This window comes from Callorhinus ursinus, unplaced genomic scaffold (assembly GCF_003265705.2).
Source record: "Callorhinus ursinus isolate GAN/ISIS: 27379988/994484 unplaced genomic scaffold, GSC_fseal_2.0 scaffold2, whole genome shotgun sequence".
Taxonomy (NCBI): Eukaryota; Metazoa; Chordata; class Mammalia; order Carnivora; family Otariidae; genus Callorhinus; species Callorhinus ursinus.
In genome coordinates, this window is record NW_027397064.1 from 64219339 (window position 1) to 64507696 (window position 288358).

The 288358-nt window shown below is 35.4% G+C and overlaps 2 protein-coding genes across 11 annotated transcripts in view; one reads left to right on the forward strand and one right to left on the reverse strand.

The window, feature by feature from the left end:
- Positions 1–9431: 9431 nt before the first annotated feature.
- SCN2A (sodium voltage-gated channel alpha subunit 2) lies at positions 9432–147833 on the reverse strand. Of its 4 annotated transcripts, none has more exons than XM_025852866.2 (27): positions 147620–147833; positions 92835–93152; positions 91834–91952; positions 80275–80364; positions 79217–79345; positions 78550–78641; positions 77402–77674; positions 74724–74787; positions 73175–73316; positions 72828–73034; positions 71133–71420; positions 65777–66124; positions 61952–62084; positions 57342–57580; positions 55018–55191; positions 52244–52600; positions 46779–47258; positions 36433–36553; positions 31895–32049; positions 30132–30305; positions 26046–26168; positions 23256–23537; positions 21953–22006; positions 18883–19020; positions 18416–18520; positions 14803–15073; positions 9432–13068 (listed from the first exon to the last, which is right to left on the reverse strand). In XM_025852866.2, exons 2-27 carry the CDS (start codon positions 93099–93101, stop codon positions 11873–11875), a joined length of 6021 nt encoding a protein of 2006 aa, XP_025708651.1. In that variant the 5' UTR covers positions 93102–93152; positions 147620–147833; the 3' UTR covers positions 9432–11872. The 4 variants fall into 4 exon arrangements, with proteins under 4 accessions (XP_025708651.1, XP_025708659.1, XP_073739178.1 ...); XM_025852874.2 differs by lacking the exon at positions 78550–78641 and adding an exon at positions 78736–78827; XM_073883077.1 differs by lacking the exon at positions 147620–147833 and adding an exon at positions 94763–94889.
- A 44548-nt stretch (positions 147834–192381) lies between these two features.
- The window catches only part of LOC112808958 (sodium channel protein type 3 subunit alpha), a 109753-nt gene continuing 13776 nt past the window's right edge, over positions 192382–288358 (forward strand). Inside the window, exons 1-22 of one of the 7 annotated variants that reach the window (XM_073883112.1) lie at positions 192382–192598; positions 197017–197072; positions 210102–210296; positions 220004–220317; positions 225578–225695; positions 229576–229666; positions 234368–234496; positions 235165–235256; positions 236098–236370; positions 236573–236636; positions 242303–242444; positions 243561–243767; positions 251030–251320; positions 256785–257132; positions 258189–258321; positions 259889–260127; positions 267408–267581; positions 268535–268891; positions 270368–270838; positions 281475–281595; positions 283255–283409; positions 284162–284335. In XM_073883112.1, the coding sequence (XP_073739213.1) occupies positions 220054–220317; positions 225578–225695; positions 229576–229666; positions 234368–234496; positions 235165–235256; positions 236098–236370; positions 236573–236636; positions 242303–242444; positions 243561–243767; positions 251030–251320; positions 256785–257132; positions 258189–258321; positions 259889–260127; positions 267408–267581; positions 268535–268891; positions 270368–270838; positions 281475–281595; positions 283255–283409; positions 284162–284335 (3843 nt within the window). In that variant the 5' untranslated portion in view covers positions 192382–192598; positions 197017–197072; positions 210102–210296; positions 220004–220053. Of the gene's footprint in view, positions 192599–197016; positions 197073–210101; positions 210297–220003; positions 220318–225577; positions 225696–229575; positions 229667–234367; positions 234497–234985; positions 235078–235164; positions 235257–236097; positions 236371–236572; positions 236637–242302; positions 242445–243560; positions 243768–251029; positions 251321–256784; positions 257133–258188; positions 258322–259888; positions 260128–267407; positions 267582–268534; positions 268892–270367; positions 270839–281474; positions 281596–283254; positions 283410–284161; positions 284336–288358 lie in introns of all 7 variants that reach the window. The other 6 variants (XM_073883141.1, XM_073883098.1, XM_073883119.1 and 3 more) reach the window with 6 other exon arrangements.

Here is a 288358-nt window from a genome sequence, read left to right on the forward strand (position 1 = left end):
GAATGTACTAGTGTGAAGGATGAAGAGTGATGACTGGTTTTAATTGTTGTTTGTATGATATATGTAGCCACCCAGAGAGAAATCAGCCTCATTATTCTACAATGATAAGAGGCTTGCTGAAGAGGTACTTTCTTCCTGGCTTGTCCTCTGTGAACAATATAATTTTGGTTAGGATAGTCAGGTTTCATTTAGTTCAGCTATCTTTCTATGTGGCAGATACACCTAGAGGGACCCCGTTCCCCCTGAGTTTGCCACCCTGATGTAATTCCCTTTACCTAAATGTGGGCAGAACCTGTGACTTGTTTTTAACCATTGAAATGTGGCAAAGGTGAAGGAATTTTGCATATGTAATAAAGATACTCAATTGATTTAATTTTATTTAAAAACTTTTATTTATTTATTTGTTTGTTTGTTTGTTTATTTATTTATTTTTAGAGCAGTTTTAGGTTCACAGCAAAATTGAGAGGAAGATACAGAGATTTTCCATATGCCCCTTGCCCCTACACATGCATAATCTCTCCCATCATCAACATCCTACACCAGAGTGGTACATTTGCTATAACTGATAAACCTATACTGACACACCATAATCCCCCAAGTCCATAATTCACATTATAGTTCACTCTTGGTGTTTAGCATTCTATGGGTTTGGACAAATGTATAATGATATGCATCTGCCATTACAGTGAACGTGGACACTTGAAGCAACAAAGACTCTTGCTGGCCTTGAAGAAGCAAGCCACCATGGGTTCTGTAACTGTAAGGAACTGAAATCAACCAACAACCACATGAGCTTTGAAGAGGCCCCCAAGCATCAGATGAGACCCTAGTCCTGCCCAGTATCTTGACTACAGTCTTGTGAGACCCTGAGCAGAGGACCCAGGTAAACTGTGCCCACACTCCTGACCCACAGAAACTGTGAGATAACAAACATGTGTTATTTGAGTTACCGTATTTGTGGTTATTTGTTACTCGGCAATTGAAAACGAATGCACTATAACAATTTCTAAAGTTATTCTATGGAAAGGACAAAAAGATATTTCATTTGTTGGGTTTTAGAATGACTGAATTGAAGCATCTCGGGAAAATCTATATATGCCTTATATATTGACTATAGAGTAGGTTCTGACGTATTTCCATTTCTTTCTAAGTAAAGGTCTATGATTAAGCTCATGTTTGTGAATTTTTAGATTCTCTTGCCAAGCCCCACATTGATTTTTGTCCCAAACTGTCTGTCCTGGAATGTCCGTTTCTTGTTTCACAGAGGACTTAGGAGCAAGACCATTCTGATTTTGCTCAGAGTATAGTCTTTATCAGCCGATTCTGAGGAAGGCTTCGTTTCCTGTTTGTATGCCTTGGAAAATGCTGACTGCTGACCTTACAAATTAACCCAAGAATGGTGGTACAGTGTTATAATTATATGGTACTAATTAGAATGTTTTGAATCAGATTTGCTTTGGGGACTATGTTTTTTTTTGAGCTAATTTTTCTCTGCCACAATTGGGATCTGTTGTTTACAATAGCAATAGCAGGACATTCTCTTTGTAGGAAGAGTAACTTAATGTGTGTGTTGAAGCTAAAAATAAATCTTTCACACATGTGAAAGCATGACCCTTCCTGTGTGACTTTGTTAAAACCCCTGGCCACAGTAGCTCAGGGAGATTATTGTCTAATTATTTTATTCCTGATACTACTTCAACAAATATAGCTTTATTATGAATAAATTATGAGGTATTTCATTAATTAGAGAAAGAATTTAAGACATGGGCTGAGTTGGACAACCAGATTTTACTGTGCTCATGAAAATATGGATAAACACTTCAAGACCCTCTCAAGTACTTATAGTAATAATGAAAAGTTATTTGAAACTCTCTACTTGGACATTTTGTTCATCCAGTTTTATGTGACTCTCTGAAATGTTTTCCATTCACCATTTCCTTGGCTTCATAATTTATTTGTGTTGGTTTGAATTTTCAACTATGAAGTCTTCAATGTTCAAGGAAAGAAATATTTTCTTTTTTTAATTTTTTAAGATTTTATTTATTTATTTGACAGAGAGAGAGAGAGAGAGTGAGAGCAGGAACACAAGCAGGGGGAGTGGGAGAGGGAGAGGCAGGCTTCCCGCCAAGCGGGGAGCCCGATGCGGGGCTTGATCCCAAGACCCTGGGATCACGACCTGAGCTGAAGGCAGACGCTTAACGACTGAGCCACCCAGGCGCCCCAGAAAGAAATACTTTCTTAATAAAGATGCTTCACAAACTGCTTTTTCCTAAAGAGATACATTCAAATGTAAAACATTGTTTTCCAGAAATGTTTCCAAAAGGTACAGTTGCTTCTATTTTTTCACATCAAAAATAGATGCAAAATAAGCACAAAATAATCTGCAAAGGTAACTAACTCTCTTACTCCACCAAAAAATGCTAGTCATGTTTCTTAATGGAAGTAGCGCCCCCTAGTGGGTAGTGTTGCAATAATATTAACTTTTTTTCAGATAAATTTTCATTGACCTGAAATTCACGTAATTATATTAAAGTGTGCTATTCAGTGGCATTTAGTGTACTCACAATGTTGTGCAACCACAACCTATCTGTAGTTTTAAAACCTTTAAATAGCCTCAGAAAACACTCCCTAACTAGTAAGTAATCACTCCTTATTCTGCCCTCAGCATCCCGTAGTAAGCTCTAACCTGCTTTCTGTCTGTATGGACTTGCTTATTCTGGATATGTCACATAAAAGAAATCATACAATACCTTTTATTTTGGCCTCTTTCGTTTAGCATGATGCTATTGAGGTCAATTCAAGTTGTAATATGTATCAGTACTTCATTCCTTTTTATTTCTGAATAATAGTTCATTGTATGTATATTCTACAGTTTACCTATTCATCCAATGATGGGCATTTGGGTTGTTTCCACCTTTTTTCTGTTATGAGTAATGCTGTTACAAACATTTGTGTACAAATTTCTGTGTGTGCGTATGTTTTCATTTTTCTTGGGTGTATGCCTATGAGTGGATACTGGATTGTATGGTAATTCTGTGTTTAACTTTTTGAGGAACCACCAAAAAAGGCCAACCAAGACACATCAGAATATGGTTTCCTAAAATATTGGTTGGTATTACAAAAGAACGTTTCTTAGTATTGGAAAATAATGGCAATAGTTATAAGCCCACTCATAGTTCCTTCTAATAATGCAATCTTTTATAGGAAGCCTTTCTAGAATGGAGCATAGGGTGATAATTCCTCTCACCCCCTAAAGATTGGCTTCAATAATAGATTATAAAATTTATCAATTAAAAATGTGCGATGTATTTATGTAGAAAAAACAGACAATAAATCAATAAAGATGAATTTGAATGACATGATCAATAAGCTTGATCTATTAAACATATATAAAACATTGCAATAACAAAGTAGTCCCCCAAAGCTAAATGATTAAAATTATGCAGATTATATTATCTGAACAAAGGGAAAATTAATTATAAGTCAAAACAAACAACTAAAAAATTTCTCAGATATTTGGAAATTAAGCAGTACTCTTCTAAATTTCTAATCAAATAAGAAGAAATCACAATAGAAATTAGAAAACATTTTTAACTGAATGGTAACAAAAGAAAATATAACAAAATTTGTGGAATGTTATTAAAGCCATGTTTAGAGAGAAATTTATAGCCTAGCTTAAGTGCATTTACTAAAAAAAGAATAAAGGCTGAAATTTTTTAAATAATTTACAAAATAACAGTAAATTAGAACCAATGAAATAGAAGTAAGGAAATTATAAATATAAAAGCAACCAAAATGAATAATGAAACAGAAAAAGACATACTGTAGAGAAGATTTAAAAAGCCAAAATTTGGTTCTTAATATATAATAACATAATACAATGTAATATAATATTAATATCATTAATATCAGGGGAAAAAGGTCTTTACTACAGATCCTACAGAGTTTTAAAAGATAATATAAAGTAATAAGTAACTTTATGTGAATAAAATTGAAATCTTATTTGAAATGTTAAATCATTAGAAAAAAATAGTTTTATGGCAACTGAAACCAGAAGAAACAGCAAAGCTAAATGGCCCTCTATCTATTAAAGAAAATAAATACATGATTAAAAAATTGGATCACGCTCAGAAGCAAATCAGGCTCAGAAGACTTCATAAGTCACCCAAATATTAAGGACAAATTAACACCTATATTATTTAATCTCTAACAAAGGACAAAAAAAGAGAAAACTTTTCCCAACTTGTTTTAAGAGCAAACCGTAACCCTATGATCTAAACCTGACAAGTACATTAAAAGAAATATTGTGAGCCAAGCTATTTCACAGATTTAGGTGTGAGAATATGAAACAAAATATTAAAGAGCTAAATATTGTAATATATGAAACTGATAATGTAAATGACCAAACTGGATCAAATTCCAGGATAATAATTAGGATTAATGTTCTAAAAGCAATCAATACCATTTACCATAACACCAAAGTAAAGAATAATAACAATAATATGATTGTCTAAATAAGGTACAATAAAAATTTAATAAAGTTCAGTGTGCACTAATGATTTTGAAAACTCTTAGAAGATTAGGAATTGCAGTGATTTTCTTTAAGTTGATAATGAGTATCTATTTTATTTTATTTTATTTTTTTAAAGATTTTATTTGACAGAGAGAGACAACACAAGCAGGGGGAGTGGGAGAGAGAGAAGCAGGCTTCCTGCAGAGCAGAGAGCCAGATGTGGGGCTCGATCCCAGGAGTCTGGGATCATGACCTGAGCTAAAGGCAGACGCTTAATGACTGAGCCACGCAGGCGCCCAATAATGAGTATCTATTTTAAAAACCTATATCAAACAACGTACTTAATCATAGTAGAATTGAAAAAAGCAGAAATCAATGAATAGAAAGCTGAAAAACTGTAGAGAAAATCAATAAACCAAAAGTTGGTGTTTTGAATATATTAATAAAGTTGAAGAATCCTTAGATAAGCCAATCAAGAAAAAGATAAATTACAGATTTTCAGTACCAGAAGGGAAAAAAGAGATATGACTAGTGATGCCACAGATATTGAGAGCATAATAATGGAATTACATGAACCATTTATGCAGTAAATTCAATAACTTGGATGAACAAATTCTTTAAAAAAAATGCAACTTACCAAAACAAAAAATGGGAAAAATCATAATAGACCTATATCTATTAAAGGAACAAATATCTTTAATTAAAAACTTTCCCACAAAGACTCAAGTTCCATATGGCTTTCCAAATGAATTCTGTCAATATATAAGGGAGAAATAATTCCACTCTTACAGAAATTCTTTCAGAAATGGACAATTTCTAACTTGTTTTATGAAGCCAGCATTATCCTGATACCAAAAGCTGACATATTACCCAGAAAAAACGCTAAAAATAAGAAAGAGACAATAAAAAACATGGGAGAAAGATTTAGAAATTTAACATATAATCCTCAGGAGTTCCAGATGGGGAAAATAGAAGAATACAGGATGAGGAAATATTTGTTTGCTGAAAGCTGAGGATTTTCCTGGAATTTTCTGAATTATAGATATTAATAAATATGCCAATCCTCAAATTACAGTAGCATAAATTCTGAGGCATATTAATAAAAGTAATTTCATAAATAGACTCAAAAATTAGAAAACACCAAAATAATTATAATCTAAACTATTCCATTAAAAATATGGCTGGGGGCACCTTGGTGGCTCAGTTGGTTAAGCATCTGACTCATGATTTCAGCTCAGGTCATGATCTCATGGGTTGGGAGTTTGAGTCCCACATGGGGCTCTGCACTCAGCACGGAGTCCGCTTGGGAGTCTCTCTCCCCGCCCCTCCCCCCACTCATGCTCTCTCTGCTTCTCTCTCTCTAAAATAAATAAATATTTTTAAAAATATGGCTGAAATAAAGCCATTTTCAGAAAAAAGAAAAAAGAGTCTGCTACCCACAGATATTACTACTAGAATTCCTTATATATTTCAAGAAGGAAATAGAGGGCACCTGGGTGGCACAGTCAGTTAAGCGACGACTCTTGATTTCGGGTCAGGTCATGATCTCAGGGTTGTGAGATTAAGTCCCACATCGGGCTCCGTGCTCAGGTGCTTAGGGTGGAGTCTGTTTTGGACTCTCTCTCTCTCTCCCTGTGCCCCCCCCAATAAATAAATCTTAAAAAAGAAAAAAAAAAGAAGGAAATAGAACACAAAAATGAAGAAGTAGACAGAAGAAACATATTTTAGGAAAGATTAACAAGTGAGTAAGTCTAACTAAGCACTGACTATACAAATTCACAATAATATTGTTTAATATGTTGGGCGTCAGACAAAGTAAAATTAAAATAGTAGACAAAAATCATATCAAAAGTGGGCAATAATATGTACTGAGTTTAGGGAACTTCATTGTTCCATATAAGGGTACAACTGCTGATTTTATTTCACTAGTTAAGTATGCATGTTAAAATTTAAGAGCGATCGCTTACTTAAAAACTGAAAAAAACAACAAGAGAAAAGGAAGGAAGGGAAGAAGGGAGAGAGGGAGGAAGATGTGTAGCTTACTAACTAGTACAGATGCGGGAGAGAGAGTAAACAATAAAATTAATGCAAAAGAGGACAAAAAGGGAAGGAAGAAAAAAGAAAAACTTGACAAAAAGCACAGAATAAGGTAATAAAAATAAAATAAAATATATCTGTGTATAAAATAAATACAAGTAGATTAAGATAGGCTATTAACAGAAAATGTTAGGTTTTTTTTAAATCTATGTATATTCTTTTAAAAATATATACCGAAAGATAAGAACACAGACATCTTTAAAAATAAAGAGATGGGAAAATGAGATCTCTGTGAAATATTAGCAGAAAGAATGGTCAGTGTAGTCTTCTTACTATCAAATTAAATAGGGACAGATATATCTCATTTCCCTGCCATTGTACTGCTCAGGAGCAATCAATCATTCCTCATTGTCAACAGAATAAATCTCAGGCTCTTTAGCATGACATTCAAGGTTCTTCACCTCTGGCTATACCCTTCTTTTGGACATCTAATTTCATTTTTGATCTCACAGTTCCTATTACAAAGTTAATATGTGGTAGACACTCAAATATTTATTTAGTTCAGATGACAGGAAAAGAAAAACCATTATTGATGCAATCATTCTAACATTTAGTTGCATAATGTCCTCTTCACCTTTTTCAAAGGTATTTTTTCTTTAAAAAAAGAAGAGAGGAGAGGGTGCCTGGGTGGCTCAGTGGTTAAGCTGCTGCTTTCAGCTCAGGTCATGGTCCCAGGGTCCTGGGATCGAGCCCCACATCGGGCTCCCTGCTCAGTGAGGAGCCTGCTTCTCCCTCTCCCACTCCCCCTGCTTGTGTTCCCTCTCTCGCTGTCTCTGTCTCTGTCAAATAAATAAATAAAATTTAAAAAAAATAAAAAAGAAGAGAGGAGAAACATGTTTGCATTGTGTGTCTAACATATTGACAATTAAGCAAAATTTCTTTTTTTTTTTTAAGATTTTATTTATTCGAGAGAGAGAGAATGAGAGATAGAGAGCACGAGAGGGAAGAGGGTCAGAGGGAGAAGCAGACTCCCCGCTGAGCAGGGAGCCCGATGCTGGACTCGATCCCGGGACTCCAGGATCATGACCTGAGCCGAAGGCAGTCACTCAACCAACTGAGCCACCCAGGCGCCCCTAAGCAAAATTTCTTTTCCTATGCCTTTTCTTTCCCCCTTCCTTCACTATTGCTGTTGGTATTAACAGCAAGACCTTTTTCCAGAGGATAATTTATAAAGCATCCCTTCCCATTTTTATACTCTCCTCCCTCCCTCTACTTCCCCCCGTTGTTTTCCCCTCTTTCCTTCTCCTCTGCATTTTCATCCCCCCTTATTTTCTCCTCTCTTCTCTTTGTAAATTGATCTGTACTATACAGAACTCAGGAGAACATGTGATTATGAGAAGTGCCCCCAGAATAAAGAAGTAGAGAATGGAAGTCTTTCCTCTTTAGATTTGTGACTTGATAATGACAAACTGAATGTATGTTTTTTGTGGATTACCCCTCATTGGTCCAGATTAATGGTTTTTACCCAACAGGGCATGTAGGATTCACCTGAAAAAGTATTTTATGAATCCATACTGTTTCCCAAACCACCTGCATATTCATCTAACCCAGTATGCACTAGGAATAATTGGGGTGCATGTTGTGTGGGTGTATAGTTTGAAAAAGCTCTTAAAAACAATACTGATAGAATTCCCTTTTACCACCTATAGTCTTAGAAGAGAACCCCTGATATATAAATAGATCAATGTCAATTCCTTGCACTACAAGATAAACACCTCAAAAGCCACCATATTGGAAGCCTTATTTTATACGCAATGAATTATATAATGAAACTCTGAAACAGGAAAGGGGCATTTTCTGTAAAATATTTTTTTCCTTTTGGGGATAGAGACCCTAACTCACTGGCTTTAACTCACGAATCAGCATCAGTGGAAAGCCTTAAAAAAATTAGAGGCTTAAGTCTCATCCCCAGAAATATGAGTTCAATTGGTCTGGTCTTGGTCCATGCACTGGAATTTTTAAAAAAGCTTCTCAGATAATTCTAATAGGCAATCAGAACTGAGAAACATTTCCCAAACTGCTCATAAGTAGAAAAACCAAATCTGTGGTTTTGTTAATATGGTATGAAAAGTTGAGATCTAAGCTCACTTAGAATTTTTGTCAAGGAAATTGTAGACATGAATATGATGATACTCAATGGATTTTTTTTAAAAGACTTTATTTATTTATTTGACAGAGAGAGACACAGCAAGAGAGGGAACACAAGCAGGGGGAGTGGGAGAGGGAGAAGCAGGCTTCCCGCCGAGCAGGGAGCCCGATGCGGGGCTCGATCCCAGGACCCTGGGATCATGACTTGAGCTGAAGGCAGACACTTAACAACGGAGCCACCCAGGCACCCCATTCTATGGATTTTTTATAGTGACAACAAATTATTAGGGGTTTAGGCACACAGAGCCCTTGTTCTACAGAATGTAATTAATAAGAGATTGGGTGAACAGAAAAGAAACAAGAAAAGTATCCTGAATGAAAAACAAGAGCCAAAGAAAGGAATGGAAAAGTATATAGGAAAGTAGATCAAGAATACATAAGGAAGGGCTCCTGGGTGGCTCAGGTGGTTGGTTAAGCATCTGCCTTCGGCTCAGGTCATGGTCCCAGGGTCCTGGGATCGAGCCCCGCATCGGGCTCCCTGCTCCGCGGGAAGCCCGCTTCTCCCTCTCCCACTCCCCCTGCTTGCCGCTCTCCTGCTCTCTCACTCTCACTCTCTGTCAAATAAATAAACAAAGTCTTAAAAAAAAAAAGAATACACAGGAAAGAAACTAAAGTGAAAAGGAGAACAAAACAAAACAGTAGATGGGAAGGAGAAAGGACACACAACTTAAAATGTTAGTCAATTTTTTATTAATTTTTGTAACTTTCCAGTACTCTACCCAATACCATATCTAGATTTTTGGCCAATATTAAAACTAGATATCCAATACACTCTTCTTAATTGATTTCCATTCCATGAAAAAATTTAAAGATGAATTATTATATTTAATGTGTATTCTTTACATTTATATTTTTTTCTGATAGATCATTTTTACATGATAGAAATTTACCTTTAAATGGCATTTCAAAGATAGAAACAAAGACAGAACAATTAAATACAAAACAAAAGCAAAACCTTTAGTCTTTTGGCTTGATTGTAATGTGGTTTACCGTTCTTTATGGTAATAGCATTTTCCTGCATGCATTTCACCAACACACTACAAGTCAATAGCTTTAGTATAAAGAATCTATGTTTAATGTTGCTTGTGAAAGAAAAACAAAATGTTTTGCTGTAACTGGTAATATAATTTCACTACCTGGCTTTGTGAGAAAACAAACAAACAAACTTGGGTCCCAGATCATAACTGATACAGTTCTAATGCCATACGGGTCAATAAGAGTAAGATATATCTGGGTAAACAAACACTGGAAAAGACTGACGATTTACTAAATAAAAAGACTAGGTGGAAACATCTGATCCAAGCAATGCCAAGAATATCAACTGATCTTTCCTTACGCCTCTTTCCATGATAAGGCATTACTATTTGAAAGCAAATAAATGCTGGACTCAGTCTGAGATTTGTTTCACATTGAAATGTGTGCAAAGTTTACAGTACTAATAAAAAAGCAGAAACCTACACTGCATCTTAGTCTTTGTTTCTTATTTTGTGAAGTGCTGCAATTTAAAAGTGCTAGGAACAGAAACTAACAATAGTGACTGTGACATCAACCTGAAGATACTTTTAATTTCTCATTTTATGTACAAAAGGCTGAAAAATAAAATAAAATGAACTTTGTACAGTATTTATATTTTCTTAGAAAACTCTAACCATATAGTTTCAACAGATTTAAGCAGCTTGCAACATGTTCGTACAGTCGGGCTTTTTACCATAGTGTTCAATTAAGATTGGGAGAATAAAAAGCAAGAAGCTCTTCATTGTTTGCTGCAACCTATTGCTTAATGACATGAAGAATGAGGTCTGGGTCGAACAATTTGCTTCACTTTACCACTGACATATGGCTTCCCATATTGGACTTCTGAACAGTGGAAGGAATAAGATACAGCAGCCTGGGCAAGAGAAACATGCAGCGGTGACAGCTTCAAACTACAGTGGAGCCAATGACATTATATTACCTGTTGAAAGCTTGCAAACTATACTTACTGTGGTACATATTTGATGCAATAAATACTGTGCTTAAGTCATCATTTTTGTTTGCTCAAACATGCACCACTGGGTAAAATGACTATTTACAAAGCAGACTTTTATTGTTTAAATTGACATATACTATGTCAACCTCACCAAGAGCAGAAGATGGCTAAACAATACTGCAGGAAAAAAGCAGAATCAACTTTATAAAGTGGTGGGGGGGGTGCTTTTTGGTCAATTCAGTTTCTTAAAAGGATTGATAGGATATTTTTAGTTTATGCCAAAGGACACTTATCAAAAATGGGATAGTCATGCTGCCAGGACTCTGAATGACTATGTAATGGTGTGTGTGTACATATATACATATATACATGTACATATAATGGATTATGTAAAAATAAAACAATTCTTCAACGCTTGTGAATTCTATGGAACATTTACAGGCACATTAAAATTTTTCTGGATGAGATACCTTAAAAACATGAATAGCTATTTAAGCACCTCAAAAATCTAAAAACATCTTGAAACAAGGAGTAAACTCTTTCTTTTTGTGATGTGATTTTTTTTCATGTGTGAATGAGAAGTGCAGCATGCCTTCATTTAAAATATATCCAGTTATACAATAGAGAAACGCAGAATTTCCTACCTTTAATCCCTCTCCCCAAACATAAACCCATTTACAAAAATAGTCACATATAATAGTAAACAACCTGTGAATTAAAAAAAAAAGGTGATAAATTCACAGCATACATTTTGTAAAAATATGGCAGGTGTGGCAGTTAAATCATAAACAGTGGTGACAATTACTATCATCAAGTGTCACGTGTTGAATTTACATAAAAATTTAACTTCCCTCCCCCCTTTAAAGTGGTTCCTATAGTCTGAGTAGCCATTACATCTCTGCTCTTCAGCAGTGTCAGCTGGTTGTGAAAACAGAAACCTCCTGTCAATGCTGTTTTCCTGGTTTATTGAGTCCCAGTTTGCTGACCAGAGGTCTCTGTCTTGTTATAGGCACTGACCTTAAGTATACATTTGTAAAAACAGTCAGTTTGGCATAGACCTCCTGTGGGAGTCCTGTTGACACCAATACATCACCATCACAGGCTGTAAACAATTGATCACAGAATGGAATATTCTTTGTTCTTTTTTACTTTTTACTTTCCCTGATATCTTTCCCTTTGTCTTCCTTTTCTGATTTGTCTTTTTCAAATTTTTCTTTTTCTGGTTTGGTCACACTGTCATAGGAAGGTGGAGAGGTGGTGGAAGGCGTCATGTCAGTTTTCTCTGGAGTTGAATTCTCATTTAGTTTGTCAATGAGGATATCTTCTTTGATAGGTGTTCCGTCACCTTCTTTGCCTTTGTCTTTCTTATAGATACATGAAACCTTTTTAACTTTTTGCTTCAAGAGGTAGCGTCTATAAGCCCTCTGGATAACAATAGCAGACACCTCCTCTTGTTTGCGCTTCAGAGTGCTTGTGATGGGCTCATAGGAGACTTTGGAGGGGTTCGATGCCATGAATCGCTCTTCCATCTGTATTCGAAGGGCATCCATCTCTCCACTCTCACCCAAAACACGCTTTGTAAAGGCAAATAAAATGTCGAGGCAGTGGATCCGGTCCCCACTGACCATGGGCAGGTCCATGGCGATGAGCTGGACTTTGTTTGGTTTGGCTATGAGAAGAGGAGGATCCAGGGCAGCTGCAAAATCAGAGAGCTTGGCGAACTCTATAAACTGGGTGGCGTCGGGATCAAACTTTTCCCAAACCTCGTAGAACATCTCAAAGTCATCCTCACTCAGGGGCTCGGCACTTTCTTCAGTAGCAACACTGAAGTTCTCCAGGATGACAGCGATGTACATGTTCACCACAACCAGAAATGATATGATGATGTAACTGACAAAAAAGAAAATCCCGACAGATGGGTTCCCGCAGTCTCCCTTAACTGAGCTTCCAGGGTGATCTTTCTCAGGGTCACAGTCTGGAGGTCCACTATTAAGAATAGGTGCTAGCAATCCGTCCCAGCCAGCAGAGGTGGTAATTTGGAACAGGCAGATCATGCTGTTGCCGAAGGTCTCAAAGTTGAACATGTCATCAATTCCAACTTCCCTCTTGACATAGGCAAAGTTGGACATTCCAAAGATGGCGTAGATGAACATGACCAGGAAGAGCAGGAGGCCGATGTTAAACAAGGCAGGAAGGGACATCATCAGAGCAAAGAGCAGCGTGCGGATTCCCTTGGCCCCTTTGATCAGACGCAAGATTCGACCAATCCTGGCGAGCCGGATCACTCGGAACAGGGTAGGGGACACAAAGTATTTTTCTATCAGCTCAGCCAGAAACATGCCTGTGGAAAATCAAGAAACAAAAACAAAAAATAGTGTTATATTTAATAGCAGTGAATACAAATTTACATGGATTAGATAATCACTAGTTTTACAAAATGTGGACATAAGAATTAGGTATACATACACACATACACACACAATCTGCAGTATTTGTTTAGCAAAATGAAACTGATGTTTGTTGTTATAACATTAACCCTTTTATGCTAACTGAGGTTTCAATGGTCATTTTTCCTAGTTCGAGAAAAGCATCTACTGAAAGATTCAACCACTGAAGGCCTAAAGATGTCACAAAGTATATGGCGGCCAAGCAAAGGAGTGGATTTGTAGTTCTAAAATACCAGTTCTAGGGCGCCTGCGTGGTTCAGTCGTCAAGCATCTGCCTTCAGCTCAGGTCATGCTCCCAGGGTCCTGGGATCGAGCCCCGCCTCGGGCTCCCTGCTCGGCGGGAAGCCTGCTTCTCCCTCTCCCACTCCCCCTGCTTGTGTTCCCTCTCTCGCTGTGTCTCTGTCAAATAAATAAATAAAATCTTAAAAAAAAAAATACCAGTTCTGGTACTGGCATAAGAACTAAGGGACAAGGCTTGTGATTTTTGGATTGGAATATGGGAGTTCTTATCCTGAGACGGTTATGATCCGTTTTATTTGCAAGGTGGCAAGAATGATGGACAGGAGAGAATCCAGGCTTTGGAGACAGACATACTTGTGACTGAATCCTATCTCTTTTTTTCCACATCACTAAATGGTGATAGTATCTACTTCTGTTGTTGTTTTTGTTAAACTTAGTACTTTCTGAGCCTTTTCTTTGTTCTAGGCATGCTACTACGTGCATCTACTTACATAATCTCATTTAATTCTCACAATAACACTTTACAGAAATATTCCCTGGAAAGCCAGGAATTGGAGGTAACTTGCCATTGGTCACTGAGCTGGTAAGTAGTGAAAATAGGGAAGCTCCAGGCCAGATCTGTATGGTCCAGAGTCTCATCCTTTAATCACTATATGACCACCTCATAGGATCAGAGTGGCACATTGTTTCAGTGTTCTAGTCCACCAGAGAAAGCAGTATAAAGAGTGGAATACTACTTTTTTCTCTCTATATATGTTTTCTTTTCTCAAATAGGCAGAACCTTGTCTTAAATCTCTTATATTTACTGCCAGCACCTCATTTAATGCCCTATACCTAACCATTTAATATGTATTAATGAAAATGAGTCTGTTTTAGTTTTTTGAACAAAATGGCTACTTCTGGAGAAAGAATATTACAAACCATAGGAACTATCTGAATCCAAAGGTATGATGAAGTTTATTTATGTGTGAATATATGTAAACACACATGCAAACTATTCCAATTTTCAATAGCTTATTTCTGGACTATGTGATTACTTCTAATAATTTTTGTGTGTATGTGTGTGTGTGAATTATTTATTCAAAGCAGTACTTGTCTATACCACAGGAGTCTGAGTGACTATAGGAGTGTTATGACAAATTGCAGTTATTGTCTTCTGAAATGAGACAAGATGATAAATGAAAGCTGAAAATATAAAATCTTTTTTTTTTTACACATCATTTCATGCACAGCATGCAACAAGAGAAATGACAAACTGAAGAATGGACTATTAGGCTTTTATCTGAAATTTTGGGATGAATGAAAAAGATTAGTAAGGAACACTTCCACAGTTTTAAACAAATTTTTACCACTAACTTCTTTAACTGAGTAAAAGCATCTCTTCTTACCTACAATAGAGAGAATGACCACCACAAAATCAAAAATATTCCATCCAATGGTGAAATAGTAGTAACGAAGAGAGATTAGTTTCAGCACACACTCTCCAGTGAATAGAACAATAAACACCAGATTAATCCAGTACAGAATGTTTGTCATCTCCTGACTCTGGTCATCAGTTTCCACCATCATGGTGACCATGTTGAGGCAGATGAGGATCATGATACTGATATCAAAGACTTGTTTGGTTACAAAATCAAAGACCATTCCTTGGAATTTGTTCTGGAACAAGGAATACGTAAAATTCACTTAGGAACATAAAAAAAAATCAAATTTGACTTCTCTGCTTCTAACATAGCAATATGAAAATGTAGCTTTTATAAAAACACACCATGTTTATTTAATACTTGGAAGAACATTTTGTATATTGGCATATACAAATTTTTTCAAATGTATTTTAGTTATACTGTTCATGATATCAGATTTTATAAACTGACTTTAAGAACCACTTATTGTATGCTCAGTGCCCATAACATCATCATGTGTACGATAGACGGTCAGCCAATATTTGCTACTATAACAAATCTTTGTTATCCCCTGTTTTGGAGGTGCGTATCAAAGTAAACTTCAAAGAACTAATAAATACTTCTCCGGCTTTTTCTCTCATGTTTATTTTTTTCTAGTTTCTGCTTTTATCGTCTTTCCCCAAAGCCAGAGCATCTTAAGTTTCATCTGGGAAGATGTTTTAAAAAATTATAGTCCAAGAAGAAGGACATATGTGGAACACCTGGTGAAATCAATTAAGTTCTGTATTTTATTTAAATGGTATTGTACCAAGGTTAATGCCTCAGCTTTGATTACTGATCTGTGGTTACGCCAGATTTTGCAATAATGGAAAGCTTGGTGAAATTAAATGTGGGTAACTCTTCTGTAAGAATATAATAATCTTTTAAAAAGTTATAGTCCACAGTCAGATGTTCAGGCTTTGCCCTATTCAGTTTGGACCTTATTTCCAAGCACTAATGGGCTTTATGTCTTGTTTATGAAATTAAGTCCTCACCTTACCAGTTCTGCTAGTTTGGACCCTGTTTTGTACAATTTTACCTATCCCTGCTTGGTATTTCAGGCTTTCTAGGGCTCAAGCCCTGACTTAACTTCCACTAGGCTGTCCTCTACTTTCTTAACTAGAAACGCTGATGGTCTGTTACCTATACACTTTGCAGGCTACTTTCCCAGATTCTGACATGTTTATCCATCTGGATTCTCTGTACTAGTGTTCTGATCTCTCTCAGTTGAGAGACATCCGTTAGTTACTCCCTATGGAAATTCTTGGACATCAAACACCACCTGTCTGTTGTATGTTTCTTTCTCTGAGTAGGTATCTGGCTGCTGGACTGGACTTCTATTGCTTCAGCTGGGTCTTTCCTTCAAGAGCCTCCTTCAACTTGATAAATGTGTCTAATTCCAGTTCCAAACCTTTTTTTCTTAGCTCTTATTTACTGTAGCTTACCTTTCCAAGTCTGGCTATGTTTCTTTTATTTCTACCCTTCATATTTCCTATCCCTCTTAATAAAATTTGCAGATTCTACTGTATCATTTTATCTTGTCTCCTTGTCCTAAAACAGACTTCTCTCACTCCTTCTCTGGTGACTTTGAATTCAATTTTAAGTTTTAAGCACTCTGTGTAATCAGAAAACTTTATGTTTACATTTGTCATAAAACTGATGACACTGTATTGCAAATGGTTTGCTCTTGTTTATTTGATTTTAATTTTTTCTTCTAGTCATTTGGAGGCTCTGCCAGGACAGAGCAGTGTCATTTTCTCATAGATATAGCACCTAGAGTGTAGTAGGTTCAAAACTGCTTAAAATCAGAAGCTTTTTATCAATAAAAAGTTCCTTAGATTTTCTGCCCGTGTAGTTTTCCAGTGGGTCACTTTGATGTACAACTCCAATCCCCAGTCACTAATCGCTATCTCCAATTTAAATCCCAGGATGTAGTATATGCTGGAGGAAGCTACGTAACCCTGGCAGTCTTGTTCACCAAAGATTTATGTTCTCTCACTTCATCTGGGCCCTTGACGGTGATGAGGAATCCTTTATTATCCCTCACTTGCTCCAGGATAGTTCCAAACTTCTCAGAAATATTCTATTCTTTTGCCCTCTATTCTTTTTTGAGAGCATCGAAATCAGTGTAAAGAAACTCTTCTACTTCCTTTTGCATTTCATATTATCTTGACTTTTCACATATATCTTTTTATATATTACTCCATATTCATCAGAGGACTCAGTCCTTCTTACTTCTAAATCTAACCTAGACCATTCTATTCTTGAGCCACATTTTATGTGTGACTTTATTCTATATTCCCTCTCTTCACACTCTTCTTCTCCAGAACTCTTGCTTTGCTTCAAACCTAAATCTCTCTCCAAATCTTAAGAAACTTTATTTTACTACTCCTAAATATTCATTCTTTCCCCATCTCCTTTTGATTGCCAGATTCTGCAAGCTAGCATCTCCAATTTTTTTCTCCATGCATGTCCCTTCTTCATATCCTGCATGACACTAGTCATCCAGTTTGTATGGCAGAAACTTGTAGGTTCTCTTTGTTGGGTCCTTCTTTGTCTCCCATATTCAATTAATAGACAAACTTTTTAACTGCACTCCAGTGACAGCTCACAAATCCATCCACTTTTATTCATCTCCACACCACTCTGGTTCAGGCCACCTGTCATCTCTGAAACAGCTCCAAAATAAGTCTACAAAGCATACACATTGCCCCTATCAATACTGGTTGAGTGATCTTTACAAAACTGAAAATGACCAGGTTCCCTTCAATGGTTTCCCATTGCTCTAAGAATAAAGACAACTTTTGAACATGGCCTACAAAGCTCAGAAAAGTGTGGCCCATCCTAACCTCTTCATTCTCAACACATCCCAATGAGCCCTCACTCTCTGTATTCCAGCCTTACTGGCCTTCCTACCTCAGGGCCTTCACACAAGCACTGCCCTTCTCTTAAAGGGCTCTTCGCCTCCTGACAACAATTTCTGCAGCAACCAAGCAGCTACTGGCAAATATACAACTGGAATCTCCATAAAAATTCATGAAGAGAATGATGTTATCAGATTTAGAAGCAAGATGCTAGGGGAAAATATGAAATGTTTTTAAAACCAAAAGAAAACAAAACCTGTGACTTGTTTCATTAATGATTCCACTTAATCACCAGAGCTGGATAGAAAATGGGGCATATCTGAAATGTACCAATATCTGAGATTGTATCCAATTGGTCCCCACTGCACTCTGTGAACATTCAATATTTCCACACAATGTATGTATGCATATGTTTTCTTCTCTACATTATTAGAAGCTCCTCAATGACATCAATTCTATGTAATACTATTGGCATATAAGTCTGAAATTTTTTATTTACATATATTTTCTATGTTTATTTATAATACCTATATTATATATTTTGTGCATATGATATACATATAAAACACATATACTTAGGCTAAGATAAAACTTTTGTTTTGCAAATTCATAAAAATACTAGTATCTGGCAATCTGGACTGTGCAAGTGATAAATAACATAGATCTTGCTGGGAATGAAAGCATGTTATTCTTACAGCAGGTCGAGGGATGGGTTTTTGTGGTTTCTTTGAGCCCAGTTTTTTCATTGCATTGTAGTATTTCTTCTGCTCTTCTGTCATAAAAATGTCTTGACCTCCAAAGTAAAGAAATAAAAACAAAATTTGTTAAAATCATGTTCTTTGCTAGCTATAAAACCCATTTCATTAGTTATGTGAAAATTGGCTTCCAAGTGCTATTCTAATGTTGCCAATCTTTGTATTTACAGAGATAGATGCATGTATTCAATCTATAAATTATTCTCTATTTACCAGTCATATTTCTATCCTGAAAATATCAATACATGCTATCTGAATTAACAATTACTTAAAAACTTACAATTGATTAAATATTTCAAAACAATTTCAGAATTTTATTTAGCTGATTACATTTTAGAGCCAAAAAGAACCAGTGTGAGATGTTTAGTTCACATTTTAGAATAAAGATGAAGTTTTAGTATACTTATCTTCTTTTTCTGTTGGTTGAAGTTATCTATGATGACACCAATGAATAGATTCAGGGTAAAGAATGAACCAAAAATAATAAAGATGACAAAATAAAGGTACATGTACAGATTGTCTTCATACTTGGGTTGTAATTCTACCTACAAAATATTAAGTAATGATAACTATTAGAACTACTACTTGTTTTATAAAAAAGATATCAGCTAATTTTCAATTCTCAAAGCATATCTCAACTGTTAGAAATGGAAAATAAAAGATCAAACATTAAACAGATTTTATGAAACATCAAATCTAACATGCTTTTTGAAGAGTCCTGCAAGACCATTCACTGACTTGACAAAGTGAAACAACTCATAGAAAAGTCTAGATAATTAAAATTATTTTCACCCAATAAATTTCTAGATTATGAATGCACTTTCCCTTATAGGCAAAGTCCCCCAACAGGGCATGCAAAGTGAGGATCTCCCCTTCCTGCAGAAGAGATGTTTGCGTTACACTATTTTACGTTAAAATCTTTAAGATTTAGTCTCTTTGATTTGGTTTTTTTCAACTGTAAAATGAAAATAATAGAACCTTAACCTCATAGGGTGGTTGAGAAGGTTAAATATATTAATATATGAAAAGTGCTTAAAGAAATAGTGCCTGGCCTATTATAATAGCTGAGTGTAAAGGTTTGATTTCTATTACACATTTCTTTTCATAGGTTAGAATTATTATTTTATGTGTGGATATGGGTACCTCTGTAGGATCATGCCCTTCTGAAAATGAGTCTATAGGCTCTAGGCACGGGTTCTGTAACAATGATGCCTTGTCTTGTCCAGCACACTTGTGGTCAAAAAAAGAGTGACAGTTGGTGTGAGCTTTGGCTGTAATCTATAGCTCAGGTCTCAAAGGATATTGTTCTAACCAATTCAGTTAAGCAGTCACAGTGGTAATGGATACAGGTAATGACCCACTGTGTCTCATGAAATCAATTTAGAGGATAAAGGCCAACATGATATGTTTTTCTAATGAAATAGAGTAAAATGGAAAATGTTAGAAATATTGTAAAAGTACCTATTCTTTGATGAGACTTTTATTTCATTTATATGTGTATACAGTGAACAGTGATATAAAATGATATTTTTAAACATTTTAAAATTAAATACAATACATACAGAAAAGTGCACAGCCCATAAGTGTAAAATGTAGTAATAAATTGTTATAAAGTGAATTTCACCGTGCAGGACATTGCCAGGAACTCAGAAACCCTTGATACATCCTTCCCAAATATAAACTCTATAATCCCTGCTAGAGGCGACATTATCCTGACTTTTATGGTAATTCTTTCCTCGCTTTTTCTTTAGAGTTAACACTTAAGTATGCATTCTTGAACAGTAAGATTAGTTTTGTCTATATTTTGTCTAGTGGATACATTTGTTATAACTGTTATATTTTTAGATTCATCCACATTGCTCTGTATGCTGTATACATATATCATTTCATCATTGCATAACATTCAATTATTTGTCCATTTTTACTACTTTTGAGCTGTTTCCAGTTTTTGCTAGTTCAAAAAGTTATGTTCATTCTTGTGCTTAGATTCTGCTATGCCTGTGCACAAGTTTCTGTAGGATATATTGCTAAAAATGAAATTGCAAGGTGAAAGAATATCTTGAATTTTATTGACTAATGTGATAATGCCCAACTTTTTAAAAGAAATATTTATCCATTTTGCCCTGTCAGCACTGCATAAGTTATTATTGCTCTTTATCCTTGACAATACTTGGTATTGTCATACTTTTTAATATTGCCAATGAGGTAAATGTATAGTTAACGCCATGTTGTGGTTTAAATTTGCACTTCTCTGATAACTACTGAGATTAAGAGGGAGCAACTTTTCATAATTTTAGTGTCCACTTGGATTTCATCATTTGTAAAATGCTTGAACGCTGAGGAATTATGTAGCTATTGTCCGCTAAGTTACTAAGGAAGAAACCAAAAGAAAGTTGTATATCAAGCTGCTGCTAGGGAAGGCAGAGAGAACTCTAAATGAATTATGCAAAGCAGGTAGGAAAGTACTGTAGAAGAAAGTGGTCATGAGCCCATTGTTTGTGGTCAGAGTTCAAAAACACGTACTACCACTTAACGCATTGAGCCTCTTTGCTTCAATAGTGAAATGGAGTTAATTATCAACCACCCAGTAACGTTGTTATTTAAGATTAAATGGGATTGTGTAAGAAAGCTGTTAGCAGAGTGAGTAGTAATAAGTAGTAAGTTATTAGTATTATTCAAAAAAGCACATGACTGGGATTCCTGATTGTACTCACAGAGATACAATGCAGGGTTTTTAGTTCTCATGCTCGCTCTCTCTCTTTTTTTTTAATAAGGTAAAAAAAAAACCCAACAACTCGAATTCTTCCTCAGTTACCACCTGGTTATTGGTGCTAGGAAAATAACATTTCAAATTTAATTACTATGCTCTGGCAATATACCAGAAGCCAATCTCCTTTTTTTTAATGTGATTTCCTCCCCCATTGTTAAATAGTGAAAAATTAATGAAAACTACAAAATTTTCAAAAGTGCTGAGGTGTCTAAGGCAGATTGTGAAGGCCCCTTCCTTCTATCACAAAATCTCACTTCCCAGAGAAAAACACTGTAAAGTTTTCTGTTTGTTTTTTTTCCACCATTAGCCAGATTCTGCCTATTCCAGGGAAGATAAAAAGATGGAAGAAATCTGTGACAGACGAAGAAAGTGCATGTACAGATTGAGGGCTTCTAATGCACTAATGTCCGTAACTATCAGAGCCAAAAATAAAATGTCTCATTTTGCAAAATCAACAAAATTTTAAGTGCTGGGTGCCACGCTAGATACTAGAAAAGATGTGTTAGAAGATTTACAGTGAGCAGAGAAAAACATTCAAATCAAAATTTTGTAATACAGATGTTTTCTATAAATATATATATATAAATTTCTATAAATATAAATATAAATCTATAAATTGACCCATTGTTTTATTTATTAGCAAATTACAACACTGTAGAAATAGTCACTGGATCAAATTAAACAATCTTCCCTCTAAAAAGACTTACATTTCGTGAATCAACAGCTGCATACATGATATCCATCCATCCCTTAAATGTGGCCTGTAAAAAATTCATACCATTTAATTTTCCCCCACAAATTATAATTTTAGAAAAGAAATTAAGTATCAGATTGACCAATTCAATCATTCAAAAACAGGTATATGAAAGTTTGGGGTTAGTATTTAAAATCTGGGCAAAGTTTTGTAATAGATGCATGGAAAATACTTCAACTCTATGTTCTTCTATAAATCTATAATTAAATCATGAGAGATGATAACAATATGCTATCATAAAAGCAATTATCAACAATCTTTGACTCTGATATACCTATAAGAATATAACATGAAATTTGATAAAATAGTATCACACCAGTTGAAAAATATGTTGCATTGTTTGATCTTAATGCTTTCCATTCTTATTCTTTTGGTATTATCACCAATCACTAATCATGATTTGTTCTTGAAAAATCTCCATATTGTTGATTATACTATTTTGAGCCAATTATTCCATAAGATGAAGTAGTTGCCTAATCTGAAAACAAACATATTCAACTGCAATTTACTCTTTTAAATATTTGTGGTTTTTGTGCAGACACCACACCTAAGAACAAGTTTTATACATTTTTTTCAGCTCCTTAGAGCCTCAGCATCTGTCCTTTCCCTTTATATTCATATAGCGTTAGATATCATGCAGGTGGATCATCTCAGAGAGTGGTCAGTTAAGAAATTGAATGGATTTTTATGAATTTATAATAGACATCATAGACTTGGTAGACGATTTTTGTTTTCAGGAGCACAATCTCCCTATTGGAAGGAGTTCAAACAACAGGCAGGAAAGGTGGGGATCAGAGTAGGCGTCTGTGCGACAGATGTAAGGTGAGAATTTGGTTATGGGGGTGGTGGAGATCGGGTGGATGAAAGTTTGATGAGGGTTTGATACTGTCTGCTAGCTGAGGAGTCCAGAAATCTACCACTCCTCCTCCTCCTTCACACACATGCTTTTCCAACACCACACTAGGGCCAGGTCCTCTATTTTGCTCAGAGTAGGGATGGGGTAAAAGAGTGGCAACCTACACAGAAATCTCAGTAACCAAGGACTGGTGCTGGGGTAGCTAATGCCTAGTCTGAAAGACCATAAACTTTGTAGAGCAGTCCAGTTTCCAGCGTGATGCAGAAAAGAGAGTTCAGCACTGATTAGAAAGAATCTAGGCAGATGGGCTTGAGGAAGTATGTATTTGCAAATATTGAGAGAGACGATTTCAGATTCATTTTAATAATACATCACAGAGAATAATAAAGTGGTTACTTACTACTTGAAGCAGAGAAAGATATCCAAGTCCTACATTATCAAAGTTTACTTTCACATTTTTCCACCTGGCAGTTTGATTGCTCTCTATGAGGGCTTTACATTCGCTGTAGTTGTTGACCACACTTACATCGAACATTTCTCCAGTGGTGTAGTTAATACAATGATAAAACTTGCCAGCAAAGAGATTTACTCCCATGATACTGAATATTAGCCAAAAGATCAGACAAACCAGAAGTACATTCATTATGGATGGAATGGCTCCTAAAAGAGCATTGACCACAACCTGGCGCAGAAATAAGAAGAGAAAATAAGTGAAAACTCAACAATTTCTGAACACTATTAAAAGAACAGCAGTCAAGTGACAGAAAATATACCTGTTCCTAAAATATTGGGCAGAAACTAGTACCTGGTAGCTCCAATAAAAAATTTTTACAATTACAGTTCATAATGACATAAAATATATTTTATATTGTGGAATGTTTTCTCAGGAGGTAAGAACATACACAGAGCAAATGTTCATCAAAGAATGGAACTAATTATAAATGCAAATAGTGACATGGCAACAGCAACAGTGTCAGCGTGTGAATATCACAATTTCCGAATATTTGCAAACCATAAAATTTACTATCCACAATTTGAAAGTGAAAGAGAACAACACTTGAGGGTTAATTTCCAGGGCAAAAGGGAACACTGGTAATGATTATTCTGAGAAAGCAAGTGTAAGCCAGGACTGTCCCAAGCAGTGTAGTCTAGGGTCACCCTACAGCTACAACTCCGGAGCAAAGAGATCGAAGCACGGAAATCGAATACGTGACAGGAGGAAAAGGTTTGGAAGTCAGGAGCTCTGTGTCCCAGTTTACATCACAAATTAGCTGTGCGCCTTTGGGCAAGTTATCTCATTTCTCTGATCCCCCTTTGGGGAATCCCTTTCAGAAGAAAATTCTCGTAAAGGATTGCAATTTGAGCCCAGGGTTTTCACTTAATGGCTTTGTTACTTGCAGCTTTCTCAATTAACTAGGGCTTTCAGGAAACATTTTTCAGCACTTTTTAAAATTATCCCTCAAGGAGATATTTAGCTAAAAATCGTGTTCTGTGCAAGTGCACCTAACCTACTTCAGCAATAAACTTTATCAATGAGCAGGCATGTAAAATATAAGAAATACATGCATTAATCTTCCTCAACTCACTTATGGGATAAAAATATGTAAAAATACATATACACACACACATACGTACGTACGTACATACACACACACACCTACACACACGTACGTACACACGTACATGCGTACACACACGTACGTACATACACGTACATGCGTACACACACGTACGTACACACACGCATGCACGTACATACATACACGCACGTACGCACGTACATACATGCACACACGTACATACACACGTATGTATGTACACACGTACATACATACACACACGTGCATGCATACACACACGTACGTACATACATACACACACACATACGTACGTATGTACATACATACACACATATATAAATCTATGAGCAACGATATCTTACAACCAATCACACCAGACGGGTACTTGGCAAAAGGCACAACTCATCTGCAAATTGGCACCTGGAGCCTATTCAGTAAAGAATAATATTTTAAAGTATTTTTAAATGAAAGTAACTTTTAAAGAACTTATTGTAGTGTTATTATGAGAACTTCAACTCTCTGATAATGTAGAGGTACTTGTAGACTTGACAGTTTATTTTTAAGTTCACTACAACAAATGCTCTGCAAATGTGAGGAGATTCTAGTTAACAGAGTTTAAAAAAAACAACAACAACTGGAAAGCAAAGACATAATACATGTGTTTTCCAAGATAGTCAGATGTATGGGATGGCTGGCAATTTAGGTCCTTATCTATGAAAATTTGGTATAGAAAATATGAAATTATTCTAATACTGAGAGTTTGCCCTTTTAAAATTAAAACTACTGCAAAAACGGTGATTTTAAATTGGTAAAGTGAAAAGAATATAACAGCTAACAATTCTTTACTACGCAACCAGGAGCACACCAACACACAAATCCACACACCTACACACATTTCTGTTTATGTTTGCAACATTCAGAGAAAGTCCGAAGTAACTACTTTCAAATTATCAGAAAAAGCATCATTTTCTAACAGTTTCTTTTAGAATAGCAAAATCCACAGAGATAGGATGTCATCATTTCCTCTGTGCTGAGGGTGTGTTGGTCTCAGGTTTTGTGCCCCGGAGGGGGTGACAAATGGTAGCACAAATTCCTCCGTCCTTTGTACCACCTTTCTAAATGAGTATTGGATTTCCACAGCTGACCTACTTTTTAGCCACCTCAGCCTGTGTTTGAAAGCTAAAGGGCCAGATTCAGATTTTAAAAGGCTCAAACACATCACATGGAGCAATGAAGAAATGATGAAGAATTCTTTGGGGTTTTAAATTACAGTCAGTGGAATTTCCTGCACATTTACAAATGGAACGAACATAACGAATCTTGACTCACATCGGAAGTCTACACAACATGATAGAGATTTCCCAGAGAGTGAAAAACCTACTTACAAGCAATCTAATTGTTTCTAATAAGAAGCTATCACTTAGGTATTCTATTCTGTGAGTGTCTCCAACAGTGTCAAGTTTATGATGTCTGACAAATATTGATTGATAGGTTATGTCAGTATGAATGTATAAGATATAAATTCTCCATGGATTTGTCATTTCTGAGGTACAAAGTGGCAGTCTGTTCTCAATTATAATTTCAGCAAATTCTAAGGCATGCGGTCTTACCCTCATTCCTTCAAACCGGGATAAGGCTCTCAGTGGCCTCAGAGCTCTTAGTGTTCTGAGGGATTTGATGGCACCAAGTTCTGAGTAACCCAAGGCATTTGCAGTCAAGCTAACCAATGACACCTATACAGAGAAAGCAACACAGTTTTCTCATTTACAGACAAAAATGCTTACCCGGTTCAACCTTGCTCTGCAATAAACCAGTAGTTCTCAACCTTTAGTGAGTACCAAAATCACTTGGAGGGCTTGAAAACACAGATTACTGGCAGAGTCTGATTCAGCGGTTTTGGGGTGGGGCCTGAGATCTTCAGGTTTCCAGGTAAGGCTAAAGATACTGGTCTATGAGCCATACTTTGAGAACCACTGCCATAAACTTATGAGAAAGAAGCTATACATGTTCTCTTTTCAAAGATTCTTGATAAGAACAGTTTTTTTTAATTAAATGTAAAACAAGAAAAAGAATGCCACTGAAATGCAATCTTCATCTACAGATCTGTAAAATTTATCATCTCTCCTATTATTTAGCTGACCCAAAAGGGAGATGACTAAAATTTAGTGTAAGTACAAAGGTGAACTAAGCAAACCACTGGCGAATCTGAACACAAATACACTCAGAAAGATCTAGGCCTCTGAAAGTGGCTTTGTCTTTCTGTCAACTTCAGTATGAGGGCATCAAACCACGAACTAGGTCAAATTAAAATAATTAGCCAAAAAAAAGAAAAATTGAGATTTTAGTATGACTCATTAGAAATTGCCAGAACAATGATTATAGTCATTTATACAGATGACTAATGTAGTTGATAGAAATTCTAAAATCTCAACTAAAAAGGAAAAGAATAACTGTCATAGGTAGCACAGAAATGTCTGATTTCCCTTGAAAATACATAGAAAACTCATTGAAACTATACAAACTAAGAAAAACTATTTTGTCCCAAAGGACACTTGAATTTCAAAAACAGATAAATAAAAATAGATGTGTCATAGAGCTTTTAAGAGTATGGTGTTAATGGATATTTAAAAAAATATTTTTTAAGAAAAAGTACACAGAAAAGTTTTACAAAATTTATTCAAACTAATTTTGCACATGTAATGTGAAATAGAAAAAACCCTCTAAATTTGGCCAAAAATGAGCTACAAAAATTTATCTTAAGTGGTTCACATATTTTCCCTAAAATCTAAATTTTATTTATTTATTTGAGAGAGAGGGTGAGAGAATTCATGAGCAGGGGGGAAGGGTAGAGGGAGAAGCAGGGAACCTGATGCAGGACTCGATCCCAGGACCCCGGGATCATAACCTGAGCCAAAGGCAGACGCTTAACCGACTGAGCCACCCAGGCGCCCCTAAAATCTAAACTTTTAATTTTAGGCCTAGTGAAGCCCTCTCTTCACTAATAATTGGAAAATAAAGTTACTAGATTATCATTTGTTGTGAAGATTTTCTGTATATAAAATATGAGGACCTGGACTACTTACTTTATCTTCCCTGAAGACAGAATCAATAAGAAATAGGAATAAACTAAAGGATAAAAGATAAAAGTAGGACATAAGAAAAAAAATTCTGAACAGGGGCAGTATTTATTGGCCAACTAAAAGAAGTGGTAAAATACCCAATTTTATGTGACTTGTGTAGCTGAATGTGAGAAGGAGATACATTTATGCTTTCTCCTCTTCCTGGAACAATCTCCTAACTGGTCTTCTGGTCTCTAAAAAATCCCCTTTCTATTCCATCATTCACAACTGCACCAAATTTCTCTCCCTAAAAGAGCAAGCTGTTCTTGTCACTTTCCATATAGAATGCTTCAGGGGCTTCTTGAACTAGATCAGAGGCCTACATCTCCTTGGATGGCATCACAGTTCTTTAAACTCTTGTCCAACTTACCTTTCTTATCTTGTCATCCAATTAGAAAACACTTTCCCTCACCCCGTGGCACTATCCTTAACCCTCTAGGATTATTTGTTGCTTGCACAGGCCCCGCTTGGCATGCATGGGTCTTAATGCTTTGGTGTCCTTCCCCTTATCTGTATCAGCTGACATTCTCAGCCCTCAAACTCCAGCTCACAAGGGCACTGCCTCATAAAGCCTTGCCTCCTTCCTCAGGGAAGTGAACGGCACTTCTAATACAGATGTCATCTTGTTGTGTACGTATCTTTCCTCACTAGTCGACTGTAAGCTCCCACAAGCCAGAAAAATGACATTCGTATTTGTATCTTCCGTAACAAAACAGATGATCAAGAATATATTTGACATAAAGCAAAGTACTGATGAGTTTAATATATTGTCATAATAATTTTCTTAAATCTAAGAAGGTAAATATCAGGATATGTTCAGTAATATGAGCATCGGCTGCAGGGCAACTAGATTGCTCCTAAGAATTTCTTTATATTCAGGTCATATTGATTTAATGTCTTTAATGTTACACAGGTACATTATATATCAGGTATTTTTATTACAAATTTTCCAATGTATCGTGATCACATATAAAAAAATTTTAAAAAGTATCATTGGTAATCTAATTATACAAATAAAAGAACTGGTATGTTTTTCCATTGTGTAATATCCAATCATATGTGGTTTTAAGTATTTATTTATTGTCTTCTTTTATTGCCAGAAAACTTTTGATGTAATTCTGCATGTAGCCTTATATATTATATTTAATAGTAGATTTGCTATAGACAGATTAGGAAAAAATATAACAAGGATACTCTTCTCTCTTAAATTCAAAGAACTCTCTGTTTCCTCATATTTCGTTTCTTTGGTTTGGTGCTTAGAAAGCTCAAACTGGATTAAAAGTTGATAGTTTTTCTTTTTCTTTTTTTTTTTAAGATTTTATTTATTTATTTATTTGAGAGAGAGAGACAGAGATAGCAAGAGAGAGCATGACTGGGGAGGAGAGGGAGAAGCAGGCTCCCTGCAGAGGATCCTTGCTGAGGATCCCAGGACCCTGGGATCATGACCTGGGCCAAAGGCAGCAGCTTAGCCTACTGAGCCACCCAGGCGCCCCAAAAGTTTATATTTTTTCATTTGAAACTATAAAAAAATAACTTTCTCCATGAAAAGCTCCATTTTTTTTATTTTGCTAGCATGATAAGTAAATTTTATATATCAAAATATTTCAAGTTAAAAGTATGTCTTTAATTTCCATGGAATTACAATCAACAGAATATTATCTTTAAAATGCACTAGTTAGCACTGTGCTTTCTTGCAAATTCCAGGGTCCTCCTCCTCCCTTGTTGGCTGTGAACATCATCCTGTCACCTCCCATGTGCCTGTCCCCTGTCCCCACTGGCTTGCCTAGTCTTTTCTAAACAAAAGGCCTTTAAGTTTCTTTTTAGCCATTATGAATGGACTACTAATTTAAAAGGTATTTAAGAAGTAAACCTCCAGAACTAAATGAAAATGATTTTTAATTTTTTTGCTAAATTAAGATTTTATATTTGTGAATAAAAGGTAAGATCTTCTTCAAAATTCTCCCTCAGAAATCATAGAGTAACCTGGTATTCAATTTTGTAAATTTTCTGGTATTCAATTTTATATTCTGGTACTCCATCTTACTTTATTTTCAACACCAGTGCAGTTTAATACAACTTTTAAATAATTGGCCCACAGCCAATCTGTTTCAACCATCGTATAAATCAAGAAGTATGTCTCCTGCTTTTTTGACTTCCAAGTTTCTTTGTAATTAGTAACCCATCTGTGGGACAAACACTTCTCAATAAGCTCTGGTGATAACAAAAACACTAATGTCAAAGATAACTGTGAGGAATTTAAATACAGTTATTGTGTAAAAGGTAAGGGTGAAAAAAGCAAAACTTCTACATTAATATATTATTCTGTATACTTGGAATTTAAATATTAATTTGAAATGAAATCAATAAGTATAGTAAGGCAACATTTGACTGTTTCACCTATGAAAGTTTATGAATTTAAATCAGCAAAAAAACATTTTGGGGTATCTTCTCGTTGGGAAAATGGGAATCATCATTTATATTTACATATTTACTGAGGGCCTACTGTATGCCAGTCACCATTGCTAGAACTATCATCACATGGCAATGGAATGAAACACGGAAGTGCAGAACACTCACGTCAACAATCAGGAAATCCAGCCAGCACCAGGCATTGGTGAAGTACATCTGAAAACCGTATGCGACCCACTTGAGAAGCATTTCCAGGATGAATATGTAAGTGAAAACTTTGTCAGCATATTCTAACATGGTCTTAATGGTTTTTCGCTGCTCAATATATATATCTTCAAAGGCCTGTGAGTGAGAAAATTCCATGTAATTTCATTGTCATAAACTTGTCTCTAACTGATGTCTCAATAGAGCAAACCTGCTGCAAACCTCGTCTCAGGGGCCTGCGTCTGGAAGGCTTTGTGTTCCCCATGGTGGCACTGTGCTTTAGGGTCACCTGCAGGCACACTTCAGTCAACCAATGAATTCAAATAATTTTTAAATTAGGGTATCGGGATATCCCAAAGAGCTTAAAAATATTGAGAAACTGTCAGGTGCTTCTCTCTACAGCAGGAGGCAGAAAGTCATGTGTGAGTAGATCTGCTTTGTTGATTACACTAGAATGTTTTCTCTCAGTAATACAAATGCAAGGCAAGGAGACACCCCCCCCACCCCCATAGCCCAAGGAAAGAGGAACAGAGGGTTATCACTTTCACCTCTCTATTTCTCTCCCTCAGCATGGGCACATGTGTGGTGCATGTGGGGAAGCCCCCTCCGCCGGGCTCTGTGACATTTTGCAGAGCTCTTGAGACAGTGTGGGGAATTCATTTTCAAGAGCCTCTGGGTGTTCTGGAATGAAAAGATCATTTATCTAACTCAATCGCCTTATAGGAAAAACTATCAGGATAACTTGGTGGCCTGGATTAAGGACAAAAGAAAATTTTCTTTTTTTTTGGAGAAAAGGGGGATCTGGGCTTGTGATCAGGGCACAAGGGCCTAAAGTCTCTCCAGCTCAATTTATAGCTGAAGCTGGAAGCCCCTCAGAAGCCAGCCATTGTGCCAGCATGGTGATGCACTTCGGTGAGCTTTGACTGGGTATAACTGAGAACCAAGAGCTAAGACAGCAAAGGCACTAATTACTGGTGAGACTTCAGAGTTCCCTCTCTCCTGGCATTAAAAGCGCAGGGCTGACCCTCTTTGCTCAAGTACATGGCAAGACGCAGGACTCTTAGTCAAATCAGAGGCAGGCTTAGAGGCCTCCAGGTACAGGACTATAATCCTAATGAAATCAACTCACCAAACCCTGTAGTGACTAATTGAAAAAATAAAAGAAATGCAGCCACATTTCTATCACCAAATGGGAAAATGGGTCACACTATTTTCGTATGTTAATTAATATTTTGACCAAACTGACCTTTCCATTGAATGAAATTGGACATAAATTAAGTTTTAATGCTTTCACTTTGCTACTAGTCAGTAATTAAGTCAGTCTACTATTTTGCCATTCACTATGATTGGCACTAGTGAATCAGCATGAACAAAACAAGTGAATTCCCTGCAAAATGGAGCTTATGCTAAGCAGTTTGATATTTAGCTGATAATCCTGTATCATGTCTGCATAATCACTCTTAATAAGAACTGCCTCTGATGACTCAAAGTCAGAAATATCTTTCTTTAAATATTGCAGAAACCATAATCTGAGTTTGATTCAATCTGAGACCTACTCTACAACAATAAAAATTGCTATTTACTGAGGCTCACACTGTGCTAAAAATATCACACAATGTCTCGTACGTCACAAGCAACATATTTTAAAAACATATAACAAGAGGTTCATTGAGGGGGAAGGTAAAGAGTTTCAGTAAAAGAAAAGGAGCAGATCATATGTCACCTACCAGCGCCCCACTGCTGAGTAGAATCATGAAGACGATGAAGGTTTCAAACCAGTTGTGCTCCACTATCTTATAGCAGGTTTTTCTCAAGTTCCACCAGAGTTTCCCTTTGCCTTCTTCTATGCTTATCTGACAACACTTGAACTTCCGCACACAGTCTACAATAAGTCAAAGTAAATGAAGAAAAAATAGTTACTCTTTGATTATGTACATTTCTATTGATGGAAGACTCATCTACATTATTACCTGATATATTGTAAGTAACTATTTTTAAGATGGCTTCCACTTACACAAATGGAAATCATCTGTATGGTTTTTAAAATCATTCATTCAGCAAATATTTTTTATGTATATGTGATTATTGTAATGGATTATATTACATCATAAAAACATATAGAAAAACAGAAAGAAAATAAAATCACCAAATGTTGGTATTTCCATCTTGTCCTTATCTTATGATTCCATTCATACACGGACATTTGAGTTCTAAATAGTTCACTTAATGGTATAATATACGTATTTCCCTTTTATTGTATGTAAATAGAACTGTGAAAGGTTTCACAATACTTCTCTAAATAAGATTACCGGACTTAACCAGAATTTACAGAATTATTCCACTATTATTGAATATGTTGCCTTAATTTTGGCTATTATCGGCAACAATATTATAAACATCTTTGTGTAATTTGTGGATTACTAGATCAAAGGCTTATCAACAAATATTTATTGAATATCTGTTGCACTCAAGGAATTGTATTGGACAAAGTATAATAACAGAATGTGTAAACATAGACTTTCTCTTAAAAAAGTGTGCACTTGGGGCGCCTGGGTGGCTCAGTCATTGAGCGTCTGCCTTCAGCTCAGGTCATGATCCCAAGGTCCTGGGATCGAGCCCCGCATCGGGCTCCCTGCTCAGCGGGAAGCCTGCTTCTCCCTCTCCCACTCCCCCTGCTTGTGTTCCCTCTCTCGCTGTGTCTCTCTCTGTCAAACAAATAAAAATCTTAAAAAAAAAAAAGTGTGCACTTTAGGGGCGCCTGGGTGGCTCAGTCTGTTAAGCATCTGCCCTTCGGCTCAGGTTATGATCCTAGGGTCCTGGGATCGAGCCCTGCGTCCTCTCCCTGCTCAGGGGGGAGTCTGCTTCTCCCTCTCCCTCTGCCCCTCCCCCCATGCGCGCTCTCTCTCTCTCTCTCTCTCTCTCTCTCTCAAATAAATAAATAAATAAAATCTTTTTTTTTAAGTGTGCATTTTAAGTAGGGGACTTTTGTTCACAAATTCTATAATTATAGAAAGCAAAAAAAATCACAAATTAAATAAGGTATTGTACAAGTTGATTGGTACAGATTTATTTCTGATATTGAGCTTTATAGAGGAAATGAATTTCAGCTTAGACTTTGAGGGATATGTAAGAACAGGTCTGGTACAGGAGCTATAAAGGAATGGAGAAACGACGACATCAATAACACTTAATGATAGGTCTAGAAGTTGCATGAAGGAAAGAATTAGGAGTCAAGACTAGAAAAAACACTTAAGAGCCAATCTGAAAAAAGGAACTGGGGAGTCAGCTGGAGAATTTAGATTTTATATACTGTCCAACGAGTAAAACATTGAAGGATTTATTTGGGAGTTGTGAAGATTTACCTGATAAGAACACTGATTTAGAATGATCTCTGCCTATAAAAGGCACTGGATGAATAGAAGAAAGAAGACGAAAAAGGAGTTAAGAGTGCATGAAAAAAAAAGTGTATGAGATTCAAACAAGGGTGACAGTGGTGACAGTGGTTAGGAATCAGAAGATACCACTGAGCTGACAGGACCTGGCAGCACACAGAATAGGGGGATGCTGGGGTGCGGGAGATGGGTCATGAGATAAGGCTTGAACCATGAAGAGGGCTCTTGTTCAATGAAGAAAAAAATGGAAACCTCATCTTGAAAAGAGCATAATATTTTACTGCATAGGTATTTATCAGATGCTACTTTATAATGTCAGTCGGAGAGATCATATCCTTTGTTTCATGAAAATTTAACGATGTGCTATAAAATGTTATTAGCTTCTCATCTAAGAAATAAATAGTATTGTATTTGTTGTTTCTTTGAGGAGGAAGATCTTTTTCATATTCCTGCTTCCCAAAAGATCAAGAAGATTTATATGCCCTGAAAATATTCATTGTATTAAATTAAATGGAACTAAATTTAGGTTTGTTTTTTTTTTCTCTAGAGAGGATATGAGATGAAAAAACAATTTAATAGAAAAAGACCAATTTTAGCAGGAATGATGAATGCCAAATTTGAGACACTGGTTTATTTCTGAGAAGAAAGGAAGAAAATGGGATGAGGAAGGGGAACAAAATGGGCCTAAACTCTATCTGTTTTGTCTTAAATAAAAAGTCTGACGCATATATGACAGAAGTATTCAAATTGTTAAAGTTGGTTGGTGGGCATCTACCTATTATTCATTATTATTTTCTATAATGTTAAGTTATTCTATATCCTATATAGAATATATTCTAAAATATTTCATAGTTAAGTGGTTTTTTAAACCTTACAAAAGACAAATGTTGATAGTACCATAATTATTATTGCATAATTACTTATTATTTCCTTATTATTGAAGTATATATGAGTCTGTTGTGACCCTAAAGATAAGCTAATTGTCTGATAAGCTAAGAGTAAAAACTAATACCACAGAAATTATTTTTGTGATATACCACTTGAATGTTTTGGGAAGTCATATATTTTTTCATAATCAAGTAACTGCACTGGAATGTATGAAGACTTTTTGAAGAAAATAGCAAATAGTGACTTCCTGCATAACTTATGCTGAACAAACAGCTCTCCCTCTGAAATTATTTAAAAATTCACAATTAATATTTAAGTATTTATTTTCACCAATGCATTAAAGTCCAAAATCAACAAGTATATACAACATAATCTTATGTAACAACCTTGAAAGAATCCACTGATGTCAATTGTGATTTCTAACATCTGTGTAATTACATATTCTAAAATTTGCTTAAAGTTTAAATTAAAACAGCTTTAGTGTTCTTAATGTAATTACATATTCTAAAATTTGCTTAAAGTTTAAATTAAAACAGCTTTAGTGTTCTTAATGTAAACATGCATAACCCAAATGAAACACTTTTAGAATTAGTTGTAATAAAATTGCATTACTAGTAGCAATTTGAGGCAGTCGCTATCTTTATTTTTAATTTTTTAAAGATCTATTTATTCATTTTAGAGAGGGGGAGGGGGTAGAGGGAGACAGAGAGAGAAACCCAAGCAGACTCCCCGCTGAATGTGGAGCCTAATGCTGAGTTTGATCTCATGACCCTGAGATCATGACCTGAACCAAAATCAAGAGTCAGATACTTAACCTACTGTGCCACCCAGGCAGCCCTGAGGCATGTCTCTATTTTTAAATTTTTGCTTAAGCAATTGCTATATGTTATTGCTTTGAGACTAAGACATGATATGCATTATTAAACAGCTGTTAACTAAAAAAATGAGTTAAATGTGAAGTGATATCCAGGGTTTTAGAGGAATGTTCCTGTACCTACAATAGGGATTTATATAAGAAATGAAGAGAATTTCTGATCTTGTGGGAAGAAATTGTACTAAATTTTTCTGTCTCTTTGATCATTAGCGGTGAATTCCCCCACAGTCTGGATTGGCCGGGAGACTTGCTTTGGTGAACAGCACAGGAGCAAACCTGGCAGAAGAGGAGCCTTGGCAGTTCGGCTTCCTCTCCTGCTCCTGTGCCTTCACCCCATGAACACACTTGCTCACTGGGCGGAGGACAAGATTGAGAGTGGCGTGGAGCTGAGTGCGCCCAAGAGTCCATGCGAAACCTCAGGCTTGGAAGAGAGCCTATCCGAGATCAGCAAAACCACCTAGCTGGCCATGGACTCATGAGCAAAAATACTGGGTATATAGTGTTATTGTTCAAGAGATAACTGATCCATACCTCAAATTACATAATTTTAGGTTTCTTCAGAAAATCCTCTTGGTATTATTGGCCTGATGGCATGGTGTCCCATATTATAAAACTCATAGTATATTTTGGCATTTCATTATCTCTTATCTATTATCATTCAGAACAAGTAAAAAAATTAATCTTGACAGATACAAGTAACCATTACTCATGGACAGTTTTAAATGTACACTTATCATTTACTCCCCATTGTAAGCTGACAAAACAGTAAACAATAAATTACCTCTTGGACCTTAAATTTTTTCTTCTTTTTGTTCTTAAAGCTAACAAGAAATATGCTTGATTTGTCATTCTCTCTGATTCAATATTCTAGAAGGCCACTAAAACACCCATATAGTTAGCAGCATTTCTTAGCTGAACAGTATGCACAAAAATAGTAATGTCTGATTACATAAATCTTATCTTCTAAAAAATTATCTTTGTTTTGATACAGAAAAAAAAAAACAAAAGCCAAACAAATAAACGGATAGTCACTAGATAGAGATGATTAGAAGATGGGGAAAGACATACGTAAGAGTGGTCCAGTGAGCTCATATGCATTGTTCCCACTTACCTTCCGTGAAACAGGCTTCAGGTTCAAGGGATTCTTCAGGTTCTACCTCAGGTTGCTCTCCCTCAGCGGGAGCTCCTATGTCAACTGTGCTGCCTTCAGATGAACTAGTTGCATTTAGCTTCTGAAAATCAATTCCACAGAAAATCTTTTAAAATATTTTCTTTATAATATAAAAACTCAAAAGGCGTGACCTCAAGTCTTCTGTATGCATTTCCTTGATCTGTAATTCAAGAGTATCTTAAACATAATGCCAGTCCGCTTTAGTAGAGGTGGGGGTCACAAGATTAGATGCAGTGCCACAGCATATTTTTTCTTTAAAAATATGGTGCTAACAACTTAAATAATTTTTGATTAAGCCCATGTATAGAGATTCTGAAATAAAATCCTGAAGAGAGCTTTGTAAGCTGCCAGAGCCATATGGTCATCTGTGATCTTGCTTTTGTAAATTAGCTTGCAAATGGTATAGTTTGTTTTATTCTAAAATTGTGACCCAACCAATGAAAGCTGCACAAGTGTATTTTCATGTCAAATGCAGAAAAGATTGATCCAATGCACATAAACAGCAACAATCTAAATTTATCCACTTTTCATTGACATGAAAACATATACCACTAGTTGTTATTAAATATATTCTATAGTTTTCTAATTCAGAAAAGAGCAGCACATTGTTAGCTTTATAGCAAGAGCTGGTATTTTGCATTCTCTTTGGCCAATGCACCCCTGTGTTTCATTGTGCATTTGGAAACTACTTGTTACTCTGGCACTCTTACCTGTCCTGTTAATACGGGGAGAAGCGAATCTTTGGCAGTCACTTTGGTTTCCTTTAGGCTACATCAAATACCACCAAAAGAAAAATATAATAGAAAGAAGTTGTTTTGGACCTTGACATATAACAAACTTTAGCCAGGTCAGGGTGTTAAAGGGATCAGCTAAAAATAAAGGGATGCCAGTCTTTAGCCTGGTCTTAAAATGCTGCAGGAATGACACAGGGCCAGGTATGAGTGCCACATGGAATCAGAGTAGTTTGGGCCACAGCATTCCCGGACCTGTTACAATGTTATTACCATTAGTGCATAACATTAGGAAATGGCTGAGCTGATAAGAGCTACTTTATAAAGGGGATGAGGTAAGCACACGATAAAATGCACACTGAAGTATGTTGAACTACTACAAAGTGGATATTGTAGTCAGTACTAGAAACACTCTACTCATATTTGAGCTAAGGATTATATGGATCTGCTCTGGGAAGCTGGTTCCTTTATTTTATGAAAATAATTTTCTTTATTTAAAATATTTACTTGGCATAGTGATGCTGATGAAGTAAAACTATTTATATATGATAAATATGAGATTGAAAATGCTTTTGTCTTGTGTAATTTAACAATATCAGTGATAGAAGCATAAATATTAGATGTGTCTATCTTCTTAGAACCAGTTTCAGGACTATTTTTTAATTTGACTGAAACAGTTAAATCAAGGATTATATATTATAAAATGCTTGAAGTTTGTTGAATTCTTCTGCTCACCAGGTGTATCACAATAGTAGACAGATAATCACGATATCTTTGTCCTTAAATTTTAAATATATTTAGTTTTAAGGTGAAATGTCAAAGTGGGAATATTTATTATACAATATTTTAATTTTTCAGACTTCTAATTTCTTATCCTTCGTCTTTTGGTTAGACTCTTTGATAATATAGCTGTGTTTAGGTACACGTAATTGACTAAGATATGACCAAATTATCCTCTCATTCCAATTCATCTGACTTGAATAAAATTGTTACATATCAGGGAGCTGAAATACTGATCTTTTCATTTGCAGGATGTTGAAACATGGCAATCGGAAAAACTGAAGCTTAGTCATACCTAATCTAACTGCAGACAGCCCACAATAAGAAATGGAAAACATTCCTTTTAGGAAAAAAGGGTAACACTGTAAATAGAGATTGGGGGAAGACCTAGGGGCGAACCCAAGGAAAAAATGAGGCTCCATATTCAAAGTACTCCATATGCTCAGACTGGCATTAGTGAATGATGGCATTACAGCCTATCAGGGCTGGGTATGTCAAAGGTACTCAATAAATATTGTTTAAAAAATAATGAATGAATGACTTCTCCATAACAAAATGAAGGTGAGCTCTTGACACTGATGGGGAGAAGTCATCAGATAACAAATTCCAGTGAATCTTGGTTTGAAATGTTCCAGAGGATCCCTGTAACATCAACTCTCACCCCTTTCATTTGGTGCAGCTCCTTAATACTAATATAGAAATAATGTCTTTTTATTGAAGCCAAATATTTGTGTATTTAAAGGTCAGGTTACTACTTTTTTATAAGTGCAACATGAAACTATTTTGTCTCTAGAAGACGTATAGCACAAGACTTAATCTTTTGAGGCAAAGATACTACTTTTGCCATCTCTGTGTCCCTAGTACCTATCACCAATGTTTATGTTTAATAGATGTTTGTTGAGTAAATGAATAAATGACCAGTGCATGGACTCTTTTATTCTGCCAGTAACTACTTCTGACACCGCCTATCAAATACTTTCACATTCAAGGGAATACAAATAAAATCCCCACTTAGGTGCAGAGTAACACGAATCCTTTAAGATTCTGAATTGTGTAAATAGTGGCCAACAACTTTTAGAATTAGGAGTGTTGTCTCAACATCAGGTTCTCAATTATTCAGACCTAAAATCAGTCTACAACGAAAACTGTAGTTTAACTCTGGAGTTAGTAAACTAATACTGAATCATTCTGACAGTGTTTTCTTTCTTTTCACTCTTTATCGTTAGATCTGCGTCCCATTGGTGAATGGAATCTTTTTAAGGAGAAGCAATCTCCTCCTCCTCCATCTTCCCTCTGATGTGGAACAGCAACCAATCTGGTGTCTATTTAGAGAAGGAAATGTGGCTTTAAATACCTTGTCCTAAGTTATAGTGAGTCAGTAACTGGACTCTAGAGCTTCTGTACCCTATTTTACCAGAACTTCCTAGAGAATTTTTTGATGATTCATAAGTAAAACCAACCTTTATCAGTATAAAATATTTAGTAGACGTGATATGTAGTTAAATGTTGTAGGTTCAAGATAGTGCTTGTGATATTATTGATTCCCATGTTTTGTGACTATGAACTTAGTATTAGTTCAGTTTATATTCATATTCCTATATGTATTAATGTAGAGTAGAACTAAATATTCATTGGAATATTAAATGAACAAAAAGTTTACTTTAAACAATAGTACCGAGATGTAGGCAAGAAACTGTGATTTATAAAATCTTTCTTGATAACATCAATCCATTGACTTTCTTAAAATTACATAAGAGGCAAATATCATAATATAAAATATGTCAAGTAAAAGTTAAAATGTGTAAAGAATCCATAAAAATCAAAGGAATCAAATTAAGACTATAAAACTCCAGCTTCAGATATGGTCATAATTATAACAAATCCTAACTATCGCACAAATTCACCAAATAGAACTGTCAAATATACATCATTATATGGAACTTTAGAACTCATGTACTTGAAGAATTTTCAAATAAAGGTTGCTTGCAAATGCTCCAAACTAGGCATCATCCACTGCAAAATACCCCATGAGTAACAGACCAAAATATGAATTGGCTAGAAATAGAACCAGTTCTATACTTTGAAGTTCCACACTTGGCAAGTTTTATATTTCCCTTTGGTAAAATATAAATGTTTAGGTTCCCTTTTTATTTTTTGTGCTTATTTATTAGGAAATAAATGAACTAAATATTGTTAGAGTACCCTCGCCTAGTTAAATTTTAACAAAATATGATGTATTCTAATATCAGGATAGTAGAGATCAAACAGGAATAGCCAATTGTTACTTGCTATGAATAGCACTGGCAATAATTTATTTTCAGGTGGAATATTACATGAACATTTGTTTTAATGAAAATCTCATACTGCAGGACTCTTCCTATTGAAAAGCTGCCAGATTCTTATTGGAATATTAAATGCTAATATTTGCTAAATGATCTAATAAATAAATATCAAGGCACATAATATCTCATTTTGTATTTTTAAACATTCTATCTCTTTTACTTTTCATGTCATTGATATATTACTATTAAACACTGACATGCCAAAGTAATAGTCTTTTTTCAGAAAGTAAAGTATTTTTTAAAATAATTAATCACAGCAGAAAAAGGGAGAGAAAACATCATTTGTTATTTTTTTCATAGGCACGCTTGTTTTTCATTATAAAACTGAGATACATTTTTAGGGGAAATATAATTATTGCAAAGATTGTATATAATATTATAAAGATTTTATATAATTTAGAAAAGAGGTATATTCTACTCTGACTCAATAAAAGGAGCTGGGATTTTAAAGAACGAAATAGCTTCAAATATAGATTAAATCAAATATTTTGCATCTAAATATTCTGACCCCCAAGAATGGCAATCCTTTGTTCCACATGGATCTTAATTCAAATTTATATTTAAGGAGCTCTGGGTTATTTTCCATGAAAAATCTTAACACTAGAACAATGAAAGTTATAATCTTGCTTGCTTTGGGATAAGCTTAAGGCCAAAGTGGCACATTAATACCAGAAAGGGATTGTTGGTGTTATGGTCTTAATAAGGAAGATGGCAAAATCAAACATATGACAAAAAGTATCATTAGTATTATACTGCATTACCCAGAAACCATTTCTGTCTTTATAATGGATACATTACACAATTTTCAAACCATAAATTGGATTTGAAGTATCCATCTTGGCCCCGCAAAAGTAAGCCTTATATCATGTTGGCCTACTCCTCAGCAGATAGATAGTGCCCCAAAGACACACATGTTTAGTCCATTTTGTTCTTACATGAAGGATATTAAGAGCTTTTTTCTCCCTTAATCACTATCCTACTGGAAAACTTTCCTTCGAGGACTAAACATTCTCCAGGATAAAATCGTAAGTGGGTTCTTACTGAATCCTTCCCACCAAAACCTTCTCTTACATCTTTTTCCCTCTTCCACCCCTTGTATTGGATTTAGTATACTCTTTTATGGAGCAGACAATGTTTCCTGAGGGAGGATAAGAGACATATTCAAGGACATTGAAAACTGTAATAATGTAAGAGTTAAGAATAAGTAAGTCAATTTAAACCAGTTTCTGCTTAGTTTGTGTTTCACCATATGTACTCCAATAAATGTCCGAAATAAACTGGTAGGTAATATATCTGATTATCACTTTCTTGGTATACCTGTTTATTCAAGAACTTGGAATATGGAATACTCAGAAAATAAGGAAATGAACCTTCCTTTTTTCCAAGAAACTGGGAAAAACAAGCTATTATCCTAAGGAGTCAAGTCCCACACTTTTCTGAAGAATTAATAAATTATAGGGAAAAAAATTCTCTCTAGTCCTTGTGTATACGTATTATCTGTGTTTCATTGCAAACGCTTAGATATCTTGGGTCCTATTGTATGTCATTCTTCAATATACAGGGCATTATCTTTCAAAAGTCTAGAGTGCCAGAGACTGAATATTTTGTTCCAAAGTATAAAAGAATACTATAAGAATGACATAATCATTGCTCCTTTCCAGAGAGCCAAATATGCTTATATTGGGGTTGTTTTACAGTTTTAATGGCAGAAGAGGAAACTGCACCTAAGTGACAAAGTATTTAATTAACATTTCTTAAGAAAATAATTCAATCGCACTGAGCAATTTGGTTAACATATTTGAGTACAAAACTATGATTTCAACATTAGGAAATGCAAAGGTCCACCAAATGGACCCCAAAGTGGGTTACACTCATTGCCATGATCAATGACAAGGGAGGTCCTTTCATTTAAAAACACTGAAGGACCTCACAAGGATTCTCTTCCTATATAGGAGTTTGTAGTGCATGATATATGTAAATAATATTCTTCAGGAGAAAGTTTCCCAGCAGGTCTGGATGAAACAAGGAAAAACAAAACCACAAAGGACAGAGGAACAACCAAGTAAAGAAGGTGGATTCCAGATCTATTTTCCCACCTAAAAGACCATTATCTAATTTTTTTTGGTATACAAAAAGCATTTTTTCCCCTTTTCTTTCAGTCTTAGGAGTTTTAGGGGTAGATATCAACAGAATTTCCAAGGTAATCATATTCTAAATGTAAAATACTTTTGGTCAATTGCTGAATAAAACAATGTCATTTTCTCTGTAATGAAGCAGATAAAAATTGTACCCATGCTGCTAGCAGCCAAAATATAAACATTCCAATTCATTTACATTATTATCACATTAAAATACCCTTTAAACAGTTTGCACATGAATAAGGGATTACTTTGTTTTTCAGATTACCTTTCAGAAAAACTTAATATGACAGTGAACAAAAAATTACCAACAAAGTACACCCATTGGGGTTATATTAAAAAAACAAAACAAAACAGGGGTGAGAAAGCTTTTCTGCAAGTTTTTCAAAGAGCACCTACATTTCTCCTTTAAGCCCTTAGCATGTTCAAAACTCTGTAGCATTAAATGGAAATTAAATAATCCATAAAGGCATGCACTTTTATTTTTCAGTGAATATAATTTCTATTAAAATCTATGAAAGAAGATTAGCAACTATATCATTGTTTCAAAAACTTAGGGTTGCCAGACTTGCCTGACCATGCTTTATATGACTCAGCATAAGAGCAGCTGTGCATATTTTTATTTTACTGCCAATGGATGGGCAAGGAATGTAGCTGAGTAACATGCAGGCCACTCAAAATTCATTTAGAAACTGATTATATTTATATATGTACAACTTGCTTGGGTAACCTGGGTAAAAGTGGTGGCACGAGCCTCTGGCTGGTTAAAAAACACCAGAGCTGCACTCTTGATGGCTCCAGCTTGATTTTACCCCTGTGAGAAGTAAGAATGGTAAGCAGTGAAGGTCACCATATTGTACTAGTAAATTTCACTTTGAAAAATAATCATTCAAGCATGTTTTCAACATTATTAAAACTCTAAAAGAGAAATCATTCAAAATTGCAAACTATGAAAGGAATTACATTAAATATAGTCAAATAATGTTGAGTTAAAGCATACATGATTATAACATGGTAAGCTCTAGAGAATCCACAGAAAGGTATCAAAGAATCACACAACTTTGTCAAAGACATAGAGGATTTAGTTCAAACACCCAAACAACCTCCGAGTCCACTTGGTTAGTCTGTCCTATAAAAAGGGATTTTCAGGCATTCCAAAAATTTTAAAGTGCCATATTTTTTCCTTTAATTAAAAATTATTTAGAAAAGAATATCAATAGCCTTCATACCATTTCTTACTACTCTACATGTGATATTTAACAGCACAACCCCATCCCATCAGTTTAAAAAAATGAACAGACAAAAATAACTAGAAGACAGAACACTAAACAGATATCTCAGGTAGGAATATTTGGAATTCTTGGATAATTCTCTCAAATCTCTTTTGTTTTCTAGTATAGAGCTACTAGGTAAAATACCAAATGATTAAAACCTGCACATTTTTCTTCCTAGACCATTGCCCTAATTTTTTTATGAGTTTATATTTAGGAAGTTTGATATCAAGATATACTTGAAAATTTCTCCAAATAATAAATTTTAGCAACCAGGTAACAATCTCTATGTGAGAACGAATCTAAAGGACTCCACAGCCAAAGCAATAAAATAATTCTATTTCCAACGGGCAGATCAGTTCTCTGCCTCCAATTCCAAAGTAATGACTTCACATATGTTATTTTGGAGTACTAAAATGAAAAACAAAACAAATGAAAAAGCTTAATGGTAACTAGAAAGAGAGTCTGGATTTTCCTACTATAAGCCCCACCTGACTGGACATTTCAAATACAAGGATTTGAGGTGAGGCAAAAACACATGCAGTTTTGGAGAAGCCTGAGGCTTTAAAATTTCTGAAAATTAAAAAGACCGGATGTCAAGTTAACTACACCTCAAAAGATACTCAAACTTAACCGAAGGTTTAAACTGACTGATGCCTTTAACATTTGATTCTTCATAATTTATTCTTGGTTTATATGAAACACTCTAAAATTAAGCATACATAAAAAGAAAAATTAAAAAAAAAAGAAAAATTGACTTCCCTTACAGTAAATATTTGCTATTTGGTATAATGTCAGGATAACAAGAGGGGACTATATAGTAAAATCTAATGACCCAATTCTATTTTCTAAATGCTGGCTTCAATTTCTAGTAATATACTATAGGAACAATTAGTCCCCACCCTTTCCTTCAGCATAGCCTAACCAATTACGCTTATCCAAAATTTTATTAACCATATATTAAGATATTATTAAATTTTAAAATAATGGCCTTATTAGTAAACATTTGAGTTCAACTAGTTACAGCAATTCGTTGCCTCAGGCTATAAAGTTTTATAATTTTCCCCTTGAATCACATCACTTATTTTGTGAAACTAATAACTATGGCCTTGTTATTTACCTGTTAATTTTAACACCTATATTTAAACTTTTTCTGGGGTGCCTGAGTGGCTCAGTCGGTTAAGCGACTGCCTTTGGCTCAGGTCACGATCCCAGGGTCCTGGGATCGAGCCTCACATCGGGCTCCCTGCTCAGCTTCTCCCTCTTCCCCTGCTCATGCTTTCTCTCATTCACTCTCTCTCTTTCAAATAAATAAAATATGTTAAAAAAAGAAGAAGAAGATAGCAGGAGGAGAAGAATGAAGCGGGGGAAATCGGAAGGGGAGACGAACCATGAGAGACTATGGACTCTAAGAAACAAACTGAGGGTTTTAGAGGGGAGGCGGGTGGGGGGATGGGTTAGCCTGGTGATGGGTATTAAGGAGGGCAGGTTCTGCGTGGAGCCCTGGGTGTTATACGCAAACAATGAATCATGGAACACTACATCAAAAACTAATGATGTAATAATGTATGGTGATTAACATAACATAATAAAAATAAATAAATAAATAAACTTTCTCTGGATTTCATGTTTAACATCTACTTCTACCTAATCACAGAATTAACAATACTTATCTTAAAACAAGAAAGAATGAAAAATAGCATATTCTTCAGTAATTTTAGGTAATCAACATGGGAATACTGACTGAAACAGCTAAGGTTTCCTTCATAGAAATATATTTTTGTTCATAATTTTATTAACTAATGTCCAATTTTTGTGACTGTTACACTACTTAAATTTTATCCTTCAGTGCCTCAAGCTCCCCAGTCCTCTGTCTTTCTTAGAATGAAAATAGTATTGGAGGTCTTTCTCTTCCTGTCAACCAATTCAAAAGACAAGAAAGGATGAATCTTTGCCTTTGGCTGTTATTTTTATTTGCTTATGCAAGCTTTAATCACTGGGAATTCTGTTTTAATTTTTGTATGGTTAAACAATTAAACACCAAGGGTTTAAATTCTTTCTTCTCTTTATCCCCAACTCTGTGCTTATTAACCTAGAAACAAATTAAAAGCATACTGTGGTACTCATACTTTTCTAGTAAATCAAAGAATACTTTAAACTGCCGAGACTGGTACTGTAGTTGATAAACTCAGAATTTTACATATTCTAACATATCAAGTCTTGTTTGTGTAGACAGCATGCTCTGGGCTCAGTAGGGTTACACATTTTCAGCATGAGTCATTACTAGCTTCATTTCCTTAAAAAAAGTATTTACTTCAGAAACATGAAACTATATGTAAGTATCAAGCCAAGATCCCAGATTTTTCATGAATAAAAATGCCTGTGCAAACTAAATAAGATCACATTTTATGAAGTATTTCATAAAAGCCAAGTGATAGGGGCACCTGGGTGGCTCAGTCTTCAAGCGTCTGCCTTCAGCTCAGGTCACGATCCCAGGATCCTGGGATCGAGCCCCACATCGGGCTCCCTGCTCGGCGGGAAGCCTGCTTCTCCCTCTCCCACTTCCCCTGCTTGTGTTCCCTCTCTTGCTATGTCTCTGTCTGTCAAATAAATAAATAAAATCTTAAAAAAAAAAATCCAAGTGAGAATTGGAACTGCCCTCTCACCAAGTATTTTTCTAGTACGTACAAAAAACCACCATTGTGGGAGAATTAAAAGGAAGAAAATGAACAAACTGAAGCATTTTCACAAATCTCAAATTATTTTCAGATAATTAAATTCATATTAATCTGAATATTAATATTATCAATAATTCAAAATGGCGAATATTTGAAAAAATGAGTCAGCATATCAAATATCTGGCTACATTTTCTTCTGTCGTTAATTTATCTACCACCAATTTTGCCATAGAAAGTGTGTCAATAGATATTTTCTATTTTCTTACAGAGATAAAACATAACTTTAATGTGGACTCCTAGTTTAAAGCATACGTGATGTTAAACTATCTTATTTAAAAATTCCTACCTCTTTGCTTTCCTCCATATCTGACTCGCTGCTAAATTCTTCAGTGTTTAAATTTTCAAAGTCAGACTCTCCGACAGCAATTGGTACAGTCACAGTGAGGCTGGGGTTGTTGATGAATGACATGTAATCGCTTTCATCCACAACGTATTTTTCCACACTGCTGCCTATGCCACTGGTGGTCCCATTCCCATCTTTGAGATAATTGAGATCTTTGCCTATTTCTATAGTGGTGTGGTTGGAAATACAGCTGTCTTTTTTGTTATTCAGATCTTCAAGAGGTTTAATTTCATCTAAGGCTTTCTGCTTTCTAACAAAGGCTTTCTGAATAAATTCACGTAGTTTTCTTTTAACATAATCGATTCCCTTCTGCATTCTTCCCACGGCAATCTGGAGATTGTTCATTTCATTATCATCGTCAGTGGCGGCGAGGTTGTCGGAACTGAATGAACTCAGGAGCAAGGCCAGGAAGAGGTTCAGAACCTACACACAGTAGGAAAATAGGTGATGAAAATGGTGAGCGCTGTGAAGTGTGCAAGACTGCTGAGTCACAGCCCTGTACCTCTGAAACAAATAATACATTAGATGTTAAAAAAGAAAAAAAGAAGAAGAAGAAGATAGCAGGAAGGGAAAAATGAAGGGGGGGAAATCGGAGGGGGAGACGAACCATGAGAGACTATGGACTCTGAGAAACAAACGGAGGGTTCTAGAGGGGAGGCGGGTGGGAGGATGGGTTAGCCTGGTGATGGGTAGTAAAGAGGGCACGTACTGAATGGAGCACTGAGTGTTATACGCAAACAATGAATCATGGAACACTACATCAAAAACTAATGATGTAATGTATGGTGATTAACATAATAAAAAAATAATTCCACTATCAATATATACATCTATTAAAAAATAAAATGTTAAAAACAAAAACAACATGGACTTCTATATGCTATGATTGTCTTGGTCTTAATTCAATAAAAACATACAAATCCACTCAAAAAAAAAAAAAGAAAACATTGCGTTGTTTCAGTTGCTCTTAAGTATAAATTTTCCAAGATCGCTCTTATACCTCATTTTTTTACCAATAGATACTCCTTTTAGTTTGTGATAAACTATCCTGAAAAAAAATTAATGAAATAAATACCTGTCCAATATCAAGTAATACTATTAACACTATTTCCTTTTTAGTCATTACAAAATTACTGAAACCACTACTATGTGAAACTTCTAAATTAAGTTCAGTTCCAAAAGAGAAATCTTAGTTATCTAGATAACTATAACAGTGAACAAAGAAAAAGAAGTTTTATTTGGGATGCTAAGTATTTTCCCCATGTAACTTGGATTTTCCAGGACACTGATAATTTATTTTAACTTTATTCCTAAAACCAAAGATAATTGTAATACATTTAAACATGATTTTGTTTTATGTATTTGTACCAATTTTTGCACCAGACAACTTACCAAATTAGAAAAAAAAAATATGCCTATTGTTAGATCAAAAGTCACAGTCTTTGGTTCAGAAAATCATGGCCACTAGATCTATACAATGGCTGGAAATATCTATAAAAATGTTATTATACAATAACCATGATGTTAATATTGAGTTAAAGATTGTGGAATCAAGATATTGCCATGGACAAAAATCACTAATTAGTCTGTAACTTGAGTCTCCAAAAATAGGCCACTGGTATGAGCGAGTGAAAAGATTAGTGACTATAAACCCATTGTATGTACTCAAAAGATGTAATTTACTAATGAATCAGGTACTCAGATGGGCACAAGACCAAGTTGCATAATTTTTTTTCAGGATTTGATTGATAATTTTATGAGTCTCTGATTATTGAAGCATATAGAACCACAGAAGGATATAGTAGTAAAGGGAGCCAAAGACAAAATGTAAGTAATAAAGACGAGTCCTAGAAAAGACTTTAAGTAAAACTCCAATGAAAAGGATGTTGCATTCTTGCCACATTCTATCTTTCCAATAAGCTAATAAGGCCTAAAGCTCCTTTGTTTAGCCAGTTACAAGTTAGTCTAACAAATGGTAATAGGAAATGTAAAAATGTGTAAGATCCAGTAAGGACTTCACATAATCTGTGAGTCTATATTGACATTTCTCAATTGCTATACCATGGCTGCTCGTATTCATACTAAGGCTTACTCCTTTACCAATAAAATTATATTTTATTGTGATTTGCCTTTGAATTTATTATTTGGATGAAAAATAGATGAAAAGAAAAAATTAAATGCTACATTTTGTTGTTTATCCATAATGAAACTGAATTTTGGTGTCAAAGTTGTTTTCTAGATTTGATTTCTGAAAGTTATTAATGAACTGTCTTTGTCTATTAGGAAATTTTTCTTGATATGTATCAATCGACCCTCCCAGAGTGAGATACAACTTATACTTCCTCTTTGAAGTACTGAGGCAAGGACTCTATTTCTAAGTGTGTCATTTACTGTTATAGCTGTATGGCCCGCTCCCCTTTCTTGTTAGAATGAGCGTGGGGCAGTCTGTGGCCCCGTCTCTGTCTTGTCTGTGGACCAGTCATGGCAGTGATTACTGACACTTCTTGTGGTGGAGCACCGTCAGAAGTTTATGGGAGTTCAAAAGGGGTTATGTCAGCTTGCCTTTGGGGGACCTTTCTCTCTTCAGTGAGGATGAAAAAGAAAAATTATAGGAGGCCGTGCACAAAGTCCATTCAACCTTGTTTAAGCATATGTAATATGAACACATTTCCTTACTGGTGGTAAAAATGACAGATATTATTACTACCTTACCTACTCCAGAAATAATATCCAGGATATCCCAAAAGGGAGAACTTTTTAAGCTGATAGTCAAAAGAGAAAGGAGAGCCTTTAATTTTTTCCTTAAAGGTACAGAATTTCAGTGTATGCATGTAGAAGGAAAGGATTATTTTACAGACTATATCTCTTTAATCATATACAGTAATCCAAATTTTTTTAAAAAGATTTTATTTATTTGAGAGAGATAGAGCGCACAAGAAGGGGGATGGGCAGAAAGAGAGGGAGAAGCAGACTCCCTGCTGAGCAGGGACCCTGAAGGGGGGGGGAAGGGCTCAATCCCAGGACCCTGGGATCATGACCTGAGCTGAATGCAGACACTTAACCAACTGAGCCATACAAGTACCCTAGAGTAATCCAAATTTATATTAAATGTCATCCATAGGTATCGATGCTTCTGAAATTCTCTTTTCAATTTGAATCTTCTGTATAATTACGTCAGATTTGTCTTATTTCTGTAAATTAATAGATTATATGGAATATGTTGAATTTTTTTCTCTTTAAATCCATTTTGCATTTTCCACTTGCTCATTGTTAGCTTCCTAATAAAAACCCATCTGTAGCTCTGAATTGCCTACAAAAAAATCCAATTTTGTTATGCACAATTGGCCTTTTCATAAATTAAACTCTACACAGTCTAAGCCTACACTTAAATTTCTACTACTCCGACTATGGATTCCCTGCTGCAGTTTGATCTGTTCATTCATTGTTGTCATAAAGGATTCTGTTCTTTGCCTTTTCTTCTTTTCTTCCAATATATGACAAATATATATGTATATATACATAAAATCAAACCAGATCTATAATACAAGCCTGTGACTTTTTGTTTCTGCTCTGTGTATCTCTCCCCAGGACTATCTCTTCCTGTTCTACGCAATCCTGTACTTCCCTGAAAGCAAGCAAATTGTATTGGGGTTGGCGGTGGCTATAAAATATATCTACAAATTATTTGTTACTCCTCCATTCAAAAGTTAAAGCCTAATTCCTTCTTAAGTGTGAGTTTTTCTTAGTGACTAGCTCTGATGAATACAATATGGCAGAAGGGACAGTGTAGGACCCAAGATTAGAACACAAACAAAGCCTTCTCTCTCCTGTCACCTGTCCAGGAGAAGCCCGATGCAGGTCCTAAAGACAGTCAACAATCCTGTGGAGAGGTCCATGTGGAGAGGAACTGAGGCCTTGTGCCAACAGCCAACAGGTAACTGGGACTTCCTGTCAAAAGCTACGAGAAGGAGGCTTCTTGGAAGCTGACCTTCCAGCTTCAGTCAAGATAACTGGGGCTCTAGCCAACAACTTGATAACGACCTTATGACAAACCTGAGCCAGTACCACCCAGTTAAGCTGCTCCCAAATTTATGATCCACAGAAACTAGAGATAATAAATATTTGTTGTTTTAAGTCACTGTTCACATTTCTGGATTGCACAGTGCTCATGTTTCTTGTTACTTCAAAAATAGGTCTGCATTATCTAAGCTAATATTGAAGAGGCTGAAATCTGCAAATGAATTGATTACCTTTTGCCTTTTTTCCTCTCCCTGTTTTCTTCCTTTGGGGGAATTGGAGGTTACTTTTATGTGAAAGGAAATTAAGTCTATAAATTACATATTTTAAACTATGGTTATGTCAGTCCTTGTTCTAGTCCACTGGATTGGAACTTAATCAATCCACTCAGAATAATTACTTAATATGTAAAGTATAAGAACCTGATCCCCCTCATTGAGTCTATTGTCTTCTCTTCCCCATCCACTGGGTCTACTATTGCTTGGCTTGTGACGGTCTACTTTTCTTCTGACCAAGCTAAATCTTACATCTTAATTAAAGATAATTCAGGTTCAAACTCCTTGACAAAGCCTGCCTTGATTATCCTTGCCAAAGCAATGTTTCCACTTTGTGAACTTGACATATAGCACTTTGTTTTTACATTTTTGACACATATTAGATACTTCTATCTTTACTCCTGTTTGAGTAAGTCATATCATGGTGTGTATATATATATATATATATATATATATAGATACATATATGTATCTTCTTATCACCTTTTCCATGCCTCCAGGACTCAGTAAAGATGTATTGGGAATGGTTCATTTGACATAGACATGATAATAAGTGATTCTTGAGTCAGTGTTACTTGCTGATACTGTAGTTCCTAGGCACCAAATAACTCATGTGCTTTTAATGGATTGAGATGATCGTTAATTTTTTTTTAACTCCAATTTGCAGGAAACCCAAATCTGAAAGATCTTCAAGTGATACAATTGTTGATACTTAAAAATAAAGTGAGTGATTATTCTTAGTAACACATCCATGCTTTAATACAAGAACTAAAAGATAAAAGCCAGAAATGGCCCTCTCCACGGAATAGTAAGAAGTATAGTGATGAAGAACAACTCTGGTTCAAACGGTATTTTAACAGTTTGTTATATGCTATATGTTATATGTTATATGTCAATTATATAAAACTGGAAAAAATAAAAATAAACAATAAAATATTTTTTAAAAAGTTTATGTGGGTCTCAATAGTCTAAACTATATGTGGCTCCTGCAATACTGAATAATTAAGCATTGATTTTTAAAAAGCCAAAAACATATAAAACATTCCTCAGTTGAACATACTTTTTAATGGTTACATTTCTTTTACTAAAAATAAGGAAAATGTTTTTACTACATACCACCAGGTTTCCAATGACCATGACCATCATGAAGACAGTAAGGCACATGGTTTGGCCAGCAACCTCCATACAGTCCCACATGGTCTCTATCCACTCTCCACACAGCACACGGAACACAATCAGGAAGGAGTGGAAGAAGTCATGCATGTGCCAGCGTGGAAGCTCACAATCATTGGAGATCTTGCAGACACATTCTTTGTAGCTCTTACCAAAGAGCTGCATGCCGACCACGGCAAAAATGAAGACGATGATGGCCAGCACCAAGGTGAGGTTACCAAGAGCCCCTACTGAGTTGCCAATGATCTTTATCAGCATATTCAGGGTGGGCCAGGATTTTGCCAATTTGAAAACTCGGAGCTGGAAACAAAAGTGAGATGGCTATTAGTGCCCTGCCCTCTAAAGAATCTGTAAATTTATTTACAGGGAAAATCTATGGCATAATTGTCTCAATTATAGGGTGTTGGATTATTTGCATGTCAAACTACTATCTAGCAAATGTATCAGTTATTTAATACCATGGGTTATTTTTCATTCTAAAATAGTCTATTTTATAAATAAAACAAATATACAGTTCTTATTGGCATCTTAATGATAAGATATACCAAAATTTCCAGAATCTTACATAAGTATATGTAAGATTTTTTTTTGTTGTTTTCCATAGGGAACTGATAGAGCTAAGATTAACGGTGATTAATTGGCAGAGACTGATTCACAGAAGCTGAGGCTGTCATTATTTAAAAGCTCAAAGTGGATATATTTTTTAGTGTACTTGAGATGCATAAGTACAGATAAAATTAACACAAATTATGTAAGTTACAAGAGAAAAAACTAATTTCTTAAATCTTTAGATTGCTTTAATCTTGCTATATCATAAGTTTGCTGTAACATCAAGCTCTATTTTAAAGGAGATTTATTACACCAGAGTCCCCCCTGCCCTTGTTTGCATTTTCATTTTCTGTTAATCATGGTTAACCATGGTCAACCACAGTCTGGAAGCAGATGATGCTTTTTCCTCCTTCTTAGTGGCCTAACACTATGTCACAAGGCCTATGTCATTTACCTCACTTTATCTCAACACATAAGCATTTTATCATCTCATATCATCACTAGAAGAAGGGTGAGTACAATACAATAAGATATTTTGAGAAAGAGACCACATTCAGATAACTTTTACTAAGAGCATATTGTTGTAATTGTTCTATTTTATTATTACTTATTATTGTTAATCTCTTACTGCGCCTAATTTATAAATTAAATTTTATCACAGATGTGTATGTATAGGGAAGAACAGTATATATAGGGTTCAGTACTATCCACAGTTTCATCCACTGGGGGTCATGAAACATATTCCCACAGATAAGGGGGAGGGGACTACTGCAACTACTGCATTCGAATAAGAAATACTTGGACTTAAGTAAAAAGCTGTATTTTGTCAACTCTTATGTGTCTTCAGTGACTTAATCAATCAGTTCATTATAGTGTGTAAATGGCTTGCCACCACTGTACTTGATGTGTCAGTTGTATGAGCTCATGGAGTCCTCTAAGGTACCATTTACATTTCAACTGCAGCAGCATTTTATTTCTGGTGCTTCAGTAAATGTCAGGCCAAGAGTAGTGCATTATTTAATGGCATCTAAGTGACCCAAAGGAGTGGTTATGCACCAAAATGTTTAATTTATTCCCAGAGAATAATTAATGCAAAAGAGCCTACAGACTAAGCAAAACGCTAATGCTAATATGCTTCCTATTTCCCCGAATTGCATCACATCATCACAAAGATTTACTAAACATTTTTTAAGTAGTTGCCCATATTTTTTGTTATATAATCATTTTTAATTTTTGCTCTGTTTTTTGCATCCTTCTAGCTTCAAATTAGATTCACAGCTATCCATGACAACTAGGGAAGGAAACCATAGCTCTAAGGATCTCAACTCAAATTTCATCTTTGAGGTGGTATGGGAAATTCTAAATAAACTTCACAGCAAAGTCTTGAATCTAATCATGATTAATACGTTACCGATAGGAACCTGTCTTTAGTAACTATCTACCACCTCTGTTAATTGAAAATAAATCACAAAAAGAGCCAACTCAAAGTAACAGCATGATAAAACATATCACACTTTAAATGGAAATGTGTCAACTGATATTTTGTCTCTTAATTTTAAAAGATTCATGAACTGATGAATATAAAGATCAAATAAAAGACTCCTTCTTTAAAATTAACAAAACATAATATAGGCAAGTCTGCTCAGGACTAGATCTGGTGACTTCCAAGCTGGCTGAAGGGGCAAATGTGTGGGGAACTCCACCTTCTTCCCTTGCACACTCTACCCAGTCTCAAGTCTTGACTTCTATGGGGGCAAAGTGGGCAACTCCATAATTCCTGAGCCTCTGAGAGAAAGGTGAGCTCATCCTAAGTCTCAAAGTCTTATGCACAGTTAAGCACGCTTCACATAACTGAAAGATGAATATTGTGTTCTTTAGTTGTATTTGGATTTATATATGAATCCTTTTTTCTCCCTCACTATTAGCCCTGCCATTTAATTACTAAAGACAGAACAGTTGGTTGTTCATTTGAATAAACTTCATCTATCTGTTAAAGCTATGATGAAGAACAAATTATCAGCCGGTTGTAGAGGAATCCGGTTTGCTTTCAGATATATTCAAATAATATTTAACTATGGGAGATCTTATAATTCTTATTCTTACTAGATAAGAGAGAAGTCTGATTAAATTAATTATAAAAACATTATGGATACTCCTAGTTAATTTACCAGCCGAAATGATCGGAGAACTGACAATCCTTCGACATTTGCCAAACCAAGTTCCATCAAACTAAGGCTCACGATTAAACCATCAAAAATATTCCAGCCTTCTTGAAAGTAATAATATGGATCCATGGCTATTATCTTGAGAAACATTTCTGCTGTGAAGATCCCAGTGAAGACCTAAGTGAGAAATGTTATTACACAAGTGAATACTCTTGAAAACATAAATAATTATTGAGCAATTTAACTTAGTCCCAACAAACCACAGTTAAATTACAAATTTTAAAAATTGGTTTAGGTCCAGCAAATCACTAACCTCAAATGGTTTGTACTCAAATCAATATTTAATTGTTTACTATATTTAAGGTTTATTAAGTGATGAGGAGTACATGAATTAAGACCATAAAATTAATATTGTCATTTTTATTTTCTTACATGAAAGGTTCAGCTTAATCATTGTTGTCAACTGCACTTCATAAGTTTCAGTTTGGTGAGTTTTCATTTTCATTCATTTCAAAGTATTTCTAAGAAATCTCTCTTGTGATTTCTTCTTTAACCCATTGTATTTAGGAGAAGTTTTTTAATTTCCACATGTTTGTAAATGTTCCAAATTTATTTGTTATTGAGTTCTAATTTCATTCCATTTTTGTCAGAAAAGTACATTGTGTGATTTCAATCTTTTTGAGTTTATTGAGGCCTGTTTTATAACCTCACATACGGCTTATCGTGGGGACTATTTCATATGCACTTGACAAGAATGTGTATATCCTGTGCATATATTTTCTACTATTCCATGATTCACCTCAAATCAAACCTTGCTTTCCTTAACACATAAGACAAGTCCCAGTTTAAATTGTCCATTTGTTGTTTTTGTCTTTCCAGCATCTACTCTCTCTTCATCTAGAAATGGCAGAACTGATTTTTTTTTTCTTTATTAATTCCACTCATTTACTCTGTCTTCAGTGATAAGAAATGGTTCCGGTTTGGCCAAATAGGGCATTCTAATTCTAGAACCAGAGTAACTGACTGGCTTAGAAATGGTCATGTTACTCAAACCAGGCCAATAATCATGAATTCTTAGACCTTTGTTAAGCAACTAGTTAGGAAGCGCAATCCTTCTGTTCAGGAATCTATGCTGGTAGGATAAAAGTTGGTGGGATGTTGTCACCAATAGAATACCCAGCCAGAGACAAAGGAAACCAATTATTGGGAAGAAGTAGGGTCAGAAAATGACTCCCAAGTGACATTGCTTGAGAAACAGAATCTATACAGGTTAAAACCTGGAGCTATGCCCAAATGGGTGTTAGCTACTTGAGGCAATGAATTCTCTTTATTTTTGCTCATGTCCATTTGAGTTGTTTCTTAATACCCACCTCCACTAAGCTTTCTTCCAGCCCTTGCTCATTTTTTAGAGATAATATTGAAGTGGTTCCCATATAGGTGAAAATTTGGACCAGGTAATGTTATTATTCTTTCCTATCCCACAATTCTGTGATTTCCGACTACAGTTTATGATATTCTCTGCAATAGCTTTCAGAGTCTCATATAGTATTCAGATTTTCCATTGCTCTGTCAATTTCTTATGGGTACAGTTTCCCCAATTGTAAAATACAGACAATCATAGTATCTGCCTTAGGACTGAATTTATGGGAACCTAGAGAGAGGGAGCTCATGTCAATTTCATTTCTCAAGTTGGAAGGTGCACGAAAACTTAAGCCTCTTACATCAGTATCAGTATATTTTTGTTGCCTGAGTTTTTGTTTCTCTGTATAAGATCTCTTCGCTTTCCTTTCTGTCACTCTACCATATATCCAATGAATGTTAATACAGATTTTTAAGTGAAAATGTATGCAAAAATTTATCATTACAAATTCCTAAATTTATAGGAGAAATTCAAACAGAAATAATTATCTCTATGTGCTATTTCCTCCCCAAAGATTCCATCTTCAGTGTTTATAAATGATATTTCCAAAATTATCTGACTTGGCATATTTTATAATTTGACAAATGTGGTCATGTCATTAAGAATTTATTCTAACTACCTCAGAAACACATCACAATCTTGTTACCATAGACAAATGTCCTCTATAATTCATAATCATCTTTCTAATCAAATTTAATTCCTAATCAAATTGTACGTAAAATCTTTCACTCTTTTGCACTGCTTAACTGCAGCAATATATTTTTGTTATAAAAAAAGGGATGTTAGCTTTTGCTGTCCAGGTGTACATGGCCAATTAATACACATTTAACTTGAAGGTGACATATGAAATTCATTAAGGCAATCATGAACTCTTTCAAGGGGAAAAGGACCCTCAAGTGAGTCTTACCAGGTTCCCGACTGACAGCACACTGCTGAATTGCTCTGTCATAGGATAGTGCTCCATGGCCATAAAGAGTGTATTTAAGACAATGCAGATGGTGATGGCCAGATCAACAAACGGGTCCATCACAACCAGGTTGACGAGATGTTTCACCTTTAACCATGGTTTACAGCAGTCCCATATCAAACACATGTTAGCAAATTTGTACCAGCAGGGTGGGCATTTCTGTCTGGATTCTTCAAGTTCTGGAAGAAAAAAGTTAGAATACTCATGAAAACTGCTTACTTTCTATTAGGCAGCATTTGGTTTAAATTGAAAGTGATTTTTTTAGAAATCTAAAGTTGTCAAAAGGTATTAATGGGTTAATCTGATGGTGGAACAGGAAAAGACCTAACATGGGTTAGCTGTCATAAAAACATGGGCACAGAAAGGCAAGCAAACTTTCCAAATCTATCTGGGCTACACATAGTTTCCCAGATTCTATCTGCAATATTAAACTGTTCAAAAATTATCTTCAAGTGTATTTGAAACTAATGGGGAGGACTTGGGTTAAGCTCATCCATGCTCCAGATAGAGCCAGATGCATATATATTTAATCAAAGAACTCCTTTCTCAGGAGATGTCCTAAAACTTTTATCAGTCAGGTTGAATCTCAGTTTCTTGGATTAGATATGTATTTTGGGTCTTTTAATAATTTGGTCAGCGTCACCAGTCTTAGTCAAAGAGTTTCCAGTTAAGCTTTTTTAGATATAGGCTTGCATATTGAATTCAGTAAGATTCTTTTTCTCTAAGTTTCTTTATTTAACTAGAGTGCATAAAAGAAGAGAAAATATGCATATTAAGAAACCGGGATACTCACTGTTAGCATAAATCAATGTTTCAATTGAGACTTATGCGCTAATGGTAAAACATAAGAGGATTTTAGGTGGGACATATGTAGAATTCATAAATTTTCATGGTGTGAATTTATTTTAATGTATTAAAGTGTATAACTATCATACCACACCTATGATATAAAATTTCATATCATAATACATTTATTTAAGAAAAAAGTACAATGATTTCAAGAAACATTTCAACTGAATAACAGGAGAAAGAAGACAGCCTTGCATAGCTCTTTAAGGTGATACTCAAAATCCTGAAACTTGGTAAATACTGGCAAAGAATTTTAGAAAATAAGAAGTGGGAAACTATTATTTTCTTTGGTAAGATGATCTTCTAATCAACTCTTGAGTGGAAAAAGAATGCAGAACTGGTTTTCTGCCCATATCATTACTTCACACCTGGTTATCTGCTCTGCCAAATACGAGATCACCACTTCTTAGAACTAATATAAAGGGAAAGATTCTTTTTTCGTTCATGGTATATTTGACTCTGGTCAGTTACCTTAGTATTACTACTGTAGCAACTGGAGTATCCCTTCAAACCAGATACAGTTCACTAGAAGATAAACTTTGTGGGTGAGAAAACAGCATATTGAATGCATAAACACAACCATAGTTAATGATTTTTTGCTTTGCTGATAAACATTCACTACTAACTAATGCTGTAAGTTCGCTACTTCCCGAAAGTAAATTAATTTCCTGATTATTTTTAACAGAAATCCATCAGGGTAGGTAGATTCTTCAATTGTCTCTTTAGATACTAAAATTCTTCAAGTACACAGTTTATTTCTCTTTTTCTTAATATGTAATTTTGTAAATAATAAAGAATAGTTGAGGTGCAAATCAGAGGAAAAATATAATATCTATAACCAGTTACTGCATAGATGCTTTTAAGACTCCTAAACAATGCCCTGTTTATACTGAAGATAAAAAGATATCATTTATAGTAACTAACAAAAGAGAAATAAAATAATAACTCTTGGCCTGTGTACAGTCAGAATAAGTATTTTTTTTAATGCTACTTGTCATTTAGCAGGTAAAGAGAAGCAAACAGGAATTGTGTAGAAAAAAAACAAACCAGAGAAAAGTTCAAAGGGGAAAATTCAGCCAGTGTTGCTCATCTTGACACCAGGAAAAAGTGGATCAAAATTGTTTTAGTTCTAAAATAAAATCATTCAATTATTCATGCCAGAGAAAGAGAATGAAAGAGAGAGAGAGAGAAAAAGAGGGAGAGAGAGAAGAATCTTACATTTTAAAACAAAACAAAGCACTCAGGAAAGAACAACAGCCATCTTTCCATTATTCCTGTGTGGATTATCCGCACTGAGATTCACTTACATCCAAGTTTAGATATTTTGCTGGTTCTCCTCAATTCCTCAGGTGTTTATAATTTACCCTCCCACTACCCTTCCCAAGGATGTGACCAGGAAACATTTATATATGGTTTTTGCATTGAAAACTTGAAAAGCAAACAATTCATTTTTGCTCATCTCCTACAGTTTCATTAAGTAGGAGGCTATTCATTACCCTGGACAATGGAGACTTGACTGCAGTTCAAAAGAAGGAAAACAAAAGATGCCAGCCAGCTGGATCAACAAGCCTGGTTCAAAAAAAAAAAAAAAAAAAAAAGAGAGGTGTGGGGGGGAAGTAAACTAAACCATGAACCATGATTAGACTTAGAAGAAAGGATCCCCAAATAAACAAATTATGTCAACTTAAGAAACCTTTCCACTGTTAGCAGGACCAAAAAAAGGAAGGACTATCTAAGACAGCTCTAATATATGCATGTGTATGTGAAGTATTGTTAACAACCAACCTAAATCAATGTCACATTCAAAATTTTTAGATACAATTGAATAAAGAAAAGGTTTATATTCTATATAACCAATGAAAAACAGAATGAAAATGTTGCCATTGTCCCTCACAAAAGTATAAAGTCAAAAAGCTCTGCAGGTATTAAGCCAAACACTCAGTCTTCTGCTTCTTAAATTATATGTATTTCTAGGACATCCTAGGCAACTCCACTGAGACACATTTCAGTGGAGAGCCATGTGGATACACTCATTTTGAACTCTATCTTAATTAGTGGACAAGTCCAGTCTTGTGGTGGATTGATGTTTTTCAAGTAATTTCTTACGTTAGCTCAAACTTAATGGTATCAGAAGTGCAAAGTTAGGACTGTTGATTTAGACTTACCCTGTCTCCTTCTCTACTTCTTGCTTTAGGGAGCAGACATGCTGCTGACATCGGTAGCAGAACCACTGGCAGCTTCCTCTCAGTGGTTTTGCTATGGCAAGGAGCAGAAGACCAGAGAATCTTCAAAAGATTTACCTGGAGGGACAGGGAGGAGCAAGCTACTGGCAGCTGGGGGAGAAGAGGGAGTGCAAGCTAATGCAGGCGAGGTTGGGGAAGAACGTACTGAGTTTAATATTCCATAGAAATCAGGAAGAAGATTTCTGATACTGCATTAAGATATTATGAAAATTGGGTCTTGTAATATTGACATGGCTGTGATATATATTCAGCCATCTACACTGTGGGTTTTTTCTGGCTGTGAATTTTAGGCTTTTGGTACTTGTATTAGTATCAAAAAATCTTTGCATTCAGCCTGGGAAAGAATTATTCCAAGAATCCAGCCAATGCCAAGAGAAACTATAACTAACAATAAGAAAGGCAAGTGCCCATGCATGCTCTCTCATTCACCATCTTTCTTTTCCCTTTGACACATCTACACACACACACACACACACAACCTGGGAGAGGGCAGAAAGAGGGGGCTCTAAAAGAGAAGGGAGAGAAGAGAGATGGAGGGCAAGGAAGGAGCATAGAATATATTTTATATGAAAGTATTTTTCAAGTAGTTGAAGTTGATAGTTCACATTTAAATTCACTTAGTGTGGAAAGACACAAAAGTGTATTAAAAACAATGAAAGTAGAACGACAATAATGATAATATTTACTGACTGCCTTCTACATTCCAGATACATAGGTGTTTTATACATGATGTCTCAATTCTTACAACAACCTGATGCCTAGACCTCATTATCTGCATTTTACTAATAAAAAAACCTGAAGTTTGGAGTCATAAATTAACACATTTATCATGTAGCAGAACCAAGAATCGATCACAGATCAAGCTGTCCCCAAAGTCCTTATTTTGGCATTATAAGATCCAGACCGCTAAACAAATATGTTAACTACTCAGATATGCAATCTGCAACTAAGGAAAGAGCTGATATATTGTAAAACTCTGGTCAAAAAGAGGCAAAAGTAGTTCTACAAAATTTTGAAAAATTTGCTTCAAAGGTTAATATCAAACCCTAATCCACATTTTTCATTTATATTTCTGGTTAAATCAAAGGACTTTATAACTTTTGTCTCAAGCAGTTAATACAATTCAAATGGGTTAGCATCATGAAAATAAACATTCATCATTACACTCCTTTCATTGTCATGCACACAACAAGCTTCAACAGTTTAGAATTTAATCTGCAAAAGCAGTATTCCAATATATCTTGAATTTGCAGTAGCTTCCTGGAGGGTAAATGTAAAAATCTGTATGAGATAGTAGAATCTATGTGTTGTATGTGGATTTTATTTTTATCTGGTAAAAGACATAATGCTGATGTGATACAAAGTCAGGAAGAATTCTCTTTGAATTTATGGACGTATTTTTTTTGCATCATTACCGAAGCACCACCAAGTAGCTCTGCTGTAAGACTTTTGACATACCTTCCATGGTGTTGGTCAAAATACTGGCTAGACTCATTGCTCTCTGCCTTGCTGTAGGATCTTCCAGCAAATCCATGGAAACATGATAAGAACTGGACCGTCTCTTTCTTAGTTCTGTTTCAGTAGTTGTGCCCTAAAAATAAAATTTTAGATAAAATAACTATTATTCTTAAGGGTAGCAAACCCCAAAGTGTTCCTATAACAGGTACTACTTAACTAAATGTCTGCCAGATGAGAACAGCTCATTAAGATATTGCTGAAATCAACATTCTTGGGAAGTGTTTGAAAGCCCATCAGATTCTCAGCCTTCAGTGATTTTTGGGTTTGCTATCAAGAGGGTGGAGCTTTTGGCTGGAGGGATCATGCCTACCATTGCACAGATAAACTTTTAGTATTTCAACCAATCCTACTTAGAACTTCAGATTGAAACTCATTGTTCCTTGATTTACTCTCAGGTTGATCTTTATAGACACATATTCAGTTTAATGTATGGAAAGAATTTTTAAGGTTTCCCTAAGATGTATTAGTAACAGTTCCCCTAAAATGTGAATTCAACTTGTAAAATGCTTTTGTTCATTATAAATAGGTAACATTTCCTAACATCCATCCTTAATAATAAAAGCAAATATTAGAACTAATTTATAACTGTCTTACATTTACAAAACAAATCCACAAAACAAACATCCTTGGTGCTGAAACTCTAAGTCAATAACACCAATTTGGGGAACTTTGATTTTTAACCATGATAAAATGATTTGATATTTTTCTATTCCAAAATAAACTCACCAAGATTTAACATGGGCAGAAATTTATTCCTACTTTAGGAGATCAAACAAGGAAGTTAATTATCACAGGAAGAAAGGGCAAAACTCAGGCATTTCAAATGCAGATCTGAGTGCTAATAATAAATAAGAAGTCATTTTTAGTTCTCTGAGGATCCTCCCTATTTCTAAAAGAGTAATATGAGTCCTGTTCATCTACTTTGACTTTATTGTAGAATGAGTAATTAACATTATTTTATTAACCTGCATACTTCCAATGCAGACATATTCAAAAGCAAAGTTTCCACTCAGTTGATATGATTTAATGGTGATATATACCCATATAGGTCACTCTAAAATTAATTTTATGGTAGAAGAGAAGCAAAATTAATGAGAAAAAAAATAACCCCTCCCTGTTGAAGCTAAAGCCCTTCCAATCAAAAGGTTGTTTCTCAGAAATTAAAATATTTGGCCTGGTCAGAGAGGCAAAGTTTTAAGAAAAGAAATAGGGTCATTTAAAGGTCATCTAGTCTCTTCTGCCTTATACAGAACTATATGTGCAAACCTAGATCTGTCTCATCTTTAAGGATAGATTTCTGATCCTCTAGGGGTGCCTGGGTGGCTCAGTCGTTAAGCGTCTGCCTTCAGCTCAGGTCATGATCCCAGGGTCCTGGGATCGAGCCCCACATCGGGCTCCCTGCTCGGCGGGAAGCCTGCTTCTCCCTCTCCCACTCCCCCTGCTTGTGTTCCCTCTCTTGCTGTGTCTCTCTCTGTCAAATAAATAAATAAAATCTAAAAAAAAAAAAAAAAGATTTCTGATCCTCTAATGATATTACTGAGGAAATTCTTAAGTTAAATTGCTTCTATTGAATTTACATGTCGAGGATACTGTGGACTTTGGTAGGTATCATTTGCCTTCAGCAGTTTATTTTCTGTTCTCATTTCCCCCTCTGCAGTGTCTCAAAACCTACTCCTTTGTCTGCACCTTTGGCTCAGTGCCCTGCCTCTGAGCTCCTGCCTGATTGCAGAATGAACACGATGGAGTGGGAAATAAAAGGATCTCACTAAGCTTTGCTTCAAATGGGCTCCCATTTGCCTTCAGAGATGTATCTTACCCTCTCGGATAGGGCAGGAGTTTTATGGTAATTACTGATAAATTCTATTGTCTGAGATACTCCTTGTATTTATGCAAAGAAGTTGTGGATTTGTTTTTGTTTGTTCAATTAACATTTCTCAGGATCAGTGATGCTCATACTTTATTATGTGTAAGAATCATCAAGGAAGGAATTTCCCAGACTTCGTTCTCTTCAGTCTTTTGGTCTGAGTAAGTCTTGATTGGCCCAGGAATCTCTATTTTTTTCTTCTTTAAACCACTCTATTGAGGAATGACTGACATGTAAAAAGCTGTATATATTTAATATACATAATTCAGTGAGTGTACACTTGTGAACTATCACCACTATCAAGGCCACAAACATCTCCATCACCTTCCAAAGTTTCCTCCCATCCCCTTTCTTGTTGTGGTTATTGCTGTTATGATTTGCGATGAGAATGCTTAACATAACATCTGCCATCTTAGCAAATTTTAAGGATACAATGCAGTATTGTTAGCTATAGGCATTATGCTATATAAATCTCCAGAACTTATTTATCTTGCTTAATGGAAATGTTGTACCCTTTGGCCATCAAGCTCACAGAAGTAGAGAGCAGAATGGTGGTTGCCAGGGGTTGGGGGAGAGGAAAATGAGGAATCTCCATTTTTAAGAAGCTTCCCAGGGAATTCTGATGTAAGTAGTTTGAGGATGAAGTATATTTTAAGAAATACTGGGTTAAAATGAAAATGTTTGCTTCCTTAGCCATTTCTTACTTTCCATTTAAGAAAGTTAAAAAAAAAATCAATGGAAGGCAGTATTATAGTATGGATAGAATGTAGGGTTAGTAGCTAGCACACCTGGGGTCAAATCTTAGTTCCACCATGCACAGGCCTCAGTTTCCTCCTCTTTAAAATGGGGGTAATTATTAGTACCTATCATAAAGGGTTGTTGTGAGAACTTAATGAACTAACACATGTAAAGTGTTCTGGGCAGTGCCTGGTACATAGTCAGCCACGATTATTTTAACAGAGAAGTTGATATTCCTTCTGCATTCTTCCTGGTTCCTTCACTACAAAGTTCTACTTTTCTCACAGTTTTATCTGACTCCAGGTACTTGGACATTTCTTTGGGAGAAAGTGGTGGGGAGACGCCATGGAAAAAAGTGATCAATGGCTATTTCTATAACCCAGGGAAGAGGTAAGAAGCTCCTGTATTATTTAATACCAAAGTTAAAAAGACCTTATGTTTACAAAGGAAAATGTCAATAATATATCCCTGTAAGTGTCTGCTATTTAGTTGAAACTCTTTTTTATATGCTTGATTTAGAGCCTCTTTGTTTACAAAAATAAATCATGATAGTAATACAAAAATTGAAATCTGCTCTAAAAATTGCAATACTTGACCCTACCAGGTACTTTGAGTGACTTCTTTACCACACAAAGGTACAATGGCTGGGGTCATTTGAGTGGGTGCTAAAAATGTTACAGCACTCTGACCTGCAAAGAAAAAGAATGTTGCATCACAGGATTTACATGTCTTTAGTAATAGTATCTACTTCAAGAAGAAGTATCAAATTCTCCTTTTAATGTAACTGTGCTAATAAGATCCTTAAGTTGAATATTTATATCATTTCTTGCATTTCATTTGATTATATTAATTAAATATTATGTTTGATTAATTGTTGCTGTGCTTTTTGGCAAGTTTCATACCCCTAGGCCATTAAGGATATCCTTTTCTTCTTCCCAAAAATGATAAATACTTCCAATTAGATTCTGTGAGAGCCAACCTATATTTTTAATTTATTTGCAGAAACATCTAAATAAAACAATTTGACAAAGTGAGTTCACAGCTGGACTGAACCAACCCCAACAAAAGACTTAACAAAATTCCTGGATATGGAAATCAAAAACACTCCTGCCTGCCCCAGCCACAGGTCCCTTCCCAGCAGCGGCAGTTTTCATTGGCCTCACCTCGGGAAGGAGCTGTCCGGCGGGAGAGGTGAGGGCAGAAGGGCCCCCGACCAGCGAGACTACTCCATTACAATCCACCGCACTGTGCATCTTTCCATTCACGGGCAGAATGGGGAGTACCCTGGAGGCGCGGCTAGCCTGGCTGACGTTGCTGTGACGTCGCTCTCCATGTCTGTGTGGCACAAACAGAGAGTCTCTCCGGCTGTCATTGTCTTCAAAGGTGCTGTGCTCATCATCGGCAAAGTCATTCTCAGAGCCAATATCCTTTGTTCGACCTCTGAAACTGAAAAGACTCGCCCTACTGTTGCGTCTTGGAGAGAAAAGGGAGCCACGGATGCTCAGTAAAGACTACGAATAATAAGAAAACAAACAAAACACAGAGGAACAGAATTAAGAACAGTCATCCCCAAACATATGAGACTTGACTTGTTTCAGATTTGTTGACTTACCTGAGCATAAGTCATGGGACAAGTTGGAACCATGGGCTCCTGTGGTAACTGCTGGTGTTCTGGCACTCTCCACCAGGTTCACCTCGTCTGGTTTGCTTTCCCTTTTTCTCCCTTCCTTCATTTTTTATTTTCTGTTATTTTCTTCTATTTTACACATGCCTTAAGATAGTCGCAAGTACCCCTCAATATTATTTTGCCCCATTATTGGCACCTAAAACAGAATTTTTTGCTAGACCCTATTCTAGAAGCTAATCTCATTTAACATGCCAATGGAAAGCAACTAAACACACACTTACATTTAGAACCTTTGATGCCAAAAATATAGCCAGTAAGAGCTAACTAGTGACCACACCCTGATGCAGATCTCACCACAGAAGAAAATAAAATCAGTCTTGCTAGTAGGTCTGTTTAACTATAGTACAACGAGCAGCTTCTCCTCTTCCCTTTGCATATTTTATAATGTCTTCACGAATAAATTAAATAAATCAAGCTGAGAGAACTGTATGATTCATTCCCTGATTTTCACTCTTCTGTCTCTCAAGAAATCTGAAAAGTACCATATTCACAAAAGCCTGGCTTTCACTAAGTATTTGGTCACAATCATTACACAGATTTCTAAATGGCTACATTGTCACTGCCACCATGTAGTTTTCCTTGATTCTTAGGCATAGCAGCATTGAACACAATCACTTCCTGATTATTACTAGTCTACTTTTATAACTTCACTGTAGTAAACACTTTCTTGCTTGTCCGATATTCATTCCTTCTTTCAACAGTACACTGATTATCCTTGACAAATGATCCTCAGTCAAGACTATGACCCAGGCCCAGCCAATGAGTACATTCCATACCTCAGGCCATAGAAAACCATTTAAAGATGGGCAGGGGACACTGCTTGGTCCATTGGCAGCCACCTTTTTCTTTTCCAATTGTTGAGAAAGAGGTGCATTTTCAATTGGGGTTGTTAAGAATATTGACTATAGTTTGAAGTTGCAGTGACATCTTGCCACTGTATTGGAGGAACCTGGGCTTGCAATATGAAGAAATACTTGGCCATAATAACATGTTTTGAGCCTTTGGATCCAGCCATGCCTAAAGCTACTCACAGATATTATTTATCTGATCTAATCAGTTCTCTCTCTCTCTCTCTCTCTTTTTAATTTAAGCTGGCTGGAGTTGGATTTCTATTATTATTAATAGAAAGAATACTAATTTAATCATTTAAATGTTATTAGTTTGATCTTCTTTTCTCCAAAGGATTTAAAGCTAATTAAAATTATTTTGTACCTATATATATGTCTTATACTTCCTGACCAAAAGTATGCTTTTAATTTTCTTTTTGGCTAAAAAATAATTTTTCTCAATAATGTCTATAAACATCTATAAAACATTTATAAGCTTTAAACTATCTTATGTTATGGAATCCTATTCATTATCTACAGAAAGAAGGACATTTAAAGAGACTAATCTGCTCCCCCAAAAGATGTCCTTTTTCCTTTTCCTGTTCCCATGTTTTTTCATCTTATTACCAACTTCACTAGTAATATTCCTTCTTTTCCTTTATTGTTTTCCAAAAAAGTAATTTTTTTTATGTCTCTCTTAGACTACCCCATTTCTTTTACCTCCTTTCTCTCTTTTCACAAGGGACTGTGAATAAGCTATAAAAACATGAGAGTAATAGGATTTGTGACATGCTGGCTATCATCAGCTCAAAAAGGCAGGCAGGAAATGCTTGGCAATAAGAAATAAGGTAGAAACTATACGTATCACTCTTAGTAAGAGTTTATATATATTTTTTAATTTTTTTATTGTTATGTTAATCACCATAAATTACATCATTAGTTTTTGATGTAGTGTTCCATGATTCATTGTTTGTTCATAAGTAAGAGTTTATATTTTAACTACAAGTATTCAACTTAATCAGAGCCAATACAAGGGTTGGAGGGAAATAAGTTATAAAATTGCACACAGGGTTTCTCTCTGAGTTTAAAGGTGAATTATGCCATACAAGAGCAGAGCTTACATGAGACAGCTGTATGAAAAATGACTGTGCCCCATCTGTTTACATCAGCTTCTACTGCTTGCATTAATTATCTAAATCCATAACAATCAAATGTTGCACCACAAATAAAGGATGGCCAATACAAAAAAATCTGCCATGAAAAAATGAATCTCTAAAAAGCAAAACTCTTGCTTTATGATAAATAGGGAGTGAACTAATAACTTAAGAAGGTTGACCATATCTAATAAGAAGGTTGACTATATCTTCAGAATAAAATATCCAGGGACACCTAGGTGGTCCAATAGACTGAGTGCCCAACTCTTGGTTTTGGCTCAGGTCATGATCTCACGGTCCTGGGATCGAGCCCTGCATCAGGCTCTGCACTCAGCGCAGAGTCTGCTTGGGATTCTCTCTCCTTCTCCCTCTGCCCCTCCCCCCACTTGCACATGCTCGCTCTCTCTAAAATAAATAAATAGATCTTTTAAAAAATAAAATAAAAGAGATAAATATCCACATTGTCTTGAGACTTGATTAGAGATTGTATTCTTGACTTCCTTCTCTCCCATCTCCCACACTAACAAGTCAAACTGAAGCCTAAGAAATATTTCGTACAATCTACCTACTCTACTGAGAAAATTATAATCTTGCAGTAAAAGCCTACATTATATATATATTTTTTCAATATGAAAATAGAAATGGTTATCAACACAATTGCCTTTCCATCATGTCACCACAAAACAATAGTCTTTAATACTCTGGGGTCTTGGACTTTCAAAAAAAATCTAACAATGGGCCTTTCATCACTGTACCTTCCTTAATAGTTCCTTTATTACTTCCAGGGACTAGGAAAGTGGCATAGTACAAACTCAGGCTTCTCTGTCTCTTTCCCCTCCCCCTCCCTCCCTCCCTCTCTCTCCCCATCCTCTTTCTCCTCTCCATCTTCTTAGCTATTCATCTATTTACCAGATAAAAGGAAAGTTTCTCACTCTTTTAAAATACAGATACCACTTAAGAAACAAACACCAATTTGGGCCAGATATTGCATGTTGTATACGTCAGTCATTACTTATCACGCCCAACTAGCTAGGAAACAGGGTTACAAAGAAGACAGTACTGGGGAAATGCTTTATCTGTGCGCAAAATTTGCAGAAGGAAGTAGGTGAGAACTTAACCTTTTCAGGCTTCACTATTTCACTTAGAATTAGTTCTATTGGATTTGAATCGAAGTAATTGAAGAGGCTGGGGCACCTGGTGATCCGCAGTTTCAAATTTAGGCCATTTTATCTCTAATAACCTACCTTCCTTCTCTCCTCCCTCCCTTCTTCCTTTCCTTCTTTTACAACATGACCAATGCTGTAAAAAAGGGGTTTGATTTTTAAGGAATTCAACTGATTAATATTAATGTCACCACTAATTAAATCATAATGATTGAGACAACATGAATAAGAACGAGTGTAAAATGTAGAATTAAAAACAAATTCTATTTTAAATATAAATTCAACCCCAGTAATCCTTTAATCTATTCTATCTCATAGTGTTACTTGGACTTGGAATGAATCAAATTGACCTATAAAAATTTTACACATATTAAATATGAGGTTTTGTGAGTATATATACTACAAACTGTCTGAAGAGCAAGTATAACCCTAAATATATGTATCTGTTTAGTGAAATCAAATTGTAAGTTTCTTTATCAGTTTTTTAAAATATTCTTTCTAGTCAGGCTGTTAAAGTGGAAAGTTCAGGAGTTTTAGTGTCATACCAAATTTGAATACCACTGCAGCCTTTAATAACTACATGACACTGGGCAATTATTTAACTTCACTGGGCCTAATAAATAGTGAAAATAATACCAATGTTAACATTGATTATGAAAATGTAAAAAGAATACCAAGGATAAAACAAGCACTTGAGAAAGAATATAGCCCTCCTGTTCTCACATCTGTAGACTGGGGATGATGATCATAGTACCTACTCGGGGCTGTAGTGAGGGGCTTAAATGAGTTTATCCCGAAAGCTGCCGTGAATTCTGTGTTGGCCATTATCATTGCTATCAGCCTTGTTCTCATTGTTATGGTTACTAAATCATACTGAGGTTTCACTACCGGTGAAATACAGAAACAAATTCAAAATACAGAAACTCTGTATTTCTGGTAATTCTCTTGGTAATTTCAAAATTTAAGGATCCTAAATTTCAAAGTCTCAACAGCTTGTGTTGGTACATAAGCCACAGGCATCCAGTGAACATTTACTGTACCATATAATCAGGATATTCTTTCAGCACAAATCCCACATTAAACATGAGAGAGATAATCAAGTGCAATTAAACACCACTATTTATTTAGTGTCATAAATATTCCTTAGCGCATTTCCACCTAAGAATTTTGGCTACACTTCTAGAAAAATTTTGCTTCAGTTTCCTTTGAAACAAGTGTCTGAAGAATGATTCTTCCAGTGAAGTTTGTATGTGAATGGGAACAACTACACAGATGGTCTGAAAGAATACACTGTTCACTTCTAGGAACCTGCCACTCGGAAAACCCATAGTCACTGGGTCCCGGCACAGTAGTGTAGCTAAAAAGGGATGGGAACCATCTGCTGATAATTTCTCAAGTGGAAAATTGCCCCAAGATGTTTGAGTCTTCCACAAAACCTCAAAACCATAAACCTTCCCAAGCTCAGTGGGGTCTATGCTCTAAAAATGCTGTCTTGGGGATTTCAAAAAGTTGTAAAACTCACAAAGTCTCTGAGGTGATAAACACAACACTTGATGGATCATTACAATTCTGAAAGTACTGTGCCATCCAGGGAGAAGGCGGTTTTATTTCTACCCAATTCTGGCATATCTTTAAGAAAAGTGGTCTGTTATGAAAACGCAATTTATGTAAGCTAATAATATCTTTACCTGATGTGGAGAGGAGAACCTCTTTTCATATGTCAACCTGCTTCCTTCTAAGGAAAAACGGAAACCTTTTCTTCTTATGCTGTCTTCTGATTCGGATTTGCGGACCGCGTCTTCCTTCTCTTCTTCTCCAGACTGCTCTTTCTGCTTCTTTTTCTTCCTTCTGTTTTTCAGCTCTTTTTCACTCTTGGAGCTCAACTTTGATGCTACTGAAGAACTCTCTGAGAAAACTCCTATCCCGCCGGCACCACTGAACTCTCTTGATTCAGCAGATGCGGCTGCAGCCGCTGCCTGGAAGCAGAGACGGGAAATGGCAGTTGCATACAAACCTTGAAAATCTCTCTCGCTGTTTACTACTTCATCTGTCTTCAGTGTCATGAATACAATCTTGAAAAACAGTTCTCCATTCCGGTCCATATTTCGGAAAACCATGCATTGTCATTAAACCAATTAAAGAATTAAATTCAAAAGACACATGGAAGATGATACGTGTGACTTTGATGCAAACTTTAAGGCTCTGGCCTCTCACTATGCTCTCTATTCAACAATACGAGCAAGACACTCAAATATCATAATAAATTTTTCTATGACTTAACCACTAATGAAGAAGGAAAGAATTTAAGAATTAAAGGTTTCCTATTTTAACCTGATCCATCACACATCCGCTTGACAATAATTTTTAGTGCCAGTCTGAATTATTGAACTTAATTCAGCCAAGTATTTTATTTTGATAAACTTTTGTCTCTCACTTAAGTGGAGTATCTCACTAAGAAATGTACAACAAAAACATATCACAGATCATATATACTTTATATATATATATTATCTACATAATATATATATGTTATATATATAGGAATCCCAGATCGTGGCATCTGAATGTATTTCTAAATTATAACAGTACAGTTTTGGGAAAGGTATGGTATTCTATCTTGTTGCTGTTACTCCAGTATATTTTATCTGACCTTTATTAAATATTTAGGATACTCAGTATTAAATGGGAATTGTAGTCAAGATCCAAGAGAAGCCAAAAATAGGCACTTATATTGGTTAATGCCATTAAGTCAAGCAAATACAATTAGAGCAATTCTTGCCTTATTCTGAAGTCTTATCAAATCCAAATTAAATTATTTTTTATAGGGTAGGAGGCAGAGAATGTAGTGATTTACTACATTTACACACCAGGGGTTTTCTTATGCAACCTGTAAACTTGCATTTAAATACCCTTCAAATAAAAAATAAATATTAAATAGGTCTTTGCTTTTCCAGATTCTAGGAAATATCTTCTCAGTTTGACTCTGGTTTTTTGACCTTTCCCACCTCTACTGACACTAATGAAGAAGGAACTATAACAAGTTCCTCTTCCCCAGAAAATTAAGAAAATACTTCAATTGAGGGCATACAGGTCTAAATACTTTGTGAGCCTGAGTAAATGAGGAGTCACAAGGGAGAAAAAAAAAAGTCAATAAAGCAATTATAATTCTCGATGTTTTGATGCTCTCAGCATCGACAGTAATCATCAACATAAAATAATAATCTAAAAGTCTAACGGCTCCTAACACCAAACACATATGACATGTTTCAAATGTTACTTTTATCCACTGCCGATTTTGCTTGGTAAATGTCACTGACCTCACCAGTGCGGTCAGAAGACTGAGATCAACAAACACAAGAGCTCTATGCTCTTGCTAACGATACCTGAGCTTCTTCTTGTTGCTTTTTTAACTGTTCAAGCATCTGTTGAAATTCAGCTTCTTTCTGTTCCGCTTCCTCAAGAGTTGCCTGATTTTGTTCCTCATAGGCCATGGCCACCACAGCCAGGATTAAATTTATAAGGTAGAATGAGCCCAAGAAAATTACCAGCACAAAAAATATCATATATGTTTTCCCAGCAGCACGTAGTGTCTGTAAAAATGTAAGAGATATTTTATTAAATTTTATATAGATGCTAAAAGCTCACACTCCAAGTAATACAGTGTTTTATAGCAATTCCCTTGATTTCAGTATTTCATGCTTCCCAGAAGAATCGTTTTATCTGTTCTCACCAGTTGGTAAAGGTTTTCCCAGAAGTCTTGAGTCATGAGACGAAATAAGGACAAGAAAGCCCAACTAAAGGTATCAAAGCTTGTGTATCCATAGTTGGGGTTTCTACCAGCCTTCACACAGATGTATCCTTCTGGACACTGGCTGTAATTAGATTAAAAGAAACAGTCAGTACTGCAAGTCTGCTGGGTGTCTTCCCTGTTTTTATAGATGCCAATGTCTACTTTATATGACAGCAGGGAAAACAGATTTCTTGTCATTATATTTATCATGTCTCCATATAAAAGCAATCATATCATGATTAATATCTCCTGGGACTTGTAGAATGAACAGAAGAATAAGTCTACAGGGAAAAAACTGATTTTCACTGAAGATATCTAGATGCAGAGTGTTTGTGTGAGTAAGGCAGTAGAGAAGAGGGGTGAAGGAAGGATGGAGGGCGGCACATGGAGAGGAGGGAATGTCTCTGCATAGTAAAGATTTCATAGTTATGACTTTAATGATCAAGCCAAACCTGGCCCCAGTATTGTGCCTGACACTTCTGAGATGCATGATCTTGAGTAAGTTTCCTAACTTTGCTAATCTTCGGGCACCTCATATGTAAGAAAGGATTAATAACAGAACCTGCCTTACAAATATACAAGTGTTAAATGAGATAGTCTATGTAAAGCATTTAGTATGGTACAGACAAGGAATTAAAATTAGTCTGTTCTACTTATCACTGGAATTTGGAGGAAAAGGCAGCACAATATTTATCATATGAGCCAAATGAAAAGTCTGTTACCATTGGAAATTTTGCTACAGGTATGTCCACAATATCATCTTCCATTGAAGAACACTAAACTTCTTCTATGGTTCTAAATTCTTGCCAAACAGGGAAAGGTAATTATTTCTCTGAATTTTCACAGGCTTTAGCTCCAAGCGCAATACTTCTTAATAACAAAGTTCACGTGTCAATCATAATAATCAAAAGCACTTACTGAATGCTGTAATAGCTACATATTCGCTAATCCATTTAATCATCGCAGAAACTCTATTATTATACCCATTTATCACTGGAGGAAACTAAGGCAAGGGGAAGGAGTGTTATTCGGTAGAGTCAGGCTTGAATCCATGTAAACTTCCCAGCTTGTGCTCTTATATGCTTGACATACACTCACCATGACTCAGATACCGACATTATCTCCAGAGATCTTACACTTGAAGCCATGGAGACCACATTAGCATGTATAAAATATCACACTTACAAAATACATGCTTATGAATTCCATTAACTTAATCTTCTAATACATATGTACTGCTTCTCTATTTTCCATTGAACTAATTTGGAAGATTAGCTGTGACCTAGTATGGAAAAATAATTGCCGCATATGAGTGTGTGAAGGAGGTGAGAATCCACACTTATTTCAGCTATTTTGAGAATCAGCGTGAAGTGGAATTTACGGAGGGCTTTGAATGAGGAGTGAAGGAGGGCTGGGTAGGTGGGAGGTGGCAAGTTATTGGGGCCGATGGAGCAGTGTGGACTGAAACTCAATACGAAACATCACTTACCCTGCATCTGAGCTGTTGCCACAAAGCAGAGCATCATTTTGCCCTTCCAAAAAATAAAAGTGACCTATTTAAAGAGTGAGGAATAGAAAGAATCATTAAAAAGGCCCTCAAAACACTTCAGCCATTGTGTTCAGGTAATAAACCTCATAATTTTTTTCAACTAAAATGAAATGGATAAAGTAATAAATATGTATATGGCTAAATGAAAATATTTTAATAATAACTGAATACTAAACAAATATCAATATATAAAATTTTTGATTAAACAAATGTTTAGAAAATCTGTTTTAAAAAGAATTTTTTGGGGGAAGGAAGAACTATTATAACATTCTCTTATCAGCATTTATTGCAAATAAACACTCAAATTGCTTGGGATAGTTCAAAAAAAGAGTTGCCAAATTAAGGCTGTTTGGCACAAAAAGTGAGAGAAAGGGAAGCCTTGTTGCTTCAAATTGCTTCCATGCAAGTAAAATTTTACTTTATAAGTACTTTTTTGCATGGACTCAAAATAGATTCAGACATTTTTTTCCTACCAGTTTTAACTTAATTTCCTGTGAAAAGTGGGGTTAGGTTTTTCTTTTCTATGATGCTCTAAATAAGTGTTGTGTTTTGGATTTTGGCTTGATTACTGTATTTCAAAGGAAGAGCATAAACTTGTTTCTTTGAACATATATAATTTTCTAAGTATATCTAATTTCTATTCTTGGGGAAACCTTATATATAACTTCGATAAGTTGCAAAGATGATCTCAAAAAATATACATTCATAAACATACATATTCACATACAAAAACACACAAACATTAAAACACATACATATGCCCCATAAAAAATTACTGTAATTGTTTTTAGGACTACTTTAAAGCCTATATGGAAAGAATCCCCTAATATATTATGCAGGGAAATCTGGGCTGTAATTTTGTAAAAAGTTTTAGATCCTTACCTCACAATATATGGCCAAAAAAAATTTCTAGATTTTTAAAGACTGAAAATTTAAAAACTAAGTCTATTAATATAATACAAAGAATATATAAGTGTTTTTATGTAGGATATATAGGTCGTTCCTTTATATATACAATATCTAAGGGACTATTTTTATGCTCTCTGAATTAAGAAGCATTTTCTAAACTTAGAGAAAAATGAAAACAAATTTGATGACTATATTGACTAAATATGAAAACCACTTAAACATCAAAAACAAGCAATAAGATGAAAAACAAGCTAAATATATTTGCCAAAAAAGGACAAAATGTTAACATGCTTGATAAATTAAAGAATTCATATGAATTCTCCAAAATTTACTATCACTTGATGAAATAATGGGTAAAAAAACAACAGATAATTCACATTATATAAAATATATAACTTGTTATTGATACTAATAAACATAGTTTAAAAATTCTACTGCAATAATAATTAAGGAACAATACACTTTTCTTTCTACCAGAAGATTTTAAAATACGGTAATAGTCAATATTAGGGAGAGTTCAGTAAGATGACCAGTTCTGTAGGGAGTATATAGTGGTATGATCTTTCTTGAGAGCAATCTGACACTCTATCTCCATAGCCTTAATCTGGTTATACCCTTTGACATCCCCCCCACAACCAAATTCTATTAATAGAAATTTATCTGAAGGAAATAATCAGAAATAGAGAAAATATTTATGTGCAAATATTGTTACTGTGCTGTTATTAACATTAATAAGTAGGAAACCCCATAAATAATGGATTTTTTAAAAAAACTATTTATCCAATGCGTCTTAATCTCTGTTATAGAAATCTTCATAAGAAGACTAACTCTTAAAACATGAATATAATTTGAGAAGGGATAAAATTTCATATGGTTCTAAAAACCATGAAGAATACCTTAGAATAAGTATCCCAGTAGAACATTGGTAATCAAAAGACCAATGGGAGTTGGCTAGCTAATTGCACATGCAGAGGGAGGGACTTGAACATCCAAATGACAGAGTGGCTGGCTTCAATGGCAAGAAATTATACTGAAGCATATGGCATCATAAGTTTATTCTGATGTCTATTCCTAAATAAAATCAAACTATGCTGATAAACAACTCTAAAACAATGACTGACACCAAAAGGATAAATTACAATAACAGAGGTTAGGTTTGAGTTTACACTTTCCCATCATCAATAAGTGAATGGCTGGATTGGGGTTGCTTAACTTTCCGATGAGTACACAAATGTAGATTTCCATCTTGGTGAAAGATTTCTCTATTTCCAGATATATCATATGCACTCAATACATATAATGAGTCAACCAAATAAGGCCAAGTAATTTTTCCACAGTCTTCTTAACAACGCATTTCAGAATAGTACACCGAATAGTTCAAACTACTAATTTATTTACTACACGACTGAAAACTCCTTCCTGATCAATGCTTACCAAATACCAAATAAAATGGTATTGCTTTCAACACTGGTTTAGGAAAAGATAACACATTTTCAAATGATAACTTTTATCATACTGATTGATAGATAAGGAAAAAGGAGTAAAATATCATTATCATATCATAAACATCATTTGACTTCTGTATCATATGTGTTATCTTAAATTGGTTAAGTCATTTAGTTCACATTAAAATTGAGACAATTTCCACTATACGTATTTTTTTTAACTAAAGGACTAAACAACTTAATGGTTAAAAGAGTATATCTTACTTTTATCCTCAATATATTCATCCCAGTTAAACATGCTCACTGTCCTATTGAAAGTGGTACCGTTCCCATCCAATGAGTTATTAAAGAAGGAAGTGATGTTTATTTCAAAGGAAGAATTATCAGGGGGCCATTGCAAACATTTATTCCGCAGGTTGCCCATAAACAGCTGTAGTCCTATTAGTGCAAACACGCTCAGACAGAACACAGTCAGAATCATTACATCAGAGAGCTTCTTCACCGACTGGATCAGGGCCCCCACAATGGTCTTCAGGCCTACAAACAAAACCAGAAGGAGGAATGTCAATATACTATTCAACAGCTACATTATCGACAAAAACATCATGAGCTTGTCCTGGAAAATAAAGATGTCATGCAGAATGCCAACAATATTAGTTTAATGTTTGTGATTGAATAACATTTTCATGAAAAGCCTGTAGCTGGTGAAAATGAATGAAAGCAGAACTTGTATGTTTGTTAGAAAACTGTGAATGGAAATGAACCAAAAGTGTATTTCCAAATACCCCTTAGAGCAAAAGAAATGATTTTGTTATTCATGCTTAAACATCAACCTTGTGTAAATATTTTGCTTTTATTTGCAGATGTCTTACTCCCTAACCTCTTACTGATTTTAGAAAAATCTATGTGAATAGAGTAGTAACAAATCTTGGAGTCAATGGATTATGAGGTAATATATTTGTGAATTCTGCAAGATTAATATGGGTTAAAAAAGGAAGACATCTGAAAACTGAGCCCCATGCAGCACTCATGCTATCTCTTGCTCCTTCATTTATCTGCAGATAAGAACATCACCAGTTTTCGACCTAAATGGCCAAATTTGCATCAGTCTGAACGCCTCACAGTTTAGCTTCTATGCGGAAAGCTTGATGTTACAGGATGCAAACCATGTAGCCTGTTACTGCAAATGCCTCATGCAAAGACCTGTTAAACTCAAAGGCTGATTTAGAACAGTTTTAAAGAAAGCAAGAAGTAAAAGCGAAGAATCAAACCCATCCAAAATATGATGTCCTGATTCTTGCTTTTTTACATATTTCTTTGTGAAGTGTGACAAGCAAAAGGCTTATGCACAAAAGTTGTAATTGTAGCCCCAGTGCAGTAAAGTCAGCCTCGGTGTTTAACCTAGCTCTCACCTGGAATGACTGAAATTGTTTTCAGTGCTCGGAGAACTCTGAATGTTCTCAACGCTGAGACATTGCCCAGGTCCACAAACTCTGTCACATATCTGTAATAGGGAGTTCACACACAACACAATAACAAAACACAAGAAACAGTTGGAGATATAAGGGGCCTACCACCTTATACCAGTTTCTTCTTACCTGGAATTACAGAAATAGTTTTCAAAGCTCTCAAGACTCTGAAAGTTCGAAGAGCTGAAACATTGCCTAGGTTTACAAATTCTGTTACATACCTGTAGAATTAAATCAGAGTTATTCAGAATTTAGGGAAATCTAAGTCTATGTTGGTCTTTCATCAAGACCTTTTCAACTTCAATGAGCGTTGCCATCAGATTTCCCAATTAAGAGAAAAATGGCATTGTCTTCAACCATGATCTTTGATACTTGGGAAACTTTATTTTACTACTTTACAGGGCTAATTGAATCCAAAGTTATACAATTTACTACTAGATTCCTAATTTCTCCAAAGTGCATCATATGATTAGAAGAAAAGTATTCTAAGTTCACATGATAACTAAGAAAAATGCTTGATCTGTCAAGGGAAGCCACTGAGGAGAAATACAGCATAGGCTCCCACCAGTGATTTATTATTGCAGGATGGAAACTGTATGAAGATACTTACGCAAATGTAATGACTGTGAAATCCAACCAATTCCATGGATCCCGCAGGAATGTGAAATCTTCTAAACAAAAGCCCCTTGCAAGTATTTTTATAAGTGATTCAAAAGTATAAATTCCTGTAAAGGTGTACCTGAGAGGAAATAGCCAAGTCCACATTAAAGATCTAGTAGGCAATTGACATGTACGTGTCTTAAAGGAAACTTAACAAACAAAAATTAGAAGCTTCCATATGGGACTGTACTAGTCTCCCTATGATGTAAGCTTAGGAAGAGTTTAAGGCAAAAGAAACATTACATTCTGAAAAACATTCTCATTGACTATAAGTAAATAAGTTCTGTATTTGCTACATTAACTAACTTGAAGGCCCAAATAATATGGTTCTATATGATGATATTACCTGAAATACACTGGCTTTCAGTCTGATTTAAGGAAAATAGGTATTAACCTCCAAATTAATGAAGCATTGTGTTTAATAAAATATGTATCATTAAGAGCCATGAAATATCTAATAAAACAGAAAGGTGATAGCTAGGGCACTTTGGGTGGCTCAGTTGGTTAACCTCTTGATTTCGGCTCAGGTCATGATCTCAGGGTTGTGAGATCGAGCCCCTCATCAGGCTCTGTGCTCAGTGGGAAGTCTGCTTGAGGATTCTCTCGCCCTCTGCCCCTCCCACTCTCTTCCACTCTCTAAAATAAATAAATACATCTTAAAAAAAAAGTGATAGCCATGAGAAAAAGAACATACAGACTAGGTGTAACATTTATCATTGGATATTAGTAATCACTGATAATATTCAAAAGAGTTTGAGACTCACAAGGAAGATTAAGAGCTACTAATATTGTCAAACAAGTACAGTAATTTGAGCCAATGAATGAGCCACTGCAAGCTTTGTCCTACAGGAAATTAGTTGTTGAAATGATCCTGAGGCATTGTTTAAACTTGTCTGGGTTAGAGTAGCTAGTATGATCCGCTAAAGAAAGTGATAGGGTCTCAAGATAGTAAATTTGGAAATATAAGGGGTGACAATATTGAGAAATATCTTTTTGTTTTCTACTTACTCCACATTTTTTGTCCAGTCTGGAGGGTTACTCATGGTCATAAATACACAGTTGGTGAGAATAGTGCACATAATGAGCACATTGAATAAAGTAGAAGAGTATTGTCAAGGAAGACAAAATTCAATGGAAAAATCTCACTTTTATGCCCCACCATGCCTTTTACACCATGAAGCTTAGAATTTTTATGTCTTCATTATTTTATTCTTGAGTTCGTCTTTTCCATTTCTGTAATTCAACAACCACATATTTAGGCCATCTCAGGCCAAGCCCTCAACTTTTTTGAGGCCATTTGAGGTGTTTCTTAGTAATTAAATATAAAGAGATGCGTTCATTGGTAAATAATTTATCAATTTAAGTTTTTTAAATGACAGATTTAATTTTGAAGGCAATAGATTCTAGAATGACTTAGGTGTAGAAGTACCCATGATAAGCATCAGGGAATGCAGAGCTTTGGAATTCTTCAAACACAGCACTTCCTCCTTGAAAGCCTTGATTACTCTTCCGCGGGGATTGTCTCCATGTTCGGTACAGGTTCCTTTGTCCATTTCCAACCCACAGGGAGCTTCACGTGATTTACATTTGGCTTTGCACCATGACTTGTATACAAAGACCTCTCTCTGTCTTTCAGTGGCTCACAGGTTGAAGTCCCAACGTGTGGGTTCCACTTGAGAATGTTTCTCAGTCCTCCCTTCCCATCCAGAGGAAGGGTCTTGGATTTCCATAGATCCAGACCGTGCCTGCTTCCTGTGAAGCCATGTATAGGACACTGTACTGTATCTGCTTTTTCTGTGCCCGTCATCTGACCTGATTCTTTGGAACCCACGAAGGTACTGGTTATATGTAGTAGTTGTATCCTAGGTAAATATGGTGACCAAAATACCTCTCCTCTAAATTATAACGGTAATGGGTTTTGCATTTTGGAATGGGTCTGTTATTAGTGACAGGTATGGGTGTAGTTTTTTTTTTTTAATGCTTCAAAAATAACAGTTCTTATCTAAGCTTGTTCAGCTAACTTCATACAATCAGTTACTTAGCAAATCCATACGGGGTCTTACTTTGGCAAGGGAGGCTTTATAAAACTGAGATGGTCTGTTTCCACCCCTTCAAGCCCAGTTGTGCAGCCATCTAATAATCTTAATTTCTTGGAAAACTATAACAATTATTTTTTTCATCGCAGTGAACGATACCTCATCTGAGAGGTTCTAATACCTAAAGAGTTTATCCTTAAAAGTAAAAATGACTTTGTACCATAAAATAACCCCAAAGCCACTCCAGGGTCTTTATTTTCTTCCTTTTTTTTTTTTTAACCAGGTTTCATAATTACTTTAGCCACTTTGGTTCCTTTGAACAACTTTTCCATGGGGGGAGGGGTGCAGGGTCTATACTTCTTACATTGCTATCATTGTCTCTGTGAAGTTCTTTTGTCTTAAAAGATTCATGGTAACACAAAATGTATTTTACTGCTACAACTGAAATGTATTTATAATAAAATGCCTTTTTAATAAAAAAATAAAAAATGATAAATGACAGATTTACCTCAACATGTCTGTAAACTATGACAAAAATTCAACAAAAGAATAATTCCATTCTAAGGATCATTCTGAAAGAATGTTTTTAATATGATCCTTTCTGCGTGGAGTGTGTAATACACAGTAACTGCTCATAAAATTTTGAATAGTAAGAAAAGATGGCTGGTATTAGTGATGGCATTTCTTGGGTTTGTGACTGTGGCCAAATTACTTATTAATGTACCTAAGACTTGGTTCAATTCACTATAAAAGTGAGAAAAAATAACGATTTCGCAGGATTGCTGTGAGGATCAAATTAGTTAAAATACACAAAAGCTCCTATACTTAGCATGCCTGGTAAAGAAACAATGCTCAATAAATTGCCTTCCTAACTTCCTGGATCATAGAGAACATTCCTTATAACAAACATTTGGTTTGGGTCACTGTACCCATTTTGCCTTTGTAGACACAGCCAATGCCCTTCACTTTCCTTTATATTGAAAAAACAACAACAAAAACTGATAAAATATTCGGTAGTCACATAATTAAAATGACTTTCATAGTTAAGAAAAAGCACAAGAAAGATTCAGTTGCAATTATGTAAAGCGACAACCTTTATCAAAGTAAACTTAAACGCAATGATAAAAATCCCAGAAATTGAGTAGATGCTGTTCACAACCCTTCTTAGTCTTAATTTTTATTGTAAGTTTTCACATTACTTGCACGTAACAGAATAGTAACATGATTTTAAGTACAGTAAAATAGGACAGTGAGTAGCCAATGTTGCATTAATCTGTAATGGAAGTTTCTTTGCACCTACAACTGCCATTAGTCAAAGCCATAATTCATTTTTCGTTTTTACTAACAGTGATATAAGGCACTTGCTTAATTCTCAGCTTCTTCAAATGCATCCACATAAAAAAAAAAACAAAAAAACAAAAAACAGTCCTAAGTGAATGACGTGGATCAGCCACGTGAGGGCACTAGAACCTAGAGAACACTTAAAGAAAAACACCATTTCAAAGAAGAAACACCTACTTTTCCTTGATTGCTAGAAATAAACAAAAAGATAAAATATAAGATGATTTGCTATTAGTATATAAAACTAGATCTTCTGTGTCTGCTAGTTTGCTAGGTCCTACAGGAGAAAACAACTCCTTTTGGCAGATTGGCACCATTCTAAATTCATGGTTCTGAACGTGGCCAATACTCTACACAGTCCCGTATTTCTCACTTAGCTCCATCTCCTACCCTCTGCAAAGACAATTCCAAACATTCTCCAGTCTCCTCTGACCTCCAACCCTCTTCCTCCTTCCCTCCCTACCTGAAGCTGATGTCCTTATTTCCTACTTCCCTGAGAGAATAGATAGCATCAGACTGCCAGATCTCTTACTTCCCACCCTCAAGCTGATAAACTTCTCTGGAGGCTTCTGGACCTACCCTTTCCTCCTTCCTTCCTGTTTCAATGGGGAAAGTTTTCAATGCCCCCGCTCATACTCCGGACACCTTTCCAGAATACTTCAGAAATCTCTTACCTCTTTTTTCTTTTATCTTTATTATCTCCCATCCTATTGGGAGCCTCCTATCAATATAAACTTGCTTAAGCCTCTCTTGTCTTGGGGGAAGGCAGACTTTCTTATAAACCCGAATCCTCTTAAAGTACTTACAGCCCTAACTTTTCTCCATTTCACAGCCAAACTTCTTGAAAGAGCCGTTTATCTTTTCTCTCCCGCATGTATCCAGCACATCCTCAGCTTACTAGCTTTTCTTTCTAAAGATGTCAGACTCTTCACATTTTGTCATTAAACAAAAGGGCAATTTTGTTCTTATTTGACTTGCTCTGTCAGTAGTATTCAGCAAGGAAAATTCTTCCCTCTTTCATTAAGTTTTCTTCCCTTCCCTTTATTGAAATCCTAATTCTCTAACCAGAGGATGCAACAATTTCTTTGCATCCTTTGAAATGTTGCAATTCCCTTTTGAAAAGGAGATAGGCTATCTCAGCCATTTTCCCTCTCTCCTGCTATATTCATCCAGTTAGAGTTCATCAACAAACATAGGTGCACGTGTCATTTATGTACCCACCATCTCAACTACTTCTCTCCAAGTTAGACGCCTCTTCTGAACTCTACACAGTCAAGTGTTCAAATGGCATCTGTACTACATATCTCACTGATACTTCAAAGTCACCTAAAAGATTGTGAGTTCTAAAAGTGAAGTAAAAATCTTCTCATCTTACCCTTCCCACCTCCCCTTCCCCCGACCCATACTGCTCCTTTGACATCTCTGTATCTTATAAAATGTCCCATGATCTAGCCAGGAACCTAGAAGCAATCCTGGATTTTTCTCTCTCCCTAAACCTCTACATCCAATTTAGCACAAATACTGTCAATTCTATCTGCTGTCCCTGGATTCAGTGCACTTTTACATCCCCACATCACTCCATAGTCCAGTGCCACCAAGTATAACTTAGATTATTGCAGTTTCCTCCAAACTGGTTTTTCTGAATCCATGTTGAGTTCTTTTCAATACATTCTGCATACTGTGCTAAAATGACCTGTGTAAATGTAATTCAGATGATTTCAATAGTTTTCCACTATTCTTAGAATAATGATCAAATGTCTTAACACAGTCTAGATTCCAGAAGATCCGACCCCTATCTACTCCTCCAGTTTTGCATTCTTTATTTTTTTTTTGTATTCTTCACTCTTAATTGCACTCTCCCATGATACTGTAATTGTTTTAGATCATCTAATGAAATATTCTCTTGCTCAAATAAGGGTCTTTGTAAATGCCACCTCTTCTCCCTGGAAATGCTCTCTACTACACTGTAGCCAACTCATACTTGTTCTTTAGTACTTATTTTGAAAAAGATTTCTAGTAGAAAGTTATTTACCATAGTATCTCACCTGTTTAGGTCTACCAGTTATATATCCTCATAGCATCTTATATTATTCTTCCAATGACTAATTTTAATGCTGATCTTTTCTTCTACTAGACTGTCAGCTTCGTGGGGGCAGACACCATGTCTGTAGTGTTCACCACTAAATCCTGGCCATTTTGCACAGGCAGTTGACTATTGAATGAAATAAATTTTGCAACTCATTTATTACTAAATGGAATAACATGTTTCCCTTTTAATGATTTTTGATGACGTATTGATATGATATGGTCTAAAAATACAGCATGAAATTTGTCTTCATGTACATTGAGTACACAAGTTTCTACACTTTGTTTTTTGAAAGAGAGTGTGGAAGGCAAACATAGGTAGAAATTAATAGCCTCCTGGGATTTTGTCACATAGTGATCTGAGCCATGTTTTATGGCCCTTAAAAAATATTTACTCTTTATAATGGTAGATTTTAATTATATGTAATGAAGTAAAATATAAATTTCAATATGATTAAACAATAGAAAGAATAATTATTGTCGCATAAGTCACAATTAATAAAGCATTTATGCTCAAACAGGAGTTTTCTACATTGCACGACTATCCTTTTAATTATAAAAAAATACACTAATTTAAAGATCCTGACAGGCACTCAGGAAAGGAAAGCAAACAAAACTATTTTGCTTTTAAAACAAAATAAAAGATAACCAGAGTTAGGTTTTCTGCTTTTGATTTAATAGGTATCTCTAAATAGAATGTGTATCAGAATTCATCAATTTTTAAAAAATCACTGTGGATTAATTTTATCAGTCACATACTTTTAAAATTCCTGGAATTTAGTGAGTGACTTTTTATAGCTTCAGATAATCATAATAAATATACAGATATACAAAAAAAACATAGGTATGGATTTTGTTTTGGTGATACCACACCTTGAAAAAGTATAGAAACTTCACATCAAGGCAGATTTCAAGGGGCAAGAATTAGTAATAAAACATGTAAATCCTACATTATTTTCTAAACATATAGGCCAAGACACCAACAAAATATATTTTTCAAAAGAACAATGTATCCTTAAGAACAATATTTCCTTAAGAGCCTTGGTATGTAAAATATAATAGAGGCAGACTAACCTTAAATAATTTCAGGAAAAAATGATCCTTTTAATCTATTAATTTATTTATACCAGGTAAAATGTGTTAACCTTTGATTGATTCTTCCAGTTGGCAATCTAAAATATTTTCTGTGTGTATATGATGAAAAGAAACTTCAAGTTTCTACTGAATATGGTTTATGTACTCTTTGACATGGAACCTGAATATTTAAAATACTGGCATGCATACCCCTAGCTCCATGTAGATAGGATGGAGCAACGTGATCTTTAAATTTAAAGCACACACACACAAAAAATTAATTTAAAGCACTGAAGGACAGACCAGATGTATCCTTTACCAACCACATGGGCTTCAGCAAGTTGTTTAATTCTTGGATGTTCAGTTTTCTTATGTAAATACAGTACTAATGCTTTCCTTAGAGGATTCGGTTATTTTTATTACTATTAATCATTTGCTTATTGAATATAAAATGTAGGGCATTTCTTTATTATTCTTAAAGAAGGGAAAGTCATTGTTTGTAAGTCTGTTCAGGGACTTTGTAATGTTCTATAATATCCAGAGACGCTGCAGAGGAATTTTTAACTCTAAACTAGAGGGAGAAAACAGTTTAACGTTAGAGTTTTGTTTTGTTTTCTTAAATAAAAATGGAAAATTCAAAACAGAGTAGGATAGGCCTCTTTCTACATATCAGTGCACATTTTAGAGCTAGCAGAAATACTAACTAAATGTCACCTATGTACTTTTAACTCTGGAGTTGTTTCATTCTATGATTAACCATCTTCCTAACTATGTGATAATGCATGATGACTTCTGAGCATTAAAAGCAGGGGACGTGGAAATCGTAAGTTGCTCCCCTTCCTCTCCTACAGGCCTACATACTACTTTGCAGGGAAAATCGTAACTTTTTAAAAAATTTCTACATGGATACCATATAATTTTGGGATGAACTAAAAAGCCTACTTCTTTTTTAATAAATAGTAAGTTGAAGCCCCTGAAAATAACCTTTAGAATGCATCCAGACAGCGATATTGACAACACACCTAGTACATCAGATCAGAGAGCTTTTTCTGTTGGGTGGAAAATGCAAAGAGCACGGGGCTGAGAGTGAGAAGACCTGGCCTGAAGTTTTAGCTCTGCCACTGATACAAAATGTAGCCTTAGAAAGGGACTAAACACGTCTGGGACTTAATTAAATCGTCTGCAAAATGAGAAGGTTGCGCAATCACATTGTGTTTTAGTCACTGACAGCTCCAAACTCTGGTGCCATATAAACATTTTCTTCGCAATGTGAAGCCGGAAGAAAGCCGTGATTTATACAGAATTCTTTGTGGAATTCCTTAACAATATGAGAGTTTTCCTTTACTAATTTTGCAGCAGTTGCTGCTAGAATTGTAGCTACTACAACCAACAACAGCTATCATAGCAACCACTTATCAAGTACCTACTAGGTGCTAGTCACGATGCCAGGTACTTATCATACATTTTATTATAATTAATGTATAAATTTTGATTCCAATTTTATAGATGGAGAAACGGAGATTCAAAACAGTTGTAATACCTTGGCCCAAGGTCACATAGAGCAATAGGTAAATCTCAGAGGCGGGGTCTGAATCCAGGTTTTCTGATACCAAAAGCTTTTTTCATTTTCCTACTCTGTGTGAATGACAGGCAGTCCGCGCTAGTTGTGTGATTTGGAGCGTCACAGTCTTTATTATGATTTTAAATACCATCTAAATACTGATGTCTCCCAAAGTTTTATCTGCAGGCCTACCCTTTCCTGAACTCCAGATCTGTAATTCTATCCAAGTACTCAGCTCCTCCACTGAATGGCTAACAGCCGTCTCAAAGACACATTCAAATCTAATTCCATTGCTTAGAAAATCCTATCAGCTCTTCTGCAAAACATATCTAAGTTCGATGCCATTTTGCCACCCTCATTGTTTCTACCATAGCCAAACCACCAGCATCCCTTGCCTTCATTATGGCAGGAGGTCCCCAATCAATCCTGCTCCCAAACTTTCCCTCCACGCAGTCTAATCTCCACATAGCAGCCAGAGTGGTATTTATAAAATGTGAGTTGGGTTATGATATCCTTCTGCTGGAGATCCTTCAGCCATCACTCTGCATCTCATTCAGAGTGACTTTGGTGTCCTCATCATGGCCTACAACCGCAGCCCCGGCCGTCCACTCTCACTGACCTCATACCCTACTGCACCCTGCCTTCCCCGCTTCACCCCATCACTCTGAACTCCTTGCTGATTCTCCTTGCTGAGCACACCAGTTGTACTTCTATCTTTATACTTGGCCTTCACATTTGCTATTCTCTTTACACTTAACGTTCCCCTAGATTTCCATGTCTCAGTCTCTCCCTTCCTTCCGATCTCTACTCAGATGGTATCTTTTTAGAGAGGATTTGTCTGATCTAAAATAGTACATTGCCATTCTTCTCTTTTTACACAGCTTTATTTTTCTTAAGAGCTCTTATCACTAGTTGACATATGGTTTATTTTTCTCATCTTTCTCCTCTCAAACACACATAGATATATGAATGTAACTACATGAAAGCAGGAACTTTGTTTTGTTCAGTGTGGCATCCAATGCCTATAAACACCTGCCATATATTAGGTACTTCGTAAATATTTGCAAATGAACGAATGAATGAGTGACAAATGCAAAATAAGGTGGAATATGCATTTTAAGCTAAAATAATAAAAACTGACATGAAACATTTAAAACTGATAAGGAATTTTAGGAATATGGATCATTTTTAACTTGTTTACTATCTAGAAAATATAACCATATTTTATTTAACTAGCAAAACAAGATATTAGGCATATCAAAAGGATTTTCAGCTTTCAAAATACACCCTGGCACAAATATAGTAAGCATAAGTATAACCTCTTATTCTGCCAAAGTCAAGAAACAAAGCTAATTTGATATTCAACAACTCCTAATGAAGATAATAGCTCTTTAAGAAACAAGATAGAATTTTCTTTGGAAATAGATATATTAGTCTAAGCCTAAAATACAAATTTCTTTATTGTGAATGGGCGTTTTCTGGTTTATAAATTAATGATAATAAATACACAATGACCTCTTAACTGTGCTCAAACCCGCTGCCATCACCATTTCCAAGCATTTTAACCTTACAGCAAAAGGCATGTGTTTGAAGTCAGAAAACCAGGATTTGAGTGTAGGGCTTGTGTTGGGAAGAATAAAAGACAAAATCACTAGCAGAGTCATTTGCAAACCCTACAGTATTATATGCATCAAAGTTTACTAAGACTTGTGTTGGGAAGAATAAAAGACAAAATCACTAGCAAAATCATTTGCAAACCCTACAGTATTACATGCATCAAAGTTTACTAGGCTCTCTCATCAAGTATGCCACTACTGCCAAAAGACTAAAGAATTTATCTATCTTAGACTTTTGGTCCACTTCCTTTTTGTTTTCTTATATCTTTGCTCCAAGATGAAATATGTGAAATATAATATTTTAATTCAGGAAATTAGAGATTTTTAAAAATCTACTTTTTCTACATTAGAAGAAATTTGTGGCTTATCGGACATTTGTAAGCATCTTACCATTCACTTTAGCAAATCTTAATAGATTTACCTGGCTGCCTTCACATAACTCACATCACTGCAGACCTCCAAATAACTCTGCGCCTTGAAGATTTTCTTTCTTCTGGGAAGCAAGTGCAAACCCTCAAATTCAAGTTGTCTCAATTCTCAGAGAGCTCCCACCATAAACTCTGTCCTTAATGCCTGGATCCTCTGATCAAAACTTCTAAAACTGTCCTTGTCCTCTATCACTGGGAGGTCTCTTTTCTCAAAGGGTCTTAAATTAGGACTCATGGGTTCCCTAACTTCCTAGAGATGATCATATTCATGACATTTTCAAAAAAATACATGATCCCCACACAAAAGGTTTAGAATAAAAACTGCTTTTTTTCTTTATTAGGCTTTCTTAATTCCATCCCATCATTCAGATTCAGGACAAAATAGTTTTTTCTGACCTATTCAGACCTCCCATTTTGTTACTTGGTTTGCATCTAATTTTCTAGGCTCTGACTCATTAGTCCCTTATTTATTCAATGCATACTCTCCTAGTTATCTACTCTTAACAGAGCATTGGACATAAGTTTGAGTTTTCACATAATTTCATGTAAAAATAAAATTTACATAAAGGGTATACAGTTATCTGATAATGTAATAAATAATTTATGGAAAGATTTATTTAGTGCAAAGATTAAAAATACCCAAAACATAATAATAGACCATAATTTATAATTCAGGAGACCCAAATCTAAATCTCAACTTTATTATTCATTTCTAATGCTAACTTAAAGACCTTTATGCCCTATACAATGGCTTCTCTTTCTTGAAAAACAGAAGTAAGGAAATGTTATTCCTTTAGATAATTCACAAAAAAATTATTAAATCTTAAAGCATAAAAGAAATAACGAATTAAAGTATGTTGATGTCTATGCAAAGGACATAGGGGAGGAAGAGGAATAAACTAGATGTTAAAGGGAGACTGAATTCTAGAATGCCATGCTTCTGAAAATGTCATTTACCACACTGCCTGGCAAGCCTGGGGACATGATTTACAGCCCCTCCACCCAGAACGGAAATGAGTTCCCTGTACCAAGCTTATCTCACATCCCGAATTCCTCACTTTATCTAATTTAAACATTTTCATGGACTACTGGAGGAAGTAGGCTTTTACACCAAAAGTCTTACCATGTCATGGAATCCCTGGCCTGATCATGTCATGGAATCCAAGGCAACGACTCTTTCTAAAGAAGAAACAACGCTAAAAGTCGCCCTGAGAACCTGCTTAGATTTCAGTTTCCCCTTCAGGAACCTTACCTCTGGTTCCTGATGCGTATCAATCCCCATCCCAAGGTTTAAGTGTTCTTCCTGTAAATGTCTCTGCCTGGCAAAGCCCCAGTCTTCCAAACCTTTGCTTCCTTGGTTTTCCCAGGACTGGCTGTCAGTCAGACCACTGTCCTTCACCTAAAATAAAACCTCTCATTCACAACTACTCTATTTAACTTCTAAGAGTAAATCAAATTACCATCTCCCACCAAGGTGTCATCAATCTCAATTCCAGGAAGTTGCTACTTCAATAAGGAGAATGAAGAATAAAATGAAGATGTATGTGGTTTGACAGACAATAAGCCTTTGGAGAGAGACAGCTGTAGCAGAATCTTTGACTTGAATAAAACACAGGAACAAGTGAGAAAGAAAGAAAAGGAAAGAAGAGAAAAGAAAAGAAGAAAGAAAGAAAGAAAGAAAGAAAGAAAGAAAGAAAGAAAGAAAGAAAGAAAGAAAGAAAGAAAGGAAGGAAGGAAGGAAGAAAGAAAGAAAGAAAGAGAAAAAAGAAAGAAAGGAAGAAAAGGAAGGGAGAGTGGGGGAGGGAGGGAGGAAGGGAAGGAAAGAGAAGAGAAGAGAAAAGGAAAAGAAAGGAAAAAAGAATAGAAAAAAGAAAGAAAATAGAAAATCAGTGGGATGCTGTTGGGGAAAAGAATTGGAGATATCTGAAAGGCTGGTGTGTATACAATCACAACTGTAAGCATTTACTAACTCAAAGCTTTCAAATGCTGAAATAAAAAGCAGAAAGTAGTACAACTCAGATCAAAAAGATATAAAATTGTGCAATTCAGATCATGTACACATTTTCCAAATGTGAAAGCAGTAAGGAAAATTAGCTCCTGGAGTTCACCCATTGCAAAACATTGTAAAATATGAAGACATATAAAAGGAGAGCCTGGCAACACGATCAACATTAATGAAGAAGTCTTAGATGTAGCAGCAGTTCAGAAGGAAGCAGAAGAGTCGGGAAGAGAGGAACTACTAGAAGATGAGGAAAAGGGGGTTCACTTACCTATAATCCCATTTGCAATATGCTAACTGTTGAGTAAGAGGAGAGAAAAAAAGAAGAGCACATAACATAGCCAACCACATATATTTTTTTAAAATTCCCAGATCAATAATTCAAAGAACAAAATCATAATAAAGCAACTATTTGAAAAAAGGATATGAATGTACCAAAATCTTAATAGCTAATTTTCTAATAGGGTTGAAGGGAGTTAAAATGTACAGGGCAGGGGTGGCACTGAATCGCGAGATTGCTTTCCCTTTATTCAATACTATAAATGTCTGAAAAAGAAAACACAACACATAAAACAGAATTTAGGATCTTAATATTAAAATTAAGAACATTTTAAGAGAAAGGAAGACCATCATTTAAAATTTTGCCTTATAGAATACTATAGTAATACACTAATTACCAACATACAACATGACGATAGGGGCTTTTTCTGCCCGTGCACCATTAACTTTCCTAAATTTGGTAAGTGACATAAGGACTTAAAGGAGGAAAAAAAAAAAAAAACCTGTAGTCAATGCTGTAGGAATTTAGCATCTTTTAACAAGTTTTGGGATATCAGTATTTTAAAACTATATCTGTAATTCACAAAAAGCATAAAAATGAGACTCTGATTACTTCTTCATTTTGACAAAAAATTTTCATGAGAACTTCAGAGTTTTCCATGTGTGTTTTTGGATGAGCTTCTTTTGGGGGTACTTAAGTCACCTACTATTATTTCTTCTGCAGAGAGCCGTGGAAAGGGCAAAGTGTCTGTAATGAAGGCATAAACCTGCCTCTGATCAAAGTAACTTATACAGAGCTTGAGATTGTAAAAAGGAATTTAAATACGATTTCTGGAAATATAATATAATCCTTGTTTTCACTTTTTGCTTCATCACACTGTAAGGTGAACAGACTTTTGCCCTTCCCCATTTACCCAACTGCATGCTGCCTCCTCGGTTTTGTTTGTCCTGGGAGTGTAGATTCAAATGAGTACTTCCAAAAGACTTGTAGGATAAGGGGTCCATTACATGCTCGAGCCCACCCAGCATCCTAGTGATGCTTTAGACAAAGGGGAGGAGGCACATCACACTTCACCAGGCATCTGTGGGACTAGTCCAGAACCAATTAGGAGGGAGGGGAAGTAAAGACAACTTGACTAAAAAACTCACTTTCTTATTGATATAGTATGGGTCCAGGTCCTCCAAGGGCTCTGACACCATCTCTGGAGGAATGTCTCCATAAATAAATGGGAGAGATTTCCCTGCTTCCAAGTCACTATTTGGCTTTGGGCCATTTTCATCATCCTCATCCTTACGCTCTTGTTTGGGTCTCTTAGCTTTCTCTTCTGCAATGCGCTGTTCAATAGCAGCAAGGGATTCCCTGGTAAAGAAGCGGAAGCTGTCAGGTCCTGGTGGTACCAGCACTGACTGTGCCATCTTTTCATCCTGCTCCTTTAATCACTGTTTAGCTCCTTGCATAAGAAAGTGCTATGGAAACGAGAGAGAGAGAGAGAGAGAGAGAGAGAGAGAGAGAGAGAGAAGCAACAGTCATTAGGATAAAAGGTAACTGTGGCAATAACATGAGATTGAGATAAAATATATAAACCAAGCTCTCTGCAATATTTTACTGAGGAAGCTGTATTCAGGGGATTCTCAGGCATGCATTCATTTGCTTGCATGGAGATCTTTCACATTCAGTGGATGTCTATGAGGTAATCTAGTCTCCCACTCCCAAAATGTTCTAAGTGAAAATATCCAATTCAGAGCTCGGAAATGGAGGATACTGGTTTGTGCTTGCTGTTTCACTGTGAATATTTTGGCAGCCATCTTTTTCAGCATCCTTTCTGAAAAAATATCAGGGATCCAAAACAAGAGATGAAAAATCACCCAAAATTATAGAACCTGGGCTATGCAAGGATCTTGCATGTACCTCTCCATTTTTTCCATGTTCCTTTTGGCCTACTTTCCCACCTTTAATAGCTTATTCAAAATCAACGCACCTGGTAAAGAGCTCTGGAAATCCTGAAATGTCAGGCTATGGAAACATAGGTAGATACTGCTTGAAAGCAAGGGAGCAGGAAGGAGCGGGGGATGCCCGATTGCATTTGGAACTGCTCGGAAGCTGCACAGGAAGGGATCCAGCTCCTGCCAAACTGGGCAGGAAGTCATCCACATCAGAGGTCTGGATCTTGGACCCCCCTGGCTGAGCAACCTGCTGCTACCTAGTATAATTGTTTCTGAAATTAACAAATTTGCAGTACTTAGGAAATACTGTAGAATTAGTTCATTTTCTCAAATAGTGCCCATTTCATAAAAATCTAAATAGCAGATTTAGACTTGAAAAAATAACAAGTTTAAGATAGTTTATCTCTTAAACAAACTCCTATTTGTTGGTCTTTGCCACATAAATGGAGGCTTACTGTATTCTAATCATATTTCACCGGACTAACATATATAACTTAACAGAGCACACCAATCATTCCAAATGTTATCTCTGAATCAGTGGCAAGAGTTTCTATGATTTTTGAAATCATACAACCAAAAGCTTAACTCCTGAATGCCATCTGTATACAATCACTTATCTATTTTTCCTTCTTTTTAAAATATCAATCCGTTGTAACCCCCATCCTACAGGAATGAGAATTGCTATTTAATTATATGAAGTGCATTTTCAAAGAGTAAATGCATTAATATCCAGATCACTTCTGTAGCATATGCCAGATCAAACAGGGAAATTTAAAATAACATAAGCTACTCTACCGTTTCTACATTTTTTTTTTTGAAGTAGACTAGGACCTTTCAGCCACTAGCTAGCAGACTGCCCTCTCAGTACCACACTGCCTCCAAAACATCCCTCATTTACCTTACCCATCCCCAGAGACCCTCATGCCTCGACGGACATAGGCATGAAGAAGGTCCATGCATACTCCATGGAGGAAACTGCCATGCCTGGATGCTCTAATAGAAGAGACATGCTAAAACATGCAGCCAGCAGCTTCAAAATGAAAGTGGTCCTCTGCAGATTCCCCCAAGGATTCTACTGTAAAGGTAGAGAAGCATCACAGAGAATAAGCATAATAAGAATATTAAAACATTACCCCTGCAGAATCTTTTACACCCAGAGTTTGGGATTGATAAGCTGGCACCAAGAAGACTGCAGCTAAAATTCCATCATTCTTTTTTTCTTTTTTTCATTTTTTTTTTTTTTTAAATTCTCCTTCAAAGACCACACCTAACTTCCTGTAAAAGGATTCTGGTAACTGAAGTAAGAACAGGCATTTCCTGTTTGGGGACTACAAAATGGCGTTATTATAACTACCACTAGAGGGCAGGGGAACTGTGAAGAGAAACCCCTCACAGTGTATGTACACAGAGCCCTGTGTTTGAAGCAGCCCAAAGCTTTCACTAACGGAGCTCTGATTTTTCACAGGCTTTTCTTAGAACAAAATGTTAAGACTTTGCTGATTTCAGTCATTAATTCTGCTAACAGATTAAGCTTCTGTTCATACTTTTTATTTGCTAAGCCAGAAGTCAATCAATACAAATAATTCAAATTAAAAGTAAAAAAAGAAAGTAAATACTGAATGTTAAAAATAAAAACTCATAAAAAAAGCAATTATATTAATGAAAGTCTTACATACAGTGGAATTTAACATTAGCCTCAGCCCCAGAGTATCTGAACTCCAATAAAGTGCTTTGCTAATTCAACAGAGATGGTCTTTGTGCTATACAAATAAACTTTCTCTAGAAATAAAATAACCCTGATGAGACTCCTATTTAAACTCTGATTTTAGTGGCTGAAAAGCAGCCAGAAGAAAACTGAAAAGCCAGTGAAATCCTAATGCCAGTCTTTCAATTAGTGATATAGTAATGATTTGAGGACTTACTATGTGCCAGTCACTGACAGGGCTGACATGTCTACATGCACCATATCATTTCATCCTCCCCACAAGCCTATCAAATAAACACTTTCACGATCCTGATTTGAAAACTGGAGAAAGGAAGTACACAGGGGGTAGAAAAAGTCATCTAAGATCATACACGCAGGATTCAAACTGAAAGTCTGACACCAAACATGTGTGAACTTTATTCAGTCATAAAAAGAAACATTTGCTCATGCAACTAAAGCCTGAAATAAAGATTAAATAAAAATCAGGCAGTGGTACCAATTATAACCAGAAACAGTCCTAATTATTAAATCAATATATTTTGCATTTTTCTAGTTTCCTCATTTTCATTAGAAAATGTATTTGTTGGAACTAAACATAGAGAAGATATAGCCAAAAATAATTTTTTAATCACTCAAGCAGGTCTCTTTTGGTTATAAGAGACAAAAGGATGACTCACACTGGCTTGAGAAAGAGAAAGAAAGAAAGAAAGAAAGAAAGAAAGAAAGAAAGAAAGAAAGAAAGAAAGAAAGAAAGAAAGAAAGAAAGAGAAAGAAAGAAAGGGAAGAAGAAAAAAGGTAGGGAGGAAGGAAAGAAAGTGGGAAGGAGGAAGGGAGGGGAGGAAGAAAGGAGAAGAAAGAAGGATGGAAGGAAAAGGAAGTTCATTAGTTCAAGTTTATTGTCTAAGGCTAGCTTTAGGCATGGGATACAGCTGACATTACCAGCACCTAGTTATGCTGCATCCTTTGGCTTTGACTTCCATGGTGATAGCTTTTCTAGAGATTCATCCCTTATTGTAGTAAGGTCCTATAGCAGCTCCAGCCTCCCAACCTCCCAGACTTAAATCCAATAGGAATAAAGATCCAGAAAAACTCTCATTTCATCTCACTGGCTCCAGATGGGTAACATGCCCATCCCTTAAGTAATTGCTCAGTCCTAGGTAATGTTGTGCTTTGTGCTTTGATTGGCCTCCCCTAAAGCAAATGCCTTACCCTTGGAACTAGAAGGAAACCTTGCTTGAAACCTATGAACAGTCAGGATCGTGGTGGTGGTATAGGAACATCCCTCAAAAGCAGAGTTGGAATACTATTATTGGACAAGAGGTGGATCGATGCTTGTCAACAAAAACAATAAGTGTGTGCTTTAGTCACATACTGGTCATATTTGCAGTGCCTCAATACTTGGTAATATTATAAATGTCAGAAGATATATATATCTATATAAACATATGTATATATAGATATATTTCTAATGAAAACGGTAAAGCGAGAAAATATGCTATATATAAGTTAGAAAATGTTGTATGCATATATATAGCATATTTTCTCACTTTACCGTTTTCATTAGGAAAAAATATATCTTCTATGTGTACCATCTTAAAGACTTAGAAATCTTGCAAGATAGTTAGAAGACTCTTTCCCCAAAATAAGTTGTTCTACTGTAATCATATATTCCACAAATCTCTGTGATGAGCATTAGCTTCACTTATCAAATGAATACATGAATATTCTGGTCTCACTTTACAAATGTGCATAATAACAGGCTTTTGTATAACAAGATTCTAATTCAAAAAAAATAAATTAAGGAGTAAAACAATTACAAAGTGATTTGCCAAATGTATTTTTGGGGGGAGGTTAACCATAATAACACACACTGCACTATTTTTGTCAGGCACTATTTTAAGAACTATAAAATCATTTAATTCTCATCACAACTTGATAAAATAGATGCTGTGATTATCCCCATTTAAAACACAAGGAAACTGAGGCACCAAGAGGTTAAACCATTTGCAACCTGCATGAGTTTTCACAGCTGGAAATAGCAGAGACAGAATTCGAACTCATGCCCTCTGGCCACAGAATCCATGTGCCTAACCATTATGCAATGCTTCTCCAGCCTTTTTCAGGAACCACTTGCTATCAGGAACACCAAGGTAGTGGACAGTTTCTTTGACATCGTGTTAGTTGTAGGGTCACTCATTTCTGTCCCATCCATCCTAGCTAGTGAATGTGTCCTAGGATATTTAAAAGGGTGAATACAAAATGTTTTACCAAAACATCCAAGATATATGATGAGCAACGTGTGAATATTTTTTCCATTTTAAAAGTACTTTTATGCAATATAGATTTGAAATAAGAATCATAGTCTCTTATTTCTGATTTCCCAGGATGAAGTTTTCAGAAGGTCTGCACATTAGCTTTTCTTCCATTTGCTCTTGTTAACAACAAACTGACATTTTATGAGAATGCTAAATGGCATGTTACGTGAAGTTTTTAAACTTCATTCAGTTGCATTGCTTTACAGACAGGTGATTTTACGTTACAACTTTTCAGGCCAGACATTATATATGGAAGACTCATAAGTAATTGGAAAGGCAAACAATATTATTTTAAGTAGTCAGAAAGGAACGAATATTATGAATTAGATTTCTAAATACTGATAACATTTTTTTGCCTTTCAATCCCGTCTTTTAAAAATTTTTCTCACTTATAAAAGAGGAACATTAATTTTCTAAATTAAAATATAAAAGAAGCCATGTTATTATACATGATGACATGTACAAAAATAATAGAGTTATATGAAAGATAAAGTAATTATAAAACAAAGGTATGTAGTAAAAATAGTATATGACTCTAATTTCTTTCCACAAAGATTCACTTTAGAATAATTACTCTAAGGTTCAATTTATACTGAAAAAAAATGGCTTATTTAATCTCACAGACAAGGAAATAATTATATAATAGTTTATGTTATAATTAATGATTGTGGATAAGTGTTCAGAAAATTTAGAGGATTTTTACTCAAGAAAGCTGAGAAAGACTAAGAAATGTCTTTCTGAAAGTTATTTTTTAATCCTATTTTACAACTAATTTTTAGTTTTCTTCATTACATTAGAATAATACTGGAAACATAAACTAAGAAAAGACTTGCTAAATGAAGATTTATTTTTGGATTTTCTAGTTTACTTAATCCATAGATTTCAATCTATTTATTCAGGAACTTTTTGATTGTCACTTACTGTGTTTTTACATCTTTCTCTCTTTAACCTTGATCCACTCGCTCATTTCTATAACTAACAATTTTGACAAAAGGGAGAAAGTTCTGAACAACCAGACTTAGACATGTTTTTCCACTATAGATTAGGATCAGAACATAATAGAAAATGAAAGACATAGGTTTGGTATGTACTATTCAGATAAATCGTCATTTTTCTTTCAATTCTAATGTTAGTTCCAATATGAAAAAACTTATTTTCATTATTTTATATTCATAGTATAATTGTTGAGCAATATCCTTTATAAAAGTATAGGTATTCCTTTAGATGACTGTTGTATTTTTAAACATTATTTTTTTCTTTAACAGATATGCACACCAATATTATTATGATCATGATGATCCCTGAGAAATAGTATTCAGTGTAGCAAATAATCACGTTACATACAACTTTCCTGGGAAAAAATAAATTACATATAATGACATATGCCTATATCTTTACGCAAGTAATTTTATTCCATTGCAGATAGTCTGGCAACACAGTTTTACATCCTTTTTTAATCTTTAGATAGAGTAAATGCATTTAGTAGACATCCACGAATTCCCTTAACCCTTCTTACATGATTTATCAGCTGGAAGACCGCCTCTACTCTGATTACATATTTGTTTATTTTTGATGGCTAGATTTGCTACAATCACAGAATTCTAATTCTGGATTTAACAGGCAAGTAAGAAAATTTCCCAAGGCATGGTCCTCCCCATAAAAGTGAAAAATTGTTCCAAATGCCTGAATATTTCCAGCTCCGTTTTCTTCATTCCTTCATCCCTTCCATTTCATTGAGGACCTCTACCTATAACTTTTCCCCTCAGCCCTCACCCTCTTCAATGGGGGAAGAAAAAAAGCAGCCTCTAAACTCCTCAGTGGGGTAGTGGATCCGAATGTCCGGGCATCATCCCCAGGAGAGAGCAGGTAGGCAGAGCCAGGAGCAGAAGGTCTCTGAAATGAAAAACAATGCTCAAAAAATAGCTACATTCCAAAATATCCTAGATACAAAATTTGTGCATGAGTGTGTGTATGTACATGTGTGCACCTCAGAGAGACGGAGAGAGAACTAGATATGAGAGAACGAGACCATAAGAGACCATGGATTTGTGTCTTCATGTCATGGTAACATTATCTAAATTCTGGAACTCTACTTAGTTCTTGATATTAGTTATCTCATTTAATCCTTGTGATATTTTGTAAGGGAAGTAGTGTTGTTGACACTTTTCTAATGTGGTGGTGATCTGGGCTTATGGAGGCTGTAATGAGGGATTGCCACACAGAGCCAGCATTTAAGCTCACATGTGTCTGGTTTCAAATTCTAAATATGCTTCATCATCCCATTTTTGGAAGAATGTACCATTGATACACCAATTGAGAAGGGTAACGTGAAATATGTCTGATTTTTTAAGTCACTGGATCCCTATCTATACCTGAGATATTTTCACAATACCATAAGCTCGCTGCTATTAAACTGCTGACCTACAATATAACTGAGTTTCCCCTTATCATCACGTTATTGTGGGGTCATCTTGACGTCTGCTGGAATAACACTTAAACTTTCTGAAGCTTAGTTTTCTCATCAGTAGAAATCAAGGCTCATTTTGAGTTTTATGAAATAAATTTATAAGAAAAAACTAAGCACTATGCTTAGGACATAGTAGATACTAAATAAATGCTGGTTTCTTTTTTCAGAGACATCTTAGTGATGTTTGTCAGTTCTACTTTTTATTAAAGTTATCCATGTAAAACCCATCTCCCCTCTTATCTCATCTTTCTTATCTTAACCCATCTATCTTTGTGGTTTTTCCACAATGTCCAGCACAGTACATCACCTGAGATAGATCATCCAGTAAATAACTGGTGAATTAACAGTTGTAGCCCTATATTATTCAGAAGCTCTTTTGTTCTCTTCAGTCAGGACACTTTCTTTTCTCATCTGTATATATTTATGTGTCATACACTAGCCTAATTCCAGGTTTCCAGTTTGTTTCTTTCTTCCAGCTATACAGGGCAGTGTAAGTGACTCTATACATTTATGGCCCCTCCACTGCTTGAGCTTACTTTACCTTTCCTAAAGTCAGACTACTCTCTCCGCCGCCTCTCCTCTCCACTACACACGCACACACTACACTCATGCACATGTGCGCGCATGCTCATGTACACATGCGCGCGCATGCTCATGTACACATGCATGTTTGTTTCTGCCTCTGTGGCTTATTTCACCAACCCAGACAGTTCAACAGTCATTTATTTGCCTTTCCCAATCTTTAAATTTTTCAGATGCAATTGCTCTGGAAAACTTTCTTTAAGAAATCTCTTCTCCCTTTTCTGAATTTCCATTATATGTACAGTAGAGTGCCATTTTTCCTAATGCATTCCTATACATATATTTTTCTTTGCTTCAATTCACTCCCAAAACTACTTCTAAGTCAACTTAATGAAACTATAAACTTATGTTTGTCACCCTCATCCAAGAATCTTCAACCATTCTCCATTACCATTTATATAAAGTAAAAAATATTCCTCTCGCTGACATTTAAAGAATGCTTCAAATTTCCTTTCCAATGACAACCTCTACTAGCACTTTATGGTAAAGAGGAAATAATTTGCTCAAGTTTTCCTAAACTTGCACCCTGATCTCCGTGTTTCTACTTCCAAGTTGCTGCTTATGTTGTTTTCACAACCTGAAATTCACTACAATTCAACCTGACAAGGCAATAGCCATTTTAAATCTCAAATGTTACATTTCCCATGAATATTTCTACATCCTTTCAGCTGGGTATGGCCTTTCACTTTTTCAAACTCAATAGCACTTGCTTCTCACACACTATTTGTTGTACTTATGTAAGTACCTTGAGGTAAGGCTATGATATACTCCCTTTGTGACTCTTGAAGTACATAAAGCAATACCCTGCACATAGATTCTCAATAAAAGAACTGGATAACAGACAATTTCAAAGAGACACAGTTTTAAACAAGCTGTCATGTTACAGGGGGCCTAGATGTGCAAAAGGCTCTTCTGACCATAGAGGACAGATCAAAGACAAATATGAATGTAATAGGAAGAAAATCTGATTTAATGTAAACAATAGTGTTCAAATTCTTAGACCTGCCTTAAACAAAGTGACTATTTTTTAATAAGAAATAATTCTCAATTACCAGAAAGATTCAAGCAGATACTGTAGAAATCATGCCTGTCTGGGCTAATAACTGAAATGTATAAAAGCAAAATACTTCCAACCTCCAGATTATATGATTATATTAAAAAAACAACAACAAGGAGCATCAAATTATCTCCTAAGAGAAGAAAAATGAAGACAGAATTAAATTAATTATTAAGGTTTTTTACATAAATTCTGGATTAAAGATAACTCAACATCCAGGTGTTCACAGAACATGTTGTCTTCCTGATCAGTGGCTGTTCCTGCTTGGCTCTGGGCCCCAAGAGGGCAGGGAGCTTGTCTGGGCTTGCTGACCACCCTCCAGTCTCCAGTGCCCATTGCATCATGTGGTTTCTCCATACATACATGGTACTGAATAAAAAATGAGACATAACTTGCGTTTCTATCACTAGATCAAAAGAGATCAAAGAAAGAACACAGTAAAAAAGGATCATACAGATAAAATCTGGCTTGTTTTAAAAATACAATTAATTACTATTTCTTAGACTGCAGTAAGAAGACACTGAAGAGCTGTTCTTCCTGCCTTTTTAGGATCAAGAAAGAATCTATTTGTCTTTGTTACTTTCATATTGTAAATAGTATATTTTCAGCAAATATGTCAAAACATTTGTCCAGAAACATCTCTTCCTTTTTAAGTTAGTTACCTTGTAGGTCCAGGCACTTAAGCCAAAGGGGCTATGGCTCTTTAGATGTCCTTCTTTTGGCATAGTTGCTTATCTTTTTAGGAAGCTAATTTACAGCTCTTTTTTTAAGCAATCATTTTTGGCACTCAATTTGTAGCTACACCTGATTTATGCAAACATCACCGATTTTGAGGGGCTCTTGTTGACTTACCATTATTTGGTGGGCACCATGCTTTGAAGAAAAGGCAGTAACTTTGGAGCCAGATGAAACTAGTGTGCATGCTTACTCTGCTACTTTCTTGCTGTGCTTCTTTAGGCAAAGGACTTGGATTATAGTGAGGATTAAATAAGTAAAATACCCAGTACACACAGCAGATGCTACTTATCCAATTTTTTCCCTATGCCCTTAAAACTCTTACACATAGTGCCAAGCTGAATGAATAAGGCCAAATACAAAGACCAATATTTCAGAATTTGCAATGCAATGTATCATTTAACAACAAAACACAGCTTTTTAAAAGTGCTAAGAGCCAGCTTTCTTCCAGATGCTTAGAATACAGTAAGTAACCAAACAGATCTGCCCTCCTGAAGCTTATATTTTATATATCCTAATGATACAGATTATGCACAAGTACTTCAACATGGAATAGAGCAGGTGGTGCTAATTGCTGTGGAAAAAGATATTGCAGGGAAGGGAGGGGAGAAATATCAGGGTAAGGGGTGGGGGAGAATGGTGCGTTGAAAATATAAATAGGGTGCTTAGGGAAAGTCTGGCTGAGGAAGTGACATTTAAGCAAAAGACACCGAAGGACCCAAAGAAGGCAGCCAAGTCATGAGCCTTCGTGGATAATGGGGTTCCAAGCAGAGAAAATGCATGAAAAGAGCTACAGAAAGAAACTCATATTTGGAAAGGCCTGTAGAAAGGTAAATAGCACTGAACGAAAGAAACGGCCACACAAGACAGTAAGAGCAACAGGAAGAAGAAAGTAGAGCAGGTAGCAGGGACAATGAGTACAACAGCAGATGCCGCCAACCTCAGTTAGGCCTGCCATCTGGTTGCCCAGCAGCTTCACCGGTGGCACCTGTGACATAAATGGCAAGATCAGAGCCCAAGCCAGACCCTGAGAAGCAATAATCATACCAGAAATAAAGGAAAGTTCACTGCCACTCAAACGTCCTGAGCCTGAGCACAGAACAGAATGGGGACATTGAAAGCGGGATGGCCATGCCCGGCTGCTCGGCAAAGTCTAAACCTGGATGGCTATATGCAGGGTGGACCCAGGAACAGCCCTGCAGATATGAAAAGTACAGCAGCCAAATTTAGCATCTAGAAACAGCTCAATGTCAGAGAAGCAGACAAGGCAAAATGTTGCCTGGCCTTAATGCCTAGAAATACTTGTTGAAATTTTAAAAGATTAGAAAAGAGATAATCTTTTTGACCATGATGCAGTTTTTATTTTATTTTTTTATTTTTATTTTTTTTTAAGATTTTATTTATTTATTTGAGAGAGAGAGAATGAGAGAGAGCACGAGAGGAAAGATGGTCAGAGGGAGAAGCAGACTCCCTGCCGAGCAGGGAGCCCGATGCGGGACTCAATCCTGGGACTCCAGGATCATGACCTGAGCCGAAGACAGTCACTTAACCAACTGAGCCACCCAGGCACCCCATGATGCAGTTTTTAAAATAGACCAATATAAAAGCAGCACCAATTAAGACATATAGCTACAAAACAAATATTGTTACAAAACTTTTTGTTTGTTTGCTTTCATGTGTGGAAAGTTTCGGTAATGTATTTGTTCAACATGTTGGTAACCACCTTCACTGGCAAATTCCCTTACTTCTGATCACTCCTATATTTTAGAGAGAAAAATAGAGAATTAGCCATTCTGCTCCTCAGTTCACTTCATCTCTTGACCTGTAGGGCTTTTTCCTCTCTTTTTTTCCCTTCTTGTTTCTTCTCTCTCTAGAATAAAGGTAATTCCCGTCCTGATCAAATCAACAATGTTGCTGCTGGAATGAATTCAGATCATTTGAGATAAAATATTTTTTGAATAGCAAAGCATTATGACATTGCTCATTCATTTTCTTCTCTTTTTAAATATTATTTAATATACCTATTTTTGCCTGTAAGAATGAATGAAGAAATGATCCCTTGCATTCTATATTTGAAAGTTGCTCTATATAACTTCATGTATGTGAATTATAAAAGTATGGTTAAAACTCATCAGATGGTTAGATTTTGAATAGCCTTCTATCCACGTACATAGATGTGATTGCCACCCCACCACACTGCTGCACTGCTTTCATCTGTAAATGAAAATATGAGAAACTGCAGGCTTGAGAAGGGAAAAGGGCAAAAGGCTCAGGAAAACATACTGCTTTCCTCCAATAAAGTAAGAATCATTTGCCTTCTACATATTCATTTGCAAGCTCATACTCATGAATGACATTTCCCATTTATTTTTCTCACTCCCAACCAAACAAAATATACTGAAATCATTAAAAGTAGGGACTGATCTGTAAAAGCAGCCTCGTCACTTGGAAATTATCAAAGGGCAAGACATGACTCACACATTTTTTTGAAAAGTTCAAATCATGATCACAAATTTCAAACGGAATATTCTTTGATTTCTCATAAAAGACACATAGCAAGAGGGAGAGAGTGAGAGGGAGAGGGAGAAGAAGCAAAGGAGGAGAAAGAGAAGGAGGAGGAATGTTTGGAGTTCTATAAAGAAAATAGTCTTCCAAATAAAAGAATTTATAAATTAGAAGATACGACTTAGATTTAGAATTAAACCCCTATTATTCTTTATGGCAGTGAGCAAATTTTTTCCCTGTGTTGGCACCATAACTAACGCTAATTAAAATCATAGGTTTTGTGTTTGGAAGGGGGCCTCCCAACAGATCATTTAGTCAGACTGGTTATATTCATTAAGGATTGAACTAAAATCAGAGACAGATGGTTTTGTCTCAGATCTCAGAACAAAGATTTCACAACTTTTCTTGGTTGTCTATTCAGCTTTTTAATCACTGATTAACTTATTCTTTAGTTATAATCTTTGTCACTATTAACACTATTCAGACTATTTCTGCTACTGTTTCATTGGATGAAATGGAAGCTTCATACATATCTCTATATGGGATTTATTAGGGAAAAATTACCAAAATATTTATTTAGCATTCTGTTTATTGACACTGAAAGGATATTTGCCTATTAGGTTAACCAATATCCAGTGACTTCATTATAATTGTAATAGAATAAAAACATTGGCTAATGGCAGGCATGATGTCTATAATTTTTAATCTTCAGTCTGCTTTTCTGTCTATCCCCTTTCATATTATTTTGATTGTTAATGTTAATTTGATCAATCAGTTCCCGAGACAAAAGAACGACTAAAAGGCATGAACACACAGATTTTTAACATGTTGTATTCTAGTTGTCATTCAATATAGAACATTTTTGAATTTTCTTTATAATTTCTTCTTTGACCCATGGATTATTTAGAAATGTGTTGCTTAATTTCCAAAATAATTGGTTTTTTATACATACCTATTGTTACTGGTTTCTACTTTAATTCTACTGTTGTCAAATACTCTGAAATGAATTAAGGCTTATTTCATGGCTTAGCATATGGTCTTCGATGAGTGTTTCATGTATACTTGAAAAGAATGTATATTCTGCAGTTGGATGCATTATCTTATAAATGTCAGTTAGGTCTTCATGTTCGATAATTGATAGTATTATTCAAGTCTACTAACTTTTTTTCTATTTACCCTATCAACTACTGAGAGAAGATTGTTAAATTCTCTAACAATAATTGTGTATTTGTATATTTCTCACTTTATTTCTGTCCATTTTTTTAAAGATTTTTATTTATTTGAGAGAGAGAGAGAGAGAGAGAGCATGAGCAGGGCAGAGAGGAGCAGAGGGAGAGAGAGAAGCAGGTTCTCCACTGAGCAGGGAGCCCGATGTGGGGCTCAATCCCAGGACTCTGGGATCATGACCTGAGCCGAAGGCAGGGGCTTAACCATTGGAGCCACCCAGGTGTCCCTATTTCCGTCCATTTTTTTCTCCTTTTATTTTGGAACTCTATGATTTTGTCATACACATTTAAAATTATGTCTTGTTACAAATCAGCCCTTTTATTCCTCTGAAATGACTTTTTTTTTTTTTAATAGGCTCCATGCCCAGCGTAGGGCTTGAACTCACGACCCTAAGATCAATAGTCATATGCTCTACTGACTAAGCCACCCAGGTGCCCCAGAAATGACCACTTTTTAAAATCTATGTTAATATTCCTTGTCTTGAAGCCTACCTTATATATTAATATAGTCATATCAGCTTTCTTTTGCTTAGTGCTTACACACTATATCTTTTGCTATTCTTTTATTTTCAACCTATCTGTATTATTATACTTAAAATATGTCTCTTAAAAACAATATATCTTTGGATCTTGCTTTTTATCTAGTCTGCTGACAATCTCAAGAGCAGTGAAAATATGTACCCACAAAAGACCTATGAATGTTCACAGCAACCTTTTTCATAATCGCTAATGCCCAGAAACAACCCAAATGAACACTACTAGGTGAATGGAAAATAAATTAAGATATATTTATCCAATGAAGTATTATTCAACAACAAAATGTTATGAACTACTTATACATGCAACAAATGGTTGAATTCCAAAAAGGGTGCTGAGTGAAAGAAGCTAAAAATAAAATAGTACATATTTTATGGCTTTATTTATGTGAAGCTTTTGAGCAAAACTAAGCTAAGGTGATAGAAATCAGAAAAGTGGTTGTCTCTGGGAGCAGGAGGGATTGACCAGGAAAGATCACTGGGGAGGTAGAGATGTTCTCCATCTTGATTAGGGTGGTGGTGATAGTGGAAGAATACATTTGTCAAAACTCAAACGAATATGCTTTTTATTTTGTGCAAATTATCTTTCAACTAAAGAAAATGGCATGAGCCGAAGCCATACTGTGTTTCTTCTACTTCTTGTTTCTCAGAAAGTCTAGTGACTACACCAAACCAGACCTGGGTAAGCTGAGACAAACCAACTTTTTTTCACTCCCTTGCTGATCCTCTTTCATTTGAAGAGTATTCTTATCAGGTATCTTCAATTCATTGTCTCTGTGTGGCTAGGATGAGAATATACGTTTCTCTGGTATGGATTTATACTTTAGGAGGAGGTACAAGCCCAGTTATGCCTCTAAGATAATTAGTCCTAAGATAATTGGGAGTTTGGCATTTTGATCTTAATACCATCAATATTCCCTGCCCCCAAAGAATTAAAAACCTCATTAGATAGTCTAACATGTAGAAATTTAAATAACAGTATCAAGCCCAGTAACAGCATAAGAGAATAATGTACAAAAACAATACAAAGCAATTAACAAGACAGTATATGATTTGTTTGTGATAACAATGATAAACTTGGATAGATATTTTAAAAATTTTACAAAATGTTTTTATATACCTAATTTTATTTTTATTAAATTTTTAAATTGAAGTATAGTTGATACAAAATACTGTATTAGTTTCAGGTTTACAACATAGTGTGTCGATAATTTTATACATTTTGCAATGCTCACTAGGATAAATGTATCACCTACCATCTGTCACTACACAATGTTATTATAGTAGTATTAACTATGTTCTTTATGCTATACTTTTTGTCCCTGTGACTTATTTCATTTAAATGAATAACTTATAACAAGGTAGATCAGGGAGGTGTAAATAACTTCATCTTAAAAGAAACTAAGGTTTTAGTCAGCCTATGTCACTGGCCATAGCCAATAAACAACAGATTGTAAGGCAGCAACATGTATTTTGACTTTCCCCCCAAAAGATTTATTCTATATCTTTTGTTGCTTATAAAAAGTTATGGGCTGATATGATCAACAAAGACTTCTCTGATGAGGTGGAACTTAGGCTGAGCTTTAAAGGCTGGGCCAGAAATGGAGGACATTCCAAGTGGAAGGGAGATTATGAGAAAATGCCCTACGCAGGGCCTGGCTCAGACCTATAAGAGAAAACAAGGCAGGTCAGGGCATTAGTAAATGAAAAAGATCAGATGGACTGAACTAGATCATGTTGCAGATCTAATCAGGGGAAAATGATACAAGCCAAAGTGAAGATATCAAAATAGAATGTCAAAGGTCAATGACAACTTGCTGAAGCTTTTAAAAAGCAAAGTGAAATATCAAGAAGAAAAGTGTATATTACAAAATATCTTAAGTATTATAAAATGTGAATATGAAAATAATAATACATACTTAAGATTACAGTTTTCATACACTAGTGCAAGTAGATAAGCAATAAGTGGGTTATAAAGAAATAAAGGAATTAGGTGTACAAACTTATTTAATATTAAGTATGGCGAAAAGTCAGAGTAAATGGCTGAAAACAGTTAAATTAAGGTTAACAGAAAGATCAAATTCACCTAATCACCTCAATCTTTTGAGCAAAGCACTGTGTCAGATATTGCTAAAAAAAAGTTAGGAGAAAACAGCTGGAATTAGAAAATTCAGGAAAGAATAATAAGACCATTTGAATCATCACTGATGAGAAACAGATTCTGTTGGTTATTTACTGAAGAAATAGGATATTATAATAACAAAAACATAGAAATTGTGGAGATGATTCTTAAAAATACTTAAATTTAGGTAAAATTCATACATATATAGGATCTCTTACTATTAAATTAGCATTTTTTAAAAAAAATTAGCATTTTTTCCCATTTGAATAAAAAAGACTATGATGTCCTCATGTGAGGTCAACTTTGGCTTAAAATTAGAAAAATTTTCTTATCTGAAAACTCCAGAAATGTAACACAATAGAACATTATAATAACCAACATTTTGGTGTTGTTAGTCAACAAAAGCTAGTATTTGTTGAAATCTTACTAAGGCCAAGTACTGTTCTAAATGTTTTACATGTACATTGTATTATTTAATTCAATTTTCATAACTTCTGGGGTAGGAACAATTATTAACCTTATTTTACACAAGGAGGCCCAAGGAGGTTTCTTTCTTGCCCAAGGACAAATTAGTAAATAGAGAAGACAGAATGTGGACTTGGGAAACCAGATGTCTGAGTCCAAGTTCTTAACCTCGATGTTTGCATAGTGACTAAAATCACCTATGTAAACTATAAAATGTTAGTCATGTCTCTACTTCTTGTTCAGTATTATGATTTCAACATTTTATTTTATGTCTTCTATTATCAGGTCAGATGGTGACTAATACCATCTCTCCAGGCTTTATATCCAGTAGAACCTCATGTGAAGTATGAAGCCCATGGGTTGGAGTTGCCTCATGTGCAAATTAAACAATCTGGATTTTATACTAAGGACACATGGAACATTGGGTAACACTATTCAGAAAAGCAATATAATCAGATTTATTTCTTCGATACTGCTTTGATAGTATAGAAGAGGTCTGGAATGTAAAGTCCTTTAGGGCAGGAGATAAGATAAAAAGCTATTGTAAGAGCCCAGACAAGAGACAATGTATGCCAAAATAAGGCAGAAGGAATGGGATGAGGAGATGATCTGAGCATTTCTGAAGTTGCTTTAGTAAAATTTGAAGTTTGACTGCACATAGGTGGAGAAGGAGCTACTGAAGATGAAGAGGACTCCAAAGTTTTGTCTGGGGGACATGATACACAGGAGGTAGACAACTTCTGTCTTTCACAGCCCTTATTGATTATTCATGTTCTCTAAAGTCAAATTCCATATGAAGCCACCCAAATTTATGGAGCAAAACAGAATGAAAGTTGTATTAAAGAAAATTTATTCTGCCCTGAGATACTAGAGCAAGAGGAGGACTAAAATCAGGGATGGTAGTGAGGAATCTTGGGCAGTAAGAAAGCCAAGTCAGCTGGAAATTCAACTGTTTGTGTTCAGGGATGAGGCGGTTAAGAACGAATGCTTTTATTATTTCATAACAGAAAAAAAAATTGAGAAGTTTGAATGGCTAATAAACATTCTCTTTTTTAATACAAAGATATACAGGTATATGGTTTTTAAGAGTAGGTGAATATTTCTGCAGTTCATTAGAATCATAGACTTTTTTTCTAGAACAAGGATAAAAATGATGATCTTGATATTTTAAACTGTCAATGAATATAAAAAGTGAGTGGAATTTTTGTTCAAAGGAAAGTTGAATTATAGCTTCACTAAAGAGGCCAATAATAGGGGGAAAAAACCCACCAATATTTAAAGATTTAACAAAAGGCAGCGTCTTTGGTATGGAACAGGGTGGAAAAGCATGTTAAAAATTCCCAGTCATTAGTAGAGATGGGCGTGAAACAACACATACACAGAAGGTCAAAGACCTGGGTATTTTATGAACTATAGTCTGTATCCTTCTACCATTTCCAGGTAGGATAGACATCTGGATAAAACACTAGTTGGGTTTAAGACTTTGTATTGCAACATTTTTTTGCTTGCAACATTTTCCATTAATCACCAGTCTAAAAAAAAAAAAAAAGGCCACTCCATTGGAGAGATAACTGAAGCACTCAAAAGCTACTTTTCATCGCATGGATTAAGAAACACCTAGAGGGGCGCCTGGGTGGCTCAGTCATTAAGCATCTGCCTTCGGCTCAGGTCATGATCCCAGGGTCCTGGGATCGAGCCCCGCATCAGGCTCCCTGCTCAGTGGGAAGCCTGCTTCTGCTTCTCCCTCTCCCATTCCCCCTGCTTGTGTTCCCTCTCTTGCCGTGTCTCTCTCTGTCAAAAAAATAAAATCTTTAAAAAAAAAAAGAAACACCTAGAGAAACAGTAACAGAAGAGTAAATTACTATTTATTACAAATCAACACTTAAGTAAGACTGAAAGATAATCCCTTTTCTCTTTTTCAAAAATCCAAAACACATTCCACATCATACGCAGTGATATATAGTGATGGAAGTGGTGGGGATGCTCAGGCAAGGTGTGAGGAAAGGTAAAGTAACTGGAGCAATATTGTCTGTGAGAGACAATCTGCTGCAGAAAAGATCCCCATGGTGCATTCCCAAATCACTCTCACAAGTGTACACTTCACTTGAGGTAGTTGGTATATTTTCTTCTGCAAATAATATGAGTTCAATAAGACAGAGAAAGTTAATAGGGTAAAGCCAAGAATACCCCCATTGAATAGCACATCGGTTAGCTAGTCTCTAAGTTCTCTGTTTTACTAGTGATCTAGAACCAGAGTGCTGAGCCACCTCTTGTGTTTTAAACAAAGGATTAATTTCATCCCTCCTTGTTGATCTCCTCTATATAGATTTTTAAGTGTGGATTCAGTCTAGCAATGGTTCCATTAATGGGAACTTGAAGAATTATAGAGCTAGAAGGCACGTTAGAGAGAATGTAGTCTATTTCTTTCATTTTAAGGGTGAAAAATTGAAGCTTATTTTCAGAGTATAGATAGTTAGCATCAGATCTGGGACGAGAGCTGTTTCTCTGGCTCTTAGTTCAGTCCTCTTTTCACTGGTAATAATTTGTTATTTCTGAAGAAAAGAAAAAGCTATGAGTTTTTCAAAAAGAAAGATAACAGAAGTAATTTGAACTGAATGATTATAAAAATGGGAATTGTTTTCTATTAAGTAAATAATAATATCTATTTATTAGAGTCGGTGAATATTTCTATTATATCTCTTTACTCAGGAATAATCTTAGGATTTGAAGGCATTTACTTTTGGGTGAAAGTCTGTCAAACACAGATATCTAATCATTCTCCTTCCAACTCACCATCCTCTCATTTGCCAGATGCAAGTGAAAAGAGCATTGCACACTCTGAAATGAGTTGAGGAAGGAAAACGTGGGTCGTTGCTAGAAACTAGGAAGAGTGTCTTTTTCTAGAACAGTCCACAGGAGCTGACTGAAGGAAAACCAAATATATCCAGGATTGTGGGCATAAGGAAGATCATTTTAATTCAGAAATAAATGAAAAATGTGCCCATAGAATCTTATGATCACAACTGGATCCCATGGCAAGGGTTGGAGCAAGAGTAAGTTTTGCAGCAGCAGTAGGACATTGAGAATATCACCAATATTTCTGAGATGTTTGCCAGATGGCAAAGTGTATGCCCAGCTTACAACAGGTGCAAACAGCCATGCCAAAGAATAGGAATACTGCTCCCCGTGAAGGCAACTGAATTCAGGAAATAATGCCTCACTTCCCAAGATTAGTCTTGGCTGCCAAATCTACACAGTCCCTGCTGTGAATACCTCCTATTTTTCTCAGGCCACTGGACCTTTGAACTGGCAAAATTGAAACAACTGGGAATTTAAAGCTTTCTCTTTGCCTAAAAGATTTTTAGATGTTTATAGGAAACCAATACCTGATAGAACCATCTCAAATCCCAATGTTATACAGCATAGACTATCATCTGTAAGGATGAGTAAGCAGAGAAAAATCAGATGTGTAAAAAGAGGTCATGTTCAAAATAAGGGGCATATTCTTAATAATATTGCAGATAACTCCTTGTGAAACATAATTACTACAAAAAGGAGAAGAGGACATTTTAATATTGAAATATACTCTGATTAAGAGAACACTTTAAAAAAATTTTTAGGGGGGAGGTGCAGAGGGAGAGGGAGAGAGAGAAAATCTCAAGCAGGCTCCATGCCCAGTGCAAAAGCCCAACGTGGGGCTCCATATCATGACCCTGAGATCATGATCTGAGCCGAAACCAAAAGATGGATGCTCAACTGATGGAGCCACCCAGGCACCGCAAGAGAACATTTTAAATATGAAAGTAAAGCTAACAGTTAGCAAGAGAGTCCAATTGGACCGCATGGGTAAATTCATAGTACAATATAAACAATAATCAGCAGATTTGGAAATGCAGAAAATTAAGTCTGTTAAATAGAAGACAAACACAAGAAGTTTCTACAGATTTAAGAGGAAAAAAATAGGAATAAGACCAGAAGATGCTATAATAAAAGATAGTAATTTCAGAAGGAAAAACTAAAGCCAACATAGTTGCAGCAATTTCTAATCTTAAGAAAGAATACAATCTTTACATCCAGTCTGTAAATCAAAAAGGGTCATCAAATACAAGTAAATTGATGAAAATAACCCCAAATCTAGATATATCCTACTAAGACAGGGAAGGTAAAAAGATAAATAAAAATTCAAATCCTTCAAGTTTCTGGTAAGGCAAAATGGTTAGCTTCCAAGGAGAGGAAAAACACAAGCAAAACTCTGGCTGTATATTATCTCCCACCTGAAATTACCATTCTTATACGAGGGCACTTAAGAAACATTCTCACACAGCAAGAGGTTAAGAAATATATCATCAATGTATCCTTTATAAAAACATGTTTTTAAGGTATACTTTAACTCTACAGAAGATAATGGAAAGAATGGGGAAATTGTAATAAAAACTCTTAGGACATGAAGTTAAACCATAGGGCTAAATTTAAATCACTGTTGTAAGCATGGTAACAAAACAATACATTTATAAAGAACATTTCTTTAAATTAGTATGAAATACCAAATAATTCTTTTAAAAACTAGAAAATAGTTGGACAAGGAAGGAAAAAATTAATATTTTTATCTTACATGGAAATAGTTAATATGATAACTTCATTTATGATGCTGACAATTTCTTTTAAAATAATGCAGTAAAAAATAAGACTCTCTATGCATTCCAAATAATTAGGAAAAAAAAAAGAGATAGAAAAGAAAAAAAAGGAAAAATATAGTTGATGTAGTCCATAAGCAAATCAGGAAAAAGAATAAAGGATAAAAGTAGAAATCACAAAACAAGTTGTCAGAAGAGAGACCAAATATACCCAACATTTATGATAACAAATTGTGAATTGGTTTATTCACATTAAATAACAAAAAGGACCAAATCAGATCACAAAGCAAAAGTTGAACAGATGCTGTTTATTTAAAAGAGCATGGAACAAATTGCCAAAAGTAAAAATAAAAAATGGGCAAAAAATATATCAGGCAAATACAAACAAAAAATGTAGGGCTTACAATGTTATTAGAGACAAAATATGTTTCAAGGCAAAAATGACTTAAATAGATAAATAAGGTAATTGTATACTTATAAAGGCAAATATTTCAATAAAATACTAATCGTAAATTTATAAAGCTAACAATAGTGTATTATTATGCAAAACTATTAGAAGTTCAACATAACTGTAAAGACATAAATTCATTTGTCTCAGTTTTTGAAAGATGAAGTATGAAAACAAAGTAAAGGCATTAAAGATTTGAATAAAATTATTAATACTGTTATTTTAATAATTATATATTGAACTTTGTTCTGTACAAAGAAAACTTTCTTTTGTAATTTATAAACCTAATCAATTACATAGTAACAAAGCAGCAAGAAAACAAATGAGTAATTAAACAAAAAATCCTACCTCAATAAATTCTAGAAGGTAGAATTTAAAGACCTAACCTGTATGTTTTGACAACAATACATTAAACTTACAAAACTTATTTTGAAATTTATAAATCTTAGCAATTTTCTGTGAAATGGTTAACAAATGAAAGTGAAATTGTCAAAATGGCATAAGAAGAAACTGATCAGGCAAATTATAAGAAGACAAATAGAAAAAATGTAAAACTACTTTAAAAATTTTTTAATTTTAATTTCATTTTTTAAAACTACTTTAATAATGTGTTATTTTATAGATGAGTTACTGATATCTTCTAGAAAAGAAATATTGATGTTATCTAGAAACACTTCATTTCTGCATTTTAAAAACTGACTCAGCATATTGTATCGAATTGTCCAATTCCTATGGTGTACACCTGAAACTAATGCAACATTGTGCATCAATTATATTTCAATTATAATAAAAAAACTCAAAAAAATCTCAAAGAATACAAAAATAGAAAATCACCCAAAAGTTTTTTCAGAAAAAATATAAATTTGATTGTAAAACTTTACCAAAAACTAAATCTACAGGGGCGCCTTGGTGGCTCAGTCGGTTAAGCATCTGCCTTCAACTCAAGTCATAGTCCCAGGGTCCCGGGATCGAGTCCCGCATCGGGCTCCCTGCTCAGCAGGGATCCTGCTTCTCCCTCTCCCATTCCCCCTGCTTCTGCTCTTTCTCTGTCAAATAAATGAATTAAGTCTTAAAAAAAATTAAATTTACAACCAATGCCATTAGTGCATACAGACATAAAAATCTAAAATAAAATTCATCAACTACTTAATAAAATAGCACACCAAAAAAAAAAAACACCAAGATAGGAATTTTAAAATGATGCAATATTAGAAAATATATTCATGAAATCTATTATGTTAGTGGATCAATAAAGAATATGAGCTATATCCAGGTGTGAAAAAAGCATTTAATAAGCTTATATTTATTTGCAAATTATTATAAATGCTCTTTCTAAAGAGAAATAAAAGAAACCTCACATGATAAAGTCTGTCTCAAATAAAATTTACTTTGATATAATATATCACTATGGGTACTGATTTAAATATATTTTAGTGATAAAACATTATAAATATTTATATCAAAGTTAGGAAAAGCTAGATATTTTCACTATTAATTTTTACAAGAAAATGTGTCAGTGTAATTAGGAGAAAGCATTGATGGGAAATAGCTAGAGGAAACCTGATTAGCAGAAGTATTGAAAAATTGGGGAGAGGAAGATGGTGGCAGATTAGGAGAATCCTAGGCTCACCTTGTTCTACGAAAACAACTAGATAAATATCCATGCATCCTAAATACCCCAGAAATCAACCTGAAGACTGGCAGAACAAACTCCACAACTAAAGGTAGAAAAGAGGCCACATCAAAGAAGGTAGGAAGTGCGGATACTCAGCTTGGGAGAAAACCGGATGGTGGCTGCTGCGGTGGGGAGGAAGCCCTGGTTGCAGAGAGGGCAAGAGACAGACTAACACACAGGGGAGCACATGGGGAAAACAAATCTCCATAGCAGTTGGCTTGGAAAGTCAGAAGGCCTGAATTTTGTGAGTTCTTGCCACCAGTGGGGCTTAAAGCCTAGAGTTTTAAAGGCCAGCGTGCTTGGCTCAGGGAGAGTTCAGAGGACATCGGGGATGCTCTGGGAGAAAAGGCAGGGCAAAAAGCGTGTAGACATACAACATGGAACCAGCAATCTGGAGAGACCTGGAGCACACACTGGGGAGCATGCTCATCTTGCTCATCTTGAAGCATGTCCCAGAGAGACAGTATTCATGATGTCTTTCACTTTTTTCTCAAGTCCAGTGAGTATTATGATCACTGCTTTAAATGCTCCATCAGGGGGCACCTGGGTGGCTCAGTCATTAAGCATCTGCCTTCGGTTCAGGTCACGATCCCAGGGTCCTGGGATCAAGCCCCATATCAAGCCCCACATAGGGCTCCCTGTTCCACGGGAAGCCTACTTCTCCCCTCTCCCACTCCTCCTGCTTGTGTTCCCTCTCTCGCTGTGTCTCTCTCTGTCAAATAAATAAATAAAATCTTTAAAAAATATTTCTCTGAGATGTATGCCGCATGTCTTTCAACCTGGGAGTTCTATGAGGCCTTGCTTCTGGTGGTGGTGGCAACAGGTTTCATATCACAAGCAGGCCAGAGCACACCTAGTTAAAATGTGCTGCATTCAGGCCAGGGATAAAACACTCCCCACAACAGGCAAAGAAAGCCTCTGCTGATGACTGTTCTAAAGGATAAAGCAGCTAGGACACAACAGCACAGCACATGCAGCACACATGAGAGACATTCCCAGAAGCACGAGGCCCTGGGGAACAGGGGACACTACACAGCAGGTCACTACAGGACCTCTTCTTCATAAGGCCGTTACCCTAAAAACAGGAGATATGGCTGACTTTCCTAACATCCTGAAACAGATACAGACTTAGACAAAATGAGAAGATGGAGAAATTTTTCCCAAATGAAAGAACAGGGCAAGGCCATGGCAGAGGTCTAGGCAAAACTGATATAAGCAACATGTGTGATGGAGCATTTATTTATTTATTTATTCATTTTAAAGATTTTATTTATTTGACAGAGAGAGAGATAGCAGAGAGCAGGAACAAAAGCAGGGGGAGTGGGAGAGGGAGAAGTAGGCTTCCCGCTGAGCTGGGAGCTCCATGTGGGGCTTGATCCCAGGACCTTGGGATTATCTTTATATCCTTATGATCACTGCTTTAAATGCTCCATCAGGGGGCGCCTGGGTGGCTCAGTCATTAAGCGTCTGCCTTCAGTTCAGGTCATGTTGGCAGGGGTTGGGCCAGTCTTCTGGAGGGGGGGGCCACAAAGCAGGGACTGAGGCAAAGTGACTGGGAAACACAGTTCCACCAGAGCATGGTGAGGGTAAAGCCTGATGTAAGCAAGTTAAGTAGCAAGTGTTGGTGCTGTGCTGGTTCCCTCAGGTGGCCCTGTGCTTATGCTGAGGGGTGGAGGAGGGAAATGGCACCGGCCAGTTCCTTTGTTCCTGGAGGGGTCTCTCCATAAACACCGTCTCTCTGGGACATGTTCTAAGATAAAATATCAGTGAGACCCTTAACAAAGGAATAAAAATGAAACAATCAGAGATGAAGAGTGTAATAAACAGGGTTAGAAACATGCTTGATGCAATGAACAGCAGGCTGGAAGAAGTAGGGGAACAAATTAATGACCTAGAAGACAGAGTAATGGAAAGTAATCAAGATGAACAAAAGAGAGAAAAAATAATTATGCAAAATGAGAATAGACTTAGGGAACTCAGTGACTCCATCCAACATAATAACATTCGTATTAGAGGAGTCCCAGAAAAGGAGAGAGAGAAGGGGGGAGGAAATTTATTTGAAGAGATAATAACTGAAAACTTTCCTAATCTGGGGAACAAAACAAATCCAGGATGCACAGAGAACCTCGAACAAAATCAAGAAAAGCAGATATATACCAAAACATATTATAATTAAAATAGCAAAATATAGTGATACAGAAAAAAAATTTAAAAGCAACAAGACAAAAGAAGACAGTTACATACAAGGGAAACCCCATTAGGCTATCAAGGGATTTTTTAGCAGAAAATCTCTAAGCCAGAAGAGAGTAGCATGATATATTCAAAGTGCTGAATGGGAAAAATCTGCAGCTAAGAATACTCTATCTAGCAAGGCTATCATTCAGAAAAGAAAGAGAGATAAAGAGTTTCCGAGACAAACAAAAACTAAAGGAGTTCATGACCATTAAACCAGCCCTGAATGAAATAGTAAAGGGGACTCTTTGAGTGGAAAGGAAAGATCCAAAAGTGATAGTAGAAGGTAGGAAGCACAAAAGCAATAAAAATGAATATTTTTGTAAAGTATCAGTCAAGGAATTTACAAAATAAAAGGACAAAATAATTCATAAAATAGAAGGACAAAATAAAATATGATAACACATTCCTAAAACATGGGAAGGAGAGGAGTAAAGGATGGGTTCAAACTTAAATGACCATCAACTTAATTATAGATTGCTATGTACAGAGGGTGTTATATACAAACCCAACGGTAACCACAAATCAAACCACTAATAAATATGTATAAAGAAGACCAAATATATCACTAAAGAACATCAGCAAACCATGAGAGAAAGACAAGAAAAGATCAGAGAAATCTTCAGAAATAACCACAAAACACATAATAAAACAGCAATAAATACATATCTATCAATGATTACTTTAAATGTAAGTGAACTAAATGCTCCAATCAAAAGACAGAGTGACAGAATGGATAAAAAACAACACCCATCTATCTACTGACTATAAGAGACCCATTTTAGACCTAAAGAAACCTGGAGATTGAAAGTGAGGGGATCGAGAATCATTTATCATGTTAATGGACTTCAAAAGAAAGCTGGAGTAGCAAAACTTATTTTGGACAAAATGGTCTTTAAAACAAAGACTGTAACATGAGATAAAGGAGGACACTATGTAATAATAAAGAAGACAATCCAACAAGAAGATATAATGATTGTAAATACTTATGTACCCATTATGGGAGCACCCAAATATATAAAATAGTTAATAACAAACATAAAGGGACTAATGGATAATAATACAATAACAGTAGGGGTCTTTAACACTCCACTTACATCAATACACAGATCATCTAAACAGAAAATCAACAAGGAAATAGCTTTGACTGACACACAGGATCAGATGGACTTAACAGATATATTCAGAACATTCCATTTTAAACAGCAGTATACACATTCTTTTCAAGTGCACATGGGATATCTTCCAGAATAGATCACATATTAGGCCACAAAACAAGCTTCAACAAATTCCGAAAGATCAAAGTCATAACATGCATCTTTTCTGACCACAATGCTATGAAACTAGAAGTCAACCACAAGAAAAAATCTAGAAAGACCACAAATACATGGAAATTAAATAACATGCTACTAAACAATGAATGGGTCAACCAGGAAATAAAAGAAGAAATAAAAAATTACACGGAGACAAATGACAATGAAAACACAACAGTTCAAAACCTTTGGGATGCAGCAAAAGCAGTTCTAAGAGGGAAGTTTATAGCAACACAGGCCTACTTCAAGAAGCAAGAAAAATCTCAAATAAACAACCTAACTTTACACCTAAAGGAGACAGAAAAAGAGCAACAAATGAGGCCTAAAGCCAGCAGAAGGAAAGAAATAATAAAATTAGAGCAGAAATAAATGATATACAAACTAAAAAAAAAAAAAAGGGACAGTTCAATGACATCAGGAGCTAGTTCTTTGAAAAAATTAATAAAACTTATAAACCTCCAGCCAGACTTCTGAAGAAAAAAAGAGAACAGACTCAAGTAAATAAAATCATAAATGAGAGAGGAGAAATAACAACCAACACCACAGAAATACAAACAAATATAAAAAAAATTATGAAAAACCATACACCAACAAATTGAACAACCTAGAAGAAATGGGTAAATTCTTAGAAACATATAACCTACCAAAACTGAAACAGGAAGAAATAGAAAATTTGAACAGACCAATTACAAGCAAAGACATTGACGTAGTAATCAAAAAAATACCAACAAACAAAAGTCCAGGACCAGATGGCTTCATAGGCAAATGCTACCAAACATCCAGAGTTAATACCTATTCCTCTCAAACGACTCCAAAAAATAGAAAAGGAAGAAAAACTTCCAAATTCATTCTATGAGGCCAGCATTACCCAGCTACCAAAACCAGATAAAGACACCACATAAAAAAAAAAACAAAAAAACTACAGGCCAATATCTCTGATGAACATAGATACAAAAATCCTCAAAAAAACACAAGCAAACTGAACCTAACAACACATTAAAAAAAATCAGTCACCATGATCAAGTGGGATTTATTCCTGGGTTGCAAGCATAGTTCAATATTTGCAAATCAATCCATGTGATACATCATATCAGTAAGAGAAAGGATAAGAAACATATGATCATTTCAATAGATGCAGAAAAAGCATTTGACAAAGTACAACATCCATTCATGAAAAATACACTCAACAAAGTAGGTTTAAAGGGAACATACTTCAACATACTAAAGGTCATCTATGAAAAACCCAAAGCTAGTATCATCCTCAATGAGGAAAAACAGACCTTTTCCCCTAAGGTTAGGAACAATAAAAGGATGTCCACTCTCACTACTTTTATTCAATACAGTACTAGAAGTCCTAGCCACAGCAATCAGACAACAAGAAGAAATAAAAGGTATCCAAACCAATAAGGGAGAAATAAAATTTTCACTATTTGCAGATGACATAATACTGCATACAGAAAACCCTGGGTGCCTGGGTGGCTCAGTCGGTTAGGTGTCTGCCTTTGGCTCAGGTCATGATCCCAGGGTCCTGGGATGGAGTCCTGCATCAGGCTTCCTGCTTAGCAGGGAGTCTGCTTCTCCCTCTGCCCCCCTCCCCCGCTTGTGCACACATACTCTCTCTCTCTATCAAAAATAAATTTAAAAATATATTTTAAAAAAAGAAAACCCTAAAGACTCCACCAAAAAAACCCCTACTAGAACTGAAAAAACAATTAGCAAAGTCACACAATACAAACGTCAATGTACAGAAATCTGTTGCATTTCTATATATCAATAATGAAGCAGAAGAAAGAGAAATTAAGGAATCAGTCCCATTTACAATTGCACCAAAAATCATAAGATACCTAGGAATAAACCTAACCAAAGAACTGAAAGACCTGTACTCTGAAAACTATAAAAGACTGATGAAAGAAATTGAAAACAACATAAAGAATTGGAAAGACATTCCATGCTTATAGGCTGGAAGAACAAATATTGTTAAAATGTCTATACTACCCAAAGAAACCTATACATTTAATGCAATACCTATCAAAATACCAACGGCATTTTTCACAGAAGTAGAACAAACAATTCTAAAATTTGTATGGAACCATAAAGACTGAATAGCCAAAGAAATCTTGAAAAAGAAAACCAAAGCTGAAGGCATCACAATTCTGGACTTCAAGTTATATTACAAAGCTGTAGTGATCAAACTTTATGTTACAGTCACAAAAATAAACACATAGATCAATGGAATGGAATAGAAAACCCAGAAATAAACCCACAGTTATGTGAGCAATTAATCTTTGACAAAGCAGGAAAGAATATCAAATGGGAAAAAGACAATCTCTTCAACAAATGGTGTTGGGAAAACTAGACAGCAACATCCAAAAGAATGAAACTGGACCACTTTCTTATACCATCCACAAAAATAAATTCAAAATGGTGTGAGACCTGAACAATAAAAATCCTAGAAGAGAGCACAGGCAGTAACTTCTCTGATATTGGCCATAGCAACTTTTCCTAGATAGGTCCCCTGAGGCAAGGGAAACAAAAGCAAAAAAAAACTGTTGGGAATACATCAAAATAAACAGCTTTTGTACAGTGAAGGAAACAATCAACAAAACTAAAAGGCATCCCACGGAATAGGAGAAGATATTCCAAATGTCATATCCAATAAAAGGTTAGTATCCGGGCGCCTGGGTGGCTCAGTTGGTTAAGCGACTGCCTTCGGCTCAGGTCAAGATCCTGGAATCCCGGAATCGAGTCCCACATCGGGCTCCCTGCTCAGCAGGGAGTCTGCTTCTCCCTCTGACCCTCTTCCCTCTCGTGCTCTCTATCTCTCATTTTCTCTCTCAAATAAATAAATAAAATCTTAAAAAAAAAAGAAAGGTTAGTATCCTATACATATAAAGAACTGATAAAGCTCAACACCCCAAAACTAAATAATCCAAATTAAAAATGAAGACATGAACAGATGTATCTCCAAAGAAGTCAAACATTTGGCCAACGGATATATGAAAAGATGCTCATCATCACTTATCATCGGGGAAATACAAATCAAAACCTTAATGCACAAATACAATTCACATCTGTCAGAATGGCTAAACTCAGTAACATAGGAAACAAGTGTTGGTGAGAATGTGGAGAAAAAGGAACCCTCTTGCACTGCTGGTGGGAATGAAAACTGGTACAGCTACTCTGGAAAACAGCATGTGCAGCTTCCTCAAAAAGTTAAAAATAGAACTATCCTACGATCCATCAATTGCACTACTGGGTATTTACCCAAAGAACAAAAAACCACCAATTCAAAGGGATACATGTATGCCTATGTTTTTGGCAGCATTATTTACAATAGCCGAGATATGGAAACAGCCCAAGTATCCATCAGTTGATGAATGGATAAAGGAGAATGAAGTTGCAATAACATGAAGACTAATGCTAAGTGAAATAAGCCAGTCAGAGAAAGACAAGTACCATATGATTTCTCTCATATGTGGAATTTAAGAAACAAAACAAACAAAGAAAAAGAAAGGCAAACCAAGAAACAGACTCTTACCTAGGGAGAACAAACAGATGGTTACGGGGGGGGGGGGGGCTAAATAGGTGATGCGGATTAAGGAGCGCACTTGTGATGAGCACCGAGTGATGTACGAAATTGTTGAATCACTATATTGTACACCTGAAACTAATATAACACTGTAAGTTAACTGACTGGAATTAAAATAAACGCTTTTAAAAAAGGAGTATTGGAAAACAGTAGATATAATTAGCATAATTATCTACAAGCAAAATTATATACATAGAAAAGCTAAAAGAATTAACTGAAAAAATAGTAAAAGTAATAGACTACACCTATAACGTAGATATAGCTATACATTTTACTGTATAAGTTCATTCATCCAGATGTTTAAATACTGTCAGATACCTATACTTTGCTATTAGTACAATGTGAGTATATGGGCCAGAGGTCTGCTGCTCAGTTGCTAAAAGTTAGGCCATTTAGTAAATGTTTTAGGCTTGTGGGCCATATGGTCTCTGCTGCAGCAATGCAACTCTGTCCTAGTAGCCTGAAAACAGCCATTGACAACACATGAACAAATAAACATGGGTGCTTCAATAAAACTTTATTTCTGGACACTAAGCTTCACATTTCCTGTTATTTTTACATGTTACAAAATAGTCTTCCCTAACTTCCCAACTATTTTAAGCAAGAGACTATAAAAGGCCATAGTTTGCTGACCCTTGCTATACGCTTTAAGTGGCCTATTAGTGATGTTATCACTAATCCATCTGCAAGGTGTATTATGCAGCTCAAAACAGCAGTGTCAAAACCTCTGTCATGTCAACAAGAACTTCATAACCTTCAGGAGAGAAAGATTTTTTTACTGCCAGATATATGGGTCAGAAGAGTATTTTGAATATAAAGGTTAGGAATGGCAGGTAGGAGACAATGAGAGGTTTTAAAAAAAATAGTTGTCATCTTCTCTTCTAGTTTCTATAGATGGAATAACAATAAACTCTGATGTCACTTTTGTCATACTCCTATTGAGATCAGCAAAAATTTCTCAGTAAATATTTTTTTCATCTTTTTGTTTTAATTGCATGAGGCTTTTTTAAATTAAAAAGCCAATTAAGAAAGACAATGAACATGAGTTTTCAGGGAGAAAATTAATAAGTGAAATGCATTTACTGATTTTACAGTAACAAATCTTTAGAAATTTACTAACTTTTTCATTTTAATCTAATTTATGTTTCTGGTCCCTGAAAAATGATCACAGACAGCAGGTAGATTATCTGTTTCAATTAATTTGTATGACATCTTTGTATTAATAAAAGGCTTTCTTTGTATATGGAAGAAAATGTTGTCCCTCTCATTTCCATTTTCATAAGAATTATGATACTAAATAATATCCTGAAGCATTCAGACATAAAGGATGCATGTACTAGACTATTTCCAAATCTGGATCTCTGTGTCTTCTGTGTTAGTTTTATTACTTATAAATTAACTTTTCCTGACATGCTTCTATTTATTCTATTTTTTCTGTATTTGTCAATGGGATTTATATAGATACTAAAAATATGAGATTATCTTTAAAATCATATTAACTAATTTACTACTACATCTAAGATCAGCTCTGGAGTCAAATTCACTGGAATCTATTATGGCTTAGACAGTTCCTAGCTACGTGACCATCAAGTTATTTAAACTTTATGTTTTTCAGTATTCTCATATTTTAAATTTGGTTAGAATAGTACGTAACTCACAGGGTCACTGTAAAATCAAATAATGAGTCATATCAACTCTTTCACTAGTGCCTATATTATGGTGAAATTTTTTTGGTGGAAAAATAGATAACACAAAAGAATTTAATTGAAGGGATGAAAACACACACACAAAAAGACTATTTATAATGCCTGTAAGGTTTAAGGGAAACCAACAAAGTGCTGGTAAGATTATACTACCCCAGGGCTAGCAATAGTAAGAAGCAAGAGGAAGAAATGATTATTGTAATCAGGAAGGAGTAGGAGTTGCTTGGCAGGAAATATGACCTTCACATTCTATCACGGCAATCTGGAAGGGAGGAATGTGAGGAATAAATACCCTAACTTCATTCTCTTCCAAGCCTCCAACCCTCCAGTCCCTGCTGGTGGATATCTTTGGCCATCTTAGCCAGAAGCCACAGGTTAAGGGGAGCTCTTGATAGGGGCCAGCAAGGGACATCCTAGGTCTCAGAATATGGTGTAACAGAATAGAGGAACAAATTACACATATCCAGTACAGCTATTAGGCCATCACCATTTTTCAAACCATCTTTTTTGTTTAAAGTATGACTATCACCTTTCATTATATGCTACTAGTTGCTACTACTTGGAGTCTATCTGCTAATCCAAACCACAAATGCCCCAAATATATTTCTTGATAATGATAGGAAATATGAGTTTAATATGATAATTCAACCTATGCTTCAGTTCACCAGGTAGCCATCAATAAAGTTGAAAATTAGTCCTCTCCCTTTGACTATAAAGTTGATAACATGCTCCTCAAATTAGCTTTTAAAGAACAAATGACAGATGCTCACTGGTAATATTTGATGTAGTTCCTTCCCTTAGATCATCAAAAATTGACTCACATAGGAAAAAAAAAAGGTTGTTGCATTAAGGATTCTAATTTGCTGAATGCCCTAGTCATTTAATACTTAATAGCAAAGTGTACTAGTTTCCTATGGCTGCTATAACAAATCAATACAAACTTGGTGGCTTAGATAACACAAATTTATTCCTTTACACTTCTGGAGGTCAGAAGTCAGAAATGAGTCTTACTGGGCTGACACCAAACTGTTAGGAGAGGCTCTAAGGTAGAATATGTTTCTCAGTTTTTTCTAACTCCTGTAGGTCACTTACATTCCTTGGTCTGTAAATCCTCCCTTGCATTATTCCAACCTCTTGCTTCTGTCATCTTGTCTCCTACTTGTTCTGTACTTAAATATCCCTCTGCCTACCTCTTGTAAGAGTTCTTGTAATTATTTTTAGTGTTCATCCAGATAATTCAGGATAATTTCCCTATCTCAGGATCCTTAACTTAATCACATCTGCAGTCTCTTTTGCCATACAGAGTAACATACACAGGGTCCACGGATTATTAGGGCATGGACATCTTTGGGGCCATTAGACAGCCTACTACAAAAGGCTATGAAAGTCCTTAGTTTACAAATTGAAAATTGCACAAAAAAATCCATATCTTTAAGTTCCCTCCTTCCCTCCCTTCCTTTCTCCCTCCTTCCTTCTCTCTCCCTCTCTGTCTCTCTCTCTCTCTCTCTCTCTCTGTATCTCTCTCTTCCCCCACTTTTAATCTGTCCCTTTACTCCCAGGAACCACTAAGTGTAAAGCTAGCACATATTAATTTACATTATAATTCAAAAGAAATGCAGTAGAGAAGTTAATCTTTCTATTCAATTTGACAGACTTATCAGTGGCTAGTCCAAAGGAATTCAGGATTCTCTAATCAATTATCATTTGTTAAACTATCATGGAGAACTTTATGCCATGCAAGGTAACACAATCACTGGGCTAGAAGATACCCAACATATCAACATATGCAAAACTTTGCACTAAATCCCTGAGACAAAAGTGTTGTCATGCTTTCTTTGAAAGTCTAGATGTAAAAATATACCCCCCCATTGATTTTTTTCTTTTATTATTATTGTTGTAGCTTGTAGTGTTTTGTTTTCTGACACTCCCTTTTCAATCACTAATGTTCCACTGGTTCTTACCATCCATATATTGGAACATCTGCATACATGTCCTTTCTGATATCATGTCTATGAGCTACCCTGTACCCAGATATTTTTTAAATAACATTTTCCTTAGTCTGTTTCTGTTACTTGCTATAAAGAACATTAGCTCATGACATATCACGTCCCTTCATTTGCTAGAAACATTGTCACAATAACTAAAATATTATATACTGAAATATAGCCCAAATTCATTCACATTTTAGAATATTTTGAATTGTAAAATGTATTATATTGACTTATTAAATCATATATTGTTTCATTTATAACTCTTTCTGGTCTTTAATAATGAGCAGAATTTTTTTGAAGAGTTAGCCAAGGTCAGGAATCTGAGAAACTGGAAGCTCAGGGGAAAATGATATTCTACATGGGATCAGAGATTAAATATATTGGCTGAGTAAGGTGTTACCTTAAACAATTCTGCAATTAAGGATTTGAAATATCCTACAAAATATATATTTCCTGCTGTCATGATGTCAGAAGAGCATTGTAATCTATATTTCACTAATTTCTATATAAGCTAGGTCATTTTATTTACTATGTTGCATTTTTGAAGATAGATAATGATGGCTGGAAGGGATAGACCGTGAATATTTGTGTGTGTGTGTGCACATATGTGTGACTATTGTTGATTAATTCTGTTATTGGTTATAAACTATTCATGGAGTAATAGAATTCATTGTAAGTGAGATTTGGAAATTGAAATTGTGTAAGAGAGACAGAGAGACCTTCTCACAATTATATTTATTATTTAAGTTTTCTCTGGAATTTTAATATATGCTTCATCTATATCCTTTTACAAATAACTATGTAGTCTACTAAAACACTAAATTTAAAAGCTATTTAACACAGTTATAATAAAGTAAACTGCAGAGAGCTATTTTAAGAAGTCACTTGAAATAGAACATAGTTATGCTGTGAAAGTAAGAAATTTCAAATAGTATCCCAATCAAAGTTTTAAATGACTAAAGCTCAGCAGACATATTGATCACCTGCTCTGGAAGGCAATATGTGTAGATACTGGGTAGCTCAGTAGAACTATAAGACACAATGTCTGTCTTTATACAGCGCACAATTTCATATGAGAGATGACCCAGGTATGCTTATATCTGACTAGTCCACATTATGACAAGTGAAAGACAGCTGCAGGATGCAACTGAAGTACAGAGGAAAATGTGACATCGCATATGAAAACATCAGAGAGAGCATTACAAAAGAAGTGATATTTGAGTTAAATCTAATTAGGAAAAGTTCACATATATTTTAAAAATTTTTCACTGAAACCTTGAAATCTATTGAAGACAGAAAAATTAGTCAGTGGAAGTTGTTTTCAGTATAAGATCAATTGGAAAGTGATACATTTTCTAATAACCAATTGGCATATTTATTTAGAGGAAACTTTTTTCTCAAAGATTTTTTAATTTTTATTTATTTGACAGAGAGAGAGACAGCAAAAGAAGGAACAAAAGCATGAACACTCTTTAGGAGAAATAAACTGAATAATTTCAATTATATCCTAATGGTTTAGTGAAGTGATTTCAACATCATAAGGCATCCTTCATATTTCCCTCTCCAACTTGCACAACAAAAATTTGGTATCCATCCCTGAACAGAAGTGCTTCCATGGAACTTGTGGGATCCAGTACTATATGCTAAGGGACTCGAGTCTTACTACCTGTGCATCAAGTAATAGGCAGAGAGACCTCAGTACCACTTGTGGTCCCTGCAGAAACCCACGAACTGGTTCTGGTCCCTCTCAGCCATAGTCCAGGAGTATCTGAAGAACACTGACATAGGCAGTCATCTATGGACAAGAAAGCCCATGTGTGGAAGTCCAGATTTCCAGAAGAGAATTTCTAGCACTATGGCATTAGTAAGTCCTACCTATCCATAATTACACTGAATGTAAATGGATTAAGTTCCCCAATCAAAAAGCATACAGTGGCTGGATAAAGTAAAAAAAAAAAAAAAAAAAGAACAGGACCCAACTATATGCTGCCTACAAGAGACTCATTTAGCTTTACAGACACACACAGACTCAAAGTGAAGGGATGGAAAAAGTTATGCCATGCAAGTAGAAATCAAAAGCAGGGATAGCACTAAACTTAGACAAAATAGACTTTAAGCCAAAAACAGTAACAAGAGTCAAAGAAGGTCATTATATAATGATAAAGGGGTCATTTCATCAAGAAGATATAGCAATTGTAACAAATACACACCCAACATCAGAGCACCTGAATATATTAAACAATACTCACATATCCAAAGGGAGAAATAGGCAATACAAGAATAGTAAAAGATTTGAATACCTCGCTTCAATGACCGATAGAGCATCCAGACACACACCAACAAGAAAATAATGGATCTGAACCATACTTTAGACCAAATGGGCCTAAAAGACATATATAAAACATTCTATCAAACAGCAGCAGAATATACATTCTTCTTAAGTGTGCACAAAACATTCTCTAGGATAGATTGATTATATGTTAGGCCACAAAACATGTCTTAGCAAATTTAGGAATACTGAAATCATACAAAATATCTTTTTCAACCACAATGATATGACACTAGAAATCAATAACAGGATTAAAGCTGGAAAATTTTCAATCAGACTTTTGAACAACCAGTGAGTCAATAAAAAATCTTGAAACAAATTAAAATGGAAATACAACATACCAACACTCATGGGATGCAGCAAAAGTAGTTCTAAGAAGGAAGTTTAGTGATAAATACCTACATTAAAAAAAAATCTCAATAAACAACCTAACTTTACTCTTCAAGGAATTATTGAAATTATTATTATTATTATATAAAAATATATTTTTAAGTATAAACTAGTACAAAGTTAGTAGAAGGAAGGAAATAACAAAGATGAGAGCAGCAATAAATAAAATAGAAGCCAAAAAAGGTAATAGAAAAGATCAATGAAATGAAGAACTACTTTTTGAAAAAGATAAACAAAATTGGCTAGCCTTTTGCTGGACTAAGAAAAAAGAGACGACTCAAAAAAATAAAAAATGAAAAAAGAGACATGACAACTGATACTACATTAATACATACAGTCATAAAAGACTACTATGAATATGCCAACAAACTGAGTAACCTAGAATAAATTGATAAATTCCCAGAAACATACAACTACCAAGATTGAATCATGAAGAAACAGAAAACCTGAACAAGCCAATAACAAGTAAGGAGATTGAATTAGTAATCAAAAATCTCCCAAAAAGAAAAGCCCAAGATCAGATGGTTAAAAATGAATTAATGCCAATCCTTCTCAAACTCTTCCAAAAAAATTGAAGAGGAGGGAAAACTCTTAAACTCATTTGGCAAGGCTAGCATTACCCTGACACCAAAGTCAGAAAAAGACACAAGAAAATTACAGACCAATATCCCTGAAGAATATATATGCAAAAATTCTTAACAAAATATTAGCAAACTGAATTCAACAGCACAAAAAAAAGGATCATATGCTATGATCAAGCAGAATTTATCCCTGGGAAGCAAGAATTGTTCAGCATATGCAAATTAATAATGTGACACACCACACTAATAGAATGAGAGGTGAAAAAACATATGATCATCTCAGCAGATGCAGAAAAAGCATTCAGCACAATACAACATTCTTTCATATTAAAACTCTCCACAAATTGGGTCTGGAAGGAACTTACTTCAACATAATAAAGGTCATATACAACAAACTCACAGCTAACATCATAGTCAATGGTAACAGATTAAAATTTTTTTTCCCTAAGCAGGAATGAGACAAGGATGCCCACTCTCACCACTCCTATTCAATATAGCACTGGAAGTCCTAGCCAAAGCAATCAGGCAATTTATAGAATTAAAAGGATCCAAATCAGACAGGAAAAAGTAACATTGTCTTTGTTTGCAAACTATATGATCTTATGTAGAGAAAATCCTAAAGAAAACCAAAAAATGTTGGAAGTAATCTGCAAATTCAGTAAGGTTGCAGAGTACACAATCAACATATACAAATCAGCTGCAATTCTATACACAAAAAATGAACTATCTGAAAAAGAAATGAAGAAAACAATCCCATTTATAGTAGCATAGAAAACAATAAAATACATAGGAATAAACTTAACCAAGGAGGTAAAAGATCTGTATACTAAAAAGCACAAGACTTTGATGAAAGAAATTGAAGGAGACATAAACAAATGGAAAAATATCCCATGTTCATGAACTGGATGAATTAATACAGTTACAATGTCCATACTATCTCCAGATTAAATGCACCTACAGATTAAATGCAATCCTTACCAAAACTCTGATGCCACTTTTCACAGAAATAGAGTAAACAATCCTAAAATTTGTATGGAACCACAGAAGACACCAAAGAGCCAAAGCAAACCTGAGAAAGAACAAAGCTGGAAGAATCACATTTCCTGATTTCAAACTATACTATAAAGCTATAGTGATCAAAACAGTTTGGCACTGGCATAAAAAGAGACACATAGACCACTGGAACAGAATTGAGAGCCTAGAAGTAAGCCTGAACATATTTGGTCAATTAATATTTGACAAGGAAGCCAAGAATACTGAATGGCGGAAAAATAGTCTCTTCAATAAATGCTGTTGAAAAAACTGGATAATCATATGCAAAAGACCCCTATTTTACACCATACACAAAAATTAACTTGAAGTGGATTAAAGACTTAAACATAAGGTCCAAAAATGTAAAACTCCTAGAGGAAAACAGGGGAGAATCTTCTTAACATTGGTCTTGGCATCAATTTGTTTTTTGTTTTTTTTTTTGGCTATGACACCAAAAGCACAAATAAGAAAAGCAAAAATTAATAAGTGGGACTACATTAACTAAAAAGCTTCTGTGCAGCAAAAGAAGAAATCAACAAAATAAAAAGGCAACCTACAGAATGGAAGAAAATATTTGTAAATCATATATTGAATAAGGAGTTAACATCCAAAATATGTACAGAACTTCTATAACTCAATAACAACATAGAAAGTAATCTGATTTTAAAATGGGCAAAAACATGAATCGCAACTTTTCCAAAGAAGACATCCAAATGAACAACAAGTACATGAAAAAGTGCCCAACATCACTAATCATCAAAGGAATGCAAGGGAAAACGACAATGAGATATTCATCTCACACCTGCTAGAATAACTATCATCAAAGAGACAAGATATAACAAATGCAGGTGAAGATGTGGAAAAAGGAAACCCTTGTGTACTGTTGGTGGGAATGTACATTGGTACAGACACTATTAAAAACAGTATGGAGGTTCCTCAAATGATTAAAAATAGAACTATCATACACTCTAGCAATTCCACTTCTGGATATTTACCCAAAAGACATGAAAAAAGAATATTGTAAAGGTATTTACACTCCTTTGCTTATTGCAGCATTATTCACAATAGCTAAGACATGGAAACAACCTACGTGTCCATCAATGGATGAATGGATAAAGAAGATGTGGTATATATGTTTTATACATGCACACACACACACACACACACACACACACAAATATTGTTCAGTGAAATTATTCAGAAAGAAGGAAATCCTTCCACTTGCAACAACATGGGTGGCTTGGGGGATTATGCTAAATGAAATAATTCAGACAGAGACAAATACTATATGATATAACTTACATGTGGAATCTAAAGTAGCAATCTCTTAAAAATAGAGACTATCTCAACACCCAAAGAACAAACAATCCAATCAAGAAATGGGCAGAAGACATGAACAGACATTTTTCCAAAGAAGACATCCAAATGGCCAACAGACACATGAAAAAGTGCTCAACATCGCTCAGCATCAGGGAAATCCAAATCAAAACCTCAATGAGATACCACCTCACACCAGCAAGAATGGCTAAAATTAACAAGTCAGGAAATGACAGATGTTGGCGAGGATGCGGAGGAAGGGGAACCCTCTTACACTGCTGGTGGGAATGCAAGCTGGTGCAGACACTCTGGAAAACAGTATGGAGGTTCCTCAAAAAGTTGAAAATAGAGCTACCCTACGACCCAGCAATTGCACTACTGGGTATTTACCACAAAGATACAAATGTAGTGATCTGAAGGGGCATGTGCACCCCAACGTTTATAGCAGCAATGTCCACAATAGCCAAACTATGGAAAGAGCCTAGATGTCCATCAACAGATGAATGGATAAAGAAGATGGGGGTATATATAATGGAATATTATACAGCCATCAAAAAATGAAATCTTGCCATTTGCAATGATGTGGATGGAACTAGAGGGTATTACGCTAAGCGAAATAAGTCAATCAGAGAAAGACAATTATCATATGATCTCACAGATATGAGGAATTTGAGAAACAAGGCAGAGGATCATAAGGGAAGAGAGGGAAAAATGAAACAAGACGAAACAAGAGAAGAAGACAAACCATGAGACTCTTAATCTCAGGAAATGAACTGAGGGTTGCGGGAGTAGGGGGGGGTGGGAGGGATGGGGTGGCTGAATGATGGACATTGGGGAGGGTGAGTGCTATGAATTGTGTAAGACTGATGAATCACAGACCAGTACCCCTGAAACAAATAATACATTTTATGTTAATAAAAAGAAAATAAATAAATAAAATAAAATTTTTACTGATTAAAAAAAAAATGGAGACTAGAATGGTGGTTACCAGGGTCTGGGGGTAGGGGAAATGGAGAGATTTTGGTCAAAGGGTATAAACTTCCATTTAGAAAATGCATAAGTTCTGGATATCTAATGCACAACATTGAGATTTTAGTTAACAATAAAGTATTATATAGTTGGAAGTCATTCAGAGAATAGACTTTAAATGTTCTTACCACAAAAAAAGTAATGGTAATTACGTGACATGATTGAGACATTAGCTAACACTACAGTAGTAATCATTTTGCAATGTATAGCAAATCAACATATTGTGCATCCTAAACTTATACAGTATTACATGCCAATTATATCTTAATAAAGCTGGACAAAAATCCTGGTGGTTTATATAAATTTAGTAAATGATATTTAACAACTATGGAATTAAAAGCACAAAATATAAGGTCAAATTTTCCAACTTAACTGTAAAATAAACAGCACATAATTCCATATGATTCACAAAGCTAAAGATTTGCTTCCAACTGTAAACAAAAACAAAACATTTTCCCAAAATGTGGCATTGTAAACATTCCTTCCAGTCATCTCTAAACAAGGAAGTATATCTATGATATAAACACTAGAGAGTAGACGGTGAGGATACTGTGATGGTTGAGAAACAATGGAATCTTGGATCAAACACCAGCTTCATCACATTTGTAAAAATGAGATCTATACTTTCTTCAGGATTGTTATAAGAATTAAAGGAATCTACACAGAGAAAGCTCAAGACACATAGCATATGCTGGATTGATATTAATTTTTTTGTATTTTCATTCAATGATTAAACTAGAAACATATAAACTACCAAAATTGAAATAGGAATAGAAAACTTGAACCAAAGACTGATTATAAGCAAAGAAATTGCATCAGTAATCAAAAAAACCCTCAACAACCAAATTTCAGGGCCAGATGGCTTCACAGGAAAATTCTGCCAAACATTTAAAGAAGGGTTAATACCTATTCTTCTCAAACTATTCCCAAACATAGAAAAGGAAGGGAAACATCCAAACTCAGCCTATGAGGCCAGCATTACTCGATATCAAAACCAGATAAAGACTCCACTATAAAAGAGAACTACAGGTAAACTAGTATTAAAAAAACAAAAAACAAAAAAGAACTTATGTGCCAGCACTGTGGTAGGTGCTTGAAAGACAGATTTGAAGATCAAGTTCCTTACTTTGAGGCAGTCCCAATCCAGAACAATGACAAATAAGCAAATGAAGCCCCATGAGAAACATGCTAAATTTTATATAAATTAGAAATAGGCCACTAGCCAGTATTAATGATATGTTTACCCTCCTGGAAGGCCAGATTTTATAATATTAATACACATTTCACTGTTATTGGCAGAAATACTGAGTGAAAAATCAGGCAGACTGTTCTGGGCATTTGTAAATGTGAATCAGCTCAATAAAAGTGGAAAGAGAAAACATGGTACTTCTTAGCATGCTGAAAGGATTATACTTTAAGTTTCAAAGATTCATTCACTTTTAAAACAAATATTATTTTAGTTCTTCTGTAAGTCAGAATACATTCTAAGCTCTTGTGATACATCAGTGCACCAAAGAGATAATAATCTCTGCCCATGTAGAGGTTACATTACTGACAGAGGAGACAGAAATTATACAGTATGCAAGAAGGTGATAAGAGTTGTAAGATGGGAGGGAAGGAAGCAAAGGAAATGAAAGAATAGTAAAGCAAGAAACAAAAAAGAAAGTACCACAGAGTGTGGAGGATCAGAAGAATAAGGCTGGGAAAGGGGGATGAGATTTTAAATAGGATAGTCAGAGTGGCATCATTTCAAGTGACATTTGAGCACAGACTTGAAGCAGGTGAGGGAGTTAGTCATGCAAATATCTGAAGCAAAAGCCTTCCAGGAAGATGAACCATCTCTAAAGATGTGAGCATTCTTGGAATATTCAAGAAACAGTAAAAGTGAGTAAGGGAAAGAGAAAATGGAGATGAGTTCAGAGAACTAATGAAATGGAAACCAGATTCAATAAGGAAATTATAAGATAGGTTTTAGACCGAGAAAATTTACTCTTACAGGATTTTGAGCAAAGATGTGGTGTAATCTTACTTCTTCCTGCTGTGTTGAGAATAGATTGGGAGGAGGAGTAGAAGAATAAAGTCCACTTATGATATTAAGGCAGAAATCCAGGAGAGTTTTGATGGCTTAGACCAGGCTAGTAGCAGTGGAGGTGGCAGGAGATAGTCTGATTCTGGCTATGTTCTGAATATGAAATAAACAGGAATTCCTAAGGGGTAGGATATGGGGTATGAGAAAAAGACTCAAAAGTGACCCTAGAAGTTTTTAGCCTGATAAACAGGAAGACTGGAGTTACCTTCCTAATAAGTAAGATGCGGGAAGGCTGGGGGTGGAGCAGGGAGAGGAAAAGTTCAGAAATTTAGTTTAGCGATTGTTAAGTTTGAGATGTCTACCAAATATCCAAATCAATAAGCCAAATAAGCAGTTGGACGCATAGATCTTAAGTGCAGCAGAAAACTGGAGGTAAACATTTTGGAAGTCATCATTATTTGTATGAGATTTAAAGCCTTGAGATTCAATGTGATCACAAGAAAGTGATGAAGATACAGAAGAAAAGAGAATCCGTGACTAAACTAGGGATACTCCCAAATATTGGCATTTGGTAAGGCAGAGTAAAAAGTAAAATGACTGTGAAGACGTGAACATTGAGACAAAAGAAAAACCAGGATTACAGGCTGTCCAGGAGTCCAAGGGAAAAAAGTATATCAAGGGAATTCAGTGATGCACGGTGTCCAATACTGCTGAATGATCGAGTAAGACAAAGACTAAGAATGGACCACTGAATTTCATAGTGTGGTGGTCACTGGATTCCTATCAAGAATTGTTTTGGTAAAATGTTGGAAATGAAAACCTGACTAAAGTGGATTTAAAAGGGAACGGGGTGTGGGGAGAAAAAGGGAGAGAGACAGAATACAGTGAACACTTATGGTAAGTATTTTTGCCAAGAGGAGGAAAGAAATCGAGAAGTACTTAATGAAGGAAAAAAATTATTTTAATATAGAAGCAATAATAAAATGCTTGCATGATGATACACTAAAGAGCTAAAATTATTGAAGTAAGAGAGAGAGAAAAAAAATTGCTGAAGGAATGCCCTTGTGTAGATAAGAAGAAATAGAGAAAATGTGGTGAACAGACACAGGAATTATTTTAGGTAGAAGCAGGGATAGTTGATTTAAGGTAACAGGTGGGAAGTCAGATTATGTGGGTGTAGAACTTGGTAGGGAGGTATATGTAGTGATACAAGTCTGAAGGGAAAAATCTCTTCTGATTGTTTCAATTTTCTTAGTGATGTAGGAACCAAAGTTGTCAACTGAGAATGAAGATGAGGTAGGAGGTGATGGTGATTTGAAGAGAAAAGAGAGGGTGTGGAATCCAAGTCCAGGAAACTAGGTCAGTGAGAGGTCTGGGGAACTGTGGTGTGACTGCTGGGCAGTATCAAGGGCCCACTTGAGGTTGTGCTTGTGTCTAGCTACATGGATGTAGGCATGGAAAAGGGGAGAGTTGGATATGACTAGGATGGAGATTTTTCCAGATAATTGGAAAGGGGGGGTAGTTAAGAGTGTATGTCTACGTAAGAATTGATTATTATAGATGGCCATAGAATTTAATCTATTTAATAAAAGTAAAGAGGACATTCAGGAAGCAAGGACAGTGAAAAGTGTGGTAAGATCAATGCACTGGAGTTCTGGTTGGGTTAAAGGATTGTTTGAGTTGGGGTTCAAGATGAAAGGAGGCAGAAAGATAGGTGGCGCAGACTGCATGAAGTAGAGATCACGGTCAGGTCAGTTGTTGACAAAGAAGATGTCTAAGATACAACCATGGGAGTGCATACCTGAGGAAAGGTAAAGAACACCACCAGTGGAGGAAAAGATTTTAAGAAAGAGAGCTAAGTTGGTAATGTAGGTTTTCATACAAACAATATGTTGGAAAGCCATCTATATACAAACTGAAATTACCAAGATTTTGGGTAAGGGAGTCAGGCTGGAGATAGTGCCAGTGAGCTTAAAGCCAATTTCCTATTTTCAAAGAATCACATATTTGTGCAAATTCCTAAGAAGATGCATACCCAAATGCACAAATATTCTGAATCAGTATTTTATCCTGTTTTGCTTTTAAAGTTTGAATAATTTTGTGATGCTAAGAAGAGACAGAGAGAAAGAATAAAGTACACACAAAATAAAACCCCTACAGAAAAATCTCACTTAGGATAAATATTATTAAACTATATCCAAACAGCATGGATCTACATTAAAAAATACTTTGATATAAAGTATAACATTTAAACATAAAAGGAAAAATATTATCAGATGGTAAATAATGGGTAACATTTTATTTGTATTTTTAGGAAATTCATGATTACTATTAAAAATGCAAACTGAATAAAGGAAAATAAATGAAAATAAAAATAAAGTAAAATAAATTAAAATAAAAAAATAAATTAAATATCCTACATACCAATCTCCCCATACAAATCCAAAAAAACCAGTTAAAGACTCTGTATATTCATCCAAAATGTTTCTAAACATATGTAAATATATATCAATATATGTAATTATAACAGCCTTCTTTTCCTTTTTTTCCCACAAATGAGATAACACCATTCATAGTGTTATGAAACCTACTTTTTTCACTTCACAATATTTCTTGATTATTTTTCCATATCCGTATATAAAGGCCTAAAATTGTTTTTAACATCTATATGATATTTGTTATAAAGATGCATCACAATTGATTAAACCTGTCCCCATTAACGGATATTTCGGTCATTCCCAGGTTTTTACTATTAACAAACCATGCCATAATGAATGCCATGTGTGAGCATATTTATAAGACCAATTCCTAGAAGTGAAAATGTTGCATCAAAAGATAAGCATCTTTTAAATGTTGCCAGATACCGTCAAGTTGTCTTCCCCAAAAATTCATCACATGAACACTAAGAATTTTCCATTTACTTTTCTTCAAAATTTTATAATGGGTTTGCCTTCTGTAAAAGAAAGTAGATTACAACTATTATAATGTTGGTGGTGGAAATTTGGACTATTGACTAATTATTTGAACTACAATCAAAAGAGTAAAACTGTAGGGGCATCTGGGTGGCTCAGTCAATTAAGTGACTCTTCAGGGTTATGAGTTCAAGCTCCGTGTTGGTGCTCCACACCCAGCGTGGAGCCTACTTAAAGAAACAAAAAAAAGAGTAAAACTGTCAAGCAAGACATTTGACCTACTACACAAACTCACGTACAGATGAAAAAAAATACATAAAGATATTCGTGGCAACATTGTTTATAATAGTAAAAAATCTATCTATCATTATGGAATTATAAATAACTTGGGATATATTCCTATAATGGAAAGTTATATGTCAGCAGAAATTACTGAACCTTACGTCCATGTATCAAAATGATCAATTCTCAAAAACATCATTTTATACTTTTAAAAAGTATAAAACATTGTACTTTCAGTATAATACCACTTGTAAAATTTTTTAAAACATGTAAAACAGTTCTTCATATTCTATATGTGTGCAAGTCATGTGGACTAAAATTTCAGAATATGAATGTAAAGATTGTGTATCAAATTCAAGATAGCTGTCACCTGAGAAGGGTGTGATAGGGTTGGGATCAATACTGAGTACAAAGGAATCTTCCACCATATCATGTTTTATCTCTTCTTCTGAGAATCTCAACTAATATGACAAAAGAAGTCAATATGAATTTTTTAAAAGAGCGAATATGTAAAATCAAGTAAGAAATCTATTTCCCAAATTCTGACCAGTCTCATTTTGTTGCCTTGAGTGCTTCAGGTAGACTTGGTCAGCAATGAAACCATATGAGTAGTTTTAAGTAATTTGTTCCAGAAACATCCCATTTGGTTCATGTGTGCCCCCTTCTATTTCTGGCCCTTCTGCTGCTGCTCTTCAATTGCTCTCTCTTGTCTAGCGTGCTCATCTATTTATACATTCTTGTCTTGTACTATTGGCTTCCTTTGTTGGATCCCAAGTAACATTTCCTAACTTACACATTTTAAGTAATATATATATGTATATAAGTTATATATATATGTATATATATATATATATATATAAATTTTAATTCTTTCTAAATGACATTTTTCCCCCTCAAAGACAGGACAGAGATAAGTTTCTCTGAAGTCCTGATTCAACAGATTACATTTTCTAATTCTCCTTTCAGTAAGAACAGAACTTTTCGAAGCTCTATGCTCTACTCAGGGTTTCTCAATTTCAACTCCCTATGTTACAAGTCAAGACTTCAGCCTTATACTTGCACAGACTTTAAAAGTAAACCCTCTAGGAATTTGGACTTTTTTCTATTTATCTCTTTCTACTCCTCAGATCCCTGGGTCAGCTTTCATGTTTATGACTCAGGTTTTTTGTATCACTTTATTTCTGATTACTGAAGGCTTCTTTTTATTTATTTGGAACTTAACCATGTATTTTTAAGGCATTTAAAAATTGTGTTTTATTGAGAGTTTCTTGAAGTTGGCAAATGAGTTCTATGTTCACTCAACCCACCAAGTCGACAGAATTGAAGATTCTCATAGGTTTTGTGCAAATTATTACTTTTATTTTAGTAGCTCTTATTTCACCTTGAAATTCCTAGGGATATAGGAAGCTCTGATTCTGAGGATACCGGACTCATGCTGGATGCCATCAATACAGATCTTCTTCTGAAAGCCTGTGAATAAGCTATATCAAGTGCAAAAGGGTTTCCTGTACTCTGCTTCTTTCAGCTAAGTCTAGGTTGGTAATAACAGCATGTATTTACTAACACAGTTGTTTCAACATTCTTAGGAAGTCAGGCTCAAAATTCATAAAATTATGTCATTCCTGGTGATATAACTAGGGATTCAATGAAGAGTCATTAGAGATTCCAGTTGATAGGTTTAGCAAGGCCAATAACTGAGCAGCTCATCTTCATGCTCTTTATCTAAATTGATGGGCCATTTCATATTTTAACTTTCTGACACCTAAGCACCTAAACCATGGACCATGAATTTAGGTAGACTGATCAAATATAAAACATGGCATAGTACTTTTTTGATTTTCCTCTTTCAACTGTTAGAAATGTGATGACCATATACCACACTTTGCCTGAGACAGTCCTGATATACACATGTTGTTCTGGAGAAATTATTAACAAACCACATCCTAGTTAAACAATACACTATGGTCACTCTGTCTAAATAACCAGGCTCCCCAGACTTCTAGGACTGTTGATTCAGGAAATAGCAAGTGTAAGTCTGGATACTTCTCTGGCATTATCCTATTTCTGGGCCATTTCTGGGCCACCACAGTTGCTCAATCCAGTTGAGACACAAGGAGGAAAACATCCTAGCTTGTAATGCTGGGTTGATAAGAGATACTATCCAATTGGCCTCTAGCTGGTTTGCTTCATGCCTCACATATTTCACCTTTTGACATCAGTTATTCAGAGAAGGGAGATAGTGTCAGTCTTCTCTTACCATAATCTTATCATAAACTCTTTTTTCATGATATTCCAACTAATCCACTATTCTTTATACAAAGCCTAATAGGAACTTTCTTGTTTCATTGTCACTCTCCCAGACAAATCAACCAACACAAGATGTAACAGGGCATAATTATACAATCACATAATTGCACACTTATCTGCTAATACCACCAAAACATGCTCATGCTGAAAGTGTATTATAATCCCAACTGAATCCTAGATAACAATACAAGATTTAATCATTCCAAACTTTAATAATAATTCAAGCAATTCAAAGTACTTCTTGAGGATGACTGCTTCCTAAGATCATTTTATTCCAGTAAAAAATTATATTTTAGCAAGCACAAACAGAAAGTTAACTAAAATTATGATATTCTTACCCTCAAAAATCTTTTAGCACATTCTGATAAAACATATTTAAATACCCTTGATTCTTAAACCAGTTCTCCAGAATTTTCACAAATAACCAATAGTTGAATAAAAGTTTTTTCATTATTAGTGTGGTTAGTAATGATATTTTCTTCCAAATAAAGAGCTTGACTTAGAAGTTTAATGGAATATTACCAGGAAAAGGTAATATTTTGATTTGCAAAGTCTACCTTCACCTCTGCTTCAAACTACCTCCAAATGTAATAAGGAAGAGATGACACTACTGTATGTACATTAAAGGGAGACAAGTGAGTGACTTTTGAGATTCAGTATGATTTCATTTTGTGTTCTTAATGCTGGTCATCTTTCCCTACATAGAAATAATATTTCAATAGGCACTACTATGTTGCTAATGGTATTCATCATTATAATCAAAATGTACATAAAATTTGAGTGCTCCTTAAAATCAAGGTAATATGAAATTACATTTTGATTATTAAAGATCTTATTTGCCTTCATTGGCATTATGACTTTTCTTTTTTGAGTCCTAAAGCAAGATCTTTCACCAACATAGGCAAACCATATTTTTCATAAATCTTACTGCTCTTATAAACAAAATTAGAGAAGATCATATTAAATTTGTATTCTACAGGTAACAGACATGTGAAGTAACTGCTGGAAAAATCAAAATCCACATTATTTCAAAATGCAAAACCTATATTAAATCTCTTGAATTTTTTTCCAAATGGGTTTCCCTTGTTTAAAACTATCATCAATATTTAAAGAACACTGAATTAGAGGTACTAAAAATTTATAAAGCAAAAAGTGATAAAATCAGGGAAAGTAGTGGGGATTTTTTTTTCTAATGACAGCATCTGAAAGTGGTTTGGAGTTGATATTGAAAGTATTTGCAACCTTTGTTAGAGAAGTTCTTCAGTAGAAATTTTAGAAGACCTTGATGTATACCTTCTAGGATGTTTGTTTAGAGCAGAAATCTGAAAAATATTATTCCAAGACCTGCTTTGTATTTTGTATGACCTATTATAAAATTATAACACTATAAAATAAATAATTTTCAATGGAAATTAACAACAAATCCAAATATAGAACCTGTGAAACTAATCTGAGCTGAGAAGTGATAATCTAGGTTTGCTGTATGGTAGCACTGCCTATGACCCTCCTGTGGGTGCACAACAGCTGTTAATGGAGTTAAACTTGACTTAGGGTTTCTATTTCAAATTATCAGTTAACCTATCCATACCCCCAAAAGTGTCTGCAGTGCTAGTCAAAAAAAGATGGAGAAAAATAAACATTAAGTTTCTAAAATGGATAAAGATTAAGAGTTCCACAGTTGTCAGTAATAACCCCAATTTCTTAATAACAACAGAATAAAAATGAACACAAATAAAAGCTAAATTCTATCTTAATATTTTAATGCCTAGGAATTGAAGCTAGATAAAGATACAATCATTTATTAAGCTTAGAAGCTGAATGAGGTAGTTATGAGGATATCCAGAGGTGACCCCCACAAAAGAAGACTGGAAGGAAGAAGAGGGCCCTAAGGGGTAGGGGGTGGGGGAGATTGCCTTTACACTGTTGCCCAAGGTCAGTCCTGAGGGAAGAGAAGTCATCTATGTCTGTACTGCCACCTAAACACCTACTTCTGCTCTTCTCACTGACCTGCGAGGCTCACCATTCAGTGGGATAAAGTCAGGCCTAGAAAAAAAAAGGTATTTCTGTCCCACCAATTCTAAAGTGAATTACACTAATCTGAACTGAGAAAGCAGCTATTTCAAAGGCTTCTTTCTGTGTGAAGGATGGGATTTTTCATCATACCTGTGCCTTTTTCCAGGCTTCACATTGCCATCCCATGGCCTGCAAGTGCAAGGGATTGCCTACAGGAGATCTAGGAAAGATGCAAGATTCTGGAACTGTCAATAGAAAGGGAGAAAGAACTTGTGGTAGGAAGCTTCATAAAAGAGGTTAGTTTGCCTAAGGGAAGGAACTTTGTAATTAAACTGACTCTTTTCTTTCTCTTCACATATGTCCCTATAAAAATACTAATGAAACAGGGAGGAAAAGGCACAAGCTTGAATAATTAATTCAGATGCTAGCAAACCAGCCCGTAATAATCAAATTAGAAAAAAGAAGATGTGAGGATGGAATCAGAGGCCAGAGTGATTTGGCCAAGAGCTGAGGAAAGTGGGCCACTTCTGCAAGCTGGAAAAGGCACAAAGAAGTACAGCATAGAGAATATAGTCAATAATATTGTAATAATATTGTATAGTGACAGCTGGTGAGTATACTTATCCTAGTGAGCAATGAGGAATGTATGTAACTGTTGAATAAATATGTTATATACATGAGATGAACATAACATTGTATGTTAATTATATCTAAAAATAAATTAGATACATATAATAGATAAAGTTTAAAATAGAATCTGTTTTTAAACAGGTCATTCTGTAAGAAATAGGTAACTGAAGTATATTCAATAAGCCTAATGTGAAACAGTGTTATTAGTTTCCAATTCAAGGATTAATGAAACTAAAAAATGCTCTATTGGAAAGTGTTTTGCTACTGAGAATTAATTATTTCTTCCAGAGAGTGCACATACCACAAATAGCTTTTTCTGAAGAACCAACTGATTTAAATAGAAGAGATATTTTATCTTACAGACAAGGTTTTAATTTCCAAGTACAGAGCACCTAAAGTGAGTTACATCAACTTTCTTTTATATCACCTCCTACCCCTTCTTCCCATCTCGAAGAAAAAACATTCTTGAATCTTCCCTCTCATCTCCTGTAGGACTTCAATTTATTTTTTATTTCATCTTTCTTCAATTTCTCTCCACTGACTTCCTATCTTTATTTTACGAAGGGGCTGAGGTTTTTCTAATCCTGACTAAAATCAAATTTCACTCAGTAGTACCTTCCCCCTCAAGATAAAAAATATTATCTATTTTTCCCTTCCTGGTAAATGTCTTAAAATTTAAAATTACTCTTCAGCTTTCTCATTTCCCATTTAGTCCTCAGTCCAAGCCCCTGTCTCTGCAAATCTACTAAACCTCTTCTCTTAAAACCTATCCATGACCTAATAATAATAACGAAGTCTCTCAGCCCCAACCCCATTCTCTTATTAATCAACCACTTTATGGGTTTGCTATTGTTTCTAATCCCTATTTTGGTAGTCCGTTTACTTGCTTTGCTTCCTAGGAAATTATTATTCCTCCAATCCCTTCTATTACTTTCCCACAATTAATTTTCTTTCTAGACTTCTTTCACTCTACCTAATCTTAAAGTTATACTGAAGTCATCTTTACCTCACTTTGATTCCCCGTTGATGTTCATTTATGTGTGATCTAACTCTTGCCACAGCTTCATGCACACCCATATATTCAGCTTTTCTTTCTAATCTGGTATCTGGACATAAAATTTTTACACTGTTAACAAAATTGTTTTCACCTCCTTACAGAACATCTTTATGTGAGAGTATGTGTTGGTATGTCAAATACATAACATCAAAAGCCAAATTCATTATATTAACTTTTGCTGCTCCAGAAAAAAAAAAAAAAAGCCACAACACTCTCAGGCTTCACTGATTGGATTACCATTCTCTGTAATTTCCCTATATGATGTCCTAGAGGTCTCCATTTGCCTGCCTCACCCCTTTGTTCCTGGAATGAGCAACTTTTTTTTAAAAGATTATTTATTTATTTATTTGACACAGAGAGACAGTGAGAGAGGGAACACAAGCAGGAGGAGTGGGAGAGGGAGAAGCAGGCTTCCTGCTGAGCAGAAAGCCCGATGTGGGGCTCGATCCCAGGACCCTGGGATCATGACCTGAGCCAAAGGCAGATGCTTAATGACTGAGCCACCCAGGTGCCCCATAGAATGAGCAACTTTCTACATTTATTTGTTTATAAAAAACTCACCCATAAAGCTCTAATTTAACTATCATATCCTCTTAAAATTGTTTACTCTGGGCTCTGAACTCCTCATGGACAGAAATTTTGACTGTTGGCTTATTACATCTCCGGATGTAACACAGTGTGCCTGATGGGTGCACATCATATACCTGTTCCATTCACCTTCTCACCTGTCTTCATTCTTACTTTGATGTTTATAATATTTTGAGGTATAGTACTATTTGTACATGCACATTTCCATGAAGAAAACTCTGTGCCTTTGTTTATGTCTCAATCTCTACCATGGACAGTTCTTGATAGATACATTGTACCCCATAAATACTGTTTGTGTAAGTGACACATTTTATTTAATCCTTTTACTTTCTCAAGATACTGCAGAAGTAGGGCACAGTCTGTGCTTAGTAAATGAAAAAAAAAAAAAAAAAGGGAAGGCCAGAGCATAGGATGATGTTTTTGTAAGCGTCAATAGACTAATCTATAGGTACAGTCTATTCTTATTAGGTAGGAAGAATAGAGATGTGGGCTAGTATGTGACCATCCATATCATTTATGGGTATAGAATAGAATAATATACCTCATTGAATGGGAAAGGAGAATACTAAGAAAAGAGAATCTCCATAGTTGTTTTAGTTTTCCTGGATGCTTTGTCAAGAGCACCCTATACAATATGCCACTAAGTAACATAATGTGTACCTTGAAAGAAACTATATTTCATAGAGTTCACACACACACACACACACACACATACACACACACACACAGAGTCAATATCAGCACATCTGGTATATGCCGTTTGGATATGTCCACACTAAAGGTAAATTGTGTTACTGCTATGAAAGACATTGAAAACTGTCAATCAGTGTTCTAGCCTTGCTTCTGATTCTAATTTACCATGTGGCTGTGGGAAACCGAGTCTCTCAGCCACAGGTTTTTTTTAATGATGAAATAAATAAATGCTAAAAATCTGTGATTCTAAAAATTGCCATATATATAGAACTATGTGGAACTTAAAACTCCTTATAGGCCTCACATGTCAAAAGAATGGATTTTTTTCCTTTGGTGGTTCCAACCATTCTATAAAATCATGACCCATAGCTTTCACAACCTCTGACACAGCACAACTACCTCTTTATAGAAAAATTATGAGTAAGATAGAAACATACTGATGCATCCCCGTACCTGCTATCTCTACCACCACCATCACACAGACACATATAAACACACTGCTCTTCTCAAAGAGACAGAAATGAGATATTTTAAAACAATCATACAAAAATAATTTTTCAGTGTTTTAAAATTTTACTTTAAATTGACACAAGTGACAATTACGATTTTTAAATACAGGATTTCTAAACAGCTTTCTTCCTATTAAGTTGATAACAATAAAAGGGGGATTTAGGGGGAAATCTAAGAAGCAGCAGAGAAAAGCAAGGCTGTTGCATGCAATTTCCAGCTCCTGAGTCATTCCACCTTTTAGCACAGCTAATGTTACAGGACCAAAAATAATTTAAAATGTGAGTACCTTATACAATATCAACTAGTTTAAATGGCCTATCATCACAAATCCACTGAAACCTAAGAAAAATCCATTTTCTCAGCAATTAATCTGTTTTTAGTTTTCTCCTTACATCCATACTGGGAGAGGGAGAGGGACTCTACTCTCATTCCAAGTCTATTAAACACATTACATAAATCTTTCATGGGAGAAATGACTTACATATTTTTTCCTAAAATGGAAAAGAAACCCATAAATAATCCATACCATCATTGTTGGCAGGAATTGTTCAGAAGGCCTTTGGGTTCAGAATGTTGGTATGCCTCTGAGGCGTCTATCACAAGGCTCAGTCCTGGGCTTTGGCAAAGCCACTGCCATGTTAATCTGCTTCATTACATCTCTATAATTTGTTCACCTCATTAAGGAGCAGTATTTCCCTTGTGAGAGGAAGACCCATCCTTCACTTTGAAAGCTTCACCTTCCAAAGGTACACAAATGTAGTCACAGATGGGCAGTAAAGGTCAGAAAGCCAAATAAATATTAAAATACAGCATGTCAGAGTTGAATCTCATTTCAATGCATGAAGATTTAAAGATCTAGGGCAGCTAGAATTAGAGCTATTCAATCTTTTAGATCTAAATCCAAGCTTACAAAGCACACACCTTATTTTAATTATCACTAACACAAATAACAATTCATGGATAGATCAAAGCTAGAATCATGTTGCCTTACCTGAAATAAAGGGAATTGTAAATCATAGCACAGAATCCATATATGTGGTGAATATAATAGTCTCCACTGCAGTTCTTCAGAATTTTGACTAAAGCAGAAGGTTAAAATTTCACATGTGATCCATCCTCACTGAAGAAGGAAAAACAAGACAGGACGGCTGCAGCATCCTCTCTGCTTCTGCTTTAGCTTTCTGCTCTGACGCTCACTCGATGGTACCCACTGTCTGTTAGAAAGCAGCATGCTGAATTGAAAAATAAATAAATAAATAAATAAATATAAGCCTGCATCTTACATGACAGCTCCATCTCCTGGCCAAAACTGGAACCATTTTCATTCAAGATCCTTCAGCAACACTGTATTTAGCAAGTTTGATTAAATGGTGTATAGCACATAATTCCACTGTATTTGAAATCAGCTACCTTAATTACTTATAAATTAAACATTTAAGAAGCATTATGGTATACATTTTTAAAATTTGTAATCCTACTTTTGGGGTTTAAATTTATTTACATTATATTTAAGCTAAATGGAAGCTTTTCATAGCATTACAAACCTAATGTTTACCTTAAGACTTACTTAACTTTATTTACTACCTTAAAAAGTAACATGTATCTCCTATAAAATAATTTTAGAAGCCAAATTTATCTTTACTGGTGCCTCTTCGTGGAGAAGTTGTTTAAATTTTTGTTACTAGAGAAATTCTTTGTTATGTTGTTATTTTTGCTATTGGGAGGCAACTTTGGAGGATTAAAGTTAATTTTGGACAATGAAATTACTAAAAGGCAAATGAAAATCTTTAGCCAACCCAAGTTCTTAAGATAGTTCAAAATATACGGATATCAATTTACATGCTATATGAAATTTGATAATTGTAGTAAATGTGTAGTTACACATTCTTAGCGGGATAAGAGAAAAATTATTATGAGAATGCATTTGGCAAATAACACCAGTTACACTGAGCATATTATGTGTTCAATATAGATCTGTTTAATTAATTTTTCTGTTAGCCATTGTGAAGATCTGGTTCATTCTTAAATTTCTAATTCTTTCCACTTTTTCACAATACCATTCAAATCTGGGGACAAGTATATGAACTAAAATTCTCCCTGCTGAGGTCTTTTGATCCTAAAGCCTTAATCTTTCCCAGCGTTTGCATTAACGCTATCCGTGGTGCTGAAAACCAATTCCAGAACTCGCAGGATTCCAGTCCTTAAACTGGTCTGAAATGTTGTCTTTGTAATATTTGATATAAATTTTATTTTTAAAAGTCTTATATCATCCAGAATAAATGCCAGTACCTAAGATACGAACATCCAAGTCATATTTTATTCACAGAATATGTAGTATACATGTTGACTGGAAGCCATAATGCTGATAAATCTATTTAATAAAAACATGATTATCAGTCACACGTGTTTTGATCCTTTATATAATACTTCACTCTATCCTTGCTGGGGTCATATTATGTAGCTTGTGCCAGCATTAGTGCCCCACTGAATAGATGGAATAGATGAGGATACCCAAGTCCACTTTTTAGTAACTTCTCCAGAGTTAACTAATAAGCAAGTGAGAAGAACAAATCTGGTTCTCTAAATTTACTATTTCTACAATATCATTAAGATACATTAATATTGTTTTTAAAATGAATTATTAACATTTCACAAAAAAATAAAGTGACTAGTAGGTCACATTATTTAAATATGTATACTCAACTATTTCATTTCTTAAGTTTTCTGCAAAAACATAGGATACTGTTATATATTCTCAGGGCACATAAATCATGATCATTCTTCTCAAATTTTCCATCAAAGCACTCCTAATGGCCAAGAAGCTTGAACTCATCATATTAGAGCTTGAGATGTCACAAGCATGAAATATCATTGATTTACCTTTAAAATCATGGGAATTTTGTAATAATTTATATAGCATTTAAATATTTTTCTTAAAATGTGAATCATTTTTCCCATTGTTTTGAGGGTAAATTTTACCCTTTAGGAAAATGTGTCTAACTTACTCTGGGACTTTGTGTACTTCCAGGTATGCCACTGCATACAATATCCCAGGCTGAGGATCATGAAATGATGTGATGTAAAACAACTTATCTCAGCAAATAGATAATTATTTAAAATATTTTTTGTGTATTCCTTTCCAGCATATAACTTAATTTTGATGAATCACAAAACATAGAATTCAATATTAATAGGTTATACCTTTTAAAAAATTATGAAATATATTTGCATTCTTCATTTTTAGCATGCTCTTGTCAGTGTCACTGTGGTAAATTGTAAACATTGTCACAATCCTTTCCTCCTCTCTTATTCATGTTGTTTGCAATGTGACTACTATTAGGAGATGGAGATTATCTTTCCATTTTTTATCTGGGCTGACCTCATGATTTAGCAAAAGAATATAGTGGAAGTGATACTGTTCCAGTGTCAAGTCTAGGCCTCAAAATTTCTTAAACGTCTTTTTTTTAAGATTTTATTTATTTATTTGAGAGAGAGAGAGAGAGAGACAGCAGGGGAAGGAGCAGAGGGAAAGGGACAAACAGACTACACTGAGCACGGAGCCTGACATTGAGCTTGATCCCATGACCCTGAGATCATGACCTGAGCCAAAATCAGGAGTCAGATGCTTAACCGACTGAGCCATCCAGGCACCCCTAGGCCTCAAAATTTCTTGCATGCTTCTGCTTATTTTCTTGGAACCCTCCCTGGCCACCATATGAAAAAGTCTGGGCTGCCTGATAGAAGACATGAAACCACATGGAGTAGACACAGGTTTCCTTGCTGTAAACTTCCAAGAACAGCTAGCCCCAAGCTGACCTGTCAGCCATTGCAGGTGAATGAACAAATCCAGCTAAGACCAGCTAAGTCTAACCAGGATTAGCAGAACCAAAAAACCATGAACTAACTAAATGTTCATTTGGGGATGGTTTGTAATATTCCAGACCCAATTTCTTCCTGCTCAATTCAATGTTACATTTTTCAATCATAATATTTGAAAGCATTTGAAAAGTTTGCTTATTTCCTCTTTCTTGAAATACTTTCCTCATTTGCCTTTGCTTGGCACCATTCTATAGTCTACTTCTACACATGGCTGCGGCTTCTCAGTGCCTTTTGCTGCTTTTCCTCTCCATTATCCTACCTTTGAACATTGACATGCCCCAGAAAAAAGTCTTTGACAACTTCCAAATTATTGCTCTAGCTTGGTCCTCACTCCTGAACTATAGACTTATAATCAAATGCCATTTAACATATTCGTTCTCTATTAATATGTCTAGAATGAGCTTCTGCATCTCTTGTAATATTCACCATCTTGGGTAATAGCAATTCCATCTTTTAATAATGTTAATCCAAAACTCTAATGTCACCTTTGACTCTTCTCCTACTTTCATACTCCACATCTAATCAATTTGTGAGTACTGTTAGTTTCTCTTTTGAAATGTATCCAGAATCAAACTCACTACTTTACTATTTTATCTTGGCATAAACCAGCATCATTGTATTTTGTATCTTTGCAATATCTTCTTAACTAGTTTCTTTCTCTATTTCTTCTCTTGCCTTTGCTACTAGCTATTCTTAACACAGAAACTGAAGTCATCCTATTAAACTGTACATCATATAATGTACTCCTCTTTTCAAAACTTTCCAGCAGCTCTCCATCTCCCTCAGAATAAAGCCAAAGCCTGACCAAAATGCTCACAGTGTTCTGAGCACTCTGGGCCTCTTTACCTCTCTAATTTATTCTCTAGTTACTCAACCTCACTCACGCTACTCCAACCACTCCAGTGTGTTTGCTTGTTACTCAAACATGGCAGCAATGTTCCTTCTTCAATAGGTTTCCATCTTTTGATCTCTTTGCCTGGAATGCTCTTCTATGGGTTTCTCATGGCTCACTTTCTCTGCCATTCTGGTCATGGCTCAGAATGACCTCCTCAGTAAAGCTAGCCCTGATCCCTACCACTACACCCTACTTCCTCTGTTTTTATTTTTTTCCTGTATTACTTAGCTGACATACTATACATTCTGTGTGTCTCTGCTAAGAAAAATGTAATTTCCATGAAGGCAGAGATGTTTGTCTGTTTTGTTCATTGCTATAAACCTGGTTCATAAAAAAGTACCTGGAACATCAAAGCTGTCCAAATAATGAATGAATTAGGCACAGAATATGCATATCATTTTTTATTACTATATCATGGAAAAGTTATATTTTTATGTGTGGATTCCATGTTTTCATTAAGAGAGTGTGAAATCAATGTGGTAAATAGCACGCCTTTGATTAAATTATCATCCAAAATCTTAACAGAAAGCTGAACTTACAGTGGGTATTCAATAAATATGTTGGGTTAATTATATAAATATTAAAAGTAGACCAACTATGCTCTACAACTGTTTTCAATGGAGTTCTAAAATAATTTTGGTAAAATATCATTGAACAACTCTTATTTCATATTAGCATTTTTTTGTCACTTTGAAAAAGACTTTGAAGAAACTTTGAGGAGATTATTACTTTATTTTTATTAAAAATGTTTATTCTAATCTAGAATATATATATGAGACAGAATATACATATATTCATATATATGTATTCTGAAATCAACTTGACTTGATATTCTTTTAGCTAGCAACAGTAAACCAATAAAACATAATTTCTTAATGATACATCTTTCTGGCACTATTTTTTTTTAAGATTTTATTTATTTATTTGGCAGAGAGGGAACACAAGCATGGGGAGTGGAAGAGGGAGAAGCAGGTTTCCCACTGAGCAGGGAGCCCCATGCGGGGCTTGATCCCAGGACCCTGAGATCATGACCTGAGCTGAAGGCAGACATTTAACGACTGAGCCAGCCAGGTGCCCCTCTGGCACTGTTTTAATCATAAGATCTATAGTCTTATTTTCGGAGCTTGATTTTCAAAATTACTTTAACTTTTAGGGATAAAAGCAAGTGTAGTCATTAATTTTATGTGTCAACTTAACTGGTTAAGGGAGCCCAGAGTAAACATTATTTATGGGTGTATCTGTGAGAGTGTTTCTGGATGAGATGAGCATTTGAACTAGTGGATTCAGTAAAGCAGACTGCCCTCTCCAGTGTGGGTGGGCGTCATCCAATCTGTTGAGGGCCTAATTAGAACAAAAGGTAAAAGAAAAATGAATTATCCCTTTTTTTCTTCTGCCTTCTTGCTTAAGCTGAAACTTCTCATCTTCCCTCAGGATGGGATTTGCACCATTGGCTGCATCGGTTCTTGGGCTTTTGGACTCAGACTGAATTACTCCACTGGCTTTCCTGGGTCTCCAGCTTTGTGTGTGTGTGTATATATATATATATTATATGTATTTATATATTTAAGCACATATTTTGTATAAAATATATATGTAATTTATATACATTTAATATATTTTATATGTTTGTTATATATAGCTACATGTATTATATATTATTCTATATTTTGTGAATTATATATAATAATATTATAATAATCATTAAATATCATTTTACACATTTATATGTATGTTTGACCAAAACTTGTACAATTCAAGAAGTGGAGAAAGACAGTCTAGTATGGACCTAATATTTGTTTTACATTTTTCTTGCATCAATTCTTCACATATAAAATACCTACACTGTAGAAATACAACCAAGGAAACACCTGAAAAGAACAATTTAATAATTTATAGTTTTAGTCACATTGAAACATGTCAATCTCTTTTAAATTATTGGTTGCCAACTTCAAGACAGTTTTAAAAAGTTGAACTTTATATCTAATGTTTTTCCTGTAGCATTACCATTAGGGCATCACAGACCTTCAAGCTAGAAAAGGCAGATTTTTCGTCTGCCTTCGGCTCAGGTCATGATCTCCAAGTCCTGGGAACGAGCCCCACATCAGGATCCCAGCTCAGCGGGGAGTCTGCTTCTCCCTCTCCCTCTGCCTCTCTGTCTCTCTCTCTCTCTGTTAAATAAATAAATAAATCTAAAAAAAAAAAGAAAAGAAAAGGCAGATTTTTTTATACCATGTTCAAAGACTTCTAAAACTGATAGAAAAAAAGGGTAGCTTATCATACTAGTTCCAGTTAGTACGAATTGACGTTTACTAGTATGCTATCAAATGATGGATGAAGAAATAAAGGAGCAGTACAAATTCGGCCGTCAAAAGCATATAATTTCCATAAACAAAATATTACAAACAGAATATGTGCCATAATCTTTTGAAAGAGGAGGCATTACAAATAATTTTAGCAATGGCTAATGTTTGTTGAGTACTTTTTATGTGCCAACCAGTGTGCTAGGCACTTTGCAAAGATTATCTCATTAAATTCCCACAACAGGTCTGTGAACTAAATTTTTTTTCTTCCCTCATGAAGATGAAGAAAATAAACGTAAAAATCCTACAGTTTACTAGCTCTGTCTTGTGTCTGGAACTCCAATTCAGACCTTTGTTCTCAATGGTCAGGTTCTATTTTTTTTTTATTATGTTATGTTAATCACCATACATTACACCATTAGTTTTTTTTTTTTTTAAAGATTTTATTTATTTACTTGAGAGAGAGAATGAGAGATAGAGAGCACGAGAGGGGAGAGGGTCAGAGGGAGAAGCAGACTCCCCGCTGAGCAGGGAGCCCGATGCAGGACTCGATCCCGGGACTCCAGGATCATGACCTGAGCCGAAGGCAGTCGCTTAACCAACTGAGCCACCCAGGCGCCCCCATTAGTTTTTTTTTTAATTTTTTATTGTTATGTTAATCACCATATATTACATCATTAGTTTTTGATGCAGTGTTCCATGATTCATTGTTTGTTCATAACACCCAGTGCTCCATGCAGAACGTGCCCTCCTCAATACCCATCACCAGGCTAACCCATCCCCCTACACCCCTCCTCTCTAGAACCCTCAGTTTGTTTTTCAGAGTCCATCATCTCTCATGGTTACATCATTAGTTTTTGATATAGTGTTCCATGATTCATTGTTTGCATATAACACCCAGTGCTCCATACAGTACGTGCCCTCTTTAATACCCATCACCAGGCTAACACATCCCCCCACACCCCTCCCCTCTAGAACCCTCAGTTTGTTTCTCAGATTCCATAGTCTCTCATGGTTTGTCTCCCCCACCGATTTCCCCCCCTTCATTTCTCCCTTCCTACTATCTTTTTCTTTTTTTAACATATAATGTATTATTTTTTTCAGAGGTACAGGTCTGTGATTCAACAGTCTTACACAATTCACAGTGCTCACCATAGCACATACCCTCCCCAATGTCTATCACCCAGCCACCCCATCCTTCCAGCAACCCTCAGTTTGTTTCCTCAGATTAAGATTCCTCATATCAGTGAGATCATATGACACATGACTTTCTCTGATTGACTTATTTTGCTCAGCATAATACCCTCCAGTTCCATCCATGTCGTTGCAAATGGCAAGATTTCATTCCTTTCGATGGCTGCATAATTTTCCATTGTATATATATACCACATCTTCTTTACCCATTCATCTGTAGATGGACAGCTTGGCTCTTTCCATAGTTTGGCTATTGTGGACATTGCTGCTATAAACATTGGGAAGCACGTACCCCTTCCGATAACTACATTTGCATCTTTGGAGTAAATACCCAGTAATGCAATTGCTGGGTCATAGGGCAGCTCTATTTTCAACTTTTTGAGGAAACTTCATACTGTTTTCCAGAGTGGTTGCACCAGCTTGCATTCCCACCAACAGTGTAGGAGGGTTCCCCTTTCTCCACATCCCCGCCAACATCTGTCATTTCCTGACTTGTTAATTTTAGCCATTCTTGCTGGTGTGAGGTGATGTCTCATTGAGGTTTTGATTTGGATTTCCCTGACGCTGAGCGATGTTGAGCACTTTTTCATGTGTCTATTGGCCATTTGGATGTCTTCTTTGGAAAAATGTCTGTTCATGTCTTCTGCCCATTTCTTGATTGGATTATTTGTTCTTTGGCAGTTGAGTTTGATAAGTTCTTTATGGATTTTGGACACTAGCCCTTTATCTGATATGTCATTTGCAAATATCTTCTCCCATTCTGCTGGTTGTCTTTTGGTTTTGTGGACTGTTTCTTTTGCTGTGCAAAAGCTTTTCATCTTGATGAAGTCCCAATAGTTCATTTTTGCCCTTGCTTCCCTTGCCTTTGGCGATGTGTCTAAGAAGAAGGTGCTGTGGCTGAGGTCGAAGAGGTTGCTGCCTGTGTTCTCCTTTAGGACTTTGATGGACTCCGGTCTTACATTTAGGTCTTTCAACCATTTGGAGTCTATTTTTGTGTGTAGTATAAGGAAATGGTCCAGTTTCATTCTTCTGCATGTGGCTGTCCAATTTTCCCAAAACCATTTGTTGAAGAGACTGTCTTTTTTCCATTGGACGTTCTTTCCTGCTTTGTTGAAGATTAGTTGACCATAGCGTCGAGGGTCCATTCTGGGCTCTCTATTCTGTTCCATTGATCTATGTGTCTGTTCTTGTGCCAGTACCACACTGTCTTGATGATTACAGCTTTGTAATAGAGCTTGAAGTCCGGAATTGTGATGCCACCAGCTTTGCTTTACTTTTTCAACATTCCTCTGGCTATTCAGGGTCTTTTCTGGACCATACAAATTTTAGGATTATTTGTTCAATTTCTTTGAAAAAAGTTGATGGTATTTTGATAGAGATTACATTGAATGTGTGGATTGCTCTAGATAGCATTGACATCTTCACAATATTTGTTCTTCCAATCCATGAGCATGGAACGTTTTTCCCTTTCTTTGTGTCTTTCTGAATTTCATTCATGAGTATTTATTATAGTTTTCTGAGTACAGATTCTTTGCCTCCTTGGTAAGATTTATTCCTAGGTATCTTATGGTTTTGGGCGCAATTGTAAGTGAGATCGACTCCTTAATTTCTCTTTCTTCTGTCTTGTGTTGGTGTATAGGAATGCCACTGATTTCTGTGCATTGATTTTATATCCTGCCACTTTACTGAATTCCTGTATGAGTTCTAGCAGTTTTGGGGTGGAGTCTTTTGGGTTTTCCACATAAAGTATCATATCATCTGCAAACAGTGAGAGTTTGACTTCTCTGCCAATTCGGATGTCTTTTATTTCTTTTTGTTGTCTGATTGCTGTGGCTAGGACTTCTAGTACTATGTTGAATAGCAGGGGTGAAAGTGGACATCCCTGCCATGTTCCTGACCTTAGGGGAAAGGCTCTCAGTTTTTCCCCATTGAGAATGATATTCACTGTGGGTTTTTCATAGATGGCCTTTATGGTATTGAGGTATGTACACTCTATCCCTACACTCTGAAGACTTTTAATCAAGAAAGGATGCTGTACTTTGTCAAATGCCTTTTCTGCATCTATTGAGAGGATCGTATGGTTCCTGTTCTTTCTTTTATTAATGTATTGTATCACACTGATTGATCTGCGGATGTTGAACCAATCTTGGCAGCCCAGGGATAAATCCCACTTGGTCATGGTGAATAATCCTTTTAATATACTGTTGGATCCTATTGGCTAGTATTTTGGTGAGAATTTTTGCATCCATGTTCATCAAGGATATTGGTCTGTAATTCTCCTTTTTGATGGGGTCTTTGTCTGGTTTTGGGATCAAGGTAATGCTGGCCTCATAAAACGAGTTTGGAAGTTTTCCTTCCATTTCTATTTTTTGGAACAGTTTCAGAAGAATAGGTATTAATTCTTCTTTAAATGTCTGATAGAATTCCCCTGGGAAGTCATCTGGCCCTGGGCTTTTGTTTCTTGGGAGATTTTTGATGACTGTTTCAATTTCCTTAGTGGTTATAGGTCTGTTCAGGTTTTCTATTTCTTCCTGGTTCAGTTTTGGTAGTTGATACTTCTCTAGGAATGCATCCATTTCTTCCAGATTATCTAATTTGCTGCCATATAGTTGCTCATAATATACTCTTATAATTGTTTGTTTTTCTTTGGTGTTGGTTGTGATCTCTCCTCTTTCATTCATGATTTTGCTGATTTGGGTCATTTCTCTTTTTTTTTTGATAAGTCTGGCCAGGGGTTTATCAATCTTGTTAATTTTTTCAAAGAACCAGCTCCTTGTTTCGTTGATCTGTTCTATTGTTCCTTTGGTTTCTATTTCATTGATTTCTGCTCTGATCTTTATTATTTCTCTTCTCCTGCTGGGTTTAGGCTTTATTTGCTTTTCTTTCTCAGGCTCCTTTAGGTGTAGGGTTAGGTTGTGTATTTGAGACCTTTCTTGTTTCTTGAGAAAGGCTTGTGTTGCTATATACTTTCCTCTTAGGACTGCCTTTGCTGCATCCCAAAGATTTTGAACAGTTGTGTTTTCATTTTCATTTGTTGCCATGAATTTTTTTAATTCTTCTTTAATTTCCTGGTTGACCCATTCATTCTTTAGTAGAATGCTCTTTAGCCCCCATGTATTTGAGTTCTTTCCGACTTTCCTCTTGTGATTGAGTTCTAGTTTCAAAGCATTGTGGTCTGAAAATATGCAGGGAATGATCCCCATCTTTTGGTACCAGTTGAGACCTGATTTGTGACCTAGGATGTGATCTATTCTGGAGAATGTTCCATGGGCACTAGAGAAGAATGTGTATTCTGTTGCTTTGGGATGGAATGTTCTGAATATATCTGTGAAGTCCATTTGGCCCAGTGTGTCACTTAAAGTCTTTATTTCCTTGTTGATCTTTTGCTTAGATGATCTGTCCATTTCAGTCAGGGGGGTGTTAAAGTCCCCTACTATTATTGTATTGTTGTTGATGTGTTTCTTTGATTTTGTTATTAACTGGCTTATATAACTGGCTGCTCCCATGTTAGGGGCATAGATATTTACAATTGTTAGATCTTCTTGCTGGATAGACCCTTTAAGTAGGATATAGTGTCCTTCCTCATCTCTTATTATAGTCTTTGGTTTAAAATCTAATTTGTCTGATATAAGGATTGCCACCCCAGCTTTCTTTTGGTGTCCATTAGCATGGTAAATGGTTTTCCACCCCCTCATTTTCAATCTGGAGGTGTCTTTGGGTCTAAAATGAGTCTCTTGCAGACAGCATATTGATGGGTCTTGTTTTTTAATCCAATCTGATAGCCTGTGTCTTTTGATTGGGGCATTTAGCCCATTTACATTCAGGGTAACTATTTAAGGATATAAATTTAGTGCCATTGTATTCCCTGCAAGGTAACTGTTACTGTATACTGTCTGTTTTCCTTTCCAGTCTATGTTACTTTTAGGCTCTCTCTTTGCTTAGAGGACCTCTTTCAATATTTCTTGTAGGGCTGGTTTTGTGTTTGCAAATTCCTTTAGTTTTTGTTTGTCCTGGAAGCTTTTTATCTCTCCTTCTATTTTCAATGACAGCCTAGTTGGATATAGTATTCTTGGATGCATATTTTTCTCATTTAGTGCTCTGAATATATCCTGCCAGTCCTTTCTGGCCTGCCAGGTCTCTGTGGATAGGTCTGTTGCCAATCTAATGTTTCTACCATTGTAGGTTACAGATTTCTTGTCCTGAGCTGCTTTCAGGATTTTCTCTTTGTCTCTGAGACTCATAAGTTTTACTATTAGATGTTGGGGTGTTGACCCATTTTTATTGATTTTGAGGGGGGGTTCTCTGTGCCTCCTGGATTTTGATGCCTTCCCCAAATTTGGGAAGTTCTCTGCTATAATTTGCTCCAATATACCTTCTGCCCCTCTCTCTCTTTCTTCTTCTTCTGGTATCCCAATCATTCTAATATTGTTTCATCTTATGGTATCACTTATCTCTTGAATTCTGCCCTCATGATCCAGTGGTTGTTTATCTCTCTTTTTCTCAGCTTCTTTATTTTCCATCATTTGGTCTTCTATATCACTAATTCTCTCTTCTGCCTCATTTATCTTAGCAGTTAGAGCCTCCATTTTTTATTGCACCTCATTAATAGCCTTTTTGATTTCGACTTGGTTAAATTTTATTTTATTTATTTATTTTTTAAAGATTTTATTTATTTGAGAGAGAGAATGAGGTAGAGAGAGCATGAGATGGGAGAGGGTCAGAGGGAGAAGCAGACTTCCCGCTGGGCAGGGAGCTTGATGCGGGACTTGATCCCAGGACTCTAGGATCATGACCTGAGCTGAAGGCAGTCACTTAACCAACTGAGCCACCCAGGCGCCCCTCGACTTGGTTAAATTTTAGTTCTTTTATTTCTCCAGAGAAGGTTTCTCTAATATCTTCCATGCTTTTTTCAAGCCCCGCTAGTAACTTTAAAATTGTCATTCTGAACTCTACTTCCAACATCTTACTAATGTCCACATTGATTAGGTCTCTGGCAGTTGGTACTACCTCTTGTTCTTTTTTTTTTTTTTTGAGGTGATTTTTTTCCATCTTGTCATTCTGTCCAGAGGACAATAGATGAATGAGAGAACAAAATGCTAACAGGGTAACAATGACCACAGAAAAATATACACTAAACAAATCAGAAGAGACCTGAAACCGGGGGAAAAGAAAGGGAAAGAAAGAAAAAAGAAAAAGAAAAGAAAAAGAAAAAAGAATATGATCAAATATGATCAGGCTGGTGCATAGATCAGTGCCACACACTAGATTTTGGGCATATTTTGGTCTGTTAGAAGAAAGTGCCTCCCAAAATTTTAAAGAAAGAAAACCTTACATATGTACAAAAATAAGGGTAAATATGATGAAAGGATGGAATATGACCGTAAAGATGAAAATTATAAAAGATTTTATAAAAGGAATTGATAAGAAGTTGGTTGAAAAAAGAAAAGAGGAATTAAAAAAAAGGCGGGGGGAGAATGTGATCAGGCAGGACCCTAGAACAAAGCCAAACACTAGAGATTTCAGGTATATTTTGGTCTGTTAGAAGAAACGGAATCCCAAAATTTTAAAGAGAGAACTTATATATATACCAAAAAATAAGGTTAACTACTATGAAGGGACAGAATATGACTCTAAAAATGAAAAATAAAAAGATTTTTAAAAAAGGAATTGGTAAGATATTTGTTGAAAAAGGGAAAAAGAAAAAGAAAAAAAAGAAAATTAAAAAAATTAACTTTGAAAGACTACAGAATCAGGGGGAAAAAAGCCATGAATTCTATGTGCAGTATTTCCCTAGCGCTGGAGTTCTGCCATTCTCATTGATCGGTAAACTTGGTCTTGGCTGGCTGTTCTTGCTGATCTTCTGGGGGAGGGGCCCGATGCCATGGTTCCCAAATGTCTTTGCTGGAGGCGGAATTGCCCTGCCCTTGCCAGGGGCCTGGCTAAGTAATCTGCTCGGGTTTGCTCTTGGGAGCTTTTGTTCCCTGCAAGTTTTCGGTACAGCTTTGGAGGACAAGAGTGAAAATGGCGGCCTCCCAATCTCCGTCCCAGAGGAGCTGAGAACTCGTGGCTCCACTCCTCAGTGCACCCCCAGAGAAAAGTAGTCAGTCACTCCTGTCTCCCCGGTCTCCAGCGGCACTCTGTGCTCACCTGGCCTGTGATCGAGCATTTCTATCTCTGGCACCCAACTCGGTGTGGAGTCTCCAAACCCAGCAGATCCCTGTGGTACACTCCTGCACCGCTCCTTCCGGGGGAGGAAGGGGAGTCCCCCCGGATCTGCCGCTTGTTGGGTCCCTGCTGGAGGAGCAGGGGCCCGACTGTGCCATGGATCACAGTTTATGATGACCCCAAGCTGAGAGCCCATTCCTCAGCTCTGTCTCTGCAGCTGGCTTCCCCACTCCGATACCAGGGAGCTCTGCTGCACTCAGGCACCCCCGGTCTTTCTGTGACCCTGAGGATCCTGAGACCACACTATCCCAGCGAGGGTTCCACCCCCCACTTAGCCACTGGAGTGACGTCCCTCAGCGGAGCCGACTTCTAAAAGTTCCGATTTGGCGCTCTGCTATCACTTGCCTGTAGCGGCTGACGGAGGTCCCCTCCCCCACTGTCTATCTTCCCGAATATCGCCTCGGATTCACTTTTCCGCATGTCCTACCTTCCAGAAAGTGGTTGCTTTTCTGTTCAGAGAGTTGCTGCTATTCTTTTTTTTCGATCTCCTGTTGAGTTCGTAGGTGTTCAGAATGGTTTGATCCCTATCTAGCTGAATTCCTGGGACCAGATGAAATTTAGGTCTCCTACTCCTCTGCCATCTTGCTCCTCCCCACCCCTCCCCAGGTTCTATTTGAGTTCTACTTCAGCCTCAGGAGATAAAAACACTGAACAAAATATTTTAATAAGCTTTGGAATGTATGTGCTTTTTGTTCTCAGCTCCAGGTCCTCACCAATTATGTGAGCCAAAAGGGCAGGACGGAAAAGAAGGATGATCTTCAGATTTGCTTCTCTTGACTGCATTTTAGAATGGATGATGGGTTTGCAACTGATGGAAAAACTAATACAGGAAGACAAAGAGAAGGCAAAAAGAGAAACAGAAGGAGCCAGAGTGATTAAAGTAAATAAACTGTCAAGAGATTAATGATTGGGAGAAGAGGGCAGAGTGGTGAAGAAGAGAAGCATAGGACCCCTGGAATTCTTCCAGAGATTCTTCTCTTCCCAGAAGATAGTTCTTTGAAAGAAAGTGCAGCTTTCCATGATCAACTGAGTAAGTTCTCATACATGGCAAAAGTCTCATGTGATCCTGTTACAGACACCAGAAATACATGAATGCTGGCTGGTGGCTCCCTGCTGAGGATAACAAAAGTACAATCATGTTATCCTGACATCATTACTCAGGAGGGGCACTTTTGTCCTGGTCTAAAGTTCAACCAATATGACGCACCACTTAGATACACTGACACTCTCTGAATCCTACGACAAAATATGGTCACTTGGTGTCTACAAAAATCCCCCTGATAGAAGACTGATCATAAACTCCAAATCCTTTTTTATGGTTCTTATGGCAGCCATTTCATAGAGCCTTATTTTTCTAAGCTTATCATTATTTTTACTAATAATGGTAATTCTCTAGGTAATTCTCTAAAATAATTCTCTATTCTCTCTAAATTCTCTCTAAATTCTCTCTAAAGTTCTCTAAAAATAATAAAAATAAAAAAATAAAATAATAAAATAATAATAAAAAATAATAATAAAATAATAAATAAAAAATTTAATTAAAAACTGCATTTCATAAATTGCTAATTTTATTTCCTGACAAATTCACCTCTGTGGGATAAATAACAGAAGATAAAGAACTACAACCACATTTCTTTTTTTTAAAGAGAGTGAGAGAGTGCACATGAGCAGTGGGGGAAGGGGCAGAGGGCAAGGGAGAGAGAGAATCTCAGGCAGGCTCCACGCCCAGCACTGAGCCCAATGTGGGGCTTGATCTCATGACCTAAGATCATGACCTGAACTGAAATCAAGAGTCCAATGCTTAACCAACTGAGCCACCCAGGTGCCCCGACAACCATACTCTTAATTCAGCACAACAAATTTTAGAGAAGCTCACCAGGATGGATTATGAGATGGGATGGAGAAGTCAGAGATGATTAGAATTCTGGAGGCTGCATGGGGCAGACAGACCTGCTCCCCACCTATATGAAGTATGAAGCCTGAACTAGGGAAGAGAGTCAGGAGAAGCCTTAGTCACTAGAAGCAGCCATTTCCCTTATTGGATTTATTGCACCATAGCAAGTTCTAGGGACCTAAGTCACATAAGAACATTGTAGCATGGCAAATGAGAAAAATGAACTCAAAATAAAACCCTAGAGGGATGGGGCCTGAAAGATGTTAATTGTTTTGTAAATGGAGTGGAGAAAGGAAGATAAAGTCTAAAGAAATTTCTGAGTGTCTCCAGGTTCACCTTACAGTGAGGATAAGTACTCTCTGGTAAGTTTCTGGAGATGAGAGGTGGCACTGCCCATCTTTTCCCTTAACCCATGCTCCTATTGACCTGCCAGTTACTTAAAGTCACCTCTATCATATTGCATTTCACTGGGGAGGTGCTTTCATGAGCCAGGCAAACTATTAACTCATGGAAGATAAGGGATGTCAGGAATGGAGGGAACACCTAGAAAGGAAATATCACAGAATTAATAATTTTGCCACCTGGGCACCAAATAGTGTTCCTCCAGCATCCACCATCATTGGATGATGCAAATAAACCCAGTATAGAGCCAGCTTGTTTTTCCCTTGGATTTGGATCCAGTAGGTATTTCTTTGTTCTAAAAATTAATTGGAAACAGAGGCCTCTGGATGGACAAACATTGTTTTAGGAATATAGCCAGTCACTGTGATGTCAAAGTAGAGAGGAGGACTGAAATCAGAGTAGTAGTTTAAAAGTTTCCTTTGAATAAGTGAAACACCATCAGCAGAATGGTATTATCCAAGATAAATAATATAAGGACAGTGGTAGGGGAAGGGGAATAGAGGCCCTTGAATAGGCCAGTCAGGTCCTCAACAGCTGTGTAGGTATAATGTCATAACTGCTTTTGTGATCAGCTAGGATCAGTTAGTGATAGAGTCCAAGTTCAAGAAAATAATCTCAAAAGAAAATGCTCAGGCTTCAAAGGAGATTTCATTGGTTAGTTGATCTTACTATTTGAACAGGACCAGTTACCTAGAAAAACATAAATGGTATACAAATGGTATAGAGTTTTGCTGGAGGAGTAATATCCTTCTGGCATGTTGGAGTCATAATTACTTCTAAGCCAGCTTGCAGAGCAGAAGTCAACAGGATCTTTGGGTGAGGAAGTCTTCAGTTCTCCCCGAAGACTCTAGATAGGAAAATCTTTGCCTTCTTGAGATCAGTAAGTATGACAAACACTGGGAATATTAGCAGTGACCCACCATTAGTAACTCCAAAGCCCTAGAAATGACAAGATACATTGATCAAATCAGGATCTCCCAGAGTGACTGCCTCATTTAACTTTGTCCACACACTTTGTGGTCATGTACACAGAAACTCCTGCATACTGCCAGAGATGACTTGAAATTTCCATTTTGATCTTTACCCTTCCACCAGTTGAGGTCTTTAGAGGACCTGGGGGAAAATGTCTGCAGATCTGGGGACATTTAACCTATCCTTTTTTTGGATAAAAGAAGAACAGGGGCTGAGCAAGGAGAAGTTTCCATATGTGGCTCTGGAATAAGAAGGGGCAAAATTGTCAGATATAGCATAGTAAACTATGTTAATAACAGAAATTAAATTCACATTACCAGAACAATGTGAGTAGAATAAAAGATGCTGGGATACAAAATGAATCCACAAATGAGGAGGATAAAGCTGTCAGAGGATATCCAGTATTTAGCAGTGCCTTTTTATGTTCTCCAGGATTGGTGGGCAGAGTTGTTGGAGGTATGGACCAAAAGAGGAACAAACACTTGCAGATGAAAGAACTAAATGATGATATAGAGTATTTGAACAATTATGATGACATACAGTATTCGAACATTTATGAAATATAGGTGGCATGACCCACTGAAATAATGAAGAGTGCAAAGGAGCTGTCAATAGATTCACAAGTAACTCAGGTAAAGAGAAGGCACTAAAATCTTTAAGTTCCACCTGCTTTTATCATTTTATTTTGCTCAATATAAAAGAGAACTTAATGATAGCTATATGACAATGGAAAGAGCTACCCTGCAGAAAGGAATTTCTTTGAGCTCCACCAGAGTTTGAACACCTGTTAGAAATGTTGTCAAATGGATTTTGTACTGAAGACTTCTCACTAATGTAGGAAGAGCTGACTCCTATGATCCACTTTGCCTCTTAAATAACAAGATGCTCTGACCAAAGCAAATATCTAAATACTCTTGTTTTACAAATCAGGAAACTGATTTCATATATCCTTGAATTTATACCTCAGAAAAGGTAGGTGGCTTATGAGATAGCAGGTGAAGAAAGAGAACTAGAAGCCCCACCACCTTATCTTCCAACCAGTTTTCTTTCCAGTAAACCAAACAGCCCCTCCTATGGAAAGGATATGTAGTTTTGTCATGGGAATTACAGTAAGAGTGGTTTCATTGCTTTGCCTTGCTTTGTGTGAAAGCATTTTATGTATTTCTAAAAGAGAAAGCAATTAGAAAGAGTTGAATTAAGGAAGTCTCTAACATTTTTCAAACTCCAAGGTAGAAGAGACAATGCTCTGTGTTCACCAAACCATTACATTTTCCTCTTTAATATACAACTAAGTTACAAATTCTCAGTTCCCTGGCAGTTTATTGGACTATGTAACTTATAATCAAGACAATGCATGCAAGAGTGATTCTCATCTCTTTCAGGATGGCTCTTCAATCTTTCATGTGATTCTTGGTAATCTCTTTTATTCCTCATATCCTGGCCAGGTCCAGTGCAGGATTCTGAAGAGCCATTAGATAAGATGGAATTGAGTCTTGAATCATCAATTATAGGAGTGCCAACCCAGGAGATAAAGAATAGTAAGGGAAATCATGGAGCAAGTATGCCTCAAAGCATGTGGTGTTGATTAACAAATCAGAATTAAAGAATCCTTTGTCATGGCCCAGTATTGCCTAAAGTGTGTTCCCTAAAAGTTTAGTTTTTCAAAATGTTAATGGATTTTCTACACAAAGGGGGAAGGTAGTTTCTAGAGTCAAAAATGGTTTAAAGAATGTTGAGTATAATAATAGCATAAGCTGAGATATTATAACAAAGTTATACCCTGGCTCAAAAAGGACAGAAAATTCTCTCTCCCATAATAGCCTAGATTATAAAGGCAAGCTCCTGCATAGGGACCATTCTGCTGTTCTGCTCCCTCCTAAGGAACTATCCTCATCCTCATGGTGGAGACTGGTTGACTTTCATATCCACATTCTAGCCCATGGGTAGAAGAAAGAAGGTGGAGAACAAGCAATTTCCTTCTAAGCAAATAATGCAGAAGTTGTACATGTACTCAGTTACAATCAACTGGTGAGAACTCAATTGTATTGCCATGCCTAATTTCAAGGGAAGATGTTGGGTGGCCATGTTCCCAGGTTAATCTCAATTACTATGGGAAAAGGAGAGAACATACTTCGGGGGAAAACTAGCAGTCTACCACACTGGATTAAAAATATTAAACAAATTCTTTTTTTACTGAAGGATTTCTCAAGATATTTAAATCACTAATGTGTATTACGTGTTCTATATTGTAGTGTTCTATAGAACATACCATCAGAAACATTGGCTTATCAATTTCCTCTAGTTATAAAAGTGGGAACCTATCCACCTCACCTGCCACTGAAAGAACAAAAAAGTGGCCACTGGAGGAGACCACTACTCCAATCCCCCAGCTTCACTTCTAGAGTTCTGCTGGAATAAACTAATGACGTAGAACCTAATATAGCACTTTCTATCCATAGATTCCAAAAGGGAAACAACAAAAATAAAAACAGCAGTAGAGAACTTATCTTGCTGCTCCCAAATTTGTATATGTGCTTGGAAATAAACATAAAAGGCTTTCTTCAATTGAACTTTTTGAAGGAGAAAAACACTTTACCCACACATTAAAATATTATCCACAGACTACAGTCAGTATTTTTAACACTTGTTAGTTAGGAGTCATACAGCCTTATAAGTTTAGAACAGAGTACCAGCACAGAAGGCTTAAAATATAAGAGTGGGAGTTTTGCTTTTGGGACAAATTTAATGGTAGTTGTGGTTACAAGCAACAAAACTCAGGTTTCCTGCCATGTGCCAATAATTCTAGGTCTCTCTCCTGGCTCTCTATCTCACTCTGATTGCTCTTTTGTCTTCCTCTTCTATTACCATTTCTATCTGATCAGATGCAGTATTTTAAGTATAAAAAATCTTATATTTAATCTGTTAGTAATGATAATAGGCCCATAGATGCAAATGATTACTTTAATTTGAAGTATAGTTAATAACACAATGTCACATTAGTCTCAGGTGTACAACATAGTGATTTCACAAGTCTCTATGTTATGGCTCGCTTGCCACAAGTGGTACCTATCATCTGTCACTATACAAATGTTATTACACCACTGACTATATTCCTTATGCTGTACCTTTTAAAATTATTTTTTAATATAATTTAAAGTGTATCTGAGATTATCCCTATAGTACCGTGAGTCCCACTCACTGTCATTCAGAGATACTTTCTTTAGAGGAGATGAAGGTTAGATTTACAGTTGGCAGGTTGGTGATAGCACTTTACCTTGGGTACAAATATGAAATTGGATCTCTAGCATAAAGAGCAAAAATTTTGAAGCAGAAAAATATTACATGTCTGTTCCAATTATTAGCAATTGTGCTTTTTACATAATTTCTACTAAGCACAGAACTAATTATGATTACCTGCTAGAAATCATTCATGGCTCACTACTGTTGAGGGATGAAGTCCCAGCCCCTTAGGATGGCAAGCAAAATCTTTGTGATGTGATTTCTGCCTGTTTTCCCTTTTCAGGTTTATCTCCTCTCCTCTACCATGTGCCATTAGCTTTCATATTACTGGATATTCCCAATCACAGCATACATTTTCATGTCTCTGTCCCCTCCTTCATATTGTTATCTCCACTGTGAACCTTCTTTCTGTTCCATCATCTGTCTGGAAATCTACTAATCTTGTAAATCTCAGAACCTGTACAGACCCTGCCAACCATCTAAAGCAGATTCATCACTCCCTTCTCCCTTATCTTGGATATGGTATTATAGCTCCCTCTACCACCCAAATTCACAAGGTTGTTACAAGGCTCAATCAAAGTTGTGAAGTTATTTCTGAAAGAACAAACTGCTACAAAATCAATTTGAAATTATAAGTAGGCAGTGACAGATAACAATCCCAAGAGAACTTTTGAGCTTCTTTGTTTTTCTCCTTTGATATTGATGTAAGATGCTGTCATACTGCAATATCATATTTATTTAACTTTTTGTCATTGCGGCCCCTCCTTCTTTTAGCCTGTCTCTGGGAACACAAAGAGCAGACTGCTAATCAGAAGAGTCCCAGCTGGAATGAAATTGACAGTGTGGGTGCTGAACAAAGTGTTATTAACACTGTGGGCAGAAGCAAAGGATCAGAGAAATGCTTTCTTCCTAGAAATAGCTCCTGGGCTCTCCTCCACCTCATTTGCACCTCTAGGTGTTAGTCATTTGGATTTAAAAAGATAGGACAAAAAAATTCAAAACTGTCCTGTCTCTTTAAATAAAGGCAATCCCAAATGTCTGAGCACATGCAGACCATTGTGTAGATTCAGTTAATGGGATAAATGTCTAATAGCAGACCCTGTGTTAGGTGTTAGGGATCCAAAGATAAACGAAGCAAAATCTCTGTGTCAAGTAGTTTACCTTCTAATAGGTAAGAAGGAAAATGAAATCAGGATTAGCACAGAGTGAGATACATTTCATAATGCAGACAAGTATAGCAGATGACAGAGCTAACAAATTTGAGGTTGGAAGCAAAGAGAAAAATCAAGAAAGGTTTCTCAGGTGAAAAAAATAACAAAAGTATTATCTACTAGTGTATTGATACAACATTCCACCTTAAACTTATTTTGTTTTTTGGCCCAGCCCTTCAGAGCATATGTTCTGTGAAGTTATCACTTGGTCAAATTCTTCTAAATTTGGGATAATATTATAATCTACATTTGGAATTACCAGTTAAAGCACTTTTCTTTCTTGCCTTCTATCCAATCTGAATTTTAAACAAAACTTGATATTTATTTAAATATAACCTTAAGTTATATTTATTACTCTGCATATTTCTTTTCTTACAAAGGAATTTTTTTATAGTCAAATATTATAAATTTTGTGGCATTAAATGTTGCAGTTGATTATTTAAAGTTAAATTTTATTTTAAGCCAATTTCACTTTTAAGTATCTTTCTATGCCCTATTACTTTCATTTATGCATTTCTGAAATTATTAACACTTTCTAGTTTTTGAACAGATTGGAGACCCAGTTATAAACACAGAGGATCGTTTTAAGTCCCACTAACATATTCAGTAAGGCCATTCCAGACAAATATTACAAGGTCAAACCTAGAACTAAACCAGTATCGTTTGAGAAAAAGGCTAATGAGTAGAAAGCAATTTTGACTAGATTTTTAAGCTTCTTATATATTTCAAGGAATCCTGAAGTGTCCTTCTTCAGAACAGAGTCAATAAAAACAATTTATATCCACTGAAACTCCATAGTAAATGCAATGGAAATAAACCTCCTGCTTACAAAAATTTTTAGAAAAAAGTGTATAGAATCCAAGTGGAAACTAAACCTCCCTGGAAAAATCTTCAAAAAGGTATAAGATGACGCTTATATTGTCGATTCCATTTGGGCAGTTGCCTTGTTGTGCACATAAGCTTATCTGATGACAAATTTCATGATTAATTTCAATATAAAAACCCTGCTTTTGTTTGAGTCTGGTCATCAGTGAAACAAAGAAAAACTCTTCTCTGGCAATGCACTGGCCCAGCTTCAACTAGTAGGAAATACGAGAAAATGTAGTATAAGGCACTGCTTTTAAAGAAGAAAGCAATGAGGCTAAAAACAGAATGAGAGCCAACAATCACAGCATGTCTCCTAGGGTGAAGAGCTAATTTAATGATGCTCTTTCACAAGTAAATAGTTTTCATTCATGCTTTAATTAATCAGATTAATGTAAGCACTATTTGGATGGAATAAATGTTTGTCTTTTCCATTCTTGTGTGTTATGATTTGCTTATTGGTATCTCAGCTCTATTTCAGATAGCTTAGAGGAATAATTCTGCTTATTCAAGCATGCTGGCAGAGCTGGTTCCAACAAGAAATATCTCTACATTCAGAGTATGGCTCAAAGGTATCTGCAGAAAAAATACCATTTCTATTCAATCAAGCAAGAACATTTGTCCCAAAGTAATGAATCAAAAAAACTAATCTCTTATATGGCCCAGATTGCATGTTCTAAATGACTTTTTTCTTATACCATGATATTCTTTATGGTAGAACACCTCCACCATCTCTCTGTATTTCCTCGTTAGGGTTGGCTTAAGAGTCACCTCTTTCTGACCCATCCTGACTACCTTGGCCCACGTTGGCTTCCTTCTTTAAACAATGCATTTTTTTTTTTTGCATTGATTCTGACAACAATAGGATGAGTATAGGGTCAACACGTTGATGTGTGCTAAGGCTAAAAAAGAATGTGGGCTTTGGAGCAAGATAGTGCTTGGATGAAATCTCAGTTCAAATATTTACTAGGTCTGTGACTCTGGACACTTTACTTAACCTTTTTAGTATCAGTTAACTCCTCTGTGATACTCATCTATAAGGTTGTAAGTAAAAAAAAAAAATGTAGCATACCTAGAACACAATAGATATTCCATAAATGTCATTGTAGTTTCTATACAAATGACATCATAGACTATGGCTATATATTAAATATATATATTAAATATTCCCAAATGGCCCTTCTGAAATATTAACAGATTCATTTACTTGTTTCTTGTTTAAAAAACTAATATTTGAACCCTAAAACAAAATATAGGAAAAGCAAAGTTTGCCATACCCTCACTCTTCTTTGATCCATACAATTTCACTGTCATGTCCCAGCCTCTCTCTTTGCCCTCAATAGGACCACTTTCCTCATTCAGGCACTCAATCCTTCCCTCATTGTTCACTTGCTTCCTAAAGAACCAATCAAAAAGGTGGTTTCTAAGAACTCAGACTCATAGTTTGTGATAACTGAAGAACTGCTCTTCAGGTGATTTTCTTTTTAAACAGTTAAATCTTTATAGAACAGTCTGTTTCATGAATAAGGAATTTAGACACCACACAAAAAACATGGTGATATATACAGATGAGATTAAACACATACACACACACACACTATATCTAGATCTAAATGTATACCTTATTAGTTCTCATTGTGCCTTAATCCTAAGTAAGGCAGAGGCAACAGAAAGGAAAGAAGAATAGAAAAGAGAGATATTAAAAACATACTGCACAGCATTTAAAAACAAGTTAAGACAAGGGTATCAAGAAAATTCATTGATCTTTTCAACAAATGGTGCTGGGTCTATTGACTATCCACGTATAAATGAATGAAGTTGGATCACTTCCTTACACCATGAAGGAAAATTAACTCAAAATATATCATAAACCTAAATTTAAGAGCTAAAATTATAAAACCCTTAGAAGAAAACACAGAAGTAAATTTTCATTACCTTGGGTTAGGCAATGATTTCTTCGCTACAACACAAAAGGCACATGTAACAAAAGGAAAATTTAGGGTGCCTGGGTGGCTCAGTTGGTTAAGCGACTGCCTTCGGCTCAGGTCATGATCTTGGAGTCCCGGAATCGAGTCCCACATCGGGCTCCCTGCTCAGCAGGGAGTCTGCTTCTCCCTCTGACCCTCTTCCCTCTCGTGCTCTCTATCTCTCATTCTCTCTCTCTCACATAAATAAATAAAGTCTTTAAAAAAAAGTTAAAAAAATAAACTATTAAAAAAAGGAAAATTTAAAAATTCAACTTCATCAAAATTAAAAACCTTTGTCTTTCAAAGATCACCATCAAGAAAATGAAAAGAAAACCCACAGAATGGAAGAAAATATTTGAAAATCATATATCTGATAAGGAACTTGTATCCAGAATATATAAAGAACTTTAACAACTTGACAATTAAAACAAAAAACAAACCAAGCAACAATAAGAAAACCTCCACTTCCAAAATGGGCACTGGGCAAAGGATTTTTACAGATATTTCTCCAATGAAAATATATAAATGGTCAATAAGTACAGGAAAAGATGTTCAACATCATTGATTATTAGGGAAATGCAAATCAAAACCATAATGAAATACCACTTCACACTCACTAGGATAGCTACAATAACAATAAAAAAAAACCAAATAGACAAATGTTGGTGAAGATATGGAGAAATTGAAAACTTCCATGTGCTAATGGTCAGGTCAGATGGTTTTAGAAAACAATTTGGCAGTTCCTCAAAAAGTTCAAAATAGATGTACCATGATCCAGCCATTCCATTCCTAAATATACTAGAGAAAACTTTGTATACCATACAAAATCTTGTACATGAATGCTAATCACAGAATTATTCATAAGAGCCAAAAAGTGGAAACAATTCAAAAAGTCCACAAACTGATGAGTGGATAGTCAAAATGTGGTAAATCTCTATAATAGACTATTACATGACAATTAAAATGAATGAAATACTAATACATGCTATACGATAGATGAATCTTGAAATCATTATGCTAAGTGAAAGAAGCCAGTCACAAAAGACCATTTAATGTGTGATTCCATTTATATGAAACATCCAGAATAAGTAAATTGATAAAGACAGAAAGTAGGTTAGCAGTTGCATAGGGCTGGAGATGTAGGGGCAGAGGACTGGGGAAAATGGAAAGTGACTGCTACTGAATACAGGGTTTCTTGTTGGGGTGGTAAAGATGTTCTAAAATTGATTGTGATGATAGTTGCACAATTCTTTGAATATAATAAAAACCATTACAATGTACATTTTAAGTGAGTGAATTGTATGGCATGCAAATTATTTCTCAATAAAGCTGTTTAAAAATCAAATCCAGTGCTGGGGAAGGAATACATATGAGGAATAAGTTTAGGGTGCCTCTGTTTCTGGCTTAGAAGGATAAAGACCTGACACCAAAAACTACCAAGGTAGGAGAAAAGTCACTGAGATAAATGTTTTCACCAAAGACAACAGGGAGTAAAATTCTACGGAAAAAGAAGTCAAGAGTGCAAAATAACAGAAATATCAAGTAACATAAGAACAGGAATATGTCCTTACATTTGGTAATTATAAGACAATGGTGACCACAAGGAAATTGGTTTCTGAGGAGTGGTAGGGGTGAAATCAAATTGCAATAGTCAAGAATTAAACAAGGACTTGACTGGCCATTTTGCTATCTCTCCTAGACTGAGAGATCACACATCAAACATGACACCTAGATGACACTTAATCTTCTTTCCTTCTCACCCAAACTTAGTATCTTTGTTCCTCTTCTTCTGCCACATTGCACACAGATGTCAAGAATTTAGAGGCCTTTCTTTCTATACCCTTATCCCAATATGCATTCACAATCTTCAACTTAGAACCTGATCATAAATCCTGGCTCCAAGAATTTTAGGGTGCATGCCACCCACGTCTGGCATTGGGGATGTGTAGAAGCCCTGAGCAGAGAGGACTGTGGCATAAGATGAACAAATCACTGAAGCTTCGTTTTAATCCAAGTCTTAAAAGATGAGATGTTAGAGGGACAGGGAGAGGAGAATGCAGAGATTATGAGTTTACTACATGACAAACTAGACCTCAAAATATCTCAATATGCTTGGAAAATAAGTTAAACCTTACAAAAACAAAAGAAAACAGAATGGTCAATAGAGTTAAATATACAGTTTTGGTCTTGGATATAATAAAGTCTAACTTTAGCTTTAGGATGAGGTGGATTGGTTTTAATAAAATTGCATCTGAAAAAGAAAAATCTAGCATCTGGCTGCTTAGAATAAATTTTCAAACTAAAACATTATAGTGATCATTCTCTTCGGCTCTCTATATATCACTTTGTTATTATGCAAAGCAAATTTAATTTAGCTAATAAAACGAAAACTCCCAGGGGAATATTTCAGATGAAATGACAAATGGGGAAACACCCTAAGAATTGCAATTTCTACATACGAGTATGTTTTTATTGTTTTTAATCAGAGGTACAGCAAGACGTAGGAAGATATTGCTTAACTGTAATAGAATGTGGCTAAAAATTTACCTGAATTTGGGCTAGGGAGAGGGACTGTCCCTTATTTGGGTCTTCAACTGCCACAAACATATTCCCTGCAAGATATCATCTTTCATAGAAGTATTTCCAGGGAATGTAATTTTAGTGGCTTTTAGATGTCACCACAAGACACCCTGTCTTCAGGATGTCTTCACCATCCTCTTCCTAGACTGACCAACAGTAGAAAACTCTATAAGGGATACTTGCTGTACCTGCCACTCTGCACATATCACCTCATCTTCTTATGTCTGCACCCCAATTTTTCTGTAGAGATCTTTCCTGCCCAAATTTTTGGTACTTAGACTTTGTAAAGATCCTGTATTCTTCTGGACACCAAGCCTGGCTCAAGATTGGACATGAATATCAATCAGAGCCAGTGGATTGAAATATCAAAGTTTTGGAACTGCTTGAAGAGAGGGACACTTCCTTTTTAACCGGACTAGAGTTGTTTGGATGTAAATCTGGAGCTCCTGGAGGCCATCTTGGCATAAAAGAGGAGACTATAACCTAAAGCCAACAGTGGAAAAAGAAAAGGAGAGAGCTGGAACAGAGATTGGGCCCAGGCAATTTCATTTGATCCCCTGGGTACAGGCTTGCCTCAAGTCATAGCACCTTCTGGACTTTCCAATTCTCTGAGCCATAAAGTCTTTTTGCTTAAGCCAATTATGCGTGTTCTCTCACTTAAAGCCAAATAATCCTGACTGATTTTTACATCACCACTTCTAAAATGCCTGTTTCTTGGCAGGCAAAAGAAAACTGGACAGTCTTTTTTATAGCCAGCTAAGGACCCTACATAAAAATAAATCATAAATTCAGGCTGGCTTACCAAACATCTTTTCTTTCCAAATGATATTGATTATTAATGTGATTGACTTAAATCTGTGTAAAACACATAAATGGAATAGCACAATATTAGAGAAACCTTTTTATTTGCAAGTGCTCTGGGAAAACATTATCAGATATGTGATAGCTCTCAGAAAGTAGTTTCAGTTATAGCACTTGAAATTCTTGTACTCAATTACAAATTTGGTTTATTAAATGGAAATCTCATTTTATTTGCTTTTACCATGCACTGGGCTTTGCTTTTGCTAATGCTTAGGACACAGCCTGTGAATTAAGCTTTAAGGAAAATGTCATCTATGCTTCCTTCAATCGACCTCCATATTCAAAATGGAATGAAGACTGTCCAATAGACATTATCTACATGTAATGCCTTCAACTTGTGAAAAAGACATGCCAGACAACCTTGCTTTGTCACATTTATTTCCCCCAAGTTTATGACTTATAAAATGAAGTCTTTCAATGCTTTCTTTATTAGCGGCTAGCTTGCTATTCTGTAGTAACACATAGAATTGTAGGACTCAGGTTTCTAGAAGGTATTTAATATTTCTCTCTAGTTAAGATTGTGTGTGTGTGTTTGTATGTGTATAATTGGAGTTTGTCTACAACTTGAATCATTAGTCTCTCTCCATGTCACCAACCCATCATAATTGGAACAGACTTTTTTTCTGGAAGATCTTTTCTGTCTAGCTTATTAGGGGTGATCAAGAACTTAATTGACTTAACTGACTGTATGCTTTTAGTTCTGTCAAACTCTGGGGTTTGGAGGTGGGACTTTTGGAGATGAGAACTCTGCTTTATGAGTATGGCTGTCTTTTCCTGGTGAGTTTATCTACTTTTTGTTTAATACTCTTTACCACTCAATTACTAAAAACTATCAAGTAGTTTAAGAAGTAAAATATACTTCCTTAATCTTTATTTGTTCTTAAAGTCATTGCTAGAAGTCCAGGAATTTGTAGGACAAATTTCTAATTAGTGAAAAAAAATTGCTCATGCTACTCCATCTTAAAAAAAGTGAACTGCATTATTGGCAGTTATCCTTTATGTCATGCCGCTTGTCAGTGATGATATAAACAATGCTAGGACAATTAATTTACAAGAACACTCTGCAAACAGAAGAACACAACAAGGACAGAATTATTGGAGTGTCTAATCAATTTTGCTGGTGAAAAGTTTGGTGGATTATGAAGATATTGGAAAATAAGTGAAACGCTGAGGCTTTATACAGATACAACAGCTCAATACAAAGGATTTGGAGATGAAATGGATGTGGATTAAACAGAGTAGGTGAATCAAAATGTTTAAATTGGAAATTTCAACTGAAGAAATAAATGCAATGCTATATTCCAAAGAAGGTGCCAGACATCCATATCTGAATGAAGTTTCACGACTCTTACAACCTTATACCTCAAGGAAACAAAATTTGGTCTGTGGAAATTACAGGGGATTTTTGAAGAAAATTATCTTTGAAACTCCTACTGATTAGTTTCTAAAACACCCTCTAGCAAGAGAGAAAGATGGAGGTAACCCCAACTTCACTTCAAGCATAGTTACAGGCATTTCAACAGAATCAACCAAGGAGCTTGATACAAGTCCCCAGCGTTTAATCAGGCAGAGTGCACAGAAAAATCTAAAATGCTGCTTTGCAAATGTTCTTGCAAAGCATGAAAAGTGGTTTCTGCACTGGAATTGGAGCCTATCTACAGAAATTGTTAGAAAAAAAAAGTAAGAGTTTCCACATGGTAGAGACAGTTAATGTAGAATCAGTTTTAAACCTTTTCAATTGCTCACCTGAAAAGGCAATGAGATATGGACAAATAATCTGCATGAAGTGAGTCACCAAATAAACAGGAGCCAAGGAAGCAGCACTTTCCAGGGGAAGAAACATGCTTTGTCCTTGTGAAGGGAAGGGTAGTCAAATATTCTCAAATATTTGAGATCAAGAATCAGTCTTGAAAGAAGGAACCACCTCTAACCTTTTGGCAATTCCTGAGATGATGAGATGTTGAAGCTGTCTTACAGCCTTATCAGCCAAGTAAGAACTTTCCTTCCACTTTCCATCTCTCCCATCTTTAATCAAAGAGTGGCATGCTGAAATGTCCACAATAGCCAAATTGTGGAAAAAGCCAAGATGTCCATCGACAGATGAATGGATAAAGAAGATGTGGTAGATATACACAATGGAATATTATGCAGCCATCAAAAGGAATGAGATCTTGCCATTTGCAACGACGTGGATGGAACTGGAGGGTGTTATGCTGAGTGAAATAAGTCAATCAGAGAAAGACATGTATCATATGACCTCACTGATATGAGGAATTCTTAATATCAGGAAACAAACTGAGGGTTGCTGGAGTGGTGGGGGGTGGGAGGGATTGGGTGGCTGGGTGATAGACATTGGGGAGGTTATGTGCTATGGTGAGCACTGTGAATTGTACAAGACTGATGAATCACGGATCTGTACTTCTGAAACAAATAATGCAATATATGTTAAGAAAAAAAAAGAAGAAGAAGATAGCAGGAGGGGAAGAATGAAGGGGAGTAAGTCAGAGGGGGAGACAAACCATGAGAGACGATGGACTCTGAAAAACAAACTGAGGGTTCTAGAGGGGAGGAGGGTGGGGGGATGGGTTAGCCTGGTGATGGGTATTAAAGAGGGCACATTCTGCGTGGAGCACTGGGTGTTATGCACAAACAATGAATCATGGAACACTACATCAAAAACTAATGATGTAATGTATGGTGATTAACATAACAATAAAAAATTATTAAAAAAAATATGGCATGCTGAAGAGGAGGGGAAAAAGGACTGCATTCCTGTTTCCACCAGAGAAGGAGAAAGTTTTAAGTTTAAATCAAGTTCAAAGTGGATCTAGATACACATAGTGAATTGAGAATATGTTCATTACAAAATGACACTACAAGATTTTAAATTACTTAAAAGTGACCAAAAAAATTATTGGGCATGTCCAAGATTTGAACCATGAACAGAGGAAGAAATTCTTCCACTCTATATCTTTTTTAAAAACATTGAAGATGGGGCACCTGGGTGGCTAAGTAAGTCAGTTAAGCATCTGCCTTCAGCTCAGGTCATGACTGCAGGGTCCTGAGATAAAGCTTCACATCAGGCTCCCTGCTCAGTGGGGAGTCTGCTTCTCCCTCTCCCTCTGCTGTTCCCCCTGCTTGTGCTCTCTTAATTGCATGCTCTCTCTCTCAAAATAAATAAATAAAATCTTTAAATAAATTGAAGATAAAAATGCAGCTGTCTTTGATATTATATGTTGTGAACCTTGGCTGTTCAATGTATATTTTGGCTATGAGTATTCTGTAAACATATTGATGGTCTAGTATTGACAGTGTCACTATGTATATAAACATACTTATTTCTAAAACTCCTGAATGGAAGTTGTTGCATATAATTTGTTCAGGTCTTTTAGTAGCCACCTAGCTACCAATAGAATATTCATCTCATTTCAAAGGCTTCCAAACAATGGAATAAGTAGGACTAACTTTTGGGGAATTAACAAAGAAGCAATAAAAAGCCATTGGAAGAGTCTAGAGGAATTTAGAGGGGTATGAAAAATCCAAATCTTAGTTTTCTTGATAGTATAGGAAGCTGAATTATCACATTAGATGTTGATTTTTCTAATGTTTTCTATGTGCATATAAGAGGAAGAAATAATACAGTGGAAAGAAATCTTTACAAAAAGTTGAGTAAAAACATGTGTTTGAAAAATAAAGTTTGTGAAGAAATATAGTAGTTGACAGTTTAAAAACCATACTGTCCTTCTATTTATCTTGCCAACAATCCTGTGAAAGAGGTAAGACCAGAAAAATTACTACACTTACAGATGATCTCAGGGCTGATCCTGAGATTTTCGCTGGTGCTCCTGGTAATTCATTCTCACTATTCATGAATCTGGTTGGTTATAAGGTAGGACCTGCAGGAGTACACCATGTGCAGACAGCCTGTCTAAGAAGAAAGGCAGCATAGAAGAAACTGAGTCAAAGATGGAGGGAAAGATTCCAGATACCATCATTTCAGGACATGGACCTAGATGTGCCCACAGCACCTCTAACTCCTACAATTTTTAGTTCATGACCTTGTTATTGTCCCTTTTGTCTTGAGTTCTTTTAAACAGGGGTTCTGTCACTTACAATCCACAGAGCTCTAAAATGCACATGGTGGCAATATAGCCCATGATTTCCTTTGACAGAGTTTTCTAGAAGCACCCGTTAATACACTTCACAGAGATCATTCTGTGTAAGGTGACTGACTTCAGGACATTTACACATTTTAAAGCCTGCTATCCCATTTTTGAAGCCATTTCTATTTAACATAAAAAAAAGGAATGATTTTTCTCTGAACAGCAATTCCAGTCAGATGTCCCTAGCACTTGTGCATACCTCCATCTTCAGATGTGTGTCATGTTAAAACTGCTGTGCTGTCAGTCTCCCTCCCTTGTCTGCAAGCTCCTTGAGGTCAAGGCCAGGTTTTATTCTTACTCGTGTTCCACCATCAAGTAGAATGAGTGGCATATTCGGTATTCCTAAAACATCAAAATTACTGTTGCAAATAATTCCTTAAGCTTCGAAGGTGAGGTTCCCTCTCTCAAGGTACTCTTTAACAGTGATATTACATATTATATTCTTTACATAAAACACCCTGAACATGTCTTTGATCTATTATAATAATCAAATAGCACAGATGAATGACGTGATTCTTATCTTGATGTTTCCATTCCTAAGAGAGAGAGATAATCTGGCTCTACATTCATTATTATTTATGTTTACAAACCTACCCAGATCAAGTGACCCACAGTCTTGCTTTAACATGCTGCTACTTCCTCTGCTGTGTTCTTAAACCTGCATAAATAAATAAATAAATAAATAAATAAATAAATAGGCTAGATGGAGTAAATTAGTAGTATCTACCTGAAGGCTGGGAAACTGACACTCTTAAAACAGTGAGAATAAATCAACAACTAATATTTATCCAAGTGCTTACAATTGTCCAGCCTAGGCAGAGCACCTGCCTTGGTGTTAACCAGCATTTAACTACTGTGTTAAGTGGCTTCCAAGCCCTACTTACTGCCAGGAATTATTTTAGAATCTAAAGTCTGTGTTTGCATCATCAGTCCTCCTATTTGGCTCCCTCCTGAGCCTCCCAGAGCCGTGCCCACCCACCCACTCAGCAAGGCTGCCTGGCACAGGAGCAAAGCACTGTGCTAAGTCCATTTATGTCCCGCAGGACAGCCCACCCTCATTCCACCTGCTCTACCTGAGACTGAACAATCGGATCCAGGTGTGCAGTGACCCATAGCAACAGGGAGCAAAGCCAGCGCCACCTGTCTTGCTGATTAACAGAAGGAAAGATTTTTCTAGAAGACTACATATTGCCAATTTGGGTAAAATTAATGTCTCTACCTGGAGGAACACTTTGCAAGGGAAGTAAAGTTACTATTATTTTCCAGATAGAGATTTAAAAAAAACAACAACAGCTAGTGTTGCTAGACATAACCTATTGCAAGAAAAATAGGTATGCAGTTGTCCTCCAAAAAATTTTAAAACATACTTAGTGTTAGCTATCAAAGGGGAGATTAAGAATTGTTGGGATCTATCCATACAATTGAGTAGATCTATGGTAAATTACAGTTTCTCTCCACAGAACCAAACTTTGTATGCTTAAAGTTACTTCTTTGTCTTTCTGTTCTCCAGGCTTAAACACTATTAGCATAATTAACATTTCCCTACAGGATTTGTACTCTGTTAACAATTGTGTGTGCTACCCTTTTCATTTGGGTCAACCTTGAGAATCATTATATGTAAACTCTGTATCCTCCATTTTTAAATCTGTCTCCATACTTAGCAATTAAAAATTTCTGATATGAGCACTCCTGTTGTCTGTGGTTTTTAATTTTACAACTTTTTTTCCAAGTTCCTTAATTAGGTCTCAGATGAGAAATGCTGCAGCATTACAAAATGCATTACCTATTTTGTTGTCAAAGAAATAATCATTTCTTCAGAGATATCTGATTGTAATTTATGATTTTGTCCCACTCATTTCCATAATTTAAAACATAAACTGTTGTGTACAGGGGACAACATTAGAAAATTTAGAGATTACAAAGATAAGTAAGATATTTATGCTTCCATGAAACTTAAAATTTACTAGGTGATTTAGATATTTAACAATTATAATACATGCTTATACATAATAAATGCAAAAAGAGAGCAAACCAGTTCTTCTTCCAAATCCTTTACTATAAGAATCAAAGCTCAGGGGCACCTGGGGTGGCTCAGTTGGTTAAGCATCTGACTCTTGATTTTGCCTAAGGTCATGATCTCAGGATGATGAGATGGAGCCCTGCTTCAGGCTTTTTGCTGGCGTGGAGCCTGTTTAGGATTCTCTCCCTCTCCCTCTGCCCCTCCCTTCCCTGCACACGCACACTCTCTCTCTGTCTCTCTGTCTCTCTCTCTCTCTCTCTCCAAAAAAAAAAAAAAAAGTCAACGCTGTAACTTTGACATTCTATTCCAAATTTACTAGCTGTGTAATCTTGGTCAAGTTACTTGACCTCTTGGAGCCTCAATTTCTACATCTTTAAAATTAAAATGAAGGCAACACCTACACTTACCACATAGAGTTATGAGGATTAAATGAAAATAATACATGTGAAGCACTTAACACAATACCAGTCACCGTGCCCACTAAAAATGAGCAATTTAATATTTATGGTCATGTATTTTGTACCAAAGTATCAGAGAAGTTAAAGTTCAGATAGACAAATCAATGAAAACCTAAGAAGCAAACTGATTAAATAGAAGATGAATGGCATTGGGTAAGACCTTGAAGACCTCATTTCTGTGTGATGGGGGAGGGAGACAACAAATCCTAAAAATAACAGTTTGAATTTCTTATCACTACAGTGGGATGGAGCACCAAAGTCAAAATAAAATATGTTCATAGAAGGCATGGAAATGTGGTATTTCTTGCATGCCCAGGTTGTGGACACTCAACTCAATTGGACTTAACTACTTTTGGTCAAGGTTGATGCCATGGAAAGCTAACTACCTGCATTTCTGGGTTGCATCATCTATTCACTCAGCAGCCACTCAGTAAAGTAGATTCCCCTAACTTGAATATTATAGTGTTTGTTTCAAGTCCAAAGGAGGGAAACATGGTCTAGTTAGATATCAAGTAAGAGAAAGGAGAATTGCAAGGGACTCTGAGAAAGCACACAAGGTTTACAGCAAATGCACCCCAAACTTGTCACAACTACTGAAGCTGGAAAACTTAATAGAAAATAGCAGGTTATAAAAGCACAGTGTGAAGGAACCAGGAGGCTAGTGTTTGAAAGAATGAAGACAGATTTAGAGAAGCAACTGAAAATGAGAGGTTTCAACAGAGATCCCTTGAAATGATGTGTAGATTGAGAGCAGTAGGTAATTGAGAAACAGGAATTTGGGCCCTCTTCTCTAGTACCAGCCTGGAGAGGGATAAGACTTTAAAGTGGAATGGCTGACTTTTATATCCAAAAGATGTAACCCAGGCACCTAGATTTCCAGCTTCCTAAAATATTTTGACAAAATTTGCCAAAGACACAAGCCATTGCTTAAATGTTATCATCTTAATAAACCCTTCTGTATGATCATCTAACTTAAAATTACAACCTCCTACCCCATCGAGTATTCTAATCCCTTTCACTACATTTTAATTATTTCTTTACTCAGTACTAATCATCTCCTAACATATTATATAATTAATTTATTATGATTATCATTTATTGTCTCTATCTTCTCCACCCCTAAAAACAAGCTTCATAAAGGCAGGGATCTTTTGTTTTGTTCACTGACATGTTCCAAGCCCCAAAAGCAGTTCCTTACAAACAGCAGACACTCAATAATAGTTACTGAATAACTGAATTATTGCAACCTATGCAAATATATGACCAAAGATTGAACCCCTCACTTCCACCTTCATGCCCCAGTCCCATGCAAGACTCTGGAACTTTGATATGATGGGTAGAGGTGCCCCGGTAATCACTGAAGTTGAAATTATCAACATTATTATTTTTCACACACCTGAACATGGATTGAAATTCATGTATACAACATAAACTCTGTAATATCTTTCAAATCCAAATTCTTTTGTCTATCTCCACTTTATTTTTTTAAATGATTTTATTTATTTATTTGACAGAGAGAGACACAACAAGAGAGGGAACACAAGCAGGGGGAGTGGGAGAGGGAGAAGAAGGCTTCCCACAGAGCAGGGAGCCCAATATGGGGCTCAATCCCAGGACCCCGGGATCATGACCTGAGCTGAAGGCAGTCACCCAACAACTGAGTCACCCAGGTGCCCCTTGTCTATCTCCATTTTCATCAGCTCATGCATACCATTACCTTTCTCAGGTCTACAACAGTAACATTCTATGTTTCTATCTGCCTTTCCTGCTGGCCTCCGTCTATTAGTTGGAATGTCTTGCTTCTTTTCTAGATTTTTCTTCATTAGCATCTCCCAATCTCTCCCACCCATCTCCCATCTTCATACTTTTCTTAACAACTACTCTTCCTGTCCACAGCACATTGGAAAGTTGCATTAGCCTATTTACCTTTGTAAACAACTTAAATTTTCTGAAATATGAATATATTATTTCAATTCTGATTAAACTGATTAAAAAATAATTCCTTTGATTTCTTTCCTCCACAAATAAAATGAACATACAAACTGTGAGGGATTTTTTGGGCTAAATTCCTCTTTTAAAATTGATAATCTAAATAAAAGATTTCATAAAATAAAGTTTTTATAGGCTTCCATAAAACAAAGCTTTTCAGAAAGTTACACTCTCTAGACTTAAAAGATACATTGTCTAAGCACAGTTCCTATTTTTAGTTTTCTATTTTATTGAGGTAACAATAAAAAATGTTAAACAGTAAAAATTTAATGTATGGTCAAGTAAATATTTTCAAAAATGAAAGAGAGCCTACCAAATTAAAATTTTAATTCTTCCCATATTGACTTAATCATGTATAGATTTGGACATAGTTACTTGCATGCGCCAAATTTTAGAAGACAGAATGAGAGATTGTATAAATGAATTTTCTAAGTGCTTGCTTGTAATTAGTACTAGATGCTAAGAGCTCATGGAAAAAAACAACACTGCATTTTTCCCTTTAGCGTAGCTGATCTGATAGTCTGACAGTGTCACACTAACAAAGTTTGTGTAGAAAAAAAAGCCTGTTGCTTAGTCACAAAGCCCTAGAGTGGAGAGTGTGTGTGCATATGGGTAATTATCCAGTGATCTTTCCTGAGAGAAGCAGAAAAGTCTATCTCCAGTATCTGGCCTTACCTGCTTCACATCTGTCTTTTCCTAACAAAACCCCATGGTAAACAATGGGCATTTGCAAGCATCTAAGAGTATTTAGTCATTTGAATGGATGACACATTCTCACTTCCAATAATTTGAACAATAGTATGAAAGATAATACTGAAAAGTTATAATCAAGTTGATACCTTGCACTTAGGTATAGATTACCACAGTTTTACACTATTAGTGAGGTGGAATAAATTTGCTTACCTTTTAAAAGCAAAGTAAAATAAGTAAAATCTTATTCTAATTCTGGTATTAAATGACAAGGCTTTCCTCATTACTGGCTTTCTGAATAGAAGAGGTAATTAGTACACGAAGGTATGCATAGTAACACAATACCATCCTATGCATAGCAGATATTTATTGAGCACGTGCTATGTGCCAGGCATTATATTAATAAAGAAAAGGATGTAAAAAGGTAAATGCTTGCTCTCAAGGACCTCATAGTCTTGTATAAGAGTGTTGAAGAGGATGACTGGAAACCGATAAGCCAACATTTACAATGCAGTATGAAAAATACTACTATACAATATGACAAAATATAACCAAATAACATAATGCTACCCATATATTCTGAAGAATGCAGATGAGGGTTTGTAAATCATTTATGGAGCAAGGAGGACAAGGTATCAAGTTCATTATCTTAGCTGAGTCTTTAAGAATAAATAGCAGTTGGCCACATGCTGGAATGAAATGTGGATGGGAAGGGCAATGACAGACATTCCAAACTGAGGGAATAGCAACTTTTGGCATAGTGGCCAACATACCTTCTGAAAATTGCAATTACATAGTTGTATAGCAACAACATGGAGGGGAATCTATATTGGAAACCACCTGAAAATGGAATATTTTTTACTCTTTTATAATAAGAGTAAAATATTTTAATATTACTAAATCAAAGGATACCTTATGCATAATATTTTGACAGTTACTGTATCTGAGATATTTGAGTCCTTGATATAAAATCACTTTGTCTACTGAGTAGACTTTAAATTGACAATTATCTTCTTTTTTAGACTGATTTTTACCACCATGTAATTTTGCTTTTCTGTACCAATTTTTACCACCTTAAAAATGTGAAAAGTGGGGTGCCTTGGTGGCTCAGTTGGTTAAGCGACTGCCTTCGGCTCAGGTCATGATCCCGGAGTTCTGGGATCGAGTCCCGCATGGGGCTCCCAGCTCGGCGGGAAGCCTGCTTCTCCCTCTCCCTTCTCATGCTGTTTCTCTCTCTCTCAAATAAATAAATTAATTAAAAATCTTTAAAAAAATGTGAAAAATATCTATACTTCTCAACTTTTAGAGATGTTATAAAGTAAAAAAAAAGACATTATGAATGTAAAAGTATTGCATTATCTTGTATCAGAAGAAGACCATATTCCTTTTAATAATTTACAACACCTTATATATGACACACTGGCAAACATGAGTTAGTGTCAGTATTTATCAGCAGAAGATTAAGATCTAAAATGTCTTGAGTATAAAGGTACAGAGAACATAATGTGAATTATGTTTACTTAATAATAACAAAAATAAATGCAAGCATAGTAGTAGGTAGCTTTGCTACGAAGGTGACTGAAGATAGAAGCACCGGAAGTTGAACATAAGCATGAGTGAGGCCTTCTAGAAGAAGGCAGGTTCCAGAATCCCTTCAAACAGCAGAAAGGATCCATTCTAGACTCAAAAGGGAACTGAGGGATAAATGTAAATGGCATGAAGGTGTATATTTAGTGTCTTTTTAATATCTTAAATGTTTTAAAAATTACACTAATAATGCACACACATATAATTGCCCAAGGTTCAAACAGAACAGAAATATATACAGAGCAAATTCTGAAATTTCCATAGATTTCATCCTTCATTCCCTTCCTCCCATGAGAAGTGAGAACTGTTAAACCCTTAATGTGCCTTTTAAAAAAAAAAGTATAACCCACATACAAAACAAATGTCCTAAACATAAATGTTGGACTCAATTAATGATCATGAAATGAATCCTTGTGTTACCTCCACCCAGGTGAAGAAATAAAATTATACGAGCTCCCAGATCAGCCCCATTCTCAACCTATTCTTGCCAAAGACTACCTTATCTCAAGATGATCCACTAATCTAACTTCTAGTATTAAAATTCATTTTACCAGTTTTTAAATTTAATAAGAATAATCACAATGTCTTATTTACATGTGTCTGCCTTCTTTCTGCTCAGTGTTATATTTGTGAAATTCATCATGTTTCAGGGAGTAGTTTTAGTTCCTTCATTTTCATCTGTGTACAATATTATGGATTAAGAATATATCATAATTCTTTTATCCATTCTCCTATTGATGGAGGTTGTGATTCTATTCCTTTGAACAGTTTTCAATGATGTTGGGTACTCTAGTATTATACATTCTTATACATATGCACACATCTCTATCATGTATATACTTAAGAGTAGAACTCATTGGCTCACAGGCTACATTTAGGTTCAGCTTTAGTTGATAATACCAAACTGTTTTTCAAAGTGATTGTACTAATCTACATTCCTATGAGCAGTATATGAGAGTTTCTGTAGCTCCAGATCCTCACCAATACTTAGTAGTATTAGCCTTTATAATTTTAGCCATTCTGGTAGGTATACAATGGTACCTCACTGATCCAACAGGATAATAGTGTTCCTTTAAACACTGTTTTGGAAATAATAGTCTAGGAAACAGGAAAGTATGGCCTGGGTCTGGGAATTTTATCATAAAGTTTATAGATGTTATGAAAAAGCATCATTTGGCTATGAAAGCTTATGAAATTAAAACAGAGCCACTAGAGTTAGAGCTCTACCTACAAAATTTTCGAAGATCCTGAGGAACCAGAGACTGAAGGAAGAAAGAGACCAACTCAAAAGTCCTAACTGAAGGTTATTAGCTCTATTCTATTATGAATTTCTATGATTTATGCAGTATATGTTTACAAAGTGTTGTCAAATACCACTAAGGTTCCAGAAGTCCTATACTTGTAACCAATAACTATTTTACCTAAACCTCAGGACCCACTTACTGAAGACCTGAAAATCACCTGTCCTTCCATCTGCAGAAGGAAAGCATACAAGCCACAATGAAGCTAGAATCATAGCAAATTATATCACTCTTCTTTTCTCCTTTGTATTTAAAATGATAAAACCTGCTCACATAAAATGAACTTCTTTAGCAAAAAAAGATTAAAGATCTCTTTACTGACATTTATTTTTCTTTTTGCTATAAGGTATATTGGCACAATAATTATCATTTGTTTTTCTTGTCTTATTCAAACTAGTTATTAAAATGTGGCCTAGATCAGTTCAACATTCAAAAATGAATTAATGCGGGGTGCCTGGGTGGCACAGTTGATTAAGCATCCGACTCTTGGTTTCTGCTCAGGTCATGATTTCAGGGTCATGAGATCAAGCCCCACATCGGGCTCCATGCTCAGAGCGGAGTCTGCTTGAGATTCTCTCTCCCTCTCCCGCTTGTGCGCTCTTTCCACCCCTCCAAAATAAATAAACAAATATTTAAAAAAACAAAAAAACAAAAATGAATTAATGCAATCTATCACATCAATAGATGACAAAAAGGAATTAATCATCCCATTTGTGTTTGATACAACAGATTTCCTTTGTGGATAACCTTTGTTTTCACCTTATAATGTGGAATGATTGTATTTTCAGCCTCCACAAAAATTTGATTCTGGGATAGGATGCTACTCCTCTCTAGGCAGATTCACAGATGAATTTGAATGTTTTCTGGATATCATGTCTTTGTCTTCCTTGGTTTTCTTTTCCTTCCCTTCCTTTTTTTTTTTTTTTTTTTTGGTGGGGGGAGCTGGAATATATGCTCAAATGACTTTTCATAAAAGGACGTAGAGAATCTAAAATTTTGTTGGTTAGATTATCTGAAATACCTTTATTTGGTTCTCATACAAGATGTGATTTTCCAGGTTGGCTGGGAACAAAACTATAAAACAATGTTCTCTACACCTTTTGATATCCTTCCTTCCTTGTTTCCTACTAATACTTATTGTTAGTAAGTCTGATGGTGATCTGATTCTTTTCTGTTTTCTTATCTTTTATCTTTTGAAATTTTATAATACATCTCAGTGTGTGTGCCTTTATATCATAAAGTGAATTCTTAGTGAGTCTTTTAATTTCTGGAAATTTTTCTTGTAATACATTTACTTTTTTTTTTTTTTTTTTACTTTGGGGATTGATGCTCTTCTTTTTTTCTTATCATATTTTCATATCCTTGTATTTAGTTCAACTTTCTAAGAGATGTCTTTAATTTTTCCTTTCAGACTACTTATTTTTCCTCTGCTTTATGTATGGTGTATATAATTTATGAGCACTCTTTATTATACTTTATTATTCCCCCAAGATTTCCCATTTCCTCATAGATGCAATATATTTTTATTTCTCCAGGATATTGATTATAGTATTTATATATTTACCTTAGCTCCATACATTGTCTTGATTCTTCATATTTACATTTATACTATTTTTGCATTTGGACTAGACCTAGGGGACAACTGTTCCAAATTGTAAGGTAGAGATGGAAAAGAGCAGGAGATATCTAGAAAAACTTTAAAGGGAATTCCAAATTAGGTGTGGACATTGGAATAATAATTGTTACTCATTGGCAGATCTAGTGAAGCAATTAAAAATATTAGCAATGAATGTATAAATCAGATGAGACTAATATTACCTGCAAATTCTATTAAATTTGGCATTATTTATGTTTTTAATTTATATTGATGTTTATTATAGTTATATAATTCTATTAAATTTGTAATATTCTATTAAATTTGTATAATCCTACTTGTTATAGAACTGCATTGTTTTTCTTTTTCTTCCTCAAAATTTCATCCTATGATAATTCTATCTTATTGTCCTTAGAAGAGTTTAAAACACATATACACATACATACCCATACAAAAATCAGTTCCTTAGAAAACACTATCAGAAAAATCTTTTGAGTATATGCATACGTTCTTTTGAGTATATGCCCCAAATTGGTCATCAGAATGAATATACTTCTAAGCATTATTACTGGTGGAGAAATTATCATGGGGTTCTAAGGACTGGCAGAGTTAATGAACATTTAGAAAAGTAGTGGTGAGCAAGGATAATTTGGCTGTGACTAGAGAAAAAACATAAAAGTTCCTAGAAAATAGAAATATTTCATGACAGAAAACTTACATAATGAAAGATTAAAATGTCATGAATTTTCATTAAATGTGTTAGTAGCAGCGGTCTAAATTAATAAAAGCTCATTTCCTTTATGCTTCTCCAGGACTCCGTGCATATTGGTGTCATAAGCGTGGTGATATATGAAGTACTAGTTAATGTGTTTTTACCTCACTCCATATTTGTTTCATCTGTAAAATATGTATAATTCTTTCTATAGGTGAGGGTTAAGTGAATATACTCAAAGTGCTTAGAAGAGTATCTGACACATAATACTGAATAAATGTTGGGTTTTGTTATTTTTGTTATTATTAATGAATTCCTTCACTACTACCTGAAGATCTTCCCTCCACCCACTCCCCCCAAATTCTGGCCAGATACGAAAGCTATTATTTCCTAAGTGGAAAGAATCATCAGATTCTTGCATTTTAAATTTAAAAGGTTTTGGTCTTAAGTGTTGTAAGTTGAATTGTGTCTACCCTCCTGAAAAAAAAAAAAAAAGTATATTGGAGTCCTAATCCCCAGTGCCTCAGAAAACACCCTTATTTGGAAATAGGGTTTTACAGAGATAATCAAGTTAACATAAAAATCATTAAGGTGGACTCTAATCCAAAATGACTGGTGTCCTTATAAAAAGGGAAAATTTGGACACAGAGACAGGCATGCAGAGGAAAGACTATGCCAAGAGATGTAGGGAAAACAGCATGGAAAGATGGAAACAGAGACTGCAGTTATGCTGCCACAGCCCAGGAATGTCTGGGCTACCAGAAGCTGGAAGAGATAAGGACAGCCTTCCCCTACAGGTTTCAGAAGGAGCGGGGCCCTGCTGACACCTTGATTTAGGACTTCTAACCTCCAGAACTGTGAGACAATAAAATTCTGTTGGTGGGAGCCACTCTGTGTGGTATTTTGTTACAGCAGCCCTAGAAAACTAATACATTAGGTATAAGACAAAAAGATTTGAGAGGAAAACTTGTGGATCCAGTTTACTACTGGCACAGAAGGAAGAGAGATACAAACAAAATTTTGGGGGGGCTGGAAAGGAAGTTTGGGAAGAAGCAAGGGAACCCAATGGAAGAGGGTCTCTGATGGGGCCCCCTACATAGCTTGCTCATCCAGTTTTAGCTAAAAAGGTAGAGAGATGAGAAGTTGGAATATTCCAGTGTAGCAGAGATTGTGCCTCACTTGTCTGAAGTCCACAGAACACCCATGCTCCAGGAGATGGAAACAATACAGAGATGGTGGTGTGGAGTACCTCAGATGTGGGACTTACATCAGTCACTTACAGCCCAGAGTGACCCTGGAAGCCTGCTAGCTGTGTTCCTTCCTTCCCCAAGGACAGGAACAAAAGTTACCTAAGAGGAAGAGCTGACAAACCTGAGGTAGCTAATGCTTATGAAGAGGGGATGCTGCCATGCTAAATTGGATGGATGGTGTTTCTGGAACCAAAGAGGAATGTGGGCACGTTGGTAGATGTCCATGTGGAGGGATTTTGGTGCCCAAAAATCATACAGGATTCAACACCTCATTGGATGCCCACATAGAAAAGCAGGAGGCTGGGAACCATACTCTGCTTTCTCCCCATATGTAAGCATTCCTGGACTTAAATCAATCCCTGTGTAAGAAAATGGAAGAGGAAAACTGTACATTGGTTTAGTATAAACTTGAAATCATTGGGAACAGCCTCAAGTGACTCAGTCTACCTCTAACTGACTAGATTTATTTTCTGCCATTAGGCAAATGTGGCTGGAATTAAAAACTAAGTAAATAACACACCTTGAGCACATAGCTTGAAAATATGGTACCTGCTATATTTGTCTCTCCATTATACATAAGCTCTTTGATGTCAGGCACCGTATATTTTTATCTTTGTCTTTTCAAAGCTAATATAGCACTTAACATATATTAAGGTGCTCCATCAATATGAATATATTTTAATTAATGATTAATAAAATTATAGTTGTTTGCTCTAAAGTAAATATAAAAAGTCAAATAAAATGAATAGCGGTTTCATGACAAATCTCTTTTAATAAACTGATAAAAATCATTTTCATTTTGCTTATGTATTGCATGCTTCAATGTTCTTATAAACAATGTTTTCTCAAGTATTTTAAAGACATAGATATAATTGATTTGAATTATCTCATGTAAGGTGAATTTAACTGTTCCTCATGTCATATACACACACCAAAATAATCCACAGATCTAACTTAGCTAGACCTTGCTAAAGTTTAGAATACCTTTCTACATTCAGATATTGTTTCTTGTAAATGTTTTACCAAAAGCAACACAAAAGACTATCAGTAATTGTGCATTACACTGTTCTTTAAGGAGTCAGATTACTCACTTGGAAAATAATCCATCCCGTGAGAAGAAAAAGTTTTCAGAAGACCAGCACAGACCACAAGAGAGATTCTTGCAAAACTCTACCTGCAGGGTGTAAGGTAATCTAAAAATGTAATTTTCAAACAGATATTTGTAGTTTTTATGTTTATTGTGGTAGTTTATGAGTGAATAAACTTTGTAAACTTATAAAATATTGGTGAGGTACAAATAAGTGAGTACGGGAAAGAGTCTCTTTGTACATACTCATATGCAGGGAGATGTTACATTTTACCTTAAAAAGAGTAATGAGGATGTTTTTCCTTTTGTTCAATTTTGTGTATCTGCCAGTAGATGGCGGTACCATGTTGAGAGCTGTCAGCCTTCCCCCCCCCCCAAAGCTGTTTTCTGATATATGTTGGGTACCATAGAGTGAATCTCAGAACAGGAAGCGGAGGCATAAGCAGAGAGGATTCTGGAAAGGTCTCTTTGTTTTCTTGTCCACAGAGAAAGCAAAGAAAAAAACACTGTAATTAATCTGTAAATCTCTGTGGCCAAAAATCTGAACAACTGCAGAGAAAGGCACCTTATACTCTATAACCATCTTGGATACCGGGCTTTGTTATGCTGTGATCTGTCAAGCTCTGTTTTATCAGGTAAGCTGGCAAAACATTTAATTATCTGCACCACAGAATCTAGCCACCAGATCATTTTTCTTATTTTAAAATCATCTTCATGCTGCTATTTTTAACCTAATGCTGTTTTAATGTAAATTTCGGGAACCAAAGTCATCATTTGATGTGTAAACTGCTTACTATTCCTTTATCTCTCAAAGGAAATAGAGCCTCTGTCTAGAAATGGTGACTTATGGTAGAGACTAGGCATCACTGATCTCGTGTTTTTGAGACATGCAGATTGTTATGATTCATTGTATTCAAGGAAAATATTTTTTATTGCACAAAGCTGACCTAATGGATTTCGTGGCTGTACATCACCTATTTGAATGTCCAGTGTGCCCAGTATTTTTTAAACATAAATATATAGTGAAATTGGAACTATCATTCTTGTGCTTTAGTCTTTTACTTAACAGCTTTGGAGGGGCCATGTGTCTAGGGAGTGATAACAATATAGAGGTGTAATAATCTATTTTCATGGAGGGAAGAAGATAACCAATACTAACCATTAAAAAGAGATTTAGCCTTTTAATAATAAAATGATCCCTATATGCTCCACAATGTATTATTTAGTTTATATGTTAATATGTTCATTTTTATATTAAATATTTATCTTTAAATTTATTGACTTACAGGGTATTATATTTTCTTGATGAATTATCTCAGAAGCTTGATATATTTCTGTTTATTTTTTTCTGTGAGATTTAACAACTAGTTATTATTATTAATTACCAGGGAGAGCCACTTGCGCCAAAAATAATTACTTACTTTATCTATAATATATATTTTCTGTAGTTTTCTTTAAAATATTTTATAGCATAACCACAAATGTTGCATTCAATTAGCAATCACATACTTGGAATAAGAAATTATTGGCAGAAAATCTGTAGGTATTAATTGAAAGAAGGGTTTTAAATATCATAAAGTTGTTATTTTTTAATACAACAGGTGGTGTAATGTAGCATATGAGGACAAAGATAAAAGCATAAGTGCTTGTAGGAATTTGCATGGAAAAATTTCAACACAAGCACTTCACGTACTGTGTGTCCTATGTGAAATAAAGACCTCTGATTTTAACCTGGGTTTCCAGTCAGTACTGGTCAAAATGGCCTAAGGATAGAATTTGAGTATTTAAAAGCAATTGTAATTTCTAATGATATGGCAAAATACTGATTTCTCAGTATTTTACACTGAGTATCAATAATACTCCCCCTAAAAACATAAAGTAGTGGTTGCCTCAGAGAAAAGCCCTGAATCTTGTGTATTTCAGAAGAACTCCTACTATAGGATATGAAGAAAATTGTTTCTTTGAAAAGGGTTCCCAGAAATGGATGTTAATTGGCTTCAGTGTATTGTATACTTCATGCTTCTCTACAGGGGACTGAATTTGAGTAACTTTGTTCTATGTAAACACAAGAGCTGGTCTTGACTGAACTTGTTTTACATTTATGAATGGATGCTTATATTTCAGCCCTCGATATCAGCAATTTTTTCAGTATAGTTGCAATAATCTCTTATTTGTCTATATACGTAGTCATGATGTGAAGAGCATATGTACACAGAGTTCTTCACAAAACTGGCTCTTTGAAAAATTTTGGAAATCAAACCTGTTTTGATTAAGTTTGGGTATCTTACTCTTTAAAAGAATTAACAGTGACTTCATTCGTAAGAAAAATACTGTAATTTTTTAAAAGATTTATTTATTTATTTTAGAGAGAGCACAAACAGGAGGGGCAGAGGGAAAAGGAGAAAGAAGCTCAAGCCGACTCTGTGCTGAAGGCCAACGGGGGGCTCGATCTCACTACCCTGAGATCACGACCTGAGCCAAAACCCAAGAGTTGGATGCTTAACTGACTGAGCCACTCAGGCGCCCCAAATAATACTGTAATTTAATGGTGTACTACAGATAAATAGGTTGAGCACTGAGCTGGAAGTCTCAGTTTTTGATTCAAGTTTTACTAATGAGCTTTATCACCTCAGAAAAGACACCATGTATCACTGAAGTACATTTTCTTTGCTGTACGGTTATTAGAATAAAAAATATATAAGGACACTTCTCATTTTAAAATTTTATGATTCTAATTTACCTGGATTTTCACCAATTGATCTCTCAGCTTAACTGTGATATGATACATCTTTAACTCTTGTATATTGTATATTTATATTACCACTTGTTGTTGTATATTACCACTAATGGTGCACTAAACGTGATGATAGAAAAATAGAGGACTAGAGATGTTTTAAAAGTCCTTGGCCAGTTCCTTCTGTGGTGGAAATGACTGGGAAGCAATATGGAGAAGTGAAGAAGAGCAGGGCTGACAGACTGAATCCTAGCTTCACTATTAAATGACAAAGTATTTAAATTTTCTAAGCCTCTATTACCTCATCTATAAAATAGGAATGATAGCACCTAATGCTGCAGGACTGTGTAAATAAATAATGTCTGTTCAGTGTTTCTTACACATCCTGGGACATGACTGGATGGCCACCCTCCCCTCTTCCCTTGCCCCCCAATATTAGTGATGGTGATATAATATCTTCCACCACAACAGGAAGGACAGAATGAAACTGCCAAGAAATTCTGTAGCTGAAAAATGATAATTCTCATCCTGGAAGAATGCCGTTGCTGAAACAACAACAACAACAACAAATGTGCTCCCTATAGTAATACCGATCAGTGCTAACATCCTAGGCATTTCCTGAGAGTTTAAAGAACTCTCATAATACCTTCTAAAAAACCATTCTTTGGCCCAACGATACATTATCATGGACTCCACTTCAAAGCCTTTCTTCTTTTTAACAAATTAGGGGCAAGGAGCTTTATTTCACTTGTGCCTTAACAGATATACTTATCAGACAAAAGTCTTTGAAGATTCACAAAGAAAATTTAGGTTTCACCAAGAACATTTAAGTACCCCAAAATTTCTACTATGGCCATCAAATTACAGAGCCTAAATCCCAGAAATGACCACATGTGTTGGCTATGTGATCAACTCTCAAACTCTCCTGCTTAAGTCCTATTAATGATACAATAAAAGGTGGAAAGGCAAATTGTGCCTGATGGAATTGTGGATATACTGCAAAATCCCTACTTCCCTCCAAATGTTTTCTCTACGTGCAGTTTTGTGCTCTTGACAGTTCTGTGCTCCTGGGATCTTTGGGAGCTACAGCTGGGATGGCCATTCAGCACCCCAGGCCTCCTAATCCTGCCCTTCAACCACCCTGGGCCTCTTTACACAGACTCAAGTAACTACACTGGCATTTTCATCTTCATGGTAGCCAAGATGACTTACTGGGCTCACGACTAGACAGATGTGAGAAGGTTGAGAGTTTGGGAGGCTTAAAGACATGAGGGGAAGATTTCTCAATTACACCATGCTCTGCCTGGAATTTGTTGGTTAGTCCGTCTTCCTTGATTCTCTAGGTAACTCCAGCTTTTGTGGTTCCTTATTTTTAGGGTTGAAATTAACTGAATGCACTCATAAATATAAGGATATGAAGACAAAGGTGCTTTTTTTCCCACTAAAGAATGAACATGTGACTAGATAGTGAAATTTCTTTGCATGAGTGGCTGTACAGATTACTTTTTCTTATTATCATTCATGTATAGGAACATTGTGAACACACTGAAGGTTGGGAATTAGTGTTTTGTTTGGCATCTAAAAATGTATTATTCATTCTACTTTAATACGGATGGTTGTTTTACAAATTTTCCAAATTATGAAGATGAATTACCTACCTGCCCCTGAAATGTAATTTAAGATATTAACAGTACACTTCTGCACTTTCAGGATCTTTTTTAGAATTTTGATTAATTTCAATTCTAAATTATCTTTGCTTCCACTTGAATTTTACCCCACAAACAACTTTAATGGCAATTCAACATAGAACCTGGTATCTGAACTATTACTTTTTGAGGTAGATTGTTGTTTCAGGTAGCTATAAAATTTGGGAAAGAGAAAAGCCAATTGGATTATTGCTTGTGTTGCAAGATCATATATTTATCTTTGATTAGGAAGCTACTTTTTAGTTCAGTTTTCCCTGATGATATTTTTCACCCTGAGGTAACGTTAACACATTCTTCAGATACATTTTAATGGAATATTAACAAGCGTAGATACCTATTTCAGAGCAGAATAATGTTAATTTTCTTTTAGTTGATAATACGGTAATAAAGAAAATCTGGCTCTCCTATTATGCAAAGACACGCTTTGTTCTATGAACTGCCTGACAAGTATCAACTCTTTGGGTACCTAAAATTTGAATCTACACCCAGATATATAATTAGCCACAGTAGAAGAATTCTTTAAAATCTACATGAATGCCTACTGGATACCACAAGTTTTAATGTGCCCTATTTATTGATTGATTGTTTTTTATACTCTACCTCTTTTCTTCAGGATTTGAAGTGCTAAAGGACCTTATAGAAAGAATGTTAAAGACGTTTCATCCCAAGGTATATGAATAGAGAACAACTGCAAAGTAACTTATAAGCAGGTTTACAATGTTAAATATATACATTCTGTACGAATACAGTGCATATAAACATATGCCAGGTGGTGGTTTGGGTAAGGGAATTCTCAGGGGTTGTTTCAGTTCAGAGGAACCTTTTAAAAGTCTGGAGTTATTTCTGTAATAATTCAATTAGGTTTTCATCCTTTTGGAGACTGCATATAGGGAGCCCTTCATGTGATTAAGCTCTGCGCTGGAGCAAAGTGAAAGAAATGATGGTCCTTAAATTATTAAACAGTGCTTGAATATTGTTTTATTCAAAGGGTGAATTCAAAGATGGGAAGTCACTCTTTAAATAATTTTGGCCATTTTCTGCCAAGAAGCTCACTTTGGGGAATTGTAATCTCCTAATATTTAGAATATTCTTACTCAGGTTGTACAGAACATCGTGTCCTTCTCCTTTCCCAAGAGCTCTGACTGGAATAATTCACTAAATCCCAGCTATTACTGCTAAGTGACCCTGTGCTTCTGATCTAGAACCCAAAATATTCTTGCATAGGGCTTAACAGCACACAGTTTAAGGGCTTACGCCTCTAGTTAAGAACCAGTCATCTGTTAGTTTGTCTCCCCAGAGTTTTTGTTTTTTTTTTTAAAGACTTTATTTATTTATTATGTCAGAGAGAGAGAAAGAGCACAAGCAGGGGAAACGGCAGGCAGAGGGAGAAGCAGGTTCCCTGCTGAGCAGGGAGCCCGATGTGGGACTCGATCCCAGGACCCTGGGATCATGACCTGAGCCGAAGGCAGACGCTTAATGACTGAGCCACCCAGGTGTCCCTCCCCGGTGTTTTTGCTTGTGACATTTATTTTTCTCTTTGTAAATTATTTTTGTTTTACCTAATGAAATGTTGAGCACTTTCTTTTCGTGGAACTTATATCATGGTTGGAAATTACCTTGTAAATAAATTCTTAGGGAAACAACTCCAAATTCCAAATGGGCAGAGTGGGTAAGAAAAAGAGTGAAGCCAGCAAGGCTGAGACTATAGAACTGGACATCCATAAACAACCATATCCTTTCCAAGGAGGGAAAGCTCCATCTTAGGGCTAGGAGACTGATGAATCAAACAATTTTTCCAAAGAAGCTAAAAATCCAGATTTTTATTAGAAACCTCCCTCTTGTGAAATGCTGTCATCTATTTCAAATTATTCACAATACTGGATAAATCCAACAAAACATACCTACAGGCAGGATACAGCCATGGGAGTTTGGCCAGGTGTTTTTTTTTTTTTTTTCCTTTTGCCAATCCAACCAGTATTTTTACCAGTGAGGAAAAATAAATCTGATGGAAAGGAAATGGCTTGACTGCATTTCGAGGCACAGCCACAATAACATTCATATTTCTTATCTACTACTCCAGGCCTCAACCAACTGCCTGTGATTTTCCTATTACATTCATTTCAAACCCTTGAATATTTTACGCATTACCTCCCATATTTCTGTTTTTCCTGCTGATATTTAAGTCACCAAATTTTAATTATCATCATAGATCCTTTTTACCCCAGTTTTGTTGCTATTAGTGCTTCCCTTGCTGTCATTATCATGTTACTGATATGATAGTTGATATAATATGTAATATTCCCACTTCTGCCCTGCTCTGAAACTATTGAAATCTGTCTTTAAATTAAAATTCAAAAATCGATCCTTTAATGATATTTACCTGTTCTTGAGTCCCATATAGCCTCAAAGTTCTCAAATATCATATTAAATGATCTTTAATCATAGCCAACAATGATTACAGTTCAAGTAAATCCATTCTTATTGTTAGCTTTCAACCACTGTGTTGGGCTCCACTATCAATCTTATGAAAATTAAAGTATATTATTATATCAGCATTGGAAGGACAGACAAAAGTATAATTCACAATCATATTGCATTCTCTTTCATTGACATAAAAATTTGGTAGTATTAGATAAGAATACAAAATAGATCCATGTGCCTGGAATGAGAACTTCTTGGCCAGTAAATGGAAAATCAGAAAAAAAAAGAAAAGAGAAATGACAAAAATTAGATTTTTAAAACCTCACTAATAAAAATAACAGAAGAAAAGAACAGTTGAAGGGAAATGGATATGCAAACATTCTGAGAGAAAAGAGAAGAAGGTACAACATGATAAGCTTTGGCAGCACGCTGTATTCACCTGGGAAGCTTAAAAAAGAGCATTGCTGGCTCCACGTTAGACCAATTCAATTATATTCTCTGGGGCTGAGTCTGGGGATCAGTGTTTGTTTAAGGGCTCTGCTAGTATAGTTCAAATATGGGGCCAGGATTGGAAACGAGCTGACTGAAGGAAGGCAGCGAAAAATGAGAGAAGCTAATGAAAGGTTGGCTAGTGAAGTAGAAGAGCTGAGAAATGACTTTCAAAATAATTTTAAAATTCTAGTAAGTGGGTGTGTGTTAGGTAAAGAGTCTATGCAAATACTTAGGAAAATAGCAAAAAAATACATTCGTGTCCTATGTCTTCCTTGGTTAGAAAGGCTGGTATTTATACTATATGTTTAAGCAGTTTTATATTTCAAATCACCAATTTCCTACCCTTACCTCTATCTGAAAGTTGACCCAGCTGCTGGCTATGGTATATTTTGCAGACTAACAATACAAACAGTTGTGCATGCTCAGAAATAAGCACCCGTGAACTGCAATTTGTACAACCAGAGATTCACTCTCTTTTTATTCTGTACCTCATAAATTGCTTTTTTGAAAATTAAGTCTTAAATAATCAATTAAGAGTTTCTATTGAAAGATACTCTTTTAATGTCCAGGTCATCCTACTGGAAACAAAACACTGATTTCTAATTTCTGAAACTGCAACTGTGGCAGATTGAGAGGAAAGGCAGATCTGTAAACCAACAAATTTCTTCAAGTCAAAATGCATTTCAAAGTGTATTTTCAGAAAGTGATATTTATAAGAAAGAAATGAGTTAACCTAATAGCTAAGTGGAATTAATAATTAATTGCATTTCTTAAAAGGAATTCCATTACTAAGGTGAGTCAGCTTTTTCAACTCTTTAAGAAGACATTTGCAGGGTTAACACCCCAGTTGCTTTTTTATGTTGGCTTCTTGCGGTGCAGTCCTTTCCACAGCTGGGAGGAGACTGCAAGTAGCCTTTAATAAAACAATCTTCTATGTCCTCCAGGGCAAATTATATCCTAAGTCTTTCCTCTAGATAAACATCATTTAATATCTACTACTTAACTCTGCTTTCTTCACAACCTCTACCATTCTGTCAACCTGGTCAGTAAAATTACCCCATGGAGAAAAGATCTGTTAAATCTCAAGATGAGAATATCCGTATTTTAAGTCGGGAGGCTGGTGCTTCTACAGTAAACAGAAGAAATACAATATTATGTTTGAGGCTAGATTTATGATGGATGTCTGTGAAACAGTGCCTGGGTTCGTAAACTGGGATCGGATCATTTACTTAAAAATAATTGACATCTTATCTTTATATACAAAGTACTTGGGTACAAAACAATGAAAATATAAAAAACAAACCAGTGAAATGTTAATAAGAATTAAAGCAGAGAAGAAATGTTTTTCAAAGAAGGCTCACCTTAAATTATTCAGTGAGTATAGAAAGTAAAAAAATTATTGTTGATATAAACATTCCTTCCACCAACATGGTGATTCTTTGGGGAAAAGCATCTCAACTTGTCATTCAAAATCATTTAGTACAATTGAAAAGGGAAAGCGTAATGCTTAGGAGTAAATAAAAACTGGCAGAACACATCCAAATCATGGTGCAGATCTTTATGCAAATTAACACAAAGGAGTTAAACCACACCACCAAAGCCACAAAAGTGAGCTCTCTCTTAGACCTTTGTTAGACACATTGTTTACTAGGTGTCTTAAAATTATTCGGAGTCACTGTAAGGCACGTTTCTTTTAAACATCCATTAAAGGCACAATAGTAATGATACGTCTCAGACAACAATCTATGAGATCAATTTAATCATAAAATAATACACGTTTTTTCAACTATCCATATCTCTCAGGAAAGCTAAATTTAGAGAATCTTATGCCTGAGAAAATACTTTCATTTATTCTCTTAAATTCTTCCCGAAAAAAATGTTTCAGGGCTAAATATTTAAAGCATAAAAAGGCACACTTAATGTGGGGACTCTGTACCTTCACAACCAGTTTTTTTGTAAACCTAGAATGGCTCTAAAAAAAGAGATTCTATTAATTTTTTTAAAAATGGGGGGTTCACTTGAAGAATTAGTGAATTCAATGCCCAATATTGCAGAAGCAATTTTATCAGAATCCTGAATGACCCATGTCTTTGAGGAGATAATTCAGGGGACACACCTGGAACACTGCAGGAACATCACAGATTCCGGTTCTGTCCTTTCTAGCATCTTCTCCCTTTAGCTTTTACATTTCTCCTCATGATTGTCGCCCTTTCTAGCCAGGGTCTTACTTGCTAGATCTTCCATCCTGGGTAGAACCAGGATGGACAGGCTACACCCATCTTGGCTCTCATGAGCAGTTTGGTTGCTGCAAATCCTTGCCTGAAATACAAGTTTGCATCACATGTAATTTTTTCTTACCTGTGGCATTCTGGTTGTCTTTAGCCTCAACAGGATTGATCATTGAACAGCATCCTTCCTGCCTTCACATGCAGAGACCTTCCACTGTGTGTTCCTGCTGCAGTAAAGTGGCATCATTGACACCTAAATCAGGGCAGTGCACACAGGCCCTTGCTCTAATTTTGGTGCCAATGATGTGCTCAGTGGCTGGGGGGAAAAAAACACACTGACTTTTTGGGACCTGAGTTCAGATCCTAGAAAAATATTTTCAGCTTCTCTTTACTTCAAAAGCCCCTATTTTGGCGGGGTTGGGAGGGAATTTAACCAAGTGACTTGTCATATTCACTGAAAATTAGACAAAGTTTTGTGAGTTTTTTTAAAAAAACTTCTATTTGTATAAATTTCTCATCTAGGAAGAAATTACACGTATAAGAATTACATGAAGAAATCATGTATACAGAATTGAATATCTAGAGTTGAAAGGATGTGAGGGATATTTCTTTTCAGCAACCAACCACCCAGCTATGCTGTACTCAAGGCATTCATAATATTTGTTCATCAAAAACATGGTTTTAATCTGAGCAAGCTCATAGTTCATCAGAGTATTCTGAAATGAAGATAGCCTCTAATATGTATAGCGCAGCCTAGCTCAGTTACATGATTAGTCCAGTATTCAATAGTACTTGTTCAGAGTACAGGACTATTGTTGTACCTATCATTCTCTCCCAGAGGGATGGATGTTGGAGTGTATCTGGTACAGAGTCCCAGAGTCTGAACACTGGAACTAGAGTTTTAGAAACAAAAGAGGCACTACAAATGAGCTAGTCAATTTTCCTCCTCTCCCTCTCTTTTGTAGATGTGGACAATGAACACCTAAGCTATTGAGTGTTCAATATGTCACAGCAAGTGATGGCAAACACAAGTCTAGAATACAGGTTACCTGAATGGCAGCTTCCATTCCCCTCCTGTTTTCCTTCCTCTCTTCCTTACCTTTTCATTAAATTTTGTTTCTAAAATGATTGAGCACATCAAACTTTTCCATTCCGCTGCACTGTCTTCTGTGGCACCATCTGAGAGTGATCAGAGTGTATGGCATTATAATTATCTATTCGTGGGGCATGGGTAATAGAGAAGGTCCCTCAAATGGCTGGGTTCTGACGGATGAAGAATCACATGACAGCCGAAACTCAGCCCCACCTAAATCAACCTGTGCTCCAGTGGAGTTTACCAGTAGAAGTGATCTGAAGGCAGTGATTACAACCCTTCTGCTCCAGGCTAGATAAATCTCAATCCTCTGTATTTTAAACCTCAAAGGAATGCAGGTAACATGTAGAAAAGTGAGCACCACCATCTTGAATGAACGCAAGTTGTACCTCAAGATACTCGTTCTAAAGTTCCCTCAGGTTGCCAAGTGAAAAAGGCAATCAACTCTTAACACTCAGTTGTGAAAACAGTGTGCTGTCGTTTTGATTACAGTCAGTAAACAGTCTGTGGTTGCCTGGAAAGAAGCTGCCTAAAGCACACGGCACCGGCAAGCAGTAGGAGAAACGTGGCTGAGGGCAACTCAGAGGCTTCTCTGTTACGGCTGAAGAGGCACTGATGTTACCCTGATGTTATAGATCAAGGATTTATTACTGGTCTGAGAATGCTGTTTGCTTTCTGTTTGCCATGATGCCAGTTTATTTCAAAATAGAAAGCTTTCTATAATTTTGCTAGATTCATATTGAAATGTGGTTTCCTCTCCAGAAACACATGTGCTTCAGGCACACATCCACACAAAATGTTTGCTTATGGACAAAGTAACTTTTTCACTATAGTGTTTCTTGATCCCAAATCCTATGCCTTAAGGACAAAAACAACAAGCTGACCAAGTAAAATAGAAAAATTATCCATCCAGAGACAGGCTGCCACCCTTTTTGAGCATCAGAATAGGGGATTGCCTCCCTTTTTAACTTATGTGTTTGTTGATGGGTTTCATCACTTGGAGGAGGATTGGGGGGTGGGTAGGAGAAAGGGATGTATCAGATCAGCACTATTCAATAGAAATATAATGAGACCCAGAACGTACTTGGAAATTTTCTAGGTGCTGAAAAACAAGACGAAATAAACAAGTGAAATTAAGGTTATTGATGCTATGTTTTATTTAAGCCAACATGCCCAAATACTATCATTTCAAGATTTGGCACTAGCCACATTTCAAGTGCTCAACTCCTGCATCTGGCCAGTGGCTACCACAGTGGACAGGGCATTTCTAAAATTTGTAACTTCTTGCTTACTGTAGTAGCTAGTCAATAAAATCCTTATTGACTCAAGGAATTTAACAGTAATGTAGAAATATAGTAATCCTTATTCCTCAAGGAATTTAACAGTAGATGTAGAAGCAATAAGGTACATCCTTAAGAACAACAGAAGATAGAATATTGTAATTATAATATGAATTTTAAAGACAATATATGTGTGCTCTGGGAGTTTAGAGGAATGCAGAATCACTTCTGACTTTGGAGTGAAGGTAGGATTTTAACAGGCAATGACTGGTGGTGAATGGTATTTCAGTCAGAAGGAATGTTTTTGAAAGGCCAAGGCCAAAGACTGGGAATTTTCAGGGAATGGCAAATAGATGAGTTTGACTAGAGAAGAGCATATATATAGGAAAGTATGTAAGATGAAACTGCAGAGACAGATGGTAAAGTATTTTTAGAGAGAGAGAGAGAGACTTTGATTACTTTTTCTAAAGAAAAACAACACTGGATTTGGTAGTACCATTTATTAGCCATGTAATCTTGGACAAGTTACTAATCCTCTCTGGACCTTATAGCTCCTCTATCTGTAAAATGAGGGCAATAGTCACATTTAGCTCATAGGGTTACTGTGAAGATTAAATGAGCTAACCAGTGCCTATAGTACAGTAAGTGTTTAATGTCCTTTATTATCATTATTGTTACTTCTCGAAGATATTTTGGAGTGGGGAATTCTTTGAGTGAAGCATTCAGTCTTCATTTTGCTTTGTTTTAAAGACAGTCTAGTAAGCTTAGCCTATTTATACAATTATCTTTGAGGTAAACAAGATTTCAATGCATGTATTTTGATCTAGATTAAATAGGACTACATAATTAAGAAATATAGTATCCATAGAGAATTTGGCTTTCATTGCTGTTTTTATTTTTTTGTTTTATCGTGTTAATGGTTGTGTGATACAAAACTAAGTTACTTTATTTACTTGACCAATCCCCTATTAGCAGTCATTTCAGTTTTTTCTAGGCTTTGTTATTATAAAAATAATACTGCCATAAGTAGAATACTAGTCTTTCTAAAGAGTACTTGTGGTTGAAATAAAAATTACTAAATATTGGGGGTAAACCAAAATTAAAAATCTGTTTATTCAAAAAATGTCTGCTGAGCACCTACTATGTGTCATACACTGTTCTAAGCACTTGGGATTCATTGGTGAACAAAATAGACCAAAAAGGGCAAATATTCCAGCCCCTGCAAGGCTTATTATGGTCTACCCAGGGGAGACAGAACATGAATAATAAACATTACAAATACATAAATTATGTAGCACATAATAAGGTGAGAGTGCTTTAGAAACTAATAGAATGGGGTAAGAAGCTGGAGGGGAAGCATAGTAGGTCTCTTTGAGAAGGTAAACATTTGGCCAAAACCTGAGAGAGATGAGCGAGTTAGGCATTCATCTACCTAAAGAAAGAACATTCCTGAGAGAGGGAACAGTGTATCTGTGCCTGGCAGGTGCAGAGGACAGACAGAAGCCAAGCAGTCTAAGTGGCAGTGAGGGAGGGGGAGAGCAGGAGGAGATGAGTTCAGCTAGGTAACTGTAAGCCCATATCATAAGGTCTGATAGGCAACTGTAAGGAGTTTGGCCTTTTCTCTGGGTAACTCCTGAAGGCTTCTGGTCAGAGGAATGACATGATTTGATTTCCATTTTGCCCAAATTGCTCTGCCTGCTGGTGAGAATAGGCTGGGAGAAGGGAGACAGGAAGCTATTGCAGGCTTTTGTGAAATACTGCCATAAATCATTCCAAGGTTCTGGGTTCAGAGGAATTATACCACAAGACATTAAATGAATGAACAAATGAAACTGCAAAAACTATGACTGTCATCTCTGAGAGATCCTAAAAATGAGAGCAATATTAATGGCACATATATTTTTAACTTAAAAAAACGTAAAATAAAATTATGGTTTCTGTAAGCCAGTCATTGTCAATGTGTGATTCCTGGGGCAGAAGCACCAGCATCATCTGTGTACTTGTTAGAAATGCAAAATTGGGGGCCTCACTCCCATCTATAGAATCAGCTGCTCTGGGGTGAGGCCTAGCAAGCTGTGTTTAAACAAAAAGCATTCTAGGTAACTCTGATGCTAACTATGAAGAACCACTACTATAGCCTTAACTGGTAAAAATAAATGGACTGACAGATCCTTTTCAATTTTTAACAATTATTTTCATAATAAAATTAAGTATATTCCTTGAGAAAAATAATTCATTTGTAAGAAGCACAGACTCATGCTTACGAACAAATAAATCTTTTAAATCATGGAGAAAATTTTGACATTTATTATATCCCATCTCTTTATAAAAGTATGATGGGAAGTGGTATATTATTTTTTAAATCCATGTGCAATAGGAAGTTGAAGACAAGGCAAATGGAAAAATGGAGGTGATAAACCTGTCAAGACTGTGGATCAATGAAGTTACTCTTTTGGAATGTACATTTAGCTCTGGGCCTCCTGGACTCAACATTTTTAGCGTGAAGGCAAGAACGAATTTTATAGAGCTCAGAGAAACAATTACCAGATTGTAGGTTAATGTGAATCACCATGAAGCCTTCTGACGGTCAAATCTGATCTGGGAGAATCTCTGGAGCACCCAGAGGACTGTATGGTTTACTTTCTAGACAAACTTCCTATGTTTCATTTCATAATATCTTGGTGATTTGGCCATTTGGAATTGTCCCCTTGATAACGGCCTCAAGTCTTAAAACCAAATGATCAGCTGGAAGGGTAGGATGATTACAGACACTGGAGAGCAAACCAGCATTCCCACCCAGATGGAAAGCTGCCCCTTCCCCGTGGGGAAATGCTGCCAGAGACCAGCTGGCAAAGTGTGTGAGTTCCTCAATAAGAGGCTTTGGATCTGCTTCAGCCTTTGCACAAAGAGCTAACTACATCCCCAGAGTTTTACAGCTAATGCATGACAGAAATGGTTTTAGTCTGGAAAATTCTAAAGCAGGTACCTCATATTATGAGTATAAAATAAGATGGATGTATTGAAAGAAAACAGCATAAAAGGCCAAAAACAGTGAAAAGATAAAGAGGAAAGATGATGGTTAAAAACAATGCACCTGGAGTAAGACAAACATTTTTAAAAAACACTGGGACTCAGTCTTAAAGAATAAATAGTCAGGATAAACTAAAATACCACAAAAAGGAATATAAACAATTAAACTCATCTCTATAAAATTCAATTGTTGACGTAAACATTACAATTAATAACATTAATATAAATGGATTAAGAAAATTAAAAGCACAGCAACTTTGTCCAAGGTTCCTCAGCTGGTGACACCTCCCTTTTCAGGGTAAAGCCTTATCATGTTCTTTGAGCTATCATTTCTTCATTTGTGGCATGAAGAACTTTCCCTTAATTTCCAAAATGCTGAAATTCTATGAAGATAATTTCAAAATTTGGGAGGGATCTCCTGGTCCAATACTTGTATTAGATAATCTGAAAGTAAAGTTTTGAACCATCCTATTTCATCATCTTCTTAATGGAATTCACCGAGTTCAACTAATTTTAGCCATTAGTAGAAGACTTAGTTGATTTAACCTTGTTTGGATCTTTTGCGCAATTACATTCAGGACATCTGATAAGCATATTACCTAGTGTCCCTTATGTTACGTCCTAAGCAAAATTTTTTTTCTCTGTTTAGTTCTTGGAGAAAGTTTGTCTTTTTATACACAGCTTTTAGGAATTGTTTTTGTTTTTTCCTAAATCCAGTGTGCTTCCACTTTTTCTTACTTACTGGCAACATTAGAGCTGAATCTAGCCTTGACTGTGTAAAGTACCCATCTCAAATTTCTAGTAACCTCTATTCATTTCCTTCAGAGCAGCCTTCTCAAATTGTAATCCACGTGCCACCTGCACCAAATTCATTTAGGGAGCTTGCTTAAAATGCAGATCTCTGGGCCATGCCCCAAACCAACTTTTTCAGAATTTCCAGAGACTGAACCCAGAAAGCTGCATCTTTGACAAGTAGCCCAAATGATTCCTATGTTAACTGAAGTTCAGAACTACTTTAAAGAATCCTCATTCTCTAAATAACTCAATGAAGCCAATTTTATATTAGTTAACCTGTAAGCCATGGTCTGCTTGACTGAGACAGAGATCTTAATAAGACACAATGCAACTTGAAGTATGAGGCCTAAATTGAAGCATGAGGCCATATACAGAAATCACTACTATTTCCCACATATATTTGGGGTTGGCAAATCTCCATTTGGATCCCAAGCCATAGGATATATCTTTTCTGATCCATGAATCAGTGATTTTCACAATAGGGAGAGGAGAGAGAACTCAAGAAAATCAGAACTTTTGGGGATGCTTTCTCAAACTACTTTCCTGCTCCTCCTTAACTTCTTAGTTTCCTTGGATATTCACCCCGCCCCCCACCTTATACCTCTCCCTGTTCCCAGACTAAAGATGACAAAATATTTTGGAAATACATCTAAATGGACATTTTGGTTTTTCAACATCATGTTCATTATATGTCAGGCTGGAGATTGAGGTATTCAAACCTTACTTCTGACTTGTGTTCTGGGGAGGAGAAGCAGCATTTATTAAGCTTGTGGCTGTAAAGTAGCGGGAACATTTACTGAAGGGCTATACATTTATTTAACAAATCGGTATTTCAAGGTCTGATGTATGGGTCTGTCTGATGGGTATAATTAGTAGTGTAGTAATAACTAAGACTATTATTACTATTCTTCCTACTTCTAATACTACTAAAACCTCCAGCTTTTATGGAAAACCTACTTTATGCCACCTCTTGTATGAGTGACTTATAAGTGTGTGTGTGTGTGCACGTGTGTGCATGTGTGCGTGTGTAATACATATATCACTTAGTTCAAACAACAGCCCTGTTTCACTAGGTATTGTAATCTCCATTATCTGATGGGAAACTAAAAATTGGATTGGCTAGGTAACATGTTCAGTGTGACGTAGCTAGTGATGACAGAGCTAGATCTGTGCTATTACCAAATGAAAGGTAAGAGAGGAGAGGCAGAGGGAAGGTCATAAAGGTGCCTGCATACTTTGCTAAAGTGACTATGAGTCACTGAAGGCCACTGACAATTTTTAATAAGGGTAGGATATGTGTTTTAGAAAGATCACTTTGATGACAGTAAAGACAAGATTAGTGGCCTAGGAGTGAGTTTTCATTGGGAGACAAAGATTTTAAAAGACGATGTATAAAAGAAAAAGGTGAGATTTAATGGTTTTGTTTGTTTGTTTGTCTCAGTAAATTGTAAAGGGAGATTTATTGGTGAGAATCCATGACCAGTTTGGCTTATGAGCTCTAATAAGTGAACTGAGGTAAACATTGTTTTAAATATCAATTGCTGGGGGTGCCTGGGTGGCTCAGTCGTTAAGCATCTGACTTTGGCTCAGGTCATGATCCCAGGGTCCTGGGATCGAGCCCCGCATCCGGCTCCCTGCTCCGCGGGAAGCCTGCTTCTCCCTCTCCCACTCCCCCTGCTTGTGTTTCCTCTCTCACTGTGTCTCTCTCTGTCAAATAAATAAAATCTTAAAAAAGATAAATATCAATTGCTGATTTAAAAATTACATATATTGTCTGTCCTTTGAAATAATGACTGGTTTAACTGGGCTAAGTTATTGCTAATGGTTATAGCTGAAAGGAATATGACATCGGATTGTTTTACTTAGGTTAATATTATGCCTTGGTTTAGCATGCTAGTTTTTCATCTCTGCTTGTCTAAATTTACTCTTAGAAGCCATTGAATAAGGCTTATTGGTCTTGTCTTAGTCAGCCAATCAGATGGGGTTTTAGGTGGAGAAGAAAAAGAGATAAAAACAAACTAGAATAATGACCCACAATACCAATGTGGACCACACGTTCCATTGGTCTACTTCTTTGGTGTTTTGAAGAGAAGAAAGAAAGGGGGAGGAAAAGAAGTAGGAAGTAAAGAACAGGAAGATGCTCTGGAGCTCTGGCATGTCTTCAGAAAGAGTAATTAAATCAAGGCTGCCAAAGAAAAAAGAGCCCCACCCCCACCCCAGGATCCTGGCAGGGGTTCCTGGCCCCATCCTTCCTTGAGCACATCAGGGCACACAGACCCAGACCCAGAGCCAGAGCACCCATTTCAATCCAAATGCCAAAGATGCTGGACTAACTTCACCTGTTTCCCTTTCTACACAGATTATGGAGCAAGAAAGCTGACACCAAGCCACATCAGAGTTCATCAGGGATGAGATATCTGTCAAGGATTTGTGGCAGAGTGGCTTACGGGAATAAAAATACAGAATCTCTTCTAGGGATAGTATAAGAACAAATGAAATAATTCCCAGAAGTGGCCTGAAGCTTTTCCAGAAAAAGGTGCTGTAACTATCTAAGGTATCTAAACTACCAGTAGGTATAAATTTGTGTTTGTGGAAGGTAAACTAAAATCTCTATTAGCTAACAAAGTCAGCTGTATCAGGAGAAAAAAAAAAAAAAAAAAAAGAAGGCAAAAGAGTGATTACTTCCTTGATAGTTTGTTCCTCCAAAGAGGCAAACACTTAGAAACATGGCAGAGATGACCTGCAGGAGTGGAATGATGCCAAAGGCCATTGATGTAAGAAAGATAAACCAACCCAGCTTTTTATTTCTTTTTCTTTTAAAAGAGACATTTATTCCGTGTGTTTAGTGAACTAATCAGGATTGTAATTACTTGCATTTTATTATATTTATTCAGTAACTGGATAATATATAGCTCACCTGTTTGAATTGGGGTAAAGGACATACAAATATGTGGTTAGTATTTGTTTGTAAGCTGGCTTCTGAACTGGCCAAGTTTTTGAACTGACCAAGGAGTATTTACTTGTCTGGTGTCTCATCTGCAACTAACTAGAAAAACTGTCTAAAACTGTCTTAGTCAAGAAAGATGTTTATTGAATATAACAAGTAGTGCAGAGGCTGTTTGGGTCCAAGAGCTGAGCGGTCTGTCAAGAGCCCAAGGGTAGATTTCTGTGATCTGCAACTCTCAGTGTGTCAGCTTTGCCCTCAGAATGGCATCCCTTCTGGTTGTAAGCTGACTGAAGTAGTGCCATGTATCATACCTCAATGCAATAAGGTCCAGGGGACAGAGAATTCTGTCTCCTCCTTGGTCTCTTTATTAGGAGTGAAGAAACTTTTCATAGACACTCACTTAGCAGGCTTCCCCTCACCTTCTGTTGGCCAGAACTGGACCACAAACCTATTCCTGAGCCAATGATTGGCAAGGGGCTTGGAGAAGGTGTCTGGAGTAGAATGGATGTTGGGGAGTTGAACACAAAATTGTCTTCAGTATGAAAACATACAGTAGAAAAATTGAAGAGCTAATAAAACCAACAATTTGTCTATTACAATGTTGGCTTAATTATTATTATTTAGCAGTTGTCTCTCTGAGCTTATAGCTGTCTGATAAGGACAAAGTCACTGGGAACATCAACTCCTAGAAACTAATTATTATTTCCAAGATAGAAATTGTTCTGATGACAGAAATGAGTTCGTGCTTTCCTACTCAGCTATTTTTTTCAGAGGTATGCCACTGAGTCCAGGTAGACAAAGAGGGAAATAGATTCTCGTATTAAAAAGTTAGCAAATCAATAAATAACATTTATGCATGGACAATCATGAGTTTAGCTAACAGGAAGGGAACAATGGCAGAGAAAGTCTCAATTTCATTTGTATTTGGCCATGTCATAGCGATATCCTTGCTATACAGTTACTTTCTTGGTAGGTTTATTCAGACCAATAGGATTGCATAATTCCTTGACACCACAGTGAGAGCAAGAGGTAATGATAGATAAAAAGCTAGCCTAGGCTTTTAATTTATCTTCAAATAACTCTAAAGTACTTAAAATATATGTCAATGTGTATCCATTAGATGTGGGTTTTATGTTTGTTATTAATCCATTCCTGTTTATCTTCTACATTAAAAACAAAGGTGATGACTATACTGCTCTGTTTCTTAGATTTCACCACTCCATTCTTAACATGTTGCTGTATGCATAGTAACCTCCCAGTGAGGTAGTGAACTTATTCTAATTCCATTTCAGAACACATGAACTAAAAATCTCATTTCATAGGTTTGGAGCCCAGGCTATTTCCTGAGCTATATGGGTTTAAATCTTGTCTTCTTGACTTACTACTTTTGTAACTTGGACAAGTTATCCAACCTATCTCTACCTAGCTTTTTTTGATCTCTAAAATGGGAATAATAAGGTTAAATACGATTAAATGATTAAACCTCATAAGATTGAGTTAATGTATATAAATTACATGACAGAGTATCTGAGACATAGCAACAGTGTAACAGAGTTTTATCTATTACTATTGTTTAATTCTCAAAACCACCTAGTTAGGTAAGCACACCAACCAGATGTTATTCCAAAAATCTTCTGAAATACGGAAAATAATGTTTAATTCTGCCTTGGAGAGTGTCCAGTGGTTATCATTATAATGTGCCAAATGCTCTGTATATGCCTTTAATAAATTATTATTCTCTTTCTCACATATGCTACTTGAAAATATGGTAAATACCAGAGGCGCCTGGGTGGCTCAGTCGTTAAGCGTCTGCCTTCGGCTCAGGTCATGGTCCCAGGGTCCTGGGATCGAGCCCCACATCGAGCACCACATCGGGCTCCCTGCTCCACGGGAGGCCTGCTTCTCCCTCTCCCACTCCCCTCTCTCTCTATCTCTCTCTCTGTCAAATAAATAAACAAAATCTTTAAAAAGAAAAGAAAAGAAAATATAGTAAATATCAGATAATCATTAACCCAAAATGAAAACCCCTTTAGAAAATATGAATAACTTTATTCAAAGGAAGGGTAGTTAGTCAGTCCATTTTGTCTTTTAGATTATGTCCTTCCTATAATAGTCACTCATTGATACCAAGAAAACACAGGATCCTTTCCTCAGCAATGGACCCAATCTTTCCCAACAATTTGCTCTCTCATCATCAAGGACATAAAAATACATTGTGGGAATTTTTTTTCTGATCTCTCAAATTGTATGACACAGAGCAGCTTTCCATCCTTGAAGATGGCAAATTTACAGCCTCTGACATAATTTTGTCTCCAAGGGAACAGACCAGAACTAATTGATTTTTGTCTGTAACATAATCATAAAGATCCCTACAAAGGGAGAGAGAAACTATTGATATTAACAGGTTATAGACCAATGCAATTTTCCAAATTGTCTGCTATTCTGGAAATTAGGCAAGATGAGAACTCACAGGCTAGATGAGTAATGGGAAAAATAATACTTTTGCCCTTGCCATGTAATGCCCTGGCATATCCCAAATGTTTACCATGCCCTTTTTTTTTCAGATTCTGATTCATTAACAAATATTAGCTTTGTATTTGTATTTGTTGTTTCATATAGTTTTAGAAACTTATGTTAGTATCAAAGCATACAGATATGTGTGCCTGGAAAACTGAACTATATAAATCTATTTTTCTGTAGTTATTTATATAAAGCTTAGATCTTTAAAATCAAATCACACAATAGTAAGATTCAAGATAAAAATGTCAACTATAATAGGAAAAGTCAGTCAAGAATAGAATGTGTGGAAAATGTTTTGCCTCAGAGCAACAATTTGTGTTGTCAGTAGACGTTTCAGTGAAGGTTACTTAGCTTCTCTGTGCCTGTTCTTCATTTATTTTAAATGCAGGGAGTTGACTAATTGTCAAATCCAATATATGCCTTTTAATTAGCATCTTCAAAATTCCTCTTTTGGCATCTATGTAACTGTTCTGACTTCATTGTCTAATTTTCCTTTCCTTAAAAACTGGTAGTCACAGGAGTCCAGCCTTTTCATCGTTCCAGTTTTTTCCTAGACAGTGTAATGCATATTCTTATCTTCAGTTTCAACTAGTGACTCTTTAATCAACATTTTCCCACCCAGACGGCTTTCCGATTCTCAGACCCATATTTTTATTACATACCCAGCTGTCTCACAGGCATCTCAAACTAAATAAATCCCAAACAGAATTTATTATCATGCCCTACAAATCCTCTCCACTTCTCTGTTGGGTTAATGACAACTTGTGGCTTAAACCCATCTGAGATTGAGCCTTACCTCATATGTCTTCATCAAGCCACATATCAAGGCATCACAAAATCTCGTTGATTTTCTCTCTTCTAATTTTGCATTGAATACAGTTCTCTGGCTATGGTTTGTCTTCTCTCTAACTTATTGGTGCCCTACTCTCTTCCAGGCACTGTGTTCACCTTCTAGGACGATTTTTTCATCTAAGGTCACATTAACTCTATGAAGTATGTGCTATCATTGCTAACATTATCCTTATTATGCAGATAGGGAAACTGAAGATTATAAAGGATAAAAAAATTGCCCAAGGTCACACTGCTAGGGAGTAGCAGAGCAAGGGCTTGAATGCAGTTCTGATTGCCATGTCTAGGCCCTTAAATAATACAGCTATAGTCACATTCCCTTGCCTTCTCCTTTAGACTCCTGCTGTCCGTCTGTTTCCTTCTAGGGCGGTTCTCAAAGGGTGGTTTGCGGACAACTGGGGATTCCTGAATCCCTTTCAGGGGGCAGTGAGGTCTAAACTATTTTTCCTAATACTAATACCAAGATGACCTTTGCCTTTTTCACTGATAGCGCAAAGTCGTGGAGTGAAACAGCTCATGCCTTAGTAGGAAGCAAGGGAGCAGCGTCAAACTGTAGGACGAATCCTTGTTTTCTTCACCACCACGTACTTTCAGTAAGAAAAAAGTGCCAGTTCACATAAGAATGTCTTTGATGAGGCAGTAAATATTATTCATTTTATTAAATCTTGACCTAAGGAACATGTGTTTTTAATATTCTGTATGATGAAATTGGAAAAATACACGAAGCATTTCTGCTGCATGTTGCAGTGCCATGGCTGTCTCAAGGAAAAGCACTTGTGTGACTGTGTGAGTCAGGAGGTGAATAAGCCACTTTTTCTTTTTTTCATGGAGCACCATTTTCACTTGAAAGAAGAACTGACAAACTATGGTTATTCAGACTCAGATATTTAGCAGATATTTTCTAAAAAATGAACAAAGGAAAAGCCTGTCACTTCAGGAAAAGCAAATGACAGCATTCGTTGTCAACGTTAAAACTGGAGCTTTCAAGTGGAAATCGGAATTTTGGAAAACTTTTACCTGCCGCTGGGAACTAGACAGCCTCCCGATATATTATGACTTTTCTCATGAGATTAATGGTGATATTACCAAATGTGATTTTTGAATGTTAATGAAATTTGTCAAATTTGGGGAAATCTGCAAAACACTGTGCCAATATTTTCCAAATGATCCATGCATGAAGGTACAAAATCCATCCAAAAGGCAAAATCAGTAAAAAGTTCCTGATACAGTTTCAGAATCCACATTGAAACTAATTCAGGAAATCATCATTTGCAGAGTTTTGGTGTGTATCAAAGAATATTCACAAGTGCCTGAAAAGACAAGTAAAATACTCCTTCCTTTTCCAGCTACAGATATATATATATAGGATTTTCTTCATGTACTTCAATCAAAACAACATATCTCAACAGATTGAACTTGGAAGTAGATAAGACACTCTGGCTGTATTCCATTATGCCAGACAGTAAAGAGATTTGCCCAAATTTAAAATAAATTCTTTCTTCTCAAGGCATTTTTTTAAATTTGTGATAATATAGTTATTTGTGTTAAAATATATTTTATATGTAGACATACAAAGGCTTATTATTATTATGTTAATAAAAGTTATAAAATCTAATTTTTAATATGGTAAATATGAATAGATAAGTTCCCCATAAACAAAGGCTCTTTGACATTGTCAGTAATTTTAAGAGTATAAAAGGATCCTGAAACCAAAATGTTTGAAAATCATTGCTCTAGGATCAGCCCACCTGTCTACCCTTCATACTGCCACCATTTTTCTAATCTTCAAATTGATCCCATCACTCCCCATCCATGGCTTCTTAAGTGTGCTTTACAAGACCTTTGGTGAGTATATCCTGCCAGTGTTTCAGTCCTTGCTCTTACCACTCCCTTTTGAGCAGGTTGGTCTCCACCCATAATGAACTTCTTAGTTCTTCCCAGGCCCTCCTTGCTTTTCCCCATGCATATACTGTCTCCCAGTCTAACATGTCTCTACTGATGTGTCTTCCTACCAACTTTGTCCCAACTACTGTCACCACGAGGGTTGGTCAAATCCCAACTAGTCTAATAAAACTTCCTCAGGGAAACGTCCCTGAACTTCCCTCCCCACCCTTACCCTGGGCAGAACAAACTGCTCCCATTTATGGAGCTCAGACAATAACCAGCTGTATTATAATTATTTGTGTCCACATCTCTCACACTGGACTGTCAGCTCCTTAAGAGCAGGGACCATGGGTGTTAATCCAAACACAGAGTTGATACATAGTAGTCCTCAATAAATATTTCTTGAATAAATGATCCTAATCCTTCCAGGTTTAAAATTCTGTGGTCCATCTTATAATAGGATTTTTTGAACTACAGTATTTTTATTAATTAACAGCAATGCATTTCCTCTACCCATGCACATTCACACACACACCTTGGTTTTTAATCAAAGAGATCATCTCCTTAGGTCCTTTTTTATCTTTTTTGTCCTTGCAAGGACAGTTCTGGAGAAAATTTGGCATATTAAATCTGATATATTTTAATAAATAATAATGCACATATATTCATTAATAATATATATCTCACACCAAGGCATCAGTAGGAATTAATTTTTAAAACTCTGCTCTAATAGGAATATAAAATTATGTAAGAGGTCTATATAATAGGCTCACAAAGAACAAGAAGGAAGAAGAAGAAAAAATTAAAATAGAACTGCCATGGAACTATGAGATGTTTCTAAAAAGCAAACTTGCAGGAAAAGCCATGAGAAGCTCCCCTCACTGTGATTTTTAATGTCTCAACCTATCCAAATATTGGGCAAACCTTCGTTCACCTTGGAGGAAAAGCCAAGAGTCTGGAACTGGCCTATCTCCTCAGAATTTAGAGACAATAGTGTGGCAGTTTCAGAGACTTCTTTACTTCTTTTTGACCAAGACTCAAATTCTTTGTTCTAATCCTTGATAAGTAAACAGGAAGGTAAAAAATTATTCCTGTATAAATATGTTTTTATAATTTTGTGATACCTTGTTCCATGTCATCTCAGAGAAATAATCTATACAGATTATTAAAAATATCTTCACTTTAGATATTTTTAACCTAATTTCATTTTAAAACTTAGGAATCAAGAAAGTCCAGTTAAACGAATATAATTGGATATTTCTTTAGGGCAATGTGTTGCCACATATCTGATAAGGTATTTGAATGACATTGAGGTTGAGGAAAGTTAAATGTCATAAGCAAACTGTTAATGACAGGCTCAATATGAACCCAGAACTCAGAATCTGATTGCTGCATGTTTTTCATTCCATTGTTAATAAAGAAACAAAAATTAGTTTAACTAAATGCTCAAATACAAAAGTAACCTTTCTTCTCCCGTGAGAAAGCAACCATGTTTCATAGAAATGTCTTAAGATAGCTTTGTCATACTGTTTCATTTTCATTTAGCACTTGGTAAGAACCTTATCCATTCAGTTCATGAAAGGTGATGAGAGACAGGCAGATTACATGTCTCTGGGTATCTAAGGCTCACAGTTAATAAGCAAACTCCTTCCACATTCAAAAATATAAATGTGATTTTTCCATACAGCCTAGTGTCGGGCTATGTGGACATCAAAATGGACATAAAATGGCTAAAAACTTTAATTCTAGTTTGTGCCATTTGCCATGAATTTAGAAGGCACAAAATAAATAGTTGAATTAGAAGGTTTGAGAATATTCTATTTTTATTAAAAAAGAACCGATTTTTTATTTTGTGCCTTCTAAATTCACCTGATGGAGTACAAACAAAACAAAACAAAAAAACAGAAAAGCCCCATCCCACCACAAATCAGAAATCCTTTTTCAGAGCTAGTGCCAAAAATGGCACAGCTTTTTGACATCTGATATTTTATAACTTACTTATACCTTCATAGTAGCAGAAAATATAACAATGTCATATTACAAATATTAATTCAATGAAAAGACACAGCTATTAAAAATACTTTAGTCATCGGAATAAACCAGGGAACTAGTAATTCAGATATAAACTCAAAAAACATATATAATGATCTACAATCATTTTTAGTCTATATCATTTTTCTTGTGTTGCTGTAAGATCTAGAGTTTCCTATTGTCTGTAAGCTTAGTATATCCATGCACTAAACAGCTAAGAATTAAAAAGCCATTTAGGGATAAACTACTATGGAGACCAGAATAAGTGTGGGGGCAGAGATGGGGTGGGTGGTTGGGATAGGGAAGATGTCACAGGTGACTTTGATGATTACCCTGATGTCATGGTTGTAGACTGTTCTATAAGAGAGTGATGTATTCACTGTATTTTGTTGTTATTGTTTCTATTTTCTATCCTGATTTTTTAAATGTGATTTTTGGCACAATGCAAAATAAAATAACCATTAACTTATATTTCAAAATACAAGAAAATACAAGAAACCAGCCTGGGTTTCTTGTATTTTTGACAGTTCTGTCACATGTCTAGCAGAATTTTTTTTACCTTTCCTGGAGAATTGAGCAGGTATCTGACTTACTTCCTTTCTAATCCCAGACAGTTGCTTGGCATGCGTGAATACGCCCCTGTACTTGGTACTTCCTAGCCCACTCCCAGAATTCCATGGTCAGCTGTGGTTCCACCAGGTCAGGGCCTTACTTAAAGGAGAGTGGCTTGAATTTTGAGAATGCCTGAAACCACAACAGAGGAAATAGCTGAAGGAACGAAAAATAATTAGATGATGATAGCTGACACCAACACAGTGCTTATTAATTCCAAAACTATTCTAGACACTTAATGTAAATTAATTCATTTATTCCTTATGATAATCTGGGAGGTCAGTTCTCATAGCATCCCCATTTTATAAATGGAGACTGAAGCACTAAGGGGTTACCTTTTGCAAAGTCATACAGCTCATAAATGACAGAGCCAGGGTTAAGAACAGAGAGAGTCTAGCTCCACAGTCCATACTTCCAACCACTACACCAAATGGAAGATTCAGAAAGAATATCAAAAGTGTCTTGGAATAGTTGAATAACAACAGACTGGAAAAGGAAATACATTCTGCATTGCCTCAGAAGATGCTTCAGAAGGATCCAGGGTGAAAAGCTGAAAGAAAATAGTTTTGGGGGGCACCTAGGTGGCTCAGTCGGTTAAGCTTCTGCCTTTGGCTCAGGTCATGATCTCAGGGTCCCGGAATTGAGCCCCACGTCAGGCTCCCCGCTCAGCAGGAGTCTGCTGCTCCCTCTCCACTGCCCCTCCCCCCTGCTCCTGCTCTCTCTCTCTCTCTCTCAAATAAACAAAGTCTTTGGATAAAAAAAGAAAAGAAAAAAATAGTTTTGACTTCTCTGTCACTGCTGATGGTCAGACTTTGTTTGGAGAACCAGTGGTCAATGATGATGATGCTGATTACCAGAACAGTGGTTAGATTAGGCAAAACTTCTTTTCCTATTCTAAGATTTTATGAGACAGGCATATATGACTGTATTTCTTTATTTGAAGAGCTAGTAAGATGTAATAAAAGGAGTGGCAGGGGGAATGATGGGTCCTTAAGTAATTTCACTGACAAGTATTGCTGACATTACTCTTTTTACCAAAGTATACTATAATATGTTTTGGCTCAGAGGTCTCAGACCAGACTTTGATAGACTTATAAAATTGATTTATTGAAAATTAGATTGGATAATGATGCTCCCAGGTTAAAACCTGTAGTGCAGCACTAAAATGTTTATATTTTTAAAGTTACTAGATGAATCCCCAAAGGAACATTGTAAAATGTTTTTACTGTGCACTGAGAAAGAAAAGATGTCTATGCATTGAAGAAGAAACCATTTTTTTCACCAAAAATAAATATTCATTTGTTAATATACTAGCAAAGAAATTACCAGAAGAAACATTAAATGACATCTTGGCTGATTTTCTTAATCCCTCTCACTCACTTGCTTTCCTAACTCTCATGCATTTTTTTTCTTGGTAGGCAATTCTTATGCAAGAAGCTAAACGTAATTAAATGTGCAGGATGAAAAGATGGCACAGGCACTGCTGGTACCCCCGGGGCCTGAAAGCTTCCGCCTTTTTACTAGAGAATCTCTTGCTGCTATCGAAAAACGTGCTGCAGAAGAGAAAGCCAAAAAGCCCAAGAGAGAACAAGACAATGATGACGAGAACAAACCAAAGCCAAATAGTGACTTGGAAGCTGGGAAGAACCTTCCATTTATTTATGGAGACATTCCTCCAGAGATGGTGTCAGAGCCCTTGGAGGACCTGGACCCATACTATATCAATAAGAAAGTGAGTGTTGATTTTATACTTTCAAAAGTTAAGTTATATTTCCAAATTTAAGTCCTTAATTAAACACTAATATACTTTTCTCTGGCTCATATACATACTGCATCGTAAGTTTTCTACGGTTAAAGATTTTATACTTTTTATTTCCACTTTTAAACACAGTATAATAAACAGAAACATTTATAAGAAATGATGTCAAGATTTGGCTACAGTGAAGAGATATGAGAGATAAACAATTTCTTCAATTTCACAGTAACTGAGAGAGTCAAAATTAAAATTGACACCTACAAAGTAAAATATCTATTATTACTGACATGTTTAAGCACATGGTAGACAACAGAAGAACATGCAAAAGAAGATTTATGGGCATATGTACTTCTTATTTTTTAGTTCTTAACTGGCTTGAGGTTTCCTCACAATAGATTTGTACTCTAGAGGGTAATAATCTTACTTAACATCCTCCTATAGGAAGATAATACATTGACAAGCACAGTCACACCTACTTATTGTTAAAACATCACTCTGCAAAAAAACCCTCAAGAACAAAAGACAAAAAAACCCTCTTTTCTCTATCTACATATGATTTGAATCAAGTTATGACTATGCCTTCCTAATGCTATAATAACCACAGAATTCTGTCAGAATTAACTAGTTTTTTGAAGTTAAACCGGCTGTGCAGAGTTTTATAGTAAATATTTTTTTAAATGGATGATAGATTCTGAATCATCTAATTGGGTATTTTCGCATTTTATGACCACAATTTATATTTCACATTCATAAGCATAAAAACAGGTCTATGTAGAAACTAAAGATAAATAAATCTCACCATGAATTGATGGTATGTAGTTTAAAGAAGATATTGAATACCTTTATTAATCAGAGCCAGTTCTTTTAAAAAGAATGGTTAAGGAAATTGCATTCTCTAAGCAGCGCGCAATTTAATCTTACAAGATCAGTGAGGGGTAAAGAACCTAATAGTTAACCATCCAGAGGTGGAACCAGCCCTACTGCCCTAAAGGAGGGCTTCTCAAACTTGCATGTGTATACACAGCACCTACGGATCTTGTTAAGATCCAGATTCAGATTCCAGAGGTCTGGGTGGGGCTAGAGATCCTGCATCTCTAACAAGTCCTCGAGCGAGACTCCTGCTGCTATAATACACGGGCCACACTTGGAATAGCAAGTTTTAAAATGCTTTCTAGAAGGCATAATACCAATTTAAATAGTTAAACAGGCCCTTTCTTTTCCCTCTGAAACTAGTGTCATGAAGGTGGCACTTAATATAGATTCACATATTTTTAAAAGTAATTTATTCCAGTACTCCACTATAGAAGTGATAAGGAAAAATTCAAAATTTAGTTACTGTATTATTACACATGATGATGACAGTGAGACATCCCCCAAGAAACTAGAATAAAATTCTCCTTAAAATTACTGATTCAAAGTATGTATTTGCAAAGATGTCTTTAAGAGACAGGGGTATGCTTACTCTGACATGCTTAGAAGTATTAGCTACTTAAAGAAAGGAAATATCCTTAAGAAAGGAAATTGGTAAGATTAAGGGGTGAGGAGAATAACAGAAACAAACACCAGCATTTTCCAAGGGAAACAGATCTTTAGTAGTAGCACTGAAAGCATTTTCCTCCGCAAATCAAAGCCATTTCATTGGAGAGGGGCTACACTGGGCTACCTAACAGAGGTGTCATTAAACATTGTGCAGCATTTGATTAGGTCAGCTCGTTTGGACTCCACCCTCAGCAAAGAACCTTATTATAATTTGTCCCCCCACAAGATCTGCTTGAAAGGAAAGAATATGCTGGTTTTGCCACTGCAATTATTTCAGTCCATGTGACAGTAATACATCTCGTTGTAAATAAGTAGACTGGCATTCTGATTTTGTATGTCAGGCTTTCAGGCTTGGTTAATGTGCATCTGCTGCTAAGAAACAGACTTCTTCTATGTGTGCTAACAAAGTCAGTTTTTATCACCTCCCTGTCTGAGAACCAGACTTGGACTTTGATTTATTCCTTGTGGCCATGGTCCATCTTGGGAGACATCTAGACTATTTACTTTTTACTGTTGGCGCATTGCTTTTCTTTGTGAAGTATCTATAAACATGAAGACTGAGGTGCTACTGAAGAAAAAGGTAGTTTGTGATTGTTAGGATTGAAGGAGCTAAGCTAAGAAGCTACTGGAAAAGTTCTGCAATTTAAAAACATGGTATGAAGTTTATGTTAATTATATGAATAATGCAGGTGAAAGGCGCTTCAAAACTGTAAAGCATTATGTAACAGTATGCTGCCATTAATTATGATACATTTTACATACCTAATTTAATCAGATAATCAGATGAGCCACATCACAATGTATTTCAATAGTGTTTAAATTGACCAGGTAATAGCTGAAGAATAGTGACAGTGATAATCATAATAGCTAACGTTTGTTGTGCTCCTACTTTGTCGGGCACTGTTTCAGTGCTTTAAGTGGCATAATTCATTTAATATTCCAAGAACCAGTCAAGCAGGTACTATGTTAGCCTCATTTTACACATGGGGATGTCAAACCCAGAGAGGTTAGGTAACTTGCCCAAGTCACACTCCATAAGTGGTAAATTCAGGGATTGAACCCAGGCAGTCAGAGCTCTTATTTACTAAGCAAAACTATATTTGGCATTAATAAAATAAAACATTAAAAAATTGGTTGTATACTTTTTTGAATTCTCTGCTTGATATGGTCCTATTCAGAGATGTGAATCTTACTCTTGCCTTGAGTAGTAAAAATTTTAGTGAACCTATAAGATGTATATTTATCTGGGAATAAGCAAGCAGCATTCCAGAGTGAACCACAACCAGTTTGCCATACTTTTTAGCTATAACTTTCATCACCTTAGTATCAATATGTAGTAATTTTTTTAAGTCACATCATTATTTATCATTACTTGGAGACCAGATTTTGGAGTTGACACTATTTATCCCTCCTCCAATTATCTGTCACTCTCTCCAATAATTTTCAGTTTAGGTACATCTCTCAATAACCTCAGAGTCCCAAATTTCAAGTGTCTTCCTTCTAATTCTTTCACTGTACAGAATATTAGTATTTTATTCCTCATTTCTCAGAACTCAAGGTTTTGTGTTTGGTGGTGTTCCCCAGAAAAAAACTGAAATTGTGTTCTTAAGGCCTGCTGTGTTCCAGAACCTGCAAATTCAATGAATATGCCCTTGGCATGTCATTTTTAATCCCATTAGTTCCAAGAAGGCTAATCTTTCGGGAGAGCAGAGGATTCCATGTTTAAAGGGACAGTTCATTCCTGTCACGCTGTTATTGGAGATTTTTCAAAATAAATTCCTCTCCTAATGTTACAAGTGGTAACTGCTTTTTCAGGGAAATTGCCTTACAAAAGCATGAGTAAATGCACTTTAAATTATTGTGAACTTTACGTCATTGAATGCCTAAATGGATCTAGACTGTTTGTAATATTAAATGATCTAATCCTGTGAATTCAAGAAAATCCTTTAATGCATTTGTGCTTCAAGGGCAGTTTTCCCAATATCCACTGCCCCTTATGGATGATCTATCTCAATGCTAGTAAAAATGTTTACTTGCCCTCCTTATAGAATTGTTCAAATTTATAGATTGCAGTTCATGGAAAACGGTTGGCTAGGTAATGCTTGGCTCCATGGTCTTGAATACGAAAGGGCCATGTACGGAGAAATTGTTTTCTCTGTCCTTTATACTCAAAATATAAATATTTCTGTCTACCTATTCAAACATTACCATGTTGTCAGTGAACATGATTATATGGGATACAGCCCTTAGTTTAAGAGTAAAAACATATTATTAAGCAAATGATATATTGATGTCTTAAAGGTAAATGGCATTTTAAAGGTAAGCCTGCACTTAATTAAAACAAGTATTTATTTACAAACCACACTGTTAAATACTGTGAAAAAAAATGAAGAAAAAGTAGATTACAGGCTTTTATGCTCAATAATTTATAACAACTTCTAACCTAGTCTTCAGTGGAATGAACCCTACATGTAAATTGCTACTTGACTGTAATTACAAGCAACATGCCAATGTGTGCAAATTAATACACTAAGACTTACTGGTAAAGGGAAACAATTAGGGAGTGAGCAGAAGGCAGTGATTTATCTGGAAAGACATGATGGAGGAGGTGATTTTGATAGCTGAGGACATTTTCTGAGAGTAGGGCTTTTCAACCCTGGCTGCATATTAGAATTACCTAAGGAAATTTTTAAAATAATACCCATGTCTGTGCCCATCCTCCAGAAATTCTGATTCAATTGGTTTTGAGTAGGACCCAAATATTGGCAATTTTAAAATCACCTCAAGAGATTCTAATATGCAGAGAGGACTAATAACCTTTGATATAATAGTTGGTGGGACTTCATTGTCAGGCCCGGTATAGAACTGAAATGGGGGGAGTTTATATTAGATGACCTCTCAGTTACCTCCTTCCTCTAGGATTTTATGACACATTTTCAGAATCAGAGGGGGAAGCTAACAGGTTATGAGTGGAATTGACAAGTGGACTGAATTGGTTGGACCAGAGATGCCTTAGTGAGCAAAACTAAAAGATGATCCTAGAGAGATGTGGTGGGTAATTACTGGGTAGCATGGCTTAAATGCTAAATTGATTATAGGTTTCAATTCATAGAATTTTAGCCACAAAATGCCCTTTGAAATGATGTATTTAATCCTAATTCTCAATGCAGCTGTCCCTTCTCAGTATTACCAGCAGATATATAGAATCAGCAAAACCAGGTTATTCAGCTTGTTTGAACATTTTAAAGTAGGACAACTACCATAGGGAGAATAGGCTTCATAAACTTTAGGGTTCAAAGACTTGAAATAATTAAAATAAAAAAAGATTATTTTAGTAGCAATATGTACAGAATAATCTGAAAAAGTTTCCAAAGCTGGAGACAGATGGTAAGCTTTAAATAAAATTGGAGTCTGTAAAGTTACAATTTGATAAAAAATTTTGTGTAGGATCATCAGTTTGTATCAGAAAGTTGGAACTCTAGAGACAAATTAGATAATAGTAAATCAAATGTTTATTTGTAGCTATATGTTAATTTAGGGGAGAAACATCTAACATGTTTATAGTTACAATATACCACTTGTTTAAACAAACAAGTTTGAATAAACAAATCAGGTGAAAAGTTCTTCATGTGTTTCAGCTCTTCAAGTAAGCCACATGTCTGATCTAGTAATTTTTTTTTCATATTTTCTTTTTCAGACTTTTATAGTATTGAATAAAGGGAAGGCAATTTTCCGATTCAGTGCCACCTCTGCCTTGTATATTTTAACTCCACTAAATCCTGTTAGGAAAATTGCTATTAAGATTTTGGTACATTCATATCCTTTTCATGTGACTGAATGCTTGTACTTGATTTTATAGAAAATGTCATTCTTCTATATATATTTTTGTATATTTATATTTTACATATACTGTTTTATATATTATATATAATTTCTTTGAGATTAATGGTGACATTATTTAATCTGTTCTCATTGATTCTTCTGCCATTCATAAAAAGATTAGCATAGAATAACTATTATGATTCTAAAAGTAAAAATGAACTATGTTAGTGAACATGTAAATGAAACATACCATGTAGAAGGAACAACAACAAATCTACTTCACACTTTTATTATCCTCTAGACCATACATAACTATTGCTAAAGAAATGAAGCCTATTGTGGTTAGTATTATTATCTATGTTACCAAATGTTCACACTTTTATGCCTTAATTGGTTCTATATCTTCAGCACATGGGTCTGTTTTTCCTTCCTTCCTTTACTATTTTTTAAACTATATATGTGCCTATATATCTGATAATATATATTCAAAAATCACTGAACTTAAGACTAACAACGATAGTCAAAAACCATACAAAGACAGAATGGGTATGGATTTCAAGAAAATTCTCCAACAAGTAATGATAAAATAGAAAGGTATTCAGAGGCTGTGTTTAACAATGGGCATTTTTTTTGTTTTTATTTAATTAAATTCCTATTAATTTAACATAAAGTGTAATATTAGTATCAAGTGTACAATTTAGTAATTCAACACTTCCATACAACACCCAGTGCTCATCACAAATGCACTCCTTAATCCATCTCCCACCCACCTCCCCTCTGGTAACCATCAGTTTGTTCTCTGTAGGTAAGAGTGTATTTCTTGGTTTGCCTCTATTTCCTCCGATGATCATTTGTTTTGTTTCTTAAATTCCACACATGAGTGAAATCATATGGTATTTGTCCTTCTCTGACTTATTTCACTTAGCATTATATCCTCTAGCTCCATCCATGTTGTTGCAAATGGCAAGATTTCAATCTTATTTATGGCTAATATTCGTGTGTGTGTGTGTGTGTGTGTGTGTGTGTGTGTGTACACACCACATCTTCTTTATTCATTCATCAGTTGATGGACATTTGGGCTCTTTCCATAATTTGACTGTTGTAGATAATGCTGTTATAAACATTGGGGTGCATGTATCCCTTTGAATTAGTATTTTTGTATTCTTTGGATAAATACCTAGTAGTACAATTGCTGAATTGTAGGGTAGTCCTATTTTTAACCTTTTGAGACGCCTCCATATTGTCTTTCAGAGCAGCTGTACCAGTTTGCATTCCCACCAACAGTGTAAAAGGGTTCCCCTTTCTCCACATCCTTGCCGACACCATTTGTTTCTTGTGATATGTTATCATTTTTTTCTTTTTCAAATTTTTATTTAAATTCTAGTTAGTTAACATATAGTGTAATACTGGTTTCAGGAGTAGAATTTAGGGATTCATCACTTACATATAACACCCAGTGCTCAACACAAGTGCCCTCCTTAATACCCATCACCCATCTAGCCCATTCTCCACCCACCTCCCTTCCATCAGTCCTATAGTTAGGAGTCTCTTATGGTTTCCTTCCCTCTTTTTTCCCCCTTCCCCTATGTTCATCTGTCTTGTTTCTTAAGTTCCACAAATGAGTGAAATCATATGGTATTTGTCTTTCTCTGAATTATTTCGATTAGCATAATACACCCTAGCTCCATCCACACCATTGCAAATGGCAAGATTTCTTTCTTTTGATGGCTGAGTAATATTCCAGTGTGTGTGTGTGTGTGTGTGTGTGTGTGTGTGTGTGTGTGTGTACCTACCAATCTTCTTTATCCATTCATCGGTTGATGGACATTTGGGCTCTTTCAATAATTTGGTTATTGTTGATAATGCTGCTATAAACATCAGGGTGCATGTGCCCCTTTGAATCAGTATTTTTTTATCCTTTGGGTAAATACCTAGTAGTGCAACTGCTGGGTCCTAGGGCAGTTCTAGTTGTAACTTTTTGAGGAACCTCCATACTGTCTTCCAGAGTGGCTGCCCCAGTTTGCATTCTCATCAAGAGTGTAAGAGGGTTCCCCTTTCTCCACATCCTCAACAACAACTGTTTTTTCCTGTGTTGTTAATTTTAGCCATTCTGACAGGTGTGAGGTGATATCTCATTGTAGTTTTGATTTGTTTTTCCTTGATGATGAGTGATGTCAAACACCTTTTCATGTGTCTGTTGGCCATCTGTATGTCATCTTTGGAAAAATGTCTATTCATATCTTCTGTCCATTTTTAATTGGATTATTTGTTTTTTTAGGTATTGAGTTTTGTAAGTTCTTTATACACTTTTTTCTTTTTTTTGTTGTTGTTTTTGTTTTTTATTATGTTATGTTAATCACCATACATTACATCATTAGTTTTTGATGTAGTGTTCCATGATTCATTGTTTGCATATAACACCCAGTGCTCCATTCAGTGCATGCCCTCTTTAATACCCATCACCAGGCTAACCCATCCCCCACCCCCCTCCCCTCTAGAACCTTCAGTTTGTTTCTCAGAGTGCATAGTCTCTCATGGTTGTCTCCCCCTCCGATTTCCCCCTCTTCATTTTTCCTTTCCTATTATCTTCTTTTTTTAACATATAATGTATTATTTGTTTCTGTGACCTGTACCTCTTTATACATTTTAGATACAAATCCTTTATCAGATATGTCATTTGCAAATAATCTCCCATTCTGTAGTTTGCCTTTTAGTTTTGTTGATTGTCTCCTTTGCTGTGCAAAAGCTTTTTATTCTGATAAAGACCCAATAGTTTATTATTGCTTTTGTTTCCCTTGCCTCAGGAGACATTATCTAGTAAGAAGTTGCTATGGCTGATGTCAAGGAGATTACTGCCTGTGTTCTCCTCTAGATTTTAATGGTTTCCTGTCTCACATTTAGGTCTTTAATCAAGAATGGGAATTTTATATAGATAGATTAAAAAAGCCTTATAAAAACTAAAAGAGAGAAAAAAGACTGGTTAACCTAGAGATACAGCAAATAGGACTGAACTTTTTGAGGTTCATTTGAATTCTTTTCATTCTGTGGTTTGATATAAGCAAACATTTACATTTTTAAATAAAAATTCACCCTTAAATAATCATAATCTTCCTTAGAGTGAAGTCTGATTGAGATCCTAAGAGAACTTAATTACAGCTAATTCTCAGGAAGTTTACAAAATAGCATTTATCTGTTAGGTATGGTGTGGACTAGGTACAGAAGGATATCTAGATGGCCCACTAAGTTCCCCCACAGTCTAAAGTAAAAATAAAAAGTTAGAAAACAATATTAACTTATCAGCAAAAAATTCTCTCTCCCTTTACTCTTCTTTTATCAACACTAAAAGAATGAGTCACATCACAATAAGACTATTAAGAGTACCTAATTACAGTAGAATTCTCATTCAATGTAATCCTTGAATATACTGGGGTATACATTCTCAGGGTTTTTATATTGTATTCATTAACATTTTGTCAGCCAGTGCTGATTTTAAATCATATCTGAAGTACAACTTCAGATATAATTACATTTAATTTTTTACAATTTACACTTATATTGTGAACTTACTAAAGAATGGTCATTTCCCCTTGCAGTGTTATTTCACATAACTGATTGGAATGCAAAATTCCCACTGCTTAAAATAGAGATCTCTTTCCATTAAATTCAGTTCTGTGAAATTTTACATTTCATGTAAAATGAAAAAGAGTAGACCAAGAACATATGATAGGCTTTGAAGTTTCTTATTACTTTCGCCATTGTTTTAAAACATATAAGACAAATTTCACGGGTAACTTTGATGATTTTTTTTTGGCATTGGATTGTTTGTAAATGGCCATGATAATACACTAGCATTTATTCCTTAACTATAATCTACTTTATTCAGCATGCTTATCATGTGCACTATTTTGACCAACTGCGTATTTATGACCTTGAGTAACCCTCCAGACTGGACGAAGAATGTAGAGTAAGTAGGAATGACTTCTTTGAATGAGAAATGCACACTCAAATTCTCTAGCAATCGCCTTATGGTTATGGTCTGACAAGTTTTATACTTTTTGGAGTCAGGCTAAAAACTTCTAAGAAAAAGTTCTTTCCATAACACGAAAGAAGATAAGGGAAGTTCTTTGGGGGAGTTTCTCTTCTATGAGGTAAGTATTCTTTCCAACAAATTCATGATAGTATCTGTTTAAGAAAGGTTATAAATAGTATATACACTAGCTGGTAAACTAAACCAATCATTTAGCTTGATTCAAGTTTTTAGTTTGATTTAGTATTTAGTTTGATAAAAGTTAAGATTCAATCATAGTCATGCATTTTAGATAAAAAAAAAAAATGACCATTTTGTGCACCTGGGTGGCTTAGTTGGTTAAGCACCTGGCTCTTGATTTCGTCTCAAGTCATGATCTCAGGGAGCCTATGCTCTGCGCTCAGCAGGAAGTCTGCTTGAGGATTCTCTCTCTCAAATAAATAAATAAATCTTAAAAAAAAAAAAACGATGGCCATTTGAGTAATGTGATGAATAAAATTATCTTATTCTAATATATTACTATTATTGTCATATTCTTATACAACAGATTTAGGTGTTTAGCACAATATTATTATATTAGGTATTTTGGTTATATGTTATATCATTATATTCAGGAAAACACATTTAGGTGTTTAAGTAACTTAGATATTTAGTTATATTTAGATATGTAGTTTATTTAGACACAGCATGTGTGCTCAAACACCACAGATGTGTTCCATAAAAGAAATAAAACCTCTCTACAAAATCATAGCTCAAAAAATAACAGGGCTTAAAGGGAAACATGATTAAGAGCAGATCACTCAAAACTTATGAAACTTTGTAATTAGAACACTAATAAAAACCATAACAATCCCAATAAAAAGATACTGGCCTAGTGAAAGCTCTACAGACATTTGTACCTAAAATCACAGCCAGAGACTCCTTTGGAGTCTCAGACTCCAGGCCTTGCTTGTCCTTTCTCACTTAAGATGAAGACCTGGGGACATTTCTATCATGTCATCAAAATAATACACTTATTTATTATTTTAATACAAAGGAAATGGTCTAAGCACAATAGTTCTTGGGCATGTTAATCTAGCTCCTGCTTCCACTAAAAAAGGCTCTTATATGTCAATTCTGTTCATTATCACTAAGGTCTTCCTTTAACACTAAGGATGTTTTATTTAAGTGTGAGGAGAAAGATGCCACTAATTGATTCAGAACATTAACGTTCTGGGGAAATATTTGCATTAAGTAACATAATTTCTGCATTATAACAACACTATTCCTTAAGTTATCAGTCACATATGAGGCTATTCATGACAAAGAAACATTATTTAGTGAAACAGAAGGTGTTTAGGTTATGTAGGCTATTTATGTATTGTATAATACAATGATAAGGTTTAGTGAAAAAAAGTTTCTAGCACGTTCTTTTTATTGTCATATTTTTTAAAAGTAATATCCAATAGGAGATAAGTTATGACAAATATTGCCACTTCTAATTCTGTTTTTATAGGCCTCTATGAGGATTTAATGCACTATCCTAAGCCATCATTTGTCAGTTTCACACATTAAATATTTTTTTTTTATAGTAGCTGGGAAATGTTCCTTAGAAATCATTTTAGTAGAGAATCTAGTTCTCTACTAAATGAGGCAAGCAATTTAACAGAATTCTTTTTTTTTTTAAAGATTTTATTTATTTATTTGACACACAGAGAGAGCGAGAGAGAGAGAGAGAGAGAGAGAGAAAGCACAAGCAGGGGGAGCGGCAGGCAGAGGGAGAAGCAGGCTTCCTGTATGAGCAGGGAGCCCGATGTGGGGCTCGATCCCAGGACCCTGGGATCATGGCCTGAGCTGAAGGCAGCGGTTTAACCAACTGAGCCACCCAGGTGCCCCTTTAACAGAATTCTTAATTATCATTTACGATTTGTGGATTAACAAATGGACATATAAAACCATTCTATATGTACTCTTCCTAGAAGAAATTACTGCAGCATTTAACCATATACAAATCTCATTTCTATAATATTATTAAAAGATAGGTAAAGAGGACGTTTGCATATTATTACTTGAATATGCAGGTCTCTCTCCTTTCTTAGAGATAGAGAGAGAGAGAGAGTTGGGGGGGGCAAAGAAGAGAGAATCTTAAGCAGGCTCCACATCCAGCACAGAGCCCAACGTGGGGCTTAATCACACGATACTGAGATCGTGGCCTGAGCCGAAATCAAGAGTTGGATGCTTAACCTACTGAGCCACCCAGGCCCCCCCAGCAGGTCTCTCTTTTTAAAGTCATTTTCAGAGATAACTACATCCATTATGAAAATGTTCTTACCCCTACAAAAGGTTTTTGACTTCATTCAGTGGGAAAACTTTGCACAGGTTTCCCAATCATTTATGAGGATCATTTATCACTTGACAGCAAAGTAGCAGGAAAATAAGCAAAATTAGTGGTTACAGCCAACAAGCCAAACCAAATAAACAAGAGTGCAAAGAAAAAAGAACTCAGTTCTGACATGAAAACAGGTCATTGACAGCATAAACAGTCCTGGTACAAAGAGGTGATATGCACAGAATAGGCTGAGGACCATATGGTATAGTGAGGGTCATGTTATGAAAGGCAGGCAGATCTATAGACATCATAATTACAGGGAAAAAAAACCTGAGTGACATGAACAGAATCAAAAGTATGATTAGGGGCCTAGTGGGGCAGAGCTAAGAAAGATCAAGTTCCTTTGATTCTCACTTACCTGTTCAATCTAGTTTGCTAATAAGCACTTATGAACACCTGTCCTGGGCAAAGCTCTGTCTCACATGTTAAGCTCCAGGACACTCTTCTTTGGATAGCTATCAACAAAAACAGGGATAGCAGTAGGGACTTTAATCTTAGATAACTCAGAATTGCCTAAGCTTAGACCATAGGGAATTAACCATTAATGTGATAAATAAAATGTACACTGAGCTGTCTCTTATGGCTTTTCATAAGGTAGCTATCTCTGAACAGAAATGTCATGGTGATTATGTGTAATGTGCAAAGGCCCACACTAAAACACAAGTAAATATAAGTTTGGCATTGTAAATTATATCTTTTCCTAAAGAGGTCAGCTACTTCATAATAAGTAAAGATAGTAATTATATTTATTTCTCAAAAAGTCAACTGAATTCTTTTAAAAAGGAGGAGAAATGTTCTTAGGAAAACTTCACTTGATCTTAGCCAAAAGGCCAAGAACTTGATGTGAAGATTGCTGCATAGATTTTCTTCTTATTTCTTTGTTCCCCCATATGAGAGAAATTTCTGCAGAGAACAATGCAGAAATAACTCTCCTAACTTTATTCACATATAAAATATGAGTAGGTGGGAAATATAATTAATTTTAATATGAGTAAATCAAATCTTTGTGGCCTGGGTGAAATAATCTGAAGGATAATCTTAAATTGCACTCTTTAAAAGAACACAATGTTGAAAAACAAGTACTGTTTCTCAACTATTTTTGGAAGAAACAGAAATAATATTGTCGACACTCAAAGGAGAGAGGGCTAGAAATGCACTATATATCAAACAGTAAATGGAAAAGCTTTTCACCATTTTGGAGGTTGAAATTTGAACGTAACCATGTTTAAATGATTTGGCTCAATTGTATAGAAATGGTAGCTGATGCAGGTAAGAATCAGAAATTTGGTTTTGCTATGAGTTTTGGTAATTGTGTGAATGCACACACATAAAATACTAATAAATTACAATTTTTCTTGTGTAGATATATACGAGATAAGCAGTTTTAAAACTCTATGCCTGACTCTTAAAGATAAAAAGGGGAAGCATATTTTCTAGATTAGACATGGGAAATATGTCTAAAAATAATTCTAATCATTAATAAATTTGAATGAAATATCTTATTATAAATAAATAAATCCAAGAAATTTCACCTCTAGAGCTATATTGTCTAATAAGGGAGACACTAGCCACATGTGAAATCTGAAATTTGGCTAGTCTTAGTTGTTGAAATAATAATATTTTTGATACATTGGTTTAAATAAAATATAATGTGACAAATTAACTTGTTTTTCATTTTTTATTTGGCTACTGAAAATTTGAAAACTACATATTTAGCTTGTATTATATATATATATTTTTTAAAGACTGTATTTTATTTATTTGACAGAGAGAGAGAAAACGCAAGAGAGGGAACACAGCAGGGGGAGTGGGAGAGGGAGAAGAAGACTTTCCGTGGAGCAGGGAGCCTGATGTGGGACTCAATCCCAGGACCCTGAGATCATGACCTGAGCCAAAGGCAGACGCTTAACGACTGAGCCACCCAGGCACCTGAGCCACCCAGGCACCCTAGCTGTTATATTTTAATCAAACAGTGTTGCTCCTAGAGGGTCAAGCTTGATCATTATCCATAAAACACATGCAACTATTATTCTAGAGTCTAAATAGTTAAACAAGATCAGATTCTTTGGGGAAGATACTATTTCTTCAGTTTAACCTTTTACTCAGGCTTATAAGATTAATTAGACAAGTCAAGTCTTTGTAAATGGAAATATGAAATAAGATTTTAGCAAATTAAAAAACCACAAAAGGATAAGATTTGCCATATTTGAAACCATGTATATTAACAGCTCAAATGAAAATGTTAATTTTTATTTGGATGCTTTTCCTAGGTACACATTCACTGGAATCTACACCTTTGAGTCACTTATAAAAATCTTGGCAAGAGGGTTTTGCTTAGAAGATTTTACATTCCTTCGTGATCCATGGAACTGGTTGGATTTCAGTGTCATTGTGATGGCGTGAGTATTTTTGAAAAGTTGTTAAGCTCAAAGGAATGAAAATAGTTGTAGCACAAACCAGGTGGTTGTGACATATTTTAAATGCAGAGTTTGCTTATTAGCCAAATTAACCATATGCCTCATATATTTTGAGAATACACATTAGAATACATATAGTAAGGTAAATCTATCTGGTAAGTGAGCACTAAACAATTACTCTCATGTCATTTAGTCTTCCATTTCATCAAAATGAAGTTATTCATTGAGCATAATACCTCCAACTGTACTTTGATTTCTTACAAACAAACTTGTTCATATTAGTGAAAATTACACTGAAATAAGACAACAAAATTTTATTCCTTAAAAGCAGTTTTCAACATATGGCATCCTTAGGTCTATAGCAATTCCATTTGTTAAACTCAAGGGGCTCTATACGCCAAACCCAACTTTCATTCTTTATTTAGTATAAACTTTGCCAAAACTATCAGTAACTCTGATTTAATTCTACAGGTATGTAACAGAATTTGTAAGCCTAGGCAATGTTTCAGGCCTTCGAACTTTCAGAGTCTTGAGAGCTCTGAAAACTATTTCTGTAATTCCAGGTAAGAAACTGGTGTAAGATGATAGGCTCCTTGTATCTCCAACTTTTCTTGTGTATTATTGTGTTGTGTGTGAACTCCCTATTACAGATACGTGACAGAGTTTGTCGACCTGGGCAATGTCTCAGCGCTGAGAACATTCAGAGTTCTCCGAGCACTGAAAACAATTTCAGTCATTCCAGGTGAGAGCTAGGTTAAACACGGGGGCTGAATTTAAATACACTGTAATAATAGTTAGGTTGAAATCACACTTAGGTCATTAGACTTGTTGTGTATTATTCTTGTTTGTCAACTTCAAGAATGTCAAATGATGTTTCAAAGCAGTTCGGTTCCTAAAAGTTTAGAAATTACATACTTATTTATAAAGTCAGCCTTTGAGTTTAACAGAGAATTGCATGAGTTGTCTATAAAAATACTAGTTTTGTGCACGTGTGTGCACTCTCTCTCTCATGCTTTCTCTCTCTTTTTGCATTTATGATGTAAAGTTTTCTCTTTTACAATCTGGAAAAAGCTTTACTACCATGCCTTTACTAACTTACTTGGGTTTCCCATTCACTGCAGATCTATTATGAAAATAGATCTCCTTTTATAAAGGAGAAAAGATTATTCTTGAACAGCATGGCATAGGATATTTAATATTTTAAAATTCTTTTCTCCTCTGAATTATTGTTACTTAGAGGCTGGTGTAAAGAATGGGTTGAAGGGAAATGCCTCATGAAACACAATCTGATGTGAAAAATAACTGCAAGTTCTTCTTTAGATGTTCATGACAACACATAAAACCACACACACAAAAAAGCTTCCTGCCTAGATATTTACACTTTCATTTTAAACCTCCAGAAAACATACTATTCATAAATAAAATCTGCTTTTCATCCATTTCCCAAACCATCTGGCTATCCATAAAGCTTTGTGTCTAAATAGCCAGGCAACCATTTATGGGAAAAGAGAATGTGTGTGACTAAGAAGACATTACAGATTATGACACTCTTCCTTGGATGACCTATTGCTGTCTCTCCTCAGGTTTAAAGACCATTGTAGGGGCCCTAATCCAGTCCGTGAAGAAGCTTTCTGATGTCATGATCTTGACTGTGTTCTGTCTGAGCGTGTTTGCTCTAATTGGTCTGCAGCTGTTCATGGGCAACCTGCGGAATAAATGCTTGCAATGGCCCCCAAGCGATTCTGCTTTTGAAACCAACACCACATCCTACTTTAATGGCACAATGGATTCAAATGGGATATTTGTTAATATAACAATGAGTACATTTAACTGGAAGGATTATATTGAAGATGACAGTAAGAAATATTGCTACATTGTTAACCTTAGTGTTGCTGAATTTTCAACTATAAATAGTTGAGGCTGTGGGCTTGAAACTATTTTTGTAAATATACCTCATTGTGTCCACTTTGGAAATAACTGAGACAGTCAAGCTCTCATTTATTCCCAAAGTCAGTAGGACAGATATGAAATGAAATAGTTTATTCTTTATATTAACAGGTCACTTTTATGTTTTGGATGGACAAAAGGACCCTCTACTCTGTGGAAATGGCTCAGATGCAGGGTAAGAAGCACAATTTAAAAAAATCTAGAACAGTTTGGGAAAAAGCAGATAGGAAAAAAATACAAGGGTATTCTTACATGTATATAATAGTGATGCTACCTACCTAGGAAGTACCTTCTTTGTTAGAGGACTGTATCAGTTCTAAACTCATGGTCATTAAAACCACCCCTCTGGGTGAAGACCTTTTCTCCAGAATTTCATAGTTTAGATGTACCTGATTATAACCCCCAAGTGTGAAGACCCATAGTCTGTCTTTTTTGTAAACCCATCAGAGCTGTTTAATAAATACAGGGAACATTTTGATTGATGTGGGTATGTGTTGATGTGATAAGTTTTGCTGTGGCTGGAAAAGATCCAGAATATAACATGATCTTCAGCAGTTGGGAAACTGCTTTGAGAGAGTTAGGTATTCTTGAAATAGCATGAAAACCCCATGTGCAAAAGAGCCAAGGGACAGATATATGTCAAAGGCTTGTCTAGGTCTATATGCCTAATAGTTCTTTTTGGTCACATTCTACAATAAGAGACACTTTAATATCTTAGTCATCCTGCTGGTCACTCATACTTAACATATTTTCCCAAGAGTATTTTAAATTGATTTTAGGTCAGGGTGTAGAGTAATTTTTTAGAAGCCAAGGATGGCAAGAGTCAGTGACTCTTAAACCACAGAATTTACACAGAAGTATTTTGAGTCATCCTAGAAAATGGGAAATTCATGTGGCCATAAAGATCTATTGTATTATTGAAAATGTATAACAGTTCTGGATATGGTGTTTGGGGTATTATTTTCCTGATATTTTTCCTAACTTTTGTTAGGAGAATGTAGTGAATAAGAGCATGAATTCTAGAGTTCATATATATCTGGATTCAAACTCTAACTCCACCATTTACAAACTCTGACTTTGGAAAAGTGTTCTAAGCTCTCTGTATCTGATTTTATTGATTTCTAAAATGTGGAGAGTAATATTGTCTCTTAGGGTTGTTTTGGTGATTAATTACTTAATACACATAAAGTCCTTGGTTTAGCACCTGGTCCATCATAAGTGTTTATTGCATTTTAGGTATTATTTTTATTATTATGATTAATGTAAAGGCCTAGATAAAATTTTGGATAAGGCTGGATGATGAATACTTTATCACTATTAAACCATAAGAATCACTTCTCTTTATTGAGTACTTAGTAAGGGTTAGGTGATTTACATGGTAAAATTGATAGCCACTCTTGTTAAATATCAAATAAAATTCTAAAGAAACTACCTAACTTCAAGACTTCCTATAAGAATACAGTAATGAAGACAGTATGGTATGGGGAAGGAATAGATAAATAGTATCAATGAAACAGAACAGACACCCCCCCAAAAAAAATAGACCTACACAAATGTAATCAACTAATTTTTGACAGAGGAAAATTCAATTCAATGGCGACAGGAAAGTTTTTCGAACAAATCGGGCTGAAGCAATTGGAAATCCATATGCAAAGAAATGAACCTAGATACAGATCTCACACCTTACACAAGAACTAATTCAAAATCGTGGCTGGGTGATAGACATTGGGGAGGGTATGTGCTATGGTGAGCGCTGTGAATTGTGTAAGACTGCTGAATCACAGACCTGTACCTCTGAAACAAATAATACATTAGATGTTAAAAAAGAAGAAGAAGAAGAAGAAGAAGAAGAAGAAGAAGAAGAAGAAGAAGATAGCAGGAAGGGAAGAATGAAGGGGGGGAAATCGGAGGGGGAGATGAACCATGAGAGACTATGGACTCTGAGAAACAAACTGAGGGTTCTAGGGGGAGGGGGTGGGGGATGGGTTAGCCTGGTGATGAGTATTAAAGAGGGCACGTTCTGCATGGAGCACTGGGTGCTATAGACAACAATGAATAGTGGAACACTACATCAAAAACTAATGATGTAATGTATGGTGATTAACATAATAAAAATAAATAAATAAATAAACACCAGAAAAGAAAAATCAACCACAGACCTAAATTTAAAATACAAAACCATAAAACTTCTTTAAGAAAGCAGAGAATAAAATTTACATGACTTCAGATTTAGTGATAAGTTTTAAACACCAATAACCCAATCCAGGAAAGAAAAAATCTTAATTAAAATTAAAAACTTCTGCTTTGCAGAGATACTATAAAGGGAATGAGAAAACAAGCCATAATTGGGAGAAAATGTTTGCAAAATATTTATCTGAAAAAAAGACTTGTATCCAAACTATACAAAGCACTCTTAAAACTCAACAAAAAGAAAACAAATAACTCAATTTAAAAATAGGCAAAAATCTGGACACCCTACAAAAGAATATATACAGATGGCTAATAAAGATATATAAAGATGCTAAACATCATTTGTCATTAGGGAATTGAAAATTAAAACAGCAATGAGTTACTACTATATACCTATTAGAATGGCTAAAATCCAAAAAAACTGGTAATACCAACTGCTGGTGAGGATGCAGAACAACAGGAATTCTCATTCATTGCTGGAGGCAATGCAAAATAGTGCAACAATTTTGTAAGACAATTTGGCAGTTTCTTACAAAATAAACACAGTCTAACCATATGATCCAGCAATTTCCCTACTAGATATTTAGCCAATTAACTTGAACATACATGTGAGTATTTATAACAGTTGTATTCATAATCACAAGAACTGGAAACAATCAAGATGTCCCACAACAGGTGAATGGATAACTGTGATGTATTTATCCCAGTGAATGGATATTATTCAGTAATAAAAAGAAAATGAGGGACGCTCAGTTGGTTAAGCATCTGCCTTCGGCTCAGGTCATGATCCCGGGATCCTGGGATCGAGTCCCACATCAGGCTCCCTGCTCGGCGGGGAGCCTGCTTCTCCCTCTGCCTACCGCTCCCCATGCTTGTGTGCTCTCTCTCTCTCTCTGACAAATAAATAAATAAAATCTTTTTTTAAAAAAGAAAGAAAATGAGCTATCAAGCACAAAAAGACATTGATGAACCTTAAATACATATTAATACATGAAAAGAAGCCCATCTGAAAAACCTATATTTGTCTGATTCGAATTACATGACATTCTGAAAAAGATAAACAATAGAAATGATAAAAAAAAATCAGTGTTTTTCAAGGGTTCAGGGTAGGGGGTTGACTGGGTGACACATGGGGGATTCTTTAGGGTGGAAAAACTTTGTATGATTCTGTAATGGTGAGCATTAAGCATTTGTCAAAACTCATAGAACTTAACAGTACAAAGAGTTAACAGTGTATGCAAATAAAAAAAAGCATTTGTATGGTTGGGGTATCCCCAGTTGAAAAACAGAATGTAACAAAGGGATACAAATATATTTATAATGTATAAAATAACCTCACTGAAGGAGTAGGAGAATAAGTGTTGATCTAAACAACTTTGGAAGTGGAGTGTGTAAGGCAAAGGCAAAAAAAAAAAACTGTACTCTAGTTGATAATGTTGTTTCCCATGCTAGTATGGATTAGCAATCCTGAAACAACTATCCATGTATACTAGTATTGAACAATTAAGCATATAGATAGTAGATGATAGAAGCCAGCCACTTTTGGAATGAGAAGTTATAGATACACAAAGGTAGGAGTCTAGAATGATATCATGAGGTGATGAAATAGGGTTGGAGACAGTATTACCTCCTGTTTAGCTTAATAGAGGTACAGATGTTTACATACACATAGACACATATGTGTTATTAGAAGCCAGATCTGGGTGCTATGTTTATTGCTAAGGCAGTGTCATTGCTTCTAGTTCCTCAGTTGACAAAGCAAGGAGATATATGTGTACACACACACACACACACACACACACACACACACACACACACTTGTCCTGGGTTCTAATACTGTTCTCCAATAAAAGAACAAGGACTTTTTGGAGAAATCGCCGATTCTAGAGTAGGAAATATAAAAGATAAGTCTGAAGCATCTTGTAGTGCCACAAAGTAAGGAAGTGCTAAAAAACAAACAAAAACAAAACACACAGAACCATAGGGTTACATCAAAGAGATACAGGAGTCAATGGAAAAGCTCCCAATGGCTAAAACTGGAACAATTTTAGCAACAAAATAAATAAAACAATTAAACTAGAATTCAAAGTATGAAATGAATATCATGAGTACCTACTCATATAAAGAAATAATTGAAAAGGAAATAAATAAATAAATGAGAGATAATAGACAAATCCCCCATGCAAAAGAATTCCAAATAATCTCTGTAAATGCTCTACTCTTAAGAAGGTGGATCCTAATGTGTGGGCTGCACATAGTGACTTTTATCCAAAGAATGCAGTATGGGGGGAAAAAAGAGTAAATGTAGAGTGGAGAAACCTGACAAACATTACCTCCAATTAGGTGACAAAAGTTAGTTATCAACAGTGATAAGTCATATTGATCATATGTACCCTTCATATGATGTGACAATAATGATATTTTACCTCCCTAAAAATCCATCCCCAATCTAATCATGAGAAAAATGTCAGACAAATTCCATTTGAAAGACATTCTTCAAAATACCTGAAAGTATTCCTAAAACTATCAAGATAATCAAAAACAAGGAAAGTCTGAGAAACTTTATCAGGAGGATCCTAAAATGACATGGTGACTAAATGTAATATAGTATCCTGAATGGGATCCTGAAACATAAAACGATATTAGGGTTTGCTGGAGTGGTGGGGGGTGGGAGGGATGGGGTGTCTGGGTGATAGATACTGGGGAGGGTATGTGCTATGGTGAGCGCTGTGAATTATGTAAGACCGTTGGATCACAGTCCTGTACCCCTGAAACAAATAATACATTATATGTGAAAAAAAAAAGAAGATAGTAGGAAGGGAAAAATGAAGGGGGGAAATTGGAGAGGGAAACGAACTATGAGAGACTATCGGGGGAGGGGGGTGGGGGATGGGTTAGCCTGGTGATGGGTAGTAAAGAGGGCACGTGTTGAATGGAGCACTAGGTGTTATAGGCAAACAATGAATCATGGAACACTACACCAAAAACTAATGAGGTATGGTGATTAACATAATAAAATAAAAAAAATTAAAAAAGAACAATTGAAGAACATAAAAAAAGATATTAGGGAAAAACTGAGGAAATCTGAATGAAGTATGAACTTTGGTTAATAATAATGTATCAATATTGATTGAAATGTACCATACTAACATATTAACAATAGAGGGAAGTGAGCATGGAAATGGGGCATTTATTCTGGGCTCTCTTTGTAATTTTTCTGTAAATCTCAAATATTCTAAAATATAAGCTTTATTTTATAAAGTTCTACAGAAGCACCTACTGAAGTAGCTCATTAAGTGATTCCCTACCCTTTGTTTTCGGGCCTTTCATTTTTAATTATTGATTCTTGCCACTTTGTAAAGAGCAAGACAGTGATGAAGTCAGAGGCAAAAGTGTGTGGTTGCTGCCCCTTTGCCATTCTAAATGTCTGCAAATCTGACTCCTTGCATCCCAGTTTTCTATTGGTTTTCCCAATAAATTTCATCTAATAACAGTATCACTGTAAGCAATTACCTAAAGTGCTCTGGAAATGAAGGCAAGAAAATCCATCATAGACAGCAACCCTGGGTTTTGACAATTCCTTTACATCAACATCAATTGAAATGGCAATAATTGCCAACCTGCCGCTAGCACCATTTCTCTCTCTTACAGCCAGTGTCCAGAAGGATACATCTGTGTGAAGGCTGGTCGAAACCCCAACTATGGATACACAAGCTTTGATACCTTTAGTTGGGCTTTCTTGTCTCTATTTCGGCTCATGACTCAAGACTACTGGGAGAACCTTTACCAGTTGGTAAGTGTCTTAATCCCTTAGGGCTGCTACAACAATATACCACAGCCTGGATAGCTTATAAATTACAGAAGTGTATGGCTTATAGTTCTGGAGACTGGGAAGTTTAAGATCAAGATGCCAGCATGGCTTCATTCTGGCAAAAGCCCCTTATTGGTTCATGAGCTAACATCTTCTTGCTGTGTCATCATCTGCTTAGAAGGGGCTAGGGATCTCTCTGGAGGTTCTTTTTATAAGTCACTAATCCCATTCATGACAGCTCCACCTTCACCATCTAATCACCTCCCAAAGGCCCCATCTTCTAATACTAGTACATTGGGCACTAGATTTTCAACTTAGGAATTTTGGGGAGACACAAGCATTCAGACCACAGCAGTAAGGTTCAAATTAACATGTGTGAGATTTAATTTTATGAACATATATGAACTGACAAGTATCGATACTTGTTAATAAGACTCTAGAATACAGAGGAGGGTCCAGTACAAAGCAAGTATGCCTAGAATCCCAACTGTTCATTCAGTCAGTACATGTACAGTAAAAACTTCTTATATGAAGGATATTCTGCTAGGAACTATGGAAGATGGAAAGAATGTTCATGGCTTTGAGTTCATAATCTAATTGTAGATATAAAAAGAACATGTGAAAATACTTAAAAATCAATTACATAAAAAATTTCAAGTTAAACCCATGGTTAGGGGCTAGAAAAAGAGAAAGAAAGATGTTATCTTTAGATGGTGTAGTATAGGCTGCCATGGAAGTAGAACTTCATTGAAAGGAATTAAAGGTAGTGTTCTTATTTGTTAATAGTGCCCCCCATTATGGACTCTAAGATTTTCATAGGGTTTTGTATATATATATCCAATATATACTAATTTGAAATGTGTGTTTGTATCAAATGACACTACAGTCAAGGTTCAGATTAATTTAAATGTTATTTATGTGTGTGTGCACATGTATGCATGCACTTACACGTGTTCATTTTAACAGCAAACAAATCTTGGTCAAAATACACTGGATCCTAAAAAGTATTCATCTCCTCACTACCTAGTTATGGAAATCAAATCTTTATTTGGGGACATTATATAAAATACTGATGAAATTATCCTTTGTTTCCCCTAGACATTACGTGCTGCTGGAAAAACATACATGATATTTTTTGTCCTGGTGATTTTCTTGGGATCTTTCTATTTGGTGAATTTGATCCTGGCTGTGGTGGCCATGGCCTATGAGGAACAGAATCAGGCCACCTTGGAAGAGGCAGAACAGAAAGAGGCTGAATTTCAGCAAATGCTGGAACAGCTTAAAAAGCAACAGGAAGAAGCTCAGGTACTGAGTGATAATAAGCAAAGTTTTATTATTATTGTTACTGTTATTATTACTGTAAGTTTTAAGTAGGAATAGTGCTGTAGCATAGAGGTCAAACCAGCTTTTCATTTGGTATATAGGCATTATCATTAGAAATAAGAGAAAGCTATTCAAACCTAAAATTATTTCTGAAGTTGAGATCAAAGGAACTTTTTGACATTATATATAAACAAATTACTTTGGGGTAGAAAACACATTCAAGATAAAGTAAACTATGAAAGTGTCTCATGAAACCTGAGGGGAGAATCTGACATTCAGTTTAATGTGAAAAGATGCATAACTGATATTTCCAACGATTCATGTTTCTCCCCTATTTATAACATTTAAGGTTTTATTCTGAAGTTAATTGATCTCAAATGTTAACAAGAAAACGTTATGTATACCTACTCTTAACCATTCTTTGGGGTTTCTGTAGCATAAAAGGTGTTTGCTACAGCCCCTATCAGGATATCAGGAAAGCATCTGCATTAGATGACAACTTTAAATTCTCATTAATATTGAAAGGCTATTTGAGCTCAGGGCATAGTGAATGGGGCATTCAAGTCTTGAGGGAAGAGACAGAACAGTATTTGCTTAAAAGGAAAAAAAACCACATAAATTGAAGGTGAAAATCATGGGAAGACAGTAAAATCTGACTCATGGTAGTAAGAGTTCCTCTACATCTTTATCCATACTCGGTATTGTCAGTCTTATTAGCCATTCTACTAAGTGCCTCATTGTTTTATTCTGCATTTTCTTAATGACCAATGATGTTGAGCAGATTTTCATGTTATTTTCTATCTGTGTAGCTCCTATTGTGAAGCAGATGTTTAAATCTTTTGCCCATTTTGTTTTCTTGAGTTTCGAGTAGTCGTTATATATCCTCCTTTAGTCCTTGATGATATATATGCTTTGCAGATATTTTCTCCTAATCTGTAACTTGTCATTTCATTCTCCTAATAGTATTTTCGGATAAAAATTAAATTTGGACAAAGTATACTTTATCAGGTTTGTTTGTTTGTTTGGTCATGCTTTTGGTGTTGTATTTATTTTTGCCAAATCAACATCATAAAGATTTCCTATTTTTATTCCTAAAAGCTTTATAGTTTCATGTTTTATATTTAGGTCAATGACCCATCTTCGGTTAAGTTTTGTGTAAGGTGTAATTTATATGTTGAAATTTTTTTTGCATATGGATATCAAATTACTACATTACCATTTGTTTTTGTTGTTGTTTTTCTTTTTTAAATTTGAATTCAATTAATTAACATATAATGTATTACTGGTTTCAGAGGTACAGGTCAGTTATTCATCAGTCTTATATAACACCCAGTGCTCATTACATCACATGCCCTCCTTAATGTCTGTCACCCAGTTACCCCATCTGTCTACCCGCCTCCCCGCCAGCAACCTTCAGTTTGTTTCCTATGATTAAGAGCCTCTTATGGTTTGTCTCCCTCTCTGATTTCATCTTGTTTTATTTTTTCCTCTCTTTCCCCTATGATCCTCTGTTTTGTTTCTTACGTTCCACATATCAGTGAGATTATAGGATAACTGTCTTTCTCTGATTGGCTTTTTTTGCTTAGCATAATACCCTCTAGTTCCACCCATCTGCAAATGGCAAGATTTCTTTTTTTTTCTTTTTTTGATGGCTGAGTAGTATTGCATTATATATGTATATATATATTCTTTATCCATTCATCTGTCGATAGACATCTGGGCTCTTTCTATAGTTTGGCTACTGTGGACAATGCTACTATAAACATTGGGGTGCAGGTACCCCTTCAGATCACTACATTTATATCTTTAAGGTAAATACCTAGTAATGCAATTGCTGGGTTGTAGAGTAGCTCTATTTTCAACTTTTTGAGGAATCTCCATACTGTTTTCCAGAGTGACTGCACCAGCTTGCATTCCCACCAACAGTATAAGAGGGTTCCCCTTTCTCTGCATCCTCGCCAACATCTGTCATTTCCTGACTTGTTAATTTTAGCCATTCTGACTGGGGCAGCACCATTTGTTGAACAAAATATTCTTTCTCCACTAAATTGCCTTTGAACCTTGTCAAAAATCAGTTGTCCAGATGTGAATGGGATTTGTTTATTCTGTTCTGTTCAATTGATTTGTTTCTCTTTACAGCAATACACATTCTCTTTATTACTGTAGCTGTTTAATAAATCTTGAAATCAGATAGTTATAGCTCTCTATTTTTTTTTCCAAAGCTGTTCTAACAATTCTAAGTCCTTTCCAGCTTCATAGGACTTTTAGAATTACCTTGTCAATTTCCGTTCCATTAGTTTCTGTTGCTATGTCTTCAAGTTTATCATCTTTTCTTCTGTAATGTCTGCTAAACTATTAATCCTATCCAGTGCATTTTTCATCTCAGTTTTTGTAGTTTTCATCTCTAAAACCTTGATCTGAGTCTCTTTTATATTTCCCATGTCTCTAGCATTTTGAACATACACAATATTGTTATAGTAATTAAAGTCCTTTCCTTCTAATTCTAATGTCTGTGTCAGATCTTGATCAGTTTTAATTAAATTTTTTCCTAATTACTGGCCATATATTTCTGATTTTTTTTTTGCATTCTTGACAATTTTCAATTGAATTCAAGACACTGTTAATTTTACCTTTTGCAGTGCTGGATATGTTTGTATTCCTATAAAAATCCTTGATCCTTATTTGGGGACATTAGTTACATTACTTATAAACAGCTTGATACTTTTCCATCTCAAAACCTTTGAAGATTTGTTAGGTAGAACTAGCAGAGCATCTAGTTTAGGGCTAACTATTCCCTACCACTGAGTTAAGATCCTTTTGAACACTCTACCCAATGTACCATTAATGCAGTGTCTTCAAAACCAGTGTTACATGTATTTTGTCTGTTTTAGTGGTTCTTTCAGGAGGGACAGCGAATCCCTGTTACTATATCTTTTAGCCAGGAGCAGTAGTCCAAACAACTTTTGTACATAGTGACTTTTTGATACATAGTGGGTTTTTTTTTCAGATGGACAGTTCCAGATATTTAAAGCATTATTTGAATGACAGATTTATAGATTCAATGGGCAGAGTCAAAATTTAAGTTTTTAATAATTCTGAGTTAATTTGAAGATGCACAACATATAGCATTAAGTCCTTTTCTTTGAGGCATTTTTTGGTGAGACAGGGATTTGACAATGAACTGTTTAGCTGGTAACCCAGCCCAACCACATTCTTAGCATTTGTTAAACATGCTAGCTTTGCTATTCTCCTCTTACCATTGGGTACATAGCAGTATCATGGCTATATTTTAGTGATTTAATAAGGAAAGCTTTAAATAAGTTTGGTGATACTTAAAATATACCTCATGCTTGGCAGAAAGTCCTACTACATTTCAAGTACTTAAGAGTTTATTTCAGATCACTATAAATAAAACATTTATAAGATAATGAAATATGTTATCTATTTACAGGGCAAATTATTTATTTCAAAGTTTTAAATGAATATGGGAAATAATATTTGTAGATTGTACATAAATGTATTTTATAGCATTGGATTATTCTATTATCATTTATAAAAACAGACAAAGCAATGTGCTTGAAAATACTATATAGATATATAGTACAGAAGTAAGAGTACATTCTGAAATTCAGCCACTTTAGGGTAAAATATAGCATCAATTAAAAGAGTAGAATCTTTCAAATTTATAAGTAAAAGAGCACAATGTCTATTAGAAGTTTAAAGAATCTAATTATCTACATCCTAATTAGGTCAACTAAAAAATGTGCATCTTTTTCACTTAAAAGTCTGTTACTGAATTCCAGTGATCAAGTCATGATTTGCCTCAGCTTTAGCTTCATAGGTACAAAAATTTAAACTGATCCTAGGGTAAATGATCCCAGTGTTTTAATTTGGACTGGGATGACACAGTACCAATCCAATTTTACCTCCTTATTGAGAACACAGGTAACAATGCCCAGTAAATAGCCAATACTGAAACAGAAGAAGGTGTTGGAAGCAGACAGAGAGGGAGACATAGTCTACCCATGAGATCATTGGTGCTCCACCCACTGTAACTTATGTCTTGCTAACCACCTGTCACTCTTCAAAGGTATCATCTAGCCAATGACTTCATGAGGCCTAGCATCTCTTCCATTTTCATTAGTATCTGTTGAAGGACCTCCTAAAGCTAGTCATTGTTTAGACGTGAAAAAGTAACAGTAAGCTCAGTGAACTCACAAATCAAGTGTAACTTTAAAGGATGATTGAAGACAAAACCCAACCAAAAAAAAAAAAATGTTTTACACTGAATCATCATAACTGTGCTTGCCATTTAATTTGTGATCTTTAAATGCCTAATGGTGCCCAAGACAGCATATCCCATAGCAGTGTATACAACTCTGATAGGAAAAATTTAATAGGAAGCTTTGGGACAAAATTAGAAATATTGGCATTTAAGAGAGCCAATGTCATTAGAGGTAAAATTGAAATAGGTATTATAGTTAATGTCTTGTGATTCTGAATGGGTTTTTTAAACTGGATTTATGTTTTAAAGTGAAGTGTAATTACAAGCAGTCACGCAGCTTCATTTCTTAAGGACACATAAATACAGTGAGTTATAGAGCTTACATTGAATCACACAGAAATGTTATAAGAAGAACGAAATGTTACTCCTTGAGTAAATATTAAGCATATATTTGTTATTTGTTACAAGAGGAATTGAGCCCCATATCAGGCTCCCTGCTCAGCAGGGAGTCTGCTTCTCCCTCCCCTTCTGCTGCTCCCCCTGCTTGTGCACTTGCTCTTTCTCTCTCTCTCTTTTACATAAATAATTTTTTTTAAAAAAAGAGGAATTCATCAAGCCAGTGAAAGCAATACTCTTAGTCTAAGTAAGCAGGACATTGGTCTTATCACAGAGATGGGTAGAAACAGGTACACAGACATAAGAGGTGACAGGAAACATCTGCCTTTGAGGGAATCGGCAAATCACTGGCAGTGGAACAATGACAGATTGAGTTGATGAGTGACACAGAAAATGTGTTGTGTCGGGAGGTTACCACTGTTGCCTTACAAATGCTTTAGTTTTGAGTTATTCGTACAGTTATCCAGAATAGGTAGGGAAATTATGTCTTATGCAAAACAAATTCCGGAAGTGATTTAAATGAACATGAGTTTCAGGATTATGGCAAAGGAATATTACCACCACTTCATTTCTAACTACAAACAAGTCAATAAATGATTAACGCTATGTGTTGCACTGTGTTACTGTGTATACAAAGTGGAAAGAATAATTAGGGGCTTTATCTGGATAAAAATAAATATATGTATATTCATTCTTTCAACACGTGCTCTACATTATGTATCTTCTATGTATCAAGCACTAAGCAACTGTATTTAACTTGCTACAAATAAGTGCCTCGTTTATTCACTTTATTTTATATATATTTACATTAGCCTCATTCATCTTTACAAAAGGCCTTTAATATTTCTCATCTTCTACTACTTACATTAAATGTGATAATAATAATCAAGAATTAAATACAAAATCTGGTTATACGACTGTATATAATTCCATAAATACCCAAATTCTGAATTACTGTTCCATTTAATTGCTAGGCATTGTCTTATACTGAGTCTTAAATTGAATATAGTATTCAATATAAACAAATATCTGTTTTACATTTTATGTACATTTTACATTGCTTAGCCCAACACATATTTAATACTATATGTAGTACTATGGTTCCCATCCCTGGGATCATGACAATCCTAGAGAATTTGTATTTATAGCACCTTTAGTTTTAAACCTTTTTTTTTCTTTGTAATGTGTTGAGATGAGATTCAGAAATGGAAGCTACTGTGGAGGGTTTGCTTCCCCTCAGGAAGAAAAAAACAAAAAGCACATGTTGTCATACTCATTATAAATTTTATCTTCTTTCCTAAAATGTTTCTGTTATACAGACCATTCTGACACATAGTTTTTTACAATATCTTGAAAATTCAAGTCTATATATGTCTTATTCTTCACCCACCCCAGTGTCTGAGACAATTGACAGAATGCCTTTTTCATCTTTATTCACCAAACACTTACTGGACACTTTTTATGTCAGGTGACATACTAGGCAATGTGTACAAATGCATTTGACAAAATTCCTACCTACCGTATATCTAGTAGAGAAAATAAAACAAAACGGGTAGATAAATTAGAGTTATTTGTATTTAGTAATGACATATGTAAAGAATTGAACCAGTATTCTCATAATTTAATCATTTCCACTTCCGTGATGATATTTAAAAACAGGAATATACTTAGTGAGAACTCAGCTTTGATAGGAACTATATCACTGTTTCATATCCTCTAGTCATGGTTAGATCACTTCCAGTCTAAAAATACGATTCACTACAAAACAATTTGCCATGCTTTACCTTAGAGCTGGTTGTTTCTTTAGTATATGCAGAAATTCAAAATGATTAAATATACTTAGTGCTGAAACATAAAAAGAAAATATTTAAAGAAGATCTTATAATCCCTTAAATGATTATTTCAGGTACTTATTGATTGATATGTTAATCAGTTGTTATTATTTATAATAGATAATTTATAAACATTAAAAAATTTAAAGCTAAAAGTGCTATGTAATAAATTAATCATGTTAACTCTGGAATTAACATAACCCCAGGGATGTGAACTATAGTAATAAGTGTAATTCAAATGGAGGAAGAGGACAAACTAGCCAATATCTTCCCACTACTTCTATCTAGTGGTAAAATAATAGATACTTTAAATTCTTTGAGTTCACAAAAAGGGAAAAGAAGAAGTTTTAGACCTAGATTTAGAAGGAAAAAATAACACTCGGTTGTTCACAATCACATGTGGGGAAGAACAAGCCTGTGGATGGAATTGGAATAGTAATCAGACCAGCAACCACCACTAAGAGAACATTTGCTTTTAAAATGTAGAAGATATTTTTAAGGGAGAAATTTTCCTTGAAAATGAAGCTAATCTCAAAAGAGTTGTTTTTTTTTTTTAAGACTCTCCAAGAGATGTGTCAAACCAGATTTTTCCTGCCTTAATGCATAGGTTAGCATATTGCTTTATACTGTTTTAAACTGTCATTATTAAATAAACTCTCTAAGACACAATGAAATGACCAGAAGACACAATGTTTACCTATAGTTAGTAGTCTTAATGGCAACATTTGTACCATAGTCAACTGTTTCCAAAATTGCTTGTTGTAAGCAGTGCCTGGCTTTGTCTTAAACAGGCAGTTGCTGCAGCATCAGCTGCTTCAAGAGATTTCAGTGGAATAGGTGGGTTAGGAGAGCTCCTGGAAAGTTCTTCAGAGGCATCAAAGTTAAGTTCTAAAAGTGCTAAGGAGTGGAGGAACCGGAGGAAGAAAAGAAGACAAAGGGAGCATCTTGAAGGAAACAACAAAGGAGAGGGAGACAGGTTTCCCAAATCTGAATCTGAGGACAGTGTCAAAAGGAGAAGCTTCCTTTTCTCCATGGATGGAAACAGACTGACTAGTGACAAGAAATTCTACTCCCCTCATCAGGTATGGTTTTCTATGAAGTGCTCCAGTTTGTTCTGTCATTGCTATTGCTTTGTAATTACTGTATTTTGTTTTGGTATATTTTTGTAATATCTGATATAAATGAGGGACAAGGAACTAACATTTAACATGATTATTTAATTTGTATCATACGCTGTCTTTAAAAGAGACTTTTATTAAACCATAATAACTTTTAAGGCAATCAGCTTTAAACATACTCTATTTTGAGGCCATGTTTCTTCATTTTCTGTTTTTTGGGGGGTAAGGAGGGTAAAACTTACCTATCAGACTTCTCTCTTCAGTGAGAGTTTGCAATCTCTTGTTTACCTTTTTCATTTTGAGACCTCAAATGAACTTATTATCTTTGCATATGGGTATCTGCTTTTATTATCTGAGGTTGTAATTGCCACATATGCATGAATTTTGAAAAGAAATGTCTCTGGATTTTGCCTTGATCTTTTGATATGTGAACCATGCTGTCATAAGTCTCCATTATGCTGACATGGTGTCATGCTATGAGACATTAGAATGAAATGATGACCTAAATGCTCTTGGAAGAGACCTAAATTGAAGACAGTCTATTTTTGCTCTGACTTAATGCCAACTACAGAGTTCTTCAGCATATTTTCAAGTCAAAGAGGGAAAGTAGTTTTAACTCTGTTTGTTAATAGAGTTTATGGGTTGCATAATGTAAAGAGTAAATAATTATGAAATCTGTGATAAGTACAGTTATGACTTTGAACACTCTTTGGTTCCAATAGAATTTCATGTGCCATGAATTATTAACTCTCTAATCATATTAATCTGGGTCAGAATTATACCCTAAAAATATGCTTTGAGGGACACTATATAATTAAGATAAAGCAAAAAACTATATATCAACCAAGAGGTATGATATCCTTCTTATAAAGAACAAAAACTTTTTTAAAAATTGGAGTGATAAGCACAAATTCAGCATAGTGTTCAGCTCTTGGTTGGGAGGAAAGAGCATATGAAAGTTATCAATGGGTGTTTCTTTTATCATTTGTACTGAATATGTAACTAAAATTTAAAAAAAATAAACTCCATATTAATAACTTGAATTCTCACAGTGGGAAAAAATGGATGTGCACACATGAGAAGTTAAAAGATAAAAACCATTTTCCTCCAGATAATGCCAATATCAAGAGATCTAATTATTATCTTGCATAAAACAAATATAAAGTATGGTTTAAATAAGTACCACACATTTGGGATTAACTGGAAGCTCTACTGGGCAAGTTAGTTTCCCTGACCAGATTCTTTTGGCTTAAACTGTTACCTTGATATTTTAGCATTATTAGGTCTATTAGGAGTCATTAGGATTAGGTGTATTTGACACTATACCATAATGACTGAGGTCACAGAAGCTTGTGTTCATATCTCAACTCCCAAGTGAGTTCTGTTACCCTACTCAAGCGACTTGTATTTTTGTAAGATTTCTGTAAAAGGGGGTAATAATGTCTACCTTAAAGAGTTGTGAGAGATTAAGCAATATATAGAAACCTTATGTGACAAATAGTAAAGTTCTTAAGTTAAAATTGGTGAATGATTCCAAATGAGGGAAACTAAAAACTTGAGTAGTTGCAATTATCACATAGGTGTTTGCACAGTAGCAATATTTACATGAGCATATTTATATGTTTTTGAAAACAGTATTGTTTCCATCACTGTTTCATCACTGTGCTCTAATAGAAACTGGATTTAGCCAATCAACGAATATTTATTGACCACCTACTATGTGGCAGAAATAGTTCTAGAAAATGAAAACACTTTGTGACATCATGGAAATTTACATTAAAGAAGAAGCCAGACAATAAACAAGATAAATAAGTTACAGACTATGTTAGAAGGTGATGAGTGCTATGGGAAAATATAAGCAAATCATGAAAAGGGGATCAGGAGCACTAAGTGGATGTAAAAATTTTAAATAGGGTGGTTTGGGAAGTCCTCACTGTAAAGGAGACATTTAAGCAAAGATTTTTCAGGAGGCAAAGGAAGAGACTATCTCATTGAAGAGCATCCCAGACTCACGGAAGAGCCAAGTGTAAAGCCCTGCCACGGCAGTATGCCTGGAATGCTCAAGGAGCAGCTGGGAGGCTTGTGTTGAGTGAACCACAGAGAGGCAAGAGCAGAGAGAAATTAGGTGGCAGCCAGAGTTTTAACACTAAAAACAGAATCAGTATATACGTATGTTATATGTAGTTCATTTTATAGTATTTGTAGATAGATAGTAGGTAGGTAGATAAATGGACAGACAGATGGGAGATATTTCAAAAGTAAAAGAAAGATCCTATTAACACTGATATTTACAAATCCCAGTAAAAACAGGCAGGGAGCATTAACACAACTCATAAACAAAAATATACCAGAAGCTGTTTACAATTTCTGGTTGTATAAACAAAAAAGGGCTCTGTGATAGTAAAGAGAATCAGCAAGGGTAGTAGGAATAGGAAGCAGAAGATGGACATGGCATGAGTTCAAAACAAATTTATCTTCTGAAAATGTCAAGGCAGGGAAGCCACCAATTATGGGTACCCAGCCCTCTACTAATATAAATTTTTAAATGTTATTTTACATTTATTACATTACTTTATCTTCAAATAGATAAACCATGTTCATAGTACAACATGAAAAGGTACTTAAGGGTGTACAATGGGAAGTGAATCCCCTCCAAAGATTTTAGCTATGTTGTTTGAACACACCGAGACAATTTCTTTTAAACCAGGTTTGTTGCTATAACCAAGTATAGTTGTTGATTTATTGAAAACACTGATAGGTCCACACAGTTAACTTGAAATGCTATTGAGTATTTCCAATACTCACTTTACATTTTTCCACGAGAACATCTTTATATTCTCTGCATCATCTTCCATCTGGACTTTTCCCAGTTGACTTCAAGTTCAATCCCTACCTGCAGGATTGTGTTTTACAGACCTAATTTCTTCTATTTTCCCTGTTGTTAACAAAAATTATAAGAGAGAAAGTTCATATTTACCTTCTTGGAATAAGGCAAAAAAAATAAAGATACCTGGGATTCATGTTTTGTCATGCCTGAAGCAAAGAAAAATGGCCTTGAGGTCCTTAAAGCATAAAAGCTTGTTTTCCTTAGAGAAAGGACTGCCACAGCTGTGGGTATTCCCTCCACTTTGCTGCATCTTCTAGTGTGTTATTTTTGGTTTATTTTCTCTGAATACTATTTTTGGTATCTTCTTTTTCAGTCTCTGTTGCTTTGAAAGCTGTGCTCACACCCATTATTATACTTTCCAAAGAGTGAACAGAAGTTTCAAATAAAAGTCAAAATTCTGGAATGCCTTTGAAAACACCCCAACATAAAAACATTCAAATTAAAGGCATGTACCAGATACATTATAAACATGCACACATACCATATACTCTCAACCAGTATAGTACAGACTGATTCTCAGTTTCCAAAGACAGTCGCTGAACATAGGTATATTAAGATGATTACATTGAACCATCCTAGGGGTTAATGCAAGACAAAGTTAGTATTCTTCTGGTACCTGCATTAGAATCACCTGGAATGTGTGTTGAATATTCAGATTCCAGAGTCCTATTCCCTACTTACTGAATCCCAAGTCAAATAAAAAACAAAACAAAACAAACAAACAAACAAAAAAACTGGGACCTAAAAATACACACTAAAGTTTTGAAACACAAGTCTGATAATGACCAGTATTATATTGAGAATTAAAATTGAGTCTAAGGAAATTAAAACACTAACATTCTTTATTACTGGGGGTTGAGTTTAAGTCTTCATGATACCTGATTTCTTGATCACTTTGATTAACTAGAAAATCAGTCTAGCTACTGTCTGACATTGGGTAGCCAACTGTGTGCAAGCTAAGTGTCACAAAAGCACAGTCTTGGGTTGGACAAGCTGGATAGTCTATGTCCAAAGCAACAGCACATTTCTTAATGAATACTATCTTTCCAGAACATCACTATGACAGAGGGCAACATGATTATTCTGGTGCTTTGCAGTCTGGGAAAAGCCATAAAAATAAAGCTAAAAATGGGGCCTAAGAAAATGAGCATGACCTAACTAGGCAGAGGATCCAAAAATAAATTTGATGGAGTCTGCCTTTCCTATGTTTTTTCCCACTAAAATTATTTTATTTGGCTTTATACTGAAGTTTGGAAGAAGAATGGAAAGGTACAGGAATGTTTGCTGTGGTCACATGGATATGTATGCATATGTGTGTGTACGTATATATACATATGTAGGTATATATACATATAAACATGCACGTATACATATATATATATAACCCTGGCTATGAAGACAGGTAGGAGAGGTCACAAGAGTCCAAGCAGAGGGGAGCAATGGAGAACGTCATTGTTAACGATGAGGAGAGTAAACAAAGATTCCACAGACTGAATAGAGATGTTTTTGAAAACTATGACCAAGGCTAGAATAGACATATTTGGTGCCGCTAGTTTAAAATTCATTCAAAAGGTGAAAGAATGGATTTCATGCTAAATCTTCATTTTCTAGTACCAGAAACCATTTACTCAATTTATTTGTGAATATATGTAATAAAAAAGTTTTGAATCATCCAGTTACTTTTAATAAAATTAAAGTGAGATCTGAAGAATAAGCTGTTTTCTGCATCACCCTCTTCGGTAAAGTCATGTACATATGTCTTGCTTTTTTAATCCAGTGTTGAATTTTAAGTAATAGCAATTTATATGGCACTTTAGGAATTCTCTCTGTTGTGTTTGTTATGACATATATTCTCTTAAGGTGAATCACTAGTAGCTATTTGGGAAACTATTAGCAATTATGGAAGACAGCATCATAGGTAAGTTTCATGACTTTTATTCCCACGTGGACAGAGATAAACAGATCCAGAAAAAGAGTAAACTAATTTCCTTTTAGAATTCAAAAGAAGAGAACAGAGAGATAATAGTTTTGTTTTTAAGTCATTATCTAGAAGTAACGCATTTGGTACAGATATTTTAAATTTGAGCCAACAATCTCTCTTGAGCCATAATTTATTTTCCAAGTTGCATGCCCTTCAGATCATAGCATTTCGGAGTAAAAGCCATCTACTATTTGTTTAACCACCACTTCTCCAAAAAGAATTATTTGTCCTTTCTAGCATCACGTTCCACACCTATAACATTATAACAAAATCCACCTCACAGTATTAGAGTTAAGATCAAATGAAATGGTTGTGCACTTAGCAAATTGCAAATTAGGATTCCTAATCAGAAAAAAACACTCTTTCTACTTAAATTTGCATTGTGGTCTTTAATAAAAATATCAAAACATATGTGTTATCTATAAACTTGATTACCTGTGTTTAAGAGCAAGACTATTCTAATCCAAATGCAAACAGATTCTGCAATATTAAGACTTCTGTTACGTAACTGTGTTTCCCCGCCCCCCTCCCAATTCCTTTCTTCCTTGCTCTCTCCTCAGTCTCTGTTAAGTATCCGTGGCTCCTTGTTTTCCCCACGACGCAACAGCAAAACAAGCATTTTCAGCTTCAGAGGTCGCGCAAAGGACGTCGGTTCTGAAAATGACTTTGCTGATGATGAGCACAGTACATTTGAAGACAGCGAGAGCAGGAGAGACTCACTGTTTGTGCCGCACAGACACGGAGAGCGACGCAACAGTAACGTTAGTCAGGCCAGTATGTCATCCAGGATGGTGCCAGGGCTTCCAGCAAATGGGAAGATGCACAGCACTGTGGATTGCAATGGTGTGGTTTCCTTGGTGGGTGGACCGTCAGCTCTAACCTCACCTACTGGACAACTTCTGCCAGAGGTGATAATAGATAAGTTAGCTACTACTGACATTATACACCAATTTGAAATAATCGAAGCCTGGGCAGTTTAGCCTGTTACACCATCCTGCTTCCCCAAAATGAAATGCCTCAGAAATAATATATGATTTTTTGAATGAAAAATAATAAATCTTTAGAACCAATTGAATTGTTTGGGACCATTAGCTTTCAAATGCCTTAGAGTTTTTAGAGTCCAAGAGAAAACATATCTGCAAATTCAGTAGACCTACCAACACAAAATAATGGGCACTGTGACAACCAAATTGTTATTATAAATGTGTGCTCACACCGAATTATATAATTTTTTATTCAAATTCTGGAAATTTAATATACTTAAAATTAAGTATTATCATGACCAATATATTGATAATATATACTGATATATTGACAATATATATTGATAATAGGCAGTTTCCATACATATATCGATATTACAGGGATGCTAAAATGTTTTGATGTGTATTAAAATGACTCTAAAATGTTTTGATTTCTTATAGGATGGCATATAGAAATAATCAAAGAAATCTCAGGAAAGCACACACATTTCATTGTACATCTGTGTTTGTGCATGGAAAAAAATTGGCCCATATATGTCAATATTGTCAATACAGCTTCAAAGAAAACAATTCAGCTTCGCAACATTATAATCCTATTATTTTGGGGGGAGAAGACTGATCTGATTATTAATCATTGAGATAAGCTGAAAATAATCTGCATTTGAGTGAAATGGAACAATATATGACTTTAGCATGCTTACGAAAACTTCTCTGAAAATTCCAACAGGTTAATTAAAACATTCCTGCAACAAAATTGCCCTATACAGTTGCATCTAACTGGTGAATTCTTGTTAAACACTATCACCTGTGACAATTTTTTTAAAAAGTGTTTATAACTTAATAATAAGCTCAGTATTTTATTATTACTTGAAAGTTACTACCTGGAGAAACTGCATGTAGCATGACCATCCAAAGAAATGCTATGTGGTGTTGTATTATTCATTGAAAGGGTGGTTTGAACCATCAGTATTTGGTTTGCAGGGCACCACCACTGAAACGGAAGTCAGAAAGAGAAGGCTAAGTTCTTACCAGATTTCAATGGAGATGCTGGAGGATTCCTCTGGAAGGCAAAGAGCCATGAGCATAGCTAGCATCCTGACCAACACAATGGAGGGTAAGAAGCAGGACATGGGAATAGTCAGCTTTACATGATTATATGCTTTTTGGGACTATTTCTTCTCATAGAATTACCAAAGTCAATTACCCAAGATCAGAACTGTCTAAGTAGATGATATATAAAATACAGTATTATCACACTGGTTACAAAAACTAATACTGTTCCTTTTCTTTTTAACTCCTTATCTTGTCTGCAGAGTGATATTTCCCCACTCCATATTATGTCAGTGAGTTTTTATCATTATGTTACATTATCCCTAAACAATTAGAATATACACCTCCCTTCTTAAGTCTTGGTCTGTAAAAGCACGAGGAAACATCTCTTTCAAGCTTTAGTATGTTCTCCAGGCAGGGAGGCAGTGATGTGGTTGGGGGAGGCATGTGAATGAACTGAACAAATGAAAACCTGTGTTCAACACTGACCCTAAAAAATGATCTCTTCATCTTCCACACACACAGAAACCATTACATTACTCCAAAGGAGAGCTTACACAAATGCTTGCTGATTTTGACCCATGGGAACGGGCAGCAACTAATACTCCCCTATTCATTCATTAAATAATTCTCCACTTCATGAAGTTTGGAGGAATATTACATTAGTTCTGTAATTTTATAAGTCTTTTATATAAATAGATTTAACATGTGTAATATGTGTTCTTTAGAAAATATCAGATATATTTTGTATCTTGTCCTGTTGGCATGTATGATATATGAACAGTCACATAATAATTACAACAGGTTTCACCCATTAAAATTACTGGCAACTTTGAAAAATATTTTATGTTAAAATTCTGAAAGATATGAGTAAATATGAATAACAAAAGTAGATATGGGTTTGAATCTATACTAAAAAGAACATACTACATTCTCATTGTGTGCAAGATTAATGCTAATGTGAAGACATCAGAAGACAGAATTGGTCGCACACATTAATAAGGATCATAGCTTTAGACAGTTTTCTTAAATAGATACTTTCAAAAGAAATAATAAGTGTTTGATACATTTAATATTTCTGTAAAGCTTATTTAAAAATTGTTTTGGAGCATCTGGGTGGCTCAGTCAGTTAAGCATCTGCTTTCAGCTCAGGTCATGATTTCAGGATCCTGGGATCTAGCCCAGCATCCAGCTCCCTGCTCAGCAGGGAGTCTGCTTCTCCCTCTCTCTGCTCATGCTCTCCCGTCTCTCTCAAAGAAATAAATAAAATCTAAAAAAATAAATAAGATAAAATAAAAATTGTTTTGATAAAAAGAATATGGCAATATAATCAATAATTACCTAGTTATTAGGTAATAAAGTTAGTTAATTTGAAGCAAAATATTAAATGAAGGTGTTTATTTTCTATATTTAATTAAAGGAGAAAGATGTTTATATGTTTATATGAAATTTTTAATGAATATTTTGTGAAAATATTTAATGGGATTGTCTTCTCAAGTTTGTTAAGCTAAGTAATATGAACTTCCATCCCCAGGTAGAAGCATTGATTGTATAAAATAATGTATAATCTATAGCAACAATAATTCATTTTTATTGTTCTTTACTACTCTCCCTTTTTATTATCCCCCTAGAACTTGAAGAATCTAGACAGAAATGTCCACCATGCTGGTACAGATTTGCCAATGTGTTTTTGATCTGGGACTGCTGTGATGCATGGTTAAAAGTAAAGCGTCTTGTGAATTTAATTGTTATGGATCCATTTGTTGATCTTGCCATCACTATTTGCATTGTCTTAAATACCCTCTTTATGGCCATGGAGCACTACCCAATGACTGGTCAATTCAGTAGTGTATTGACTGTAGGAAACTTGGTAAGTTCATTTGAAGTTTACTTATTTCCTTTGGTAGGGGTGGGAGATATAGACCAAAGAAAAAATCCATTTGTGCTGTGTAGGCAATAAGATCTAAAATTCAACTGGTATGAATGCTGATTGTTCAGACCAATGTCCTTGCTAATTGACCATGGTGTCTTACCAGTTGTAGGCTCATTAAAATTTTTACTGTCATTCTTGCTGAAATATAGGTCCAGAAAAACCATAATATCTAATTCTGGTTCCACAAAAATACAGTTTTAATATACACAGCCTCTGAAGAAATCGTGTCGATTAAAGGAAATATATAAAGATTTATTTCTGTATAAAAGAGGACATAGCTGTTTCAAATTGAATTACCTAATAAAATGCTTCAGTAGTATTCACACAAGAGAAGAAATAGTTGGTGAAATGGCATTTGTAATTTAGCCATACTTTTGGTTCAAATTATTTGAGCAGACATCTATGTATGTGTATGCTGACATGTACATTTCCTCCTTTATATGAGAAAATTGAAATGTATAAACAAGTAAAAAAAGGATTAATCAAGAGAGCTTCCTTTTTGGCACAAAATGGAAACAAACTCAAACTAACTTAAGGGGAAAATAAAAAAAAAAATTGACTCCTAGAATGGAAAAAAAAAGATGAACTACCAAACCATATAAAGGGTAATTTTGCAGTTGGGCTTCAGGAAATGCTTTAACCAAGAGCTTGGATGTAGGCCAAATGTTCACTTCATCTTTTGTCTCTGGGTCAGGAAACATGCTCAGTCATAGCTCACTGGTTTTAGATCTTGTAACCTCTACACCAGAAAAAAAAAACTCTATCTCTTTTTTAGTTCTAGTTTAAAGACTCAGGATAGGACTCTCGTTTGGCATAGCTTAAGTCAGATGCTCACCTCTGGTTTAATCAGAGGCAGAAGGTGGAGCCATGTGAAAACATGACAGACCTGAGGAATCAAACAGGTGGAGGAGCAATTCCCAACAAAAGTTGAAAAGGGAATACTTGGCAGACAATTACATAAATGTTTACCCCATAAGTGACCTCAACTTTACTCCATTATTTGACTTAGTAGAACACCTACCAGATTCTTGAGATTTCCTTCATCTTTGGCACTTATAAATGGATTTTTTTTTTTTTAATGATTGTTCCTTGATCTTTCCAATCACTCCTTCTTTTCTGGACTTCTTATGTCTACTAAGGCTATGTTTTCCACTCAATGTTTCTATGTACTCAATAACTATAGGAATTATCTACTCTTGTGGTATAAGCTGTGCCCTGGTCCTGTATTTCCAACTGTTACAGAACGTTAAGGATAACTTTAAACATAATATGTGACAGCTGAAAGATCATCTTTCTCACAACTTATTGAAAGTCCTAACTATCTCAGTTCAGTCTTATGTTACCTCTAGTAGTAGCCTCCCAGCTTCAAAGAGCCTTCCAACTTCAAAGATAGAAATCTGATAGCCATTTTTACTTACTTTTCCTTTATTTTTTATATATAAGCTGATACGAAGATCCATTAATTCTTCTTTCAAGGTACCTCATTTTTAATCTTATAACTATGATTAAAATAATATTTTTAACCTTCTGCATTCAGTATGTTTGCACTTTGGTAAAGTATCTATCATCTGTATTTATGGTTCAACAGTCTTATCTGATTTTCAAGACTCCCCATCTGATCCTATCCTTCCTATATGATCTTATTGTCCATAATCAGCCACTATTGGCCCATCAGAACAGCCATGTCACTGTACCACACAAACACCACATGTTTATACAATTACATATGGGAAAATATTTCACTGTTTCCTACATTCACATTTAGAGTGTTCTGACTCAAATCACCTCATCTCAATTCTTCATATTCTTCAAGGTTATGTCCCATTTTTCCTTTGTATCTCCTATAATGATTACATGGTTGTAGTTCAATAAATAACCAACTGGTTGTTTCCTACCCAAATGGGCTGTTTAAAGTAGCATGTTTTCATGAAAGAATATGGGCTTTGGAGTTGGGTGGAACTGGGTTTGGCCTCGTTGTCAATGCTTACTAATAATGTAGCATCTGGACAAGTCTGATAAAAAATCTGAGTCCTTGTTTTCTATTTTGACATGGATATAATGATACCCATCTCCCGGAGTTGTTGTGAAGGCCGAATGAGGAAATATGAAAACAATACTGAGCCTGGCATCTAGCATGTGCTCAATAAACAATTTCCTTCCTCTAATCTATGCTATTAACCTTTCTCTGAAATACTGATGGAAAATAGTTTTGCTCTAGCTCCTGTATTTTTCCCAAGATACTGAACAGTTGGGGAAGTTGAAGAGTTAGGAAGAAATTTTGGAAATTTGCCAGAGTGAAGCAGGAAATTCAGGTTTTATAGAATTCCAATGTTGAAGCACTAGAGTTTGGAAGCACAGGATAAGAGAGGTTGGATTATAGGATGATCAAATGGAAAAGCACTAGACTAAAGAGCCAAATCTGGTTTCAAGTCCAAAAGTCCATGCTAAATAACCGGGTGCTCTTGAAAAAACCATTTAAATATTTAGGTCTCTTTTCTAATGAGTAGAATGTATTAAACTAGATGATTTTTCAAGTCCCTTCCAGTTCCAAAATTCTGTAACTTAATGTGTAGCAATGGAGATAATGAGGTACAGAAGAAGGGTGGAAGACTGATGACTGACAGATTGCGGTAAAATCATTGATAAGCTGAGGTTAGCAATGGGGATACAACGCTCATCAAGACAGAGAGTGCACATGATAGGAAACAGACCTGAGTTAACTATTTCTAACCGTAAGAGTAGGAAAATGTGTAAACTATTTCTATTAGCTGAGAGCTCCTGTTATTAATAATAATATCATATGTATAAGGCATTTCATAGTTTCCCATATCTTATTTTATACCCATAACAAGCTTTATAATATTTATGTATAGAAAATTATATGTTTATATGTAAATAATATGTAAAAAAATCAATATATAGAGAGACAGACATAGAAAGAGAAAAAGAAAAAGAGAGGAAGAGGAAGAGGGAGAGAATATATTTCTTATAACATGGGTACTTAGCTGACTTTGGACTATACTATACACCATGGACGGTTGCATTGCATATTTTGTGGAGTTTATAGTCTGCTCTTTTAAATAAATTTACTTTCTATGGAGTAGTTATTACTACTCAAATGATTACATAATACCTTATAAATAGGACATCTAGGTTTGGGTTGAATTGTTAACAAAGGAACATCCTGTAAAAGACTTCTGGAACTTTCAGGTTTACTTAGATCAATGTGCCCCATTTGTATCCTGTTTCTGGAGCACATAAAAATTACATCACTTCTCTACTAATTGGATTGACTGATCAAATTTGAGTATCAGAAGACCTCAAATATCTGTTGAGTTTCTCTAAGATGCTCTTTTTTGTTTTTGTTTTAACCATTATAAAACCCATGCACCTACCTTAGAGATTTTATTTTTTTTAAAGATTTTTTATTTATTTATTTGAGAGAGAGAGAATGAAAGAGAGAGAGCACGAGAGGGAAGAGGGCCAGAGGGAGAAGCAGACTCCCTGCTGAGCAGGGAGCCCGATGTGGGACTCGATCCCGGGACTCCAGGATCATGACCTGAGCCGAAGGCAGTTGCTTAACTAACTGAGCCACCCAGGCGCCCCCACCTTAGAGATTTTATAAGCAAGAAATCTTCCATCAATCATGGTAGGTTAGACAACCTCTCTATCATACAAACATTCCCAACTAACTGGTAACTCTTTCTTCAGGGAATACAGATAGAGGTTTGTAGCTCCTACACTGATTACTTTTCTTACTATAATTCTCATTGTAACCAGTGATTAAGAGTCCATGATATACCCTTATTCTGCTGGACCCTGAAGGGAATTCAGAATATGGTACCTGTACTAAGGATCTTATAGGTCATTTGCAAATAAAAGCCTAAAGAAACACAATTAGGGAAATTATTTCAATTAAATGGTGTGGTACAGGGTATGAACTTAAAATCTCAGGAAAGGGACATGATAACTCTTTGAAGGAAAAAAAATAACTCTTGTTTATTGACGGATAAAACACTTAGGAGCCGAATCCTAAAATTCACCTGGAGGCATCCTGCATCAATGAAAGAGTGCTATCTATCCATCGAATTCCTTTCCTACTATCATATAAAGCTATCTTGTCTCCAAACTAACAATTTATAATGAGGGTCTTGTGTAATTGTGTGTATACAATTATTGCTGAATAAAATTTGGTAGACAATACAATGTCAACAGAAATCCAAGAATTTTAGATGCAGACCTTATGAGTCATCTCAATGAATATCCCCATTTGACAGATGAGAGAAAAGAACACCATAAATGTTAAATTATTTCCCATGATTTTTCTTTAAGTATATTTCAATTTTACCTTCCCCACCCAATCAACAACAACAACAAAAAATATTTAAAGATGTATATCCAAAAGGCATGGGAATAATAAAACTAAAACCATTAAAACAAGAAGCTAATAATAATAATACAGCAAAAGTAGACTACAGTTACATCAAATTCACTACAAAAAAAATAAATCATCAATCTGGGCAAGTAGAGGTTCTGTAGAGCAAACTGACCAATATTCAGCCTTTAGAATGAACATTTCTCCTTTTAATGTACATCAACAGAACTTTCCTAAGTAAATATTCAACAGGAAAACCTTCCCATTCCTGAAATAAGACCTTATTCCTCAATATTTGATCATCCTAAGTGTTGTGCCCCCCAAAACAACTCAAAATGCTCCGAATTTCTTTATTCTTGGTCCAGACTCCCAGGCTGATTCTCATCTCCATCCTTAGCACTTACACTTTTGCTATTTATCATGTGTCATCATGTACAATAGGTTAGGAACTTTTCACTGAACTTATCTCCTCACTAAAGAAGCTGGCTTAGGAAGCCTATAAATTCATTGTCCATAAGAAATTTATCAGGCTAAATGAACTAGGTTTATGCAGTCTCAGGTTTGTATATCTTAATTATTACTATATTTTCAAAGACCAGCAAAATGTCTTCCATTTAGGTGTTCAGCAGTTTTTTCCCAAATGAATGAGTGGCTACAGAAGCATATAACCCAAAGTTTCAAAAGACAAAAAGCTTCTTCAAGAAAACAAGACAGAATTAGGCTAAATCCAAACAATAAACATTTGATATGTTTTTTATTGTCTTGAATCTTAAAAATTCTTTGTTATAGAAAATTCAAAGGCAGCTGAATGTATGTTTATAAACCACACATTAGCACTTTTATAAACCATACATGGGATGTACATAATCTGATACAAATCCAGAGGTTGCCAGTTCTTTTTGTTCTTAGAATTTTTGATGGAATTTAAAACTCATATAAACAAAGGCATTAAATCAGTATGTTGGACTGACTTTTGCTAGAATGAGAAGGAATTTTTAAAAAACTCGTAATCACTGACATTGCAGTTTAAACTAGACTAAAATGTACCAAAAAACAATACCAATGATTTTTAGGGCCTAAATTGAAAATATTTAAAGATATAAATAAATATAATTTTAAATGCAAATAATAATTAAAATATTATTTTTAAAAAGGAGTTTCATGTTGGGATTACATTTTAGATGAAAGAATGTACATTTAAGGTATAGGTTTTTATAATGTAGGAGATCTGGTCATTTCAGAAGAGCTGAAAAGACCACCCTATGATATTTCTGTAGAAAGGAATATTTATAGATGAGTTACCTGGATAGTTTCTACCTCGGTTTAATGTAACCCTATGATCAGGTTGCTAATTCAAACAGCTGCTTCTGAGACTTAGTATAAGAAATAAAATTTCTCTAAATCAGAATTTATTTTAAATTCACCAGGGGAAAAAATCCTATGGTGAGTCATTCTATAAAATAAAAAAGAAATAATTTTCAGTGTGTATTCCACCATATATCCGGATTTGCATGCACTAGGATTACTTGAAAAACATTTTATTTCTACTTGAGTGAATGAATGATGAACTGAAGTTGAGCTATTTTTTCTGGGATGGGTATTTCCCTAAGGTCTTTCTATATTGATGAAAATAATACATTACTGCATTTATTTCTTCTTTAAGTTTATGTATTTGAGAGAGAGAGAGAGAAAGAGCGTGCGTGGGGGAAGGGGTAGAGGGAGAGAAATCCTCAAGCCGACTCCCTGCTGAGCTCGGAGTCGGAGGGGTGGGGGGTTCTGCCTCTACCAGGACCCTGAGATCATGACGTGAGCTGTCGGGTGCTTAACTGATTGAACCACCCAGACGCCCCTATGTTAGCGGCATTTATACATTTTTAAGAGTAGATAATGATTTCTTTTAATTAACATGATATTTTAGGAAAATTAAATAACTTTGATACCGTTATTTTGACAGAGTTCCTTCAAGGTAAAGGCTGATTTACCTTGTAAATGGTAAGCTTGACTTTATAGTTATAAAATGCAGCTTTTACTTATTGTTAATTAGGATATTTGCTTTAAAAGATTTTTTGCAAGAGTAATTTCATAACTCTTCATGCCCTTGGGTCTCTTAGCCTGTGGTTCTGAGTTAAAAAACAAATTTTGAATTTGTTTCATTTTATTTCTATTGTCAAACAGACATTCATCCAACCATTCAAATAACTTATTAATTTTAATTATGGGTGTATGCATACTGAACATGTTCTCCTGCTGCTTTCAATTAAATCTGCAGCTCCTTGCTCTATCAGTCCATTAACCTTAATTGTGAGGCATGCATCCAGAGAATATTATCATAAAACATTTGTGGCAAACTCACTCTTATTTCAGGAATATTTATAAAATTACAGAAATAAGATGGTGTCCCTTTAAAAACCCACAAAGATCAAGAATAAAATATGGTTTTTACCAAATTTAAAATAAATTTAGAGTAACTTCAATTAACATGTAGATTCATTCCTAATGCAATAATACTAAAACCAAAATTCACTGTGATTATAAGAGAAGGCTGGTGTACCAAAAAGAGCAGTAATTCAGTGGTTACTACTCACTATGAGATTTTTTATTTATTTATGTGAATGAGGAAATGTTTTAAAATCAGCATTTTCTTGAAATATCAAGCATATTTGTTAAATAAAACAAATCCACTTAAAATACTCTCCTGGAAAAAAATGTTAAACTTATATCAATTTGTCACATTTCTCCATTTTCAATGTTAAATATTTTTACTCAGGACTATTTAATATTCTTTACAGATTCTTGCAGTGTCAAAAGTTTTTCAGTGTTTGTGATCTCTATTTTACTTTAGGTTTTCACTGGGATCTTCACAGCAGAAATGGTTCTCAAGATCATTGCCATGGATCCATATTATTATTTCCAAGAAGGCTGGAATATATTTGATGGGATTATTGTCAGCCTTAGTTTGATGGAGCTTGGCCTGGCAAATGTGGAGGGATTGTCTGTACTGAGATCATTCAGACTGGTATCTACTTAGACTATGTTTATATTCTATCAGTGGCATAAAATTTATTTTGAAAATGCATCAATGTGTAGCTTACATTTACTATTAATATTTTAAATCTACACCAATACACATGATACTCTAGGAAGATATATAAACATTCTCTTTAAAGCTAAGTGTGACTATTTTCTAAGAATGATAAAAATGGTTGAAACACTTCATAATGATTAGCTATCTAGGGCATATTTAAAAATACACATGTGCCTCAGATTACGTTTTAAATTCACTCAAAAATTTTTTTTGCTTCAACTCTATAAAGAAATGCAAATAACAATTTTAGGCCTCAATTAACCTTAGCTTTTTTCAATCTTACTTATATTAGTGGGAACTACTTTAAAGGAACATGTAGGGAAATATTTGATACCATTAGCATTTTAAACAATGGTCTAACAAACTTTTTTAAATTTGACAAAAAAATTTATTTAAAAATATATAAAATTTTATTGGAAATTAAGTAAAATGTATATTTTTTCAAATTGAAAGGAAGCCTTTATGTAAGTTATTTTTTATCAAATTGTTTATTTTAGTTTTATTTTTTATATATCTGTTAAAATATGTAACTCATACTTTTAATATTTTTTACTCTAAAATATAGGCTGAGGGTGACATTAGTTTGCTAAAATCAATTCAATTTAAATGTCGCTAATCAAAATATTAATTTGTTTTCAGGGATATATCTGTTGATGAATCAGAAATGTTTTATTTATCCTGACCTATTTTATTTTTGCATTTAATGATTTGATTTATAATTTGTGTATTATTAACTATTTTTTTATTTGAATTTTAGTATGGTTTGAGATTTTATATCCCTCAGAGGTAGGTCTACATTATGGTATAATAATAAAACAATGTCTAACTAACTTCCAAAATTATACTGTGATTACTACTGAGAGTATCTTTTCACTTAATTACAGCTTCGAGTTTTCAAGCTGGCAAAATCCTGGCCCACACTGAATATGCTGATAAAGATCATTGGCAATTCTGTGGGGGCTTTAGGTAACCTCACCTTGGTGTTGGCCATCATCGTCTTCATTTTTGCTGTGGTCGGCATGCAGCTATTTGGTAAGAGCTACAAAGAATGTGTCTGCAAGATCTCCAGTGATTGTGAGCTCCCACGCTGGCACATGCATGACTTCTTCCACTCCTTCCTGATTGTGTTCCGCGTGCTGTGTGGAGAGTGGATAGAGACCATGTGGGACTGTATGGAGGTCGCTGGCCAAACCATGTGCCTTATTGTTTTCATGTTGGTCATGGTCATTGGAAACCTTGTGGTACGTATATATTACAAATGCTCATAATTAAGAACAAGATCAGACAGTAGGTAGGAAGGTTGCCTGATGCAATAAATAGCTCTGGTTTTATCATCAGTAACCCAGACTTAAATCCCAGGACTAGCACTCTGAGTTTGGGCAAGTTACTTAACTTCTGAGTCTGAAGTTTCCCAACTATGAAAGTTGAATAACAAAGCTGAAATCTTATGGTTGGTGTGAGGATTAACTGAAGTGTATTTGTGAAAGTTTGGGAGCAAAAATATTAGTTTTTCTTTGTTTTTTGAGGAAATGTTTTTATGAAGAGTAATTTTATCCCTGTACTACCGTTATGGCCTGAATTATTTTTTATCCTATTATTACTTTGAGAAGAAAATCATCTCCAGTAAATCTAAAAATATAACTGTCTATTCTATATTGAGATTGCTCTTTACACATTCATAGTTCATGTTGGCTTACTCAGAAGCATAAGCTTCATTTTACCAAATTTTGAAGATCAATTTCAATAAATTTTAGGGTATTATATTGTAGCCATGTATTATAATTATTCAAATGACTTGGAAGGGGACAAAATATATCCTTCTCTGAATTTGCTTTATTAAAAGAAAATAAATTACTGCAGTTTAAGTTATTTACATGTATGGACACTGACCAGATTTAAGAAGCTTACTTTTAGTTCTTACTTAAAAGCACTAATGTATAAGTACAATTTGTATATTTATGTGTTTTAATGCTTACATTTCTCAATTATGTGTGTATGTAGTGGTCTTCGTGCCATCAAACTTAACCTTTCCTTTGAGGTACATTTCAAGTAAGACTGATTTAAAGAATGTTTGTGGGATAACTGTAGACATGCATTTTTTCAGAAAGGTAAATTAGGAAGCTCTAGATTCTGACCAAAATCTGATACAGAAATAAGGAAACAAACTAGGGCTCTTGCTTTGATGGGAAATGTGTTAACCTTACATAATTTGCATTTTAAAATTTCGGCTGTTATAAATTTGTGGCCACTGTACAAAGGAATTTATATTAAAAGTATACTGTTTTAACACATATCGCCAGGCTATCAAATAAATAAATTCATTATTTATACACATGAAGCTAGACATTCTCTAGACAAACTGATAACATGAAGTAAAATGACTAGAATTTTTTCTCATTGGCCAAAACCATCAAAATGGGATTTTTGTCTCTTCACTGGCAACCTTGAGTAGACAATTTTAAGTCTTAGAAGTTCTGGTTTCCTGTTGTCCTTCTTGGTATGAAAGAACAGGCACTTGTTTTATCATATTGCCCTTACAGCAGGTAGAAGGTGTCAGGTCCTTTAAATAGTGTGTGATTCAGACACATGTCTGAAAAACAGTAAGCATTCAAGAAGCATTTGTTGAATTAATTTCAGCAAAGATCTATGAGTTCCCTGTTTATTATTTTATGTATACTTCATATTAATGTAGCAAATTTTCTTTTTTTTTCATTTAGGTTCTGAACCTCTTTCTGGCCTTATTGTTGAGCTCATTTAGCTCAGACAATCTTGCTGCTACCGATGATGATAATGAAATGAACAATCTCCAGATTGCAGTAGGAAGGATGCAAAAGGGAATTGATTATGTGAAAAATAAGATACGGGAGTGTTTCAGAAAAACATTTTTTAGAAAGTCAAAAGTTATAGAGATCCATGAAGGCAACAAAATAGACAGCTGCATATCCAATAATACTGGAATAGAAATAAGCAAAGAACTTAATTATCTTAAAGATGGGAATGGAACCACCAGTGGTGTAGGTACCGGAAGCAGTGTTGAAAAATATGTAATCGATGAAAATGATTATATGTCATTCATAAACAACCCCAGCCTCACTGTAACAGTGCCAATTGCTGTTGGAGAGTCTGACTTTGAAAACTTAAATACTGAGGAGTTTAGCAGTGAGTCAGAACTAGAAGAAAGCAAAGAGGTAAGAATGCTTTTAAAGTTTTTGTTGCATTTCCTATGCTAACCATGCATTATGGTTATTTAGTATTTTTATTGTGTTTACATGCATTATTAAAAAGTATATTGAAAGTCATATATATATAGCAGTGTTGGAAAATTATGAGATATTCTTTATTGGGAAATCCATTCATAGAAATTCCAACTTTCCAAAGGAAATCATCATTCTGAATAATTTGTATATTCATCTTCTTGATAGTTTGAAAATCTAGCTAAAAATGTGGCCTGCCAAAAAAGCCATATTTAATATATTCTATTCTATACACTGCATTATGCTCTTTAGACATATCAATGAACCATATTTTATTGATCGTTGTGAAAGTGTCTTCTCTTTACTGTCTATATTAGGTTTTGCTCTCATTTTTTAATGTGAAACTTTTACGTAGTTTTTGTTCACCTCTGAAAGTTTTACTGACTCTGATAGAGTGTTATTCATTTATGAAAGTGTTACACATATTTGGAATGTGCAAGTAGCACTGATTACATTTTGCCCAGTCAAGGATGAACAAATCCACAGTGTTCCAGATTAACTTGAAAATGCTAAAACCTACTTAGAAAAGCTCCACTTGAGGATTACAGTTAAGAGGTAAAAGTTGAAAAGCTGCTCTTACATATATTACTAGTTGTTCAAAATAAAACAAAGAAGAAATGGAATTGTTCTTACTGTATGATTAGAATTCATAGAATCCCATAATAGCAGCTTAATGTATTAATTCTGCATTATGAACAGGATTAAAATTTTTTACTATTACTTATTTTTGGACTTCTAATATACCAGCGGGAAGTAAGTCTAGCACAGAGTTATAAAAGTTTAGCTTGAGGGTATGATATTAGCACCACAGGAATCAGACCGATGGTGTCTGATATTGTGAGCATATTTAAAAAATTTCTCTTTTTAAGAATGGTATCCATAGAATTTGTATAAGTAATAAGTAGTTGAGAATGTCATAACTCATAGCTCTTGATCCTTTCTTTCTGGCATTTCAGCACTGCTGAGATATAATAGTAAATTTGAAATATTTTTTAAAGGTAAAAACATATACAAAATGAGATATAGTATTCTTGGAATTCCACTCAAAGTCCACTTAGTGAGCTCAAACCTAGTTTATATATTGCTCACTCTGATAAAATAAAAATTCAATCTAATTTTATTTTTCATCAACTAACAGATTTATTTAAGAAAAAACATCAACTAATTAATGAGCAATTATTGAGCAGTTTTTGTGAACTTCAGTACTCTGCTGAATACTAAGAGTAAGAAAGAGTTAAAGGAGAGCTCTATAATATAACTCCCTTTGGGAAATCTCACCATCTTTGAGGAAGCTCAAAAATCATTAGAGACCTATTAAAAAGTTTTATCCTGCCAGACTGAACATAAAATTATAGGTATTAAAAACAGCAAGAACACAGAAAGTTGCTAAATAGAAGAGATAAAATTAAAATAGGCCTCCAAGTTTGGGTCAAATGTATGATCAAAAAGTCAAAGCAAAACCCTACCAAAGGAAAGCCACAGTTGAGAATGAGCTTGGTATCAAGGTGCAGCAGTGGAACAATCAGCATGAATAAAGTACTGGTTGAGAAGATAGTGGAAAATTTGTTTGGGTGAGTCAGGTATTTTCAGATTGTAAAGTCTTTGAAGTAAGTAGAAAAATTTTGAATGGCCTGCATAGTCAATATAGAGCTATTTGTTCTGAAGCAGGGGAAAGCCAAAAAGAAAGTGATGTTTAAGGAAAGTATTTGATAACAATGAGTAAAACAGTTTAGAGTGAGGGATGAAGGGGTTTATCTTGAGGAATGTGGTAGCAATCATTTGATAGCAATGAGGTGATGAAATTCTGGGCTAAGGTAAGGTAATATGTATGGGCATTAAGACCTTCGGGCAATTTGACAAACTAGTGAAGACTAGGAAATTGGAAAAATGGTAAGTCCACTCTCTGAAATGGCCTTTTTAGGAAGGTTACTAGGTTTAAGTGGGAAAAGGGAAGAATTCAATTGGAATATACTGAATTAGAAGTGACAGTGTTGGGGGTGCGAGGCTGGATGAGAAATCAGGGTTTAAACACAGATGGGATAATTATCTGATTTCTTAAAAATAGAGGAGCTTACCAAAGAAGTAATTATAAAGAGAAAATAAGGGAAGATTAGGGACAAGACTAGCACAGGGTCAAGAAGAGGCAGAAAAACCAAAAAGGTACAGAAATTCTGTTACATTAGTATCATAGGTTTTATCACGTTGGATTTACGGAAATTAAATATCTTAATTACTTTCTCCCAAAAAGTTGGTTTCCAGAGTATTTCAAAAATTCTGTAATGCCTACAGATATTTCAAATGACTGCTTAGAAAAATACCACCTCATTGTCATGCCTTTTTAATGGCTAGAAGATCATAAATTTGGTATACGGAGACACAATGTCTAGAAAACATTTTATCATCTGAGCCAAAATTCCTTTTTGGGTGACTCTTTCTATAACCATTCTATCCTCCTCCAAGCTAAATTTTGGATTCATGGAATCCAAGTATAGAGTGTAATGAAATTGTTGAAATATGCAGATATATTAGTCTGAAAATTTATCAAACTAAATATAAAATTAAATACTTTTATAAAGCTAGGATAAAATTTCAAATTATTTCACATGGCAGAAATGAATTCAACAATAAATTTTATATGGATGATTTTTAAAATTAGTACCAAAAAAAAAAAACCCTGAAAAAGTAACAGGACAATTCTCATATATGCTCACACAAAGATAAGAAGTACAATGTTTTTAAAAATAAAAAACAAAAAATCAGCATGTTCTAACATTATACAGTAGGCTTAGATAAATTCCAGGAAAGGTCAGTTTTAACCTGAAATTTCTGAAAACTGCTGGCACTGAACATAGGTCATGTTTCAGATGCATATTTATGTAGGCTGGGTTATTCTTTTTTTTTTTTTAAAGATTTTATTTATTTATTTGACAGAGAGAGACACAGAGAGAGAGGGAACACAAGCAGGGGGAGCAGGAGAGGGAGAGCAGGCTTCCCGCCGAGCAGGGAGCCCGATGCGGGGCTCGATCCCAGGACCCTGGGATCACGAAAGCAGACGCCCAACGACTGAGCCACCCAGGCGCCCCTGGGTTATTCTTTTTTAATAACTATTGCACACACACATATACACAAGTGAAAAATAACATAACCATAAAGTAACATTTTGGTTCATGCTTCTTAGTTTTTTGACCGTAAGTAGAAAAAGAACATTGAGCTATATTTTGAGGCGCAAGAATATCCTTTATTTTTGCTGACAAAGTAAAAAATCATACAAACTAAACCAACAGGGGGATACATTTCTCACTAAAAAATTAATAAGTAATTTAAAAAACTTTTAATACATTCTGCTTTAAGAAGAGGCAGTAAGTTAATCATTAACTTAGATGGTATTTGAAAACTCTAGTCACTCTACTCCTTACATTCATTTTCATAATAGTATATATCTAGCTATAGTGCAATTGGGGAGATGACCCCTAAAAGTTGTTAGAGATAAAGTATGCTGTTGTTATTTTTATAATATATGTGTTATATGGATCGCTAACATAAACAGGCTGGTATGAAAACAAATACAAAGCTTTGCATGAAAAAATGTAAGAGAATTAAAGGTTTGAATTACAAAATAGTGATCTTTTTATCTTGGGAAAACTTGGAATTATACAAATCTTGTGACAAAATATAAAGTAGAATTTTGTTTGTTTTTATATTTCTAAAGTTCACGTTATCATGATTTCTTGGAATATTTATAGAACTATGAATTTTTACAGTTTAGTTTTTTAAAAGGTTTCATTGTCTTCCTAGGTGAGGATTTGGAATAAATGTTCTTAAGAATCGTATCTGAAGTTGAATTCCAAAGCACAACCTAGCAATATCATACTGTGACCTTCACTGCTTACCGTTCTTACTTCTCACAGGGGTAAAATCAAGCTGGAGCCATCAAGAGTGCAGCTCTGGTGTTTTTTAACCAGCCAGAGGCTCGTGCCACCACTTTTACCCAGGTTACCCAAGCAAGTTGTACATGTACAATCACTTTCGAAGTGAATTTTGACTGGCCTGCATGCTACTCAGCTGTTCCTTCCCCTGCCATGGCAAGGAAGTGCTGGATGTGCCCAGCCGCTCTCTGCTGAATTGTGTGACACACCATAGCATGGTCAGGCGAGATGGGCAGTCCCACATCATATTTGATTCTGCTAATGAGTTTTCCAGTTTAGTCTTTTAAACTTTGAAAAGCAAGAATTGCATGCTCTATAGGATTTATATCTATTTTGAAACATGATAGGAATGTTTAAAGTTCAATATAGTCAAGAATTTAAGAGAGCATGCACTTTTTTTTTATTTCTCTGCTTTTATTTCATTAAAATGAGACCACAATTTTTTGTTGTTGTTGATTCAGCCCTTATAAGTAAATTGTATTACCAAAATGAGCCTCATGGGATTTTTTTGATAGTGCCATTTTCAGATCATTATATTCAGATTCATGAATATAATTTTCAACCCTTATAATTCATTTGTTCCAGATGGAAATGTGTGCTTTCATGGTTTTTTTTTTTTTTGAAAGGCTCTATAAAAAATAAAAGCAGGGTGATCATAAGTTTTTGGATATGAAGGGCCATAGTCTGTATGTATTTGGGCACCACATATCTTGGATTTTCATGTAGTTTAGGAAAGTTTTTAAGCCATATGTCTGTAAAACCTTAAGTGTTCACTGCAAAGTAATCAAAAGAAGGAAAGCATCATGATATGGGATAGTTCACTGCATCCTGATCATTAAGTAATTGGTCCAGTGTACCCACTTCCTTAAAAATTTCCCTAATCTACATTAATCTTCCCTAAATTTTCTACCAAAAACTGAGCAGGTAAAAAAGAGACATAGAAAAATGTCCTGTTTTTTAGAATTACAGTTTTATGAGGAGTAAAGGGCATCTCCCAAGATTACTATAGGGTTGTGGATTAACTAAGCGTTTAGTTTATTCTCTTGACTCAATCTTCTCTTGTTGCTATCAGTGCTTACTGGAATCTTAGCCAGAGTGGGGGTTCTGGGAGGGAAGTTACAAAGGTAGAAGAAAGTTCCTGAGTATTGACAATTTCAATGCTTTTGGTGAAAAAGAATATCTAACTAGAGTCTGGGGTTGTCTCTAGGTTAATTCATACCTACTCTCTTCTTCCTTAGGGATAACTGAGAATTAGCTGGAGAATGCAACAAATTGAGAAATAAAATTATTAATGAAATGTAGAAAAAACTATATAGGTCCCTGATTTATGCATTTTTACTCAGCACTTACTGTTAGTTTGGGGGTGTAAACCAGCATTGGCCAGTGAAAAAAATCTAATTTATTCTTTCTTCACAAGCAGAACAGAATTAAATGGTACTGGAAAATTATCTTCTACATCATGTTTATAACAGTATTCTCTCCTTTTCAAAGCCTTCATGGAAACTGAAAATAGATACTTGATTAAGATCCCAAGCACGTGCCCTTCTGGAAAAGGCACTGGGTTCTTTTTTCAGAATCTGGAGAGCAGTGGAAGTACCTCTGGGCTTTCTCTCTCTTGCTCTCAGTGTCTTCCAAACACACTCTCTGTGAAACTGAATGTGAGTCAACTCTTCCAGAGGCACAGATGAGTATGTGAATACCATTTTAAACCCATCTTGACCTTCAGAGAACGGTTTTGGTGCTTTCATGTACTTCTGTTGAAATAAAACCTAATTAAGGCTAGTTTAGATGGAAATTTTATCTTCTCAAGATAAACCAGCTTTTTCTTTTGGCTTCTTGATGCCCTTTTACCTTACTCTTCAACTACCACACAATTATTTGCACTTTCAAAAATCGTGTTGTTATTAAGGCCATTTTTTAAAATTAAAGAAGCACCAGGGCTGTTGCACATTTAAAATATGTTGAGGCAAAACCACATACAGGTGGTTTATACTTTGAACCATTCAATAAGTGGTCTAGAAAAGAGAGCTATTGGTTTTAATCTTGTTCTTCCTGCCTTGGACAAGCAGCCCAATGGCCTCCTGGTGTGGCTACCTGTTCTTTAAGTGAAATATCATGTCAAGATATGGATATGCATATCCAAAAGATCAGACTAAGGCCCTGATAGTATGTGTGACCAAAAGATTTTCCTCCTCTACTTGTAAAACAAAACTCAGAAGTTGTGAGAGAAATGGCTAGATTTTAAAGGCAATCTGTAATGGCTGAATCTTTTATTTTTGCCTCTTGAATCATACAGCAATTTGTGAGAGTCAAACATTTGATAGCTGATTGAAAATAAATGAAATGTAAGCGCATTTCAGTGGAAGTAGGCCAGTTGCTAACATTCTCTTCTATCTCTGAAAGTTAAATTTCATTCTTTAATTGGATAAAAAATCAAGAGCAATATTCATCACAAAGGGGAATTTCTATGTAAGTTCATGTTATTAGAGGGGAAAATGGTCTCATGGCCTTTATGGGTGCTGATTCTGTCATTTCTTATGAATGGTATTTGCAGTTAATCTTCTTGAAAACTTCATATTCAGGTACCATGTCTTTGAGAACATGGTTCTTGGATAAGCGTGCGGCTTCCACAGTATTGCGCCAGGCTTCTGCTATAGCCAGGCATGTTTTCTGTGGCTGAATTAGGCCTGGAGAATGTTGCATCTTAAAACCTGCTTTCCAGTGTGCATTTGTAGAGCATAAGCCATCATCCCTCTGTAGACTCAGTACTTTCTACAAGGGATGGAAGAATCAAACCTTAAGTGCCATAAAATATTGGAGGGGTAAGGAGAAAATAGTACAAGAACACAAGTTTGAACTTGTACTATACAGTTTTATATGGAAGCTTTCTATAGTTATGCCTATATAACTAATTATATTTTTCTAACTACTTCTGAACAAGTATTAATTTAGTTATTTAGTATAGTATTGAGTTCCTTAATATGGAAAATCTCATTTCAGGTTTCTTTGCTTTTTTTTTTTATACCATTGTTGTATCACAGCTATGGCAATATAAAGAAAGTAAGTTATTCTTTGTATTTATCGTCAGTCACTTGCTTTTAAGTCAGTTACATGCTTTTAATAAATTTGGAAGTCATTTTGGTATGGCTATGATAAGATGTATCACAAATTATACTCTACCAGAGTATGACTGCCAAAGAATTGAAATTAATTAGGTAATGTTTAGATTACATAGATGGTATTATATCAACACACAGGATTTTAAATGTTTAAGTAGTTTCTAGGGCAGAAACTAATTATTTAAAAAGACAGTAGTAAAATTCTTTACATATTCTATGACTAAAGCTTATCAAGCAGTATATCATAATTGGTAAACTGTTATACATTAATAAGAACACACTCTAAGCTTTACTTTATAAAAATGTAAATGAATTCACGACTTTTGAAATTTTATGTGGTTGACGCAAGATTTTTGTAACTTCATAGAATAAAATGTATGTACTTTCCTATGACAAAAAAAAAATGTGGCCTATGAAGGTTACAACATGAATGAGCCTGATTCTCCAAGTTAAGAAGAATTAACTTTATGTCAACCTCCATAGGGAAAGGAGCCCCCCACAAAACACTTCTTAGTGAAATGAACCCTAGCCTACCAACTATCTTTTAAGCTTTGGTGCATGAGGGTCTAAAAGACTCTGAACATTCCTTAAGAAGCTTTCCAGAGTATAAGTTTAAAAAAAGCTTATCCCTATTATCAGAAAAACTCCTGAATAACAGTGAAGCAATTCTCCATGTAAAATGGGTTCTGCTCATTTGAAAGAGCAGAATACGTGTGGAGTTTTGGCAGGGGGTGGGGGTGTCTGTTAACAACACATGTTATGCCTCATAATACCATGCAGACAGAGGCAAACAAACTCACTACTGACCCTCTACTTTACAATCTTTACAATATATAAATACATAACCTCCATAGCTATTTAGAAAATTGAAAGTATTTATATCCAAACATGTTAACCACATTCACAAAAATATTTATATCTAAAGACAGTACTAATAACAAAAATACATCCAGAGGTCAGTACTTGGTAGAGTAGATTCAGTTGTCATTCAGATTAGTGGCTACTATCACTTGTGCCATTTGGGTTTAAGTATTTGTATTTAAATATAAGACACCTGTAGACTATATGGCAGACAACTATAACACAAAAAATTGAACATTTCACATTATATTAACAGTGGTAAAATGAGAACAGCATGTTTTCTAGAGTTTTCAAATGGAAAAGTATACATTTATTTGTGTGTATATACACATATACCGATTATTTTCTTCCCCCGTATTTCTTTATTGAATGTCTGCCAATATTTTAGAAAAACATTTTGGAAATACCATGTGTTTTTATCGCTAAAATATTATTAACTAAATAATTCCTATTCATTAAAAATGTATTTTCTAATACAACTAAATAAACTTCTGTCAAGGCCATTATTGAGTTATACAACAAAGTAGAGAGATGAAATTATCTAAACATTATAATTCTCTCTATAAAAGTAATTCAAAAATGCAATCAATCATTTATTGGCTCTCTATAAATTTGATATAACTAGTGTCTATTCTGTACTTGGGTCTTTTGGCATTTGTATGTGTGTGTGTATTTTTGGTATATATGTTTATGTTTATGTACATATATAATTTATACCTATGTATAATTTTATGTACATATATAATTTATAAATACTCATGAGAATATCTGATCAAACAAAACAAGTATAATGGCCTAACATTCTATAAAATTTAGCATGGAGAAATCATGCAAGAAAGAAAGGCTTCATGGAGGAGGTGGACCGTGACTAGGCTCAGAAGAAATTATCCAACTTGGTTTGACCAACAGGAAGAAGAAAATATGAAACTTTTTATAACTAACCTCAAAATAATTTGGTTTCTTACTGGATTTATTTATGCAGTGGACATTATTGCTGCCACTTATCAAATGCCATAGTGTTCAACCTATCAACCACCAGTGAAATTGGAAAGGAAGAGTTAATTGCTGAGTTCAAACAGCTATTCAGTTTTTTCTTCATTATATCAGAAGCTGTCACAGTTCTATCCAGTGGTAGCTTTCCTGGGCTTTTCTTAAAAGAATAAAGATATTCTGATTATAAGAACCAGAAAAATCCTGGGGGAAGTATGTCTTGGCCTTTCTCACCTCTCCAAAAAGTAGAGGAATTTAATGGTAAAACTCTTGCACTATAATGATCCTAAGAACCATCAGCCAAAAATGATGGCCTAACTTCTCTTAGTAGCATACTCCAGACTAGGAGTATTTTATTATAGAATTATATTTTGACTTAAGAGTATTTTTTCATAATATATTTAATTTTCATAATATGCTTAGTTGGACATGATTAAGCTCACCTTCAAAGTAACATCACAGAAAATATCATCTGGATAGTACTTTCAATTAGTTCACATTATAAAATATTAAACTACATTTGCATATGATTTCAGTAAATCAGGAATCTTGAGCCAAATTTCCTCCAATATGACCAATGTTTAGGGAGTCATTTGGGGATTTTTCAGCAACACATTAACTCTTTCAGAAGGCTAGGGCAGAGTGACCCCTACCACTTAGCTACTAAAGTTAAGGGGGCTTAGAAACCATTACCATGTCCATGTGCTGTTTTTTTATCCTAAAAGCTTTACATTGGTCAGGCTGTGTTGTACGTCATGTCTTTGCATCCATTTTCATAAAATACTGCAAATCCATAATGTCTTCCCAAGTGATCTCAAAGTACTTATATATTTATTCTTGTAACATTAAAGTGGCTCTTCCTAAACATGTGACCTGTCACAATGATTTATTTAAAGGAAAAATTCACAGCCTGATAACTATGTTGAATTCAGCATGTGCTCCTAATAAAAGTCTATACAGATTCTGCCCAGTGCGATATATGAAGAAATTTCCATTTCATTTAGAATTCTTTGGCAAGTATTGAATTCATTTAAGCAGTTCAAAAAGAGAGACAGAGAGAGAGATCCATCATTTTTCTGCTAGTAAAGTAAGAAGATTATGTAAGCCAGAGGAAAAATATAGCTCAAAGTTGAAATATAATGACTGTGACTAAAGTTAATGTGCTGTTCTTCCTTTCTAAAATTACAGAAACATGGACAGTAGTTAGAATCAACTGGTAATGGTCTTTGCTCTGAAAAATTCCATCGTAAGAAGTGGAAATTACAATTTAATTTGATGCATTTTAATATAATCAGTAGTGAATGTCAGCATACCAAACTTTTACCAAACTATTCTTGATTTGGCCTGAGAATTAATTTTTAAACTATTTCATATGGCATCCATATATAAATAAAGATCATAAAACAAATTAACCAGTACAATTCATCCTTTCCAAATCACCCACATTGAATGCGGTCTAATCTTTTTCTGTCTGAATCAGGTCAGTAGTTATTACATTGTTTTAAATATTAGGACTTGAATTATGTTAAATTATTAGTACATAATTTATCAGCAATGTTAATAGTGTCAAATGTGATCACTATCATTTTTTCACACAATGACAAAGAGTTTCCAAATTTGCTGAATAAAAGGGGAGAAAAAAAATCACAATTTGCAATGGGGTTTTGTTTCTAGAAATTAAATGCAACCAGCTCATCTGAAGGAAGCACAGTTGATGTTGCTCCACCCCGAGAAGGTGAACAAGCTGAAACTGAACCTGAGGAAGACCTTAAACCGGAAGCTTGCTTTACTGAAGGTAAACAAGCTCTAATATGATTAAAATGCAATCTCCCCTCTTTTCTTACAGCGACTGAAAATACCTCACTTGAGGGAACTATTTCAAAGAAATGGTAAAGGCATGTTTATCTTTGTTTTTCTCTTTTCTTCTGAAAAGTTAATTTATCTATATTTCCAGATTATATTATATCAGTGACTGTACCTGGACAATTCAGATGATCTGACGTGTCTTTTTTGTTGTTGTTTTCTTTATCCTCCAAAGTGTGGAGAAGCTAACCCTATGAGATAAATGGCATTCTGGAATGTCGTCTCATCGATACAGACTGCAGTCCCTTCAGACCTCACTGGCAGTGTTGTGATTTGATTTATAGATGCTGCAGTAATTACACCCCACCCCTCACAGTTTCAAACGTGGTTAATTTGTGCTGTGATCAGAGCTGTTTGGGGATGCAGATGTACTGTAGAGCCTTGACAGGCAAAACAGTAGTTGTCCTCACGGTGATCAGTACAATCTCTTGCACACAAATCAATAAAGATTTGCTGATTCAATGTGACTGGATTTAATCCAATGAGTAGTAGCTCAGAGAGTTAGAGCAAAGAATGATGGAAATGAGAAATAATATGAAAACTAGGAGGGGGAGGACAAAGGAACAGCGATACTGACTAACAAGATGAGTCATAGGTGTAACTAAGGAAAGCACTGAGGCTGAAAATAAATTAGCCTGGGAAAACTGACAGTGGCTGATACCTAGGAAGACGGGGGGCTTTTCTGTGCATGAAAAGAAGGAAGTGAAAAATTCAGGATCACATCAAAAAATTAATAAACAATTTGAACATGCAGCTTTTCCCCAAACCTGAGAGGTGTTCTTAGACCCTATTTCCACCAATGGCCTTGAGGCAAAAAGAGATTCTAACTAGTGTTAAAAATGAATATTTAGGGGCACCTGGGTGGCTCAGTCGGTTAAGCGTCTGCCTTCGGCTCGGGTCATGATCCCGGGGTCCTGGGATCGAGCCCCACATCGAGCTCCCTGCTGGGCAGGAGGCCTGCTTCTCCCTCTCCCACTCCCCCTGCTGTGTTCCCTCTCTTGCTGTCTCTCTCTCTGTCAAATAAATAAATAAAATCTTAAAAAAAAAAGGTTTATCACCAAAAAAACAAGAGTTAAAAAAAAAAAGAAAGAAACTATTTATACTCATGCAACTCTTGATAAAGTTATTCCTTGAATTTTAGGTGCTTGGCTAAATATATACCTCTGAGAATGATTCACTGGATAGGAAGGATGCTGAAGATAACTAAGGAATGAAGTAGCCAGTTACCCTGTAAATGATGAGCTGAGATTGGCATGGGAGAAAGCAACAAAGTTTATTTTTTCCTATCTAAGATTAGAATATATTTTCTAGGAAAGGTGGAGGTGGGTGGGAAAGCAAAGAAGGTGGGTAGGGTGATGGGCAAAATAGATAAAGGGGATTAATAAGTACAAACTTCCAGTTTTAAGATAAGTCATGGAGATGAAAAGTATAGCAAAGAGAATACAGTCAGTAATACTGTAATAACTTTGTATGTGACAAATGGTGACTACACTTACTATGGTGAGCACTTAGTATGTATGCGATTGTTGAATCCATATGTTGTACAAAATATATTTTTTTCTAATTTCTTATATTTAATGTTATATTTTAGGATGTATTAAAAAGTTTCCATTCTGTCAAGTAAGTATAGAAGAGGGCAAAGGAAAGGTCTGGTGGAATCTTCGGAAAACCTGCTACAGCATTGTTGAACACAACTGGTTTGAGACTTTCATTGTCTTCATGATTCTTCTCAGCAGCGGTGCTTTGGTAAGTGAAATGCAAAGTGGTAAGAGTCAGGTTCTAGTGAAATAACTTATTTTCTGAAAATATCACAAAGAGACAATGAGTTTAAGATGCAAAAGAGGAGGTATATCTATGCCGGGCAGAGCATGGCACCCAGGGTTTAACTGCAAAATTCAGTACATAATAAATCAGAACTATGAACAGCCAGATGGAATTTCTCATCTGGTGTTTATCTAATAGATGTTTCCCTCACTGAGACAACCATTTACAGAGACATTCTGTAACGATGTTAACTTCCATGTCAAATACCATCCAGTTCGCCCTAATAATTATATTAACATTTATGGACTAAAACTGTATTTTGTTTTCTTTATGTATAATCAATTTACTCTTTCAAAATAAGCCAGATCAGTCAGGGCATCATTGAAAGTAATATCGGAATAGGCCAAGTCTATCCCCCATTAACAGAACTTCTAGTTATTTCCTGAGTTCATATTACTTCTCTAAAAGCATGTCTTTTTGGCAGTTAATTGAGATAGAGGATCTGGGGTGAGAGACAGGAAAGAAAGAACATACTAAGTCAGTAAAGATACGGACATTTCCTTGCCAACATTTTCTGTTAGTTTTAGTCTTCAGCTTTTGTCTGGTGTTTGTCAGATATTAGCCAATATTTATCAAATTACTGCTTTGTATCCAATATCATACTAAGCAATTTTATCAAGTATTTGGGGAAGGCCAGCCATTCAAGTAAAATAAAAGCATTTCTTGATTTGCAGGCTTTTGAAGATATATACATTGAACAGCGAAAGACTATCAAAACCATACTAGAATATGCTGACAAGGTCTTCACTTACATATTCATTCTGGAAATGCTCCTCAAATGGGTAGCTTATGGATTTCAAACATATTTCACCAATGCCTGGTGCTGGCTAGATTTCTTGATTGTTGATGTAAGTATCCTGAGTGATTTTTATGAAATTATTTTTTAAAGAGGCAAGTTTGAGATTTCATATATTCCTGATTAAAACCTTGATTTTGAGAACCTAGCTTCACCAATGCTGACACAACTATGCAGTTTAAAAAAAAAACTACAATAAACATAAAAATTAGGAAAGTTTCATGGGAAATGGTAGAAGAGGTCCTAAAAACATGGACAGTGGTAAGGAAAACACAGAGTGTTCTATGCCACAAGCAGACAGTTCTTTTCCTGAAAGTTAAGGACCTCAAGGTAGGGAATAGCTAAAAATCTGTTGACAGATCTAAGCACTTAGCTATTAACAGTTACATTTAAAAAAAAACAACTCCAGGAGATAAAATCAAGACAGATTTGGGGCTCCTGGGTGGCTCAGTTGGTTAAGCGTCTGCCTTCGGCTCAGGTCGTGATCCCGAGGTCCTGGGATTGAGTCCTGCATCGGGCTCCCTGCTCAGCGGGAAGCCTGCTTCTCCCTCTCCCCACTTGTGCTCTCTCTTGCTCTGTTGATATCTCTCAAATAAATAAATAAGTAAATAAAATCTTCTAAAAAAAAAAAAAGACAGATTTGGGCCCAGGAATTGCAAGATTGCATTTTAATCCCTTACTAGAGTACCTGTTACTAAATAATGTTAAAATAACCCATTTACTGTATTCATTCGGTCACATACCCAGAGAGACAATAAAATACATTTCCATTCTTAAATCAGTAGTTAGATATCCCAGTAGTTATTCAGAAATTTACCATGCAAAGAGTTAGGTGTAGGAGCCCTACTCTGAATCTGATTACCCTGGGGTGAGTAGTCATAAAAACATTACCAATTATAGGATCTGTCTGACTTGCATCTTATTTTCTTATTCCAAGCAATGAAAAAGCACTGGGGCAAAATGACAGTCATCTGGTTCTTTGTATTCTGTGATATTCCATTGCACAAGGTTTCACAGCCTCCCAATAAAACCAGGTACTTTAAGCACTATCTCTAGCCATTCCCTAGCAATCATAAAGCACTTTATTTTTAGCTCTAACACTTACCAATAAGAATCACTAATTGCTGTATGTGTACATTCATTCTTTTTATCATTTTGACAAGTACGGGCCTATCTAAATTCTACTCCCCTTTCTCACACACATACACACTTAGAGTGCTATAACCAAAAATGTGTTTAACCCTTTGAGTTGATAAGAAATCCGCTACCAAGTCATTTAATAGACCAGAAATGATTTCCAATTTCCATGGTTGGCTTTTAATGGATAATAGAGGTCAATTTTGATGTTATCCTGAAAAGCTATCCATAAAGGGAAGTTTAATACTCTTATAATCTGAAGCTGGAATGAGCTTCAAAGAATATCTAAGGCTTTATTCTAGACATTAGGGAAACTGAAGCCTCAGTTTAAATAATTTTCCTAAGATAACACAACTATGTAGTAACAAAGCTGAGATTAGTGTCCAAATTTCCTAATTCTCAATTCAGTTCTTCTTTACTCCAGGGGTTTCCTATCTAACTATTATAAATGTAATACTCTATTTTCAGACTGGCTTTGGGATTCAGCATTTATAATCTCCAGCTTTTCCCTGAAATAATGGAACATTGAATATATTAATAATCCTTTTGGGTTCAGAAAGATTTTGTCATACATGAAGATCATTTACAAATGTGACAGAACTTCTCCAGAAAATTCTGAAATTTACTGAAATATTTACATTTACTAAAAATTTTACATTTACTGAAATACTACACTGTACTTCAAGTATTTCCATATATTTGGCCCATATAGAAAATATGAGTAAGATGCAAAAATCTCTCAAGAGCAGGGGTTTTGTAGCCTATTTGTATCCTTAGATACACCTAATATAGATTCTTAAGTATCTATTGAATAATATCTAAATGAATAGATTTAATTTCAAAGAATGTGCCAAAAAAATTACTTCCTTTTTAGTGAGTCTCAATTAGTAGACTTAAACTAGGTAATTAAAGCCTTCTACTTTGGGACAGGTTACGTTACCTTAAATGAGTCTATTCTTCTTTACAAAGCCAGGGCGAAATATGTGGATTAATATAACCTCAGTAATTGTAGAGATAAAACTGTTTTTGAAAGTACAAGTAAAACATACTTAAAAGAGCTTCACCAGTCCATCAGGTATATTGATGTAAAAAAACTAAAAAGCTACCAAAAGCTTACCAAGGGGGAAAAAAAATCTGAGGTATAAGTGAAGTACTTCAAACCAGAAGGAATATGCTTCAAACCTTGAAAAATTTATCCGTGTAAAATACGTAATCTCTTCAATTCCTTACCTAAAAGTAAAAGTAGACTGCAATGGGATATCTATCCAACCTCCTAACATTCATTCATTTGTTTGATAAATGTGTTGAGCACCTAAAAAGGGCCATATGCCATTTTAAATAAAAGAGGTATGAACATGAACAGGCCAAGCCCTGTTAGGGCTTACACCTTGTGGGAGGAAGGAATAAACAGTAAAGAGGTAAACAAGTAATATTTAAAAATAAGCTATTTTGTCACAGATTATATGATTGTTTTTCCTATTTGGGTTTCTGTTTCTTTGTTTTTTGTCATGAAGAAATGTTTCACATTGATTTGGTCAAATTTATCAGTCACATTTTTTTCCCCTTCTTGGTTTGTTCATGCTTCTGAAGACCCTTTCATATCAAGATTATTAAAACATTTTTCCAGGTTTTTCCCCAGTTTTACAGTTTGAGTTTTGTTTGTGTTTCTTCATCCATTTTTATTTTATATTTTAATTTTTTATCAGTCCAAAATTTATTTTGGTGTAAAGTGTGAGGTTAGGATCCAATATTATTTTCCTCAAAATGGTTTCTCATTTATTTTTTTCACTTCTCATTTGAAATGCTGCCTTTATCTACATGCTAAATCTTAGCATGTCTTAGGCCTAATTTGGACTTTGTGTACTAACTTCTTTGTCTACTAATATGAGAGCTTTAATTATTGCAGATTTATAATTGGTTTTAATATCTGGTGGGGTCAGTCCTCTCTGTTCTTCTTAAAATAATATTTTAAGTTATACTTTTTCATGTTAATATTTTAAAATTTATGTAGTTCCAAAAGATTCCTACACAACTTTTTAAAAAATATATGAAAAAAATTATTGGTTACCACCTAAAATAATTACAGTATTGCTTATAGTAGTATTTCACTTTATTCCTTTCTTGAGGTCAACAATAATATATCTGCAAATATTGAATTCTTCTACTTTTCAAATCCATATAGCTCTTATTTCTTTTTCCAGAAAATGTTAAAAAAATAACACTGGTAGTGGGCATAGTCTTTTAGCCCACTTTAATGAGAATGCTTCTAGATTTTGCCATCAAAATTTATGCAAGTGTTTGGATTGAAATGTATCACTGGAATGCATGGAAATGATTACATGGTTTTTATTTCAACTTGCTCATACTGAACTTTAAAAAAATTATCTTTAGCCATTTTAAAGAGAAATACATTCATATTATGTGGTTCATTAAGCAATCAAAGAACTCCTAGGGTCTTCTTCAGAACCATCAAATCCTGCCTGCATTATTTCTCTTTCTCAGTCTCACTGCCATAAGAATGCAGAAAGGTGTGGATGACAACTAAACCATCCCCCTGAAACTTCTAAAACAGAGAGTTTTATATATTTGCTATATTGTGAGACACCTAGATTCATATAAATTTATACTAAAAATTCGGTCTTTGTCAAAGGACTTCTGTTACACTTGCACACATTAGCAAGAGTGCCTTTTATGTTTCGCACATAAGATATGAGGATAAAAATACTATACATTGAAAGGTTGGGGACATGTTTGCTGAGGTGGAAAACACACTGGACTAGAAAACAGAAGACATAAATTCTTGTTATGGTCTTGCCCCTTGCTACCTTCTCCTAGACTAGTCATTTAACCACTCTCAGACAGAAATAATAAATAAAAACACTACCAATATGTGTTGGTATCTTCAAATTTTAAGTACATTGCAAATCTTTAAAATTAT

Excerpts from the sequence above, each read along its gene's own strand:
- SCN2A (XM_025852866.2), bottom strand. The coding sequence starts at position 93,101 with ATGGCACAGTCAGTGCTGGTACCACCAGGACCTGACAGCTTCCGCTTC. Across the intron at positions 79,346-80,274 it reads GACTGGACAAAAAATGTGGA|GTACACCTTTACAGGAATTT; the intron begins GTAAGTAGAAAA and ends ATTTCCTCTCAG. Across the intron at positions 77,675-78,549 it reads AACAATTTCAGTCATTCCAG|GCCTGAAGACCATTGTGGGG; the intron begins GTGAGAGCTAGG and ends TTTTGTTTGTAG.